General features: G+C 29.0%; 23 protein-coding genes and 2 long non-coding RNA genes across 37 annotated transcripts; 11 read left to right on the plus strand and 14 right to left on the minus strand.

Annotated features, from left to right (window-relative positions):
• Positions 1 to 1325: 1325 nt before the first annotated feature.
• Positions 1326 to 2259, minus strand: LOC115719148 (uncharacterized). 2 transcript variants are annotated; one of them, XR_004012129.2, is made up of 2 exons: positions 1769 to 2259; positions 1326 to 1552 (listed from the first exon to the last, which is right to left on the minus strand). It is a non-coding gene; the product is annotated as an uncharacterized LOC115719148 (long non-coding RNA). The 2 variants fall into 2 exon arrangements; XR_004012128.2 differs by having other exon boundaries at positions 1326 to 1662.
• Positions 2260 to 17056: 14797 nt separating this feature from the next.
• LOC115707164 (uncharacterized) lies at positions 17057 to 19066 on the minus strand. The gene is made up of 2 exons (XR_004009703.2): positions 18641 to 19066; positions 17057 to 17695 (listed from the first exon to the last, which is right to left on the minus strand). It is a non-coding gene; the product is annotated as an uncharacterized LOC115707164 (long non-coding RNA).
• Positions 19067 to 26707: 7641 nt separating this feature from the next.
• Positions 26708 to 27971, plus strand: LOC133034824 (uncharacterized). The gene is made up of 2 exons (XM_061110245.1): positions 26708 to 27544; positions 27615 to 27971. The coding sequence occupies exons 1-2, from the start codon at positions 26708 to 26710 to the stop codon at positions 27969 to 27971; spliced, it is 1194 nt and encodes a 397-aa protein (XP_060966228.1).
• Positions 27972 to 43226: 15255 nt separating this feature from the next.
• LOC133033564 (vacuolar-processing enzyme-like) lies at positions 43227 to 47124 on the plus strand. The gene is made up of 9 exons (XM_061108416.1): positions 43227 to 43715; positions 44039 to 44203; positions 44297 to 44453; positions 44768 to 44853; positions 44939 to 45138; positions 45276 to 45324; positions 45465 to 45674; positions 45775 to 45981; positions 46067 to 47124. The coding sequence occupies exons 1-9, from the start codon at positions 43497 to 43499 to the stop codon at positions 46109 to 46111; spliced, it is 1338 nt and encodes a 445-aa protein (XP_060964399.1). The 5' UTR covers positions 43227 to 43496; the 3' UTR covers positions 46112 to 47124.
• An 8347-nt stretch (positions 47125 to 55471) lies between these two features.
• LOC133033565 (zinc protease PQQL-like) lies at positions 55472 to 59942 on the minus strand. Of its 2 annotated transcripts, XM_061108417.1 has the most exons (10): positions 58972 to 59873; positions 58577 to 58823; positions 58379 to 58504; positions 57650 to 57787; positions 57414 to 57548; positions 57023 to 57280; positions 56789 to 56926; positions 56637 to 56706; positions 56336 to 56549; positions 55472 to 55609 (listed from the first exon to the last, which is right to left on the minus strand). In XM_061108417.1, the coding sequence occupies exons 1-10, from the start codon at positions 59064 to 59066 to the stop codon at positions 55546 to 55548; spliced, it is 1485 nt and encodes a 494-aa protein (XP_060964400.1). In that variant the 5' UTR covers positions 59067 to 59873; the 3' UTR covers positions 55472 to 55545. The 2 variants fall into 2 exon arrangements, with proteins under 2 accessions (XP_060964400.1, XP_060964401.1); XM_061108418.1 differs by lacking the exon at positions 55472 to 55609 and having other exon boundaries at positions 56140 to 56549; positions 58972 to 59942.
• A 44286-nt stretch (positions 59943 to 104228) lies between these two features.
• LOC133033566 (probable galactinol--sucrose galactosyltransferase 2) lies at positions 104229 to 109164 on the minus strand. Of its 2 annotated transcripts, XM_061108420.1 has the most exons (15): positions 108606 to 108746; positions 108186 to 108441; positions 107702 to 107934; positions 107485 to 107575; positions 107278 to 107326; positions 107090 to 107181; positions 106884 to 106991; positions 106676 to 106804; positions 106179 to 106589; positions 105931 to 106072; positions 105769 to 105836; positions 105548 to 105682; positions 105247 to 105461; positions 105045 to 105133; positions 104229 to 104953 (listed from the first exon to the last, which is right to left on the minus strand). In XM_061108420.1, exons 3-15 carry the CDS (start codon positions 107889 to 107891, stop codon positions 104666 to 104668), a joined length of 2007 nt encoding a protein of 668 aa, XP_060964403.1. In that variant the 5' UTR covers positions 107892 to 107934; positions 108186 to 108441; positions 108606 to 108746; the 3' UTR covers positions 104229 to 104665. The 2 variants fall into 2 exon arrangements, with proteins under 2 accessions (XP_060964403.1, XP_060964402.1); XM_061108419.1 differs by lacking the exon at positions 108186 to 108441 and having other exon boundaries at positions 108606 to 109164.
• Positions 109165 to 109460: 296 nt separating this feature from the next.
• On the plus strand, positions 109461 to 110675 carry LOC133034831 (uncharacterized). Its single transcript, XM_061110259.1, has 3 exons — positions 109461 to 109471; positions 109564 to 110248; positions 110319 to 110675. Exons 1-3 carry the CDS (start codon positions 109461 to 109463, stop codon positions 110673 to 110675), a joined length of 1053 nt encoding a protein of 350 aa, XP_060966242.1.
• Positions 110676 to 126018: 15343 nt separating this feature from the next.
• On the minus strand, positions 126019 to 128745 carry LOC133033567 (protein ADP-ribosyltransferase PARP3-like). Of its 6 annotated transcripts, none has more exons than XM_061108422.1 (6): positions 128403 to 128744; positions 128225 to 128296; positions 127198 to 127925; positions 126895 to 126997; positions 126556 to 126637; positions 126019 to 126325 (listed from the first exon to the last, which is right to left on the minus strand). In XM_061108422.1, exons 3-6 carry the CDS (start codon positions 127234 to 127236, stop codon positions 126289 to 126291), a joined length of 261 nt encoding a protein of 86 aa, XP_060964405.1. In that variant the 5' UTR covers positions 127237 to 127925; positions 128225 to 128296; positions 128403 to 128744; the 3' UTR covers positions 126019 to 126288. The 6 variants fall into 6 exon arrangements, 3 of the variants coding, with proteins under 3 accessions (XP_060964405.1, XP_060964404.1, XP_060964406.1); XM_061108421.1 differs by having other exon boundaries at positions 127198 to 127377; positions 128403 to 128738; XR_009685697.1 differs by having other exon boundaries at positions 126512 to 126997; positions 127216 to 127377; positions 128403 to 128738.
• Positions 128746 to 137154: 8409 nt separating this feature from the next.
• On the plus strand, positions 137155 to 139355 carry LOC115707888 (amino acid transporter AVT6E). Its single transcript, XM_030635981.2, has one exon. The coding sequence runs from the start codon at positions 137496 to 137498 to the stop codon at positions 138990 to 138992; it is 1497 nt and encodes a 498-aa protein (XP_030491841.1). The 5' UTR covers positions 137155 to 137495; the 3' UTR covers positions 138993 to 139355.
• Positions 139356 to 145258: 5903 nt separating this feature from the next.
• On the plus strand, positions 145259 to 146020 carry LOC115703576 (uncharacterized). The gene has a single exon (XM_030630802.2). It carries the CDS (start codon positions 145259 to 145261, stop codon positions 145895 to 145897), a length of 639 nt encoding a protein of 212 aa, XP_030486662.2. The 3' UTR covers positions 145898 to 146020.
• A 965-nt stretch (positions 146021 to 146985) lies between these two features.
• Positions 146986 to 149503, minus strand: LOC115707889 (protein NUCLEAR FUSION DEFECTIVE 4). The gene is made up of 3 exons (XM_030635982.2): positions 149033 to 149503; positions 147843 to 148720; positions 146986 to 147651 (listed from the first exon to the last, which is right to left on the minus strand). Exons 1-3 carry the CDS (start codon positions 149360 to 149362, stop codon positions 147183 to 147185), a joined length of 1677 nt encoding a protein of 558 aa, XP_030491842.2. The 5' UTR covers positions 149363 to 149503; the 3' UTR covers positions 146986 to 147182.
• A 1553-nt stretch (positions 149504 to 151056) lies between these two features.
• Positions 151057 to 151975, minus strand: LOC115705044 (uncharacterized). Its single transcript, XM_030632282.2, has one exon. It carries the CDS (start codon positions 151819 to 151821, stop codon positions 151243 to 151245), a length of 579 nt encoding a protein of 192 aa, XP_030488142.2. The 5' UTR covers positions 151822 to 151975; the 3' UTR covers positions 151057 to 151242.
• Positions 151976 to 158255: 6280 nt separating this feature from the next.
• Positions 158256 to 159156, plus strand: LOC115707143 (protein DMP8-like). The gene has a single exon (XM_030635009.2). It carries the CDS (start codon positions 158314 to 158316, stop codon positions 158971 to 158973), a length of 660 nt encoding a protein of 219 aa, XP_030490869.2. The 5' UTR covers positions 158256 to 158313; the 3' UTR covers positions 158974 to 159156.
• A 451-nt stretch (positions 159157 to 159607) lies between these two features.
• LOC115706934 (putative UPF0481 protein At3g02645) lies at positions 159608 to 162403 on the plus strand. Its single transcript, XM_030634713.2, has one exon. It carries the CDS (start codon positions 160047 to 160049, stop codon positions 161751 to 161753), a length of 1707 nt encoding a protein of 568 aa, XP_030490573.2. The 5' UTR covers positions 159608 to 160046; the 3' UTR covers positions 161754 to 162403.
• Positions 162404 to 164472: 2069 nt separating this feature from the next.
• LOC115707891 (BRAP2 RING ZnF UBP domain-containing protein 2) lies at positions 164473 to 167446 on the minus strand. 2 transcript variants are annotated; one of them, XM_030635984.2, is made up of 12 exons: positions 167145 to 167443; positions 166947 to 167062; positions 166756 to 166864; positions 166563 to 166680; positions 166325 to 166422; positions 166129 to 166235; positions 165578 to 165833; positions 165420 to 165473; positions 165149 to 165292; positions 164971 to 165035; positions 164830 to 164884; positions 164473 to 164731 (listed from the first exon to the last, which is right to left on the minus strand). In XM_030635984.2, the coding sequence occupies exons 1-12, from the start codon at positions 167343 to 167345 to the stop codon at positions 164693 to 164695; spliced, it is 1362 nt and encodes a 453-aa protein (XP_030491844.1). In that variant the 5' UTR covers positions 167346 to 167443; the 3' UTR covers positions 164473 to 164692. The 2 variants fall into 2 exon arrangements, 1 of the variants encoding a protein (XP_030491844.1); XR_004009789.2 differs by lacking the exons at positions 164473 to 164731; positions 164830 to 164884 and having other exon boundaries at positions 164970 to 165035; positions 165573 to 165833; positions 167145 to 167446.
• A 72-nt stretch (positions 167447 to 167518) lies between these two features.
• LOC115706649 (BRAP2 RING ZnF UBP domain-containing protein 2-like) lies at positions 167519 to 170675 on the minus strand. Its single transcript, XM_030634366.2, has 3 exons — positions 169714 to 170675; positions 169493 to 169611; positions 167519 to 169405 (listed from the first exon to the last, which is right to left on the minus strand). The coding sequence occupies exons 1-3, from the start codon at positions 169813 to 169815 to the stop codon at positions 169303 to 169305; spliced, it is 324 nt and encodes a 107-aa protein (XP_030490226.1). The 5' UTR covers positions 169816 to 170675; the 3' UTR covers positions 167519 to 169302.
• Positions 170676 to 171298: 623 nt separating this feature from the next.
• On the plus strand, positions 171299 to 173549 carry LOC115708112 (F-box/LRR-repeat protein 14). Its single transcript, XM_030636307.2, has 2 exons — positions 171299 to 171455; positions 171853 to 173549. Exon 2 carries the CDS (start codon positions 171914 to 171916, stop codon positions 173315 to 173317), a length of 1404 nt encoding a protein of 467 aa, XP_030492167.2. The 5' UTR covers positions 171299 to 171455; positions 171853 to 171913; the 3' UTR covers positions 173318 to 173549.
• Positions 173550 to 178038: 4489 nt separating this feature from the next.
• LOC115708311 (ethylene-responsive transcription factor ERF084) lies at positions 178039 to 179227 on the plus strand. Its single transcript, XM_030636544.2, has one exon. The coding sequence runs from the start codon at positions 178112 to 178114 to the stop codon at positions 178901 to 178903; it is 792 nt and encodes a 263-aa protein (XP_030492404.2). The 5' UTR covers positions 178039 to 178111; the 3' UTR covers positions 178904 to 179227.
• Positions 179228 to 185026: 5799 nt separating this feature from the next.
• Positions 185027 to 188723, minus strand: LOC115707896 (uncharacterized). Its single transcript, XM_030635992.2, has 5 exons — positions 188173 to 188723; positions 186260 to 186313; positions 185941 to 186003; positions 185773 to 185841; positions 185027 to 185673 (listed from the first exon to the last, which is right to left on the minus strand). The coding sequence occupies exons 1-5, from the start codon at positions 188500 to 188502 to the stop codon at positions 185404 to 185406; spliced, it is 786 nt and encodes a 261-aa protein (XP_030491852.2). The 5' UTR covers positions 188503 to 188723; the 3' UTR covers positions 185027 to 185403.
• A 7029-nt stretch (positions 188724 to 195752) lies between these two features.
• LOC115707897 (beta-galactosidase 15) lies at positions 195753 to 200078 on the minus strand. Its single transcript, XM_030635993.2, has 3 exons — positions 199440 to 200078; positions 198137 to 198680; positions 195753 to 197326 (listed from the first exon to the last, which is right to left on the minus strand). The coding sequence occupies exons 1-3, from the start codon at positions 199986 to 199988 to the stop codon at positions 195894 to 195896; spliced, it is 2526 nt and encodes an 841-aa protein (XP_030491853.2). The 5' UTR covers positions 199989 to 200078; the 3' UTR covers positions 195753 to 195893.
• A 1907-nt stretch (positions 200079 to 201985) lies between these two features.
• Positions 201986 to 203698, plus strand: LOC115707899 (leucine-rich repeat extensin-like protein 3). Its single transcript, XM_030635995.2, has one exon. The coding sequence runs from the start codon at positions 202068 to 202070 to the stop codon at positions 203610 to 203612; it is 1545 nt and encodes a 514-aa protein (XP_030491855.2). The 5' UTR covers positions 201986 to 202067; the 3' UTR covers positions 203613 to 203698.
• A 79-nt stretch (positions 203699 to 203777) lies between these two features.
• Positions 203778 to 206001, minus strand: LOC115707898 (F-box/LRR-repeat protein 3). Its single transcript, XM_030635994.2, has one exon. The coding sequence runs from the start codon at positions 205785 to 205787 to the stop codon at positions 204045 to 204047; it is 1743 nt and encodes a 580-aa protein (XP_030491854.2). The 5' UTR covers positions 205788 to 206001; the 3' UTR covers positions 203778 to 204044.
• A 10227-nt stretch (positions 206002 to 216228) lies between these two features.
• Positions 216229 to 219569, plus strand: LOC115708214 (probable receptor-like protein kinase At1g80640). Of its 4 annotated transcripts, none has more exons than XM_030636425.2 (10): positions 216229 to 216738; positions 217065 to 217241; positions 217373 to 217635; positions 217717 to 217849; positions 217961 to 218024; positions 218115 to 218211; positions 218312 to 218414; positions 218666 to 218784; positions 218997 to 219086; positions 219183 to 219569. In XM_030636425.2, the coding sequence occupies exons 1-10, from the start codon at positions 216561 to 216563 to the stop codon at positions 219342 to 219344; spliced, it is 1386 nt and encodes a 461-aa protein (XP_030492285.2). In that variant the 5' UTR covers positions 216229 to 216560; the 3' UTR covers positions 219345 to 219569. The 4 variants fall into 4 exon arrangements, with proteins under 4 accessions (XP_030492285.2, XP_030492288.2, XP_030492286.2 ...); XM_030636428.2 differs by having other exon boundaries at positions 217376 to 217635; XM_030636426.2 differs by having other exon boundaries at positions 217068 to 217241.
• A 2213-nt stretch (positions 219570 to 221782) lies between these two features.
• LOC115707901 (ATPase 9, plasma membrane-type) lies at positions 221783 to 226506 on the minus strand. Its single transcript, XM_030635996.2, has 15 exons — positions 226354 to 226506; positions 225993 to 226112; positions 225796 to 225894; positions 225570 to 225707; positions 225147 to 225461; positions 224732 to 225058; positions 224520 to 224639; positions 224308 to 224430; positions 224128 to 224232; positions 223734 to 224043; positions 223121 to 223635; positions 222849 to 223022; positions 222581 to 222763; positions 222290 to 222474; positions 221783 to 222195 (listed from the first exon to the last, which is right to left on the minus strand). Exons 1-15 carry the CDS (start codon positions 226399 to 226401, stop codon positions 222099 to 222101), a joined length of 2859 nt encoding a protein of 952 aa, XP_030491856.1. The 5' UTR covers positions 226402 to 226506; the 3' UTR covers positions 221783 to 222098.
• Positions 226507 to 236061: 9555 nt separating this feature from the next.
• LOC115704961 (ethylene-responsive transcription factor ERF003) lies at positions 236062 to 237155 on the minus strand. Its single transcript, XM_030632176.2, has 2 exons — positions 236919 to 237155; positions 236062 to 236821 (listed from the first exon to the last, which is right to left on the minus strand). The coding sequence occupies exons 1-2, from the start codon at positions 236999 to 237001 to the stop codon at positions 236329 to 236331; spliced, it is 576 nt and encodes a 191-aa protein (XP_030488036.2). The 5' UTR covers positions 237002 to 237155; the 3' UTR covers positions 236062 to 236328.
• Positions 237156 to 243456: the final 6301 nt, after the last annotated feature.

The following is a 243456-nucleotide window of genomic DNA, read 5'->3' on the forward strand; positions in this document are numbered from 1 at the left end:
TACATATAATATTATAATATATTATTAAAGGTGTATGTTTCATGTGGAGGAATATGATTTATCGTGTAGTAGCAAACTAGCAATCACATGCATAACATCACATAACCTCAATCTCATGTGGAATCCTTTTGTAATTAAATTTCATTAAACTAAATTAATTATTACAGACATTGTAAAAAAAAATCAATTATTACAAAAAAAATTTAAAAATGTATAAATAACATTATTAACGGATCGCTTAATTTTTATATTATAGAGAAAGTATTATAAAATTGAACTTTCAACAAGTGAAATAAACATTAACTATTTTATATATATTTTTTTTCTCAATAAATAATGCTTAATTAGATGTATAGAGATAACTATTTATTGAGCTAAATATATTTATTATTTTCTTAACTTTTATATTTATGTGTAATATTATATTAATTATTTATATAAAATGAATAAAATATATTAAAAATGTAATATTTAAATCATATATAGAAAAATTGATGTATGGTATAATGCAAAAGTTTGAGGTAAATTAGATAAAAAGTATCCTACTGACTCGAATCAATATCAGTGTGTAATATGTCATACACCCCAATTAATTAAGTTGTGAATATTTATTTTTTATAACACTTAATTTTAATTAAATAAAAATTTAATAAAGGCTTTTTATTTTTTATTTTAAGCCCATAAAAAAGTAAATCTAAGCACGAGCCACTACTAGAAAAATGGGTTTCAGTGACCCATATTGAGTGACTCTAAAACTATTTAGTGACACTTCACTGCGCGTCACTAATGAGGGTGACTGGAAAGCCTATTTTTAGTGACACTTCAGCGCGTGTCACTAAATCCTTTTACAATCACTCATTGTGCGTCACTATAAGCATTTAGAGTCAGGTTTTGTCAGGGTGAAAAAGTAAAAGCAACCTCCAAAACGCGTCACTGTAACTTTTTTTATATATATTTTTTTATTATTTTACAGATATAGTGACACACAAAAAATGTCACTATATTTAGTTTTTTTTAAAAAAAAAATATATATTCAATTTTTTTAGTTCAGATATTATAGTTTTGTGATGAATTACTTTCCTTTTTTAATTCACATTATTGTTCTTATTTAATTTAACATTAGGGTAAAAAAAAGTGTAGATCGGCTACTATTTCTTTTTCAAAAAATGATACTACGATTTTTTAATTTGTATGAATAATGATATATGTATAAGTAACAAATTTTTATACACTTACATCTAACATAAAATGCTGAAAAGATTTTATACCAAAAGAAAAAATATACTTAGAAAATTACAGTAAACAATCACATGAACAAACACAAATATAAAACCTAAAACAAATTACATTAAAATATTTCAAAAAGAATACATAATTGTTTTAAAGAAAATACAAGAACAATGTAAACCCAGAATTATGGGTATGAGAATTTGATAAAAAAATAAAAAATAAATAACTTAGTTCCATTGATAGTGTTGATCTTCGTCCCTATCTAGCTGCAACTCTGGAACCGACCATTTTTTAGCCTGAATCCATACAAATCCTCCATCGTCTGAGTAGAAAGAACGGACATAGCAGATTCAACAAGAGAGAGAGAGAGAGAGAGAGAGAGAGAGAGAGAGAGAGAGAGAGAGAGAGAAAGAAAGAAGGCACATAGCAGATCTATAAACAGAAAATTAAAAGGAAATTTGAGAATAGAAAAATAAAATCTAATTGAAAAAGAATCAAAAAAAGAAGATGAAGAAGAAGAAGTGGAGGAAGTGCGTACCTGAATAATTTCGAGGTGAAGATCTGAGCTTCCGTCTTCGTTGAAGACGTCGATCGCCGAAGACCCATCCATCGCATGGGTTGATCTCTCCGCCGTAGTCGACCTAGAGATCCTTGGAAAGCGTCAACGTTCCCTTGCCGTGAGCGAACTCTGAGATGATCTTGAACGTCAATCTCGCCGACGTTCCCTTGGTTGGCATGTCTCTTAGATGTGTGGCCTGAGAAGAACTAAAATGAGAGAGATGAAAGTGAAAAATATAAATCTAGGGTTTTTTTTAATGGAATAAAGTTAATGGCTGTCTCTTAGATGTACGAGACTAATTGTCTTTTTTAGTGCAATTGCTTTTTAATAATTGATTTGTAAGCCATTTATTACCCATTATATTTTTTATTTTTATTTACTTATTAAAAGTATATTAATTGTAATTGTATTTTTATTTTTTATTTTTTTAATTTAGTTATGATATAGTGACGCGCCATGTGTGTTGGGATACATTTATCCAGTCATGCCTGGTGTGTCACTATAGGTTTATATTTTTTCACATTAATAAAAATTAAAAAATTGTGGGATTTACTTTTTAATGACACTCTATATTTTTAGTGACCCGCATTACATGTGACTAACACTGAATATTTAGAGTCTATTTGTGCCTGTCACTAAAAATTATTCCTAACTATTTAGTGACCCACACTAAAATGTGTGTCACTAAATAGTGTCACTAAAAGGCCAAATTGTAGTAGTGAGCCTAATTTATTTATACTTAAAATTAGCTCTAGATATATTATACTATTATTATTAGTATAATTAAGTATCAAATTGTTTGCATAGTATCACTTTGTAATAACCATATAATTAAGATATAAATTTTATTAGGTTGACATTGATTTTGGCATCACTAACAACCATGGAGATACAAAAATATTTTTTTCTCTCTTCCACCTCATTATTCATTGTGGTCACTTGTAAAAAATACTTCGTTGTGGCATGCATTAGTAATGCTCTTTTAAATTAGACTAAATATTTTAAGAAAATATTAATAAAAAGAAGAAATATTAAAAAACATTAGTAGTATCTAATATTACTTAAGGTATAATTAAGTATCGACTACTATATAATTTAATTTAATAATTATTATAAAATACCACTAATTATTTATAAAGCAACACCTTTAATGTCTTAACAATGCTTAATAAAAAAAAATATTATTACAGTAGAACCTCTATCCAAGAATACACTTGGGACCAAGTAAATTATATTCTAATTGGGAGGTTATAACTAAATAGAGTTACACTAGAAAAAAAAATATTAAAAAACCAAAAAAATATCAATGTAACAATAATAACAATAAATAGTCATTAATACTATATCATAATAGAAATATTTTAGAGTAAATATAATTTCATACATGTATTATAATTTAAAATAAAATTATTAATTTTACATAAATAAATTTACAAAATACATGTATATATTTTATTAAGATGTAATTATTCTTATATAGAGGTATACTTTGTTAATAAGGGACTTAGAAAATGTATAACTAATTACAATTTAGAGGTTATTCTTATTTATAACTGGCACAAATCGGGACTTGATTTTTCTATAACAAATTAGAGGTTATTCTTGAATAGAGTATTCTTAAATAGAGATTCTATTGTATTAGATATTAGTGGTGTTTAGCACTACTTAGAAATAATGCACTTTGATTGATTATCTATATTACCTAAAAGATATTATATTAAAATATAGGAATAATTAAAAAAAAAAACAGCGGCGACAAAAGTATTTCATTTTACGATTTTAATAGTTGTACCTTTTTTTAGTTGTTAATTAAGTGCCAATTAAGTCCATTAAATGCTAGCTTAATAATACATAGCAACATATTTTTTTAGCTTATTTAATACGTAGTCTAATAATATGTCGCCACGTATTTTTGAGTTGACATTTGATTGCCAAAAAAGAATATAATTACAATAAAATTGTAAAATAAAGTACTTTTACCGTTATTTTTTGATTGAAATTATATCTGTAATAATTATAAATATTAAAAAAAAATTACTATAAATATTTCTAAATTAATTATCGAATATTTTTAAAGAATATCTATAATCAATTACAAATAAAACATTTAAATTAGTAGACACTACTCGTACAATATATGTATAATAAGTTGTGTACAAGTGTGTGAGGCACTACTACCCATATTTAAGATTTAGCAATAAAAAAAATAAAAATGGGGAAATTGACATTTTGTAAGTTTGAGGGTATTATTAATATTTAATTTTGTTTTGGTTGCTTGAAAAATTAAAACTTTTAGGGTGCGTTTGTTGGAGTGCAACTAGCATTCTGACAAAAGTTTCTGACAAGTCACTTTCACTTTCACTTCAATTTTTATTTTATTAATTATTTATTATAATTATTAATATGAATAAAAATAAAATAAACTATGACATATTATTAGTCAAGCAGGGCTTACCAGATCCCGAAACGACAACAACCCATTTTCTCTTCTCCTGATAATTTCACGATAACATTTATTGATTCTTTTTCTCTTTTCTTTTATGGCTTCACTTGTCAGTTGTCAGACAGTCGCTCTTTTTTTATTAGGAAAATGGAGCTATTCTTCCCATTTTATTAGAGTTTGAATACCGAGAACTAGTCGAGACTAGCTCAAGTGGTGATAGGTGGGTGTATGAGTGTTGGAGTTCCTAAATTCGAGTTCCAAGTAAAATATGGTTGTAATATATAAATGCTTAAATTAAAAAAAAAAATTAAATACTGAGTAACAACCTTTAGGCTTGTTGCCTTCTAATTAATTTATTATATTTTAAACACTAATAATATCCTTTAGTATTTTCTTAATAAAGCTTTTCTTAACATTTTAAAATATTTTTTTTTTGTATTTTTATGAAAATTCACATAAAAACTCACATAGCAATCAATAGAGCAACTTAAATTTAAATATCAACTCACATAAAAATTATTAGAGCAATTACCGGAGCAACTTAAACTGTAATTTTTTTTTAAAAAAAAATAAAAAACAGTATATAGATTATAGAGTAATTCCTCTTTTAATAATAAGAAATGTTGAATATATGTATGAGATATAATATCACTATTAATACAATTTAATATTAGAGTTTATTATTTTAATTTAATAAATAATATAAAAATTATTAACTAATTATAAGACAATACTTTAATAAAAAACAATTATAAAGTGAAATTTTATTATAGTGCCACACCATACTATTTATCAATAAATAAATATTTATTTATTATTTTTTTTTTTGGGGAAGATAGTGACCCATCTACTTGTCCATTTTGAAAAAAACAGATTATGTGATTATAATATGTGTCCTTTGTTTCAATAATAGTCTTATTCTTTTTTGTTCGAATAACTCCTTTTTTTTTCTTAAAGAGTAAAAGTTTTTTTTTTTTTTTGAAGACTCTAGGAATAAAAGTTAGAAAACTACATGTACTAAAATATCAAAAGAACACTACAAACACGAAATTGCCTAATATATTTGGCCTAATATCAAACTATGCAAAATCATTCAACTTGTCCTATTATTTTATAGCCTAATTTTTATATTAAAAATAAGAGGTGCGGTTTAGTTAGGGTTATGTTTTGTTATTGTTATTAGTTTTATCTTTTGTTTTTATGATATGATTTTGAGTATATATTTTAGTTTTGTCTGTGTATCATGATTTTAAATGTTTTAGTCTTGTTTATGTGAGATGATTTGGAGTGATTTAATCTTTTTTATGTGACGCATATAGTTTTGTTATGTTTTATTTCATTGTTGATTTTTCTTTATTCTTCAATGGCTGCTATTAAATTATTGTCAATGGTTGAAAATAATATTTTTTTTGTGACTAAATGTGAGCAGTGCAACTACGTACTTTACACAATAATATTTTTTTTGCGATTGAATGAGTTGTTAGTAGTGCAGTTACGTACCTTGTACAATAGTTGAGTGCTTAAGCTATGCGGTTGAACCTGCTGCAACAGTTTCTACTGTTGTATCTTTTGAACGGTGGATGAAACAAAATACAAGTGTTCTTAAAGTTAATTACGACGCTGCAATAATCTTTTTCATATAATTTTATTTTAAATTTTTTATCAAACGATTTAAGAATTAAGCGATTAATTACTTAATTTGTTATTTTTATTTTAATCTTTAAAGAAATAATAATTAATTGCTATTAATAAAATTTCATAATTTATTAGAAAAGAAAAATGTGTGTGAAAAAATATTTGTAGAATTTACATGTGTTACAGTTAATCTTAAAAAAAAAAAAAATCATTTAAAACTGATATTTTTTTTTTAAAAAAAAATCAAATATAGACAAAATAGATCTCACTATCTCCAATCAATTATTATTATTATTGAAGGGAAATAATAAAGGATAGAGAGAAATTTATTAAGTTGATCCTGAGCCATGCATGTGGACCAGACTCAAAGACTATAATATGGACAAAGGCTATTTATTTATTATTATTATAAACGGCTAAGAATTAACACACGCCTAATTAATCACAATTATTATCTTAAACCAACCTTTCTATACAAACTTTTATTTTATTTCATTTTATTTTTGTAAAGAGAATTATTCAAAATAGTTAAGCTCTATTCAATTGGGTTTCAAAAAAATAAAATAAATAATAAATTTATGGGATCAGATTTAGCTTTGTCTAAATGTGAATGATTGTGACATTTTTGGTGGTACAATTATGACTTCCATTTCAGTATTTACTATGCCAAGCTAGCAAAGTACCATTTTTTTTTTATATATATATATTTTCTATTTTTATAAATGCCTCACATTCTCACAGTCACACATTCAATTAATTTTATTGTACATAAGTTAACTAACACTTCTTTGACCAAAAAAAAAAAAAACAGAGAAATTTGCGGCCAAACCCCTTTAAGTTTCAATTAACATACACTTAACCTCCTATTTTTTTTTTTGGCGGCAAAACCCCCTTAACTTAGCTTCTGTTTGCAAATTCAATGTATCAGTTAAATTTCAATGTTAAATGCCAACTAAGACGCCAAGTTGGATTGCTATTGTGTATATTTATGTACACGTGGCATATTTTTATTAGTCCATATAATTTAATTATTTTAATCTTTACAAATTACTTACAATTATAAAAAATAAATAAAATTAAAAAAATTATATATTTTTTTGATCTATAAAATTAAAAAATATATTATACAATAATAAAAAGTTAAAAAATAAACTACAAAAACAAATTATCAATCTTTCTTCTTCTCTTCATCTTCTTGCGCAGGTGCACAGCCCAGGTCAAAGGTGCAAGACGGTGGAGGCGGAGGACGGCAGATCAAGGGAAGAGACAGGATCGAGATTTATTGGTCTTGGGGGAGTTGATGGTACTCCGGTCGTCTTGACAAAGAATCGTGTGAGAGAGAAATCGCGTGAGACGGGGGTTCTTGGCCATTTGTGGCCTCTGTTTTCTCGTCGACATTAATGGAGATTTTGGATGGAGGCCGTCGTACAGGTTGATGGAGGCGGAAGAGTGGAGAGCGGTTCAGATCTAGGTTTAGTATTTTTTTTCTTCTCTTATTATTATTTTTTTTTCTTGCTCTTGTTTGAGATTGGGATTGGGGCTTTTCTTCTCTTGTTTTGTATTGATAGTGTTTTTCAGTTTAATTTTTTAGTTTGTGTTTGAAGTTGAGTTTGAGATTGTTCGAAATAAATTGCGGTGGTTGTTATGGCGGTCGATGGTGGTGCCGTTAATGGTGATGGTGGCGCCGTTAATAGTTGGTGATGGGTTGTAATGGGATGGTGGCCGTTAATGGTGATGGTGGTGTGTCTGTCGTTAATAGTGAAGAAGGAAACAAAAAAATCTGATATTATATATTTTTTCAATTAATAATATTAGTTTTGTAATTTTAAAATAATTTGAAAATTACTAAAATAATAAAAGTTATTAAAATAATTAAAATTGTTTAGACCAATAAAAACATGCCATCTGTATCTATGTACACATTGACAATACAAGTTGGTGTCCTAGTTGGCATTTAACACTGAAATTTAACTGATACAATAGATTTGCAAACAGAAGTTAAGTTAAGGGGTTTTACCACCAAAAAAAAAGAACAGGGGGTTAAGTGTATACTAATTAAAACTTAAAGGAGTTTGGCCGCAAATTTCTCAAAAAAAAAAAAAAGGTAAACTTACACTTTTCTGGTTTATTGGTAACCTAATTAGCTTAGTAAACTTCCATTCAAAAAAAGAATATTAACTAATTAACTTAGTAAACTAATTAAAAAATATTAGTTTAATTTGAACTCAAGGCAAAAATGTATATTAGTGGTGGTCGTACAATATTATTTTTTCTTTTAGAAATAAAATTATTGAATTGTTCTAAATTAAATAAAGTTTAGCTTATAGTACTAAACATATAATTTAAAAATAATTTGTTATCTTCATATATTTTTTTTAATTTATTTTATAGGTATGTAAATTTAAATACTTTAATGTAAACTATTTTGAATTCTTAAAAAATTTATAGGAAAATTCTGTGATTACTGATTACTTTAAAAGCCATAATTAACTAATATATTTTTGGGAAGAAAAAAAAAAGATATTTACTAATTTTAATACAAATAACCTAAGAATGAGAAAGTATACATATATTTTATCGTCATTTAATGTTGAAAGTAAATTTTCATTCTTTGTCGCTGACAGTTGGATAGAGTATTATTAATGTTATTATTTTCCCATTAAAAATTCAAAGTGTCATCTCTATCACGTTTCAAACTTCAAAGGCACTCAGTCTACTGACTTCTTCCATTTTTTTTTTCTTTATAAAATATTTAAATTAAAAATAAATAAATAAAAATCAAAATTGTAATTAAGTAGGGGTCAATATTATAAGTGGGCCCTACAAAGGTGACCCATCTAGCGAAGCCCAACTAGGATAATACCAAATATTTTTATATATTCGGTGGGGAATCGTCAGGATGACGAGATAGCCAATAGCAACATACCACGTCATCTGAACCAAAGGTACGATATAACGAGACGATAAATAAATTTAATAACTCAATTTTCGGATCCGTTCATTCCGTATCGTGACTCGTAAAGCGTGATCTTGACATCCAGCGATGTAGTTCTCTCCACGCGTTTGATATTGCAGTGCATCCACGCGCTGGCCCTACATCTCACTATCACATGTTCATGTTTTTTATTGATTAAATTAATTTGAGGTGTTAGGTGACAAACACGTTGGACCAAAGATTTTAGTATAGATAGTTTTTTTTTTTTTTTAAAAAAAAAATAAATAAAAATAATAGATACAGTACTACTACTCTACGGCCATGTTATTCTTAAACTAAGTTTTCTTAAAAAAAAAAAAAATACAATTTAGGTTAGCTCGAGTGGTTATAGGAGGTACTGTTTGAATCCCAAATTATATATTGTAATATATAAATGCTTAATTTATAAAAAAAAATGCTAAAAATTATAGTGATATATAACTTAGGAAAATTTCTATAGTACACTTTATTTTTTAAATTTAAATTATTTAAAATTTTTTAAAAATTTATAAGTGATTTTAAATAAATACAATTTATGTGATTATAAAAAAAGTTAAATTAAAAAATTCTCTACAATGCTAAAATTGATAGGATTCTACTAAAATATTCCTAAATGTACTATAAATTTACCTTATAACTTATACTGTACATGTTATATATTTTGAATTAATCATTGTTATATAAAATTATTAACTATTCACAAAATACTAAATTTTATGATGATATGAAATGTTAAAAGGTACTAATAGTATTTTTTTTATACATTTTTATAATGGACACCAATTGTATTGAATACTATGTAGAGATGTTATATTGTTATTTGTATAATTAAATATTAAAGTCCACATAATATAATTTAATAACTATTATACAATACCACTAATTGAGTAGAATGATGTACCCTTAGAAATATGTAATATTGATATACTATTTTTTTATGGCTTAGGAAAATACGTAAACTTCTAAGATTAATGTTAAAAAAATAATAATAAAAATGGTACTAATGCAATATAAAAATGCATTACTTATTTGACTTTGTATCATTAGATTGGACCAAATACAGTGTGTGACTTCAGTCCAAGATTAGGTTGATGACAATGAGCCAAGACCTAATTAAGTCGATAATTTTTTTCTTTGCACAATTATTAAGTGAAATAATAAAATTTTAAAATGACCAAAAATATTAGATATTTTAGTACTCTTGATTGAATCCTTAATCATACATAATAGATCATGTTTGACCATATACAAGTAATTTTTACTCAAATGTGCTTTTCAAGGATCAAATAATCATCCAATTTAATTATCTTATATAGTTATTGTAAAATAACTAATTTAATTATCATCCAATTAATTATCTTATGTTTGACCATGTATAGTTATTGTAAAATTTAAGTTTTGCATTTTTTTCAAACTGTTATAAATTTTTTTCAAGTTATTAAGATTATTAGATTTAATATGTATTAAATTATACTCCTAAATTTTTATTTATATCAGACTTTTCTTAGTAAAATTAGACAAAAATTATTGAATCCAACAATCTTAATAATTCGGAAAATATTTTTAATAACCTAAAAAAATTTAAGGGCATGATGTTAAAGTTTGAGAGGAACAGAAATTCTAATTAACTTATAAATTATATTAAAGAAATATGTGGAATACATTATGAAAGTAGACAATCATTCCCTAATATAAGATTTGAGAAATTGTGTCAAATATAGTTCATACAAACACGACAATATAGTAACCTTTTACCATCATAATGAGCATATAAATACCCTAATAATATATAGAAAAGAGAATCGGTCAAAAAATTCTTAGTGATAAATACTATTATTAATACTGTGACTTGTAAACTAAACTTTAATATTCAAACTACGTAAAAATCATCTATTCTAATATTCATTAATTATTTCATCTACTCAAACTACCTAAAAAATCATCTGTTCAAAATTTTCATAGAAGTACGTACTCTATTATTGTTGTAAAAGTAAATTTGTGGATTAGAGCCACATAAAAATATATGTGTACACATTATTTGTCTAATTTTGATGTCTCTTATTTATTGATTGATTTCTTATTTATTTATTTATTTATTTTTGCTTGAATCATTTTTATTTTTTTTTATTGTTGTGATCATATTGATTTTTCGAAGTGAAGCGATGTTGTTATTTTTGTCTCATTCAACTTAACTGGGACCCAAAATTTATTTTGTGAGAACTTATTAATTACTATATGTGACAGTCAATAATCCTGTGATCCATAACGGGAAACATCAGGTAAGCTGTGCAATCTCACACCGCCTGGGGAAGGTCAAGTGGAATGATTCTGAGACTGTGTAGGTATGGGACTGCACAGTTGAAGAGGGCTTAAATGGATTGATTGGTACTACCTATGTCAACAAGGTGCATCTTGTTTTTCGGTAGCCCATCTCGAAAGAACTTCACAGTTAAGCGTGCTTGGCCTGGAGCAATTTCAAGGATGGGTGATCTCCTGGGAAGTTTTCCCAGGAAGCGTGTGAGTGAGGACAAAGCACGTTGGAAACACTCGTGTTGGTCTGTAGGGTCAGTCATCAGTCCATGAAGCAGCCAGAGTGACGAACTCGTGTATAAGAGCCATTAGTCCGTGAGTGTAAGGACCCAATGAAAGCTTAAAGCGGGGACGCTACACTATATAAACAAATTATGCCTAGTTAAATTATTATAAATATATGTGTTGGGGGTTTATATAGTACTATATATTTTGTGTTTAATTATCAAATAAAATAAAAATATTAAAAACATTTAATACAATTTTACAGTCTTCTATTATTCATTCCAATTGCAATTAGGTGGGATTGTAAATAAATTTATGAATCATTAATTATCATGTTTTGAGTATTGTCTCATCATTTGTACGTAATATAATGAAATATATAAAGATTAAAAAAAAGAGAGAGAGAGAAATTAAAAATTGAAAGTAAGTAGATGAGATGGGTTATCACAAATGGGGGGGGACCACATGTGAGGTACGTAAATGACATGCAAAGTGTGAGGTCCATTGAGGATGTATGATGCTCATGATGCATATACATGTTATATTATAATATTATCATTGTATATGCATTAAATATTATTGGCTAACTTAGAATATATATATTAAGTTGAATTTATTTTAATTTAATAAATATTATTTTTGTGTTTTGGAGTAACATTTATTTTATTCATGAATAATCTGTGCTATAAATATTTATGTTTAATTCGCAGTTATAAAGTTTAATTTTTAACGGTAATAATACTTAAGTTATAATTTTTGAATTTCTGTAAGTATCTAGTTGTTAAGTGTTAAGTAAATTACCACGTGATAATTTTTCATTAGTTCAATTTATTAAGTAATAGTTAAATAGTATAGAATTCTAAAAATATGAATTAATTATTAATGTCAAATATTAAATTTATTTATTTATTTACAAGTAAAATTTAATCTTTCTTTAAATAAATAAAAAAAGGAAATATACTTATTATTGGGTGTGACTGTGAACAACTCTCTCTTTCCTGTTTTTTCTCTTCTTTTCAATTATTAAAGTTTATCTCATCTCATGCCAAAAAAAAAGGTTTATCTCATCTAATAATACCATCTCTCCTCTCGAGAGATTCAAAATGGATCTTATATCGCGAGATACTGAGTTTACTTATCGTCTCATTCAAAATGAGATCCAGGATTGGGTTTTACAAAATGATTCCACGAGTTGAGTTGAATCGGGACAAATTAAATATCATTTTTAATTTTTAATAATAGAGAATGATTAAATAAAATTTGCATTTTTTAAATAAATAAATAAAATGGTCTGTTTTTGGTCTGCCGACTGATATTGTGGAAAGAAGGAAAGTTGAGCTGTTTTTAGTGGGCTACACAGTCTTTATTTTTTTTTTTCATAAATTATCCAATCCAATAATAATTAAATGATACAATTATAATCGATTTCTAAATATTGAATATCCTATTGTAATTAGATCAGATTAAATATAATTTTAAATATCTAATTGTATCAAATATTGAATGGAGTGTCCAAAAATCAAATAAATCCAATATCCAATGAAACTAATTAATATTATCATTTAGTTTAGACGAGTAATTAAATTTTATATTGTTATACGTAAAATATATATATAAAAATTAACATTAAAATTAAACTCTTCTTTTCTTAAATTGGATGGATCCAATCTAATTCAATACATACTGGGTCTGCTAAAATATTGGATGAATCGACCTGATCCAAAAAATACAAAGTCTAAAGTATTGAATAATCCTAAATTAAATCAATAAATATATGAAATACATCTAACAGATAGAACCGATCCAATCCAACATCCAATAGATATTGATCGATTGAATGACTAAAATTAATTGGATCAGATCAAATAGTAAAATCTAACATCCAATATATGATTGGATCAGATCTAGATAGGCCTATAAATATTGAATGTGGTCTAATAAACATACACAACTCATTTTTTTAATTAATCTTATTATTCTTTAAGTTTTAATTAATTAAACATTATAATTTAAATTGTGTAACCTATATTTCAACATTAATTTTATACAGGACATCTAAATTGTCTAATACAATAATAAAAAAAGAATGTGTTTGCATTGCCAGTGTTATAACTTTTGATTATTTTTCAAACCAAATCGTACATGTAATTTTTGTAGTTTTTTGAATCGTGAATTCACGACTGCATTGAAAGACCTTAAGGGCTCAATTTTAGATTGTATAAAGATCGTATTATATTAAATAACAAGAAACATTATAATTTATATTTAGATAAAATTTTGTATTGTATTTAATATCACGACTAAAAAATTTAATTTAATGTAAATTATATTATTTAATACATAATAATATATTCGCATCAACTTCTATTATAATATTTACAAAGGTTTCAGGATTGTAGACTTGAATCCGACTACAGACCCTGGCCTTAGACTCGAACCCAAACTTGGACCCAAACCTTGATTCAACCTTGAACGACGGATATCAAAACTTGGAACTCGACCTCAAATCCTAAATTCGATTTGGGGTTTGTGGCCTGTGACCAAAAATGAAATCTGAGTGCAGGGCCGAGGTTGAGGTTGGGGTCAAGTTTAAAAAATATACTATATTGTGTAATTTTTAGTATAGTTGGATTAAGAAAAAATATTAGTAGTAGAATAGTATTATTTGGTGTTGATTTAACCCCAAATTTGAATTTTATCATTAGAGTTGTCCTATGATAAAGATAATATATAATTTTACATAATACATTAATACAAGTAAATACTAAATAGGTAAAGTATTGTATTAAGTAATACTTATATATATAATACAACAAGGTATACCAAACCAGCCTTAAAAATACAAAACATCATAAGAAATGCGATGTGGTGTGATACAGTGTAGTTTAAAATACAATTTATAATATTGCCAAATAACTCAATAATTAAATAATTTGTTTCAACAACTTACCTTAAAAATACAACAAATTAAGTTCTTTCTTCTGAAATGTGTATTTACAAGTTACAACCCAAAGGTACTTTTTTCTATATATATACTTTATAAAAGTTGGGCCAATCTAGATAAAATAGAAGGATATATAGCTTCACTTGGAATAATAACTTGGAGTTTTGGACATACAAATTATACACTTTTTTTTTTTTTTAAGAAAAACGTACATTACAAAATATACACTTTATTTATATACGTTGGAATAAATAATAATAATAATAATAATAATAATAATAATAATAATATTTATATATATTTTTGAAAATGGAATTGGAATAATAATTTGGACGTACACAGTATACATTATTTTAGTTTTTAATGTGCATATATCTTTATATATATATCTATATCTATAGTAACATGAATGAAAAGATGTATGTGGACTTGTTTGGCTAAATTTATGTTTTCAATATTAGTTTTTTAGGAAACTCTTCTACTAAAAACTAAAAGGTAAAATTAACTTATTTGTTAGAGGGTAAACTTGAAGGCTGAGAATACACAAGCTACTGAAACTAGAGCAAAAGCTTTATGCCTTTGATAATATTTTTTTAGTTAGTTTTTTGCTATTTTAATTAAAAAAAAATAAAAAAATATTGTATAAAATTGCTTTTACTTTCTAATTTTTTAATTGAGAATCAATATTTTAAAAAACTTTTTTTTTAAAAAAAAAGTCACATTCAAAATATTTTTAAACAATTTTTTTAATTAATATTTTGGACTTCTACTCTAATTTGGACTTTGCGACCCAAACCCGAACATCGAACCCTAACCTTAGCCTAAACCTGGGTCCTGGACCCAGAGACCCAGACTCAAACCCCAAACCTAAACCCTGACTCAAACTTGGCTTAGACCCTGGACTAGGCCTCAGCCCTAGGGCGGGTCCTGAGGGTAGGCGAGCCAGGCGTGCGGCTTGAGCCCTCGAACGCCCAGGGCCCCAATATTGTGAAAAAAAATGTTAGTATGTAGTTAAAATATTAAATAATAAGAAAATAAAATAAAAATTATTTAGTGTAGCGGTAAAGAGTCTTATTTTAAGTTAAGATGCCAATAGATCAATAATCAACTTCTAATTAGTGTAGCGGTAAAGAGTCTTATTTTAAGTTAAGATGCCAATAGATCAATAATCAACTTCTAATTTTCTAGTTTTTTAGAAATATTTTATGTGTAGCGATGAAAGATTGAATATTGAAGCTCTTAAGAAATTTTAACAGCTTTACCATTACACTAAAGTGTTTAAACTATTATTTTGATTATAATTAATATATATATATATAGGGTCTCAAAATTTAATTTTGCCTTAGGCTCCATATACTTTAAAATCGGCCCCCCTCGGTCCTGAACCTTGACCTGGACCCGACCCAGACCTAGACTCCAACTTGGACCACAACCCCAAACTCATACCCAGACTTAGATTCCAACCTCGGGCCCAGAGCCCAACCCCAGACTTTGGGCCCCCGGCCCCGAACCCAAATCCAAATCTTGGACCCTGATCCCAAAACCAGACCATGAACTCCAGTCCCAGACTTAAACCCCGACCCCGACTCCAAACCTAACTTAAATATAATTAATAAAATGGTTATATATAAAACACATCTTTATTTTTTAAAATCAAAATTTTAAAAATAAAAAATTTACTATAATTTTTGTAAACCATACACCACAGTTTCTTTCAAAAATAACAATTAATAAATATATATGTCATAAAAAAACTTTTTGATGACAAGAAATATTTGCTCTTTTTTAATTAATCCCACTTCTTTTTTTGTTACTTCATGACATGCTTATAAATCCATGTATTTGATTCCCTATTGGATAAACAGAGACTTATTAGCAAACTCATCCACTAACAATATTTTATATATTTTTATTAAGGAAAAAAAAATAATACGAAAAATGTATTATGTCCATTTTGATTAAACTTAATAAGCACCAATGACTTTTTGAGTGCACTGATGTAAGTTAAAAGTTTTTATTTTTTTTGAAACAAGATATATTTAATAAGAATTGAAACACTTACATTTAACAAATAATTTCTCTATAGTGGTTAATGACACATGTTTTAAGATTTCATATGGTGTCCAAAAAAATAATAATTGTAATTTACAGTGCTAAAAAGTATATAATGCATTATTTAAAGAGAAATGCTAAATGGCACTAGTATTAGTGTACGTCTAGCACCTTCCTACATGTTAATATCGCTATTAGTCAAACTAAGTATCAGATCCCATATAATTTAATATAATAACTTTTAGAGAGTATTGCTAGCTAATCGCAACGTGACATTATGTCGATAAAATACTAAGTATCACTAGTGCTTAATAATAATACTTTAAATTTAAATGTAATATGTCGGAACAAGTGTATCATAATTAATAAATAAAGATATATATTTTTGAGATGTGTCATTGTAATTGTATAAATAATATTATTGATCATTACAAACAATATCATCAATTTCGTACCCTACCACGTAATTTTCTTATAATTTTTAGGGCTAAAATAAATTATATTTAAATAATTTTATTTAATTTGTAGAGAATGTTTGGGAATTAGAACCAATTTATTATTATGAGTAGTGGTGCTCCATTTTCTACTTGTCTGCTTCCAAAGAAAGAGACAGGACCTTTTGTATAGGAAAGAAATAGTTAACATCACCTCTAATTTTTTTATTCTTTTTTTTTGGGTAAATAATAAGTTCCCTAATTTTGTTTTCCTTTGTGTTTAAATTGGCAAAAATTCCCTTTAATTCTTTTTTAATTTTTATTTTTACAAAAATTCTCCCGAATTATATTATTACATTTGATCATAGATTGTTGTTTATGCGATTAGATATTAGGGCCAGTCCAAGTATTAAATAGCTTAGACCATTATAATTTTTTTTTTATTTTTAAAGCTCATTTTTTTTTAAAAAAATATATATTTTTTTAATTTTTTTATTATACACATAAATAAAAAATTTATAACTGAAAGTTTAGAACTTATCTTAAAAAACAAATTAATAAAAAAATTGTAGTCAATGCACACAATTTTTTTTTTCCTTTCTTGTATAAAGAGCTTAATTTTAAACTCTTGCTCAAGGCCCCAAAATGTTTGGGCTAACCCTAATAGATACTAATAGGGAAACTTCCAAATTTTACAATAATACTGCCACACGGCAATTATTTCTTTTTTACTGTCCAAGCCTTTTTTTTTTCTTTTATACTGTCCAGACCTAAAATATTTACTTTTATACTGTTAACAGTAACATAGCACAAACGGCACTTCCTTCGTGGTTGGGGACGGACAAATCAACACCAGAATCATGAAAACACCGGGGAAAAACCATAAAATCTGGAAAAGAGAAAAATTTACTAAATCAACAACAAATTACTGTTTTGTAGTGTTATTTTACTATTGTTTTAATATGAAAAAAAGGCCACATAAATGAAATATTGTAAAAAATGACAAGACATGAAATCTATATCAGTTCTCATAAAGAGCAATGGACAATGGGAAAAAGAACATAATTATTTCAAGAGAAGGTGACAATCCTATAAAAAAAACATAAGAAAACACTACTAAAACAACACAAAAAAAAAATACAGAACATAAAAAAATAAGCATAAAAAAACTTTGGAATGGTAGTATTTCGATCGGGTGTACTTGGAGACCCATCCTATAAAAAAACATAAGAAAACACTACCAAAACAACACAAAAAAAAAAAAAATTAAAGAACATAAACAACAAGCATAAAAAAACATTAAAAAGACTAACAAAAAAAAACATGCAAGAAAAAAAAAAAAAAGAAATAGGAAATATAATCAACTTGAAAAAACTCTTAAAACAACACAAGAACAATAGAAAAAAAACCTTATCAGATTTGGGAGACTTTTGAACTTTCTTTTGGCTGTTTGCATCTTTTACTTTGTTTCAAACATCTCATGATTTGATAAATAATAAAACACACAAAAACAAACTAAAGTTTTCAACTTTACACAAACCAAATTATAACTATTGCTCATTCATATGTGGGCAAATTTTACATTAACAAAATAAAAAGAAAAAAAAAACAAACAAACAGATGCCCACACAAGAAGAAAACTCCATCATAGTCCACACACACCATTATTATTATTATTATTATTATTATTATTATTATTATTATTATTATTATTATTATTATTATTATCAATAATAACAAAATTAACCCAAAAAAAAAATTGAAACTTGAGTTGTATATACAAAAGGGTAATGATTTGAAATTGAAAATTCTGTTGTGTATGTGTTTTTTCTACCTTGTTCTTCTTCTTGGTCCACAAAGAACCCAAGATAAGATCCATGACCATACACGGCGAGCTCTAGAGAAGAGTCTATCAGTGTAAGGTTTGGACTCTCTGAGAGCATCTTCCATGGTTTCAACAAAGAGGTTGAGGTTTCTTGGGGGAGGGATGTAGAGAGTCAAAGGGATTGCAGAGAAAGGTGAAAAAGAATTGTAACATGGTTATGGTTTTTGTTTAGAGTGAAAAATATAAATAAATAGATAAAGTTGATGAGAGGGTTAGCTTTATTGAGTAGTGTGTGTGAGAGTTGTCACATCTCACATCCAAATCAATCATTTTAATAAAATAAAAAAATTTAAATTTTGATGTGGGGAGACACAACTACCCATTATTTCTTATTTTATTATTATTATAATAAAATATTTTGGAAAAATGAAGCAATGAAGCAATTGGTAATGAATTATGTACTCTGGAATGATAAGTGGCAATGATAAATCCCTTACACAGCTAAAGTTTCAAGGCAGTAAACTGCCAAAAAAAAAAAAAAAACAGTACAAATGTTGTTTCCAGCGTGGCACAGTATAAATGTAATAAAATGGGAAAAATCAGTAGTGGGTGTAAATTTCCCTACTAATATAATTGTAATAGATAGTATAATTAAATAACTAAAGTTAGCTGAAATAATTTAATTTATTGATAATAAATATATAAAAATTAACTCGGCATCGTCATGCTTTTTTAGTGGATAAAGAAATTTGGCTAAATAGTAATTTTCCTCTCTGAACTTTGACTTATACCAAATTATGCCCTCTGAACTTTTTTTGCCGTTAAAAATTCCCCTTGAATTATTGAGATTGTTAAATTTAAGGACTTTTGTCTAATTTTATTCAATTTTATTGTTTCAGGTACTAAATCATGCTCTCCAAACTTTGATATCTACCAAATTATGCCCCTCAAACTTTTATATATATTAAATTATGTCCTCTGAACTTTCATCCATGTTACAATTTTTTTACTAAAATTAGAGAAAAGTCCTCAAATTTAACAATCTTAATAATTCAGGCAGAATTTTTAACGGCTAAAAAAGTTCAGGGGGAAAAATTGTTAATTAGCCAAGAAATTTGTATAGTTTGATAAAAAATTTTCTTTTATTAGAATTTCCTAATATTTGAAATTAAAAGGCATTATGATTTATTTGTTCAAGGAATTATTCATTCTTTAAGAAAAATCTAAAAAGAATAAAAATATATTCATTCCAATTTTGGATAAATTTTAAATCATAACAAGAAAATAATGTCATCTCAATTATTTTAATGAAATAAATAAAGAAATTTAACTTGTATGGTTAAAGGAAGTTGAATTATTTGGACCAGAAAAGTATGGTGAAAAAAAAAGTTGTTTTTGAATTGGGATAGAGACTAGAATATTATTAGAAAATAGAAAGATTATATATATAGGGACACGATTTTGTCCTGTTATGTACTTTCACGAAATGTATTCCGTGATACATTAGATGGGTCTCGGGGTAAGTGTCAGGGTACTTTATTATTTTTTAACCCTAATAACTCCTAGATCAATTTCAGCCATCAGATCAAATAACTCCCTCATCTAACAGTTGTCGTACATCACGAAATACATTTCGTAAAAGTATAATTACGAAATAAAATCATGTTCCTATATATATTTATACATTGAAATTCTGTATTTCTTTTAAGTTTTTTATTGGAGTGGTCCACCTATGAAAATGGCACAAAGAAATTGGACCATTTTTAAATAAAATTTATACCAAACAGCAAACAAAATAAAGGACGTGTCCTTTTGTTCTTCTACACATCCAATTTTGATCAACCTTTGATCATAGTTTTTTGAGAAATGTTAAAAGGTCGTTTTTATGATGTATAATATTATTATGAATGTAATTTAATATTAGACACAATATATATTATATAATATTATTACTGGTATTAAACGTTATTTATTTTACTTTAATAAATATTATAAAAAATTATTAACTAATTATAATGCGACATTTCATTGTAGTGCTAAGTACCATAGCAATGCTCTATAATTTCTTTGGTAAATTCATAAACCCTTTTGTCTTCCAAAATAAAATAAATTACTTTCATATAATCTTCATAATTATCTTATAATTTTTAAAAATTTATAAAATACCACATGTATACTATATTGTATATAATTTAAAATGTTACATAATCGATATAATTTATAAATAATATAAATTGGTAATAAAATACTATGTTTTTTATTTTAAATTTTAAAAGGTTAATTTGAATTTTTGTTTACTGAACTTTGACATGTACTAAATTTTGTTCTCTGAATTTTTCAGATCGTTAAAAATTATTCCAAAATATTGAGATTGTTGAATTAAAACTAATTTTACTAAACAAAATCTAACATAGATAAAAATTAGGGAATACAATTTTGTACTTTAGAAAATTTAAGAGGCATGCTTTTTTAGATATCAAAGTACATTCAGAGGACAAAATTTAGTACATGGATTATATTACTAAAATTGAATGAAATTGGACAGAAGTCCTTAAATCTAATGATTTCAATAGTTTAGGGTTTTAACGAGCTGAAATGTTTAAAAGGCATGATTTTGTACATATTAAAATTCAAGAGGTAAAATCATAATTAACCTTTTTAAAATTGCATACCTAAAATTAAAAAATAAAGAGGCTTATTTGGTGAAAATTGAATCCTTAATCTCTATTATATGTGTAAAATATAATATTAACCATTAGACTAAAGTATTATATTTATATTTATCTCATTTAATTATAAATATATATTGTAACTAATCAACTACATAAACATATTTTTTTTTTATGGGATAGTCTATGTAGGTTTGCCATGTATTTATAAATTTAGGAGAGGATCAACAACAAATGCCTAAATAGACTAGGCACCCTCATTCATCAAAGGCTTTAAAAATATCATATTTCTATTTCAACTAGATTTTATTTAAATACTAAGCCTATAGATCGTTAGCTTTATAAAAAAAAATTATTTATCAACTCATACTTTAATAAAACAATTAAAACTAATAAGGTTAACCACATTATTAGCAAAATAATTTTCAAAACCATGTAAGCAGTACATTTGCATATATAATTATCTATCTATATCTATATATAAAGGAAAGTTTAGAAGAGTTGATGTGGCATGCTTAACTTCTTATTATTCTCCAAAGCTTATTTTTCTCTTTTTCTAATTATTTTATTCTCCTTTTTTTTTGTTGAAATTATTAATGTATGTATTTTTACAAATGTTTCAGTTCAAAAATATGTAACCTATATACGTTAACTTAATCCTTATTAATATTCTAACTTAAAAAAAAAAACCTATAAAAATCATTAATGTATATCCTATGAAAAGTTATACCAAATGTTAACTTATACGTTAACTTATTAATTATTACATTAATACCAAAATTTATATTGAGTTATTTTATATTATGTCTTATTATATCACTTTAAGTTAAAATATTAGAATTATATATGCATTGATTTTGATATTTTGACCGACATTTTTTATTTATTCCAACTTTAATGTTGCATACATAAATAAAAAAGAGTTAAATTTGAAAGGTGTAAGATAGTCTTGGAGCTATATATATGCTTCATTAGTTGTCTTTGTTATTGATATACATTGCTTTAGATTTCTTTATATACACTACTATCAATAGTACTATGTGTGGTCTGGGTGAAGTCCATGACTGATTCCATGTAATTATTTTTTTTTTAATGATCGATATATATATCATGTGTGGTCTGAGGTATGTATAGATTGCATACGATATATTATTTGAGAATATAGTTTAATTTATATATTTTTTTTATCATATTTAGATTTTTTCGCTTTTTTTTTTTTTTTTTTTTTTGAAACAGAGATTTTATGCATTTAGTTAATTTTTTTTATGTATTTACATTGCAGGAAAGATTCTTAATACTTTGATAAGACATAACTGGTATTATGTTGGCTGTATAAGGCTTGCATTTTTTTTTCCAAGAAGCCGAACAAACTCTAAGAAAGTTCTTGCCCAAATATTATTATAATATGATTGAGCACAGTACATTCTATACAATTTTCTATTTTTACATCTTGCAACAATTTTATGTTGTTGCTCAAAAAATGATTTTGGTAATTTTTTTACCTCTATATTTATCTATATATATATATAGTTAGGGTTAAGATTTATATTACTTGTCCTTTCCCTTAAGGTAGAATTTTTATTTCTCCATATACAGTATATATAATGGTCTTTTTCTTTTTTTTTTTTTCTATGAATTTTGGCAATTTAGGATTCAATATTATTAATTCACTAAACTTATTGAAGATCATTCCAATCCTTACCAAGTAGTCTATTCAATATCGATGGCGTAAGTACGTATAATGCTAATTTATTTATCTAGATACTAATATTACTGGTATAATTAGATTTCTCCCAATAATGTTTATATATTTATGTATTCTCTGTAATTTTATGTCTCCCATTATAATTGTTTTCCACAAAATATAAATGAAAAATATAAAAGGAAGCAATGAAATTTTTTTGGAGTTGATATTATATATTTTGGAGATTCATTTCACTTATTGCAGTTTATTTATATATATAAATATATATATTAATCACTTTATTCTCCATATATATATATTTTTAATTTAACAAATAAAAATTCTTCATATAGATATATTTTTTTTTTGAAGATTTGTTTCAGTAACTACAGTATGTATATATATTAATAATTGAATGGAGCTAGGTTCTAATTAGCAAAAAAAAAGAAGGATAAATTAATGAAAGATTTAGGCTCTATGCTTGCCATTAAAATATATATATTGTTAACAGTGGCGGACCCAGAATTTAAAGTGAGGGGGCGCGTAAATAAATTTAAAAAGAAAATATAAAGTGTAGTTAGTGGGGTTTGAACCTTTACCCTCTAACCTATTTACCAACTACCTTAACCATTACACCAAGGTTACTATTATGTCTATAAATATCATCTTTTTTTTCTCCTACAATGTGGGTCCGCCTATGATTGTTAATAGATTTTATAGTGCTAAAAAAATACTATTTAATGATAATTTGTTCAAGAATAAAAATTTGACCAATAAGTCGTTGAACAAAACTTGATACTTTTTTTAAGCTACCATGATTAGTTTGTATAACTTTTTTTGAGGGATTGATGTAGGTTTGGGCAATACAATTAGTGTTATGTGTATAACATACTCTTTATGTGAATGCATTATGTAAATAATGTATTTTCATTCAATGCTTTCACATATTAAAATGATAAGAAAAATAAGAAGAGCTAGAACAAATTTAAGAATTAATTTTAGAGAAATAAAAAGAAGTTTCTAATACTATACAAATAAGTAAAAGACGGTTATATTTTCTAAATCACAAATAAGTTTAAGTGACATTTTATATTCATTTAGTTAAAATTTTAGAATTTTGAGAATAACACATATATTTGGTCTCAAAAAAAATTAAACTGAGCATGCATGCTTATATTAATCTTGTAATAACAATTCATTCTATACTACATAATATTTTTTTTCTTTTACATATTTTATATACAAAATTGTGTATTTTTTTTATACGGTCCTATTAGCTTGGTGTATTACAAGCTCTTTTTTTATTATATTATACTTTAAGATACAAATTTCATATTTATATAATTTGATAAAATTAATTCTATAATCTAAACTTTTAAATACTTATATAATAACAAGCTATCTTAATAATTTTATAGATATTTGTCTTTTTTTTTTCGTTTATTTAGTGAGTCAAACATATCATAATTAGATAGTTTCAACATCATTCTTTGTAGTTGAAGGAGAAAAAGTCTAAATAGGTTTTTAAATAATAATAAATAAATTGCATAATCAGTCATAAGACGAGTTTATTAAACTTAAAAATTATTTTTTATTTGTTTTATTATAAAAATATATGCAATTTTTCTATTAATTCTACAATTTTTAATATTTGTCATAAAATTACAATTTTCTACATATTTTGACAATAACAAATTTCGTTTATAATTTCAAGTGTTATTTCATGTATAATACACACATCAAAATGTTAAATATTATTCTATAAAAAAATGTTATATTGTATACTATATCACTTAATTAATTTAAAAAAATCAAAATATAAAAATATTACAAAAATTGGATAATACCGCGCAAAGCGCGGCTTAGTTTACTAGTTTTATATATAAACATACTTTTTTATATAGTGTAAAAAGTGATATTTTTATATATTTTTTAATTAGATAACTAAATTAAGCTATAAAATCAAAATTTTCTTTTATTATATATATTGTCATAATTGGATTAAAATATAATAGTTTAATATTTTTAAGTAAATTAATAGTATTAGTAGTAGCTAGGTAATTAATATTGAAAAGTAATTTATATATAATTATTTAGATATATATATTGTCTTGCACAAGTAATTAATATAATTTATAATAAGTTGCTAAAACAATTATATTCTACTCAGCCTTAATAACCAAATTATTTTGAATTTTTGTAGCAAACAGATAAACAATAGAGATGGAAATTGGTCGGTTAATGTACGGGGAATGCAATCTCCGCCCCCATCCCCGTTACCTATTTATACCCCCATCCCCGCCCCATTCCCGTCTAATAACCAACGAATTCGGGGTAGGGGAATACCCATCGGTTATGGGGAACCCATCGGGTATCCATTAAGGTAAAATGAAAAAACAAATTAATTTAAAATAATTGAAAAAAAATAAGTTAAACTAATATTCTCACAAATATTTATTATGCATTCATAATTCATAGAAGATAAAAAATAAACCTACTTAAAAAAAGCATAACCTAATAGAAAATAAAAACTAAATATGTGTCAAAGTTTGAAAAAAAAACAAAAAAAATTATATATATCTATATCGGGGTCGGATATGGTGCGGATAGTATTATCCCCGCCCCCGCCCCATCCCCGCTTCGGGTATTGAAATTGTCCTCCACCACCGCCCCATTAACCACTAAAATGGGAAATCCCCACCCCATTAGGGGCGGGTCCCTGCGGTTACCCAACCCCGCGGTATAAATTTCCATCTCTAATAAACAGTCGCTGAAATTATTGGTACGGCACTATTGGATATGGATTCATGGGCAAGTAAGTAAGTATATATAGTTGCTTTTAAGCTTTATTTATTAATATTATTCTTTTCTATTGTCCCCTTAGAGGGAGATATATCGCATATTAATTATATCCTATTATTTGCTTAAAATGATTTTTTTATTTTTATTTTTATATCTGAATAAAGATTTTTATTTTTAATTTTTTTAAAAAGGAAGTTGCGGAGAATCCACCATATACTACTGTACATTAAATAATTTTTCTTACTAAAAATAGTAAAAAGAATAATGCTTTAAACAATGATGGACTATGAAGTATTTGAAGAAAAAAATACAAACTTAAAAATATATTATTACATCTATTATAATTATTGATTACTTATATATAATTAATATTTCAGTTATATTTGCACGTATTTCTGTCTCAATAATTTCCATCACCACATTAGTATTTGATGATACATTATATATAATACTATATATAATAATATATAGGACAATTTTTAATATAAATGTGTATATATATATACATAAAATAACATAGATATAAGTTCTAATAATTGTCATCATAGTCTTAATTATATTATTATGTTATGCCAAGCATTGCCTTGTTATGCCATGAGCGTTTTCCTTTTAACTAAGGAGATTTGTTCTAATCTTGAAGGTATGATGGCAAAGTTCTGGTGGAAGTCTCAATCTCGTTCGGGTTCAAAGGGTGTGAATTGGATAAGTTGGAAGCGGTTGAGTAGACATAAGACTGATGGCGGGATGGGTTTCAGGGATCTTCGAGATTAAAATCTTTCGTTTCTTGGGAAACAAGGGTGGCGGCTATTAACAAATGAAGACTCCTTGGTAAGCAAGATTTATAAAGCTCGGTATTATCCTTTGGGTAACTTTCTTAATGCTACTTTGGGACAAAACCCAAGCTTTATTTGGAAGAGTATTATGGAAGCACAAGGGCTAGTCAAGGCGGGTTCTAGAAAGTCTATTGGCAATGGGGATAATGTAAGTATTTTGTTGGATCCATGGCTTCCCGACCCTTCTAATCCTTTTGTTCAATCTGATCATCCGGGTTTAGTGAATCAAAATGTTTCTAGCTTATTTTCGGTGCATTCTAAGAGCTGGGACTATGAGGTTATCAATGATCTCTTTGATGAAAGGGATAAGAATCTTGTGTTGTCTATTCAATTGAGTGGCTCTGCTACAGCTGATAAGTGGTGTTGGAATGATGAACCCAATGGCTTATACACGGTCAAAAGTGCATACCGAAGGCTACAGCAAGTTTCTGGTGTGCATGTTGCTGATCAAGACCAAAAAATGTTCAAGGCTATACGGAAGTTGGAAGTTCCTCCGAAAGTGCAGCACTTCTTGTGGCGTGTATTAGTCGGTTGCCTTCCTACAAAGGTTCAGCTCAGTACAAAAAAGGTTAATGTCGATTTGTATTGCCCTTTTTGTAATCTGGCCGTGGAAACTATCAGCCACATCTTGCTGGAATGCCGATTTGCACGGAGCTGCTGGTGTGTTTCCAATGCTCCAACTGGTGCGAATAATGGAGACTTCAACAGATGGTTCAATGCTCTTATTGAGCATCACTCGGCTGCCGTGGTTCAGGAAGCAGCATGTATTAGTTGGAAGATTTGGTCTGTTCGTAATGAGCTTCTATGGAATAAAAAAACTTGCTCTGCTATGGATGTGGTCCGTTCAGCTAGGACTGTGCTTAACCAATATTGTTCTGCTCAAACTCAAAAGACGGGGGCGTTATTGTTTGATGATATCAATAATGTAGATGAGCGGTGGAAGAAACCAAATTCTCATATGGTTAAGATTAATGTTGACGGGGCTATTTTTTCAGGAACAAAACAAGTTTGGCTTTGGGTGCGTCGCCCGTGATACGAATGGAATGCTTCTTGAAGCCATTTCTGCTTCTCGGTTTGGAGTGGTTAAACCAGAAATTGCCGAGACAATTGGCATTAAGGAGACCTTGAGTTGGATAGAAAGAAAGCAGTGGTCCAATGTCGTAATTGAAACTGATGCTCTGGTGGTGGTACAAGCTATTAATAGCTCAATTTTAATGCCTTCTCAGTTTGGATTACTTGTTGGGGATTGTCGGGCTTTAATTTCGTCTTTGAATAATGTTTCGTTAAAATTTGTTAAACGATCTGCAAATAGGGCTGCTCATTGTCTTGCTAGAGAGTCTTGTTTTTCGTGAGATTGTGTTTTTAATCAGCATAATGTCTCTGCTGGTTTCAAGTCTATCAGAATGGTGAAAGTGTTTAAATAAAATTTTCACTTTGACTCAAAAAAAAAAAAATATTATTATGTAATTCTGATAAAAGAATTATATCGTGGGCCAAAAATAAAAATAACTACTATTCACAATATCGTGGGTCTATTTTCTTCTGTATTTATTACACGCGTGATTAATTAACCAATAATTAATCAGCATATTCTTAATGATAACTTTTATCTGAAAATATCATCATATATTATTATAAATAATAATAAAACTAATTTACCAATCTTATTGACTTATTATACTTGTAATTTTGTAAGAGAAAACATGAATTTGTTTTTTAACTATATATCTTTTTATTTCTTTGAACATTTTTTAGTATCTTTTTCATTTTCAATATGCATGTAATTATTTTAAATTTTATCATCCAAATATATACTACCTAGTTCAAAAAAAGTTCTAAGTAGTAGTCTATAACTAAAGGTATATACTTCTTACAAAAATAAAATAAAATAAGCTCAACGTACATCATTAATAATTTAGTACGATATTTTTTAGCTCAATATATATCAAACAAAATATGTTGTACGTATATAATTAAATATAATTTTTGTCACACTGCTAAAATTCTTACTTTTTTTGTCACAATTAAATTAGTGATTAAAAATAAAAAAATTGTGACTAATTATAAATCATTATTCTTATATTGTGACGTTATAAGATCCGTAATTAAAGGCATTAGTCACAAAAATTATAATTTATCGTGACTAAATGTTTTAGTCACAATATTTGAACTAAAACTAAATTATGACAATGTATATCTAAATACTATGTTTTAGTCACAAATGTAAGTTTTTGCTGTGACTAAAAGTCACATTTAATTACCAAAAAAACTATTATGACTAAAATGTTATCACTAAAAATAACAGTCTTTTAGAGTGTCACAATATAATACGATAAATTTAGCAAAAAAAAAAAAAGAGGTTTAATTTCATATATTAATTGTATGATATAATTTTCTTTTAAAAGAAAAAAGTATTACTATGAGACACTTATGATGCCTAGTACCACGATAAAGTATCGTCTTATAATTAGATAATAATTTTTTATAATACTTATAGGGCCGACCCTAGGACATAAATAAAAAAAAATACCTTTCAAAAAATATACATAATTTTTTAAATAATCTTTAAAAATATTATTTATCATAATAAATGCCTAATTTTTTTTTTCCTATGAACTATTTCAACTTAGAGTCGGCGGCCCTGAATACTTATTAAAGTAAAATAAGTAAGGCTTAATATTAAATTATACTAATAATAATAATAATAGTACCATACTTCAGAAAAATACTATGCACCATGATTTGTCCTTTACTCCTTTAGCATTTCTAAAAAGAAAATTGTATGATATAATTTATATTGATTGGTGGAGACAAGCTGGCGCAGTCGGTCATGGGAACTGTATAATAAGAGTTAAAAACACTAAACGCCAATGTGATGCATTTCAACAAAAGAAAAATCATTTAAAAAAATAAAATAAAATGATGGTGATGTATTCGAATTAAGAAGGCACATTTTTTTTTTTTTATGGAAATGAGTCTATGGAGACTTGCTCCTAATAGTGTAGGAATTCTCTGTCTAAATAGACAATGTGAGGGAAACAAGTGATTACTCTTCTTGCTTTGATAAAGACCCCTTTAATATATTAATTATATATTTTTTTAATATTTTATATTTTATAATACATATTTTTTTTTAGTATATTAGTATTATTTTTATAATTTTTAAGCTAATGAGTCTTAAAAAAAAAAAAAAGACAACTTTCTAAAAGTACAATAAAATTTGATAAAAAGACAAGTTATAAATATATATTTACAATATATATTTATAACTTTCAAATTATAAAATTTGACAACACCGCGCGAAGCGCGGCTTAATTCTCCATATAAATAGTACAATAATATATATATATATATATATATTTACAATGTATATAATCTTAAAAGAGATAAAAAAAAAACTCTTAAAAATTGATAAAAAGGTAACAAAAAATTGATAAAAAGGTAACAAAAAGGACCAAAAATAATTAAGGAATTGAAACTTAAAAAGGAAAATATATATATATATTTATATATATCTTAGCAAAAATTAAGTCTAGTCTTCTTTTCAACTGAAAATTTACAAACTCTTCGTGTCACTATTAATTTCCTCATGCATAGAGATCTACATTGTGATTGCGTGCTCAAATATTGCTTTAAAATTTATATCATATATATAAAGCGATTCTCTTCATATATTTAATTCACACACATGTATAATGTTATTGCCTTAATATATTATTTTCATAATAAATATATAATAATCAGGATGTGCACAAAAATTTTATATAAAACATCCAGTTATAATAATTAAAAATAAAAATTTCATACCTTGATATTATTCATAAATATACTTACAATTTGACTTCTTCCCAATTCCAAGATGATAATTTTTCTATAGTAAAAATGCTTAAAGTTTTAAGATATATATTGTAGTATATATAGGACTAGGGAACTAAGCCGCGCTTCGCGCGGTGTTGTCCAGCTTTTGTAATATTTTATATATATATATATTGTACTTCTACTGAGTGATATAATTTAAAATATAACATTTTGATGTGTGTTATTATAAATAAAGTAATAGTACTGAAATCAGAAACATAATTTGCTATTTTTAAAATATATAGAAAAGTGGTGACTTTATGATAAATATTAAAAATGGTAAAATTAAGAAAAAAAAAGTACATGTATTTTTATACATAATAATATTGTATATGTTCTCCAAAAATTAATAATTTAAAATTAAAATATATATTTTCTTATTTATTAAGAAACTTTAAGAATTTTTTTTAATTAATATTTGACAAAGATTGAAAAATGCGAAAATACATGTTGCATTAATTTTTAAAAAAAATTACAACTAATTAGAGAAAATTAAATTTATCAATTACTCAAATTGTAAATAAATAAATATCAATCACATTATTAATAAATAATACTAATTTTGGAACAAACAATAGTGAAATATATATAACCTATAAGTTTAGCATTCACAATAGTGTCATGTCACGAAAAGTATATACATAAAAAGATATATTTAAGGAGTCTTATTATTCTAAAATAAAATATCATATATTAATAAATGAATATAATTTAAATTATTTTATGGATATAATCATTTTAAATAAAATGACAATAATATTTTTTTTATAATTAGAAAAATTGAAAAATAATTTACTTTATATGAAAAATAAAGATTGAAAAATATGATATATGAAAAATAATTAAAGATGTTTTTATAATTATTTTAAAATTTGATAAAGATTGAAAAATATAAAATTTTACTTTACATTCACTTAAAAAATCAAGTAATTGGGTAAGATTAACATTATTAATTACCTACATAGAAAATAAATAATACTAACTTTGTCACAGACCAAAATAAATAAAAAAAAATATTGATGTATATAATCTAGAAGTATATTACTCACAATAGTTTTTAAACTATGTGAGACTTTTTCAAAATAACTCTCGTGTTACTAAAAGTATAAAAATTAAAAAATGAGAAAAAAGATACACTACAATAAAAAATAGATAGCAAGTCACCACTTTTGTTTAGACTTTCCTTTATATATATTGATATTAATTATTTTATTTTATTAATTAAAAATGAGAAAAATAGATAAAACAAAGAATGTCAACTAAAATTCATGTAATGCCACATAAATCATTTTAAATTTCATATTTTATTTTTAATTTTTAATGTAAAACTACAAAAAAAAAATTACATTTTAGGTAAGAACATCAATTTTTATCTCTAATTTTAACCATCTAAATAATTTAAACTAAACTTAAAAAAATATAATAAGAAAAATGCTATACTATAAAAAAAAACAACTTGTAGAAATAGATATTTTCTATATTCTAAAATTTAAATAATAAAAAAAGTAACAAAATATTAAAAAATATATATATATATATATATATATAATCAAGAATTCTCAAATAATCTTATAAGTATGGACACCTCTTACAGATAAATTTTTAATTTTTGAAAAAATAAAAAGTTTAAGAGAAAATATTTTAGTTGTAAAAAAATATTTTTAATGAGCAAATAACAATATAAAAATCTAGAATAGTAAAATAAAATTCGTAAACTAAAATTAATTTCATAAATATATGTATAAGTTAATTATTTTATTGGAAAATAAATGACTACTTATACATATATAACAAATTTATTGGGTAAGATATTAATCAACCACCCATAAAAAATAATATTTCTTAGACAAATGTAAGTAAAATAATAAAACTATTATTTATAACTTATATGGATAGCACTTAAAAAGTTTTTAACCAATGTGGGACTTTTAGTTTGTATATGTAGTGTATTTTTGAAAGAAAATAAGAGTGTGTTAGAATAAAGGAAAAGTAGGAAGAAAAAAAAATAGGATGCCACTTAGACTTTCTTAGGCTTTCCTTTATGTATATTTTATTAATTAAAAATGAGAAAAATAGATAAAACAAAGAATGTCAACTAAAATTCATGTAATGCCACATAAATCATTTTAAATTTCATATTTTATTTTTAATTTTTAATGTAAAACTACAAAAAAAAAATTATTTTTTAGGTAAGAACATCAATTTTTATCTCTAATTTTAACCATCTAAATAATTTAAACTAAACTTAAAAAAAATATAATAAGAAAAATGCTATACTATAAAAAAAAAAACAACTTGTAGAAATAGATATTTTCTATATTCTAAAATTTAAATAATAAAAAAAGTAACAAAAAATTAAAAAAAATATATATATATATATAATCAAGAATTCTCAAATAATCTTATAAGTATGGACACCTCTTACAGATAAATTTTTAATTTTTGAAAAAATAAAAAGTTTAAGAGAAAATATTTTAGTTGTAAAAAAATATTTTTAATGAGCAAATAACAATATAAAAATCTAGAATAGTAAAATAAAATTTGTAAACTAAAATTAATTTCATAAATATATGTATAATAAAAAATAATTGTTACAAAGTTAATTATTTTAGGGTACCCATTATTTTATTGGAAAATAAATGACTACTTATACATATATAACAAATTTATTGGGTAAGATATTAATCAACCACCCATAAAAAATAATATTTCTTAGACAAATGTAAGTAAAATATAAAACTATTATTTATAACTTACATGGATAGCACTTAAAAATTATAAAAATTTGACAACACCGCGCGAAGCGCGGCTTAATTCTCCATATAAATAGTACAATAATATATATATATATATATATTTACAATGTATATAATCTTAAAAGAGATAAAAAAAAAACTCTTTCACAGAGGCGAATAAAAAATAAAATTCTAACAATACACACACATAATAATTTCTCTAAAATAATTAATAACAATAAGATAATGTGGAAGTCGATTACTTCATAATACTCTAAGCCGCGCTACATATGGTTTATTAATAATGGTCTAATAAGTTGATCACAATTTCCATTACAAAAATATTTGAACATAATAATCAACATTATTATTGTTATTAAAGGGGGTCAACCAATGTTAGTTCGTCAACCAATATTTGGACTAATGTAAGTTTTTTAAAGGAAATATTTTAAACTATATATATAAGTTCTCATCATCTAATTTCTTGCAAAAAAAAATTAGAAAAAATTCCTCTTTTGTTAATTAGCATATGTTGCCAGTGGATTATCTTCTAACTAATTAGGAAGACGAACTAACAACTATGGAGATGATAATGGTCAATGTTGAATCAAGATAATTTTATATTGGTATGTATGTTTTGGTGTATAATGGAAGAATTTTGTTCATTAGTTTTGAATTTGATGTAAAATTTTAAATATTGCAATTAAGTAATATATATAAATATGTAAATTTAGTCATGTTGTCACCCAGTAAAAGAGGTCATACATTTCTTGAAATAAAAAAAAAATATTTTTTCATATATTTCGTTGATATTCGATATTCGATACTTGATGTCTTGATATTTTTTTGACATATATTTATTTTATTTGAGAAAAAATATTATATTTTTCTAAATATATATATATATATATATTTGGTTCTAATTAAGTAAAAGTGTTTAGAATTTTTTTTTTTGATATAGTTGTTACTTATCTATATTTAAATATATATATATAATACTATGATATTATGATGCTATGATTTTTTTGTCCTAATCTTTCTTCTTTTTTTTTTCTCTTATTTTATTAGAATTTTATTTAATTTATCTCTAAAAAAGATTAATAATAATTACTTTCATTTAATTAGTTTTTAGTTTCTCTCATAAAATATCATTGACGGGAGAGTTTTTCAATTTTGTTACTATAACGTTTTTCTAATAGATTTGTGTATTTATGTATTTTATTTGTCAAGTTTTAATGTTTTGATTTTTATAAAAACAAATATGTTACATTTATATATAAAATTATTTAGAAAGACAAAAATAATTAACTTAAAAAATTAATATAATTTTTTAAAATTAATTATAAATTATTTTTTAACCATTATTATTATTATTGTTATTATTTGATCAATAAACTTCTTATTATTAATAATACATAACAATAAAATAAAATAAATATTTAATAATACTCAATATACAATGTAGTTTCTATATAAGAGAAGACTTCATCAAGACTAATCATAATTGTCAAAGACATTAATCACCATACCATATTAATAAATTATTTTATTTGAGACTTTTAAGTTTTTCTTTAATTATTGTATTTCTCCCTATACCATATTAATTCTTTTATATATATACATATATCCCATTTAACTAATTTAACGCTAAAAAAAATGCAGAGATAAGAATTCTTCTTTTGGTAATTAGTATGTCTTTGGTGGAAGTCACTTTCTAACTAATTGGAGCTAGCAAGTATAATAATGGTAAATGTTAAAATTAAGATGAGTTTATATTGTTATATATGTTTTGGTATAGATGGGGGGTTTTGTTCAATAATTTTGGATATTTGATGTATAAATTTTGGATGTTGCAATTATGTAATATATATATAGATTTATTGAATAGTTTTTCATGTTGCTCTCCAGTAGAGGAGTTCTCTATGTTTTTCATATTGAAATTATGTAATTTAGTTTAAATAAAATAATTACACTAATATGTGCTTGCTTAATTTGTATATACATAATAAGTAAAAATACCGCATAAACTATTATTTTGTATATATCTCCTTTTTTTAAGCATGTTAATAATATTATTAATAGGTTTTTATTTTAGTTTTTTTGTTTACTTCATACGTATTTGACTTGATCAGAGGTGATTTACTTTAAAAATGTAACTCTCATCATAAATTCAATTAGAATACTCTTATTATTTTCCTTACTTTATGCATATGGAATATATATATATATATTGATATATAGTTAACATCATTATTATTTTTATATTTTCTTATAAAATAAAAACTCTGCCTCAACAATTGACACATAATATCTCTAATGCTTTCATATATATATATATTGATTATATGATAATAATAATATTATAACTATTATTTTTTATTAATCACATATTTAATAATTATCACGTATTTATAGTGACTTTCTTTTTGTTTGAAAAGATTTAGAGTGACTTTTATTTTTAGTAATTTAAATCATATAATTTATATCTATTTATATTATATTCATATAACTGTAAAATATTAAAAAGTGGTGTGACATTCTCTATATCTAATTTTTTTTAAATAGCTACATCTATTTTTCTATTTTTTTTAGGTTATAGTTTTTTTTTTTTTTTTTCTACTTTTTCATATTATTTCAATTTAATATAATCAATCAACTAATTAAATTATAATTTATAATACAAAGGATACAAACATTTATGTTTTATAAAACTTATCAACAATAATTTTGTTCATAAATTATGAAACATTTTTAATGAAACTAAAGGTTCATCTTAAAATTAATTGTTTCTCTATTTGCAAATGTTGAGAATGTTCAAAGAAATTTAAAGTTAGCATGTAATAATATTAATATTGTACATATTGAATTAAATAGTTAATTGTGTTTTATAATTTATATTGATATATATAATTTTATATTAAACATTAAAATTTATTTAAGTTCATAAATGAGATTTATTGATGTTGTGATTTTTTTTTTTAGAAAATAGTTGATAGTATATTTTTAGTTGCGTATGTAATAATATTATATTATTATTAACATTTAGGATGTGTATATATGTGCTCTCTTTAGGGGATTAAATCCCTTTCTTTTCAATTTATTTCTAATTATGAAAATTTGTGTCAATTATTGTTTTTATAATAATAATAATAATAATAATAATAATAATAATAATAATAATAATATTAATAATTGATAGTTATAATAATCATAATGAACTTATATTGTTACTATAAATTGTATTAAAAATGAGGTCGAACCCGCGCAAGCGCGGCTTAGTCTCCTAGTATATAATAAGTGAAATGTTTTAGTGTAGTAAGTAAAGTCTTTTATTTTCTTTCTCTTGAAAATAATAACAAAATATGTAATCAATCATTTATGAACCACCTTATAAAAAAATATATTATAGCCGCATTTCCACCACTACATTCATCCTTATTCTTATAGCTTGGTATAGTATCACTCAAAAATTTGATATTTTTATTTTAAAACTTATTATTACTCATGTCTAACATAATCATATCTTGATTGATGCATTTAAAACTTTGAGTACACATTTGATTTTATATTAAAATATAAGAGATTTAATATTAAATTATACTTTTTTTTGAAAGGTAAAATTAACTTTTATTAACTTTCGAAATCAGTTACCAAAGTAGGCAACAACTCAGTTGGAATATTTTTCATACTGAAGGTACAATCAGGATAAAATAAAGACGCTCTAGCAAACTCATGAGCAACTCTATTAGCTGACCGCTTAACAAAACAAAAATAGACATTATTTAGACTAGCCAACATGGCTTTGCACTCTTGGATCACACATCCAAAATGAGAAGACAGAATAGTCGAGTTCCGCAAAGCTTGTACGACCACTAAGCAATCTGTCTCGACCCAAACTGAATTGTAAGTTTGGTCTTTAATCCAACTTAGAGCTTCCCGAAAGCTCAGAGCTTCGGCAATGGACGGAGCAATATTACCATTATGTAATTGTTATAGTGAGATTTCTCTCACCTAGAAACTCGAGACCAGACTCCTCTTTAAAGGACACGTGTATTCAGATTCCCAATGAAAGCTGAAATGTCCGTGAGAGACTTCTCGAAGTTTAGACCTCGCCCAGGATAAAACCAGCGAGATATTGCGGGTGCGACCTAATTCACACCGCATAACCATAATCCTCATCATGCAGGGTAGACCCAACTCGCATATGTCAGAACATGTGCGAGTGTCTCCCTCTATACCTCCGCGACGAGTATAGAGACCAATGCCCTATGAGGCGCTCTCGTCCTGCCGACCCAATGTACCCCCTAATGCACCAATATAAGTTCGCATGTCCAGATGTTACCAGCTTCAACATGCGACGTCTACAAACGGGCGATTACTTAAGGACGCAGACGTTCCAAACGTATGTGCGATCCTACGAGCTCAACAGACGGAACATGAACGGTCAACTCGCAGATGCGAAAGACGCATACGTTGATGAATTCAGTAACTGTCATACATTTATTAATGTTAACGTTGTTTGAGTTTAGTCATTGCAATTCAATGTGTAAATAATGGATTAACAATAAATGTGATCCTCATGTAACCGATTGGGCACCTGCTTTGTATATAAAGGGGTGATCCACCGTGAAAATGCACCTACGAATCCCTTGCTACAGTGGACTAAGCAGAACGAAATCTGACTGAACCACTATAATTCACCGTCTCATTTATTTTTCCAGCTTTGTTGTTTACTCTCGCATTCCTATTCGATTACTCGCCATTCTAGGTTGAATACTCGCATTTGTCATCTCTCAAATAATTCTCTCTTTTACCAGTTAAATTGTACTTTTTGGTGTTGCGAAATATCAGTAACAACATTTGGCGCCGTCTGTGGGAATCCGACTGTAAGATTCTATTCACTTCAAAGAACATCACTCAACATGGCTGGAAATCACGCTAACGGAGCTAACAATGATTCCATCAACATTGGAACGATGAGCGTACCATTGCCTGGAACCGGAGTGCCACCTGTAGACGTCATCAACGGCGGGGTAGGGAGGAGCAACATCAGACCACTCAACCTATTTCCAGAAACAACTGGTTATGAATATCCAAACATTGATTGAATTTTTATTGCACGCACCAATTTTAGAGAAATTAGAAGGCACCATCATTATGAGATGCTACATTGTTACTATTAATAAACTTGCCAAGGTGCCTTTTTTTAACAATAATAGTGCTTTTGCTTGTTATATTAATTATTTTCATATGTAGCGCGGCTTAGAGTATAGAAAATTATTTATATACAGTCTCCTATTCTTAGTTAATTAAAAATAATATTAACATATTAATATTAACAAAAAAAATTGTTATACATTAGTGTTAATAATTAATAGCCTTTTAAAACATAATTAATAAAATATTAATTCTTTCATTGAAGAGAATGAAAACTTTTTCTCTTTTCAACTAAAGAATATGAAAGGATTTTTTTTCCAAAAAATAAAATAAAAAGGAAGAATATAAAAGGATATATAACAATCTTTTAACTAGAAATATTTTTTGACGTATTAATTAAAATATATTTAAAAAACTGAAGAAAAGAGAAAAAATTCTCTTTCTCTTCAATATAGAAATATTTAAAAAAATTAGAATATATTTATGATATTTCTATTATATAATTTATCTATTTTTAACTATTATTTAATTATTTTTTTGCGTATCTTAGCTATTTTAGATTTTATTATTAAGTAAAAGCAACAACTGAATACTTAGATGACTTGGAATCCTAATATTAGCATTGTATGAGTATTTTTTTTTTTTATTATAGAAATGATAATATTTAAAGGCAACTTCTTAAAACTAATGCTATTTTAGCAAGCTTAAAGCTAAAGATATTGATAATATTACACAAGGCTTTGTAGTGTTATTGTGCTAATGTTTATTTATTTACTTTTAGCAAAAAAAAAAAAAAGATTATTCACAATTATACTATTCCTTTGCCAAAAAATTAACAATTAATGCAAGAAAAAATATTTCTTATTTTTTTTTATTTAACAAGTCAAAAAAAAAAACTATTTATCTTCTCATGTTAATTCATAAATACTTCAATTAATGACAGATGACCACCAATTAATGAAATAAAAAAATGAAGCCATAACCGATTTCTTATAGAACTTTTTAAAATTAATTAGTATATTAATGACTTATTTATATCATATTTAACCAATCACAAATATAAATAAAACAGTTAAAGTATTTATAAAAAAAAAAAAAAGTAAAATAGTTAAACAATAATGATATTGATAGTGATAATGACAATAATAAAAATATTAAAAAAAAATTCAAACAATAATAATATTGATATTGTGTTATGTATGTTTTATTTATTATTATGACAATTTCAGAGCAAAGACTTACAAATTAAAAATAATTAAGATAATATTTATTTTTATTCTATTTCACTTATGCTTATAAATCTTTTTGATATATTTTATTTAGTTTAAATTAAAAATAAAACATATATAATTATACAACTAATTCAATATTTTATAACAAACTACGAAAAGGGATTCCATTTAAAAAAAAAAAAAACCTACAAAGGGAATTAAAAAAAAAAGATAGCACATGTATTTTCAAATTGAATATTTAATTAAAATAATATCTTATAATTTCAAAAGAAAAGAGAATAATGTTGAATTTGTTGTTAAACTTATGCACAGTTAAAAATAAAAAAAATATATAATTTCAATAATTTTCACAATACTATATAATATTCTATATTATATCAGTAATTTGGTAAAAAAAAATAGCAATTTCAAAAAAAAAATAACAAATGTTGTCCAATACCGCGCGAAGCGCGAATTAGTTTATTTAATTATTTTTTTCTTAATAAACCTTTCATTTTTTCATCACATTTTTAATTATTAATAATTAACTTTTATTTATAATTACTACATAAGTTAATGTATATATCTATTGCATGACCTTTGATTTGTAATCATAATTAACTGTTACACAATAATCATAATTAATATTTAGTTTAAATGTGAAGTCCTATGAAAATAAAATTAAATAAGAAAGCTATAAATCAATATCAACATTAGACTATAAAAAGAAGCATACTCAATATTTTATTGCCATATTGTTCATTACCTATATATGAGCTTCTACAATAGATGATATATGTTTTTTCAAAAAAAAAAAAAGATAATATATTTATTTAATTTTTATATTTTCTAATAAAGCTATCATTAGCATTATTAGACATCTTTTTTCTTTTTTGTAAGGAGCATTATTAGAAATCTTATATTTTAATTTATAAATAGGAGATTTTATTTATTCAATAATTCTGTAGAGATTTTTTTCTAACTAAGAAATTATATATATATATGTTTGTCTATGCTAATCGATATCTATCTATATATTCCTAACGCTAAGCACGATAATGTGGCGTCTTATAAATCTAAGATTCCAATTTTTTTTTTTTTCTATTTTGTGGATTATTTATAATTCATTTGGGTGCATCATCAACTTCAATTTTGATTGCTTATATTGATAAATTTTGCAGGACAAAAGAAAGCACAATCTTTAAGATATGACACGGTACAATAAACTTCTTCAAACAGCTTGCTTCAAAGTTTTTCTTACCATCAATCTCATGCATAAATAAAAGTAAGTAAATCAAGTACTATTTTTTATGGTTCTTTTCAATATGTTTATTTAAAATTAATATTGATCAAATTTCTAAAAAAATATGTTATATTTTGAATGATATTTTTCTATTTTTTATGTTTAAACATAAATTTATTTGATTTAATTATTTTATTTATGCATTAGTTCAAAAAATTAATCATAATTCTTATTTCAACAATTATTCAAGAAATGGAAAATAACTTTTACTTAAAACTCTCATTAACTAATAATTTATGGTATCTTCTTTTTATAACTCCTATTCATATTTATATTATTAATGTATCAAAAAATTTATGGTGACTTCTCATTTTATAATATAACTATCATGCATAATATATATTATTACGTGAACAAAAATTTATTAATGTTTTCATTTTATAACTCTTATTTATATTTATAATACTTATATATTATTAATGTGAACAAATTTACAATGTCTTTCCATTTATAATATCTATATATATTATTATATGTGTATATTATTATTATATATATTGTAACATTCTCTTGATATTCCTATATTGATATACACTAGCTATATACTCTCATGAGCAATATTGTGAAACCATAAATTTTACTATATTAAAAAAAATTGGCTAGAAATTCACATTTTTTTCTCAGCTTTTGTAGGCTCTATTGTGTGTACTTATCCAACTCACTCTTCATGATAATCAAGCTAATTAAGAAGTTGAGATGTCTTCCTATAAAGATAGTATTATCCTCATTTTATTTTGTAGTGGTTTTAGATTTTTTTTAATTATTTTTATAATAATACTAAATTAAAACCAACTAATTAAAAAGAAATTAATAATCAATATGACTTATAGTATTCTAATACAAAAACAATTCATATGATAATTGCAACATTATAACATATGTATTAACTATTTGTATTCTACCATTAAAAAAACCATTTGTATTTATTTATGAGACTTTTTATCATCATCAAAACCCTTGATCATTCTTACCACGACCTTGCTCCATATCGCACTAATTATGCTAATACGATTGATGTTAGAGCTCACATAGACAAGCTCATGGGTTGCTACCAAAAGCTTAAGGCCATGTGATTAGATCTCAGTGAAGATTACATGGTGTGGTTTGTGATGAAAACCATTCCTTTTCAATTTGATTCAATCAGATCAAATTACAATACTCAAAAGGAGCAATATAGACTATTCAGGAGATGACTGGTATTCTTGCTAAAGAAACATAAAAAAAAGGAAGGATAAGAAGTATCTCCATGGTAACAAGCCAAACAATCCTCATAAGTGAAACATTATAAGTGTGTATATAAATTTGCAGTATATATTAGGTTTTCAATTCATATTATGTGTTTTGTCTTAGGTATTTAATTTATAAGTATATATTTTGTCCTGTGTATATTTATCATATATCTCCATCTATTCAACTCATCTATAAAATTTGTATGATTTGTATTTTATTTTATATTTAGGTTTGTGGTTATAAGTTTGGGTTTTTTTTTTATGTAAGTCATCAAGTTAATCATCTTGTAATAATTTATTGTTCTTACAATTTGTTTAGATAATTGTTGGACTCTAAAATATGCAAAAGCTCAAACAACTAAGATGGATATTCGAAAAATATAAATAAATGTAAATTCAATTTGAACACATATTATTGAGAATTAATTATTATTTAAATATATTAAATATATATATGTTTACTATAGTTCTTTATTGTTGTATTTTTTTTTTCTTAATTATGAATTCTAAAGAGTAAAAAGAATATATATTGAAATATTAAAAACAAGTCATAAATAAACTAATAAAAAAATTTTAAAATTTTTATATGTAATTTAAATTATTGTAAAATAAAATTATTATCCTTATATATTATTATTATGTATACATTTTCTAATATGCATCAGTGAAGGTTTTTTCTTTAGTCTTTTTAATAAGATATTAAGGTCAATGTTTAAAAACAACATATATCACTATATAAATGATCATCAATATCTTAATAATTATAGAATACTAAAAAATATACATATTATTACTGTTTATTATTTTATTATTTGTTTTGGTAATGGTGTAAAACACTATGATAATAATATCAATAAATTAGAAGGTAAAAATTATCTATTCTAAAATATTATTAATTTTTTATATATAAAATAAATTAATAGCCCGCACAAATAATTACATATTTGTCACAAATAACTACATTTTTATTTACATATTTTGTAAAATACCAAATTTTATTTTTAAAATCCTATCATTCTATCATGTTACTTTTTTTTTTTTTTTAATAATTCTAACATCACAATATCATATTTTATATTATATCATTGAATTAATACTAAAAAAAAATAAAAAATATTAGGGAATTAGTTCCCTAGTAGAACGATAAAAGAAAACAAAATATTAATCATGAAAATAAATAAGGAATGGGAAGCTTCGGGGGATTCAAATCAATCACGGTCATGATGACGTGGACGGCTGTGATTCATTCGCAAAAAACACCAATCAACGATGGGTGGGGCCCACTTACGTCCCTTTATTTATTTTGATCCAATTCCAAACTCCAAACTCCAAACCCAAAACTTTATCTGATCAATCAAAATATCTCTCTTCGCCGGGAAACGTCATGGCCACCGGCACCGTCACCCTCCTCCTATCTCTTCTTGCTCTCTCTGTAATCGCCTCCGGTAGCCGGGAACTAGTCGGAGATGTTCTCCGATTGCCCTCTCAAGCTTCCAGATTTTTCCGACCTGCTAATTCTGCTGCCGACGATGCTGATTCCGTCGGGACCAGATGGGCTGTTCTGATTGCTGGTTCAGATGGGTATTGGAATTACAGGCATCAGGTCTTAAAAGTTTCACCTTTTACTCTTCCTACCTCATGATTGGGTCTTTCTCTTATTAGCTTTAGAAAAAATAAAATAAGAATTATTAAATCTGTTTATGTGTTTTTCTAGGCTTTTTGGTTTGTTTATTTAAACATTCTAGAGCTTGATTTTGCTTTTAAACTAAGCTTGAATTGATTGTTGTGAAAAATTTATGGTTTTGGTTTCACTGTGTTAGTTATGTTGTCTTTAAATATTGTGTCATCATCCCATAAAATTTGTTCATAATTGAATTCTTAAATTAATAAAAGCATAAATTTTGTGATGTGGGTTTTTGGTTTCAGGCTGACATATGTCATGCTTACCAACTCTTGAAGAAAGGTGGTTTAAAGGATGAGAACATTGTTGTGTTTATGTATGATGATATAGCTTCCAATGAAGAGAACCCAAGGCCTGGAGTCATTATTAACCACCCACATGGGGGTGATGTCTATAAAGGTGTTCCAAAGGTAGTTTTTCTGCCTTCCTTTTAAAAATAAACGGTTTGTTTTGTTGTATTGTATTGTGCTGTATCCTTGACATGGCTGATTTTGTGTTGACAGGATTATACTGGTGAAGATGTCACTGTTGGGAACTTTTTCGCCGCCATTCTCGGAAATAAAACTGCCATTAAAGGGGGTAGTGGGAAGGTTGTAGATAGTGGTCCCAATGATCATATCTTTGTCTACTACTCTGATCATGGTGGTCCTGGTGTTCTTGGTTAGTAGTTCTCTATTCTATGAATTCAACTTCTTTTTGTTAGATCCTGTTTCCACATGATTTACATAGTTGGTTGTAGATCTAAGTGATGATATTGTTTGTCTCTTTTGTTCTTCATCCTTCCTGAAATTTGTTAATTAGCATGATATTTGAAAGATCGAGTTGCTGTCGAGTTCAACCTTGTTAAACTGTATCTAGTATCCTTGGAAGTTTGAAGTATGAATGTGGATATTTATTCTTGATTTAGTACAATCAGCTTTACTGCATCATGAAAAAAATTCTCTTATCTTATTTGTTTATATTCTCTTTAATAGGAATGCCTACCGTTCCTTACCTTTATGCTGATGAACTGAATGAAGTTTTAAAAAAGAAGCATGCTTTAGGGACCTACAAAAGCTTGGTAAGTTACTAATTCTTATTTGATGCATGCTCTGATGCTTTTTGATTCTATGGTAGCTGGGTTGGGACTAATTTAAAATTTGCAGGTGTTTTACCTTGAAGCTTGTGAATCTGGAAGTATCTTCGAAGGTCTTCTCCCTGAGGGTTTGAATATCTATGCAACCACTGCTTCGAATGCAGATGAAAGCAGTTGGGGTACTTACTGCCCTGGAGAGGATCCCAGTCCCCCACCAGAATACGAAACCTGTTTGGGCGATTTGTACAGTGTTGCTTGGATGGAAGACAGGTATTTTAAGCATTTGCATTTGTTGTTTTGTTTTTTCATTGGATTGTTATTATATTGGTTAGATAGATTTGGTAATACCAGAAGTGGAAGATGCCATTTTTCTAAAGCTGTATTAACAATCTTGATATTATGGACAGTGATGTACACAATATGCGGACGGAAACTTTGCATCAGCAATATGAATTGGTGAGAACTCCTTCCTAAGCTTGCTATCCGAATAAATGTAGTATTGCTTTTGATATCTATATGCTAAAATGTAGTATTTTCAGTATCATTCATGATGCAAAAATGAAGTAATTGTGTTTGGTTGGCATTACTATTTTCAGGTTAAGAAGAGGACATCCAGTGATAATTCTGCTTATGGGTCTCATGTGATGCAATATGGGGATGTTGGGCTTAGCGAAAACAGTCTCTTCAACTATATTGGTACAAATCCTGCAAATGACAATTTTACTTTTGTGGACGAGAACTCTTTGAGGCCACCTACAAAAGCCGTTAACCAGCGTGATGCTGATCTCGTCCATTTCTGGGATAAGGTTACATCCTAAACTCCTTGTCTACACATTTTGTGTCTGCTTATGCTATATTCTCTTAACCCTTTGACTCGGTTTCTTGTTGTTGTTCTACCTTTTGCAGTTTCGAAAGGCTCCTGAAGGCTCACCAAGGAAAATCAAAGCCCAGAAGGAGTTTCTTGAAGCAATGTCACACAGAATGCATTTAGATGAGAGTGTGAAACTTGTTGGAAAGCTCTTGTTTGGAATTGAGAATGGTCCAGAGGTTCTCAACGCCGTTCGCTCTTCTGGACTTCCACTTGTTGATGATTGGAAATGTCTCAAGACACTGGTACTACTTCCAACCAATATCATTATATTCATTCACTCTTCATAACCGATGTTATACTAGTCTGACCTTGTTATGTGCAATGCAGGTGAGGACATTTGAGACACACTGTGGATCTCTGTCCCATATGTAGGGCTGAGTCAAGGCGGGTTGCCACTGTAATCGACTGAAGATTACTTCATAATACTCTAAGCCGCGCTACATATGAAAATAAACCAATGTTCCCATAACCAGGTCTCAAAGTTTGGGACCTGGTTCCCATAACCAGGTCTCAAAGTTTGGGACCTAATGTTCGTCTACCTACTGAAGAGGAGTTGTTCGGAATGCCAATGCCTCCAACACAGACGTTTCAACCTCAAATGTCTGGAGGTGGGTTTGCTTCATCTTCACAGCCTGGGAATTTCCAATATCACCAAGCGCAACAGTGTCCTATTCCATTTATGTATCCTTTGTCATCACCTCATCAAATGTCCCCTTTTCCTTGGCTGTCATCGCCGATGTCACAGTTGCAGGTAAATTATATGCAACAGACACCAGAAATGCATCAAACTCAACAAATGCAACAACAACCACTGCAAATGTATCAACAACCTTTTATGCACCAGATACCATCGATGCAGCAAACACCACAGATGCAGCATACACCACAGATACAGCAGCAACCTTCCATGCAGCACACACCACAGATGCCACAACAACCTCCCATGCAACACACACCACAAATGCAGCAACAGACACCACAGATGCACCAAATGCATTTGATGCAGCAGATGCCACATTTGCAACAGATGCCTTCTATGCAGCAGACACCTCATATGCAGCAGATGCCTTCGATGCCATCGATGCATCACATGCCACCAGCGTCTTAGATGCAACAATCGTCATCGATGCCATCAATGCAACATATGCCCCACACACAGTAGTTGTACTACCCGCAAATGCCAAAAGTATTGCAGTAGCCTTACTATCCACAAATGCCGCAAATTCCACAACAGCAGTCTTGAGAGAATGGTGATGAAGATGAGGAGGAGTCCACACAATTGGGATTATAGTATTGTTATTTGTGACTATATAAATATTGTTTATTTGAACACTTATTTTAGTTGTTGTATGAATGTGACAATATAAGTATTGTTTATTTGAACACTTATTTTAGTTATTGTCTTTAATTATTTAAATGCTTATTGTAGTTTGGATTTCTAATTTATATAGTAGAAAACATCTTTATAAATTAATTTTTATTGGTTGTTGATAATTATATTTTAAATATAAATATAAATTAATCTTAAATTACAAAATTATTTTTTAAAAAAGAAATAAAAACCTTTGGGCATGATAATGTCGTGCCTTATAGCATGGCTGATAGTGTTTACGATTTTAAATGGGCACTACATGTGTCGTGCTATTAGATCAATCAATTGGTACGATATTATTTATGGCGTCCGTAACGTTTTTAGGCACGACCAAAAGAGCATGATAAGTCGTGCTAACATATCCATGAACACTAAAAATTGAGTTTGTTAGCACTAATTTAATCGTGACATGCGAATAACAATTTTTTTTTTGTTGTAGTGAATATTATATGTTTAATACAATAATTGTTATATATTAACATATTGCAATATTTTCATTTTTGGATAAATTTCATCAAGATTAGATGAATCATGCACATTGTTACTAAATATATTGAAGTGTCTTCTTGAGGTAATAAAGTAGGGCTTTTCCATCACTAAAGAGGTTCTTCAAAGCATAACAAAGAAAACAAAATCTCCAGGTATGAAATATACAATAGTCCTCTAAATTAAATTAAGTAAACTTCTCTAAAAATAAATAAATAAATAAATAAAATTAAGTAAACTTTACAAATTTGTAACTAAACTTTACATGTTCTGTAACCATATATATATTATATATATATATATTATATATATATATTCTGTTCGATTTTTGTTGGCTGCCAAAAACAACAAACTGTGATTTTTATTGGTATCATTATTATGATTGTTTTTATTAATATTATTTTGTGCTTATTAATTTGACAGATTTAGGTTAGGATTAATTTATAATAGCAACCCTATATTAATAGTTTTTACATCATATACTGAAATTTTTAACTTTTTAACTCTCTACTGTAGAGTAGAATATTTTTCAAAAAATATTGTATAAAGTTTTATATTGTGTACTGTATTAAGTTTTTACTGTTGTTCTACTGTCGTTTTTTAGTTTTGTTCTATTGTTGTTTTAATTATTCTTTTTGGTTGTTTTACGGTTATTTTATATAAAAAAAAAAATAATATTTTTATAAAAATTCTGTGTGACAATAAAATTATAAATTTTTACCTAAAATTTAATATTGTTGTAAATACCTCTATTATTATTATTATTTGGATGGGTTGAATTGCTGTATATGGTTTAAATTGATTGTGTTACTGTTTTATTTTTTATTTTTTTAAAGTGTTATTCAAATATTAAAGCCCATAATTTATTAGGCCTTTGTAGATAGTTGGGTTGGCCCATTCTAACCCTTATATACTGGGAAATTTACATACATTACTAACTTTTCCTATTTTATTACTTTTCTACTGTCACACGCTTATTATTACTTTTATACTGTTTTTTTTTTCTACTGTGTCAATTATTTTTACAATGTCTTTCATTCTTACTTTGACATGTTTATACTGTTCTTCTTCGTAGTCTTATATAAAATATGTATTATGCATTGCTGTCATATTTATGTTTTCATCATTTTATAATAATAATAATAAAATAGGAAATAATAGTAGTTGTGTCTCCCCACATCAAATTTTAAATTTTTTTGTTTTATTAGAGTGATTGATTGGACGTGAGATGTGACAACTCTTAGACACACTACTCACTAAAGCAACCCTCTCATCAACTTTATTTATTTATTTATTTTCTTAATTTTAATTTTCTTTTTCATACAACTACCTTCATATTTCCTTAAAAAAAATTTGTTTCTCTCTCTCCTTTATCCCTGTGTCTCTATTACTATAAAGCATAAGATCTTGTTTAATGCTTCACTAGCAAAACCCACCTCCTAAACTCTTTCACTTCCTCTCTTCTTTTCCTTCTCTCTCTCTATAAGTTTCTTTTTTTTTCTTCTTCACTGTCCTTTTGCTGTAGTAAACTTGTTCACAATTATTTCTCTATCTCAACCTTTTCTCCATCTGTTATTTTTTTTATTATTGAAATTGTACTTAGGAGCAGCGAAACTATCGCTGTATATGAGGGGTTTAAAAGAAAAACTTAATTTGACATTGGTTTTTCTTTTGATCGGTGAAGATAGACAAGCATATATAAAAGATGCAAACAACCTCCCAAATCTGATAAGGTTTTTTTCTATTGATCTTGTGTTGTTTTAAGAGTTTTTTCAAGTTGATTATATTTCCAATTTTTTTTTCTTGCATGTTTTTTTTTTTGTTAGTCTTATTTTATAGTTTTCTGTTTGTTGCAAACAGCCGAACGAAAGTTCAAAAGTCTCCCAAGTCTGATAAGGTTTTTTTTCTATTGATCTTGTGTTGTTTTAAGAGTTTTTTCAAGTTGATTATATTTCCTATTTTTTTTTTCTTGCATGTTTTTTTTTTGTTAGTCTTATTTTATAGTTTTCTGTTTGTTTGACTCTGTATCTTGTTGTTGTTTTGGTTTTATTTTGTTAACTCTTAGGGAAAGAGTAAATACCAAGTGAAGATTGTTCAATCAACTGATCTGTTCGAAGACATAATTAGGAAAAGGATTGTAGAGGTGTGTCATTTCATTATTTTAGTTTTAATATTTTTTTATGCTTGTTTTTTATGTTCTTTATTTTTTTTTTTGGTGTTGTTTTAGTAGTGTTTTCTTATGTTTTTTTATAGGATGGGAATTCAAGTACACCCGATCGAAATACTACCATTCCAAAGTTTTCTTATGCTTGTTTTTTTTTTTAATATTCTGTAGTTTTCTTATGTTGTTTTAGTAGTGTTTTCTTATGTTTTTTTATAGGATTTTTGTTGATTTAGTAATTTTTTTTCTTTGCCAGATTTTATGGTTTTTTCCTGGTGTTTCTATGCTTCTGGTGTTGATTTGTTCGTCCCCAACCACGAAGGAGGTGCCGTTTGTGCTTTATTACTGTTAACAGTATAAAAGTAAATATTTTAGGTTTGGACAGTATGAAAGAAAAAAAAAGGGGCTTGGACAGTAAAAAAGAAATTATTGCCGTGTGGCAGTATTATTGTAAAACTTAGAGAAAAAAACAATATTTTTGTAAGTTTCCCTATATACTTGGGGAAAGTATAAAAATTACAAAATTACCGTGAGTTTTGCTATTTATTTATAAATATTGTTTACAGAATTGTAACATATATAAACTTTTTTTTTTATTGAAAAAAGGTTACAAACTTATAAATATTAGTTACAAAAATTTATAATATAGTAAAAAAAAAAGGATTATTTCAAAAATACATAAAAATAATAAAAAATTATAAAAATACGGTTGTACAGAATTTTAAATATTTTTATGGATTATAAGATTTTATTTACATAAATATGGTCTTTTGATATATTTTTATGCTGTACTCTTGTTATTTGTTGTTATTTTTTTTGTTATTTGTGTATTATTACTTTTATGTTATTTTCTTGTTATTTTCATGTGGTTTCTTATTGTTTTTGTGTTATTTTTATGAACACCGTACAAATATAAAAAAATATATTTGAACGTAAAAGTATAACGAATTTACAAAAAATAAAAATTTATGTAGATTTCCTGTCCTCCCCCAAAAAAGATTCCATATTCTTTTCAAAATCTTAGGTACTTTTGAAATTTTTCTTAAGAAATACTATTGTTATAAGAATGTCCATTTATATATATTTTTAACTAGATCAACCCAACCCATTTCTACTTTTATTTCAGTACATTCTAAATTGCTCAAGCAAAATATGTGTATGAGTTTAGTTGATTTATGAATTAGTAATAAAACTAAATTTTAAACATCTTCACATATTTCAACAGGAAGTGGAAGTGGGTTTACATAGTTTCAAAATGAAAGGATCAAACATGATGGTGAGGATTGTTGTGGCAACATGGATATGTTGTTGGAGTATGCTCTCTTTAACAGCTAATCTTATAGCAGAATAACTTTCAACACTAATTTCAAAGATATCAGCCTCGGATCATACCAAATTTTCATGCAATCTCTTTGAAGAGAATTCTCTTGGAAAATTGAGAGCCATGCTATACCATTGTTGTGCACAAAATCTGCAGCGGTCAGGACTGACCCTGAGTTGAAATGGACTATAGGCAACTCTTATTATAAAGATAAATGATATTTTTAAAAATTATTTTAAAAATATGTATAGTTTTTAAAAGATATTTTTTTTATTTAGGCCCCTAAATGAGTGGACCATAGATGCGGGTCTAGCCCGCCTATATGCTTAGGACCGGCCCTGGCAGCGGTCAAAGACAAACAATTTGTAGAGGAAATTATACTCTATACCTTTTTTATATTGTCCTTTTTTATTTTTACCATCTTTTTTAAAGTCTATCATTTTTACTTCTTTTTTAAACATTGTACCAATTTTACCCCTGTCACTTCAAGATACTCTCCATGTGACTCTCTTATGTCAAAATATTTTGGGTACAATACATATAAAAAGAAGTATGTTTCAATTAAATATAAAATTAAAGGTAAACTTTATTAATTGATTAATAAAAGTAGTCTTTGTCAACTTACTCCCAATTTGTATGTGTGAGACTTAACAATCAAAGTGTTGCCATAACATTTACAATATCCGCTTTTAACTCGTATGTTGTTGCCTATCAAGTAGACGCAAAAAGGCGTTGCTACTTCTTTAAAGAAGCTCCTCCAAATTCAAAATCTTTACTTTTCAAACAATGTACTAAAAAAGTTGAAGTTAATCTCAAAACAAATTATGATGTTTTAGGAAACAGAGAAAACACTAATTTAGGATTCAAGTCATTAGACAGCTCTCTCCGAGCATTATTAAGAGGGTTGATAGCGCGAATCTTACAGACTAACTTCCCCGAAATCTTCTAGTTGTTACTAAATGCATGGTTGCAGAAACTATGCAAGATCGAAATATATTCAACAAAAATTTGAATGGAAAGGATTTGAAATCGATTTTTTTCTAAGAGCTGATATTATTACCTATGAGAATAGATAAGAAGATCGATGGAAAATTCAAAAATCTAGAGATGGAAAAATAATTCCTCCAAGTCAATTGCAGAAAGAAGATTATAAATTTCATGACTATGTGTCAACAGTTGAAGAAGTGAAAAAGGAGATGGCATTCTTGTTGAATTCTGCCACAAAAATGAGTGAAGAAAGATTTGAACAAGGAGATACTATTAATTAATACTATTAATACTAATGAAGAACTTATCCAAGAGTACTAGCTATGTAGCTCAAAATTGTATGCAATTTGAAGTATTGTTTTTGTTTCAGTCATATCCTCCCACCTAGTATATCATATTTATAATAATGTTTTAATGTGATTATGAGACACTTATATTGAGTGATATAATTATAACTGTATTATCGAAAACACTATGCATCCACAGTGTAAACCAATAACACAACCCAAACAAAAGTCTCGACCCAACCCAAAAACTAAAACCTAAACCTAGGTATAGTTTTCTTCTTCCTTACTAAGCTTGAATGTTCAAGAAAATCACAAACGCAGGCAGCTCTGCTAGGGTTTCACATGCACACACACACACACATTCAATCACAGAGAGATAGAGAAATAGCCAAAAGAAAAATGCAAGAAAAGAAAGACACAACCAGATTTTACAAGGTTCACCAAAAATCCATATTACATCGTTGGTGATCTTGCCTCAGAGATGCTCAGAGTATGCACTATCAAAAATGGTGGAGTTACAACTGGTCTAATCTTTCAATCCATATTTCGAATGCCAGGATCCACAAATCTTTCAACTTTTTCTCTTTTCTTACTTCCTTTTTCTCTTGTGTTTCCCTTTCTAATTTCTCTACACTACTATAGAAAGGACTTTTAGAGACGGTTTTGGCAAAATTCGTAATTCATATCCACTTAAGTAAAAGAAGAATTCTCATGACAATTACACCAAGTAAATTTTGGTCTAGAAAAACTCATATTCATGAAACTACACTCATCTAAAGCACTTTAGAAGTTATGTATAAGATAGGACAATCTCACACTCGCCCTTCTTTTTCATGAGCATATAAAATTTTATTTAAATCACCACCACACAACAAAGAATATTGAAAAGAGTTCCCAACACTACTACAAAATCGCTTATTCCCGTCAGTTTTCAAAACGGTTTTTTTAGAAAACCTTCGCTAATAAAGTTAAATGACTGTTTAAAACTGTAGGATTTTACTGCTTTAACCCTACACCAACAAAGATTAAATATCAGTCTCAAGGTCAGAAATGACCTTTCCTAGTCCAAGTAAAAAACTTAGACTAAACGGCACCGTTTAAACCCCCACGACACCAATCTTGATGTCGTATTGAACCTTTGGTTCAAAGACTCAGTAGAAGAGTCTAGAACCCTAAACACTCAGACACAACTCACACACAGCCTCACAAACTCGAAACCCTAGCAGAGCAAGTTCTCTTTGAGAACTTGCTCGATTCTAGCTCTGAAACCCAGATCCATACCCACACACAAACACAGATTAGATTAGATGAGTAAAAGATGAAAAATAAGGAGAGAAAACACCGGAATTTGTTTCAGAGTTCACCCAAATCTGGGCTACGTCTCTGTCAAGCTCTTCTCAGAGATAGAAGCTTGATATCCATTATCACAAGGTTGATTTACAAACTTTTAGAGCTTCCTGTCACAGAAATCGACCAGGTAAACTCGATTCCTCTCTTTACAGTTTATATTTTGTTGTTTTCTTTAGATTTGTTCTCGATCTAACTCTCTACTTTGTTTTTCTTGTGCATGTACTTCCTCCTTCGAGCTTCTCACCATGAGAACTGGTTTCTCATGTTTTGATCTTGGAGCAGAAGACTAAATCTAGGGTTTATCTCTTTTCTTTCTCTCTTTCTTTTTCTGATCTGATTTTCTGGCTTAGATCTTAGGGTTATTTGCTTTGATTTGTTCTTTTATAGTGTAGTAGAGTCGGTTGATCAAGGTCTTAGAAGTTAGTTACAATTTCAGTTGTAACTAACTACTAAGTCTTGATCCACTAGAGGCGAAGCCACCCTAGGATCGAGTCAACTTGTTTGTTTCTGTTTTTACTTTGCTAATGTGGATATTTGTATAAGGGATTGGTTATAAGTGGAATTTACTCAACAATTTCCACCTGAATTCCTCTTATAACCAGTCCTGATGCTTGATTTGTTTATCTCTGAGAGTCTTAGCTTGATAGGTCCTACTTTTAGTCTCCTGAGTCGATTCTTAACAAGTTCATACAATGTGTGAACTTGTTAAGAGTCACAATCTTAGTTCCCATGTCTGCTGGGTTATCCTCAGTAGGCACCTTCTCAATATCTATTTCACCTTATGTCACTTTATCCCTGATAAAGTGATACTTGATTTCTATGTGTTTTGTTCTGTCATGGAACATAGGGTTCTTACATAGGAATATGCAGCTTTGGCTGTCTGAATATACAGTAGGCACTCCTTTAAGTAGGTTTAGTTCTTTCATTAGACCTTTTAACCATATTGCTTCCTTTATAGCTTCAGTTGTGGCCACATACTCAGCTTCTGTAGTTGATAGTGCCACAACAGGTTGAACTGAACTTTCCAGCTTACACAATTACCTCCAATTAGAAAGAAATAGGCAGATGTAGATCTCCTATTATCCCTATCCCCTGCATAGTCTGAGTCACTGTAGCCTTCAATTATAGTATTAGCTTTCTGTCTGTTGTAGGTTAATCCAACCTTAGTTGTCCCAAGTAGATACCTGAACACCCATTTCATGGCTAGCCAGTGAACTTTTCCTGGATTAGCCATGTATTTGCTAAGTACACTCATAGCAAATCCCAAATCAGGTCTTGTACTAACCATTAAGTACATTACAGACCCTACAGCATTAGAATAGGATACATCCTTCATAGATTCAATTTCCTTCTCTGTCTTAGGGCATTGCTCCTTAGAAAGTGTGTACTGACTAGTAATAGGTTGCTTAACAACCTTAGCATCTCTCATTGAGAATTTATCTATGATTTTCTCAATGTAATCTTCCTGTCTAAGTACTAGTTTTCCTTTGTCCCTGTCCCTTAGTATAGAAATCCCAAGGATCTTGGTAGCATTTCCAAGGTCCTTCATTTCAAATTCTGTCTTGAGTAGAGCCTTAACCATATCAACCCTAGACCTTTCTTGACTTATAATAAGCATGTCATCTACATAAAGCAATAAGTAGATGACGAACTAACATTGGTTGACCCCCTTTAATAACAATAATAATGTTGATTATTATGTTCAAATATTTTTGTAATGGAAATTGTGATCAACTTTTTGTAAAGCTGAACTAACATTGGTTGACCCCCTTTAATAACAATAATAATGTTGATTATTATGTTCAAATATATGCCTTAAATTGTAATGATGAAAAGAGAAAATTAATTTGATAAAATTAATTCTGTGGCTCCAATGTTTGGATATTCACACTGCTGCACTATCTCTCTGAAAAATAAAAGTATATGAACAGGCGAAGAATTAAATTATGTATGGCACACTGTAGCCTGAATTCTCATAATTAATACAAACACATTGGTTGACAATGACTTTCACACTACAACATTACAACAAATTACTCAATACTGAGAAAAGTAATACTAGTCGAACAAAGGGAAGAGCGAAATGAAGAGTTTTCTAGATAGAGTGAAATGAGAGTAGGATGTGACCAACTATGGCTATAATAATTCATTTTGTTTATCAAAGATGCAAAAGCAAAAATCAATTTAGCTCACAGCATAAAAGTTGCCATAGATCTAATGATATGAGACACTATGCGGTTAGTGAGGGCTCATTAGTACACATGATTGGACTGGATAGTTAGTTATGATTGGATTGAAATCGAACTGGATTATCTTAGTACTATAAAGAATAGATGTAATTTATGTAGCTTCTTTTATTCGTTCTGTATTCCTTGTTCTCAGCCCATACAGAGGCTATTTTTCTTTATTAATAACATATTAGAAATTAAATTCCACAGTATTAGAACTTTGTAACTAAATATAAAAATATTCAAAATCAAATCCTAGTAGTCACATTGCAGAAGCAAACATCTAATCTTGTAAAAAAAGAATAGAGGTGGCTCACTCGAGTGAGGAGAACACAGAAAATGCAGCCAATAGTAAAAATTGAAAAAAAAAATAAAGAGAATATAAAAATAACAAGTGAGTTTACCCTGGATTTGGTTTTGTACAAACAATTTCTTCAGGAATTTTTTCTTCATCCCATGGTGCAATTTTTCCTTCTTTTTCCGCAGCATTAATCTTCGATACAACATCTTTAAGATCATCTACTACTGCAGAAGCTCGTGGCTCAATTGTCTTAATTACACAGCTACATGATGTTTGAAGCTTCTCTGCGTACTTGGATAGATCTGATGCCAAAATATCTACAGGTGGAGAAAGCATAAGTATGTGTTTATACCCAAGAACAAGCATTTGCTACAAGATTTTATTTAGAAATGCAGCAAACTCACGTGGCAAAATAGTCTTCTGAAGTTGAGCTTCATACTCAATCCCGATTACAGGTTCATTTCGGAGAAAATGCTGCCAAAAGAAATATTAATGCTTCTTGTAAATGATATGCATTTGGAAACTGTTCATGTACTTTGAAATTAATTGGATATACCTGTAAATATTCATCCCGCAAGCTTGATGATTGCATTTGATCACGTTCCAAATACGCAGATTCAATCTCTGACATAAGCTGAGATCGAACTATAGACACTTCTCGTTCTGAAAATCCGTGTATCCGTACCCTGGCGACCTGATACACCGATGTCATTAACAATAAAAGAGCACACATTATATATATAATATATTTGTTTTGAAAGGACGACATCTTGAAGTAAATCAAGAATACCTCAATCAGCATTGATTTCAGGGCTTCAATGGTCCCTCCTTTTTTGCAAGATGATGTCATTATATAAGCCTTTAATGGATCAACCAGAATTTCTGCAGCAGCTGAGCATGAGAAATGAGGTGGATCCTTTCTTCGAGAGATTTTAAAAAATCTCTGGTTCAGAGCATGGAGAAACATGGATTCTGCAAGTAAATCTTTATAGTCCCTCACTGTCTTCAGTTCACCCACTTGCAACTTATAGCTAATCATTACTGCAGACTGCAATATGCATAACAATTAAAACACACAAGATCCAAATGGCATAGTTCGAGATATAACAAGAATGCTTCTATACAAAAGTAATAAAGCAAGCAAATAAATATAGATATTCATGTTGTACTAAGTTACTAACCCCAGCAGCTTCAGATTCAACAAAGCATGAAAAGCGCGGTTCGTTATGAGATGGAACAGAAAATGTAGGTATTACTGGAGGTTCAGGTGCTGAAACTTTATGTCCAAAATGAGTCTTTATCAGCTCAACTACACTCTTGAGAAAGAGAAAGAAAGGGAAAGAGACATAAATCATTAAATTATTTCAAATCTAAACGAATTCTTAAAACATCATTTCCATGTGTCAAAACATCAAACCTCTGTATCAGAAAAATCTCCAACTGCTATCACTGCCATATTGCTCAAATGGTACCACTTCTTATAAAACTGTTTCACAGTCTCAGCTGACACATTCCGAATCACCTTCTCTAATCCAATTGGTAACCGTTCGGCGTACTGCATTAAACCAAGGATTTTAAGGAATGATGAAATTTAATAGAAGTCTTAAACTTTCAAGTTAGGAATTTCTGTCAAAAATCATAAAAATACAGGTCTGAGGCTCAAATGATTGAGAAATATGCATTTATATACATGCTAATTGCAGATGACATGACACAACCAGAATGAGGAACATCCTTTCCAACGAATTGTAGTCATACATTGACATTACAAGTCACAAATAAGATATATATGTTGCTAGTTTATAATATAAACATTTGGGCACCCTCCTTTCATAGGCTAGGCTTATGGGAATGAGCTCTCCCCAATTGGTTGTAACAAATGATATCCGAACCAGCACTTTCTAGTGGGGGGCCTCATTGCATAAGAGGCAGCTTGAAAGACCGTGGATGTTGGCTTGAAAAAGAATGTATTGCAGGACCCCACATTGACTAAATATGAAATTGGTCGGTAATAAACCACATGGGCAACCTCCACTCATAGACTAGTTTCATGAGGATGAGTTGCATTCAAGTGGTTGTACAAAGCAAGAGTAAACATAATTTGAAACATCTCCTTTAGTTAGCGGGGAAAGTATAGTAGCAATACCTTTGAACCTTCCATCATCAAAATCCAATTTGCATCCTGCATCCTTCCAGTGGCATTTCTGCTCCCTCTGTATTCTTCCATTACAGCACCCCTTTCTTTTTGCAAATCATCTTTTGAGACACGAACCTACAAACAAATAATTAGCAACTTGAATAAAAAATACAAAACAGAAGGACATTGAAAATAAATTTAATGTACCTCTGTGCTGAATTCTGCCAAAATTGAAATGGCCTGTGATAATAGTTCAGGCTTGTCAACAGGAACAAACAGCTCATAAACAGTGTCATCAGCAGATGTTACTGCATTCTGGCAGGCACCAAATTCTGCACCAATACTTTCAAGAAACTTCACAATATCATGATTTGTGTATTTCTCAGTGGCGCTAAAAGCAAGGTGCTCAACTATGTGCGCAACTCCACGCTCATCGTCCTCTTCCAAAACTGATCTGCCATTAACTCAACAAATTAGCTTGACTATCATAAGTGTGTGCATGTGTGTGTGTGTTTATTATCATTTAAGCTTGTTCAATAATGCACATAAAAATCAAGATGGGAAGTGTGATCTGTGGTGCAGCGGAGGACTCAGCCCTACACCTATTCTTCAAGTGTCCGCTTGCTAAGGCCGTGTGGTTTGCAAGTCGTTGGGCTATTAGAAGTGATACACTTAACTTTGGTGCTCCTAGAGACATGGTGGTGTGGCTCTTATCTCCGGAGTTCTTGAAAGGTGCTGATGCGGAAGTCTTGGGTGAATTTCTGAGATTTGGGGTTTGCTTGTTTGATGCTTTGTGGATTGCCCACAATAGAGCCTTTCACGATCAGATCAGTCCTACTTGGAGAGGTGTTCTTGCCAAGGTGACTAGTGCTGTTGCCTATCTCCTTTCGGCTTGGGAGTCTCCTACAACTGCTGGTGGTCTGCAGCACAGCCCTGCTGCATTATACACAGGTAATCCGGTGTTACTAGTGGATGCAGCGTTCAAGGATCTTCGTGCTGCAGCTGGGATAGTGGTGGCTACCTCGGAGGTCAATTTGTCGGAGGCTATGGCTGTGTGTTATGAGGCAACTCAGCCACTGGAGGCTGAATTGGTGGCGTTAGTTCATGCGGTGAAGTGGTGTACTATGAGGGGCTGGAACCGGATGGTTATTGCCTCAGATTGTCAACTGCTGGTGCTTGGTTTACATGCTCGGAGGGCTCCGGATTGGCGGCTGGCTGGTGTTTTCTGGCAGCTGGTGGAGATGCTTGATGCTCTCCCTGACGTGAAGATTGAATGGACACCCCGTGCTGGTGTTCTAGCTGCTCACAAGCTTGCAAAGTGGGCGATTTTACATTCGGTTTCTGGTTTATTTTCTGCAGAGGACTTGGTCCCTCTTGTGGCCGTGTGAACATTTGCTGTTTTTTTCTTTTTTCTGGTTTTTTTTCTTCTTTTTTCTGGTTTTTCTGTTTGTGAACTTTGTTTTGCCTCTGGTTTTCTGCAATAGAGATTGGTTCTCCAGCAAAAAAAGAAAAAATATCAATATATCAATATAAAGGAAAGTTTAAAACCTTCCATGTGGCATCCTAAATGATCTTTTCCTTTTAATCTTTCTTCTCTCATTTTTTCTAATTTAATCATTTTTTTTGTTTTATTTCAAACCATATATTTTTGTATCATTAAATTATAGTATCTCTTCATTTTTATAACTCACATCATTTATAACACCTTTTATTATTATTATTATTATTATTATTATTATTATTATTATTATTATTATTATTATTATTCAATAAAATATATATCTATCTTTTAATATAATAATATATATGGAAGAGGTTTCAATGGTTACATTTTTATTGTAACCATCATCACAAATAGAGGGTGGTAGGGCAAGATAGGCCCTGTGCCCCACAACTTTTGAGGCCCCGAAAAATTAAAATTAATATACATAAATTAAAATTAAAATTAAAATATATAATATATATAAATATTTGATTGAAAAAATATGCATAATAGTGGTACAGCACAAATGGTAAGGGGTTCGTGAATGTGAATGTTGTGTTGGTGAGTTCGATCCTTCACTCTCTCATTTTGTGGTTATTTTACAATTTAAATGGTTAATTAGTGAAATATTACTTAAAAATCTTTCATTTGTGGTTATTTTACAATTTAAATAGTTTTACACATATTTAATTTAATTTCTTAGTGGCCTTATAGTATTTCAAGGTACAAACTATTGAAATGAAAAAAAATATATATATGATAATAAAATATTAATTAAAAATTTATATTAAAGTTTATTTTTTAATACTAAATATTTTTTTCATCAAAAATAGTACATACACTTATTTAATTTAGAGTAAATTGCGGCATAAATACCTAATGTTTCAGAGTTTATACATTTAAATACTTAATATTTATTTTTGGAGGCAAAAATACCTAATGTTACAATTTTCTTACACCGTTACTACCACTTTCGTTAACTCATAAATACGGACACGTGAAGGGTTCAGATGCATTACATTTATTTTTATTTTATTTTAAAACTTAATATTCCTAATATCAGAAAAGAAATGCTACTTTTTCAAAAAAAAAAAAAAAACTTGTTCTCATTAACAATTTTCACATAATATTGGCACTTCAATTCGATAATCATGTTTCATATACTACACTGGTTCACTTAGCTATAGTAATTTAGTATTGCATTTCTCTTATTTTTTTTTTTTAAAAAAAAACAAGTAATATTTAATTTTTTATATTAAGAATATTAAATTTTAAAATAAAATAAATAAATGTAATGCATTTGGGCCCTCCACGTGTCCATATTTATGAGTTAATAACGGAAGTGGTAGTAACGGTGTAAGAGAATTGTAACATTAGGTATTTTTGCCACCAAAAATAAACATTAGGTATTTAAGTGTATAAAATCGAAAACATTAAGTATTTATGTCGCAATTTACTTTTTAATTTATATTAAAATTTGTATTTCAAAGTACAAACTATTAAAATATATATATATATATGATAATAAAAATTAACAAAATATTCGTTGAAAATATATATTAAAGTTTATTTTCCATGTTTAATACTAACCATTTTTTCGTCAAGAATAATACTGTTAATTATAAATCAAAATATATTTATTAATTATTATGTATCTTCTTAAATTTTTACAGTTATGCATGTATTTAAAAAAAAAATAGACATAATTTTTTATACACTTTAATAAATATGCATGCTCTTAGTAATTAAATATTACTTTATAGAGTTAGTTTACGTGGTGAGAAAAATTTTGTTATATGGTGATAAAAAAAAAAATTAAAATTGATATTGTGTTCAAATTTAAATAATATTTATTTAAAATTTTTATGAAAGAAAGGCCTCATTTTAAATTTCGCCCTAGGCCTCTCAATACCTTAAGACGGCCCTGACCATCATGGTTACATTTTTTTAAGCCATTGGATTACTATTAAATAGTTGTGATTAATTTAGAAATTAAATAAAAATAAATAATAAATAACTTGTAACCTGAAAGTAACCTAATCATTTATTTCCTTATAAAATTTTAATTAAGATTAATTATATTTTGAAATTAAATTAATTATAATTATTAATTAATTTTTTGCAATTTATTACTATATAAGGATCTTTTAGCAATTTATTTTTTTATACTTAAATTATTTAAAATTTTATAGCAAAACTTTTTATAATTTAAAATTATACAAATATAATTTCATAATTTAAATTTTATTATACTTGTAATCTTAATTTTAAATTATTTCACTTAATTATTTATTTTTTATTTAAATATTTAAAAAGTAAAAAATGAAATAAGTTGAAGGATTTTTTAGAAACAAAATGGTTGCACTTGTTATCGATTGATTAGCTTGAGGCCTCATACTTAGTTCATATAATTGTAACAAAATAATTAAATATCATTTAAAAATAATTAATTATTTGAAAATTTATTATAAGAAGAGCATTTTAATTTGTATCAAAAGAAGTTTAATTTTTGTAAAAAAAATAAATTTTATTGTAAATATTATAATTAAAGGGCTTAATTATTAAAATAATTCAAGTAAGGATTTAAATATAAATATTAATTGCTAAAAGAGGTCTTGTTTTAATTAATTATTTTAAGAAAATAGTTAATTATAATTAATTAATTCTAAAAAAAGAATGTCTACTATTTAATTAATTATTTTAAGAAATAGTTAATTATAATTAATTAATTCTAAAAAAAAAGTCTACCTATTAGTAACCTGCTATTACAGGTCAAAGAAAAATGTAACCATATAATTACAATAAAAATGTAACCATTTAATAGTCACCCTAATATATATATATATATATATATTCTATATATCAATCAATCAATCATCAATATATCAATATATAAAGGAAAGTTCAAACAATTTTAAGCTGCAGCCTATCTTTCCTTTCTTGTATTTTTTCTAATTTTTGGTGATTTATACTCCTAATCTATATATTATATACAATTATATCTTACAATAATCAATATAAGGAAAGTTCAAACAATTTTAAGCGGCAACCTATCTTTCCTTTCTTGCATTTTTTCTAATTTTTTGTGATTTATACTCTTAATCTAATCTATATATTATATACAACTAGGGAACTAAGCCGCGCTTCGCGCGGTGTTGCCCAACTTTTGTAAATTATATAAATATATATTATACTTATTGAGTGATATAATCTAAAATATAACATTTAGATGTGTGTATTATAAACAAAGTAATAATATTGAAATTAAAAACATGACCATGAATAGCACTTTTATTATTTTATTTTATTTATATATTTTTTATTTTATTTATATATTAATTTTGATCCGTATTTATATATATATATATATATTTCATTAGATTGTGCGGATTGTGAGAGTCACTAATCCGCGCTTCGCGCGTTTTTTCACAATAATTATAATTTTTGTACTGAATGAGCGATGTAATATAAAATATAGTATTGTATTGTAAGATTCATAAGAGATGAATTTTTTAAATGATGTATTGCAATAGCAAAGTTCAAATTTATTGTATAAGTGAACATATTATAGTCTGAAACATAATTTACAATTATTAGAACATATCTATATTTTGACTCTTTTCTCCTTTTATTTTCAACACTTATTTATTTATAAAATTACAGAACAAATTAACAATTGCAAATTCAAATAAAATTTGATAAACACGTTCGAACTAATTACTTGCATCATCACCAACTTCATCATCAACAATTGGATTTTTTTTTCTCTTTGTACTTTGAACCGACATAACGACATGATAGTGTTGTAGATAATCTTCCAAATCATGACAATCCTGTCATAAAATGATGTCTTTTAATTTTTTTTAAAAAAAAAAGGAAAGAGAAAAAATTAAAAGATTATATGCACAATCCCCTTATTTTAATCATGCAATATTGATAGTAAAATAATAAAATTACCCTATATTAAAAATGGCTTTATTAGTTCCTTTCATTATTATTATATATTTTTTAAATACCTCTCGCTGTATTTTTCCTTAAAATATAGTTATTAATTAATTAATTAGCTTATTTACATTACATATAATGTAAATTTATAGGTTTATTTTTATCAAAAATTAGACTTTGTATACATATATAAATTACCTTTCAATTCGTCTATTCATGGAGTTGTTACAATCAAAGGCAAAAAAACTTATTACAAAATCAAGCTCATTATTTATAATATAAAATATTTATGGAATAACTTATATAATAATATACACATGTAATTTTATTGAGTGCTTCAACTGTTTTATATATATAAATCCTACTTATATTCTTTTTGGACATATATAAATATTTTCTAATTATAATACAAAATTAATATCGCGTTTTGACTTTTGAGTAATTTTTAAATATCATTTTGTATTGCCTTTTCATATATTTTTTTATATGTATATGAAAGTGATAATAAATTTTACATTTATTTATTCAATATTATCATTATTTATATTATATATTTTAAAAATAAACTATTACTCCATACAAATATAATTACTAACTCTCTTTTAAAAAAAAAAGTACAAAAAACTTAATTCTTTATTTTATTTAAAAAATAAAGCATATATATTTTCATGCACCTCGACCTATATGTAATACAAAAATATTGTGTCAAATTAATGTAAAATATAAAAAGCTATATAAAACTATAGAGTTTTAGGACTGAATTTAACCTCACATTAAGTGAAAAATAATAATATAAAAAACTATTAAATTTATCAAGAAAGCTCAATTAAGAAAAGAATCATCATGTTACTAAAGTTCTTCCACTCATAATAATTTTTAAATGGTTACACCAAGAAAATTAGAGAAAAAAAAAATATGAAAAAGCAGTTTATGTTCAACAAAATCATAAAAAAAAAAAATTAAAAAAAAAGGATATACCTTAGCTCTTGACTCTTAAGGCTTTCAAATTGGATGTGTAATTTGAATTATGGATTAAAGGTCCATGCATCTTCTTATATAAGTAAGGTTTTTGATCTTTGATATACATCTCATTAATATCCTCTTCCTCATCTCTTTTAAATTATTTTTCAGTTTTATGTCTCATTACATTAATTAGGGAGGTGGAAGGTTGTGAATAATAGTGTTTATAAATTACTCTTTAATAATAAAATAGATAATTGGTAAATTTGTATTGAAAGACAATAAAATTAAAACTGAAAAAATAAATGTAGACACATTATCACGTTTAGACTTTCTCTTTAGTTATATAATTAAATGTACATTAAACTTTTAGATTAAAACTGAAAATATTAATATATGTACATAGATTATCAAATAGAAAAAGTAATTAAACAAATTAAATAAATAACAAAAACTAATAAAACAAGAATAGCCTAGAAAATATATATAGACCGCCACCTCAATTGTTTGATACTTTCCTTTATATATTGTTATGAGAACGAATTGGATATAAAAAATTTCTAAAGTATAAAATAATAATAATAATAGAATTAGGAGTTATGAGAATAAATATGCACATAATAATAATGGAATAGGAGTTATAAGATTGAATAGACACTCATAAATAAAATTAGATAAATCTTAGAAAAATCATAAAATAGAAAAATGACAATACTAAATATGATAGAATGTCATGTCACATACCCCAACAATACAATTATATAGATTATATATATAATATATGTAAATAGATTGAAGAGGTTTTGTTTATTTATTTTAAAGAACGAAAAAAATAGATATAAAATTTCATTGCTCTTAAGAGTAATTATAAATCTATAAAATTGCTATGAAATATTATTAATATTTTTTTGAGGATGCCACCTAAATATATGGTGATTTCCTTTTTTAAGGTATTATCACTATTTTGTTATGAATATATGATATTTTTTGTGTTTAATAAATAAAAATTAAATATATTTATTTTTTATAAAGAATGCCAATAGTTTTAAAATGCTATAAATTAATGTGCATATAAATAAATAATTTTTTACTATTACATATTTAATGCATTCATATGCTTTAATTTGATTTTTATTGGAAAAATGTGTTAAGCTCTTAAAAAATAGAAAAAATAGAATAAAAAATATAAAAGATGCCACTTAAATTATTTGGTGCTTTCCTTTATATATATACTAGGGAATTAAGCCGCGCTTCGCGCGGTGTTGTCAAATTTTATAACTTTTTTAATTGATTTACATTTTTATACTAATTGAAAAATCATATAAATAAATATAAATTTAAAATATTAAAAAATTATATAAATATTTGATTATTGTAAATTATGAATTATAACAATATTATTAAAATATTATATTGAATTAACTAATAAAATAAATAAAATACTTAATGGATGAAAGAAGTATTCGGACAACAATTTTATATTATGCTTATTTTTCTTTAAATTTTCATAGTAAGAACATCCTACATGTGAAAAAGAATTTCAATTCAATTTTGTTATCTCTATTGATGAGAATCATTATAACGAAAACAAAAATGAAATGTACAAATTTCTATTATTTTAATTAATTAAATTAATTAATAGAAATAAATAGTAATTATTTTCTACACATATTAGAATTAACTTTAATTAAATTAGTTATATTTGATTAAGTTAGTTGAGGTACTCATTAGGTTGTTAGAACTTTAGTTAGTTTTATCTAACTAATCGTGGTCTTTATTTGCTGTCTATATCAAGGCATGCGGTACCAAAATATCTTTAGTTAAGCATAATAATAAAAAAATTATTTCTATTTCTTGCTTATTTCTCTCGCTCTCTGTTTCTCATTATATACAAAGATACTTCACTTTATTATTGAGAGGCTAAACTAAGTTAAGATGTGTGCAAGAGAAGCTTCAAATTGATGCTAAAAGACCAAAAATATCTTTCAAACTCATTTTTAACCCTGCTAACAAATAGAAATAATAAACTCATTTTCATGTGTCATTTTTTTTCTTCATAATATTGTTCATTATTAATTGCATAAATGTAATCATGTGTATTTGGTGTTTTTTTTTTTTTTTTTTTTTTAAAAAAAGTCTATTCATCTTAATTTTTTTTGGATAAATACCATTTTGGACCCTCTATTTTACAAAAGTTACTAATTGGACCTTGTATTTTGTTAAATGACAAAATGGACCCTGTATTTTTTGAAATAGTACAAATAAGACCTTGAATTGATTTTTTGTCAAAATAAAGCTTAATTATAATCCGATCTAAAAGTGCTATGACAAAACTGTTTACATTTTTTGTATCTGTTCGTATTAAGCATTGTCTTCAAGTTGGTTGTATTAAAAAAAAAGTTGTCAAAAATTAAGCTCAGGGTCCTATTTTTACTATTTTAGAAAATACAGGGTCAATTCTGTCATTTAACAAAACACAGGGTCCAATCTGTAACTTTTGCAAAACACAGGATCCAAAATGGTATTTACTCTTTTTTTTATCCATCCTTGAAGTCCAAATCTCATTGACTTACTTACAGTTCAGCCTCATATCTTCCTAAGCAAGTTCCATTATTCCTTATCATTATATCAAAGAGCAATTGAAACCTCCTATTTCCAATATATTTGTCACCACCACTACCTATTAATATTTTATCATATTGAATTTTAGGCTTTATAATGACAATAAAACTAATACATGTAACTGCTATTTTAATACATATATGTCATATATAATAATAAAATAAAATAATGGTTACATCCATCTCTATTAATAAATAGATAGAAAAAACATGCACAAATTAAATGAGAAAAATAAAATAAATAGTTAATCAAATTAACACAAAATAGAGAAGAAAGATCAATAAAAAAACTCTTATGAACTACATGATACATCTTCTATATTATGTACAATTCACATATATATAGTGTTATTGAAATTTAATAAATTCTTTTATAATGAAAATATACAAACATAAGAATAGTGTTTGTAAATTATTTATTTCAAGCTATAAGATTACTCATATTCCTACACAATATTATCAATTTAATTAATATAAAAATTTACTTTTTTATTAATAATTAAATTCTTGAATATTTATTATAATGAAGATTTATTATAACATTCAAATATTGATCGATTGTCTTAATAATTCGATTAAGACATAATGATTAATAAATTTTCATATTCTTAAAAAAAAATTATCATTATTATGCATATTAATATATATAGAAGCATACATTTTATTAGTCAAAACTAAAGAATGAACAAAAAAATGATGATTAAACTATTTTTGAATTTGTATTGAAATATTAGGATTAGAACTAAGTATCACAAAATAGATGATTTTTATTTTAAATTATTACTAATAAAAAAATAAAATTAAAATAAATAAGTTTTTGGATATTCATATGCCTTCACGTTAAAGCAAGTACCAGAACCACTCAGCAATAAATTTATAATTAATATAACAAAAATGAAGTAATTGTGTGACTTTTTATATCACGGACTAATAATGTATTTTTATTAATATAATGAAAATAAATGAGAGGAACTAAGCCGCGCTTCGCGCGGTTTGTGACAGTACAATGACAATTTTAAAAAATGTATACTGTAAAATAGAACATATAACCCTAATTTCATAAAAACAAATAATTTTAGCCAAATAATTTTTTGATTCTATAAGTTCAAATTTAGCCAAATAATTTTAACCCTAGTTCTAAATTTTTCTTCTTCTAGCGCTGAAACTTTTATTTCCTAACACTAACAATTTCGACCCAATTTTTAATACAATCCTAATTCTAAAAACGCTAAATATTTAATACATTTAATTCTTGTTTAAAAAAATGCAATGCTGTCATAAAATACTATCATTATGAGATGCTACATTGTTACTATTAATAAACTTTTTGTTTGTAAAAAGATAAATATTTATAGATTATCTGCAAATGAAAAAAAAAAATCATGACTTTCTAGCGCTCAAAGTTTTTAAAGTGTACTTACTTATATTTATATCTAAATAAAAATTTAGAAATCTTAATTGTTAATGATAGAGTATAATTTTTTTATTATTTTATTTTTTTATTTGATACTTTTGTGAGAACCATGTGGTATTTGTTTATTTAGTTACAAAAAAAAAAAACTTGGTGCCCAAAATTATGAAAGGAATAGTATAATATATTTGTGCATGAGATTGCGAGTGATTTCAATAAAATATAAGGATGGTATGTATATTTATCATTCTCCATTTAAATAGTACAATAATATATATATTTACAATGTATATAATCTTAAAAGAGATAAAAAAAAAACTCTTAAAAATTGATAAAAAGGTAACAAAAAATTGATAAAAAGGTAACAAAAAGGACCAAAAATAATTAAGGAATTGAAACTTAAAAAGGAAAAAAAAAATATATATTTTAGCAAAAATTAAGTCTAGTCTTCTTTTCAACTGAAAATTTACAAACTCTTCGTGTCACTATTAATTTCCTCATGCATAGAGATCTACATTGTGATTGCGTGTCCAAATATTGCTTTAAAATTTATATCATATATATAAAGCGATTCTCTTCATATATATAATTCACACATGTATAATATTATTGCCTTAATATATTATTTTCATAATAAATATATAATAATCAGAATGTGCACAAAAATTTAATATAAAACATCCAGTTATAATAATTAAAAATAAAAATTTCATACCTTGATATTATTCATAAATATAGTTACAATTTGACTTCTTCCCAATTCCAAGATGATAATTTTTCTATAGTAAAAATGCTTAAAGTTTTAAGATATATATTGTAGTATATATAGGACTAGGGAACTAAGCCGCGCTTCGCGCGGTGTTGTCCAGCTTTTGTAATATTTTATATATATATATATTGTACTTCTACTGAGTGATATAATTTAAAATATAACATTTTGATGTGTGTTATTATAAATAAAGTAATAGTACTGAAATCAGAAACATAATTTGCTATTTTTAAAATATATAGAAAAGTGGTGACTTTATGATAAATATTAAAAATGGTAAAATTAAGAAAAAAAAAGTACATGTATTTTTATACATAATAATATTGTATATGTTCTCCAAAAATTAATAATTTAAAATTAAAATATATATTTTCTTATTTATTAAGAAACTTTAAGAATTTTTTTTAATTAATATTTGACAAAGATTGAAAAATGCGAAAATACATGTTGCATTAATTTTTAAAAAAAATTACAACTAATTAGAGAAAATTAAATTTATCAATTACTCAAATTGTAAATAAATAAATATCAATCACATTATTAATAAATAATACTAATTTTGGAACAAACAATAGTGAAATATATATAACCTATAAGTTTAGCATTCACAATAGTGTCATGTCACGAAAAGTATATACATAAAAAGATATATTTAAGGAGTCTTATTATTCTAAAATAAAATATCATATATTAATAAATGAATATAATTTAAATTATTTTATGGATATAATCATTTTAAATAAAATGACAATAATATTTTTTTTATAATTAGAAAAATTGAAAAATAATTTACTTTATATGAAAAATAAAGATTGAAAAATATGATATATGAAAAATAATTAAAGATGTTTTTATAATTATTTTAAAATTTGATAAAGATTGAAAAATATAAAATTTTACTTTACATTCACTTAAAAAATCAAGTAATTGGGTAAGATTAACATTATTAATTACCTACATAGAAAATAAATAATACTAACTTTGTCACAGACCAAAATAAATAAAAAAAAATATTGATGTATATAATCTAGAAGTATATTACTCACAATAGTTTTTAAACTATGTGAGACTTTTTCAAAATAACTCTCGTGTTACTAAAAGTATAAAAATTAAAAAATGAGAAAAAAGATACACTACAATAAAAAATAGATAGCAAGTCACCACTTTTGTTTAGACTTTCCTTTATATATATTGATATTAATTATTTTATTTTATTAATTAAAAATGAGAAAAATAGATAAAACAAAGAATGTCAACTAAAATTCATGTAATGCCACATAAATCATTTTAAATTTCATATTTTATTTTTAATTTTTAATGTAAAACTACAAAAAAAAAAAATTACATTTTAGGTAAGAACATCAATTTTTATCTCTAATTTTAACCATCTAAATAATTTAAACTAAACTTAAAAAAATATAATAAGAAAAATGCTATACTATAAAAAAAAACAACTTGTAGAAATAGATATTTTCTATATTCTAAAATTTAAATAATAAAAAAAGTAACAAAATATTAAAAAATATATATATATATATATATAATCAAGAATTCTCAAATAATCTTATAAGTATGGACACCTCTTACAGATAAATTTTTAATTTTTGAAAAAATAAAAAGTTTAAGAGAAAATATTTTAGTTGTAAAAAAATATTTTTAATGAGCAAATAACAATATAAAAATCTAGAATAGTAAAATAAAATTCGTAAACTAAAATTAATTTCATAAATATATGTATAAGTTAATTATTTTATTGGAAAATAAATGACTACTTATACATATATAACAAATTTATTGGGTAAGATATTAATCAACCACCCATAAAAAATAATATTTCTTAGACAAATGTAAGTAAAATAATAAAACTATTATTTATAACTTATATGGATAGCACTTAAAAAGTTTTTAACCAATGTGGGACTTTTAGTTTGTATATGTAGTGTATTTTTGAAAGAAAATAAGAGTGTGTTAGAATAAAGGAAAAGTAGGAAGAAAAAAAAATAGGATGCCACTTAGACTTTCTTAGGCTTTCCTTTATGTATATTTTATTAATTAAAAATGAGAAAAATAGATAAAACAAAGAATGTCAACTAAAATTCATGTAATGCCACATAAATCATTTTAAATTTCATATTTTATTTTTAATTTTTAATGTAAAACTACAAAAAAAAAATTATTTTTTAGGTAAGAACATCAATTTTTATCTCTAATTTTAACCATCTAAATAATTTAAACTAAACTTAAAAAAAATATAATAAGAAAAATGCTATACTATAAAAAAAAACAACTTGTAGAAATAGATATTTTCTATATTCTAAAATTTAAATAATAAAAAAAGTAACAAAAAATTAAAAAAAATATATATATATATATATAATCAAGAATTCTCAAATAATCTTATAAGTATGGACACCTCTTACAGATAAATTTTTAATTTTTGAAAAAATAAAAAGTTTAAGAGAAAATATTTTAGTTGTAAAAAAATATTTTTAATGAGCAAATAACAATATAAAAATCTAGAATAGTAAAATAAAATTTGTAAACTAAAATTAATTTCATAAATATATGTATAATAAAAAATAATTGTTACAAAGTTAATTATTTTAGGGTACCCATTATTTTATTGGAAAATAAATGACTACTTATACATATATAACAAATTTATTGGGTAAGATATTAATCAACCACCCATAAAAAATAATATTTCTTAGACAAATGTATGTAAAATATAAAACTATTATTTATAACTTACATGGATAGCACTTAAAAAGTTTTTAACCAATGTGGGACTTTTAGTTTGTATATGTAGTGTATTTTTGAAAGAAAATAAGAGTGTGTTAGAATGAAGGAAAAATATGAAGAAAAAAAAATAGGATGCCACTTAGACTCTTTTTCAAAATAGTTTTTAAACTATGTGAGACTTTTTCAAAATAACTCTCGTGTTACTAAAAGTATAAAAATTAAAAAATGAGAAAAAAGATACACTACAATAAAAAATAGATAGCAAGTCACCACTTTTGTTTAGACTTTCCTTTATATATATTGATATTAATTATTTTATTTTATTAATTAAAAATGAGAAAAATAGATAAAACAAAGAATGTCAACTAAAATTCATGTAATGCCACATAAATCATTTTAAATTTCATATTTTATTTTTAATTTTTAATGTAAAACTACAAAAAAAAAATTACATTTTAGGTAAGAACATCAATTTTTATCTCTAATTTTAACCATCTAAATAATTTAAACTAAACTTAAAAAAATATAATAAGAAAAATGCTATACTATAAAAAAAAACAACTTGTAGAAATAGATATTTTCTATATTCTAAAATTTAAATAATAAAAAAAGTAACAAAAAATTAAAAAAAAATATATATATATATATATATATAATCAAGAATTCTCAAATAATCTTATAAGTATGGACACCTCTTACAGATAAATTTCTAATTTTTGAAAAAATAAAAAGTTTAAGAGAAAATATTTTAGTTGTAAAAAAATATTTTTAATGAGCAAATAACAATATAAAAATCTAGAATAGTAAAATAAAATTCGTAAACTAAAATTAATTTCATAAATATATGTATAAGTTAATTATTTTATTGGAAAATAAATGACTACTTATACATATATAACAAATTTATTGGGTAAGATATTAATCAACCACCCATAAAAAATAATATTTCTTAGACAAATGTAAGTAAAATAATAAAACTATTATTTATAACTTATATGGATAGCACTTAAAAAGTTTTTAACCAATGTGGGACTTTTAGTTTGTATATGTAGTGTATTTTTGAAAGAAAATAAGAGTGTGTTAGAATAAAGGAAAAGTAGGAAGAAAAAAAAATAGGATGCCACTTAGACTTTCTTAGGCTTTCCTTTATGTATATTTTATTAATTAAAAATGAGAAAAATAGATAAAACAAAGAATGTCAACTAAAATTCATGTAATGCCACATAAATCATTTTAAATTTCATATTTTATTTTTAATTTTTAATGTAAAACTACAAAAAAAAAATTATTTTTTAGGTAAGAACATCAATTTTAATGTAATGGAAATTATTTTTAATTCGATCACTTAGTTTGCATACGACACTTTACAAAATAAAAACTTACAATCAGAATATTTTATTAATTATCTATCAATATAATGAATATTATATTGCACTCACATAAAATTTAGTATACGCGCCACAATAATATTATATAATCAACATGGAGGAAGTTACTATGGGGATAATATAAACCTTTCATAACTCAGGTTACCAATGTTTGGATATTCAACAACATTGGAGAATCCCTATCGCACAAACATGATGATGTGGAGGTCTATGTGAGTTTTCCTTCATCATCTTTATTTTCTTAGTTTTTCAATTTTTTTCAAACTTAATTTAGTTTTATAACTCCTATTATTAATAATGTAACATTCTCCATTAATTCAAGTCTTTTTATCTTCTTATATATAATTAATTAATAAGTAATAATTTTAATGTTTGGTTAAGGAAAAACGAATTTAATATTTCATTTTTATACTCATTTTTTTAAGTGACTTTTGGTATACTTGAAAATAAATAAATAAATTACAATAATAATATGTAGATAATAATTAAATTGGTGATAATAGAATAGGAACCATCTTTTGAGCTATTTAACTTCTCATTATCACTAATTTTTTCCTATATATATAAGTTCTCATCATCTAATTTCTTGCAAAAAAAAATTAGAAAAAATTCCTCTTTTGTTAATTAGCATATGTTGCCAGTGGATTATCTTCTAACTAATTAGGAAGACGAACTAACAACTATGGAGATGATAATGGTCAATGTTGAATCAAGATAATTTTATATTGGTATGTATGTTTTGGTGTATAATGGAAGAATTTTGTTCATTAGTTTTGAATTTGATGTAAAATTTTAAATATTGCAATTAAGTAATATATATAAATATGTAAATTTAGTCATGTTGTCACCCAGTAAAAGAGGTCATACATTTCTTGAAATAAAAAAAAAATATTTTTTCATATATTTCGTTGATATTCGATATTCGATACTTGATGTCTTGATATTTTTTTGACATATATTTATTTTATTTGAGAAAAAATATTATATTTTTCTAAATATATATATATATATTTAGTTCTAATTAAGTAAAAGTGTTTAGAATTTTTTTTTTATGATATAGTTGTTACTTATCTATATTTAAATATATATATATAATACTATGATATTATGATGCTATGATTTTTTTGTCCTAATCTTTCTTCTTTTTTTTTTCTCTTATTTTATTAGAATTTTATTTAATTTATCTCTAAAAAAGATTAATAATAATTACTTTCATTTAATTAGTTTTTAGTTTCTCTCATAAAATATCATTGACGGGAGAGTTTTTCAATTTTGTTACTATAACGTTTTTCTAATAGATTTGTGTATTTATGTATTTTATTTGTCAAGTTTTAATGTTTTGATTTTTATAAAAACAAATATGTTACATTTATATATAAAATTATTTAGAAAGACAAAAATAATTAACTTAAAAAATTAATATAATTTTTTAAAATTAATTATAAATTATTTTTTAACCATTATTATTATTATTGTTATTATTTGATCAATAAACTTCTTATTATTAATAATACATAACAATAAAATAAAATAAATATTTAATAATACTCAATATACAATGTAGTTTCTATATAAGAGAAGACTTCATCAAGACTAATCATAATTGTCAAAGACATTAATCACCATACCATATTAATAAATTATTTTATTTGAGACTTTTAAGTTTTTCTTTAATTATTGTATTTCTCCCTATACCATATTAATTCTTTTATATATATACATATATCCCATTTAACTAATTTAACGCTAAAAAAAATGCAGAGATAAGAATTCTTCTTTTGGTAATTAGTATGTCTTTGGTGGAAGTCACTTTCTAACTAATTGGAGCTAGCAAGTATAATAATGGTAAATGTTAAAATTAAGATGAGTTTATATTGTTATATATGTTTTGGTATAGATAGGGGATTTTGTTTAATAATTTTGGATATTTGATGTATAAATTTTGGATGTTGCAATTATGTAATATATATATAGATTTATTGAATAGTTTTTCATGTTGCTCTCCAGTAGAGGAGTTCTCTATGTTTTTCATATTGAAATTATGTAATTTAGTTTAAATAAAATAATTACACTAATATGTGCTTGCTTAATTTGTATATACATAATAAGTAAAAATACCGCATAAACTATTATTTTGTATATATCTCCTTTTTTTAAGCATGTTAATAATATTATTAATAGGTTTTTATTTTAGTTTTTTTGTTTACTTCATACGTATTTGACTTGATCAGAGGTGATTTACTTTAAAAATGTAACTCTCATCATAAATTCAATTAGAATACTCTTATTATTTTCCTTACTTTATGCATATGGAATATATATATATATATTGATATATAGTTAACATCATTATTATTTTTATATTTTCTTATAAAATAAAAACTCTGCCTCAACAATTGACACATAATATCTCTAATGCTTTCATATATATATATATTGATTATATGATAATAATAATATTATAACTATTATTTTTTATTAATCACATATTTAATAATTATCACGTATTTATAGTGACTTTCTTTTTGTTTGAAAAGATTTAGAGTGACTTTTATTTTTAGTAATTTAAATCATATAATTTATATCTATTTATATTATATTCATATAACTGTAAAATATTAAAAAGTGGTGTGACATTCTCTATATCTAATTTTTTTTAAATAGCTACATCTATTTTTCTATTTTTTTTAGGTTATAGTTTTTTTTTTTCTACTTTTTCATATTATTTCAATTTAATGTAATCAATCAACTAATTAAATTATAATTTATAATACAAAGGATACAAACATTTATGTTTTATAAAACTTATCAACAATAATTTTGTTCATAAATTATGAAACATTTTTAATGAAACTAAAGGTTCATCTTAAAATTAATTGTTTCTCTATTTGCAAATGTTGAGAATGTTCAAAGAAATTTAAAGTTAGCATGTAATAATATTAATATTGTACATATTGAATTAAATAGTTAATTGTGTTTTATAATTTATATTGATATATATAATTTTATATTAAACATTAAAATTTATTTAAGTTCATAAATGAGATTTATTGATGTTGTGATTTTTTTTTTTAGAAAATAGTTGATAGTATATTTTTAGTTGCGTATGTAATAATATTATATTATTATTAACATTTAGGATGTGTATATATGTGCTCTCTTTAGGGGATTAAATCCCTTTCTTTTCAATTTATTTCTAATTATGAAAATTTGTGTCAATTATTGTTTTTATAATAATAATAATAATAATAATAATAATAATAATAATAATAATAATATTAATAATTGATAGTTATAATAATCATAATGAACTTATATTGTTACTATAAATTGTATTAAAAATGAGGTCGAACCCGCGCGAAGCGCGGCTTAGTCTCCTAGTATATAATAAGTGAAATGTTTTAGTGTAGTAAGTAAAGTCTTTTATTTTCTTTCTCTTGAAAATAATAACAAAATATGTAATCAATCATTTATGAACCACCTTATAAAAAAATATATTATAGCCGCATTTCCACCACTACATTCATCCTTATTCTTATAGCTTGGTATAGTATCACTCAAAAATTTGATATTTTTATTTTAAAACTTATTATTACTCATGTCTAACATAATCATATCTTGATTGATGCATTTAAAACTTTGAGTACACATTTGATTTTATATTAAAATATAAGAGATTTAATATTAAATTATACTTTTTTTTGAAAGGTAAAATTAACTTTTATTAACTTTCGAAATCAGTTACCAAAGTAGGCAACAACTCAGTTGGAATATTTTTCATACTGAAGGTACAATCAGGATAAAATAAAGACGCTCTAGCAAACTCATGAGCAACTCTATTAGCTGACCGCTTAACAAAACAAAAATAGACATTATTTAGACTAGCCAACATGGCTTTGCACTCTTGGATCACACATCCAAAATGAGAAGACAGAATAGTCGAGTTCCGCAAAGCTTGTACGACCACTAAGCAATCTGTCTCGACCCAAACTGAATTGTAAGTTTGGTCTTTAATCCAACTTAGAGCTTCCCGAAAGCTCAGAGCTTCGGCAATGGACGGAGCAATATTACCATTATGTAATTGTTATAGTGAGATTTCTCTCACCTAGAAACTCGAGACCAGACTCCTCTTTAAAGGACACGTGTATTCAGATTCCCAATGAAAGCTGAAATGTTCGTGAGAGACTTCTCGAAGTTTAGACCTCGCCCAGGATAAAACCAGCGAGATATTGCGGGTGCGACCTAATTCACACCGCATAACCATAATCCTCATCATGCAGGGTAGACCCAACTCGCATATGTCAGAACATGTGCGAGTGTCTCCCTCTATACCTCCGCGACGAGTATAGAGACCAATGCCCTATGAGGCAGTCTTGGTCCCAGCGACCCAACAGCCCTAACAGACCAATATAAGTTCGCATGTCCAGATGTTACCAGCTTCAACATGCGACGTCTACAAACGGGCGATTACTTAAGGACGCAGACGTTCCAAACGTATGTGCGATCCTACGAGCTCAACAGACGGAACATGAACGGTCAACTCGCAGATGCGAAAGACGCATACGTTGATGAATTCAGTAACTGTCATACATTTATTAATGTTAACGTTGTTTGAGTTTAGTCATTGCAATTCAATGTGTAAATAATGGATTAACAATAAATGTGATCCTCATGTAACCGATTGGGCACCTGCTTTGTATATAAAGGGGTGATCCACCGTGAAAATGCACCTACGAATCCCTTGCTACAGTGGACTAAGCAGAACGAAATCTGACTGAACCACTATAATTCACCGTCTCATTTATTTTTCCAGCTTTGTTGTTTACTCTCGCATTCCTATTCGAGTACTCGCCATTCTAGGTTGAATACTCGCATTTGTCATCTCTCAAATAATTCTCTCTTTTACCAGTTAAATTGTACTTTTTGGTGTTGCGAAATATCAGTAACAACATTTGGCGCCGTCTGTGGGAATTCGACTGTAAGATTCTATTCACTTCAAAGAACATCACTCAACATGGCTGGAAATCACGCTAACGGAGCTAACAATGAATCCATCAACATTGGAACGATGAGCGTACCATTGCCTGGAACCGGAGTGCCACCTGTAGACGTCATCAACGGCGGGGTAGGGAGGAGCAACATCAGACCACTCAACCTATTTCCAGAAACAACTGGTCCTCAAGTCGGAGGCACGTCCACACCACCAGCAACCATGCACTTTCCCCCTGTCACCCCGGCGGTCGTGTCCGAAGGAGTGGTCCAGCTCACGACTGATCAATACGCTGCAATCCAGGATCAGCTGCGAGCACTACAAGCCGAGGTGGATGGACAGAGCCGAGCTCGACGCCCTCCTCGGGTCCCTGCCGTTCGTAACGAAAACCCTCAGGTAACGGTTTCTCGACGTCAAACTAACCATGCACGCAGGGAACGAAGAACTGATCCTGAAATCTTGGACTTGAATCACCCGACGTCGAGAGACCAATACGCAAGGTTGCCTAACCAGAGCGCACAAACCGACGAGGATCCTGAGCGCCGCAACCCTCGCAGTCGTCACCCTCGAGATAACGACGCAGAGTCAGCCTCTTCATCCTCTCATGACCGTACTCCAAGCAGGTATACGAGGTCTGGCTCTGTGCAAACACAGCAAGGAGGACGCTACCGTGTACACCGAGGTGATCTGCGTGATCATCTCAATGCAGTCTTTAGGGCGCGCTCCCGCGGCCCGCATAACACGGAGACGCTCCATGATCCCCATACGGGCGATCAGGGTGTCAACACAGTTAACAACCCGCCCATCGCGCCGATCGCGACCACTGGGATTAATATCCCTTCGAACCTTGCCGCAGTGGCTGCGAGCCCCACTGTTGTAGCAACTCCACCTCCTGCGACAGGAGGAATCGACCAAAGTATGCTTCTGCAAGCTTTGAAGATGCTCGAGCAGCAGCGTAAGCCCATATACAAGCTGCACGGCACCTCGCCTTTTACCGCAGAAGTGCGACAGGCCCAACTTCCAAAGGGGTTCCGTTTATCCGAATCCCTCAAATATAAAGGTACTTCTAACCCGTTAGACTACCTAGAAAAGTTTAACACCATAATGGAAGTGGACCAGGTGCCGCAACTCACGAAGTGTCGCATTCTCGCGGCCACACTCGAGGATAATGCCCATGATTGGTTCACCCAATTACCAGAGGCATCGATATCGACATGGGAGAACTTTGTCGATCTATTTCTCACACATTTCCAGGCCACGATGACGTATAGGCCACCCTATACGACTTTGGCGAACATCAAGCAAGAACCTGGTGAGTCTCTGCAGAATTATTTCAAGCGTTTTAACGCTGAAGTAACAAAAGTTGAGAAGGCCCCCGAGTCTTCGCTTGTTTGCATGTTAATAACAGGTGTCTTGCCAAGAACCGACTTCTGGAAAGAGCTACAGGCCCGAAGGCCAGAATCCTTGGTAGAATTCTTCGCCATGGCCGAACCTCATAAGAGAATTGAGAACTCCTTGGCGGAATTGGAGAAGGGCAAGAACAAGCGGCGATCACCCATACCGCGGTCGCGGTCCCGCAGTCCGCGATGAAAGAATTCCAGGGGCCGAAGCCCCAGAAGACGCAGTCCACGCAAACCGCGGAGCCCGAAGTTGGCTAAGTCGCCTCCAAAAAAGGAGTCCTCGCCCAAAAGAAAAGGAGGACCTCGCTTCGTCAATTATACCGAACTTGCCGTACCTCGAGACCACATCTATGCGGTTGAGGAAAGGAACGGCGTCTTCAAGAAGCCGCCCCCCATCAGGGGAAATCGCGACCGAAGAGACCCCAAAAAGTTCTGTAAGTACCACAAGGATATCGGCCACACTACCCTTGAGTGTTGGGTCTTGCAGGACGAAATTGAAGAATTGATCAGAAGGGGAAAATTCGATAAAAGGAGCGAGGAAAGTCACCCCCGAGCGGATGACAAAGGAGAAAACCAGAATGCGAGTGGCTCCAGAACACCTCGCAATATCCTGACTATAATCGGAGGACCACACATCGCAGGCGACTCTCGCAAATCACAAGAACGATATGCCAGAGAAGCCAAAGAGAAGCCGCTTACCAATGTGAACAATCTTGGTGAACGGCCAGAGAAGCTCTTCAAGAAAGAATGCGAGGACATTGTCTTTATGGAGAGCGATGCGAGATGGGTCCACCACCCGCATTCTGACGCACTTGTGATAATCGCCAATATAGGTGGAGACAACGTCCATCGCATATTGGTCGACAATGGAAGTTCGGTGAATTTACTGAACTTCCAAGCCTTCAAGCAAATGGGGCTACAAGAAAAAGATTTGCGGCCAATGACATCGAGCATCTATGGTTTCACGGGAGATGTCATAGCTATCAAAGGGATGATCAAACTCCCAATCACTTTGGGAACTGCCCCAATAACTGCCAAGTCGATGGCCGACTTCGCAGTAATTGATCAATACTCAGCATATAACGCCGTAATTGGACGGCCAATTCTAAAGGAGATGAAGATCGTAACTTCGATCTATCATCTAACAATGAAGTTCCCTACTCCCTCTGGAGTAGGATCAGTGAGGGGAGTCCAATCTGACTCTCGAGAATGTTACAATGCATCTGTCAAGCTCGCAGAAAAAAGGACAGTGAATGTTATCCACCTTTTGGACGCACCACCACCTCGCCAGGAGATCCTCAGGATCGAGGAGGTACCGCACATAGATAAACCGGACTTGGATCCAAGAATCCTTGATCACACCGCCGCAGCCCAAGCCGCGGAAGATACAATCGAGGTACCTATAGATCCTATAGATAATAACAAGGTTTTAAAAATTGGTTCTAGATTAAACATACAGTTGCGAGAACAATTAACAACTTTTCTAAAACAAAATCTTGATATCTTTGCCTGGAAACATTCAGATATGGTCGGGATATCTCCACAGGTCATGTGTCATCGCTTGAACATTGACCCCGAAGTGCGAGGTGTCCGACAAAAGCGCCGCAAAATGGACCCCGCGAGGTACCAAGCGCTGAAAGAAGAAGTTGACCGCCTCCTTCCCTGCGACTTTATACGGGAGTCATTTTACCCCGGCTGGTTAGCCAATCCGGTACTCGTGCCAAAGCCCAATGGCTCATGGCGTACATGCGTTGACTTTACAGATTTGAACAAAGCCTGTCCCAAAGACAGCTTTCCTCTTCCTAGCATCGACCAGCTTGTCGATGCCACTGCAGGCCACGCACTTTTAAGCTTCATTGATGCATACTCGGGATACAATCAAATCCCGATGTACGAACCAGCTATTGACCATATAATGAAAAATTCTAACAATACACACACATAATAATTTCTCTAAAATAATTAATAACAATAAGATAATGTGGAAGTCGATTACTTCATAATACTCTAAGCCACGCACCAATCAAAACCACTCAGCAATTTTATTAGCACCAATTTTTATTCAAAACCACACAAGCAAAAGCACTATTCAGTAGTTTGTTAAAAAAAAAGGCACCATCCAATAATTAGGAGTGTTGGCGGTGCGGGTGGTGCGGTTTTTAACTATTTTTTCAAACCAACCCGCACATGCAGTTTTGCAAGTTTTCCAAACCGCACCCGCACCGCAAAATTAAAAACCCGGCGATACGGTGCGGTTTTTGTGGTTTATGCAGTTTGGACTATCACTAAATAATTAAACTATCACAAATACAACAAACTTTGAGCAAAACTTGTCAAAATACCATAAGACTTGAAAATAAATATGAAAAAAAAATAAGTGTCAACAATACAATAATTAGTAGACTTTAAGTTTTTTTTTTTTTGAAAGAATAGTAGACTTTAAGTTTAATATTCACATATTGGACCTAAATAAATATAAAAAATTTGTATTTTTATAATATGAGGTGCGGTGCGGTTTGAACCGCATATTAACAATTCAAAACCGCAAACTGCACCGCACCGCGCGGTTTAAAAAAAATTCAAACCGCGACCGCACCGCAAAGAATTTCAAACCGCATATTTTTGCGGTGTGGTGCGGTGCGAGCGGTTTGATGAACACTCCTACCAATAATAATATATAACCTATATAAAAGTGTCAACATTTTTGGGCTTTCTCACATTGAATTATTCATATACCCTTTTAGAATATATATTATTTTATAATACAAACAAATTAGATGCAAATGATAATATTTTAAAAAGTGTGGGCTTTTAGATATTGAATTACACATGTACCTTTTTAGAATATATATTATACCATAATAACCTTAATAAAAGTGTTAATTTTTTGGGCTTTTTATATTGAATTATATTACTTCACAATACAAACAAATTACATGCAAATGATAGTATTTTGGGTTTTATTTTGTATTTTTTTTTCTATTACACATATACTCTTTTAAATTAGTATAGCTTGTAAATATATTCTTATCCTAACATTTTTTCTCTATCATTTTCAAAAATAATTATATAGTAAATTTACAAAGTATTATTTAGTATAATCAATGATTAAAATCAAATGGAGATTAAAAACAAAGTAAACTTTAAATAATTAAGAATGAATTTATAATTTTAATATTAAAAAAATATTATGATAACTAACTTTAATTTTTTTATTTTCAAGGAAGAATAATTTAGATTATTTTAAAGGAAAATAACATAGAAAATTTAAATACACAAAATTATAAATTTTTTTAACTTATGTAAGAGAAGAAAATTAACTAAGTTGAAAGAGAAATTATTTGCTCTTAAAAAATAAATACATATACATTATATTTTTGAAAAAAAAAATATTAATTTAATTAATTAGGTCTTAAGTTTTGTGAAAATTATTCTCATAAAATCAGTAAAATATTAAAAAATAAATTTAATTAATATAATATATAATTTATATACTAAACACGTGCGGAGCACGTGCAACTTACTAGTAATTATAAAAAATATATATATATAAAAAAAAAAAAAAAAAAAAAAACTAATTAAGATTTGGGATTTTTTTTATTTTTACACTTCAATGTAATTTTTTTTTTTGTATTTTACCTTTTAAATATTTGCATGTACCAAATCAATCAAATTTGCCCGAATTATTGAGATTATTAAATTCAATAAGAATTTTTGTTCAATTTCATTCAATTTACTAATTTGGTGATTGTCCATGTATTAAATTATGCTCCTCATACTTTGATATCTACCAAATCATGTCTTTCAAATTTTGACATGTACCAAATCATGTCTCTCAAACTTTGACATGTACCAAATTATGTCTCTTAAATTTTGATTCATGTTAGACTTTTTTTTTTACTAAAATTAGACAAAAATTCTTAAATCTAACAATCTTAATAATTCAGGAAGAATTTTTAACGGTCTTAAAAATTTAAAAAGAATAATTTGGTACATATCAAAATTCAAAGGCAAAAATTCTAATGACTAATCTTAGACAATCTTCGATGTAAATATAATTAAATTTTGAAAGAAAAGAATATTATATTTATTATAATATTTATTTTTAGAGAAAAAAAATATTCATCAATAAATAAATTAGACAAAATTACTTAACATATCTGGATCATATCGACTAATTAGGAATTTTGCCCCCTGAACTTTGACATATACCAAATCATTCCCCCTGAACTTTTGAGGTCGTTAAAAATGCCCCTTGAATTATTAAGATTGTTGGATTTAAGGACTTTTTCTAATTTTAGTAAAAAAGTCTAACATGGATGAAAGTTCAGGGGGCATAATTTAGTACATGTCAAAGTTCGAGGGGCATGATTTGGTAAATATCAAAGTTTTGAAAGCATAGTTTAGTACATAAACAATCACTGAAATAGTAAAATTAAATAAAATTACACAAAAGTCCTTAAATCTAATAATCTCAATAGTTCAGGGAGCATCTTTAACGACTTTAAAAGTTTAGGGGGCACAAATTACATAAACAATACCATTTTCAGCCAAAAAAAAAATAAAGAAAAAAAAATCAAAACTCACCAAAATGAAGCTCCAATCAATTCTCAAGGTTCCTTTATTGAAGCTTACCCAAACATATTTCAATCTACAACATTCAAATGCAAGCTAACATTTCAATATTTTACTAAATTTTTAAACTAAAATAAATTAACAACTATTAGGATAAGAATATAAAAAATAAAAATAAATTAATATATATTTAAGTTCACCTTTTTTTTTAAATGGTTGTGATGAAATAGAAGAAGAGAACATCAATGTTTGCTTGAAATTTTGGATTAGGGGAGAATGTCTGCCACTTTCTCAATGGGGGAAGAAAATAGGGTTTTTTTTGAAGATGTAATGGAAAGAAGATGAAAAGAAAGGTTGAAGGGCATATGGGCGGGCTGGGCTTTTTTTGACCAATCTCGGCGGGCCAATATAGGCCTGCCATTATTGATAACCACGGCTGGACCAATAACGGAGGGCTTATATTGGCCCGTCGAGATTGGTCAAATTTTAAGTTTTACAATTTTTTTTTAAAAAAATCGGGCCTATCTCGACACGCACACATGAGCCCACTGAGATTGCTCAAATTCAAAGTTTTAAAAAATAGCAATAACGGCGAGCCTAGAATTTTTTTTTTTAACAAAAAAAAAAAAAAAATTAGACCTATATCGACACGCACACGCTGACACGTGAGCCCGCCAAGATAAGGCTGCCGAGATAAGCCTTTTTCTGTAGTGCACCTTGTTCCAAATCATTATGTTTCAAAAATCAAGATCACCATCTTTTCGTGTCTTACATAACTAATGCCAAGCTACATACCCCTATCATTGGTAATCAATCTTCTCCTTCCATAGAAAAGCTTGACATATCGCCACAATTTCTTTCAACAGCCTATTTGGAATCATCATGATTTTCTCCCAATAAGAATGAATGGATATCAAAACTGAATTGATGAGTGTCACTTCCCCCGCAAAGGAGATATTTTTGAAACTCCATGTTCTGATACATGTAATCATCTTATCTATCAAGTTTGAACATTCAGACATTAAAAGCCCCTCCTCTGGAGCATATCGACACTCCAAGATAATGAAAAGGCAATTGGCTTCTAGTGAACCCCGAATCATCCAACAATCTCTGTACTTCACTTTGCCTCATCCTGGAATAATAAATTGTTGATTTTTCTTCACTCGACTATAGTTTTGATGTCTGTGAAAATAATTCTAGTCCTTGTAACAACCGGTAGGATGATATAAAGTCTCCGTAAAAAAGGACATCACCGATAAAACAAAGATGATTAAGCTTTAGACCTGACATATATCATGATACTTGAAATCTCCCTTAGTCTCAACTTTGTCCACAATCCGAGACATGTATTCCATACCAAGAATAAAGAGGAGAGACGACATGATTATTCATAATTATATAACACTAGTAAACAACTCGCGCTTCGTGACGAGTGTTTAAAAAATATAAAAAAATTATCTGATATACTATTTTTTAACTTTTTTTTTTTTTCAAATTTAGACTTTGAGTTGCTCCGGTAGTTTCTATGTGGGTTACTATGTAGATTTTAATTGCAATATTAGGTTATTTTGTTAGTTACTATAGGGATTTCTATGTAGATGTCCTTAAAAATGCAAAAAAAAAAAAAAAAAAAAAAAACTATTTTAAAATGAAAAAATGAAAAAAAAAACCCAAAAATATATAAATTATTTACATGAAATAAATTATGTCTTTTATTTAATGATAACTAAGTCTTAAAATTGTATGAAATTTAAATATTTTTAATTTTTCATAGAACTCATAGAAGACGCCACGTCACCACTATATGTTTCATCATTTATTTAACTATATATAGATAAATATAAAATACTAAAATTAACACCATTTGATATTGATGTTAATTTTTTTATTAGTTATATATTTTTTGATTTTTTTAGTTTTATGTAAAATCAATGTTAAGTTTTGACATAAAAATCTAATGATAAGCATAATGATTATGATAAAAGTGGTCATATAAATTGTGTTTTGCTTTATAGATGTATAAATATTTATAAATTATTGTGCATATTTATATATTTTTTTAAATATTTGAAACATTGTTATAAATTTTTTAGATATTTATTAAATATTAATAAAAGAGTGTTTTTATTTTTCAAATTCAAAATATTTTTTTTTGTATTTTTACGGAATTCTACACAAAAATTCCTATAGCAACTAATGGAGCAATCTAAATCGCAATTAAAATTCGTATAACAACCCACACAGAAATTACCAAAGAAACTACGGGAACAACTCAAATTGTAAATATAAAAAAAAAATAGTATATAAGGTAATTCTCCTAAAAAATAAAATTTAAAAAATAAAAAATAACCAAAATTTAATAAAATAGTTCTATTTGTTAAAATAATTAAAGAAATTTGAATTTTTGACCAAATTTAAAAAATCTAATAATATATGTTGCATTCATCTAAGAAAATATAACTAATTATAAGCAAGAATCATCAATTACACATAAAAAAATACAAAAAAATATAAAATTAATTTTGCACAAACCCAAATAAAAGAAATAGTGATCTATAGACTATAAATAAGCTCTAACTGCATCACCACATATATTCTAAACAATGTAGATTTTTTTTTCAAAATAACTCACTAAAGAGTAAAATCAATAAAATTTGAAAAATTAAATAAAAAAATATAAAAAAAGAGATAAAAGATAATTGGAATAGATTATTGTCCTATATTTTTCACTTTTATATAGATATATAAGCTATAATCATCAATTACACAGAAAAATAATGTAATATTAATTTTGCACAAACTAAAGTGAAAAACATATTGATCTATACATATAAATAAACTCTAAGTGTCTCATATTTATTTTTAAATAAAATAATGTGAGACTTTTTCTAAAATAGCTCACTAAAAAGTAAAATTAATTAAATTTGAAAAAGTAAATAAAAATATAGAAAAAGAGATAAAAGATAAATCTATATCTATATATCTATATATATATATATATATATAAATGAGAAGTATGAGACGGTAAGGTAGCGGTCTAAAAATACTTTAAAGTCATCTTTCTTTTTTCTTCTTAATTCTCTCTTCTCTTTAATTTTTTATTAATTTTATATATATTAATTAATATTAAATATATTTTTTTCTTAATTTATTTATTTTTTAAATATATTCAATAGTTATTAACTTCTCTTTGCCACGTTGTGGCTTCTCTTTTTTTTTTTTAATTAAAATTTTAAAAAATAATATACAATTAATAGTTTTGTAAATAATATACAACTAATATAGTTTTGCTTATTTTAGTTTTTAATGAGTGTGCACTGTGATATGAGCATATAGAAAGCAGCTCTTGCTCTTAATTTACGGTCAATGACTTTAGAGATGTAAATCTCTAATGAACTTTTTTTTGAACTCTAATAAATTATTTGGATAATAACTTCTATAATTTTAAAATACAAAAGGTGATTTGTCATCATAACAATGCCTCTGAACTATGACATGTACCAAATCATGTTCCTTAAACTCTTGACGACCTGAAATGGTAAATAATCACTGAAATAGTACATAAACAATCACTGAAACAGTAAAATTGAATGAGATTATATAAAAGTCCTTAAATCCAACAATCTCAATAGTTCGTGGGGCATTTTTAACGACTTGAAAAGTTCAAAGAGCCGACATGATTTGGTACATGTCAAAGTCCAACGGACAAAAATACTAATTAGCCTTTTTATTTTTATGGTAACATTTTCCTCTTATATAATATATCACTTTTTTCTGCTTTAATATTCCAAATTAATGTCTCACATTAGTGCTATGTTAGCAAATTAATTAAGAAAATGAACAAAAATAAATAAAGATAGCATTTGCAATATAGTTAGAGTTTAGGAAAAAAAATTCAAAAAAGAAAAAAGTTCAGGAAAAGATAATTTAGAAAAAACATATTCTATTTATTATTGTAATTGTTACATTTTTTTTTTTGTATTATTTTTGTCATTTTATATTATAATTATTATTATTTTACACATTAACTGTCTATGCTCATTGTACTAAAAAAAGAGTCTATATGATCAGATTAGGAGACACGGTTCATAAATAATCTAACAATAATAAAGTCATTATAGTGAGGCATATTTATAAAATCAATTGAGTATATTATTTTTATTTTTGTAAATTAAGATAGAAATGTTACTAACATATTTTTTATATAAATAATTAAAAATATTTATAAACCGCACGCGAAGCGCGGTTTGTTTCCTAGTTAGAAGATAACTTAGACAAGTTAGCGGTGTATTTTATAGACAAGTTCCTCAAATCTCTACCGTGTTTAATGAGTTTAATAAATGTGTTTGGAAAAATATTGCATTGTATTGTGGTATACTATTTTATTAAACTGTATTCTATGTTATTTTTATATAATATTATATTTATATTAAATTATATGTGCAAGCGAACTCAGTATTTTTCAAAACTTACTTCTTTTGTGTTATTTTTCAAAACTTACTTCTTTTGTGTTATTTTCAAGTCATTCTAATTCAAAATTTATCGGACACATCAACAATATAATTAGGGAAACTTATACAAAAATATTAAAATTTGGATTAATTTTTACAAAAATATTATTACACGAAAATCTTTTTAAAAATATTGTATTTACAGAACAACTAAAAAATAACAGTGAAAACTTAAGATAGTATATTTTTTTAAAAATTTTTGCCACACAGTATAAAAGTAAATAAATTAAAAATGTCGGTATGAGGTGTAATTATCCCTATAATTAAGAGGGATAAAGCTCCCTCAGAACCAACTAATAAGTTTTTGTCTACCATCAAGCACAACATCATCTATTGACCTTATTAGCTATAATCCAACGTAATAAGAGCTACTACGTTTGGGTACAGCTCTTCCTTAACAGATAAATATGGTAATGAAAATTCGGTGATGAGACTCGATTACCATACATTTAATTAAAAACCTAAAGGAATGGAAAAGATTAATACCAAATTTTTTCTGGCAATAATTACTCATGTTCTCTATATATGCACTATTATGCACATTTGAATTTTGAGCTAAAGCATCGAAACAAAACAATAATAATTCAGGCATATCCATTGATCATATAAAATTAATAAAATATAGTAAGATTTGTTTGGCATCTACTTAATTTCTAGAGACGTCTCCATAGTAAAACAAAAATAAGAATGGGCCCAATCGGTGGCTTGATTTTTTTTTTGATGCGGACAATTGGTGGCTTGATCGATCAGAGAAATCTGTACAAACAAAAAATTTATATTATAAAGAAGAAATTAAAAAAATAATAATAATGTTAATGTGTCGTACTCACTCCATTGGATCCCAATATAAGTTAATTAATTACAATTAGCATAAATTTTTGAACCTGTAATTGTCTCATTCTATTTGACTTTTCCCTCTTATGAATCCAAATTAATTACAGAACACACACCCACACACACACGTATATATACAACCTTATAATCAGAATAGTTTTACTTTGACTTCTCCATGTGCAGCTCTCAATGCTTCTCAAGTGTTTTTTGTTTATTTATTTTTTTATTTCAAGAAAATAAAGTAACTGGGAATTGGGTTATATATAACTGATGATTCCCATAAAGACTATGATGAACTAAAAGTAAAATGGGATCAGTTCACGGGTCAGATTCATGTTAAAGAAAGAGCTTAATATATATATATATAGCTTCAAATCTGACAATTAATTATACAAATGTATATATGTCAAACTTCTAGAAAGTCTTTCTTCCATCAATAAAATATTATATATATTGGTAGTGATGGAGAGATAAGTTCACGGTTTCATGTGATGAGTAGTGAGTCTTTTTAATTAATAAATTAATTAGTGTTTTAGAAAATAATAGTAATTAAATAAAGTAGCTAGGTGGGGTAGTAAGAGATCTGTAACAAAAGTTGAGAAAAACTATGAGAAACAGGTATAGGAATTCTTGGCATATCACCCGGCAATAATGGAGGCTGTTAGCAACATAAATCTACTAGATTCGGAATATCATTACTTTCCCTATATCATATCTTATTTTTTGGTTTAATCTTTTTCTAAGGATATATCTCCATATATTTGTCTGTTTATTTATATAATATATATATATATATATATATATTATAAAATGACACTTAACATACATTTATTTAATTAGCAAAACTTTATTATATGAGATTTTTTTTTAGAGGGAATTATCTCATATTTTTTTTTATTTTACGATTGATTTTTAAAGTTATTTTTCTGGCAGTTTCTATGTGGAATGCTATATGATTTTTTATTGTAATTTAAGCTATAGTGTTAATTGCAATAAGAGTTTTTACATAGAATTTCGTAAAAATACAAAAAAAAAATTATTTTAAAATGTAAAAATAAAAAAATCTCATTTTTTTGAAGACTTTATTATGACATTATAAAGTTGATACATAATTTTTTTTTTTTGAAATGAGGTTTACATAATTATTAAGTGTAATATATATAAATACAAAAATTACTCATACATGAGTAATAATGTTGGACAAACACACAAACTTTTTTTTTGTTATAAACTCTATCACATAAAAGATAATATTTATCTAATTGATAAAATCCTATCGTTAAACTTTAATAGCTACTAAATATAATATAAACAACAAATAAAAATAGTATTAGGAGAGAAAGTGAAAAAGGGTTGAGGATATGTAGGAAATTATTTTGTCTATATTGATTGATTTCACATGGTCTTGTTGGTTGAGTTCCCTGACTACTCATGATAATTAATTTCATCTAATTATTATTTATTCAAAAGGAATTAATATTTAATAGGGTGATGAATTTCACGAGAAATTCACGAAAAGAAACAAAAAATAGAAAGAGAGAAAAAAACTTATAAAATATATTTGTAATGGGGTAAGTTTATAGTATGCACCTCTTATAAAGTTTTTAAAAATTATGAGTAATTTACAATTTAAAAATAAAATTTAAATATTTTATTACATTTAAATTTTATTTTTTACAATGTAATAACTACACCTTATATATGTGATTATACTTAAATATTAAAATTGATAAAAAAAAGTTATCAAAACGACCAAAGCCTCCATTACAAAAATTCCCTTTGTTATATACAATACAACACCCTTATTAAATAGTATTGTATCATGTTGTTATAGACAATTACATATATCACGTCCATTCCTAAAAATTTAGTTTTTATTGGTGGGTTTTTTAATGTTTCTCCATTTATTCAAAATTATGTAATTGGTCAACATGAAGTTAGAACTAGGTGAATAGTTTTCACATCAACTTTTTTGAGCAATAATGGTCATCCGCTATTAATTGGTAATCATTTTTTTTTCCTTAATAGACACTGTATGAAAAATTATTAAGATGATTCCAAACAAAAACTTATCTTTGCTTTTCAACTCATCTGAAAGTTGTAAAACCACAACAATAGCATACCAAAACCATTTTTTTAGTTTAAAAACATGGATTTGAAAAACCAATGTGCTTGCTCTAGAAAGTTTATCTTCACTACTTTTGTCCTAACACTTTTGTTTTGTCCAACTTTGTTATGATCTGACTGATGATACCCCACCTGTATTGATGTAGGTTATCACTTTTATGGGAAAATTTATTACAATATTTTCCTTATTCTTTTTCTTTTTTCTTGTAATCAATTATATCCAAGAGTATGTGGAGTGTGGACAATTTTTGAAATTGATTGATGTAGAAACCATTTAAATAATACTCATATAATGTTTTGGTATTATATATCCTTGCCTTCAAGATGATCTTATCCAATTATTATGATTATTACACACTTTATTTTTTCTTTCTTTCTATTAATATGAAAATATTTATTCGACAACTTGTTGAATGATTTTCACTTTTCGTACTCCATGATCATGACCCAACAAGTCTTGTTAATAACAACAGATGTTATTAAAAAAAAAAAAAACAAAATTATGTTAATTTTCCACCTTATATTTGGCTACTTAATATGTTTTTTCCGCAAGGTGCAGTATTTAATTTTACACTAATATTTTGAAATGGTTGTACACTCTAAAATACAAATTAGTTGAACACCATCATTAAAAGGGACTCAAACCACTAAAAGTGAACATATTTATCTACATTGAGAGAGTGAAAAAAATACGGGCATTGCACTAATATTTTGAAAAGTTGTGGTAAATAAATTGACTAAATAATCTTTTTAAATAGACAGTGAACTTATTTGGTAAAATAGACTCGTCCACTTTTTGCCTAATAATTTTTCATTGATTTAATCTATATTGATCTAACTTAATATTGTTACTCTCCTTTTTTGTTATGTAACAATTTGGATCTGTGTTTTACGATCAAATTGATCACTTGAGCACAGTTTCGATGAAACAATTTTTCAACAAATTAATATCTTAAGCTCAGTTATTCAATGATACTTTCGAATTGAGATTTGAAGGAAAATTTTGAATTTAGTCATATTGAAAATTATTTTGATTGAAATTGAGCAATGATATCAATTTTATTTCATTTTACAATTGTACATAGTACCAATTGTCATATAACAAAAAGTATACACCAATTGTGTATTCACTTAAATTCAAAAGTCAAATTAGTATTTCTCAATTCAAAAATGGAATATATTTTTTTTTTATTTTAAAGAGAATGTATTATTTCAATTTTCTCATGTATGATTTAATTTTATTTTTATTTTTTAAAAATCAAAATTAATAAAAAAAAAAAGAAATTAATTTTATTTATTTATTAATTATCAATAAGAAAATACATTTTTAAATTTTAAATTATATATAACATGTATATGGCAATGATATATGATATATCACAAAACGTAATAGAAGTCTTAAAATTTAGTATATGATTTATGAATACTTTGGAAACAAATTTAATGGGGGTGGAGATCTGATTTTATCTAACATTTTTTTTATCCAATCTAATCAGTAATTGGATTTGGAAAATCATCATCCGATCCAATCCAATTAGACATTAAAATCTAATCCAATTACTAATTGAATTGGATCGGTTTTTTTTTTTTTTTTTTTTTTTTTTTTTTGAAACTAAGAAATTCCAGTAAAAGGCATCAAGCCAAAAAATCGAAATACAAAAGATAGGCAAATTAAACAGCTAAATTAGCGAGCCTGGCCACCACACCCGAGGCTCATTTAAATCTAATGCTCGTTTTGTTAAAGAATGAGCAACATAATTTTTTGACCGATTACAAACAACAGGGATATATGATACTGAAAGAATTCCTAATATGATTAATATCATTGAGAACAATACCAAACTCATTGAGACAAGGGACCTTGCTATTGACAGCAAGAACTACCCGTTGACAATCAGAGAAGGCAGTAATCACCGTATACCCCATCTGCATGCAGCAAGAAAGCCCATAGAGCCGAGCTTTGGCTTCGGCCACGTGAGGTTCCAACAATCCCACGTAAGGAGGCGCACTCGAGAATAGGACATGCCCCATACGATTGGAAACCAAAGCCCCCATCCCTATTTTTTGGTTCTCAACACACACCCCAACATCCACAAAAAGATTGAACTCACCAACAACTAGACCAGTCTCAATTGAGGCCAGTCGATTAATTGCATTGCCAGAGACCTGACTCACAGAAGCTAGCTCGGATCAATTTTTTAATTAGATATTCAATTACACACTTAAATTTTAATATTAACTTAAAAATATGAAGAAAACTACGTAAAAATTAAATATACCTTTTATTTAAGTTTAATACTTCATAAACATAATGTCGTTACAAGTGTAATGTAGCCAAAAGTTTTAAATAAAATAAAATAACAATATTTCTAAGTAATAAAATAGAACAAAACATCACGAAAATAAATACACAAAATAACCAAGTAATACAAATTCAACACACAAAAAAATTTAAGAAAAATATAATTAATATATATTATATTTTTTATTATATAAATAATTTTTTAACATATATAAATGTAATTAGATTAGATCGGTTTTTAATTAGATTTTGAGATTGACATCCAATAACTGATCCAATCCAATTAAAATCCAACTTTTAACATCTAATCGAATCCAATTGTAATTGAATATTCAACTTTTTATAATTAAATTGGATTGAATCGGTTCGATTCAATTGTATTTAATTTAATGATGCCTACCAAACCACTGGTAAATTAGATTAGCTGGCCTTAATAATATTAATAGTTTACAAAATTTTCTTAAATTAAATAGGCTCCACTTTTACTCTCAGACAAATCATTATTGAGCATACAAAATAATTTGACAATTAACATAGTTTAGTTATTTATTTAATATCATCATAATAGTTGGGTTTGAAATTTATTGCGTTTTAATGGAAAATGACATATAAAACTAACGTCAATCTTTTTCATAAATTAATTTATTTTTACCAAAAAAGTCACTTAAAAATATGTTCATTGACTGACTCTAAAGTCTGACACTTTTTTACTATAATTTGATAGCTACATTTTTAGGCCTTTCATCACCACTATTCTTTAGTCTCCTCCAATAACGTCATTACCAAGAAATTTGATCTTAATATAAATATTCTTTTTTATTTTAATTTTTAATATTTGTTAAACACGTGTTATTACGTAGCTAATTACAATAATTTTTTTTTTTTGAAAAAAGAAAAGAAAAATTATATACTTGATTCACACCATAGACTATAACGATCCACCATTGACTTTATTTTCTAATATAAAATATTATATACGGCAGAAAATCATATATTTGGCTTCTTATAACTAGTTCATAACTAATATTTAATTGTGATATTAGATTAATACTTATTTAGATGATTAACTTGCAAGTTTGTCATTCTAATTTATGTTATTGTTTTATTCAGGCTCTTCTTATTTAATTTCTTACATTGTCAGCAACAAAATTTATTTAGAAAAAATGAAATAATAAAGAATACTAAAATTATAAATGATTAATAATGTTATAAATTTGAAGTCACATGCCAATTAAATGTTGTAGGCCCACTATAGGGACACGTTTCAGCAAGTGGTGGCTTAATCCGCCGTTGGAAATTCAGAATTTTAATAATATGTTTTTTTTAATGATCTTTTGTTTTAATAAAATGATAATGATAATTAAAAGACATATGCCAAAAAATGCATAAGTTCAAAACAATTTGGAGCCACCAAACTAAAGCAGCATCAAAGGAGAGGGCTAATGTAGCCAAATTATGAGCTGTGGAATTAGAAAAAAAAACTGGACACATTACCAATTTTTTTTTTTCTAAAAAAAAAAATTCTACAATAATATTATTAAACTCCACAACAAGAGGAGTATTATATGAAAAAATCTCACAAACACGCAAACAATCAACTTAACCTTTGGATTCTGAAACCCCAAACGAGAGAAAAGGAGCAAACCTTGGAGCACAGCCATAGCTTCAGCAGCTGAGGGCACATAGATGAAAAATTAAGGGAACAGACGTGGAGGCAAGACAATGGCCAAGAGAGTCATGAGCCGTCGCCCCACACTTGATCTTCAAGTTCTCCACCGTAGTACCCACATCCACATTAAGTTTCAGGCAATCAGGCCGAGTAAGAAGGGTTCTAATCGTCACCCCACGCATGCCAACCAAAGACGAGGGAGAAGAAACATTCGCCTCAACAAACTCCCGGTGGAAATTCATTGACCACCCAATGACACCTTCCACATCCAAAATCTTATTTTCATGAACCACCTTTTTAAGATAAAACCAAATTCTTCAAACCACTATCAACAACACCTCCAATTTTCCTTATGCATACTATCAACACATTCACGAAGAAATGAGTAAAAATCAGTGAGAGGAGAAAATGTAACAATCGCAAAGCAAGGGGAAGAAAAAATAATGGTATGTAAACTTGGACAACCCCAAAAAGCATGAAAAGTGGTTTCAATAATAATATTACAAATAGGATAAATTCCTGATGTAGGAGCACATGGTGATTAGCCAAGTTCTCCATAGTAGAAATCCAATGAAGACTCGCTTGCCACACAAAATTCTTCACTTTTGAAGGAAGATGCAAAGACCACAATTTTTTTCCACTAAGAAGACTAATCTTCGAGTCCTGAACGTAGACCATGCCCAAAAAACATATAACATTCCAATAAACACTCTTAGCCGTGTAATCTTCCAACGCATTATAGTGTCAGATAAAAAAGACAATCCTAACACCCAAAAGATACGAAAGGAATAGACAAAATAGCATGTGCTTCATCCTCTAAGAAAAGGAAGAGAATCAAATCCTTATTCCAACCCCGAGATGGTTAAACAGATCACGAACCTGTTGAAAAATTGGGTGAACAAAGAATGAGAAAGTAATAGTATCCTTGTTTCTAGGAATCCAAACATCATTCCTAAGACTAATAGAATTACCATCACCCATGAAACATCTACCACCTTTAACAAAAAGCTCCCAATAAAAGAACCTCTATAATCAACATGGAGGAAGTTACTATGGGGATAATATAAACCTTTCATAACTCAAGTTCCCATCTTGATCTAAGAGAAAGTGGGTTGTGGACTATTTGCTGGCTTCACAGAGGCGAATAAAAAATAAAATTCTAACAATACACACACATAATAATTTCTCTAAAATAATTAATAACAATAAGATAATGTGGAAGTCGATTACTTCATAATACTCTAAGCCGCGCTACATATGGTTTATTAATAATGGTCTAATAAGTTGATCACAATTTCCATTACAAAAATATTTGAACATAATAATCAACATTATTATTGTTATTAAAGGGGGTCAACCAATGTTAGTTCGTCATCTACTTATTGCTTTATGTAGATACAAATAATGAAAAGTGTCGTATACCCACGACTATTGACCATGCATGCGTTAAGTAAAAAGGCTTTAAACTAAAGCAAAAGGCACACATGACATGAGTAAGTTAAAGTATAGTATAGATAATAGACGTGAAGTACGACCAGGCCAGAGAGGCACTGCACTACGTACGTACTTATTATTAATTAGCTGATCACATATATTATATTTAATTCATAGCTACTACTACTACTAGTGCTTGTGACAAATCACAAACATAGGGTTGCGTTTTCTAAGTTTTCCTTTCTCATGATCCAAACACAAATAAATAAGAAAAATAAATCAATTGGGAAAAACTTACATTGCCTTTATTACATTCAGAGTAACCTACCCAACACCTAAATGTTCAAGGCAAAAACCCCATGCGTGTACAATATATATATATTGGCACTTTATAATTTTATTAGCTCATTGGTTGGCACTTCATATATTTATATATAGTGACTTAATTTCTTCTTGGGTTCTTAAAAAATCTCAGCAGTACTACTGAGTAACTGAGTTAAAAATCAGAAGGGACTCAAGATGATCTTCAGTGATTCCCAGTACTATCTGAACTAAGATTCTTTCAATTGGTTTGGTTTATGTAAATGTGATAGGACAATACACTTTAATTGGATATATATATATCACTGTCAGTGGGGAAAATAAAAGCTAGAGCTTTATGTATATATTACCCGAAGAAAACTCTCTTCTCTATAATAACTTGGTAAAAGGGTCTAATCTTTTGTAATCAAATTAAGCTTTTTTATGGTAAAAAAGAAAAGTAATAGAACTTTAACTTTTCACGTAAGAAGAGATAAAATTTATTATAGCAACAATGGATTCTGTTTCTTTAAATAGCACATGATCTTGAGAATAAATATTCTTAACTAGTTCACTAATAATGGTATAAGGGAATCACATGGTAATCGGTCTGTTACTGTGCTTTTAATTTACTAGGTGAAGCCTTTATTAATGCAAGAACATATGATGAGTATTGTACAGTAGTACTATTGTACGTCTAGGCTATTGATATAATACGTTCTTATGAGATTTTTTTTTGGCAAAGTAGTCTACATGATATATATATATATACTAGCAAAAAGCTACGTGCGAGGCACGTATACTAAATTTATGCTAATTTTTTTCTATGTTATTTGAAAGTGATATAACTAAAAATTAAAGAAAAAATATTATTAATTATTAGGTGAGATTATTATTATGTGTATCTAAATATTATATTTTATAATGTTGTCAATTAAAAGTGAATACCGAATTCAATATATTAGTGTTTAAGAAAGCTTGATGATTTAAATATGTTCTTAAGTTAATCCAAAAATAAATTAAAAATTGATGTTCCAATACTTAAAGAAACATTACTTAAATGAGTGTAAGATAAAAAGAAAATTAAAAATCAATCTCTAAATTATTGATAATTGAAGATAGCATTTGTCTAAAAATTGTAGATAAGAAAACTAATCATAGTCATTGGTAGATTTCAATCTTCATTTGCTTCGATAGAGACAATAGTGTAATTTTTGTATTTTGCACTTTTCATTCTAGCTAGGTCCGCATATATCTAGATTGTCCATTTTTCGTTGATAAATTGAATATGGTAGCGTCGATAAAAAGTGAAAACCATGTCCATTTTTTTTGCTAGTCTTACTGCTTTTGATAATTGATGTTTTTTTTGTGTAATAATTTTTTTGTGCATAAAATTAATTTTCTTTTTTCTTAAGATAAAACGAAATTAGGGTAAGTAATTTTTTTTTGTTTTGATATTATTTTTATAATATTTTTTAAGATCATAAAAAAAAAAATTTTAAAAATATCAGTGTACATTTTTGTAAAGGATAATTTTATGATTTTTTTGACTCATGTGGACCCAACGCGCATGGATAATTCAGTTTTTTTTTTTTTGTTATTTCATATTAGAGAGAGTGAAAAAAAGCTATATATTATTTCAAAAAAAAAAAGCTATATATTATATTTATTAACTATCCTTTCGAATTTAGAAAAGAAAAAGAAGGACTGTATATGAATATACTGCATAGTAAAACACATTAAGCTAATTAAACGTATTCTTCATAAGATCAAATTTTTAACATAATCCAAATATAGAATATAACATGTTTTTTGATGTGAAGGTTAAACATAACAAATGGCATAGTTTAGTCTCCGTATAACACAACAACGATGTGAGCTCATTAATTTTGATAGAAACAATGCAGATTTGAAAAGATTCAATAAGGAGACAAAAATCTCAAAATGTTAGAAAATGAAAAATTAATCTTAAAAATTGGGGGATGATTTAGAATAAAAAGAAGATCCAATTGGATCAGAACCTGAAATTGGGGGACGATTTTTTTGAATTTCTCACAGCGAATTTGCGTCAGATCTCCATTTTTCGCAAATTCACTCATCCATCTAGACGACAATAAGAATTTGCTTGCTCTGTTTATTGAATAGTGGGAGTGGACTGCGATTGAAAAAAAATATATAAATTAATGAAGATAAATAGCTAGAGGAAACCTAAACGATTTGGTAAAAAAAATTCCATATATAATTCGTTCTTTTCGTAATCTCTCCCAACAAACTAATTGTATATGCGGTTTAAGGTTCAATTTATTTTATATATATATTTTTAATTTCTAGAGTTATAGTTGTGATTATATATAGAGTTAAAATATACTAAATATCAGTTCAAATATTAATAGGATTTGTTTTATCATTATTTTATTATATATAAATAATATTTTATTATTTTATTAAATAAAAATAAAAAGTCACCCATGATTTTCTCTAAAATATAAACATCTAATTAAGAAGTGGGTGCCACACTAAGATAATGTGGCGCTCTCAAATTAGTTTATAGCTATTTAACTATTTTTTTAAAAAATGGTATCATCTTCTTTTGATATTCTATTTTCTCTATTAAAATATAAAAGATGATAACAACTAATTAATAATTAATAATAACTTTTAATAAGTAAGTTACAACACATAATAAGTTACCTAATAATTTAATAACAATTATTATGAATATGAACAATCTCTTAGGAATAAATTTAGTTTTCTATCAATTAATAATAATATATTAATACAATTATAAATTGTAATTATCATCATTTTTTACTCTTTCTATCAATAATAATAATAATAATAATAATAATAATAATAATAATAATAATAATAATAATAATAATAATAAAGGAGAATGACATAGGAAGGTGATGTGGTACTGCATATGAGCTTTTTTTATTATATATATTTTTTTCTAATATCTTCATTTTTCTTATTATTTAGAGTTTTTATTATTACATAAAAATAAAAGTTTGTAACAAAAAAAAAACTATTTATATTCTTTGTTTAATTCTTTTCATTTATGTTTATATTAAGATTTCACTATTAAATATTAAAATTTTTTGTATTCCTTCATTAAAAAATATTATTTGTATTTATTATACATTTAATTATTAAAACTATTCATATTCTTCCATTAAATAATAATAAAAAAAAACTATTTGTTTTCTTTGCATTGTTCTTATTGGTTTATGTCTATATATAATGTCCTATACTCAAGTTGAAGTTTTGTATCCACTCATAATTTTGAAGTTTTTGTTATGTTTTTTTTTTCTCCTTTCTAATTTTGATGTTTTATGTTCATATTACATGACAATGACTATTCATATTTTAAGATTATTCTTTTTTATTGTTATTCCTAATCCTTGATGTTTTATTTTCAGATTATTTGGAAATAGTTATTCATTGACAAGTTTCTCCAATGGATATTTTGCAACAAAACTATATGGTAATTTTTTTATTTTGATTTGAACGATTATCACTAAAACTATCTTTACATGCATATGTATTTAGATTCAGTTTTAGTTCATTATGCTTCTTATGTATACATATATCTTCTCTTGATTTTTTATTTTTATCATCTGTCTCTCTTTGTATTAATCTTTTCTTTTTGTCCATGTCTCCTAAATATGTATGGGTGTTATTTTTAATATTTCATTCGTTTATTTTGTTGTTTGTAACTCTATTTGTACGTGTATGTGTATATATTCTATTATTATTGATGACCTTCAATTAGTTTCTTGCATATTCTTATCTTCTAAGAATATTTTATTTGGTTTTTATATGACGAAGTGTGTATACTTTTTTAATCGCTTGAAGTAGATATTTTGTTACTGTTGTTGTTGTTTTTATTTTCTTAGCTCAATATATGACATTTTTCATCATAGTTTTGAAATTATTAATAATAAAAAATACTTTATTATTGTGTGATTTGAGTCATGGAGAAAAATATTTAGAACATTTAGAAAATGAGATGAGGTATATATAAATATATATATTAAAATATATTTTTTTGGTAATTTATATTTTTAATTTACATCCTATCCTAACAATAATAAATAATAATATTTTGGTAAAAAAAAATATAAAAATAACATAATAATTAATGTTAAGATAGAAAAAACAATAGATAACTATAAAAAAAAAATTGGTAAAAATATTTTTTTTAAAACTTATAGCTCATCCCTTGAAAAAAAATATATATAATTACAACCATAATAACTACATTATAATAAAAAAAAATAATAGTTTATATATATGTAAAATATAAGAATATCAATCATTAACATAAAATAATGAGCCATATTTCATTATAATAGAAATTTATTATTAATATATGTGCATTTGTTAAAAGAAAAGTACTTTATAAAAATATTATTTAAATAAAATGTATTTTAGAGACTGAAACATAAATTTATTTTTAACTATATATTTTTTGAAAAAAAAATTATTAGTGACCAATAACAATTATCTTAATTTGATATTATAATTTTGTTTTACTATTTTATTTGTTTAATTAATATATGTAAGTACTACAATATATATAATGTGCATAAATACTATTTGCCTTAATAGCATTTCACTAAATAGCAATTATCATTAAGATAAAAGTATTAAGATGCAATTTTAATCAATTATTTAATTGTTGACAAAAAGAATGTTAAAATTTATTTACTAGAACAGTTACAAAAATGTACACATATATATATATATACATAAATTTTTGATACCTTAAGAATTAGTATCATGATATATTAGTTAATAGTAAATCTATATAAATAGCAATTGTATGTGTAATTAATTATTTTTTGATTTTTCATTAATTATAAAAAAATATTTAAGTTGTTTATATAGTGTATTACAAAATAATTTGTTACATAAAAAAATATTTGTATAAAAGAGGCGTTAGACAAAATAAATTTTTGAAGTTGAATTTCAGAGTGTTAAATTCGATTAATTATCATATTTATAAAATATAACTATTGTACTTTTAGTTTAATGTACAGTTTTATAGTAAATTACATATGTAATACTTGTATCAGAAATGAGTTACATAAAATAATTCTTGATCTGAATTCTAAAGTGTAGTATCTAAGTAATTGTTGTATTCGTAGTTCCTCATTTTTATGTATAAAAATTTGAAAAAAAGAAATAAGAAATATTTTATTTTATATAAAATATATATTTTTAGTTTATGCTAAATTTTTTAAAAAAATATTCTTCATTTTCCATATTCTTAAAAAATATACTAAGAAAATAAAAATAAATTATATTTTAAATATTATGAAAAATAAATAAAGAAATGTGCATAATTTAAAAAAAACAAATGATATAATATGAGTATAATAGACAAAGAAATTAACACAAAATAATGTAAAAAAGAAAATTCTAAGAAAATATTAACACTAATTTTCTAAAACTATTTTTAGTTTATATTTTTTTTAATATTGGGGTGCATTTATTATTTTGTGCGGTGAAAATAAAATTTTTCATAAATATAAAGCAAGTTATACAAACATAACTTTATAAATATAATCTTTTAAAAAAATGTATAAATTTCTCACTTTCATTATATATTTTTGTATATATAAATATATATTTTAAAAAATTATAATTAATTAAATAAATATGATATTAAATATATATATTTAAATTATGCTTTAAAACCGCGCGAAGCGCGGTTTTGTTTACTAGTTTTTTATATATCCAAATAAAAAATAAAGACACTAATCTTTGTATAGTTTACCAATTGAACCACAACATGTGATTTGCTGGTGAAGTAAAAAATATTATTAATATTTAATATAATTAAATATTGAATCTTATATAATTTAAAAAAATAATTTTTAGATAATATCATTAAATAATTATATAATGTCACTTATATAAAGTGCTGGTGAGGTAGAAATAGGATGGAGATGAAAAGATTTAAATGTCATTTGTTGTGATACTTGTGAAGTACAAATCTTTTATTAATACTGTTCCTTAATTATTTATTGCAAGAAAGAACCCTGATTTTAGTATTTGTAATAAATTTATAGCATATTTGAGTAAAACTAATGAAAAAAGAGAGCAGTAAACTAATAAATATAAATAAAGTTTAAAATTAAATATTGTGTTTCTCAGTTTCTGGTAGTACGCTTGTCTTCGACTTAGTTCTGTTTATTTATTAGCAATAAATTACAATAATTTCTATTTTATTCTTTGCTTAATAAATAGGCAATCAATGCTAAGATACGTTATGAATAAAGATCTACTAGAGTAAGGGCTCACAAGTCATTAAAATCGAATTATTTATTCTTTAAAAATCTTTTCTTATTCAATATCTATATTAGATATAAAAAGGTGTCAACTTTACATGATGCAACAATAGTTATAATACTCTTTAATATAGTTTACTTATCTAGATAAGAAGTATGAGAGAATATGATATATGACCCTTCAATAGTCAAGAGGCAATCATATAAGGGCCCTCCAACTTAGATAGTATACTTATCCAAAACTACTCTACAACCAAATTATATTCATATCAAACATTACAGTGATGATTGACGAGAATGAATGTTCCAATATGCATTTTTCAAATGAGTCAATTTCTCATCAATCATATCAATAACTTGAGAGAGAACACCAAAGTAATTAGATATCTTGTGAGTCTCTGAGTCTCTGACCCTCTTTTCCCACATAATCAAATCATTACATGGTCTTTCTTCTCGAGTCACACTTGGAAAAACCAAAACCATGTTGTTGAGTTTTTCTTATAGTTGAGGCTTTGCCTGGAAAAAATGAGAGGATCTCAATAGTGAAGAGTGATATCCCAATTACTGATTGTGCTTGGAATTGTTACTGTGAAAAGATTGTCTTCACTTCTGTACTTAATTTCCTCAGAACTTTTAGAGTTTACTGAGCAAGACTTGGGTTTTGTACTGGAGTATGCTCCAAACCTGCCAGGTCCTCTTCCCTTAATTCTTATTCCACAGTTAGAGGAATCACTTAATAATAAATCAACTTTCTCAACAGCTCCACCAGAGTTGTACATGTTTAGTAATCCAATAGCTGCAAATTCAATGTTCTTGTTGTAAACCTGCAAAAAAGGTAGTCACATTATGCGAACATATTCAAATTTATACGTGTTAGTGTTGGTTTTACAGTTTAGAGTTGTAACATAAACCAACCTTAATAGGAGATACGGTAAGAACTTCACATTTTAGAACTTTCAAGGTGATGCTTAGAGATTCATCTTTTGGTACACGAGATAGAGAACCTGAAGATTCAATCAATTAGCCTTTTCTTTCTTCTTTTTGGCTAAAAGGGTGTGAATTCTTATATTCTCTTTTCATATATATGAGACCTTGGAATGGAGAGTAAAACACTTACCTGAGTTGAAGGAAAAGACTGCACAATCTCCAGTCCACTGTGTACCAGAAACTTCATCAAAATACTCTATATCAGCAGGTGAGACTAGCCCTGAGAGCTCATCACTAACATTTTTCTGAATAGGATTGCTCATACAAGGCCAGCTTCCTGCTCCTTGACAATTGAAGATGCCTATAACTCCAGTGCATTTGTTCAAGTTCCATATCTTGAGAAGACTATACCAAAATCATGAGAAAGTAATCAGAAGAGTTATGTTTTTGTAAATTGTATGTAATGAAAAGACTCAAAGAATCATATATACCTTTCTCCATCCATAACTGGGTCATTGAATAAACAATCACGTGAAGGCCTCCCTGGATATCTTGCTCTGAGGACTGATCCATCAGGAAGTACAAGCCTCTTCAGTACCTCGAAATCATGATGACCCGGTTTATCACTGTTACCAACAAAGTAATAATGAGAAGCCAAAATATTTTTTGAGGAATTGCAAAGGGAAATATATGCATTGTAATGTTAAGCTACCTAACATAGACTCCACAACCTCCCACAGCTCTAGCAGCAGCATGAAACTCAGCTGCTTCATGGAGACTCTGAAAGTTTTAATGTAAATTAGTTCCTTCCGCATTTGGAAAAAACAGAAAAATCATAACAGTACAGCTCAACGGTAGGAAAGTAAGTTCATACATAGAACATATCCCAATCTGGTACAACAACTTCACCAAGAAATATGCTATTGTATGATACAGCAGCTATGTGTAATGTCTGTGTGGAAGGATTTTTCGGGTAGTAATCGTCTGATGCTCTCGTTATGGCACTTACTTTTGAGCTGCAACCGAAGAATAGTAGAAAAAGTCACCACACAGTTGGGAGAAGATTAATGTATTATAACATGCTCATATATTTTGGTTCAAACAAGCACAAGGAATATATACTGGTAAATGGAGTCAGTGCTTAGACCCATGCAGCAGATTATGCTGTTGTCTTGAAAATTGCTTGATATGGACTTCTCAAGTGCCTGTTGGAACTGCTTAGTAAGAGAGACTCGGCCACCAGAGCCAGTTGAAATGGTTTCCAATATGTTCTGAACATCAACCTTTACTCCATCCACACCTTGTGAAACAAGATATTTGTGTAGATCATCAAGAAACTGGTGTGCTTTATCAGCATCAATTGCACCAACTCCATATTTCTCCATGCAATCCATTGCTAAATCCCTCATGTTTGCTAAATTCCCAGGTGACTGCACTGGGTATCTTAGCTCTGGGTTATACTTTTTAGTTCCAGGAACATCTGGAACAAGTCCTCCCCAGTACCCCATTAAAGCATGCCACACAAAAACATACCTAAGAATTTTGAAAAGCTAAGATGAATTATTCTGAAGAAGAATATATTTTTATGTTCTTTCAATACAAACTTATGGAAACCTTACTTAAGTCCATAAGTATTCTTAATTTCTGAAACAAAACTCTTGAGATCACTTGGTGCATCACTTTGAGCATCATTGCTTGCTCTTCTAAACTTATTGTTTTCGTTGATGCTGAGCAATCTCCCACCAAATCTGCAGTTTTGAGAAAATTAGAAGGCTTTATCTCCATGTGCTTCTAAATATGACAATGAAACAAATGTAAAGAACTTACTGTGACCCTTCAACAAATGGTTCTCCTTCTTTTTGGAACTCATTTGATACATCTTGCCACCCATCGTCGATTATGATAAACTTTGCTGGAGTGCCTCCCTCAGACAAACTGTGTTTGTATGACTTGCAGGTGAGATAGCTCTCATTGAAAATAATTTCTAAAAGAAGTGTGGATATATGAATGAAATCAAATGAAACTTCATTTACCTTTTAAGTCCCTCTCTAATTCCTTGAGGATTAACATCTTGGTAGAAGGCATCCCATGTACACCAACCAAAACAATCTAACATTCCAGGCATCTATGCATAATTAACAAATAAAAACATTATGAACACAAATGTTGATGACCAAAATAATGAGGCCTCTAGATGTAATCAGATTTGCTTAGTTATTACCTGTTTGGATTCTCTGTGTGTAAAGGTCCCTTTATACTTCTCCAAAATCCTACATATTTCAAAGCACGCATAAGCATCAATGAATTAGTGAACTAGCTAACCAGATATTCATTACATTCAATTCCAGAGAAGCAACAGTTTTGGGCTGCTTGAACCTTTCTACTATAAACTTCAAAACTGGAAATTTGCTCAGAGAATTCTACCTACTTCATAGATTCTTTTATTAAATCAAATGGGTGGTTTCCAGAATTCACAAAAACTGCTCTTAGAGATTGTGATGTAACTATGGATGGATCACCTATCAAAACACACACAAAGAAGCTATGTTATTATATTGTAGAAATGAGATAAGTGCCTTAAGAGTAGTGGTAAGTATTGGTAACAGAAATAGAAGAAAGAATATAGTGGAAAAGAATATCATTACCACTTTCAACACAAAACTCAAGCTCATTTGATGAATTTCCCTGTAAGCTGCTCCTGAATTCACCATCTATTATTGGCAAGAATACAACATAAGAAGTCTCATCTGAATCTTGTCCTTTACCAACTTCCAGCAGCAACATCTGAGTTTCAACAGGAATATCCCTTCCTGAATTACCAACTCGCGGTATCATCCACCATAGCTTAAACCGAAAAAGAGATAGAAACCTGACATCCCTGCATGATGAAGAATGTATACTATATGTTGAAATTTCTGTAAAATCATAACTCATTATAAACCCCAGGGCAACTTACCTAACAATTAAAACACATATTGTTCATGAAAAAATTGGATGATACCAAGAGAACAAAGCTGTATGACTTTACAGAAGTGAGCCAAAGTATTAGACTTCGGTAATACCATCTTTATTAGAAATTAAGGAAAAAAGAAAACAAACAATAGTTAAATCAAGTGCTGGTAAACTTACCTGAGTAGTACTTATTCATGGAAGGTCTAATTGCACAAATTGCATATGCTGGCACTACCATCTACCATAGCCAATTATGAAGCAGATTTCTTTTGTTTTCTTTTACAATCTTAGACCAACTTATAGCAAGAAGAAGATATCAAAAGCAACACAATTACACTAATAAAGAGATGCTGGTCTACGACGACATGGGAGAGGAAGGGGGGTCTCTGTCGCTTTGATGGGAGTGAACATGGCTATTTTGATTCCCCAAGTCCTAATACGATAGCCAAGAAACAGGGCATTTGATTGATTTTCACTTAGCCAAGATAAGATTAAAAATAACCAACTTTATTTGTACGTAGTCAGAGAGTTCAATCAACATAGTGAATCAACTACATTAGCATTATACTCAGTTAACCACAAAACTACACCACATACCGAATGACTCCAAGCTTGAAAACATGCCGGGCACTTTCATCCGCCGAGGTAGCCCCAACAAATGCAGATGAATTAGTGAAAGGGGTCACAACTACGTTATCAGGGACGTTGGTTAACGCACCCTTGCCACCAATACTAAGAGCTCCATCTTTAAGTACAGGTTTAGCGTTAACAAACATGGAATGTCTCCATGACTTGGAGTTAAACTGCACGAACCCACGTGAGAAAAGCTTCTGGTTAGAGGCTAGAAAGGGAGAGCAATGAAAATTGAGTTGCAGAGTTTTTGGAGATGAAGAGAACATGGTGGTGGACTGAATCATGGCAGCCATAATGGCATTAGCCAATTGGTTTTTTCTTTCTTTCTTATGTTTTGTAAGTTTTTGACCGTTGAGAATACTTAAGCAGTGTATGGCGGGAGAGAGTGGGTAAGGATGTGTGATTTAAGTTGATCCAATATGATAGGACTTGGAAGATTGGAGATAGTGAAAGAGATATTACATGGTAAGATAACTCAATGTTCTTGGCTTTGTTTATTGGCCAATGATGGCCACAATGGAAGGTTCTTTCTTTCTTTCCATATTTATACTGTAATTCAATCTTTATTGGGTACTGAGCGTCCTCTCATTTTTTGCTAGACTTATTTGCCCCCACCAATAATGATGTTGATTATTCACTAAAACCAATGTTTGGATATTCACACTGTAGCCTGTGGAAAAATTGGTGGGTTTATTTTAGTTATAGAAAAAGTTATCAAAACGACCAAAGCCTCCATTACAAAAATTCCCTCTGTGAAGCGGACACTTGAAGAATAGGTGTAGGGCTGAGTCAAGGCGGGTTCTAGAAAGTCTATTGGCAATGGGGATAATGTAAGTATTTTGTTGGATCCATGGCTTCCCGACCCTTCTAATCCTTTTGTTCAATCTGATCATCCGGGTTTAGTGAATCAAAATGTTTCTAGCTTATTTTCGGTGCATTCTAAGAGCTGGGACTATGAGGTTATCAATGATCTCTTTGATGAAAGGGATAAGAATCTTGTGTTGTCTATTCAATTGAGTGGCTCTGCTACAGCTGATAAGTGGTGTTGGAATGATGAACCCAATGGCTTATACACGGTCAAAAGTGCATACCGAAGGCTACAGCAAGTTTCTGGTGTGCATGTTGCTGATCAAGACCAAAAAATGTTCAAGGCTATACGGAAGTTGGAAGTTCCTCCGAAAGTGCAGCACTTCTTGTGGCGTGTATTAGTCGGTTGCCTTCCTACAAAGGTTCAGCTCAGTACAAAAAAGGTTAATGTCGATTTGTATTGCCCTTTTTGTAATCTGGCCGTGGAAACTATCAGCCACATCTTGCTGGAATGCCGATTTGCACGGAGCTGCTGGTGTGTTTCCAATGCTCCAACTGGTGCGAATAATGGAGACTTCAACAGATGGTTCAATGCTCTTATTGAGCATCACTCGGCTGCCGTGGTTCAGGAAGCAGCATGTATTAGTTGGAAGATTTGGTCTGTTCGTAATGAGCTTCTATGGAATAAAAAAACTTGCTCTGCTATGGATGTGGTCCGTTCAGCTAGGACTGTGCTTAACCAATATTGTTCTGCTCAAACTCAAAAGACGGGGGCGTTATTGTTTGATGATATCAATAATGTAGATGAGCGGTGGAAGAAACCAAATTCTCATATGGTTAAGATTAATGTTGACGGGGCTATTTTTTCAGGAACAAAACAAGTTTGGCTTTGGGTGCGTCGCCCGTGATACGAATGGAATGCTTCTTGAAGCCATTTCTGCTTCTCGGTTTGGAGTGGTTAAACCAGAAATTGCCGAGACAATTGGCATTAAGGAGACCTTGAGTTGGATAGAAAGAAAGCAGTGGTCCAATGTCGTAATTGAAACTGATGCTCTGGTGGTGGTACAAGCTATTAATAGCTCAATTTTAATGCCTTCTCAGTTTGGATTACTTGTTGGGGATTGTCGGGCTTTAATTTCGTCTTTGAATAATGTTTCGTTAAAATTTGTTAAACGATCTGCAAATAGGGCTGCTCATTGTCTTGCTAGAGAGTCTTGTTTTTCGTGAGATTGTGTTTTTAATCAGCATAATGTCTCTGCTGGTTTCAAGTCTATTGTAATGGCTGAAAGTGTTTAAATAAAATTTTCACTTTGACTCAAAAAAATAAAATAATATTATTATGTAATTCTGATAAAAGAATTATATCGTGGGCCAAAAATAAAAATAACTACTATTCACAATATCGTGGGTCTATTTTCTTCTGTATTTATTACACGCGTGATTAATTAACCAATAATTAATCAGCATATTCTTAATGATAACTTTTATCTGAAAATATCATCATATATTATTATAAATAATAATAAAACTAATTTACCAATCTTATTGACTTATTATACTTGTAATTTTGTAAGAGAAAACATGAATTTGTTTTTTAACTATATATCTTTTTATTTCTTTGAACATTTTTTAGTATCTTTTTCATTTTCAATATGCATGTAATTATTTTAAATTTTATCATCCAAATATATACTACCTAGTTCAAAAAAAGTTCTAAGTAGTAGTCTATAACTAAAGGTATATACTTCTTACAAAAATAAAATAAAATAAGCTCAACGTACATCATTAATAATTTAGTACGATATTTTTTAGCTCAATATATATCAAACAAAATATGTTGTACGTATATAATTAAATATAATTTTTGTCACACTGCTAAAATTCTTACTTTTTTTGTCACAATTAAATTAGTGATTAAAAATAAAAAAATTGTGACTAATTATAAATCATTATTCTTATATTGTGACGTTATAAGATCCGTAATTAAAGGCATTAGTCACAAAAATTATAATTTATCGTGACTAAATGTTTTAGTCACAATATTTGAACTAAAACTAAATTATGACAATGTATATCTAAATACTATGTTTTAGTCACAAATGTAAGTTTTTGCTGTGACTAAAAGTCACATTTAATTACCAAAAAAACTATTATGACTAAAATGTTATCACTAAAAATAACAGTCTTTTAGAGTGTCACAATATAATACGATAAATTTAGCAAAAAAAAAAAGAGGTTTAATTTCATATATTAATTGTATGATATAATTTTTTTTAAAAAGAAAAAAAGTATTACTATGAGACACTTATGATGCCTAGTACCACGATAAAGTATCGTCTTATAATTAGATAATAATTTTTTATAATACTTATAGGGCCGACCCTAGGACATAAATAAAAAAAAATACCTTTCAAAAAATATACATAATTTTTTAAATAATCTTTAAAAATATTATTTATCATAATAAATGCCTAATTTTTTTTTTCCTATGAACTATTTCAACTTAGAGTCGGCGGCCCTGAATACTTATTAAAGTAAAATAAGTAAGGCTTAATATTAAATTATACTAATAATAATAATAATAGTACCATACTTCAGAAAAATACTATGCACCATGATTTGTCCTTTACTCCTTTAGCATTTCTAAAAAGAAAATTGTATGATATAATTTATATTGATTGGTGGAGACAAGCTGGCGCAGTCGGTCATGGGAACTGTATAATAAGAGTTAAAAACACTAAACGCCAATGTGATGCATTTCAACAAAAGAAAAATCATTTAAAAAAATAAAATAAAATGATGGTGATGTATTCGAATTAAGAAGGCACATTTTTTTTTTTTTATGGAAATGAGTCTATGGAGACTTGCTCCTAATAAGTGTAGGGATTCTCTGTCTAAATAGAGAACGTGACGGAAACAGGTGATTACTCTTCTTGCTTTGATAAAAATTCGTGTAATATATTAGTTATATTTTTTATTAATATTTTATATTTTGTAATACATATATTTTTTTTTTTAGTATATTAGTATTATTTTTATAATTTTTAAGTATAATAATTATTATATTGAATAATAAATGGTGTGTAATATTTTAGTTTACTATTTTTTATACATTTAAAATTTTAAAATAAATTTTGTTTTTATATTAGGAAATTCACAGATCTTTAACGAGAACAAAGACAAGAAAGCACTCCTCGCGTAATTCTCCACCCGTGTACATCCCTAATTCCAATTAATATTTTGAACTAAATAATTAAAATATGTTCCCATGAACTAATTAATACCTTTGTAAAAGTTTTGTACTTTATTATTACAAAAATGTCTCTAAATTATAAAAAATTTTATAAATATTTTTCTTATATTTTGATTACATTTATATTTTATATTACTAGATTAATATTCTATATTTATATATCAATCACAAGAAAAATAGGGGTATGGGTTTTAGTAGTTTAGGAACTTTAATCTTGGATAAACAAGGTTGGCAATTGGTGGTTCATACTAATTCTCTTGTTAGTCAAATTTTCAAAGAATGTTAACGTGTGTAGTGTTTTGTTTCATTTGGATTAGAACCTTAATTAATAATAATATTTATCATCGTAACTAAGTGCATGTTATGGATTAATCCATATATAGGACACTAACAAAATGTTGGGAAAGGACCTAGGGTTTTGGAGCCAATATATGGAACCAAACATAAGAAGACATAAGCTAGTCAAATTGTTACAAATCGTTATATATATAAAAATTTAAGTAAATTATAATTTCTCAAAATATTTAAATTATAAGTACTAATATTGACAAAAGTTATATATATTATACATAATTATTCTTTAATAAAATTATTAAAATAAATAAGATTTTTTTTTTCATTCGAACTATATACTATGACTTTCATAAAGTTGTTTGTATTTGTTAATTTTATTGAAGAATTATCACATATAGTATTTTTTTTTTTTTTTAATTTTACATGGTTTGGATTGCTTCGGTAGTTGTTATGTAGATTTGAGATTATGATTTAGATTACTTTGTGGATTTCTATGTTAACTTATTTCGTAAAAATGTAAAAAAAAATTGTTCTAGCTAAAATATAAAAATAAAAAATTCTTATTTTTTTTTTAAAAAGTTCTCCATGAATTATAAAATGGTTGCAAAATATTAATTTGTTTATTAACATTAATTAGCATGCAAATATTAACTCTAAACTATGAGCAATTTAAAATAGGACTCTTTTTATTAATATACTATAAAATGTAAATAATACAATAATAATAATACTACAAATTTATATTACAAAACCATACTTTATTTTGAAAATAATTGATAATTGAGACAAATTAAATATTATTTATTATTTTTACGCTAATACATATACATAATAAAACTTTTTATTTTATTTTATAATAATTCATTTTTTTTTTGTAATTTTCTAATTAATAATGTAGAAAGATGAAAGATATTTTTATATCTAAATATTAATTATTTATAATACTTTTTAAAAATAATTTTTATAATAATATAATTTTTTCATGACATTTTATCCAATTTTATTGTAAAATGAGTAAAGTACTACTAGTAATTGATAATTGAGACAAATTAAATATTATTCACTATTTTTATGCTAATACATATATAATAAAAGACTTTTTATTTTATATTATATAATAATTCATTTTTTTTTGGTAATTTTCTAATTAATAATGTAAGAAGATGAAAGATATTTAATTTATATCTAAATATCAACTATTATCAACTAGAGCTATCATACTATTTTTTTTTTATGAAATTAAATAAAATATAATAGAAGAATTAATAATAGTGTAAAATATTTAGAGTAAAAAAAAATACTAATTATTAAAAATGAAAGAAAATTTTATAAAAAAATTGTATTTTCATCAAATATTTATAATTAAAATATCGTAAAATAATCGTGAAAACTTAATACAGTGCATTATAATTTTTTTTAAAAAAAATTCGGCCCTATAATAAAAAAATAAAAAATTTTAAAATTTTAAAATGTGGTGTAAAATCCCTAAAGAATAAAACTATTGAAGTAAGAATAACACCAAAATCAGAAGTTTCCTAATACTTTATTAATAAAAAAAAATAAAACATGAAACTCAGAAGAAGAAAAAAGAAAAGGCAATGGAGCCCATTCTATGAAAAAGGAAAGGTGGACCCACACTCTATAATCTCTATCTATGGACGATACCTATCTAATCTATCTCTATTTATTCAACACAAATAAATAATAAACAACTCACATCATTCATCATTATTTATTTATATTTATTTCAAAAATATGAAAGATAATAACCCTATTAATCGTCTCACGATATTTTGAAAGATGAGGGAGAGAGACGATATTATAAATTTATAATTGAAAATGAGGATATATCGTCGAGAAACGAATTCTCTTTAGAAAGAAAGGGTCCCACCTAAGCAAGTAAGCGCGTCACTGATGCGACCTTGATGTCGACTAATATTTTACTTTATCTTTTTTATTTATTTATTTATTTTTGTTTTAGGGGATGATGTGGACTAATATTCACTAACCAAACCCTAAATTTAGAACTTTCAAAACAAAACCATTTTTGTTATTTCTTAACAACACACTCATTTAAAATAAATTAAGTGAAATTATTCATTTAAATTAGTTCGTTATTCATTTTGAGTGCTAACTAATAAAAATATCTAAAAAAAAATCCAAAGAACAAAAAATAATCTCTTAAAAAATATAATATTACAATTACAGTGTAATAAAATATTTTAAAAAATAATATTAATACGTGCTAAAATAAATAACTAATCTACCAAAACACTTCTTAATTACATGTGTATTACAGACTTACACATAAATGTAAATTTATAACATTTTCTTAGAAAAAATTATAAATCTATATAATTTGTTGACTCATATTTTAATCATTTTTTTGGTTTAATTCTTTTTTCCGGTCCTACTATTAATTATTCGAAATTAAAAAAATATATAAAAAGGTACATTAGATTTTAGTCAATGTCAAATTATTATTTAGTATATAATTAATTATTATGTTTTATATATTTTAATTTAATAAAATCATGAAATACTGCTAATTTTTTCATAAAACACCTCGTAATAGTATAGTATCACCTTCTACTGATGTGGAACTTTCTTAAACTTGTATAAAATTATAAAAAAAAAATCACAAATTTTATTAATTTATATTTGAACACTAAAATTATAATTCTACATATAAGCAAAATTATATTATTTGATGTCAAATTAGATATATAATGATAATGTATTAGATTGGAATACTCAAAATTATAAATGAAATTAGTCACTTTCAAAACTAAATCCAAAAAATGTATATTTTTTTAAATGAAAACATTGTGACTCGTGGGCAGATTTCAAATGTGCCAAACTAGTTAGCCATCACTAAGAGGGGACCATATAATTTTATTTATTTTTTTGAAAACATTTAGGTAATTAATTAGTTATTATTTTTATGACAAAAAATATTATTTAAAAATTAGGTCTATTTATATTCTTTCTCTGGTAGTTGGAACTGAAACATAGAATGTAGCACAATGTCGTCTTCTTCTTTTTTCTTTTTCCTATAAAAAATAAATAAATAAATGGGGAGCTTATATATATTGGTATATTACTCAAATTAACTAAATGATATATATTTTTTCTTAATAAAAAATTATTTAATGGTAATTTGTCATGTAGTGTACGTACATTTGATTAGTGTAAATAGTTATTTGTATTAGTTGGTAAACTATGTTTTCTTTTGATAAGGATAATGTTTTCTTTGAATAATCTCACCCCACTTAAAATAATAAAGTATTATTTGACATAATTTCAGTAAACACGTCAAAATCAATTAATTAAATTTCATATAAATTTTGTACAAAATTAAGATAATTAGGTGGATGCCTCTTCAAGTAAGACCTAAAATATTTATATGGAAAATGATTGAGACAAAACTTTATACACACAATGATCTATATAAGTGTGTGCAATTTAAATATATATCTAATATATATCTAATATTTTTTTTTAAAAAAATATATATTTAATATTATTCTATTTAAATTATATATAGTACTAGTGGCAAACCCAAGGTTTTCTTTATGGGAGGTTAAAATTAATTTAAAGAACAAATTTTATTTTGTTCTATAACTGTTAGTGATCAAATATTATAAAATAAAATAAAATGATAGATATAATGTTGCCTCAATAATAATTTTAACTTTGTATTTAAAATATATAGTTTTAAACCGATTTTATTAATTTCAAGTGGGGTGATTGTCTCACTTAGGTTCTTGTTGGTTGAGTTTTTAAAAATTATTTTTAAACTTTTCAAGTTCTAAAAATATTTTTCTTATTAATTGTGTAATTAGTAAGTTTTAATTTTTAACTCTAAAATTTTATTTTTATAAGTTCAACCAAACAACCTTTTAGTTTATATATAGCTTCGATTTTCGCGAAAACTATTATATTTTAGAAAAATTCTACAATACACCTCCTTAAAATGGATATATTGATGCACTCCTATCTATTTTAGCATTCGAAATAATTTTTTAGTTAATTTTTTTCTCAAGGTCATGTACGTTATAGTTATTTAAGAAATCCTGCAAAATTTTAAAAAATTTGGAAAAGTTTAACACGCCGAAAACTATGTTCAAATAGTGTGTTGCACGAGTGACTATTTTATTTTATACGCATGTAAAATAGACTGTTTGAACATTGTTTTTCATATTGTAAATTATTCCGAATTTCTCAAAATTTTGTTGGATATCTTAAATAGTTATAACGTACATGAATATGAAAAAAAATTAGATTAAATTTTTTTTCTAAATGCCGAAATACTTTTAAAGAGTGCATTGTAAAATCACCCATTACTAAACGACTTAAATAAACGACTTAAAACAAATATATTTTACCTTTATGAAAAAGAACAAAAATATCTATAGCAGACTACTAACTACTAAGGTAGAAAACATAATATAACGCACAAGAACCTTCCACGTGGCAGATAATGCTCCAATAAAACTGTTTTTTCAGACTTTTATTTGAGAAAAGAAAGACAAACTTATTTGACTTTTTTTTTTTCTTTTTAAAAAAATAAATTAAATTAATTTTTGAAAATGATTCTTATATAATGTTCTGGCTGTAGTTCGGTCATATCCGTGCTGCCATAAATTGTTTTGGGACACAAAATTATTTTTCAATTTAATTAAAAAAAAGCTTAATTGCCTGTTTTATATTTATTTTAATGATAATAATAAATAAAAATTCCATGCTTATATTAATGAAAACAACATACACTTACTTTATTTGAACATTTGGATCTTTATTTCAAACCAATACTTTTTTAGACTTATCTCCTCCAAAAAAAAGTCACATCCTTTATAAAAAAGATAAAAATAAATAAAAAATAAATTAAGGCCATGTTACGATTATGATGGGTGCGCCACTATATATGGAAAAAAAATTAAAGAATTTTTTTTCATGTCTACCTTGTTTGTGACAATTGTGCTAACATATAATTTATTTTATTAATCTTATTATTAATATTACAATTATTATTATTTTCCTTTCTTTTCTTTTTCGTTTAACTAATAATGTATTAGAATAAAAATTGTTAATGAGTGGTATAAAAAAGATTCATCCCAAACTTGACATAACAAAAGCTAACGAAAGGGACACTTTTCAGTAAGTGATGAAGGTGTTGTTTCGGGTTTCATTTTTTTGGCCCAAATGGGACTTTTAATGGACTGAATGAAAAGCCCATTTAAGAGTTTAATGGGCTTAGGAAGTTTGGTAAATCAGTTGGAATTGGAAAGAAGAAAAAAGAAAACTTTCTTCATTTTTATTTATTTCCTCAAATTGTTCACTTTTGAATACCGTTGTTGATATGGCTCTAGTGAAATATTGAAATCTAATGTATAAACACAAATTATTTTATTTTAAGTTTTTTTTTGGTAAATTTTGCATTAATGTGAATGTGGTTGTTTTTTTTAACATGTTTTTATGATTAGAAGTACTGAATCTAAAAAGGTAGAAAATTCAAAAAAAAAATAAAAAGCTATGAGTCTTGTCTTTTGTTGTTTGTTTTGTCATGCTTTGCTTTTCTGCATTTGGATCATGGCAGGCTCTAATATGGATGTTCAATATGCTAAAATCATGCATAGAATTAATCATACCAAAACATAAAGATTCATAGCCACTCAAGCCATAATAAATTCAACTCATAATTTAGTCACCATAATCCAAAAAAGAGTATATAAATCCATGGGTACAAATCAATTTTTACAAAATTTAGAGGAATAAAAAGAGTAGAAAAAAACAAATCCTATAAATGAGAGTAATTGGGCTCTTTTTGTAATTCTCCTTCTTAACTTCGAATTTTCCTCTTTTTTTTGTTCTCCTTCTCTTTTTGTACTTTCTTTTTTATAAATTTTTCTTTAAAAATAGCAGCAATGAGGTATGTTCATTGATGATGGTGGTTGTACTCAGTACTTCTCTTGTTGTTGGGTCATTAGGGTACCATTCTTACCCTTAAAGCAAAAAGCCCATCTCCTTCCTTTTGGCCCACTAGGAACGGTCTCATAAACAGTCAGCTGGTCTCATCATTGATCAGTTTAATTAAATAAGGGCTATTTTCAAAAATATGGGAAAAATTATTAAGGTTATGATAAATATGGTATAAAAAGTAAATGCTACTAAATATGGCATTATCTAACCAATCAAACTAAAAATATGGGTTTTTTTCTAAAAAAAACCATATAAGACATTAAAAAGAAATCTGAATTTAAAATTCATAAAAAATAAAAACTTAATTAAATTACCATAAAAAATATTAAAATTCTCTTCATATTTATTTTGTTAAAAAAATAAAACAAATAATACTATAGTGATTGCCGAAGTTGTCACTTGTGCTGGAAAAGTCATCGGAGTTTACTGCCGACACCGGAAAGTCGCCGGAGTAGCCGTCGGTGCCGGAAAAGTCGCCGGAGTTGCTGCCGGCGCCGAAAAAGTCATCAGAATTAGCATTGTCGCTGGAAAAATCACCAAGAAACCGGTTTCTAACATCAAGAAACTAGTTTCTTGGTGATTTTTCCGGTAATTTTACTGGTGACAATGCCAAGTCCGACGACTATTCTGGAGTTTGATGTCGGTGCCGAAAAAGTTGCCGGAGTAGTTCCTGGTGTTGGAAAAATTGCCAGAGTTATTGCCGGCGTAAAAAAAGTCGTCAGAATTGGCATTGTCGCCAGCAAACTCATTAGAAAAATCACCAAGAAAGTGGTTTTTTCATCAAGAAACTGGTTTCTTCACCAAGAAAGTGGTTTCTTCATCAAGGAACTAATTTTGTTACACAACAATAATAAAGATTATGAAAACAAAACAAAAATGATATACACTGAAAATAATTGAAACCAGTTTCATCAATCAACCAAATAGAGAAAAAAAAATACAAAAAAAATTACCAAGAAACTGGTTTCTTCATCAAGAAACCGAAAAAAAACCAGTTTCTTGGTGATTAGTCCGATAATTTTTCCGGTGACAATGCCAATTTTGACGAATTTCTCAGAGTTTACTGTCGGTACTGAAAAAGTCACCGGAGTAGATGTCGGTGTATTAGTCGTCAGAGTTGCTACCAATGCTAGAAAATTCGTCATAATTGCCATTGTCGTCAGAAAAATTACCGGAAAAATTACCAAAAAACTGGTTTCTTCATCAAGAAACCAGAAACCAGTTTCTTGGTAATTTTTCCGGCGACTATGCCAATTCTGATGACTTTTCTGAAGTTTACTGTCGCTGCCGGAAAAGTCGCCGGAGTAGCTGCTAGCGTCAGAAAAGTCGTCAGAATTGGCATTGTCAACAGAAAAATCACCAAGAAACCGGTTTCTTAGACTTCAAGAAACCGGTTTCTTGGTGATTTTTCAGTGATTTTTCCGGCAAAAATGCCAACTCCGACGAATTTTCTGGCGCCGGCAGCAACTCCGACGAATTTTCCGGCACCGACCGCTACTCCGGTGACTTTTCCGGCACCGGCAGCAAACTCCGGTGACTTTTCCGGCATCAATGACAAATAAAAATTCCTAAACAAATAAAAACATTAAATATGGGATTTAGAAACCTAATTACATATATATGGCATATCAAATACCATAAAAAAACCTAAAAATAAAGAAATACCATATAAATTGGCCAAACTTAAATGTGCCATATTTATCATAAGAACTTTTAAAATCCCATACTAAGTGTAATTTCCTCATTAAATAACTACAATGGAAACTAACAACTTGAAAGACTCCCAAAATTAACTCACTAAATATTAAAGAAAGAAAACTAATAAAATTGCCAAACAACATCACAAGCATTACTCTTTTTACAAAAAAATAAGTTTAAAGATCACAAAAATAACTCTATACTATAGAGTTATCACTGTTATTTGTGATTTTTAAGTTTTGTAATCAATTTTTACATATTTAATGTTTAGTCGAGTGTGATTTGTTTTTTTGTTGATATTTTTTAAAATTTTTTTAGGTTTAGTATATTTTTCATTATATGTTTTCGGTGTACACTCTTGATGATATTTATTGTTGGTTGCAATATAGTGTATCTACTTATTTTTTTTATATGGTTTAGTTGTATTGTGTGAATGATTTTTTTATATTAGTTTAATTATAATTTCAATGTAGTTTTAACACCATTTCTATTATAATATTCATGTTTCTTTTGTTCTGTTGTTATATATCAATGCAGGAATAGGAATACAAGTTTAAAATTTCTGATTATTACAAGTCCAAGTGTGTTTTTACTTGCACCTACAGTGTTATACCAACATTAAAAAAATAATTTTGTGGATGTTCCTGAGTACAATTTTTATCTCCAAGTTGTTTACAACCTTTGATTACGGGTTTGGATTGTATGGTATTATATTTTATTTTTATACTTATGTTTTTGTACATGTTTCTGAATTATGTTGATATATATAATGTATGATTCAACAATGAAACAATTTTTATGCAACCTGTCTAATTAGTAATAAAACTAGGAATATAGTTGAAGAAATTATTTGAATCTTTGAATTATAGTGTTATGTATAACACATTTTTTACAACTATCAATCAACGGTTGGGCAACTTTTGAAGATTCAACAAAATTGTCAATGTAATTAGAATAGTTTTGGAACTCCAAATTAATGTGTCAAATATGATGTTGATAATACTTTATATTTCTATTAATATTTTAGATATAACATACAATCTTAAAACAACTGCTACTCATTGCAAAGAAGGAGATGTTGTTGGTTACCCACAATGGATACCTTGTGAAGTTAAGTTCTTTTAATTTTAGTTGTATGTAGAAGAATAGACTTGGATCGTCATTTATCCTCAACGGTTAATATTCTCGTTTCACTTGGTATTTCAGTTGCAGTTAAGTGTTTTCTTAGTTGCGTTTCAGCACTTGCGTCAACTTGTGCACAAGTTCTTTATATTTGTATTACCTTGAGATGAATTCGCCACTAGCTTCATAATTAATATAATTCATTCGTTAATCAAACTGCCGATTGAACTGTATGAGAAATGGAATTGATTCCGTTTCTTGAAATTTTGAAAAATTCAAATATAGTCAGCCAATTATAACAAAACTATAAAGAAACTGAAGGCGTAATGCAACCACATAAAAACAAAAGATACAAATTAAATAATATTGTCAAGTCTACTGCGTGTGAGATGAATGCGAATTTAAATAATTTGTTGCTATCATAATTGAATAAATTCATTATTGAAATTTTGGAAAACAACATTTTCAACAAGTATAATATTAGCTACTAATATTATTTTGTCGATTATACATAATTTGGGTTGATCGGGATCTCAAGATCAATTTTTTACAAATCTATTTGTATATTAAATTTAAGAAATATTAGTTTATGCAATTTGAATTATTTTACAGAATTTAGTTTATATGTTTCAAACTATTTTTTTTTTTCTTTTATAGAGAGCTTTTGTTTTGGTTGGCTTTTTTTTTGTTTATGTCATGCACAGTATTTATGTAATATTGTCGATTTTTTTTTCTATAAATATAGTCAAATTAATTAGTAACATATGTTTATGATATTACGGAGGTGTTCAAAAATATCTATAGCTTGAATTTTGCGATATTTACGTGATATATTATTATTTTTGTAGAGAAAGGTGCATGGTAATTTGAAATTTTGTTATTGTTTATGTTTGATGATGATTATTAAAAAGAGATATGAATAACAGAATATTTGAAATTTTAAAGTTTAAATAATAATAATAATAATAATACAGTTATAGGCCTATAAATAAAAGGTAGGTAGCTATATAAATTCCATTTACACCATCACTTCTTCTCGTTCTTTTATAAAAAAATGACGGATTTTAGTAAGCTTAAGATGACTGGAAATAAGATGTGTATGTGGTTATGGAGAGGAGATATGATTGCTAGTGCTAATAATATTAATATTAATAGCAGGGGTAGTGGTGATGTAGTGGTGACGAAGAAGAATATGATGGATAATTACAGCAAGCGCAGCAGTAATAATAGCAGAACATTTTTTATTGGTGTCATATTTTGGTTTATATCTTTTGTCACTGGAACTGGTTTTGTAAAGATTTGTATTACAATACAACATGAATTACCAATATTCATGGGGATGATTCTACCCTTGGGTTTCAGCAGTGTTTTACTACTCATAAGAATTGTAGAGATTAAAAGGATCGTCAACTATTATAATTCGACACACAATAATATTAATAGAATGGGTGGCATTGCCCATGCAGAGCTGGTTTTTAAAAATACATATGCTCTTCTATTGGTTTGTAGTGTTTGGATTGCTGTTGAATTCACCACCAACATGTTTTTGAATGATCCACTATTTTCAACACAAATCTCTCCCTCTGCTCCAGTACATTTTTCCTTTGCTATTATTTATATTTATTTGACTTTTGTTTTCTTTTATGGAGGTTTGACGGCTTTGGAGCTTAGTTATTATTCTGTTACAGATGATGATGATGCCGCTATTGGAGAAACCCTAGTTTGATCATTAATTACCTCTACCGACTTAATTTCTTTATTTTTCTAATATTTAGTTTTTTTTTTTTGAGGGATAATATTTAGTTACCTATTTTACTTTATTAATTAATAGTGTTGCATGCACTTAATTATTTTTCTAGTCCTTATTTAATAATATCAACCAAGTTTTAATATTTGTTGATTGCTCGATCAACAACTCTCTTACTTTATTTTTTCAGTCTGTTTTTTTTTTCTTTTCTAAATATTCTTTTTTTCTTTTCTTTTCTAAATGGTTGTTGGAGATTTTTTTTTTTAAAAAAAGGAATCAAAAAATTTATTAAAAATATAATAGTGTTATAAATACTATATTATACAAAGAACCAATAAAAAAAAAAAATTATAGTAACAATATCAGCATTCATTGTAATACAAAGAGATAACATGAATCATTCCAAAAAAATCATTCCCGAGAAAAAATCATTCCTAAACTAATACTTGTACATTAAAGAAAACAAAACAAAAGAATGTACTTCGTAACTAATCCGAATGATGGTCATCATTATTACCCATACACGAGAACTTCAGAAATAGGAGGCCGAGATGAGTAGCTGACACGGAATTAAGTCGAGCAATGTCGTGTATTGGCTTTAGAAAACCTTCACATCCTAGATAGTAGACACAGAAGGTCACCCTGAAATGGTACCACGCCAGAAGTGACAATATTGAATCTAAGATTATCTCGCATATTTTGCTGCAGCAGATGTTGTCTTCACCGTCTTGGTTAGTACAAGCAATCTTGTAAAAAAGATAACCTACATGAATCAACGCACTAAAAAATGAAAAAAAGAGTAGGCCGAACCCTAGCTTTTCAGTCAGTTTACTTTTCTTAGTGTGATCGATATCTTCCAGTGCTAAAGTGAGAAGGAAGACCACAGAGCAGATGATAGTGAAAGTCTTCTCCAGATTATTCATCACGAACTTCACCAAAGCCCAACATTTGAATGTCGCTTCGCAGAGCCACGGTGACAGAGTTATCATCTTCTTGGGTTTCTGGGGTTTGGGGTTTCTTGGGTTTCTGGGGTTTTTGGGTTTCTGGGGTTTCTTGGGTTTCTGGGATTGGTTCGAAGAATTGATAGAGAGAGACAGAGACAGAGAGAGGCAAATATATATATACGCTATCCCATTTTTACTGTCGCACTAATAGAAGTGGACATGTGTCCTTTCCTTTTAATCTCTCCACATACGATTTTCTAGAGAGAGAAAGCAGAGAGAAAAGATTTTTGTTAGTTTTGTCTTTATTGCTTTCTCGTGTCAGAAATTTTACAATAGGAATAAAAATATTAGCAATTGACACATCATTTAATTTCAAAAAAGATAACGTTTTTCACTCTGAACCTCTTTCCTTCTTTCTTACATTGTTTTTCTTTTTCTTATTTTCTTAAAAGAAAAACTCTTGGTCTGACAAGATATATTGCAAATGAAAGTGTTTTTTTTTTTTTTTTTTTATATTTTATTTATTTATAAAATTATAAAAATTTTCCATTTATAAAAATAAACTATAAAGATTAGTTTAACAATAAAAAAAAAGAGAGAATTACTCTACATATTATTATTATTTTTTTTTTAAATTTACAGTTTTAGAGTAATTTAACATATTGTAAATTATTTCAAATTTTTCAAAATTATATAAAATATTTTAAATAACTATAACGTAGAAATATATATAAAAAAATAGACTAAAAAATTCATCTAAATGCTCAAATAGGTACATTCCTTCAAGAAGGTGCATTATAAAAGTACCCAAAAATACTATAGGAAAATTTTACAAAAAAAAAAAATTATAAACCGACCAATGGTTTGGACGGGTTAACCTGCCCAAACCGGCTAAACTTTTGTTTTTTTTTTGTTTCAAAGTCAATAAAAATTAAAAAGATAAAATTCCACCAAAGCACAACACAATATATATGACTTTGAAACTAACAATTATATAATTTTATATTATTATATATTTAATCATTTATGTTATATATAATAAAAACTAAAAAGTTAAAAAAAAAAAAAATAATTAAAAACTAAAGTCGGGTTGGTCGGGTTATTCAGTTTAATTAGGTAGCACTACAAAAAACATGACTTTTAGTCACAACGAAAATTGTGGCTAAAAGTGAAAAACGCCGTGACTAAAAATTTTAGTCACAATTTTTTTTTGTGACAGCGTTGTGGTTAAAAAGTCCGTGGCTAAAAGTTTTAGTCACAATAAAAATAATATTGTCACTAAATGTCACTTTTAGTCACAACCAATCTCTGTGACTAATAGTTGTTAAAATGTAAAACAATTAGTCACAACTATCTTTTAGCCACAACTTATTTATCTTTAGTCACAACAAAAAGTTGTTACTAATACCTTTTTAGCCACAACAAAACAATGTCACTAATATATTTTTAGTCACAACAAAATATTATCACTAGTATTTTTTTTAGTATAATAAAAAAAAACATATAATATCTACCACAAATTATAATTAATCAACATACAACATTAACATAATATATCCATATACAAATCATATCATACACATAAAATTCATTTACATACATCATCATTTTGTATTCTTACATGACTGGATGTAAAAAAAACAACTCTATTTATCTTTTTACATACACATTGAAGAAACAACACTAGCAAAACTCATCTAATCTCTTTACATACACATTAAAATGTACTAAGAAAATATCCAAAAATTAGAACACTAAGTAAAAATAACAACTCAGAGAGTTCTTTGTTTGGTAAGTCTTTTAGTATATTAGCTTTCTACAAACATCTTGAATCTTCCTGCAAATAAAGAATCAAACCCAAACTATCAGCAACAAAAACTAGTAAACATACATTTATATGAAATAATATGCACATAAAGTCCAATTCATATATTCAGAGTTCAATAAAAATATGTATATGAATGCGAAAACAGTAACTAAGTGGCACTTGTGCCACTTCAAGTAAGTTAAAAAAGACTAATACCATGTTGATGCTTCTTCAAGAACATGCTAGAGACAATTAATTACCATGTATCCTGGAACAGGAGGAGAGCATACTGCTGGTAGAAAACCTTGATGGAGGTGCCTTGACATGTTGGAACTTCGTGAGCTTCAAACATAGAGAAGAAATGACCAATAAAGTTTAGAGCTTCATGGTAAGCCCAAGACTTAAAAAATATAGAAAAATTAAATGAAATACTTAGGTCTTTATGTGCATAGGCTAAGTGGTCTTAATTAGTGTCTTAATCCTAAGGTGGCTTAAGTATATTTTAAGACCAATGCTTATAAATAGAGAGAAGGCAACCAATAAAGTTTAGAGCTTTAAGTGTGGAAGACAGAGGTTTTAGTGAGTGAGAGATATCTTACCACACCATAAGAGGACTTTGTTTGGAAGTTTCTTCATTTCTTCAAGAGAAGGACAAGCCTTTGATTCAACTACAAAAAAGTTTCCCACAGAGACACCATATGCCTGAAATGCATGAAAAGATTTTAAGCGTGTTTCCATATTTTATTGCTGAATTACAAGTTCTTCTTTGAAAATATTTATATATATGCTTACAATATCACCAACTTTGACAGGTTTGTATGATGTGAACATTACTGATAACCAGGTAATAAAACTATGTCATACTGCATTTAATTAATCCAATTAATTGTTATTTCTCAAACCTTGAGGCTATAAATTACCCTTTGATGGCTCTGTTGCATGTTCACGATTCTTTTTCAATGTGCCAAATAAATCTCTTCCATCTTCATCATCATGTGATAAAAAAGATTCCTCATTGTCTTGTAACGAGCCAACATCACCAAATCTTTTGCAAATAGTTTCCTTTATTAAATATCAAATGTCTACCAAGTGTGACAAAACACAAAAGTAAGGTCTAGCAGGCTATGGAAGTGGTTTTGAAGTTTTATCACATTAAAAGAGAATACAATTGACAATCACTTCAAACTACTGACAATAATGAGCACTGTGGAGAGTAACACATCCACTCAACAATTCAATTAATATAAATCTTTAACCTTTTTATGGGAAACGCATAATAACAAAACTACTTACAATAATAAACTTAAATAATTAATTTTGCAAATATTAGAGTGATATACCCTGTCTAAAAAAAGGTTCCTCTTATCATTACTCTAGAAAAGTAAGACATATTCAAGTCATTACTCTGAAACTTGAATCTGTATGAAATTTTGAAAATGAAGTGCTAGTATATTTACTAAGAAAAAGAACAATATAAGAGGGCACCAAAATCAGGGAAAGATTTTCCCACTCTGAACTTCTCAAGTGTGCATGCTATATATATATATAAATATATATATCTATACACTACCTTCTTGCTCCTCTCAGTATCCACCATAAATATAAACTGGTGACTCTTAAGTCTTGTCCACTAAATTTCAAAGGTATAGTAGAATAAAAGCAGAAAAATCATTAGCATGCCAAGCTGTAGAACATAAGAAAAAAATGACATTCAAGTATATGATCAATTTTATATAAATATATCCCAAAAGGTTTAGAGAATCAGCTCAACTTTCAATCTTCATACCATGTTAAAACATGCTCATATAGTCAAATACACATATAATAATCCATAGCTCATAAGTATGCTCTTAAAATCAAGAACAAAAGCTTTGATAAGCAGAATTGTAATGTACAAAATTTAGAAAACAGGGGAAAGATTGAGTTTACCTACAACTACTCATTGACTTGGTCGTGTAAAGAAAAATTTCAGTATACTGATAAGAAAGTCGTGATTAGAATCTGCAATCGAGTTTACAACTTTGAGTTTTAGGATTGTGACAATATCTATATATGTATATATATAGAAATAGAGAGAGAGAGAGAGAGAGAGAGAGAGAGAGAATACCGCTACGTTGATAGCCATTTTCCTGCGAATTCGAAGCCGAGAACCGTTAACCTTGATCTTCGAACCAGAAACTTTGTCACCAACATCGGAGGGCGCAGTCTCCGCCTTTCGGGTTGACACAGAGTCTGCAGAATCCGATGTCGAATGAAGATCGGTCCAACGAGTGAAGCCAGATCTCCAACAAAAACGTGCATTGTGGAATGTTGGTGGAGAAAAAGCAACATCGATGGTGGAATCGGAGAACGACGGAGAGAAAGATGAGACTGACTGAGATGAGAAATAGGGGCTAGGGATTATAAATTTTACTTTTAAAACATTTAGTCATAAAGTAACATAACAGTTGTGACTAAAAAATATAGCAAAAAAATTAGTAGTTGTGACTAAAAGATGGTTATTAGTGACAACACATTAATTTAGTAACTAAATGACAATTGTTCACAGATTTTAGTCATAAAAATTAATAAATTAATTGTTGTAACTAAATGTATTTTTAGTCCCAACATTAAATTGTAATTTTTATAAATTATAAAATTTTAAAATTGTCACAAATAATTAGTTGTGACTGAAATATTATTTGTCATAAGTTGTGACTAAAAGATAGATTTAGTCACAAATTATTTTTGTTGTGACTAAAAATCATATTTTTTGTAGTGCGGGTTGGACTTATTTTTAAGTCGCCAAATTAACAGATTAAGCGGGTTGTAATTTTTTCGAGTTATTTCAGTTTGTAATTTTTATCGATTTTTTCAGTTCAGTTTGGGCGGATTATTCGATTTAGAAGGTTTACATTTTTTTTTGTAAAGCCCTACAACATAGTACTAAAAACAATAGCATTAAAAATAAATTTTTCAATCACCTAAATATGCGATGCCACTTGTATAAATGAATAAACTTTTTTTTTTTTTAAATTTGAAGGGGTGTGAATTTTCCATTTTATCTAATATTTGTTTCAGCTCGATCACGATGTTTGAATGGAAGTATCATCCTAACTTCAAAAAAAAAAAAATGAAAATTCCGGCCATCCTGAACTATAATGTGGTTTTTTTTCATTTAATAAATTATGGTTTCCTTTAAAAAAAAAAAGAAAAATAGAATTTCCTTCAATAAAATAAATTAAACAAAAATTATAATATAATATTTTAAATCTGGGAAGGATGATACCACTTTTTTTATGCAAAATAGAAATTATTTTTTTATTAAAAAATAAAAATAGAAAAGATACGAAAAGACAAATAATGATATTAATAGAAAATTTTAGAGTGTATTCACTCAAACTTTCGTTAACTAATGTGTCAAAATTAAATGACATGTCAATGTTTTATTGGTTGAGACAGGATTAGCACATATAAAATGGGACAGCAGATTTTTGTTCTAGGATTGAACTTTTCTGTCCCAATTGCATGTCCCAACAATCAAAAATTGACACTTGTCTTCTTAGTTAATTTTCAACTAAGACTTGTTTGGTATAATCAAAGAATTTGTATTTTATAGGGTAGAAAGTGTATTCATGTTTTTAGTTGGTTTTTAAAGGAAACTTTGACCATTGCTATTTTTCTTATTAAATTCGATTGTATTGTATCTTGATACAATCAGATTATACACACTGTTTATGGCATGTATCAAGACCCAATACAAGACCGGACTCGTTTATGGCAAGTTTCCTTTCCAGGTCTGATTTGCTGCGTCAGAATTTGTTTCTGATGCTGCAAATTAAGTTTGTCTTAGCAAAGTTTTGTACAGCTGTAGATTCGACCTTGTGGCTGTCTCTAGGGTTTCTATGTTCTATAAATAGAACCTAGAGAGCAACCATTCGGATCAACTATTCTAGTATTCATTTTTTGCATTTTTCTTATTTGTGAGAAGAGAGTTTTTTTGTGAGAACCTAATTGTTCATATAGGTTCTAGTGTTTTTCACATCTGTTCTTACTTTGTCTTAAGAGTTTGTTAGAACGACTTGACTGAACAAGAGAGTGGTCTTTGCGAGAAGACTTGTTCAAGCCTTACTTCGGGAGAAAGTAAGCACGCACACTTCAAAGACGAAAGGAGTTCGCTGTTTGGAGGTGTTTCAGAAGTTAGATTCATAAAGTCCATTACAAAGGATTGCGACAATAATTTAGAGGGAGTCTAAACTTGTATAAGTCAATTGTCTTTGTAATTGTTGATACTTTATTAATTGATTTCATTCTCTGGGCGTGGTCCCGTAAACTAGGAGTGTTTGAAAGAACACTGATACCACGTACAAATCTCTTGTGTCAAGTGATTTAATTTTTTGTAATTATTTTTATATTCTGTCTGTTCTCTTTTGTCGCTGCAAAACTGATTTCTGCAGTAACAAAATTACATTCTGCTTCTGCAGACGTATACCGTTTTATATTTTTGTATTTATTATTGACATTTGTAAAAACTCAGTTTTTCAATATATATATGTCGAATTTAGTTAACGTGGCATGTAACATCCCATACCAGGTCACCCATCCTGAAATTACCCCAAGTCACGCTTAATCGTGGAGTTCTTTCGTGATGGGCTACCGAAAAACAAGATGCACCTTGTTGATATAGGTAGTACCAATCAATCTATTTAAGCTCTCTTCAACTGTGTAGTCTCATACCTATACAGTCTCAGAATCATCACACTTGACCTTCCCTAGGCGATGTGAGATTACACAGCTTACCTGGTATTTTCCCGTACGTATTACGGCATTAGTGACTATCACAATCACCCCTTACAGGTCCGACGTCCTCTTCGACCACACTTCCGACTGGGTCAAGGCTCTGATACCATTTGTAACGTCCCCGCTTCAAGCCTTCATTAGTCCTTACACTCATGGAATGATGACTCTTATACACGAGTACGTCAATTTGGCTGCTTCATGGATTGATGAATGACCCTACAAACCAACACGAGTATTTCTAGCGTGCATTTTCCTCACTCGCGCGCTTCTTGGAAAACTTTCCAGGAGGTCACCCATCCTGAAATTACCCCAAGTCAAGCACGCTTAACCGTGAAAATCTTTCGTGATGGGCTACCAAAAAATAAGATGCACCTTGTTGATATAGGTAGTACCAAACAATCTACTTAAGCACTCTTCAACTATGTAGTCTCATATCTACACAGTTTCAGAATTATCATCACGCTTGACCTTCCCAAGCGATGTGGGATTGCACAACTTACCCGGTATTTCCCCTTACGTATCACGGGACTACTGACTATCATAATTCAAATAATTCATTCGTTAATCAAACTGCCCATTGAACTGTATGAGAAATGAAATTGATTCCGTTTTTTGAAATTTTGAAAAATTCAAATATGGTCAGCCAATATAAGAAAACTGTAAAGAAACTTAAACGCAACAAATCATTGAAGATACATGCACAACATCAGCTTTTTATATAATACATATGATGACATGCATCTATTTGACAGCCTAAAAATAACTAATAACAACCTTCACTTCGTAATAAAAATAAAGTTACCACAATAAGAGTGCCATCTATATGAGTCTTGTATTGTAAATTTCGAGCCCTAAGTTTTAGTAGTAGAACTGTTAGGCACTGATAAACAATGTAGGCCCAACTATGTATGAACAATATGTGTTTGGACATGGTTAAGAAAAATTTTAACAAAGTTTTATTGCATTGATGAACAGTGACTTATACATTAAGAATATTTTGTTAAAAAAGAACAGTGAGAACTCTATAAACCAACGTGAACTCAACCAATATTTAAATATAAAAAAAAAACTGACCATATTAGAATTTGTTTTTTTTATGAGATCCCTTGTGTTGGATTGTCACTATGAAATACTTGCAAATAAGACTAAAATTATATATATATTCTTGCATTATCAGTTCGTAATTATTGATACGTTAATTATATCGGAGCATTAATAAAACTGAAGGCCAACTGTAATGCAATCACATAAAAACAAAAGTTACAAAATAATGTTGCCAAGTCTATTGGGTGAGATGAATGCAAATTTGAATTATTCGTTGGAACTGAATAAATTCAGCATTGAAATTTTGGAAAACAACATTAATTGCAACAAGTATAATATTAGCTACTAATATTTTGTCGATTACACATAATTTGGGTTGATCGGGATCTCAAGATCAATTTTTCGCAAATCTATTTGTATATTAAATTTAAGAAATATTAGTTTATGCAATTTGAATTATTTTACAGAATTAATTGAGTTAATGTTTCAAACCATTTTTTTTTCTTTTATGCAGAGCTTTTGTTTTGGTTGGCTTCCTTTTGTTTACTAGTAAAAAGTTACGTGCGAGGCACGTATACTAATTTTATGTTAGATATTTTTTACTTTATTTAAAAGATATAATTAACAATTAAAGAAAAAAATATTATTACTTAGTAGGTGAGATTATTATTATGTATATCTAAATAATGTAATTCATAATTTTGACAATTAAAAGTAAATACTGGATGTAATATATTATATTAATGTTTAAGAAAACTTGATAATTTAAGTGTAATATGTTCTTAAGATAATCCAAAAATAAATAAAAAATTCATGTTCAAATACTAAAGAAAACACAACTTAAATGTGTGTGAAATAAAAAAAAAATTAAAAATCAATCTCTAAATTATTGATAATTGAGGATAACATCTATCTAAAAGTTGTAGATAAAAAATCTCTAGCTTTTTCACAAATTATAATGTGAAATGTTTTAGTTAAAATACTTTATATATATATGGAACACTTCTAAATGGATAATACCCATTGATGGGCACTAAAAAATTAATAAGGTAACAATCTAATAACCTTTTATGGCAAGTTTCTAATAATTATTTTTTTAAAAAAAATTATATTTATTTTTTATAAAATTGGAAATAATAATTATAACCAATACTTTGAAAAAATTATAAATTATTTTTAATAATTAATTGAAATTACTACTTTATAATTTTATGAAATTGTGAGTTTATTAATAATTTATTATTGTAAAACTAAGAATCATTTACATGTATATTAATGTGTTTTTTTTAATAGGAGAATAAGAGTTTGATTGTGGAATCTAATCGTCTTAATATTATTCATGCTCTTAAAAATAAAACGCTACAATACTTCTTAGTTCTTACTTAGGGTATCATTGTTAGAGAAATATTATTATCATCTAATGATTTTTTTTTTTGACATTACCATGCATCATTCTCCTAGAATAACTAATAATGAGGTGTTGTTCATTATTTATATAATTAGGATTGGAAGATGATAATCTTGTCTAGGGGTCAAGTATAATTTTTTGTGCTGAAATTCTTGTGTTGGCAATTGCCATTATTCAATAATGTTTATGACACTTTTTTTCTTCGTTCATTTTTTTTGTTGAAATTTTCTTCATTGGTTTTGTTCTTATAGATTTTCGTAAGCTCAAGTATTTTAAAAAAAATAAAAACAGATAAATGATTAGCATCAAATATCAGTTCAAATATTAATGAGATTTGTTTATGATTAGCATCAAATATTAATGAGATTAGTTTATGATTAGCATCAAATATCAGTTCAAATATTAATGGTATTTGTTTTATTTTTATTTTATTATTTTATTAAATATAAATAAAAAGTCATCCATAAATTTCTCATAAAGCAAGAATTCAGTTATATAACACACTATATAATAGATTCGTGCACAGTATATATGTAATATTGTTGATTTTTTTTTTCTTTCTATAAATATAGTCAAATTGATTACTTCACGTTGACTCTTGAGTAAATTTTAGTAACATATGTTTATGATATTACGGAGGTGCTTAAAAATATCTATAGCTTAAATTTTGTGATATTTACGTGATATATATTTTCATTTCAATTATTATTATTATTATTTTTGTAGAGAAAGGTGCATGGTAATTTGAAATTTTGTTATTGTTTATGTTTGATGATTATTAAAATGAGATATGAATAACAGAATATTTGAAAGTATAAAATTTAAATAATAATAATAATATCAATAGAGTTATAGGCCTATAAATAAAAGGTAGGTAGGTATATTAATTCCATTTACACCATCACTACTTTATATGATATAAGATATATAAAATTCTTCTTCTCGTTCTTTTATAAAAAAAATGACGGATTTTAGTAAGCTTAAAATGACTGGAAATAAGATGTGTATGTGGTTATGGAGAGGAGATATGATTGCTAGTGCTAATAATATTAATATTAATAGCAGGGGTAGTGGTGATGTAGTGGTGACGAAGAAGAATATGATGAATAATTACAGTAAGCGCAGCAGTAATAATAGCAGAACATTTTTTATTGGTGTCATATTTTGGTTTATATCTTTTGTCACTGGAACTGGTTTTGTAAAGATTTGTATTACAATACAACATGAATTACCAATATTCATGGGGATGATTCTACCCTTGGGTTTCAGCAGTGTTTTACTACTCATAAGAATTGTAGAGATTAAAAGGATCGTCAACTATTATAATTCGACACACAATAATATTAATAGAATGGGTGGCATTGCCCATGCAGAGCTGGTTTTTAAAAATACATATGCTCTTCTATTGGTTTGTAGTGTTTGGATTGCTGTTGAATTCACCACCAACATGTTTTTGAATGATCCACTATTTTCAACACAAATCTCTCCCTCTGCTCCAGTACATTTTTCCTTTGCTATTATTTATATTTATTTGACTTTTGTTTTCTTTTATGGAGGTTTGACGGCTTTGGAGCTTAGTTATTATTCTGATGATGATGATGCTGCTATTGGAGAAACCCTAGTTTGATCATTAATTACCTTTACCTACTTAATTTCTTTATTTTTCTAATATTTAGTTTTTTTTTTTTAGGGATAATATTTAGTTACCTATTTTACTTTATTAATTAATAGTGTTGCATGCACTTAATTATTTTTCTAGTCCTTATTTAATAATATCAACCAAGTTTTAATATTTGTTGATTGCTCGATCAACAACTCTCTTACTTTATTTTTTCAGTCTGTTTTTTTTTTCTTTTCTAAATATTCTTTTTTTCTTTTCTTTTCTAAATGGTTGTTGGAGATTTTCTTTTTTCTTTTTTAAAAAAAGAATGAAAATATTTATTGAAAATATAATAATGTTATAAATACTATATTATACATGCCATATACAACTAGCCAAACAAGTTATTTATTCATTGATAGATTATAAAAATTAACTCAGATCTTTTAGGACCTGAATCATATGGTATCTAATCATCTCTTTGGATTAGATGTATAATTAGCATTAAAACAATTTAATTGATATATAATTAGCATTAAAACAATAATCACAAAGCCTATGCAAATACAAAGGCTATGCAAATACGTTTTACATCAAAATCTAGTTTATCTCTAATTTTAGCATTCACAAAACTCACTTTTTTCAGATTTTGAATTGTGATCATAAAACATGCAAAAGGTGATCAATCTTAAACATGTAATTAAACATCATTTCCCCAAATAGGAGTTTAGTTCATATTCACAAAACTCATTTTTTTTAGATTTTGAATTGTGATCATAAAATATGTAAAAGGTGATCAATCTCAAGCATGTAATTAAATATCATTTCCCCAAATAGGAGTTTAGTTCATAATTTCCATAGTCAAATCCATAGTTAAAATTGAAATCGAAAATAACATAGAAAAATTAAGAGAGAAGAAAGAACTAGTTGAAGAAATCGATCCGGATCGCCACAAGCAGCTCTTGAAGTTCTCTCCTCTGTTTCTAGAGCTCCAATCCTGAATGAATCTCAAAAATCCCTTGTAAATGAGCCAAGTTTTCCTTTCAAATTCGTGAAATCACAAAACTACCTATGAAGTCGTTAGGAAAGCTTCGCTGCGATCACCAAATCCTTAGTTGCAGCGGCTGGAACATCATCAAATTGGCTTTTCATTCTGCCCATCCCCACGCGACTAGGGGTATTGCTTGTCGCAACTATAGGCAGACTGGCCGTCGCGACTAGGTAGATTGGCCTCCGCGACAAGCTTTGCCTTTATTGGACGTGAAATAAGAGAATATCAAGCGTAAAACAACCTTAAAACTAGAAAGCAAAGATCGAAAACTACCCTAAAAAATGACTCGAAACTTATACTAAAATTCGATTAACAAATATTAAGAAGATTAGAATAAATAAATTACATAAAATTTTATTAGAATCTCATTCATCTAAATATTAGTAATTTGAGACTATCGTGCCATGTGTTTAAAAGTGTTCCATTAGTCGGAGGAAATCTTCTTACCTTCTCCAACTACCACATTCTATATACTATTTTTTAATATTTTTTTAAAATTTACGGTTTGGGTTGCTTTATTTGTAATTTAAAGTATAAAAATAAAAAAATCTCTAATTTATTTATTGCAAAACTTAAATAAATATTTGTCATCGAGTTTGCTACTTAATCAATGAAAGAGTAAATAATTAAAATAAATATTTTGTTTCTTTGCAGTTTCAGAAAAAAAAAATATATTTTTTGTTTCTTTAATAATTTTTCTGTATTTATAAATTGTAATTGATGATAATGGTGTTAATATTTCATTACAATTATCCCAACTATACATTATCACCAAATTCTTCAAAGAGGAAAAAAACTTCACGTTAAAAAAAAAAAAAAAACTTAACACCAAAAATCTAATGCTATTTAAGCCGAAAACATTCAGTATTACTATCAACAAACCCAAGATTATTTTTTGACAAATTCAAAACAAAAAACATGATATTGTTAAATAAATAAATAATAATATCATTATACTAAAAAAACAATGAATTCAAAGTTCTTATCTTCCAATTAAATCCACGTCAGCATTGATAACGTGTTTTTTTTGTTTTGAAAAATACACCAATTAGAAAACCTTATTACAAGATTAACTCATTCTTTCTCCTCCGAACGAATTGGTTCGGAAAGGAATCGTAAAGTTAAACCATTCCGTTGCTTAAACCTTGCTTCATTAATATTTCATTGACCTGAGATCTAGGGGATTAGGATATCAGAGTTATCCCCAATTCAAAAGTTTTGATTTTCAAGTTACAACATTTCTGATGCGCATTGGCTTTTACCAGATCTGCGTTTCACCTTCACCACTCTATTTCGTTTTGGATTTGATTCACCTTCAATGGATTACTCAGTAATTCCCAAAAATTCATACGTCGAATTACAGACGAAGAACGACGACGACCCGAGAAACCCTAGATCTCATGGAAAGTTGCTACCTTTAGATGAGGAAAGTTATCTAGGATCTAAGAACAGTAATGGGCATGAATTATTCGAAGATGTGGATGGTTTTGATGAAGATCATAGTTTTGAGTTTCATGTCGATAATTATCCCCTTATTGTTGATGGCTCTAATTCTAATAATCATGGGTCTGGTGTGTCAGGGGCGGTGTTTAATCTCACAACGTCGATTATTGGGGCTGGGATCATGGCACTGCCTGCAACCATGAAGGTACTCGGTTTAGTTTTGGGTTTTGTGTTAATAATTTTGATGGGTATTGTTTCTGAAATTAGCGTCGAATTATTGGTGAGGTTTTCAGTTTTGTGTAAGGCCTCTTCGTATGGTGAGGTTGTTCAATGTGCATTAGGAAGACCCGCCAGAATCTTGTCTGAGATTTGTATAATAGTGAATAATGGTGGTGTATTGGTTGTTTATTTGATCATTATGGGGGATGTCATGTCCGGTTCTCTTCATCATATTGGTGTGTTTGATCAGTGGTTGGGACATGGGTTTTGGGACCATAGAAAGCTTTTGATATTGGCTGTTTTGGTGATTTTTCTGGCACCCCTTTGTGCATTAGAAAAGATTGATTCTTTGAGCTTGACTTCAGCTGCTTCTGTGGCTCTTGCTGTTGTTTTTGTTGTGGTTGCTTGTGTTGTTGCTCTTATTAAGCTCGTAGAGGGGCGAATTGAAACACCGAGGTTGGCCCCGGATTTCAGTTCAAAGGAGGCAATTCTGGATTTGCTTGTAGTGATTCCTATTATGACTAATGCTTATGTTTGTCACTTTAATGTTCAGCCAATCTATAATGAACTTGAAGATCGTTCTCCTCAGAAGATGAACCGAGTTGGTAGACTCACAACTGCTCTTTGTGTTGTGGTCTATGCTTCCACAGCTATATCAGGATATCTTCTCTTTGGGAAAGATACAGAATCTGATATACTGACCAATTTTGATAAAGATTTAGGAATTAGATTCAGTTCTGCTTTGAATTATATTGTTCGGGTCGGTTACGTTCTTCATTTGATTCTTGTTTTCCCAGTTATCCATTTCTCACTTAGGCAAACTGTGAATGCTTTGCTGTTTGAGAAATCAGCTCCATTATCAGAGAGTAGGAAGAGGTCATTGGCCTTGACAGTGGTTCTGTTAGCACTCATTTATATTGGATCCACTATGGTTCCAAACATTTGGACAGCTTTTAAGTTTACAGGAGCAACAACAGCTGTGTCATTGGGATTCATATTCCCATCTCTCGTTGCTTTAAGATTAAGTCGAAAAGGGGAGAGTTTGAACCTTGGGGAGAAGCTTCTTTCATGGATGATGCTAATTATGGCTGGAACTGTCAGCATTGTTGGAGTGGTTGGAAACATATATAGCCTCAAAAGCCAATCAAAATGATTTCCCTTGTAGAGTTTTGATGGGTTGAGTAAAATTTCTCTGTTTGTATGTTGCTATGCAGTCAGTGTGTCTGCTTTTCAGATCTGAAAATGAAGTTTTCCAAGGTTAGATCTTTACCAGTGAAGTCTAATTACCCTAGGAATTGAATGAAGAGGGTAGGTTAGATCTTGACAACACTTGTCATATTCAACATAAAATTCTTTTCTTTCTTTTTTTATTGTCATTCTTACAATCAATACTTTGAGGTTAGCCCCACTTTTGAGAGCATTCCTCATGTCAGGAAAACAGTTTATACTATTTGTTACAAATGTGTAAGTTATATTCAAACTAAATCCAAATAATTCATGCCACTTATCTTTATCCATAGTGATTTGTCTTTCCTTTTTCATTCATTTTTTGTTTACAAGATATTGTTGGTCGATTGTAATTTCCAAACACCATGTCACATAAAATGCATTCCATGCTTTAATGCACAGTATTAGGAACTTGTTTGGCCTATCTTTTATTACTGCCAAAAGAGAATATGGTTCTTTCTTTTTTTTCACTCTACTTCTGTTATATACAAGAAAATTGTCTGGAAATCTCATTCTCATACCAATAATTGACAAGTCTGTTGACTTTAATTATAAGGTTTATGTTGTTCCAGAATGATGATCAACAATAATACCATCTTGAAAATGGTAAGTTTTGGAGAACAATTTCATAAGAGAGTGAGGTTCTTCAGTATCTGAATTGATCAAACAACTCTCTATCTAGCTTGTTTATTTTAAGTGAACATTTTTCCACTCATCAAAATTGTCCAAGTAGGAAAATTCTTGCCTTAGAATGAATTAAAGAACACCTGAGCTTCAAGCAACAAACAGATCCTACTTAGCAAACCCAGAAATCATGGAGCTTCGAGAAATGAGTCTAAGACAACACACTTAAGCTTGGATGATTAATGCAATCAAACTAACCGAGATCGAACTGATCAATTTCGACATCTATCTCTATTAGATTTTGGGTTGATAATCATGTGTAAGATACCGGTATCAAATTCTGAGTTCCAATATCTCTCGCCAATGACCGAGATCAAGTACTACCACTAGCTTGAGCTTCATACTCTTTCTCAACTCAACCAGATGATACATTCTCAACCACTCTGTTTTTGGACCTTAGATCAAAACCTGGTGTGCCTCGGCAACTAGGCCCACTTTTGTTATTTGTTGAAAAGTTTCGGGCCGAGCCTGGAAATCAAATTATTGGGCCTAAAAACTGGACTAAGTTGGCACAGTTGTTTCCAATACCAATTTGGAATTTTATCATGATTTAACAAATACACATAGTTTTTATGTGGTACTATGTGTAATCATTGATGAGTTAGTTAACAAAAAATAATTTGTATTATTGGGTTAATATTTTGTTAAGCAAAAGTAAACGCTTAAACATACATAATTAACACTATATAATATAATCATTATGGCTAACAAACACATGTCAGCATCAGTAATTGATTATGTCGTTTTGCCTAAGCTATATAAAAAAAGGTTTCTCCTCTTTTTACTCAATTAACTCCTTCATGTTAACATAAATTAACATTATAATCAGGTAATTTTTAATTCAAAGTTTCACAAGTACAATCATAATTAATTGGCTGCCTTAGTATATAATGCACGCATATTTATTTATTTATTATTTAAAAATTAAACATAGGATCTTGAACTATAGCTGACCAGTACTATGTCATGCCCCCATGCACTGATTTTTTTTTTTTAATGAGATCCAAAAGATACTGATGTACTGTCGAGTCAATAAATAGGATATGTGGGAAGTGCAAACATAAATGATTTTATTAGTACTTATATGGTCCATTCTTTTTCCTGCATTTATGCCTCTAATAATCTTAAAAAACATATATATATATATATATTTATATTGCTCTTTATTAATTGAAAATAAATAATTTGCATATTAGTGTGAAATTTGCTGACTCTTGTTTACTCTTTTCCAAGCACGTTTTAATAATTATGCTTTTTTTTTTAAAAAAAATATATATAAAAATAATAATCTCTTTTATTTACTTACAAATTAAATGCACATTCAATAATGATATTATGATATTACTATGAGCATTGCATTAAAGACCAATGCTGAAGACGATGTCGCGTTGATTACGATACTCTCTAAAAAGCTTTATTATATTAAATTATATGGGAATCTTGGTTACTTACAAATAGCGATATTATCGACACATAAGAGAAAGACCACCTGTGCGCTTTAGCATTTCTCTATTACTATCTACTAAAAAGATGGTTTGACGATAGAGATGTTTCTTCTAACTATATCTATGTTTTGAATGATTCAAAAGTCTATGTAATAATCACACTTAGTATATCCTGCTGCACTTTATATTTATATTTATATACAAATATTATTTAAATCTTATATTTGAGAAAAATTAGGATTATGTTAAATGATATTTAGTTAAATTCTGTAATTTGTATAAAAGAGAACATAATCATACCATGTGGCTGATTTTTGGTCGAACTATACTTTTTATCCTAACTATGAACCTTAAAACTTTCTTATTCTAATGCTAATAACAAATTGTGGTTTAATTTCTATTTTATTTTTAACCGAAGAAAATTTAATTAAAATTAAACTCATCAATGTATTATTATTTAAAATGATATTTACTCATTAATTAACTAATTAATTGAATCCTGGTACATGTATTTGCTATATACATAATTAATTTTGGAATTTTCACCTAACTCGATCCCATTTCTTCTAGAAAAAAGAAAAAACTTATATAAATTGATGGTAGAATGTGTATATATATATATTGATTACACGTGTAGTCTGAATCTCATGCATGTATATAATACTAGTACATAATATTTATGATTATTATGGGTTATACGTAAAGTGATTATGTTCACGAGAATGATGATATAGTGTTTGGTTCAATGAAAATATATTAATTATTGGGTGACGAGTCTTATCTTAGCTTCCAACGTGGGCTGTCGACTCATTCAAATATTTTCTTGTGTTAATAATTTATATATATGTATACATACATATATAATTAAACTAATTAACTTGTTTTTACTTTGTCATGAATCTATATATTATGGTATTTATTTATAGTACAATAATATCATCATATGATGATTTGTTTGTTTCAAAGGCTCCAATTTAGCAAATAATAATGTATAGATGTATAGTACTCAATCATTCTATACCATAAATATATTTAATTAATTTAGAGAATAATATTTTGGATTCACATGGAAATAGTATCCAAATATTTTTGAAAGAAAAAAGACCCGTGATAAACCTTTTATTTATTAGTCCACAATCCATATAAAGGGTTTGTGAACACAAACAAAAAATAGTAATTGATTACAATATCTAACTTTAATTTTTTTTTTATAATAATAATAATTATGTATAGTTTTTTTGGCATTTTTAGTGACAAATTTTCATGATAAGATTTGGATATATATAAAAAGTAAGGGCTTTAATCCAAAATTTAGGAGCCACAACAAGGTTGATAGAGTATGCTATTTTATTATACTTTACTTTATGATCTTGGCAATTAGCTACTCTACTCACTGTGGAAATTAATGCTTAAAATTAAAGAGAGAATAATAAAAATATAATTAAAAATTCATGCGAAAAGCAGCCGACCAAAATAAATATACAAGATATATAAATCTCTAAAAATAAATATAAATATATCTAAAGTTTCTTAGTTCTCGGTTAAAGAAGTCAATTAATTGATTCATATAAAGAAAATTAAGGAGGACTACTTAATTAAAAACTTGCATGAATGCAGCCCTTTATGAAAAACATATAAAAGTAAAGTGTCTTATATTTATATTCACACCAATTATATTTAATTAATTTTGTTTTCTATATATAAATTAATGAAAGCATTAATTAAATAACACAATGTTTATTTGTAACATATACTTTTTTTTTTATCAACATTTGTGGAAATATAAACTTGTTAGATTGAGAATGTTATAAGTATTGGTGTATAGTACTTGTTATATTCTTGTTGGTGTAATTAAGTATTAGATTTTTTATAATTTAAAAAATATTTTTGAAAGAATATTGTAACCAATTATAAAATACCACCCATTGCACAATAATATTAAATTATATATACAAAATTAGTTGGTAGGAACCATTAATTAATTATGATGACATGACCAAACCTAATACACAACAAAATTCACTAATAATATTAGCCATATCTATATATCTAGGGTCACAATTAAATTCAACTTTCCTCTTTGATTTTGGGACCAAACAAATTAATATATATTGAGTCTTAAAAAATAAATATATAATAGAAGTACAGCAATAGTCTTTAGACTATATATGATCAACAACAGAAAATAATTAACGGTTACCAACGACTAATATACCATAGCAAATTAAATTCTTTATATTTTCGCTCACCAAAATCAAATTAGGAGCTGACTTCTAGGGTTTACAGTTGAAATACAGTAAGTACATTATAATTAGTTTTATATATATGTAGTAAATGCTTCTATTTGCGGTGGTTGAGTACCATTTGGTTTTCACATGATGCACATACACATATATTATATATCATGATTATAATTTATAACTCATATCTAAGATGTGGACCACAAAAAAATGTAAAAGAGAAATGAAATAAGAACCTACATATATTGGTTGGTAATTCTGGCCACCAAATTAACACACATATATATCAAATCAAATCATGTATACTATTGATGATTCATATATATTATTGGTAGTCGTAATAAAAATAATGAGTAGAAACTATAATATGATCAGTTAAACCAAACATTGAATTGATCAACTTTCATAATCTAAATTTGAAAAATGATATATAGATATAGTACATGCATATGATGTATATATGGTCCATTTTCTCTTTCCCACTTTCATATATCAAATTGATTATTATTCCATATGTATAACTATTATATATATACCCCACACACCATAGCACAAACGATGTATATTGTTTTTCCAAATTGGCGTGATTGAAGGGGCCATACATTATATACATCACCAATTCAAGTTCATTCACACATGGAATTTGAATCACTTTCCCAATCGGTAAGCATGATCCTATCACATGATAAACCAAAGTCAAGTCTATATATCATCTTAATTAATTTATTATGCAAATAATCCTTAATTAAAGACTCACTACTCGACTACATTATAAGTTAAAAGCATAATAATTTTGACGTGTGGAAAATATTCCTATCCCATCCCCACTTCCTTACATAATTTGTATAGATCGATATATATGGTCCCTACAAATGAAATATAATAAGATTTTTTTTTTTTTAAAAAAAAAAATAGAGAAAAATGAAAAATGAAATAAGATTTTAAATGAAGAATATGTTACTGAAAATATTTTAATTTTTAATTAATTTGAATTCTAATTTCCACATTTTTAAATAATTATAAATTTATTGATTAATATTCTAAATAAATATAATTAAAAAATGCTTCATAAAAAAACAAAAGAAAACTAATTAAAATAAATATGTTGCATTAAAAATTAATTTTATGAGGCAAAATGGAAGAAGCTATTATCACTAAATATAATTATATTCTATATTTTGGTTATATAAATATTTTCTTGAAAATTAGACAGCTGAGTCGTGTCTCAACATAAAATTGCTCTAATTAAATTGTAGGTTATTATTTTAATTGATTGTCATTGATAAAATTCTATTATTTATTAGAAAAACTAAAAATGATTTTAAAAAATGTATATTTGAAAAAGAAAAATGTTACATTATAAGATGAATTGTAATGTAGACACGTTAAGAATTAGTTTGTTGATAGAACATGGCATTGGGCATTGGCAATGGCATGCATGCCCTAGTCCCTACACCATTTCCTCTATCAAAAATATCTTTTTCTTTAGTCACTCTCAAGTTTCAACACAATAACTAAACCATGACCAAAACTAAAACTCATCACCACCCCCTAAATTAATCTATGTCTCTCTCTCTTTCTTCACCACTTTTTTTCTTATTATTATTATTTTTATTATTTCATTTTACTATTCTATAAAATAATATTCCAAAGTAACATATCACACATACACACACACCCTTCTTCTTCTTCTTCCCATACTTTATATATATATATCTTTATTTCTCTCTCTCAAATCATCACAATCCAAAAATCACATTAATTACACTTTCCCATTTCAAAGTTTCAATCTTTATAGCAAAAGAGAGCATAGCAGAGCAGCCATGGACTGGTTTTCATGGCTGTCCAAAACAGGGCTTGAACCAACACTAGTCTACCAGTACGGACTAGCCTTTGCTCAAAACGAGCTTGAAGAAGAAGACATAGTCTACTTCAACCATGAATTTCTTCAAAGCATGGGAATCTCCATAGCCAAACACAGGCTTGAGATCTTAAAGCTCTCAAGGAAAGAAATCAACAAGCTTAATAATGGAACAAGACCCATGACTACCAGACTTCTTGTGGCCATTAATAGAACTAAGAGATGTTTGGCTAAGTGTATAAAGATGTTAACAACAACTCATAAAGAAGATTCATCCTCATCTTCAGCTCTTATGGTTCTTCCAAGGCCTACTTATGGAACAAGATTCAGAGGAGCTATGCTTAAGAGGAATAAGAAATTCATTTCTGCCAAACAGGGGAGATTGCTTCAACTCACAAATGGGTCTCCATCTCCAATGGTTAGGTATGGGAGTATGACTAGAATTGAAAGCTTTTCAAGCCCAGTTGTGTATGATCTCAAAAAAGAGCAGAAAATTTATGAACAAGAAGAAGAAGAAGAAGAAGATCAAGATGGTTATTGGTCTACTGGTGTTGAAGAGATCAGGTGGGATACTATGTTTCAGGATTTGAAACCCACATGAATTTTTTTCTTTCATTGTTTTGATTTTGATGATAAACAGAAAAGAATTATTGTTAATTTAATGGTGTGAGATGGGTTTTTGTGTTCTTCCACCATAGGTAAATGGATTTTGTGTTCTTCTTTCTTTGAGTATTTTAAACTTTATTTGGTTAAATTTGTCTCTGATTTTTTTTGAGTATTTTAATTTAATATTTTTAACATTTTGTTCTTGGGCCTATTATTCTCTTTTGTATGATTCTGTTATTTATGTTTGAGTAAACTGAAATCACCATTAATTGTGGAAGAAATGATTATGTCGGTTCAAAAAAAATAAATAAAAGGAGAAGAAACATGGCTATGAATTGCACTCCACTTGAAATTGAATTCAATGCTTTTGGCTTTATCTTCCTATTTTTTTTTTTTCTTTGGGTGGTGAAGAAAAGAAGCTACTTACTTTACTTAACATGAGGTTTCTTTGTATTATACCAGTCAAAAATATATAAATAAAAGAAGAAAAAGTTTAGTCCATGTGTCTGTCGATTTTCTTGACTTTGACAAATTCACAGCCTTTTGAAGCTTTGATTTTGAGTTGGAAAGCTAGCCATAAACCACATATCATAATAGAGATTGATAAGGATTATATAATGAGCTCTGTTTTAACATGGTGTAATAATATAAACTATAGATACCTAAAAGCAAGTCTCTAACCAAGTTCTAGGGTGTTGCCCAAAATTTGTTATTTTTAAGAAAATCTTATATAATATTGTATTTTTGAAAAAAAAAATTAAAAGCTTCTTTGTAAATAGAAAAAAATAGCATTTTTTAAAATTAGGAGTCTTATTAAGTGGAGATCCTAAACATAGGCCTAACTCGTTTGTGCCTTGGAATAATTAAGGTGAACAAAATGCATTGGAAATTACACAGGAAAAGTGAATATCCATTTCATGTACATATATATATATATACCAAGTACACAAGCAGAGGAGATATTCCTAAGGAACTGTTTGTTTATGAGTCAATAAGAGCCATGAAAGTCAAGAAAAAATATACAAAATAAATTCAAAACCTTTGAAGCTTTGATTTAGAGATTGATAAGGATTATATAATGAGTTCTGTTTTAACCAAGCTATTAATAATTATGGTAAAATCAGTATAGTAGATCAAAAGTGAATATTACACATTAATTTGAATAATTACTTCTAAGCTCTAAATCACATAGCCCCAATAGGACACAAGTGCACAAGCAAATATTCCTAAGGAACTGTTTGTTGAACTTCTAAGATGATGGTATTTTACATGCCCAAAAATCAGTGGCTAGAACTTTGAGGTAGGCGAAAAGAGCCCCCAGAGTAGAGCATTTGGTAAACTGGTCGAACTCGAATTGTTAAAATTATGCCCAAGATTGTACCTAATCCACACACACCTGCAAGAATTTGGAATGTGAACCTAAAGCAATTTGGACCTAAGCAAGTGGATCCACCTCCTTGCTTGGCAGCTTCAGCATCATATACAGAACCAGCTAACATAGCTGAGAAAAGAACTGCACCAATTGGGTTGCCTAGCAACATGAAGCTGTAGATAACACCGAAATGACTTAACCCGAAAAGCTCAGAAACAGTTGGAACCATCATAGAATAATGAATTCCATAGCAGACACCGAGAAGAGCTGTTGCAGCATAGAGAGTACCATTGAGAGCTGATGCATACAAGAGGAACACTACTATCATAAGTACATGTGAAAGTGTCATCCATAGTGTACGAGGTATTGTTCTTGATCTGCATTTAACAAAGTCAAATTTCAAATTAGTTTCACATAAACAATCCCAAGTCAGGGTAGTCTTAAGAGTGGGATGGCTATGACCGTAAGTAACCCAAGGCCCTTTAGTTTGAATTTCATTTCTCAAATAAAAGGTCTCTTTTTTGAGTATGATTTGATTTGTTTTGGATATGGGATTTGGGGTTCAAACCTGACAAAGTATTCAGAAACAGTACCAGAGCCAAGGCGCCCGACGAAATTGCAGAAGCTGAAAAGAGATAACAGTATTGTTGTGTTGTTATATCCTAATGCAACTCCAATTTGGGTCAAGTTATTAAGAACAGTTACTCCAGTACCAACCCCAAGAAAAAACACAAGCCAAAGAAGCCAGAAATCTGCTTTTATAACCGCTTCGCGAAACTTAAAATCCTCTCCCCTTCTTGGTCTCCTCTTTTGCTTTATTGCCCCTTCTCCAATGGCAAGAAGTGTATCTATATCTGATGCATAATCATCAGTCTCATGAAAACTCCCAAGGTTTGCAGCAGAAGATGATGGTGTCAACAAAGGGTCATCAACTCGGGTCACATTGTCATCTTCTAATGCAGGCTTCTTTGGTTTTGCAGGAAAAAATGTCATCTTGATAGGAATAGCAAGTGGGGACAAAAGAAGAAGAACCATTATGGCAACCATTACATAACAAATAGAATCACTAATGGATAATGTATCATATAAGATTGTGGTTGTGAGAAGATAAATTGCAACAATGACACTAAAAGCTTGAGTGAAATTAAAATGAAGATTGATTGAAGAATCTTCTTCAGAAGCTGGATTACATGCCTGCACAAAATACATCATGACCAAAGACAGAACAGGAATACCAAGAGCTAGGAACAGAAGTAGATTCAAAGAAGATTTTTTAAGAACCATACTGAATATAACTGTGTAAACTGCAGCACTAAGACCAACATAACCTTTGAGAATTCCAGCAACTGTGCCCCTGTTGAGAGGGAAATTTCTCATGTTTGTTACAAGCACTGCTGTACCGAACCAAGCGTTGCTGTTTGTAGCGATGCAAAGAGTAACAAACAACTGCCATAGCAATGAAAACATGAGGTGTTAAGTCTGTGTCCTCACATAAATATATTAGGCCAAAATCAGAACTGAATATAAGAATGACAAACACAATCATTGACCTCCTAATTCAACAGCCTTGCTATGATCAAAATCAAAATAGTTCAAGAAAAAGCATCAAGAAATAATAAGATTAAGATCAAGATCATAGTCATCATATCAAACAGCCTCAAAATCAGTGGAACCCATCAATTAATACAACAAAAACAATAAACTAAACAAGAATTTGCAACTACAAATGATAAATTTCGAATGGGTATTGCAACTCACCAACCAGTAAGGCAAGTTGGGAAGAGTTTGACTAACAGCTAGCCAAATAACACCATAGCCCAAGAAACAACACACTGTACCCACCAAAAGAACAGCCCAAGGAGGAAACTTATTACAGGCAATACCAGGAAGCAACCCAACACTCTCTCCTATATCATTAGCCACTCCAAGTATGGTTACTTGTTGCTGATTAAAACCCAGAACCGATTTCAGTGCAGATGAATAGAGTGGAAAGTTATAAGCGTTTCCAGCAGCTATTTCAACCCAAACTGCTGCTGCTAAACCCACCCACGGTGGTCTACTTCCTGCTTTCAAAACTGGACCAGTCATCTTCAACAAACACCAGTACTCCTCTGCTGTGAATATTATACTGAGTTTCTGAGAGAAATGTATTTATATGAGTTTTTGCTGAGAGTTGCATAGTCTGAGCTGAGGCAACCATTTACATGTGGTCCCCCAAAATGTTAAAAAACATTAAATAGAAAAGGTTGGATCTTTTGACTTATTATATATCTAATAAAATAACCATAATCATCAACCATGTGGTCTTAAAAAACACAAGAAAATTAAAGACCAGAATCAATTTATTTTATTTTTCAAAGTTGTTAATTTCAGTTTATGTTAGTACAAGCCAAGAATAAGAGTACGAAACAGAATCTGGGGTCAGTAAAATGAGCAACCCCATTATAAATTCTTTCTAGGATGAGCTTAATTGTTATTATAAATTATAATCTTTAATTTAACAAAAATTAATACTCTCTCTCTCTCTCTTCCCATTTGAAAAAGAGGCATGGACTTAATATTTAGCTACCCTAATATTAAGAGAACTCTAGTTTTGTCACCATTTTAGATTTGATTGTAATGAAAACATTTGTTTTTGTTTTGGTCTAGAGGACAGAACACATATAATATAATTGAATTTGTACGATAACATTATTGAATGCCTTTACCTGCCTAACTAACCACCACATAGTTTCACTCCAGCAGGCACTGCGGAGTGACTTAGGGTTCAATTTTTTTTTGGTTTTTAATTGATTTTAAATATATCTTTTTTTTTTTTTCTAAATAAAAGTTCAAAAATAATTTTTTTCCTGTAATATAATAAATTTCAAGATCGGCCCTATCTCCCAGCTATCAATTAAGCTAGCGACTAGGGCTGTTCAAAAAAATTAACAAACTGAATAAACAGTCCAAACTACAACGAATTACCAGACAAAAAATACAACCTGAATAACTTTACGAAAAATTCAAACTGCCCAATGAATATATTGGGCGGGTTGAATATTATTCTAACTCGCACAAATAAGCTGAATAAACCAAATGAAAATATTTTTTAATAAAATTATTCAAATTACGTTAAACTATTTTACATTTAAAGTTTGTATTTTACCGTGTTTAATTTAAAATTTAGAATTTATAGTTGATAATTTTGATTGTATTTGAATATTAAAGTTGAAATTTAAAATTTAGACGAGTATATTTTTTTTAACTATACATTTATCTTTTTAAATCAATTATTTGAATACCAAAAACTAACAACAATTATAAAAAATAAAAAATAAATATGGGTTTAAAGAATTATGACCTACCCAATAATTAGAACACACAGACATATGCTACGTGTGTTATAATGGGAATCTCGGACCATAGAGGGCAACCAAATAAGTGACCTTATACAGGCACTCACTCACTCAATGGTGCAAATGCACTATGTTGCTCGCTTACTCATCTTATATGAAACCACAATTGTTATTGTGCCACAGTTTACAAGACATGTGTCACAAGTACATGTGCTTATTTTAGTACCAAAATATTCACAAATAATATTATTCCAATTACATTGTCTCCAATCATGTAAAACACAAATACATATAAAACTTCCACTGTTACACTCCATACCAAACTCAAATTCACACTTGTCAACTAACCCCAACCCCATATCTGTTCTTGACCATAATAAATATTTGAATTTTCAAACATAATTATTCCAAAAGAAAATGTAAACTTCAAAAGAGCTATTCAGAAGTTTCTAGTTAAAGGAGAAGAGTTGATTTCAATCTAAATAAATTCACAGTTATGTACACAACAAAGTACAAACAATCGTTAACAAAAACAGTCTATTAATTGTTTTCAAGAATTAAAAAAATCATCAGAAAACAATACTAATATATCACACAATTACTACTAAACAAACACCATGACCAGAACAATCAAGAATCTTCGGCTTTGGACATGACACGGAGCCGGCTAGGCCGCGGCTCGAATGCTATAAGCCGCCGTTGACTGTGCGAAGACGGTCTTATCGGAGACGATAAAGCTCTCCGAGCCAATTCCTCGCCTTCTACTCCACCAATCCTCACTAGTGAGTTCAGCATCGCCGATCTTCTGTAGCTTAACCTACTCGAATTACACGACGCCCGAAATTGATCGTTATTAGCCGCCTTTGTCGCCGTCAAAATCTTGTGGCGGGAACACCTGAACGAGCCTGGGTGCGTCGTTGGGGAACAAACGCACGTCCTCTTTCGGCTAGAGACTAATCCCCCGACGCAGTCGCCGCCATTGCTCTGCTTCGTCTTCAGTAACGAGAATGGAGATCTTGTTCCGTACGGAGACTTCGGAGAGTGAGAGCGTCCGTGAATGGCCACACGTGTGGGAGATGATGATGAGCGTGAGACTTCGAACACGGAGGAATTCGAATTAGGCGATGATAGTAAGGGTTTGCGATTCTGATAAAACGCTGGATTTTCCGATTTTGTTTGAGACGAAGGAACCGACATAGTCGAAGTCATAGAGAGAGGAGTATGAGTAATATGAATCTGATGATGATCGAGAAAAAGAAGGAAAGTCTTTTGGGAAAAGAATTTGAATTTTTCTCTTTTTAAGCGGAAGCACCGTTTGATTTCTCAGTTTGCCAAACCTTAGGGTTTAGTCAAGGATGGTCTATATATAGAGGTAGAAGACGATGGGTAAAAGCGTAATTTGATCAAGGACTAAACGGTAATTTAAAATGGAAGTCCGTTAAAGTGGGCCCATCTTTTGGGGACGAAACCCGCCGAATGCGCGATACGATTGTTATCTTTACGCGCAAATTCTATTTAGAACTTTTTTTTTTTTGAGAAATAATTCTATTTAGAACTTTAGAAGATTATTTTTTTTAAATACAGATTTTTTTTCATTTATTGAATAAAATTTTAAACGGTACATGTTACTAGGGGTGGGCATCCAATCTAATATTTTTTTTTCTCAATCCAATTCAATTAGTAATTAGATTTGGAAAATCATCATCCAATCTAATCCAATTAGATCTCGAAATCCAATCCAATCTAATTACTAATTGGATTGGATCGGTTTTTTAATTAGATATCTAATTACACAGCTAAAGTTCAATATTAACTTACGAATATGAAGAAAAATACGTAAAAACTAAATATTACTTTTTATTTAAGTTTAATACTTCATAAATATACTATTTTTGTAAGTGTAATGTAGCTAAAAGTTTTAAATAATTAAAACAACAACATTTTTAAATAATAAAATAAATCAAAACATTATAAAAATAAATACACAAAACAATCAAGTATTACAAATTCAATACACAAAAAAAATCTAATAAAATATAATAAATATATATTATATTTGGGAAATTTGAATTTCCATACTTACAAAACCCCATTATTTTTTTCCTAAATACATACTCACTAAAATTTGTAATATATGCCAATTTTACTAATTTTCCAAAACTAACCCTCCCATTTGAATTCCTACTCTCTCTCAACTCACCAACACCCAACGCCACCCATCAACCCCAAACGGTGACCCATGAAACGCCACCACGCTCACCCCCCATCACGACGCTCACCCACGGAACCCGAAGAAAACCCCAACCTCACCTCTCTCTTCGTCTCTCTCAACCGAGAAAAAAACTCCAGTGGTCCGATGGTCAGACCATGGGTCCGATGGGGTCCGACCAATCGGACCCATCGTCCGACTATCGGAGCACTTGAGTTTTTTTTTTTTTTTTCCGCTTGAGAGAGACGAAGAGAGAGGGTCGGGTCCGATGGTCGGACCATGGATCCGATTGGTCCGATTGGTCGGACCCCATCGGACCCATGGTCCGACCATCGGACCACCGGAGTTTTCTTTCTTTTTTTTTTTTCGCTTGAGAGAGACGAAGAGAGAGGGTTGGGGGGGCCGGGGTTGGGGTTTTCTTCGGTTCCGTGGCCGAGCGTCATGACGGTTGGGGTTGGGGTTGAGCGTGGGTGAGCGTTTCGTGGGTCACCGTTTGGGGTTGATGGGTGGCGTTGGGTGTTGGTGAGTTGAGAGAGAAAGAGTCGGCTGAGAGTAGGAATTCAAATGGGAGGGTTAGTTTTGGAAAATTAATAAAATTGGCATATATTACCAATTTTAGTAAGTATGTATTTAGGAAAAAAATAATAGGGTTTTGTAAGTATGGAAATTCAAATTTCCCTTATATTTTTCAATATTTTTTATTAAATAAATAATTTTTTAATATATATAAATTTAATTGGATTGGATCGGTTTTTAATTAGATTTTGAAATTGACATCCAATAACCAATCCAATTTAATTAGAATCTAACTTTTAACATCCAATCTAATTGTAATTGGATATCTAACTTTTTATAATTTGATTGGATTTAATCGGTTCGGTTCAATTAGATTGTATTAAATGATGTCCACCCCTACATGTTAATGTTTTTAATTGAAGAAATAAATGTTCACTTTTTTTTTCATAAGAGCACAAAAACATAATATAAGAAATCCACGCGCTAAGAAAGTGAGTGGGAATGTAATTTGGTGAATTCTAGAACTGGCGGGAACAGTTGACAGGTTTTTCAACGGTATTAGCTGCCACGTGAGAATAAAGTATTTATACATTTTTTGTTTTTTAAGAAAAAAAACTGTTATTAATATTAGGGTAAATACTATTTTGGACTCTGTGTTTTGCAAAAGTTACAGATTGGACCCTGTATTTTGTTAAATGACAAAATGGACCCTGTATTTTCTAAAATAGTAAAAATAGGACCCTGAACTTAATTTTTAATAACTTTTTTTTTAATACAACCAACTTGAAGACAATACTTAATACGAACAGATACAAAAAAATGTAAACAGTTTTGTCATAACACTTTTAGATCAGATTATAATTAAACTTTATTTTGACAAAAAATCAATTCAGGGTCCTATTTGTACTATTTTAGAAAATACAGGGTCCATTTTATCATTTAATAAAATACAAAGTCCAATTAGTAACTTTTGTAAAACAGAGGGTCCAAAATAGTACTTACCCTTAATATTATTAATGAAAACAAACCATTACTTACCACAGTTGATAATTGGAAGTGGAACTACCTCTAACGAATACAAACTTCACTTATAGAAAAAAGAATAAAACTTCATAAACATCAACAATAAAATCTTGACAATAAGACAATTAAGATGTGTAGTCATTAATAATTAAAAAAATTAGCTCTTATTTTTTCTCAGAAATTTCAATTTAATGAAAGTTTATTTTTATTCATTTTTTTTTAAAGAACTAATAATAAACATTGTTTCAACATTTGTAATTTGCAAACAATGCTGATGAGCCATTGCAGCAGAAGACTTTGTTTCTAGCCATGAATCTCTCAATTATTATATAACATGGTGCAAATAAAATGTTGAAACTTGAAACTTAGTATTTGAAAATATAGTAGACAAAGTGATAAGAAAATTCCCACCAAGTATTAATTTAAAAAGAAACAGAGGATTTCCAAACTGTTTTAATTGCCTTACCAAGTAACAATTTTTTTTTTTTTTCAATTGATTCCCAAGCATTGTTTGTAGCATAAAGAATAAGAATGCAAATCATACAACCATACCATTGTGTAGATAAGAAATGAGGCAAGATTTTCGCAAACTTAAAGCTACAACTTTAGTAGGCAAATGCTTTTTAACTATTCTTAATCTGTACTTTTTTTTTATGTATATATAGAAGAAACATGGAAGCTGTTTGACTTCATAACTTAAAAATTGTTTTTTGTTTTTCAAAACTGAAGACAGTTTTTAAAAACTAATAAGGTTCGTTTGGTAAAATTTTTTATTTTAAAATTTGAGTTTTAAACTAGAAAACAGAAAACATCAAATGTTGTTTTCAATTTTTAAAAATAATTTTTTTTGTCTAACATATTATATTTTACATTTTTGTTCACATACTCATTCCTAAACTTAGAATCAAACCTGAACTTGAACCCGGATGGGTTCATGTCATGGTATGGTGTTAAAATATTAATTTTTTTTAGTAAGAAAAAATGTAAAAGTAATTTTAAAAATTTTGTGTCAAACACCATTAAATTTTTAAAATGACAAAAAACTGTTTTTTTATTCTCACTTTTGAAAATACAATTCTAAAAAATAAAAAACTGAAAATACAGCCAAACAGGCTTATGGTTTTTTTTTTTTCACTTTTTAACAAAATAAAAATCAACTTTTTTTTATTAACGAACAAATAAATTTATGATAAATAACTTTAGATTTTTTTTTTTTGCAATCATAAATAACTAGATATTGGGGTAATAAAATGGAAGAAATTTTTATATTTTTCTTAATTGATGAAATTGGAAATATATTTATAAAAGAAAATTGAAAAATTCAAAATCCTTAAAAAAACATTTCTTACATTTTTAAGGATTTTTTCATTACATATCTACGAAATAATCCCAAAAATATTACTATATATATGTTTAAGAAAAAATTAACAATAATTTTCTACGTAAACAATCAACAATAGATATAATATTGTTTCTTGTAAAAATTATAAATACATTTTTTATTAATTTCTTTTAATGATATTTGGTTAATTAAATGGTACAAGCCAATGCAGTAATTTTAAAAACGAAGTAGATATAAAATGACAAGAAGAAGAAGAAGAGAGATTTCAAGCCCAATTGCATGAAATCAAAACCCAACTGAAAATCTTTGTTGAAACACTTAAAATCAAATAGGAATGAGATAAGTTGAGAAATAGCTTTTTTTTTTTTAATCATTAATCAAAAATACTCTCATATTATATTTTATTAAAATATACCTATTTTTATGAATGAGTTGTCCAATAAACTCAGTGAGTCTACTTAAATCTAACATATAATTTATATTAACTTAAGGGATCTAATGTAGACATCATCTTTAAAAGTAGGTATATTTTTAATAATATAAAAATGAAGATAAAAATTAAAACAAATAAAATAAAATGGGTATATAATATAATTTTCTCGATACCAATAATCTTTGGAGTTGAGTAAACTTCTCATCCCAATTTGTCATCATATGCAAATGAGACGCAAAGCCCAATAATTTTGAGAGTTCATCACATAGCTAGACAAGTTAGATTGAGGAAATTATACTATATACTTACTTTTCATTACTTATTTTAATTTTTACTTTTCTTTTATTACTCTTTAATATATACTTAATTTTATAGGTCATATTCTTATTGTTAGGAACTCTAATTTTGATAAGTTATGTGAAGATATATTTGGTACATTGATTATAAAAAAAAGTACTTTTTATTAAAATTATTTTACAGTTATATTTAATTAATATAAAATAATAAAAAAAAAATAGTTCTTACTTATTCCGATTAGATTAGTGTCATTTCTGTAAAGCTTTTATTTTAATTCTGTTGCTCATAACGTAGGTGGGGCTTCGTTCTCTATGATAGGGCCTCTCTTCAGCTCCAATAGGCCTCGTCTTTATACACGGATTTAATAAGGGAAATTTACAAAAATACTAGAATTTGGGTTAACTTTTACAAAAATACTGTTACACGATTTTTTTTTCAAAAATACTGTGTTTTTATAAAACACCAGTAAAACACAAAGCAGAACAACTCAAAACAACAGTAGGACACTAGTAAAACACCAGTGAAAACTTGACACAGTATACTGCAGTATGAAATTTATAAAAAAATACAGTAAAAAAGTAAAAAATACCGCCTGACAATATTTTTGTAAAAAAATAACAAAAGTTAGTATATAATATAAATTTCCCTTCAATAATCTATTTAGGCAAATCTTGTTTTTACAAATACCAACAACTAAATTTGAGCCAATAAAATTAAAGCACAACATTTTGAAGTTGTTTGCCACAAATTTTTCCCATAGTTTATTCTTAATTTTACCTTGTGGTTGATTTAAGTTGTCTTAAACAAAAAGTCATAATACTCTTTATTAATTAGGTGAAAAATCCCACATTGTTAAAAAAATATTGTGAGTATCTATATGTAAACTATAAATAAAATTTTTCTTTGACACTTTTAGCTATACAATTATTTGTAATTTACTAATGTTTAATAATTTAGAAATATTATAAGTGTAAATAAATATTTTTGTTTTCTTTTACCAGTTTCTGTTACTAGTTAATAAAATTGTTACAGATTTTAGAGTACTGTGGTTATTTAAATATATTCATTCTATAATAGTAAATGATTCAAAAAATAGAGAGACATTTTAGTGTTTTGTTGCTTTAATCATGTTCATCCAAATTAACTTTATAAATTAATGACAAAGTAATAATATTTTTGATTAAAATACTATTAAAAAGAAATATATTTTTTTATGGATGAAATTCATTTTTTTCAAGTGTCATTATGACGTGTTAAGAGAATATGATTGGAAATACGGTTAGACCCACACAAAAAAAATGGAAAAAAAGAGCTAATTAATTTCAAATAAATTCTCTAAAAGGCTTGTTTTTTTTGGTAAGGTTTTTAATTTTTATTATATTTTAAAAATGCATATTATTTTTGTTTAAAAGAATCAACCTAATTATTTTGAGTCTAGTTGATTATTTTTAATTATTGTATTTTCTAGGAAATTCTTCTTTGTTTTAAAGTAGGATCTTTTTTAGATTTTTTTGTTAGTTTGCTATTCAGATTTCGCGATCTCTCGATTTACGTTTATTTGCATACGAATTATAATTCGCAAGACTCGCTGGATGATAAACTAGTTTGGATAGATGATTTTTCATCTTTTTTTTATGTATAAACTTTTGAATATTTTCAATGAAAGTTGATTGTTAAAAAAAAAAAAATCAACCTGAATATATAATTGGGTAACTATTAATGAAAACGGTTATTCCATATTTCCACAACCGTCAATAACCGCCAAATTCAAATTTCACACACACACCTATATATATATAAATATCTATATATATAAATATATATACTGTGTCTCTTTCAAAATCATTTCCACAATTTTTTGAAACCCAATTCCCAAGAAAAATGGACACACCAGAAGAAGGAATCGGAATCAAAATCTACGACACAACCCCACAAGACGACATAGAATCATCCTCACTACCTTACCACCCTCCATCCACGGCAGTTCCAGGACAAGGTCGAAAGCGACGCGCCGTCGCAAAGGGCGTGCAAAAGACGCTCTCAAAAACATCAATGCTGGCAAATTTTCTCCCAACGGGAACCCTTCTGACTTTCGAGATGGTTCTTCCGTCAATCTACGGTAACGGCGAGTGTTCCCCTGTTTCAACCACCATGATGCACGTCTTATTGGGTCTCTGTTCTCTCTCCTGCTTCTTCTTCCATTTCACCGACAGTTTCCGGGGACCGGACGGGAAGGTGTATTACGGGTTTGTTACCACTAAGGGTTTGGCTGTGTTTAAGCCTGGATTGGATGTTGAAGTTCCCAAAGATGAGAGGTATAAATTGGGTGTTACTGATTTTGTTCATGCTCTTATGTCTGTTTTGGTTTTCACGGCGATCGCTTTTTCCGATCACCGGATAACTGACTGTGTTTTTCCTGGACATGAGAAAGCTATGGATGAAGTTATGGAGAGTTTTCCTTTGATGGTTGGGATTGTTTGTAGTGGCTTGTTTCTTGTGTTTCCAAATACTCGTTATGGTATTGGATGCATGGCTACTTAATTAGAGTTAATTATTACTTAATTATAATTATATTAGTAATTAGATAAAAATAATAATATCTTATTATATATATATGTATGTTAGTGCCACTTGTAGTAGGGTTGGTTTATTGATTGTTGTATGATGAATTATGAAATGTTTCATGTTTTATTATTTTAAGTATATGTGTTAATTTGTTGTTTATTGATAATTTGATGAGCATGATGTTGTTTAAATGTGGAAGCATTCTCTTCTCACAAGTCACAACATATTAAAAAATTGACTCAGTCATCTCCAAATATACAGACTAGTTACATTCTTTAGTATTAATTTACTTTTGGAAAAGACATCTCTGCTTACATTTTGTTTGCATATTTTCCTTATTAAAAAAAAGGATAATTAATATTTCCCTAAACAAGAACAATGTTAAAAGGCCGTTTTCAAGTATTACTTTTAAGTCCATAGATATAACAATGGAACTTAAAAACTTGATAAGGAGGGGTCAACAAAAATACATATACGTTTTAGCTACAACTATGATATTTATAGATATAATAATAATTCTATTATAATGATTAATTTAGATTAGTATATGATAGAGATTAATATTTAAATCCCACAAAAAGTTTTTTTTCTTTTTTTAAAAAATTTACTTTTGTCCTTGTCTTACAAAAAAATAAAGCATGATGCCTTAAATTAAATATTAAAGCCACAAGAAAGGCATGGACCATAGTTTAATGATCATTCCTATTAGATATTAGTGGTGCAATATTTTTTTTATAAATGGTGTCTCACGATTAGTTAGTAATATGTTTTAAAAATTATTTTTTTATGAGATCCGATATTTAATTATACTAATTATACTGTGACACCGAGAAGAATATTAAACACCAATAGTATCTTTTATCAATTCTCTAATTTAATATATCTAGCTAGATAAGGCCATAACACAACACACAACAATCCAATTAAAACTTCATATTATTAAATAATGTAATTACTGTTCTTTTGCCAATAAAACGCCCCAAAATTCAGCTAACTTGATCAACATACACAATATAAATTGCTTTCTTTAACATATAATACTAGTAAAAATGCCTACAATCCAACATTCCACATCTTCTAAATCAAACTCATCATCTTCAAAATTTGATGAGCAAAGATGGGTAACCCAAATTAGTAGAACACTCCAAGAAGAGCTTGAAGATGATGCTGATATTGCTGTGTCTGTTTTCAATGTCCCCAAAATTTTAATGGCAAGTGACCCAGAATCCTACACACCACAAGAAGTAGCTATTGGCCCATACCATTATTGGAGAACAGAGCTTTATGAAATGGAAAGGTACAAACTTTCCTCAGCAAAAAGAGCCCAAAAAAATCTCCAATGTGGTCGAAAATTTCAAGATCTTGTTCAACACTTGATCAATCAAGAACACAAGATTAGAGCTTGTTACCACAAGTACTTGGATTTTAGTGGTGAAACTCTGGCTTGGATGATGGCCATTGATGCCTCTTTTTTACTTGAGTTTCTTCAAGTTTATGCTATCAAAGAAGGATTTAATAAGGGATTCTCTTCTTCATCGAGAATGTCACATTTGGTTGACTTTACAGGGAGAAAGTCAGCGCACAATGCTATACTAAGAGACATAATTATGTTAGAAAATCAAATCCCATTATTCCTTTTGAGAAAGATTTTGGAGTTTCAATTCGAATCTTGTGATGAAATGTTGTTAGCCATGTTGGTGGGATTTTCAAAAGAGGTTTCACCTTTCAAAATGATGGAACAAGAAGCGATCATTAAAGTCTCCGAATGTGCTCACTTGTTGGATTTCTTATACGACATAATCACACCACAACAAATTGAAAACCAAGATGAAGTTATTGAAATTAGTGACCATGATGATGAGAATCAAGACCAACAAAAACAGAGCTTTTTTGGTAATTCAAACTCTGTTAAAAAACTAATCTTTCTATTTTGGAAGATGGTTTCAAAGCTAAACAGAAGTTCAATACGTTTTCTCAAAAGGGTATTTTTTTCAAGACCAGTTAAAGTAATTTTGAAGCTCCCATGGACAATCCTATCCAATCTTCCTGGATTCAGACTCTTAAAAGCTCCAATTGAGTACTTGTTTTTCAATGAAGAAGACAAAGAAGAAGAAGAAGCCAAACCAGAAGCAGAGAATTCTTCAAGTATTTCCAAGCCACCATTAATGGAAGAAATCTCTATTCCATCAGTGACTGAATTATTCAAATCCGGTTTTCGTTTCATCCCAACAAACGGTAACATCTCAACCGTTAGTTTTGACGTCAATACAGTTACACTTTACCTCCCTGCCGTTAGTTTAGACGTTAATGCAGAGACCATAATGAGAAATTTAGTGGCTTACGAAGCATCAAACGCATCAGGGCCGTTGATTTTTACACGTTACACTGAATTAATGAATGGGATTATTGATACTGAAGAAGATGTTAAGTTACTTAGAGAAAGAGGTATAATTATGAATCGTTTGAAGAGTGATGAAGAAGTGGCTAAGTTATGGAATGGGATGAGTAAATCTATTAGATTGACGAGAGTGCCCTTTTTGGATAAGGTTATTGAAGATGTGAATAAGTATCATAATGGAAGATGGAAGGTTAAATTTGGAAAATTTATGAAGTTTTATGTGTTTGGTTCTTGGCAGTTTCTTACTTTGTTGGCTGCCGTTTTGATGTTGATGTTCATGGCTTTGCAAGCGTTTTGTTCTGTTTACACTTGTGCTCGTGTTCTTAATATCGACACTACTACTACCACTCGTAATTAATTAAGCTCAAATTACTGTTAAATTTGTGTTTTGTGTTAAATTATATGAACAAAATTATAAGTTCATTTTATTGTCCATTTTATTATTTTGGTTGGTTGTGTAATCTTGATGAATATCAACCTCTGTGTGTGTGTGTTATTATTGATTCGTTTTGAGATGTATGGGTGTGATGATATATTTGATACTTGATTGTTGCTATTAGAGTTTGCATTAAAAGTAAATTATTTGAGATCAGACTAAATGAATTCGGTATCAATAATTTAATTAATTTAGATCATTTATAATATTCTATTCGATCACGATTTTAAAATTCTAGCACGTAGTTCAAATAAAATCAAACCAAATTAAACGGCTTAATTTTTTTTTTTCTTTATATAAACTTAATCAATTTTTTTTTATTAAAAATTGATATCTAACAATAATTTTAGGCATAATATTAATAGTAATTTAATATTGTTTTAAAAATATCTATTTTTATTATTATTTATGTATTATAAGCTTTAACAAGTACAAAAGCTAGTTAAAAAAATTAGAACATTTACGAATTATTAACCATGATTTCAACATTAATTGAATTGGTTTGGTTTGAGTATGGTATCCGAACCAAAATAATTAGAGAATACAACCTTTCTATTTTTAATTTATTTAAATATATGACCCTAATGTTGAGAATTATCTCAATCAATTAAAGTGTTGAATATTATATTTAAAAACGAATTCGAATTAAAATGATTTAAATGTCCAAAACATAAAGTAAAATAAAATAAATAGATGGATACACGTATTTGAAGCAATTTATAAACATTGTAAGAGAGAAATTTCTGTCTTCATCCGTATGGTTGTACATGCTTAAGTCTATATTCCAAAGTTGTATAATATTACAATTTGTATTTCTTTCAATAATTAATTGTTTTGCAAGTTGAATCTTTTCATATACATTAGTGGCAAAGCACATCAAGGATGTGCTGTCATTTTTTTTTTTTTTTAATTTTAGTTTTTTCTTGCTAATATGTTTTGGATTAAAATTAAGCAATATAATTCAAGACATTTTATTATTTAAAATTAATTATTGGTTAAATTTTAGATAATTATTTTTTAAGAAATCTTCACACATAAAATTATTGGTTAATATTTGATAATTTATGTATTTTTCTATTATATTGTAATTTATATTGCGATTATTTGAATTTTTATAAAAATATTAAGAAAATCTAAAATGTACGACTAACTTTTCTTTTCTTATTTTTTTTTTTTAAAAAAAGTTTTATTTAAATTGAAATACAAAGTATGTATTGCCAATTCTTTTTCTAAATCATTTGTACGAATTAGAAATAAATAATATAATTTTTAAATTAATTTAAATAAATAGTATTCAATTATACACTAATTTAAGCACAGATAATTATTATTATTACAAAAGTTCAATTTATTATAAGATTTGTATTATATTTTAAGATAATACTTAGATAGAGTCGAAAAAAAATATCTGTACATATAGACATTTTTTTTTATTATGTGTCACTTTCATATTTAATAACAATATTTAATTAAATTCCTTTTATTCTTTTTAACAATATATTTAAATATTTTTATTGAAACTTATATTAATAATAAAATAATAAATAAAACTAGATAGCATAATCGCACATAGTTGTTATAAAAACTGAAAAAAATAATTTAATTTATGATTATTTTATAAATTTATATAAGTGTATATACATTTAGAGTGAAAAATTCATATCTTAATTAGTTGTCAATGATAAAATATAAATACTCAAATAATAAAATAAAAACAAAAAATACTGATTTATAGTTTTCTCAACTTTTTTTTACAAAAATAGGGGTGATAGTTTTTACAAATTATTTTCACAACTATACTATGTTATTTCATGCACTTTTATTTATATTATGCTGATTACATGTTGCTTTTTGGTGAGGTTCTATAAAAATATAATTAGAAAGATCCATAAAAAAAATACTAGATATGTTTTTAGTAAAAATTCCTAACATAAACCATGATACAAAATATAATTAATTTTCAAATCAATGCAAGTATAACTAAGAAATATTTATAATTTGATTTGATTATATTAAAAAATAGAAAGAAATATTTAATAAGTAAGCAAGGTAGTAATCATTAAATAGAGTGTTTGTGGAAAAAAATTAAGAGGAAATTAAAATTTATACCCTTTTTATATTGTCCTCTTTTATTTTTACCTTCTTTTTTAAAATCTATAATTTTTAACTCTTTTTTTAAACATTATACCAGTTTTGCCCCTGTCACTTCAAGATACCCTCCATGTGATTCTCTTATGTAAGGGTATTTTAGGTACAATACATATAAAAAGAGGTATGTTTCAAATAAATATAAAATTAGAGGTAAATTTAATTAATTGATGAATAAAAGAAGTATTTTTCAACTTACCCAAAAATAAAAGAGCTATTATTATTTAGTTAAACACATTTTAAAGCATACCAAGCTCTGAAAAATGACCTCATAAAAGGAAACCTTTAGACGAAACGTCGACTAACTGAGAAAACGACATCATTCTCAAAAAGGAAACCTTTAGACGAAAACGACATGTTTTAGAAAATGAAATAGTTTGGAAAATAAATGAATATAGTCATAAAACTAAAACATTTCAAAAAAAAAAAAAAAAAAAAGAAGAAGAAAATATACTATTAATGAATCAAAGGAGAAAGCATTATAAAATAATAATTTCGTCAGTAGAAAATTAAATTAAAATTTATTATAATATGCTGCAGCACCAAGGTGAATAGCTATATCATATTTAATATTTCATCATCCTGTAACAAAAATTTACAGCAGTAGAAGTTAACATAAATCAATTGTTCCTTCCTGTACATGTATGTATCTTCAGACTTGATTTTTCTTTTCTGTTTCTGTTTTAGTTAGCTTTTTCTAGCTTCCTTGCAAGTTAAGCCACTGACTCAAGGTCCGACATCAGATCCCGAAGCTGTGAAAAGTGAAATAATAGCCCATGGGAGATGGGAATTCCATTAGTTAATTAAAAAAACAAAAACATATAAACACATTATGAAAATGTTGTATTACCTGTTCCTCCAATTGCTTGATTCTATCATCCTTTAGTTCTATTGCTTTTTTCCTCCTGATAAAAAAACATAGAGGATTAGTCTTACCACAGAAAATAGCATTGATTTTATCTTCTTAAAGAAAAAAGGGACAGATCAAAACCTCTCTTCCGCTTGATTTATCTTTTCTTTCCAAATCTCCTGATTTTTCAAAAGATTCTCGTTAAGCTGCACTCAACATGAAAATTTAATTATTAGAAAGAAACTAAAATCTTCCAGTCATAGGTGAAAATAAGCCACAAAGTCGCACCGAGCAGCATTACGAGCTAGCTATGACTTACATCCTTAAGAATATTCTTTTCTTTAAGACATCGATCAAGTTTAGCCTGCAGCTTCTGTAGTTTTAAGGTAACAGCCTTCTCCACAGCGCTAGAAATTTGCCTTTCAGTTTCTTCTTCGACTTCTCGCAGCAAGGATTCATAATACTGCAATTCAAACATTATTGTATATAATTTGTTTGAAAAATCAGTGATGGTGGTAATCTATGAAGAGCAATAGCAATATTGTATACCATATTTTATTGTAATCTATGAAATTATAGAAATAACTTACTAGTTTTTGGTTCTCAAGTTGGTTGGTAAGCAGATCATTGTATTCATTAACAATCTGCAGACAAAAGTTAGAAGGTAGATGAGCATATTAAAAAAAATATATCTTAGCAAATGAAGCAAAGTAAAGTGTTCAATAAAAATAAAAGATAACTACATTACAGCTTCAACTCTACTGTTCAAAAGGGCCTCACTAAATCCACAATCTACTGGTTGGCCCAGTTCACAGCTTCCACACCCATTATTAGCATCAACACAATGAGCATTCAGTTCAACTAATTTTCCATCAGTTTTAGATTGGATAAGACGGTGAACATAATTGTCTCCCGCATAATCCCACACACGCTTAGATTCTAATTCAATAGAATAACAGTGTTGCGTTTCTTTCCAATGTGTTATTGCATGTCCCTCTTTATACCTACATGACACAATGGAAACAAACACAAACAAATTTACATATATATATATATATGACACAATGGTATATATATATGAGAACAGTGGTATATATATGAGAGGGAATTGAAATTGAGCTTTCGTTCATAGGAGAGTCCTGGGTCTCCCCAGTGCAGGGTATCATTTTCTGTATAATTTTTTTTTCCTTGTGTTTCGATTCGAGTTCAATAATAGAACCCTATGGTTGGTACACTATTTATCTATTTCGCAGTTTCTCTGGTTTTGGTTCCTACCGCAATATTAGTATAAACTATTACCTTCCACAGCCAACAGATCCACATATCACACACATCCAGAGATTCTCAGACGTTTGGCAAACGTTGCAAATTGATTTTTCAGGCTGTTGCTGACAATATCTGCATACCTAAATATATATATGCTCAACAATTATACAATTTAGAGAAAATAATCATCAATTACTTTTTTACTCTCAAATGTGAAACAAACATTTACCGGACAAGAAGAATCGGTCCAGTTTGAAATGCAAGAACAATGAAAAGAATGATTGCAGATAGTTGTCAGAATTCCACCCATGTCTTGTTCTAGTCTCTCTGTAATGAAAGCCAAAAATAGCATGAGGATATGAATTGAAACATTATCTGTTTCTTTATTTCTTCCGAAGTTAATTTCTGTTATAATTTCCAATCTAAACAAGCACTTGAAAAACACTACCCGATATAGAAAAACATACCAAGACAAACTGGACAAGCGGGCTGCTGATCAGCCGGGCCTGCCGAAGACGATTGCTTATGTTCAATGGAACCAGTGTAATGCACATCCACCGTGAAAAGCACACGACAAGCCTCCTCCTATATTCAAATATTTGGGGTTAACTTTCCCAAGTTCAAGTGGATTTGGGGTTAACTGAACAGAATAATTCATACCTCTAGAGATGAAAATCGTCTTCCATTGAAGTGCTTGTAAAATTTATCAGCAGAATCTTGACTATCAAACCTAATCAAAATGCTATAACGATCCTCCATACCATCATTTCTATAAACCACAAGCTAAGGAAAGTTAAAAACAAGAAAATTTTCAAGAATGCAATCTGAAAAGCGAAAGTCCAAACACAAACCTTACAATCCGCATTTCCAAAATATGATGCACAAAAGAACCGCAGAACTGGCAAAAATCCGCATATGTCATGTGATTCGGTACTCCAAGAACACAAAGCAGGGGCTTTCTTTCAACCTACATGAATATTAACTAAATTATCATCAACCCAAATTCCAGGCTTCAATTTTAGGGTAAACAATGAAAACCAAAAGCTTACGGGAAGGCCAATATCGTTCCGATAGAGAAGCATGACTCCCCTGGTCTCTTCGATCCTAGGGTTTCCAGATGAGAAATGAAAAGTTTGAGTGACGTCAGAGATTGACGAAGAAGAAGGATATGGAGAATTGCAAGGCTCGCCGGAGACCACATCTGGAATTTTGCGGGAAATATCATCTGGCGATCGGGAACTGGTTGACATGGCTTAGAGAGAGACAAGTTCAAAAGCCCTGAATCTGATCACTTTCATTCAATTTTTGCTGTTAAACAAAAAATACTTTATCACACAATTTATAATATCACTGTGTTTGTAGTCGCAATTTATTATTTATGTAAAAGAACGCTTTTTTTTAATAAATATTATAAAAAATTATTAACAAATTATAAAATATCTTAATACTAAACACAATAGCTACTTCATAGCTGAAAAACTAAAAGAGTTTTATGAGAGAGACTTATATCTTTTCTAAATTATTAATTGGAAATTTTATTTTGTTTTTTTTTTTAATTGAAAGTTATTTTATTAAACGAAAATCTATGTTACCAAACTAGACAACAACTCAACTGGAACAGTGTACAAGTTGAACAGACGATCAGGGTAAGATATAGAGGCCCTCGCAAAAGAATGAGCCGCTACACTTGTTGATCGTTTTACAAAATGAAAAGAAACATTACGCAAAGAACTTAACAAATTCTTACAATCACTAACAACTTTGCCAAATAAAGAAAACATAACCATAGAGCTACAAACAGCTTCAACAACTAAAATGTAATCCGTTTCTAAAGTCAGATAAAGCCATGAATGATCTTTGATCCAACTCAATGCCTCCCGGACTCCAATTGCTTCGGCCACCACTGGAGAAATCGCGCCATGAAACAACTTTGTACCGCCTTCAACCAAGAAACCACTGGAATCTCTCGCCACAAAACCAACTCCATAGGTAGAAGAATCATTAAACATAGCCGCATCAACATACACCTTAATACTATTAACACTTGGAGCACTCTAATGCTCAGCCCCATCCCCCAGAATGAACCCGGTGAACAATAGCTCATTGTTTGAATTTTGAGCAACACCCCATTGATTAAGGTAGTTTGTTGCAGATGCAACGATGCCTTCGATCTCCATAACCCTATCTTGCCAAACTTTATCATTCTTAGCATTCCAGATTGCCCAGCACAAAGCCACCAGTAAGTTTGCATTATCCAAACAAGAATTTCAAACTGATACATGCACCAACCCAAAAAAGAGAACTCATGCTGCAATACCGTGCCAATACCCACCCGATTCCACACAGCTACTTCAACTGGACACAATAAAAGAGCATGTTCAATGGTCTGGAGCCATATTGCAGACCGGACAAGTGAAATTCACATGTACTCTTTTCAATTGCAGCTGTGTCATTGTTAGGAGACAAATTTTCGTTGCACGCCATAACAAATTTTTCATTTTGGGTGGGTTTTTAGCTTCCACAGCTTCCTCCAAAACCTGTCTTCAGCTAAAACATCCAACCCAAACTCCCCATTAAGTTGCTGCAGAAGTTTATATGCACTCTTCACTGAATATAACCCAGAAAGATCAAGCGACCAATTTAAGGTATCCATCATTGATCGAGATAGAACAGGGATAGACTGCACCAACACTCTATCACGAGGCAGTAGAAAATCACTAAGAATGTCTTCCTCCCAGCCCGAACCGTCGATCGTCATCAAGTTGCAGACTTTTGCATTGGTTAGGCTCGGGTGAGAAAAGATAATCAAAGGGTTCTCAGCAATATACTTCGAACCACATCATCACAATCTTGTTTTGATTTGATAAGACTGAAAATAAAGGTGCTGTGTATCTTTCCAATGTCTTATGTCATGTCCCTCTTTAGACTGAGCAATTGCATCAAACACAAAAATAAAAATGAAAGAAGAGAGAGCAAAAATTATTACTTCGCAAGACAAATCAGACAAATGGGCGGCTTTTTAGCTGAAATTTCCCGAGACTCAATAGCTTTCTGGTAAATGTACCGTTCTTGAGCCGTGAAATACACACGACAAACCACTTTCTAAATTCAAAACAAGAGACAGATAAAAAAAAAGAGAATTATGATTAAAAAAATTGTTCAAGTTAACGTTTCCAAGTTCAATTGGATGTGGGGTGAATCATACGATCAGAATTGGGTATTGAAGTGCCTGAAAAATCTATCAGCAGAGTCTTGACAATAAAACTTAATCAGAATGCTATAACAACGATTCTCATTATGATCAGAAATTCTACAAAACAAACCAAAGCAGAGTTAAAATCAAGAATAAAAGAAAGGTTCAAGAATGTAATCAGTCGATTAAATTTTAAAGTTAAACCTGATAATTTGCATTTGCGAAATTTGATTTATAAAATCAGGACCACAGAACTGGCAAAAATCTGCATATGTTATCTGATTTGGTACTTGACAAACACAAACCAGGGGACTTCTTTTAGCCTACATGAATATAAATTGGTAACATTATCAGCCCAAATCCAAGGTTTTGTTTTGGAAAGGTAAGTAAGTGAAGAATGAAAAGAAAGAAAGGGAAATACTTACAGGAAGAACGTCATTATTCATATAGAGTACAATGAAGCCTCTACAAGAAGATAACTTAAAACGTTGAGTGAAGTCATTTTGACATGGCTCTTTGGTTGACATGGCTCTAAGACTAAGAGTGTCTAAGCTTGATAGATCTGAGATTAGAAGATAACTAACAAAGCACTTTAATTTTATCAATATACATAAATGGTTCTGTTTTCTTAACAAGGAATTTCTCTTGAAAAGGAAAAAAAGCCCTCTTCATACATCAAAAAGAAAGCCATAACTGTTAAAAAAAACTCAAGAAATGAAATGCTTTTATTCATACACGAACAGTATATAGATATATAATAATAATAATGTGTATACATACTCTAAAACTCCAATGTTCATGAGTGGATTACTGAAAAAACTTCAAGTTTGGATTATTTAGGATCGTTAAATTCATTCAGGCATTTCATCAAATCATTTTCATACACAATCTACAAACTCAATTTATCATTAAAACTAATACGAGACTCCTCTAATAAGCAATTTAAAAGATTCAAGTACAGTCATTGCAATTTGATTAATCAAAATCCACCCACAGACAATCTTTATCCGCCAAGATCAGAGAAACCACAAGAAAACTTACGGTGATAACAAACAAGACTTACGTGAGCACTCGCTTTCTTCGACAGTCGTGTGGCCCAAGAAAGCGGTAGCTCCGGCGAGTTGACAGACCGGTGAGCCAAGAGCGACAAGAAGAAGTAGAAAGAGAAACTTTGGTGTTTTTGGTTTTGTAAGTAAGAAATAACTGAAGTTTTAGCGGTAATCATTAATCACAGGAGGAATTGAGTTTGGATTAGAGCGCTAATCAGGAGTTTAAGATATATATACGAAGTGCCACGTCATCATTTAATTATTATTAACAGTGACAGTGAGTTTTTAGTTACTAGCTAATGATGTCGTTTATAAAATAAAACAAATGTTAATGGTGTCGTTTCCTCAAATGATGTCGTTTATGGGAAACGTTGTCGTTCAAGGCCGTCCAATTATTGTGCCGTTAACCAATACATACAAAGTACCACGTCATCATCGAATTAATATTATTCGGTCAGTGTTTTCAGTTACAAGTTAACAATGTCGTTTCTCGGATAAAAAAAATAATGATGTCGTTTCCTAAAATGATGTCGTTTTTTGAAATTGTGTCGTTTCTAGGCAATTTAATTATTGTGCCGTTAAGGAATACATACAAAGTGCCACGTCATCATTTAATTATTATTATTTAGACACTGTTTTTAATTACTAGTTAATGATTTTGAAACCTGAAATGATGTCGTTTTTTTGAAATTATGTCGTCTTTGGAAATTGGGTCGTTTCTGGGCAATTTAATTACTGTGCCATTAAGAAATACATAAAAAGCGCCACGTCATCATTTAATTATTATTATTCAGTCAAGTCTTTTTTAGTTACTGGTTAATGATTTCGTATTCTGAAATGATGTCGTTTTTAAAAAAACTTTGTCGTTTTTCCAGAAAAGATGTCGTTTTTTGGAAACGTTGTCGTTTTCAGAAAATGTGTCGTTTCTAGGCAATTTTGTATTAAATAATGAAAAATGAATAAAATTTTCCATTGACAAACGAAGAAAGGGAAATCGAAAGAGCGAAGGCAGTTTCTTCCAAGAAAAAAAGAAAGAAATTTACGAAGTGACCATAGAAAATATTAACCGGAGCACAGATTGATTGATTATCCTAAGATTCATCATTTCCAATCCACAGGTACGGCACTTGGATTATAGATTCTCTTACCAATTTTTTTCTTCTTCCTGTAATTGTTTATTTCGTTTAATTTTCAATTATAATACATGTGTTATTTTTAATTATCTGAAACAAATATAATTCATGTTTAAATTTTAAAAATTGATTGGGTTTTTTTATTTATTTATTGTGGCTGGATCAAGTTTTGATTTTGTACGATTCTTTGTTTGTGCAATTCAATTCAGTAATTTCCATTTCATGGTTCAAGCCAAGTTTTTCAATTCTTTTTCTATGTTCATTGATAACTGATGTTTGTACTTTGTAGTGTTGGGTTTATGTATCAATCAATAATTAGCGTAACCAAACTTATTGGATTAAATTACCTTTTCTCATCATGAAATTGTCATTTTAAATTCAGGTTGTTGCTATATTAGCTAATTTGTTTTCAATAAGAGCAAAAGTAGAGGCTTCTACTATTGATGGAGGGTCTGCCAGACCCATTAGTTTGGGAGATTTTGAATAGAATTAAAAGAACAGCTGATAGAAACTCTGTGTCTTTGTCTTGTAAGCATTTCCACAATCTGGATAATGAACAGAGGCAATTCCTTAGGGTTGGTTGTGGATTAGATCCACCCAATGAAGCTTTAACTTCACTCTGTAATAGATTTCCTAACCTAACAAGAGTGGAGATAACCTATTCTGGTTGGATGTCCAAACTTGGAAAACAGTTGGATAACCAAGGGCTGTTCATTCTATCTAATTACTGCCCTTCTCTTAGTGACCTCGCCTTGAGCTACTGTACTGTTATCACTGATGAGGGTCTCTCTTACTTGTCTTCTTGCTCCAAACTTTCAGCCTTGAAATTGAATTTCACACCTAGAATTACCGGTTGTGGTATATTATCTCTTGTTGTTGGCTGCAAAAACTTGACCATTCTCCATCTTATCCGATGCTTGAATGTCAGTAGTGTTGAATGGCTTGAGTATCTTGGCAAGCTTGAAACACTCGAAGATCTCACAATCAAGAATTGTAGGGCTATTGGAGAAGGAGATTTGATTAAACTTGGCCAGAGTTGGCGAAAAATTAAACGTTTGCAATTCGAGGTGGATGCTAATTACAGATATATGAAAGTTTATGACCGTTTAGCTGTTGATAGATGGCAAAAGCAATGTGTGCCTTGTGACAATATGTTAGAGCTCAGCTTGGTTAATTGCATTATAAGCGCAGGCAGAGGGCTTGCTTGTGTTTTAGGAAAATGCAAAAACTTAGAGAAGATTCACTTGGACATGTGTGTTGGGGTAAGAGACTGTGACATAGTAAGCTTGGCCCGAAAATCAAAAAACCTCCGCAGCATATCTCTTCGAATTCCTTCTGATTTCTCCTTCCCTGTATATCTGAACAACCCTTTAAGACTAAGTGATGAAAGTCTAAAAGCTCTGGCTCAGAACTGTCCAATGCTTGAATCCATCAAGATATCTTTTTCTGATGGAGAGTTCCCTTCATTTTCCTCGTTTACCTTATGTGGGATTGTTTCTCTGATACAAAAGTGTCCAGTGAAGGAACTTTCCTTTGATCAAGTCTATTCCTTCAACGATATTGGTATGCAAGCTCTTTGCTTGGCTCAATATCTTGAAAAATTAGAGCTTGTCAGATGCCAAGAGATTACTGATGAAGGGCTGCATCTTGTGAGCCAGTTTTCTCGATTACGAATCTTGCGCCTATTCAAATGTTTAGGTGTAACCAATGATGGGTTGAAGCCACTACTTGGCTCTTACAAACTGGAACTTTTAGCTGTCGAAGATTGTCCTCAAATTTCTGAGAGGGGTATGGTGGGAGCTGCAAGATCCATTTCTTTCAGGCAAGACCTGTCTTGGATGTTTTGAATATCTTCCTAGCTTATTATATATACTGTAAGTTATGTTTATACACAGTTATCTATCTTTGTATTTGTTCTTTTATCAGTATAACGTGTACTATTGCTTTCTCTCTTTGTATATAGCTTGCTTGTTGTATTGTTTTCACAGTTATTTCTTAATATCACATTGTTGTGAATTGTACACACGTTTCAATCTTATTCACTATATAATAAAAGTAATTACAGATGTTGGTGGTAAATAATTGCTTGGGTACTTTGATTATTGCAACTCTTGATTTTCATTTTAGTTTTCCTTTGAAAACAATCCTGAAATATCTGAGGGAGTGTCTTTTAGCTTTATGAACACTCAAAACTCAAGAATGACAAGAAGAGATTTAAAAAAAGACCATTGATAGCTAGAGTCTCTATGGTATCCAATGGGAATTTCTTTCGTATTTTATTTTTTTACAATATAATTGATATATATTTATTTCTCTCTGTTTTTTTCACCACATTAATTCTATCTGATGAATTAATCTCAAAACATAAGGTTCCTTCTATTTACTAGCGTATTAATTGGATTGATGGAAAGATAGTATGGTGAATGGTTTGTTGATATATCAGGATCACACATCACACTATATTAGTATTAGCCTACATTATAATTTGAGGAATTCATCTCCCTACCATTTATTTATTTATTTTTCTTAAAAGGAGTAAAATAGTCATTGAAATAGCTTTATGGCTCCATTTCTCTCCATCAACTATGACCCATTTTAGAAAAAAACTACCTTCTAAACTAAGCATTGGTTCCTGTTGGAGACTTTTGTTGAAGAAACAATAAAAGGGGTTTGGCTTCTTTACAAAATAATTCCCAAATCAAGTTTCTTTTAATGCATTGGAAAAAGTGAAAATTACACCAAGTGTGCTATACTCTTAGCTGAATTTGGCACTGGTAACCAATAATGACTAAATTAACTATGACAGTACTCATTTAGTACACACCAAACTAAATAATAAAACCAAAAATAAAAGAAAAGAAGTAACGAAAAGAATTTCCAAAGCTTGCTTCACAAAATGAGCCAAAAGAGAACACACAAAGATTGCAGAATTTAAGCATTTTGAAAGTTCCAACATAATAATAATGCATGAAAAGTTGCAGAGATGAGAAAATCAATGCAACATTTTGGTTTTTTAAACAAATCCAGAGGAAGTTCACTACACAAAAACAGCCCTTATATCCAAAAAAAAAAAAGATAAATCATAATACAATACCACACTTTCTTTGTCATCTTCCTTGTTCAAATTTTCTATAGTAGCCAACTTTTACTTTTCTTTCATTCTATCCAAACCCCTATTAATATATATAGTTCCCAATGCCCATGACACAAGAAAATTTCTCAGTCCAAAGAGTGTCTTAGTAAAAAAATACACAAACAAAAAACCTTGGCGTGCTTTTAACTTGACAAATATATACTATCTTCCCCCTTGGGAAAGCCATACACATAAAAATATATATTTTCACTTTCTTCAATCTAAAACATAGATACAGTTTTTGTTAAAATAAGGTCTTTATAGACCAACATTCTTTTTTGTCTTACTAAATGTTTCTTACCAAAGTAATAAATAAATTTATATCTCTATCTTGGGACTTGCCCCCTTTGAAAAAAATAATAATTTGTTTATAATCGAAAGCAACAAAAAAAAAACTCCAAAATCTTGAACAAAGTCTTTGCTTTGCGTGTGTATCTATGTTAATTTAATAAAATTGGATTTTGGAAGAGAAAGTTATATATTTTTGCATGGATTGTAAAAGGGGTCAGGAATATTGACTTAATAAATAGATTTTCAACCTGTCCTAATGATGGAATAATCTATCAAATGACCACTGACAATCTTCTTCTCTGTTCAATTTTTTTTTTTCCTTTTTAATCAAAGTGTCTCAAGGAGCACTAACCTATTTTCTTGTCCATATTTATCTTAAAACAATAAATAATATTAATGGTTTATATAGGCACATTATTTGAAGTTATTACACTCTTATCTTTTTTTATTGTGTAATATTAATTATTAATTACAAGATTACCTAGGTTTGCATGAAGTGAGTTTTCCAAAGGTACTGAAAGCTTTGGACAATTCCCTATTGATTTCTTCCTCACGTGATTTTCACGTGAAATATATTCAAATCCGTATTTTACAAAAGAAGAAGAAAAATACCTACATGAAATAAATAAATAAATAAATTATGTGCAATTATTTAAAAAATATTAGACGACCAAACTCTTCAATCACATAATCACAAACACATGGTTATTGTAATTTAAACCATTGCATAACTTATCAACAATAAATGTTAATATTAATAGTAATTAAGGGTTATTATCACTAATTTAGGTCCTCCTTCAAGGTCTCTCAACATTTATTTATTTATTTTCGTTAAAAATTAAAAAAATAAATAGTCAATTTCAAATGCAGAGCTATATTTCAATATCACAAAGGTTTTAATCAAATAAGTTTCGTTTTTTTTATCTTCTTTTACTTCAGTGGGACCCACCAAACTAATCTAATCAGTATTTGTGTTGTGACTGAAAAGATCACAACCTTTCATTCACAAAAAATAATCAGAAGGCTTCCGTCATTAAAACTGGTTCATCTGGTGTCCACACGGTTACTTCTGTGTACCTACGTCACACCATATAATAATACATAGAGAAAAAAAAAACATTATTATTAATTTTAATTATTATTATTATGAGTCAAACAATCTTTTCCTTGACGACACCGTGACGCCTATCTACGCCTACGTTACGCAATCCAACGGCTATCACAATCCCTATCAAAACATCCTCGAGATCACTACCCGTCCGATCTCATATTTCTGTATTTACCAATAATACCCTCCCGTTCATTTTCTTACTCCTTCGCTAAAGAAGGATACTATTGTCATTTAATTATACATAAAAACCCGTAATGACTTCATCATCTTAAATTTCTTAATGATGAAACTCTTTAATTTTTTTTCCAACGAATGATTACTAAAAGAGTTTAACTCAAAACTGACACATTCATTACCATGCTAATGATGAGAAATAGAATCCCATTAAGAGCTTTTATGGAATTAAAATTAAACATAATAATATAATAAGTATTTATTTATGAGATCTTTTAAAAAAAAAATATATATATTTATGTGATAAACTAAAAAAGAATTGTAGAACAAAGGGTTGTTTCAGTATATTTTTAATTTGTTTCAAATTAACATTCCAAGAAAGTTTTTTTTTTTTTTTAAGTTTAAACAAATAAGAAGTACAATTTTATATAATAATTTTTTATTAATTTTTACATTCAAAATTACATGCTAAAATATTTATTTTAATTATTTTTCATAAGATTATACAATATTATCCTGATAAATTTGTAAAAAATTCTAAATAGTTTACAGTACTAAAAAAATAAAATTTCTAATTCTAATTTACCGAGCATATTTAAAAAACTTTAAACCTAATTTTTGGTACTATAAAGTATAAATTATTCAAAAATTTATAAGAATGATGTTTTAACTATAACAAATACCGTTATGAATTTTTTTTTTTAAAAAAAACTAACTTAATTTTTCAATCACGAAAATTAATTAAAAAATTATATTAGAAAGTTAACGGTAGCACTTTTCTAAATAAATTTTGTAAAATTTACATTACTAAAAATTAAATTTAAACAAGTGGTTACTATGGATTATGAAAATATAAAAATGGGTACAATAAAAATATTTTAACATAATTTCTCCACCAATTGGAAATTTTTTAAAAAAAATTATAGATAATTTTATATTAAAACAAATATAGTAAAATATTTTTCTAACTACCAAATTACAAATTAGATAGGGTCTACCATCCCTGTTACTAGGGGTGTTCATTGGATCACATCCAATGGATTTGGACCCATCCAATCCAATCCAATTATTTATTAGATATTAGATTTTTCCATCCGATCCAATCCAATTGAATTGAGTCATCCGATCCGATCCGATCCAATAGATGTATTGGATTGGATCGGTTCCATCCATTGGATACTTTAACTGGTTTTTTATTAGATTGGATTGGATCCATCCAATGGATCCCATGGATGAATCCAATACATTTTAACCACTATTTAGGGTAATTTCATTAAAAAAAATATATATATGAAAAAACATAATTTAAAACCTAATAATCTAACCTAGATAATAAAATAATATATAAAATATTAAATAAAATAATTAAATATATAAAATTATAAATATTAAATATGATTGGATGGACATTAGATGATATTAGATTGGATTGGATCGGTTATCCATTGGATCGGATGTCTCATCCAACATCCGATCCGATCCAATTGGATTTTTAAAATTTGTATCCGATCCGATCTAATTATGATTGGATATCCGATTCTATTGGATCGATTAGGATTAAATCGGTCATTGGAATTGGATTGGATGACTTTCTGCACACCTTTAAAGAAGGGAGTAGGGTTTAAATGTATGAGGGTATTACGGTCTTGTCGAAATGACAAGAAAATCTTTTTTTTTTTTTTTGATAAATAAATGACAAGAAAATCTTTAATTATTATTAATAAAATCTTTTATATTTATTAATTTAATCGTAAACAGTTCTTATATTTAAATTATATAATTATTGTGTTTCAAAAATAAATTATAAAATTATTAATTGAACTCCTCTCTCTCTCTCTATATATATATATAAACCCGTTCTTCCACTATCTTCTACGCTTCTCCATTTTTGGTTTTCATTTAATTCCCAAGTAAAAACCAAACCAAACAAACATGAACACCAAAACCCCAGAAACCCTCTCCTTTTTCCGAAACGTTTCTCCGTTACAACCCCAAACGTTTCAAACTATTATATCCGAAACACCGTTTTTCCAGTTCCACGGTTCTTACTGGGAAACAACTCACTTAACCATTTCGGGTCAACCCGAACCATTAACCCAAACTGTTCAAAACAAGCAGCTTCCTTCTCCTTCTCCTCCGCCGTCTCCGTTGCATCGTTCTCTCGACGGAATCGCCGCGGTGGTCGGAGAATACGTACTTTACGGCAAGAAAACCATCGAAGAAAAAGAATCAGCAGAGCCCAAAACTGTCGAATCAACGAGTTTCGTTTCCGATTCGGTGAAGAAGAGTAACGTTAAGAGCTACAGAGGAGTGAGGAAGAGGCCGTGGGGAAGGTGGTCGGCGGAGATCAGGGACAGAATCGGGCGGTGCCGGCACTGGCTGGGTACGTTCGACACGGCTGAAGATGCGGCGCGTGCTTACGACGCGGCTGCTAGGCGTCTGAGAGGTTCAAAGGCAAGGACTAACTTTGAAATACCATCAGTTTTTCCACTAATGATGATGACGTCATCACCCAAAACGACGTCGTCTGGGTCAACTTCGTCTTCTTCAACTTCGGCTTATAATAATAAAAGGCGAAACAAAGCGAAGGGAATTAGTAAGAATAATAATAATAAAAATAATCGACGTAATAAGTGTTCGGTGGTGACGTCACCAGCTCAGTTGTTTAGTAACATAAGTAATATAGCTCCAATGGTTTACAATAATAATAGTATTAGAACTTGATTAAAATTAGTTATAACTAATTAACACGACTAATTAATTATATTAGGGTTTTGTTTTGTTTTGTTTATCTTATATTTTCCCAGTTTCAACTCCTTTGGTTGATTTAGCTAGGTAGCTATAGATATGATATATTATATATTAATATTATGTTTACGTATATGCATGAAATGAATAGTAATCATCAATTATGGACTGTTCAACAATGAATGTAATTTATTTATTAGGGGGGAGTACCATGCTTTTGTAATGTTGAGATTACTATTCATCTCTGTAATATATGATCATATATATATATAATATTATATAAGTAAATTGGGCAAAAAAAAGCGTTTATTATGCATGTGTTATATTTACATTAATTTGAGACATTATTAATTATTGATTGTTATTGTCCAGATTTTATGACATTTTTTTTGGTCAAATTCTCCTACAGTATAAACGATGATTCAGTACTATACTAGTACTAGTCTTTTTTACTGGGGAATAATATATAAAATTCTTCTTTAACATATCACAGTAAAATTTCAATTCATGAAGATGTAATTACTTACGTTATGTCTGAAATGGGGTCTCAATCATAATATCTAGCTAGTCCTATATCGATCTAGTACTATACTATATACTCTTGATCTTGAAAGAAAAAAGAAAATCATCATAAAACTCTAGTACTTTTAAATTAATAAAACATTCTGATATATATGATGAGAGAAAATGTACGTACGTACCACTATATATAATATATAGTAGTATTAGTGCATAAACTACACAAAAATAATCTATCAAAAAAAATTACACAAAAATAATAATGATGTAATTTTTGTACGAATACCTGGAACTATTGATCATATATAATATAACTCTACTACGTATATATATATACAATTAATTACGTCACATTGTGAGATATTGCATCAATATATAATATTAATTAATAGACTAAATAATTAATTCAAACACATCATTTTTTCCCATCCAATTATAATTAATATTAATTATATATATATGTGGGTGATTGACTTATTGAGTTGAAACTTGATAGAAAACTTGATACATTACAACTCTCTACGATCTATCTATTTACCTTACCTTCATTCGAGGCAGTAAATTAAAAAGTAAAAACTCCAACCCTTTTCTAAAAGCTTTCTGTCATTTTGATCAGTTGTTAATCTCAAATCAATGACTTAATAATTTTTTTTATAGACATCATTAATGGTTACCTTTAAAATATAGAACAAGTTATATAATTATATGTATAGAATATCTTTAATTTTATTCACTTTTGGGTATAGTATATAAAAATTACACTAAAATAGTGAAAAAGCCATTTCAATACTTTCTAAATGCCCAAACATAAAATAGTCACAAGCAATATTATATATAATTGGATGGAGCATATATAAATTGAAAAAATTATAGTAGCTAGTGATGAGAGTTGAGTTAGCTAAGGTACGTATTTGGATTTCTTAATAGAGAGAAATAATGTAGCTAGTGGTGTGAGTTGAGTTGAGGGAAATTTTTAGCCAAACAAAAATAAAATGGAGAGAAATTCTTGTTAAAAAAATAATAAAATTTGAGGAGCAAAACTCTATAAACAATCAATAATGGAGGAGGAAATTATAGCTATATTAATATAAAGTTCATTTTTCATTTTCCTAAAAAAAAAAGATCATTTTTCATAATACAATAATGTCCATATAGAGGTTTTAAGGCAAGGACTAAGTTTGATATATATACCATCTTTGCCACTAATGATGATGACGTTGTCTACTGAATCCTCTTGTTCTTCAACTTCGATCGGCTTATAATGAAAAGTGAAACAAAAGGGAAGGGAAGTAGGGGGTACTACTCATTATATTTTGCTCATATATAGTGCATTTTTTTTGTTGAATTAATTATTTTTTAAATGAACAACAAAATAAATTAAATTATTATTATTTTATATCTCTAACAACATGTTAGTAATTAGTCTTCTTCGAAACAAGGCAAATCTCCCAATAACAATTTGCTAATTCATTAAAAAAAAAGCCCCCACAATTCTTTACATTGTTCACTTTTATATGAGCAGCAACAAGAAAGGAAAAAGCAAAACAATAAACGGTTACAACTTTTATGCCTAACAAACCATCTTCAAGACATAGTCCTTCATGCGTGGCTTTCCTCTCTCTCGCTTGGCTCGAGCTACTCTATCTTCGGCTATGGCTTTCTCCCCTGCTTCTTCTTCAGTTGAAGTGCAGCTCACATCCTTTTCTTTTCCATGACTTGTATCAGCCAGCTGATTTTCCATGACTTGTATCAGCCAGCTGAGTGATTTTCCTCTCTCAATTGGATAGCCCTTTCTGTATCATTTTGGGGTCCAATTTAATTGGGCCGTGCTAACACAACACATTAAAAAATTTAATTTTAATTAAATTAAATATTCTTTACAAATACATTTGATCTATATTAATTTTTGAAATATATATAAATATGTCTGGATTAAATTTAATCAATTATTTTTACATGTAAATTAACACATCTGACCCGCACAAATACGAATTTTAAATATTCTAATACATTCAATCCATACCTTATAAAACTCCCCTAAGTGTTCGGTGGTGGGGATCACCAGCTCAGCTGTTTAGTATTAATATTATAATATATATATATAAGTAATATAGGTTTGCAATAATTATTATAATATTAGTAATAAAATGGAGGAGCTTGATTCGAAAACTTGGTAATGGTATTTTGATTTATAAGATTAGTTTTATATAATTAACACTTTTATTATATATTAGGGTTATTTTGTTAGACGGATTAATTAGGGGCTAGCTTATTATATTATATATAGATATATAGATCTAGTTGTCTTAGGTAACTATATGGAGATAAAATGTTTACGCACGTATGTGCATGAAATGAATAGTAAATAATTAACAGTTTAGAATCTTATGGGGACCTTATTTTTGTAATGCTGAGATTAACTACTATTCATCTCTGTAATAATATAATAATTGTAATTATTTGGAAAATTAAGCCTTTATTATATGCATGTATTATATTAATTAATTTACATATTTGAGAAATATATATTATTATTGGTGGTGTTTGTCCAGATTTTATGCTACTTTTTCTCTCTCAGCTGGTCAATCCTATAAATACGCATACGTAAAGTTGTAAAAATAATATTATTTTTATTTTTTGTTAACATAACAGTAAAGTTTCAATTCAAAGATTTAAAAACTTAACGTCAAGTCTAAAATTGTAGCCTTTTGTATAAAATGGGTTACAATCATAATATCTATCTAGAACAACTATACTCTCCTAAAGGAATAAACAAAGAAAAAAAAAACTACTCATATTGTTGAATTCCAGCAAAAGAAAAAAGAAGAAAAAAAAAACTATAATGCAATTACAAACTACACAAAAATAATAATATTAATGATGCAATTAATTTTGGTACAACTACGTCACATAGTGCATATATTGCATCATTATATATAATTTTAAGGTAATTAATTAATTAAAGCACATCATTTTTCCATGTAATTAATTGATTAATTTGACATATATATTTATATCTTGGGGTCTGATTGAGTTGATACTTGATAGAAAACTAAATGCTATCTACTTATTACCTTATTTTATCATTATCATTAAAACGTAAACCTTTTTCTTTCCCATTATCACTTATTTTTGTTCTTCTTTTTATTATACTGACTTGCACAATCATTATTTCAAATCTTATATCCATGTTCTCCTTTTATTTTTAGCCAAAATCTTACAATTTAGAGTAATTAATCTTACAAATGTTTATGTAAAGCTTCCACCTATTCTCTATCTTATTTCCTACTCATTTTCTTTAAATTCATATTACAAACAATCTGAGTAATCTTCCTAAACAGTACTACCTGATCATCAAGAGTAGGGAGGGAATGATCCCATAAAACTTTGTTCTTACTATGCAAAATTACTATAATTAAATCACGTAAATCTTCCTTTTTGATCCTCTTGAGGTTTTACCATTCAGAATCCACTTTAACACTTGATGCTGCAGCTCAATTAACTGTAAGAACAATCAAAACACAACTCAAGTGGCTAATATATATAAACAATACAATCCATCATGAGTCTCTAGTACCAAGTCTTTGTTTCAGTGCTAGCCAAAAATCTATGCTTAATTTGAAGTAGAAAAAGATAGTAGCATACTTCCATTTCTCCAACCCTCCTAGCTTGCTGAAATTTATCACAAAGAGCTGCAATTAATAAAGTAATTAATTGGTTTGAGATTTGAAGACAATTTTATGTTTTTGATAATTTAAAGGGCCTTTGATTCCACATGAAAATACTTGATTGACACGGGTGTTTTCAAAAAGGATATAATTTTAAGTTTTAAGTTTAAAAATGAAAACAACAATTTTATGTTTTCTTTGTTTTCAAATTATTAAATCTAAAAACTCTTCAAATGCTCTCTTATTTTTTAATTTTGAGATTCCCAACTAAATCACAAATCCAACTTTTTAAAACTCAAAAACACAAAATTACACTACAACTAATTACATATTTAGAAACAATTTTTCACATACAAAATTCAAATTTTTATTTCCAAAACAATAATTCAAAACAAAGTAAATGCAAGACCAAAACCAACTCTACCAATTTGAAACTCCAACTTCCTAGTCCACATTACAACGCATATCTACATTACATACTTGCGAACCCAGGCCCATTTAGCCCCGAGCAGAGTCGTACATAACAAAGTTAGAGAAGTCGGCCCAGCCCATAATAGCCCAACCATACCAGAAGATAGCGCATAGTGCCATTGAAAAAGAGAAATTTCTACGAAACAGATTTTCTTTTTTCTTTTACGGACTTTTTTTTTTATTTGGCAAAAGTGTAAACAAATTATCACTTTCAGGTATGAAGTAATCCCTTAGAAAAAAAGATGGGTTTTACTCAGGCTGAGTAGCGAAATTTCAATAAGAAAAAATACACAAAAGCATCAAATATATTAGCTCAATAAATTAATTATTCAAAGGTAAAAAAAATAATAATAATTAATAGAAGCGAATGTTATGCGGGAAAATCAGTTCCAAATACAAATATTTAAAGTTAATTTTTGATTGATTGTTTGCGTTTTAATATTATGATTATTTCCTGATTTGTTTTTAAGTTTTGTTTCAATATTTTTTATTATTATGTATTATTATTTTATTTAAAGAATGAATTACATGTCAAAAAAAAAAATAGGTATTTCATCACACATTAATTTTAATTAAAATTTCAGTTTTATTTCTATATTAATATCAACAACGTTTATAATAAATTTCATTTATATTACTTTGCAGCTAGTTTTATTTTGTATGATTAATGTGGCTAATTTTTTTTTTATAAGACTAATGTAGTTAGTTTTAGTTTTATAAGACGAGTATAGCTAATTTTGATTTTATAAGAACAATTTCATTGGGATGACTTATTTTTAATTTTGTAAAGCCAATATATGACTAGTTTTGATTTTGTCAGGTTAGTTTAATCTAATAATAATACATCAAATTTAATATAGTTACTTTCAGTAATGAATATAATACAGATGAGAATAAATAAGTTTAGTATGAATTTTATTTAATATTTATTATATATTAATTTTTTTATTTTTTATTTTGTAGGTTTTCTAGTGGGTCAGAAATTAAAACTCAGTTTTGAATTATTTTTTTTCTTCTGATATTAAGATTTTACTTTCTAGTTCTTTTATCTCTACATGCACTTAGCATAGCATAGACATGGGATAAACCCTAAGTCAAATCTACAAAGCGATACTGGTTGAACTTTTAAGACAGTTGTTCTAGTAGTTTAAATGTTAAGGCCCATTGGGCCGCTTAAGGTACAAACATGTACATCCCCTACAGGATTGAATTGGCATTTAATGGTCTTTAGAGTACGAAAATTAATGTAATGGCCATAATTATTAAGAAGAGATACCTTTTAAACAAATGCAACTGAAAAAAGACAAAAGAAAAAGAAAAAGTAACAAATCTATTTCAAAATTGAACTCAAAAGTGACCAAAATTAATTAAAGTAACTAAAAAAAAAAAGAAACAAAAGGAAAGTTATGCTTAAAGAATATTGGACAAGAGTAGAAACATATATAATGAATAATGAGAACTATATTGAACTAATGGTTAGGATACCTAAGCTATCCTTCTCAGTATGTAGGACCAAAAAAAAAAAAAAAGAAACCAAAGTAAAACAAATGTTGTAGTAATTTGTTTTTTCTACTTTACAATTACAATTGCTCAACCTAAGAGAAAAAAAAAACAAAGAAATGAGAAAAATTAAAACAAAGTTAGGATGAAAGGATTTTCTACCTTAATAAGTGTAAATGTCCCTTGAAGATCTTCAATCTTCAATCTTCATCCCCATAATTAGATTAAAGAAAGAAAAATAAAATAAAATAAAAAATATAACCAAATAAACTAATATCAGTATGCATCTGATTCTATATTAAAAATCTTTGCTTCTTTTCAGCTTATTCCATATAACACTACCCCACCAGAAGAGCTGAAATCAGTGTCAGCTGGGAGATTTAGATCAGGCAAGCAAAACCCAGTTTCTTTCTCATTTTCTAATTCTTCTACGTCTTGTGGCGGATGTGGTTGAGCAACAAGCTGATTGCGTTGATCCGCCTCTGTTTGCTGCGAGATTGAACCGTGTTTACTAACTGCTATAGCGTCTACTTGTTCTGCTCGGTAACTAATTTCTGTCTTAACTTTTTGTGGAGAATCCAATTGAAGCTGAAATGGGAAAAACAAAGAAAGAAAGAAAGAATTGTCAGAATCTTATATCCTTCTTACACTGCAACTATACAAATCTACAAATGACATTTGTCACACCTTAAATCTGTTGAAGTTTTCTTTTGTGGCTTTTTGTTTCTCAATATTGAGAAGCATGGTTGCAATTTCCTGTTCAATGAAAGAATGTGAGAAACAACAGCCATACATACTTTTATAGAAAGGGATATAAATGAAAGAATATAATAATATAGTGTGTGAAACACATACAGTTTTCAACTTTTTCCTTTCCCTCAATAGCAAAGTCTCCTCCTCTTTAAGTTCAGCTAATGTCTGCCATTAAAACAAAAAACAAGGCATTTTATGTTACTTCAATTTTACTCAAAAGCAAGATAAAAAAAAAAGATTTAGATCTCCTAATAAGTAAAAACAATAAAGAATAAAAGTAGAACAGAGTGATTATAATGTTTTATGACAGCAAAAGCAAGACACAATTAAAGTTATATCATAATAAAAGGTTATGCTATTCTGTTTTCTTCTTTTTACTGTTGGTTAAAATATAGTAATAGTAATAGATTAATTTTATTACCTTCTTCTTTCTTGGTCTCTTGGAAGTAGTGGGTTCACCTTTGACAGAAGAAACCTGTTCACATAAACCCAACATTTATCAATCACTAATTTAAATGTAACTAGTTAAAAAACCACACAAAAAAACAAAAATTCAGTGACCAAATAGTGAAAACACATTTTTGCATATTCACATTATGACCAGTGACCACAAACCACTTCAAATAGAAGGCAAATTCAAACATAAAGTCAACCCTCCATCTCAAAATGTTGACTTTTCAATGTTTTATACACTAACGTCGGTTTCCAATAAAGCAAGAACCCTAATACTGTTAGTTAATAATATTTTGAAGGTTGTAATACCAATAACAAACAAGTCATCTTGCCTTGCATAATACCCCAATATTCCATTTACAATTCTATCTGGTCCCACACTATAATAACTCCATCACAAAAGAAAAATATACAAATATAAAAACAAACAAAAACACTTTGTCCTACTTTGATATTTTCTTATCAAATTTTCAACTTTCAACTCCATACATGAAACAATAATTTGACCCAAAAAAAAACACTACCTTTTAGGAACCCAATTACATAAAAGCTACAGTGACAGGCTGTCACAGAATGAGGAATGACAAACTAATCACCAAAAAAATTAAATAAACTCCATTTATTCACAATGCCCAAGGATAAAAATTCCAAGCTCTAGTAGATCAAAGCTGTCACTCGAATAATCTTACTGACTAATATACATATATATATATATATGTATTTTTGTCTTTTATTTTATTTTTATGGGATCTCCTCCCCTAAAGCGGTGTCTCACGTGAAACGACGACGCTGGGACCCTTAAAAAACTAGTGTGTGTTCTTTTTTTCACTGTTGCGTCCGCATAATACGTAACGCTGTGTCGACTACACCGAATCATTTCCCACTTCCAGCAACATAAAGTGCACAACCACTACCCACACTACACCAAACCACACGCAGACCTATTTTGCCACGAAAACACGCCACCGATAAAGCAGGTGACCAATTTTCCCAATGACCAAAATACCCCTCTTGTAAAAAAAAAAACGCTTACACGACGTTTGACTTTCTTGTTTTTTTTTTTTAACATATGAATTATCGTTACGAACTAACTCACTCCGTGGATATGTGTATGTATCTCCGCTTTCTCCGCCACCGGAGCTAGTGGTGGCCCCGACGTGAGAGAGCGGTTGTATTAATTATTAAAGAAAGGGTATTAAAGTCTTTTTATGAGAAAAACGTGATAAAAGAAGAATCATTCTAAACTTCTGACTCTTTTCGTTGAATAGAAGTCATCAATTTTCTTAAGATTTTTCTTTTTTTTTTTTCAAAAGTACACGGATAAACGAAAAGTCATTTAGTTCAAAAAGAAAAGGGTATTTTAGTAATTTAAAGAATAAGAATGAAGCGCCACCGATTATCCTCGAGATGACGATAATCGGCGAAAACGCGATCTGGGGTCGAATCAGCTACGGGAGATCCCCATGCAACGGAGGTCAAAATGGTCATTTAGGTTAAGATACTGAATGTTGGGAAGAATGAGAAGGCTCCTAAAAAGATTGAAAACGAAACCGAAAAAAAAAAAAAGAAAAGAAAATCTGACAGGTTTGGAAAACCAGAGAGAGAGAATCCATCGTATCTGACTTTCTTTCTCTCTTCGCAGATAACAAATAATGGAAGTAATGAAAATACCTAACTTGAGCAGGGGCATTTTAGTCCTTACAAAAAAAAGGGCAAAAAGAGCGAAAAAACGACACCGTATCCAAACACAACTGTCGACTGACTGACTCTCTCCACACGACAAACCTCGTCGCCGTACAATCAGGGAAAAGAGAAAAGACAACACAGACGAAAGAGAAGAGAAACTCAACAGTCAACAATACAAAAAACCTTTTCACAAACCTTAGATCTCGCGCCGCCGGTAAGCTTAGACGGCTTACTGGACTCCTCAAAGCCGTCGATGGCACAGCCGCCGCCGCTGACAGAGGTGGCACCGCTCCACGAAAGCGGTGTGGTAGGGCTAGCTCTGGTTGAATCACTTTTCTTCTTCACAATAGGCTTCGAAGACCGTCTCTGTCTCACGCTCCAATAAAGCTTCAAAGGAGGAGAGGGTTGTCTCGGTGGTGGAGGTCGGCGACGGCGTTCGTATCCAGCTTTTCTTAAACGGAAAAGAAGGTCGGCGACGGTGACGTCGTCGTTCATGGCAAGCTTTACCCAATCGTCGTCACTCATGTCGACTTTCAAATTTGAAGAGAGAGAAAGAAAAAGATGAGGTTTTGTGAAGATTGGAAAAGAAAATGTAAAAAATTGAGAGAGAGTTTGTATTTATGTATATATGTATTGTATTGTAATTGAAATATATATATGGAAGAATATAAATGGTGGGTTTTTATATGTGGGTCTCTGTATCACTGTTTTTTGTGTCTGGTGGGGGAGTAGATGCTCATTCACAACCCTTTCTTCCTTTTTTCAACACAAAAAAAATAAATAATTAAAATTAAAAATTAGAATTAAAAATGTGTCCCTCTCTTAAGCTTCCTTCCTTTTGCGTATTTCACTAAGTGTGGGGCCCTCAGTTAAGCTCCACGTGGCAATGCTGACTGACCTATTATATACCTTGGCTAAGCTTAATGCTTGTATATTTAGAAGATAGGGTTTTTTTTTTTTTTGTTGTTTAGGTCTGGATTGGTTTAAGGAAGGTTATTTACACGCGCTTTGTTTGAACCTGGGGAAAGAATGGGAAAGAAGGTAACTGAGAGAGACTAAAATGTTGATATTGTCAGTTAATGATGTGGCATGTTTATGTTTGTGTTAAAAGTATGGAATGGAGATGCTTTCAGTTATATAATAATAAAATTATTTTATTTTATTTAAAATTAGAAATTTTCAAGTGCTAATTTTTATAATTTTTTTTTTCTTCAGAAAAACAAATAAACTTTTTGGTTTTATATATTGAGTAACATACAAGATATCAGTGTAAATAAATAAATAAATTTAATCAGTGATAGTTTAAACCTTTGGTTAGGTACTAAATAGTAATGGATTGGATCTTCATATTTATTTTAAACGGTCACCCAAATATGGTATGCTTTGTACTTTGTGACTTTGTGAGTTGTAAGTCTCGTTTCTTAATATATATATATTTTTTACCACTTGTCAATATGATGCTTTTTATGTATATATAGAAATGTAGTTAAAACTTGTTAGGTAAAATTAATCAATTAAATTTATGAGCGTTTATTATTTTTATTTTTATATATATATCAGTTATATATATATGGTACAATTAATGAAACACTATCAAATGGGGAATCAACTGTACTAAATGCAAGCCCATGCTCTTCTTCTATGTACATCTCTAATTTTTCTATTGTAAACATTCTTGTCGTTTTTCTTTTCGGGAAAAACAAAGTTGAGGACTTTTTAAAAAGCTAAATAAGTATCTAACACTTTTTTTTTCTTCCTTTTCTACGTAGTAGCATTTGAATGTTTAAAAATGAAAGTGTTGTGTTAACAAAAAAAAAACATTACAATAATGATGTTTTAAGGTCAACGTGGCTCTAGAAAGCATGATTTTGAACAAGTAAGGTATAAAAATAAGATAATGGAATTCGGATCGGATCCATTCATGGATCCATTTTTGACCCATATGGCCACTTACTTATATCTCGACTATAAAATTGTACAGCTGTCACAATTCACGAAATGAGCGTGGAAGCACGCGCGAATTGATCGCGTGGAGATAAGATTTGAAGTTGTAACACATTTAGTTCGTTATTGTATGAAGAGCGTGACTCGCTGCCTAACCTGACTTCACACACTCTCTGTTATTATTCCACCCCACTCCGCTCCGCTTTTTGGGCTAACTTGACACACGTGCCGGGTCACACGTGTGAGGGTATTTTGGTAAATAAGCAATAAGATTAGGGGTTTGATTGCTTGAGAAAGAAGACACAGAGAGATATATGGTGTTTTGGGATAGGGGTATGTTTGGTACGGTAGGTAGGTATTCTTTGTGGAAATTTCAGCAACATTGTCAAATAATGCTTTTCTTCTTCTTTTTCTTACTTCTCTCAAATCATAAATATTTGGTGTGTCTATATATTTATGTTATGAACTTATGTAGGAAATGCTACAGCAATTGATAATGACTTTTATCCAAAAATTTCTGAACCATAATTCTCCTTTTATTTACTATATTATTATTAATGTATTTAAATATTAGTTTTTATATATAGTTTAATTTAATAATTATTAAAAAATTACTAATTATTTTTTTTAAAAAAAATTACTAAATGATAACCGTACCTAGATAATATTTTTAAGAGGGGTCATATAAAGTAATTCAATATCAAATATCACGTATTTTAATTATTAACTACTGTTTATAGGATACAATTATAAGCACAGTGCATAGTAGCATGTAACATTTTATTAAAATTAAATAAATTAATTATAATATTTGTTGGATACTACTAATCTATTAAAATGTAACATTTTATTTTCTTTGTATATTTTATTAATTATGGTCAATTATTTAGTTATATTTGGGCAGTTGGATCTTTCATAAATGCCAAGAATTGTTATACATTACATTGTGTTTGGAGAGAAGAATAAGAGAGAGGGATTACTAACTCTCTAACAATGCTATATTTATTGTACGTAGTGTCATCAATTTCTTTTTTCTTTTTTGTCATCAATTTCTAACAATGCTATATATTTTTTTTTTTTTGTTATTTTGATTATACAATGCACACTTTTTGTGCATGTCATATGATTAGTTTGATTGATGTTAGCAATACTTTTTATTAGATATCTCATTCACATTTATACAATTAATCCTACATTAATTTATTAGAGTTTGTAATTGAGCATTAGTAATCCTTAACCCTTTCTATAGGTAGCGCCTTATGATTAGTTAAAAATATTCCCTAAAAGTTATTTTCTTAAATTATATCTAATCTGATACTTAATTATATCAATAAAAGTATGACACGAAATAGTGTGCTAGATACTAATAGTACCTTTTAGCAATTCTCTTATTTTAAAAAAAAATATACATACACATAATTACTAAAAGGCCACTAGTACTTAGTACCCTCGTTGGTGTCATACTGCTATTCGTATAATTAAGTATCGGATTTCATATAATTTAAGAAAATAATTTTAAAAAATATCGCTAACTAATCGTAGACTAGAGTGCCACTTATAAAATGTGTAATAGTGTCAATAGCAATGCTCCACAAGAGTGCACTTGATATATGTTTGGTTAGAATAGTCACTTATAAAAATATATGCCTCACTTATAACTACATTTGTCATAATACTTATTATTAAGTTTTATTTTGATAAAAATAATTAGTTTAGAATACTATTTAGTATTATTTTAAAAATTACAAATTTTTAATTTATTATTTAACAAAATATAGAGTCTAATCAATAATTTTTACAAAATATAAGATTGAAAATAATATTTACTTGAGACTAATAAATATTAAATAGTCTCAAGGAAATATAAACTTACTACTAAAAAATGTTTATATAAATTCATATGTCTTCGTATAATTTAACTACCAAAAAGGGAAAAAAAAAAAACATTGGCTAGTTAGTTTATATTTACCTCATCTAAGGTTTGAATGTTACGTTGTAAATTAAGTGAATACTATAATTCTCCCAATATTTACTTTTGAATAGCAATGGAGAGCTAGCCTCTAAAAATGTTAATTATTAATAAATATTTAGTTTATATAAAATAGTGAAGTCTTCTTATTGGATATATAGACAGTTGTGTTTTTTGTTCTTAGATCTTGATTCATTTGTTTGTGACCTCATTAATAATAGAATGATGAAAAGTAAAGGTTCTTTTTTCATTTGGTCTAATAATGGTGACTGGATTTTTTCTAGAATGTTTTCAAGAATGAGACTTATTGGGTAGACTTATTATCTCAAAATTAAGCTTTTTTCCAATGGAATGTGGTTTTTGATCATTGTCATTAATTGCATTGTCAAATCTTTAGAGGTTGAGAATAAAGATCTCTATGGTATATTGATTGGAATAAGGATTTGAAGGGTATGTCTTTGAATTGAACATTGGGGAAACTGCTTAGGCTCAAACATGCTCTTAAGAGATTAAACAAGACTAGTATTGTAGGTGATGTAGATTATTATTTGGCCAAATCAAATTACCCAGGAGGCTCAATTACTCTTACAGGAAGATCCAAAAAATAGGTTGCTACCACAGGCTGAAAAAGCTTCTTGCAATCACTTCAATTAAAACTCAAGCTAGAATGTTTGCTACTTATTTAAAGTAAAAAAAGTAAGATTACTTGGCTCCGATTTTGGGATGATAATACTTCTTATTTTCATGTTAACCTTAAAATGAGGAGGGAGCAAAACATGAAATATATTTATTCTATTAGAGTATTCGTAATATTTCTCACTATCAATTTTTTTTTTAAGTGGACAGATTACAAAAATAACACTAACTCTCTTCTCATATCATTAAAGTCTTAAACCATATATTATCTATTAAAATAAGTTAACATATGATTTGTATTAAGTAATAATCAAAATCTCACACATGCTACGTGAATACTCTCGTTTTACATCAAAATATATTTATTCTATTAGAGTATTCGTAATATTTACTTCATAGATTTTATATTAGGATCATGAATCATATTTCAAGTGGCCATTCTAAAATATGTATAAACACAAATAAAAACAAATTACAATAATCCAAAAAGAACACTAAAATAATTATATTAACTAAATTGGAATAATCAATTAACATTCATTAAATCCCTAAGTTTATAATTTCTAAACTTATATTTTTTTGCATGGCATGACTCATATTTTTTAAAAATATATATAAATATGAGCCAGACCAATATGATACAGACAAATTTGAAGCCTTAAATAATATATTTAGGGAGAAAATCATTAATTTTCTATAATTTGTTAGTCATATTTTAAGTGTGTGCAATCTTCTAAGAAAAAAGTTTCATTGGTTGAATTCATGTTTCTTGAGAGAGATGTTACTAGGCAGGTATTGGTTTATGACAAAAGCCTAAAATAGAGCTTGGAATTCTACGGTAAAGCTGTATACTTTTCCTAAGATGTCATGTTTATAATTTCTTACTTTTGTGGTATTTTTGAGAATGTTAATTCTTATACAGACAAAAATAAGCTCTTGCAAATGATTTTAAATGGATAAAATATCCAAGTTATTCAAAAATAGCTGTCATATGTTCCATAAAATACCTCAATAGATTATGCTAATAAATTTCATGTTCTTTTTTATTTTGTTAGGAGTTTTTGCTTTTAGTTATGGCGAAGATTAAGCTAATACTAATTCCTAATAAATTAAAATTATGGAGAATTGTAAAAAGTACTTAAAATTTTGAAGAATAAATATACAAAATTTTAAAAAAATTACATAATTATGGATGATTAAAATAATAATTACGTCTATTAAAAAAATAGTAATTACGTAGATTTTCATTTTTTTTTATATATATTTATAACAAAAATTTACTACTCACTATTCAGCTAAAAATTTATAGAAGAGTACTCTTTACTCTTATAGCTTCTTGTATGTTGAAAATCTAAACATTCTATATACTATATAGTCAATAATGTCCCTATCTATAATCAAGCTCGGCCCAAACGCATTAAGTCTGTGTTTAGGATCCACTTAGTTGAGGAGCACAATTTTTTTTTTCTTTATAAATTTATATATTTTTTTTACTAATTTTAAAGAATATCACATTTTCTTCTAAATAAGGTCCCAAAAATTTATTTTTTCCAATGACTCATTATATTTCAGAGCCAACCTTTTGTATAATCAATGAAATTGATTTTGTGCCATGCTCTATCCTGTATAGTTAAAATTTTGTGCTACACTTTTCTGTTTTTATTTGTTCAATTCTCATTTGTTAATATAGATATGTTACTAGATATTAGTTTTAGGAGTGTTTATGGATAATTTCATATTTTGAATCTAATTAAATTCGCACAATAATTCAAATCTAATTTAATTCAATCTGTAAAAAGTTGGATTCACTAACGCATTAAGGTTGTGTAACAAAACTTTGGGATCACAATATGGTATCTTTCACTTATTTAACCTATAGAGAAAAGTTTAAAACTTTAAGGTTGCTTCTGTATTTTTAAAACTTGTATGCAGTGGAAAAAAAAATAGATTTACAAGCACTAGACAACAACATTCTGCTTTTTCAGTTCTTTGTTCCAATTTTATTTTATCTTTGATAAATCTCTTCTTCTTTTTTCTTTTTTTTTTTTGCAGTTGGAATAGGCTGGCCGGTTAGGTTGCTGTCAAAATATTGTGTCTAAATTTTCAACCTGAAAATAAGATTCTTGTTTTAGTGTTGATGCACATTAATTCTTTCTTTCTCTCTTTTTCTTTTCTTTAATTAATAAATTGTTAAAATACCATTTTGAAAATTATATTTTACAAAAATTATATATTGGATTTCTGTAAATAAATACCCAATTAAGTGACTTGCCACATGTCAATTTATAATTGGTGGAAGTCATCAAATTTTTTTTTTTTTTAAAAAAAGTAATTTAAATATACCAATAAAAAAATGACGATAATGACTTAAAATTAAAGAATCACGTATTTTAAAAATATAACTTAAGAATTATTACTAAAAATTAAACTTCGTATTTATTTGCAATTGAAAATTATTTATGTCGCAAATTACTCTAATTTAAAATAGTAAAAATATGACACGAGTTTAATTTTCAATAATTTTATTTTTTAAATTTCTAACACAAGAAAATATAAAAAATGTTATTAATTTTGTCATTAGATCCGATTATTATTAAGTTTTAATTTGACAATAGTTTAAGATCCTATTTATATAATTTTAAAATATATAGAATTTATTATATTATTTAACAAAACAAAGTTCAATTAATAATTTTTACAAAATCATCCAAAATAATATTTATCACGATGATCATTGTACAGGGTCACTTTGACTTTGTTGTTAAAGGTTCCACAAAATATTATATTGAAATCCATTAATGATGTTATAAAACTATACAAGATCTCGCAACTCAATATCAGAAGAATTTTATTTCTCAAATCTTAGTTCCAATGTCTCACATATGATAAGACTAATGTCCTGTTTGGGAAATCTAAAATATTAACATTGTATAAAATGACTTTACCATCATCATCATCATTATTATTATTATTAATGACTTCATTAAGAAGCTAAAAATATAAACAAAAATTATAAGTCATTCAAAAATTTAGAAACAAGTTTTTGGTGGCTTAAAAGTCAAACTCAACCAAAGAATTAGAATTCAAATTATTTGAGTCAAAAATGATTATTCACTCTAATTATACACAACTAATGCAACTCAACAAAACAAAAGACTTATTATCAAGACCGAAAAAGGTTAGGAACTAATAATGAAAAGAAAAAACACAACTCACACCAAAGCAATAATGAAAAACAAACCACATTATTCACATACTTAAAAAGTATCAATTACAATTACTAATAAAATCAAGCAAAGAAAGAAAAAACAAACCCCATTATTACTAACATTATTAAGCTACCACTCACTCACACTCTTCACAATTTCTAAGCACAAGAAGCTTGTACAGCTAATCTTTTAATAACACCATTTCCACAATCAACAGAGCCAAATGTGTTTGTAGAAACATTAACAGAGCAAGACTCTTTTCCAACACAAGCCTTCTCAACTTCAGAAACACTAACATTCGATTCACAAACACCTTTAGTAAAAGAACCACACTCTCCCTTTGGATCTCCAAAGCTAGCAAAATCAATACCAGAAATAATTTTGCCATTGTTGCACGAAAGTTCAATTGTGTTCCCTTCATAAGCTGTACCACAACCAATCGCAACACCAACAGTGCTAAAGCTCACATCTTTAGGATTCCCACCAATTTCTTCAAACAAAATCAAAGTGTTGGATTTCCCATCAGTCTTCATGAACGACCTTGGAACATGGTACCACCGCTGCGACGGTTCGCCGCAGTTGGTGACACATTTATCGGGGTTGTACTCACCGCGGTAATCACAGTTGCCACAGCCAGTTGAGTTAGCCAAAACCGAAGGCCAAAACCGACCCAAGCTATTCCCATTCACCCAAGCATGTCCTTTTCCCATACCCAATAAGTCAACCACAACAGGGTCATCGCCTGAAGGGGTTTGGAAACTCGTCTTGTACCAAGTCATTCTCCGGTTAACCGGTGGCTCAGTGGTCCTCCATGGATGGTGTTGATGAGCATTGGGATCAAACACCCTCTTCCACTCTCCATTCAGTCCAACCTTATAAGACCAATTGTTAAACGACAAGTCGTTTAAAACAGAGGAGTTGTCGTTTCCCACTAACTGAACAGGTCCTCCAGCGATTCCAGTGGGTTTATTTTCGAAAAATGAACCGTAATTAGCCAATCCAACGGTGGCGCTGAGCAGAGTGATGTTGTTTTTGCCACGTGTCAGTACAACAGGGGTTTCAAAGATAAACCCAAGTTGATTCGGTGTACCCGATTGAGAACCCACAAATCTCTTGTTCACATAAGCATGGAGAACATGACCAGTAGTGTTGACCCTCAAAAACACTCTCTTAGTTTGGTTGACTTCGATTGTGGTCATATACCATAAATAATCACTAACATCGGAAGTGGTGAGTTTCTGTTCGAGAAGTTGTGAAGCTCTGAATCTTCCTTTACCTTGAAGTGTGTCTCTAATGGTTTCTGGTGCCCAAACCCATTTGAATCCGGGGCCTTTCTGATTTTCATGGTTGTGAGGCAAGCTTTGTTTTTTGACGAACAGAGATGTCTGAGCATTGATCTTGGCAGTGTTATAAATCTCGCTGTTGCAGTTACGGAGGAGAGTGACGGACCATGAGGGAACCCAGTAAACGCCGTCGTTGTTAAGATTGACGTTGATTGGGTCACCTTCTGTGTTTGTGTTGCTTATGAAGCAAAACCTCTGAGCGCCGTTAGTGTGGGTTGTTAGATTAACACCCGGCACAATTTCCTTCTCTGCACCATTAAAAATCTCAATAAGCTTAATCTCACTGAGATTCAGGTAAAATTCGAAAAATAAAATAAAATAAAGTATTTATAATATTTTTTTAAGAAAAAATAATGTTTTTTTATATATAATTAATTTTAATAATTTTATTTTTATTTATATGGGTTATCTCCTTAAAAGAATTTAAAAATAATTTTAGTGTTTTATATATTCTGATTTATTTGTTTTGTCATCAGATATTATTCAAAAAAATTAAGAAATTTAAAATAATTTAGAAATAATTATCAAGTAATCTATAATATAGAAATTTAACATGATTATAAAAAAAAAATCGACTAAAAATTAGTTCACATATTAAAACGGATACACAGAGATATATAGATTATAATTTTTTTTAAAAATTTTATATTAAAAAAATGACAAAAGAGGAATATTGAAAAGTTAATAATCTATAATTGAATAAATAATTAATGATTTTGACAAATAAAACATAATTAATGATACAGGCTATGACTAAAAAAAAGATTTAGAAGTGAGAACAGAATTCCACATTTTATTTTCAGAAAAAGAGGAATTGGTTTTAACAAAAAGCAATGAATAAATCAAGATAAAAATAAATCATTTCTTCCTAAAGAATTATTGAGGCTTACGAATACAAATTTATTTTTATATTCTTAAAAAATACTTAAAAATTTAGTTTGAAGAGAGAAAGTTGTTATTTATGTTTAATTATCGCAAAAGAAAACATATTTTTGAATTATATGTCTTATTTACAAAAATTGGATATATTTATAATAATAATAATAAATTTAACTAACCAGTCCAGTTTCCGGCGGTAATAACGTCCTGACCGATCTTGAGAGATTGATGAAGTTGTTTAAGGTGGCCCCACTTAGGTTGGTTCAAATTCCCATACTCATCAAGCGGCGCATCGTAGTCGTACGTGGTCGCAATGTAGGGCCCACCAGCCGACCTACCAAAGTTGGTCCCACCGTGATACATATAATAATTGTTAAAGGCTCCGCCACGTTGGAAAAAACGAGCCACCGAAAACGCCACGTCCTCAGCGGTCCTATGTGGGTCCCTCTCGCCCCATTTCTTGAACCACCCGACCCAGTTCTCTGTGAACATTTTGGGACTGTTGGGACTGTTTGGTTCGAACGATTCGCAGTAGTAACCATTGCAAGTGTTAATCATGGGCTTAGGCGCATTGGGCTGTTGACACATTATCCATGGAACGCCGACGTTTTGAGCCACAGCCATTTCAGCGCACCAATTTAGGTATGACTCTCCTGCTTCTCCGTATGGCTCCATTACGTTTCCGTACTCATTTTCGATCTGGGCTATGATAATTGGACCTCCCTGTAAATTTTATTTACAACATTTAGCTAAAAGTTATTTTAAAAAAAAAAAAAAACTTCTATTGTATGTTAACAATTCTATTGTTGTAACTTGTATGTGTACGTAAAAAAAAAATTATAATAATTTCCTGTAAAAAAATTTATTAAATCATTAATCTATTCAAAAAAAAGAAAATCAATAATTTTAACCTGCAATATATTTGATTCTACAGATTAGGAAATGAGTTATTATTAGGAGTATCATATAATTAATATTATGAATGCACATAGAAAAATAATTTTAATTTTTCTAATTTATACACACTTTTTCCTACTTAATAGAAAACAATATTAAAAAATTAATTATAATTTATATATAAAAAAATTTAATCCGTACTCATTTTCGATCTGGGCTAAAATAATTGCACCTCCCCTGTAAATTTTATTTATAACATTACCTAAAAATTATTTTGAAAAAAAAAACTTCTATTTTATGTTTAACAATTCTATTGTTGTAAGTGTACATAAATTTTCAAAAAAAAAAAAACTTATAATAATATCTTGTAAAAAAATTTATTAAATCAATAATCTATTAAAAAAAAAAATCAATAATTTTAACCTGTAATATATATTTGATTCTACCGGTTAAAATTATACAAACTTTTTCCTACTTTTTCACATTAATAAAAATGTACATATAAATAAAAAAAATAGAAAACAATATTAAAAAATTAATTATAAATGTATATATATATATATATGCATATATATATAAATATACCTGTGAGGCAAAGAGTTTTGCTTGTTTACACATATCGATAATTTTGGTAACAAATGTCTGCATTTCATTTTTGTAAATATCATTATCAGTTCTGAGTACAATTCCGGGAGTGTTCTTGAGCCACAATGGGAAACCACCGTAGCTCCACTCGGCACAAACATAAGGCCCAATTCTCAAAACTCCGTACAGCCCTGCTTGTTGTACGAGTTTAAAGAATTTCACGAAATCGAGGTTACCGGAAAAATCGTACTTACGGCGGAGTGGCTCGTGGTGATCCCAAAAGATGTAGCTCTCAATTGCATCGAGGCCACCTTCTTTGGCCTTTTGAATCAAATCAGGCCACATATGTTGGGTGCTTCTCGGATAGTGAATCGACCCAGATAAAATGATTTGTCGTTTTCCATTGATCATGAACGATTTAGCGTCGTATGTTACATTTTTGATTGTCGTTGTTGTCGTTTCTTCTGCTGCTAATGATAATGGGATTAGTAATGAAATTAAACTTAATAATAATAATGATATTGGGAAATGTGAAGAAATAGAAGCCATGGTTGTTTTGCTTCGATTATGAGATTATGGATTTTGTGTTTAGGGTTTTGGAGAGTATTTTATAGATGGAATTTGAAACAATATTGGAATATTTCAATCTCTATCCAAATTTTAATACGGATATATTGTTGGTTATTGTAACTAAAATCCAATAATAATTAAAAAAAAATAATAATATGATAAGTAGGAGTAACAGAGTCAAGGTATAACTGTTTATTGAGATATATATTACGGAAGAATTTTAACAGAATTTTATCACTTTAATTCAATAAATAAAATTCTTTTTTGGGATAAATAATATTCTTAAATTATTCTCTAATGGATACATTTAATCTAAAAATAAGGGATATATAATGTTAATTTAAAAAAATTAAGTACGTGGTAGTAATGTGGGAGTGTAAAATTGCTATAAAGATGAGATTGAAATGGATATAATGAATTAATTCTAATTAATTAGTTTCCATCTATATATATAAAGATATGTATAGTGACATGGCAATATAAAATTGCTATAAATATGAGATTGAAATGGATATAATAATAATTTTGTTGATAGCATTTTATCTATATATAAAAATGAATTATATACATGTGTATGTGCTAATTAAGAGCTTTATTAACCTTCAAATTCTTTTATCAAATAAGGAAACAATTCATTTAGTATTCCCATACTAAAAATACATTCAAATTATAAACTAAAAACTCTTATAAATACATAGTCTAATAAATTTGTTGAACGTTTAACAAAATAAATAACAATATATTTTAATTCAACCAGTAAAACTTTATACTTATTACTAAACCAAAAACAAAAATCATTATAATGGGATTTCAAATTGCTTGTACCACTACCAAGCAGTCAATTTCTAAGACTACCTGTTGGAAGCCTTTTTCTTTGATCCAATTTAGTGCATCTCTTACACTAATTGCCTCTGCTAATTCAGGCCAAACAATCCCTTGGTAAAAATGAGTAATACCCTCTAGCAAAACCATACTCTTTTCTAGCCACTATACCAAAACCATACCCTTGCACACCTCCAAAAATAGATGCATCAACATTAATCTTGATGTTGTTTGCATGAAGCGCACACCACCACTCGACCCCATCACTAGCGATTAAACCTGTCTATGATGTCTCTAAATTTAAAACTTGAGCGACTTTTTATTGATCAAAATAAGTAATAACAAATGCATGAAGAGAATAGCATTGGAAAACATTCTTTTCTACACCTTTTTCATTCCTTGCCCTCTAAATAGCTCAGCAAAGTGTTAGTCTAAAACCAAACCTTAACTATCACTGGTAGCTGATTTGAGAAGTGGTTACACACCAGTACAAGAAAAACATAACAACTAAGATTACAGCATGTATGCATGCCTTTTCCCAACATTCATTAGATAATATAATTCTACAATTATTATATTATAATTAAATTAGTCGTCTTTATTGTCTAATTCTAATATGAGTTAGTTACTATAGATTTTTTGTATGAAATTACTTGTACATTAAGGATAAAATGCACATGTCACATTTGTTTTAAATCATTCATAATATTTTTTGCTCGATTATATGTCGTAGATATTAAGGTTAGTGTCGTATGTCATTAACGACATGAAGCACTAACTACATTTATTGCTTCCATTCTTTGTCAAAGTGAATGGCACTTCAAACTAGGCATTCTCTCATTAAATACCCTTTTCACTATGGATGGAGTATGGAGAGGACTAGGCTTATTAGTTATTACTACTCATACACTCGTATGATAATAATGATAATATGGCTTTGAAAATAGCAAACTTATCTCTTCTTCCTCTTACTCTTATAAGCATATTGTATTTGACTATTTGTATATATACACACATTTTTGTAACTCATTTTGACAAGTGGATTGTTATACAAAATCTTCATGTGTCTCCCATAAGTGAAATTAAAGAAACACAGTTATGGCCAACTGCAAGTGATGTTTTCAAGACTACTACAGTAAATTGGCTTTCTAGTATATTATATTATACTATTGTTGCTCTATTTTTTATTGTATGGAGAAAAAAATAGATGATTGAGGAGAACAACATGAGAAAGAAATGAAGGGAGTTGTGATCTTTTTTGGTCTGCTTCTACTCACTCAAACTATCACTGAAGCAAGGAATCATCATCATCATTCCAAGCACCACCAAGGTTCACCAGAATCACAAAAGAGAGGAACAAGTCAAAGAAGAAGTAGAAGAAGTAGTAATAGAGGAAGAAGTAGATGCAGAGGAGAAGGAAGAAGATCATGCTGTGACCCTTTATTCCAATACCTATTTGATGCTTGTGGCCAATGGCCTTTTTCAACTTCTCCTTCTCCAGACAACCCTTTTTTACCAACACCTAGGCCAAGGCCTAGGCCACCATCTCCACCCCGAAATCCTCCACCTCTGCCTCTGCCACCACCGATCCTTACTCCTCCCCCAGTTCCAATACTGCCACCACCATCAATTCCAACTCCAATCCTTTCACCACCACCACCAGCTCCTATCTTTCCACCACCAATTCTCCCATTTCCACCTGTACAACCTTCCCCATCACCACCGCCATTGTCTCCACCACCATTGCCACCATTGCCTCCATTGCCGCCACCAGCAGTAATTCCTCCTCCTCCTCCACTGCCTACTCCCTCACCGCCACCACTGCCTGTATCCCCACCACCGTTGCCTCCACTGCCTCCATTGCCTACACCCTCACCACCACTGCTTCCGCCATCTCCACCTCCACCGCCTTTGGTTCCATCACCCCCACCCCCATTGCCTTCCCCTCCACCACCACCCATATTCCTACCACCACCTATTCCATTCATAGATTCTCCAACACTACCATGGACATCACCTCCTCCTGATGGAGTTCCAATAGTACTTTCACCTCCTCCTGATGCAGTTCCATTAGTACCTTCACCTCCTATTGTTCCCACACCACAGGTACCGGATTTCTTTCTTCCCCCGCCTACACCAGATTTGCCACCACCTGAAGACTTTACTCCAGCTCCACCTCTTGTCCCATTATTTTCTCCACCAACTGAGCCTCTGTTACCACCCGAACCCCCATTTTCTTTTACACCAAATGAACCCCTCTTACCCCCGGAACCCCCATTTTCTTTAACACCAACTGAACCGCTGTTACCACCTGAACCCCCATTTTCTTCAACACCAACTGAACCGCTGTTACCACCTGAACCGCCATTTTCTTTCACACCAACTGAACCGCTGTTACCACCTGAACCACCATTTTCTTTCACACCAACTCAACCCCTTCTACCACCTGAACCCCCATTTTCTTTCACACCAACTCAACCCCTTTTACCACCTGAACCGCCATTTTCTTTCACACCAACTCAACCCCTTTTGCCACCTGAACCCCAGTTACCACCATTTTCTTTCACACCAAATGTACCAGATGCTGGGGTGATTGCACCACCTGAATTACCCGTCACACAGGAACCACCAAATATCTTTCTGCCACCTCCGATTCCAGAAAATCCACAGGAACCACTTCAGTTTAATGAGCCAGTGCAACAGCTCCCACCATCACAGCCCTTTCTGTCTCCAATTCAGCTTCCACCACCTTCTTTTGATTCACCTCCATTTGGAAGCTAAATAGTTAACTCTGTTTTTTTTTTTTTTTTCTGGTTTTCTATGATATCTTCCTGTAGTCTATTTCAATAATATCTACCAGTTCTTAATTTGTTTAGTAAAGTTTGAGTAGTTAGTGAGCTTTTTTATAACAGTATTCATTACTAAAACAATAATTCACAACAGAACTAGCTTTATATAACTACGAAAATCATCACATTCATATGTCTCCCAAATTAATACAGTTGCAAATATGATTCACATTCAAGTACCTTCAAATGATCTTTACAATTGCCAATGACCATCAAAGTATGAAAATAATAATACAGTAACCCAATTTAGTTTACAGCAATAAGATAAGTACATAGGAAATGATACTAATATACCTTGTTCTCCGAGAATGAGTAATTCACAAAAGAGAAAATTTTGACATAAACAGTTGAATTCCTTCAATAGCTAGCCTTCACAAACAAAACATCCATGGCGTAAGAAAAAATTCCTCTGGCTTTCGCTAGGAACGAAGCCACAAGGTGGGACTATTCTTCTGAGTGTTGGCCTAGAGAACACCATCCAGGCAATGATATCTATGCTAACTTTATTACACTGCTTTAGAATTATCTCCCTCAATGCTCGGCAGTTCTTCACCACTTGCTTCACTCCATCATCAGTCACTTTGAAGCAGCCAGTCAAGTCCAATTGCAAGAGTTGAGGGCATTTTCTTCCAACCAAAGCCAACCCATCATCATTGATTCTCAATCCTCTTGCACATAACACTTCCAATTTAGAGAATTCAAAGTCCATAAGAAAAGTCTTGACCCCTCTACAATAACTCATGTCCAAGTACCTAAGCTCAGTGCATCTCTTTGAAACTTCTAAAAGGCCTTCCTCTGTAATGCTTAAGCAACTGTTTAAATCGAGCAGTTTCAAATTGCTGATGGCAAATGCGAATTCTTTTAAGCTTTCATTGACTAAAGAGAAATTTTGACCCAAATACAAAGACTTGAGAGTGTTGGAAACATGGTTGGTATTTGGTTTTTTAGCTCCTACCTTTGTACCAACCTTTGTACCAACCATGTTGATCCCATTCAAAACTGGACAATTTTCAATGAGTCCGAAGAATGTTGAATCTGTCAACTTAGTGCACATAGAAAGGTTTATGTATTTTAAACTTGGGAGAAACTTTGTTAACTGAAACACGGACTCGTCTGTTAGGAAATCCGCATCCTGAAGATCCAAGTGCTGAAGAGATTGGTGCTTAGATAGCAATTGTTTGATACCATGTAATGTAAAACCAGAGCAACAAGAGAGAATAAGCTTATTTAATGGCATATGTGCTTCTGCAATTAAGTAAAGCATTTCATCCAAGATATTAAAACCAGACAAATCAATAGAACATAAAGCCTTTGCTGAAACCAATGAATCTGTCAATGTTGAATCCACAACACTAAGCCTAGTTCCAAATACAGATAATGAACTCAAATAAACACAGCCACGGATCATCAAGGCAATTCCATATGGTGTAATGAAATCACAAAAGTGAATCACTATCTCACGCAATTGGACACAATTCGTAGAAAGATGGACAAGAGACCTATCAGTAATGAAGTGATTACCAGAAAGATTGAGCTTTTTCAAACCTTTGAGCTTCAACGACAACGTCAAGATCCCAGAATCGCTTATGGGTTTCGTAAAACTGCTCATATCCAACAACCCATTAGAGTTTGAGCGATAATCATCCATAAGATAGCTAATATCCAACTCTTCAAGAGTTGGGATCGAATTTGCAATCAAACCCAGATCGCTGTCCTGTAAAGAATAGATTTTTGAGCAATTCAAACACCTCAAATTCTTCATTTTGGATCCCAAAACTCTTAACCCATGAATTGGGAGAGTTGACCGATTGGAGATATTGAGTGATTCGAGGTCCAACCCAGATTCCGAAATTTGAGAAAGAAGGCCATCGACATCACCGTGGAACTCACTGAAGTCAACCGTTCTGAGTCTGGTAAATCTTCGAAGCAATTGTGGGAGAACGACGACCGTCGGATGAGGAATTGCAAGGGAAGTGATGAGTTGATTGGTGATGGAGAAGAAAAGCTTGCAAACCAAAGATAAAGATGCATAATGTCGGCGGTCTTCGACGAAATTGAGGACTAATTCCCAGCATTCTTCTGGCAAATCAACTGAATTTTCCGCCATTAATAGTAATTTTGTTTCCCCTGTTCTTCCTCAAAGCCAAAATCTTTCATCAAATTGTGAAATTCGAAAATCAGAGGCACAAAAAGGAAAGAGATAATTAAGTTGGGAAATTTGAGTTTTGAGAAGGAAAGAGAGAATCTCACTTTTTTGAATTTCAAAGAATAACTTTTTTAAAAAAAATAATAAAAAAATAAAAAATAAATAAAAATTCAAATCCACATCGCTTTGGTTCATTTTCAACTTTTATCTTTCATTATTAAATTTTAAAAGATTTTTTATCTAATAAAATACGTGTCTATTAAACTTTACAATATATTTGGCTGAAAAAAAAAAGAAATAAAAGATAATGTGATTACAATGGTGATAAAAATAGAAACACACCATTAAAGACAAGGAGATAAATAATTTTTTATTATTTATTTATGGTGAAGAAAGCATAGTTCATCTCATATATAAAATTCACTTGCGAAATAATCTTTTGAATTTTGTTGGGTACAATAAATTATTTGAAATTTTAACATATTTACAAGATAGTCTAAATAATTTGGGGCCTCTCAAAAGAAAAAAATAAATAATTTGGGGAATTTAGATAAAATAATAATAGTAATATTCACATGCAAATAATATAAATTTCCACATGCAATTTTTTTTTTTTTTTGAAGGGCCACATGTTAGACTTTTTATTTGGGGCATTACATTAAGTTTTATTGGTTTTATTAAACTTGGGTTGATTGGATAGTTCTTTCTTTGTGGTAGCCTCATATTGTTGGTGATCAATAATAATGGGCTTAGCATCCGTGTGTAAAGTTCAGGTGAAGCGAAGTGTGGGGCTTTTCTAGTTGACTCAAGCCTTTGATGAGCGGCCAATAGGGTTTTTTAGTAAGTCACCCTCCCTAACTCTATAAATACATATTGCGTCTCATCACAATATACCTTTTGATAATCAGATAAATAAAGCTAACCGCTTCGATTTAGAGATCTAGGGAGGAAGACTTAGTTGATAGTATTGCACTATCAAATTGGAATAAGCTGTGTGGATCAAACGGAGATAATTCATGGATTAATCGGAGTACACATACCTAATTATTATATATTACTATTGTGTTCTATGTTATATACAAATGGATCTTGGTATATTATTAATTTTAACGTGTGGTATCGCATTTATTGTATATGATTTAGAACCTATAATTTTTATAACAATTAATATGTATATGTTACCTTTTTTTTTTTTCCAATTACATATTAATTTCGTTATTATTTTATGTTGAATTTTTTATTTTTCGATCTTAAAAGTTTAGGGGTTTTATTCCTCATTAAATTCTCTTTCTTTTGATATATTACTTGCATAAAATCATTGAGTAAATTAGGAGAATTTTAAGATTAAACTTTTAGGGTTTATATATTTTCTTTATGAAATTAATTTTGTGTTTTTCAATTTATTGATTATAATCCGAAATTAATTGTACATATCTCATCAATCATTGATTTAAAATGTTTCTAAAAGTTTAATTTCCGAATTTGATCAAATTTTCAAGTTACTTTGCTTCTTTAGTTTTTAGATTAGTTTTAATTTAGATATACACGGTTTATGTGTTGTTGCATTTAAATTAATGTAGATCTATTAGAAATCGTAAACCAATCAAAATCCCTCTTTTTCCCGTCCATTTCGTCACTTTTTTGGCCGGAATTTCGTCCCGACCCGCTCGGGTCCGAACCGGTCCGCACAAAACCCATTTTTTCAGCCATGGAGGTTCTTTGGAGGTTGAAGACAACCTGCTGGGACGAAGCCCACTCGCGGCTGCCGGAGAGTGAGAGAGAGTGAGGTAGTTTCGTGACTCCGTTTTCGACGATTCTTTTTTTCAACATTATTAGAATTTGATTTCTGAATTTTTGGTGATTTTTAATTAATTTTTTGACGCCGTTTAATAATTATTATTATTTTAATGATAATTATGCAGTTAAAAAAATTATTAAAAATATTTTTTGATGATTTTTCGAAATCTGTCGATCATAGAAATTTTTTTGGGTTTCTTCTCGTTCCGTATGACATAGTCACTCTCTTATTTGATTTATCTTGACTATGTAATCTCCACCAATATTCTTTATTTCACATTTTTCCATTATTTGTTGTTCTAAAATTTTAAAACTTGATTGTTTGATGTAAAAATAATGTGTTATGGTGGACACTTTATTTTTTATTATCAATATATTACAAGCAATTTATATATAACTTTTTAGAAATTTGGTTGAAAATTATTAAATTTTTAATGATTATTTTATCACCAAATTTCATATGTTATAGAAAATATTTATTTTGGTTGGCTATATGTGTAATTACTTGCCCAAAGGTAGTAGTTATATATATTAGTTCACATTCCATGAAGTGAGTTAATATTAAATGTGTATATTTTAATTATTTGCCCAAAGGTAATAATTTAAATATATAAATTTATTATTATTTTTTGCTTGAATTAATACATATTTTTAAGAAATTTATTTGCCCAAAGGTAATAAAATTCTTAAATGATATGTATTTTTTTTCTTTGTTGTTAACTTCATGAAGGTAGATCATGTGTGTGTTATATTACCCGGGGAGTTTATAATGACGATTGACTGCAATATTTTCTAATGCATTGCTCATATTGCTTATTCAAGTTTTAATTTTTGGATTTTTTGGTCTCCTTTCTGAGAACATTAATAACGTTTTCATCTGAATTCTGAATGCTTCAACTTTAAGACATGGAAACGAGATGTGAAAATTGCTTTAGGCATAATAGATTTGGACTTATGCCTTCGAGAAGAAAAATCTGCTGATCTTATACTAATATCAGAATTATTGCCCAAAAAATTCTTCATGCACATTAGAAAAATTCAAATCATCTTAGTCTCATTGCTGTGAAACGTTTAATTCCTGAACATCTTTTGGTGGTTTGCCAAACACCACAAATGCTAATGAATATTTCAAAGCAAAGAAAAACTATTTCACACTAGTGAAATCGCTGCAGTTGGACATCTTATGAATGCAATGACAACCATTCAGTATGATAAATCAAAGGAGTGCGAGGTTTTATTTTAAAAATTATTAATGTTCAGTACAAGTTGAAAGATTATAATATTCCTCTTCCCGACTTTTACACTATTCTTCAAGTTCTTCATGCACTTCGCCTCTTTCAAATTATCAAGAACCTTTAAACAATTATAGTAAAATATAAAGTGTTAGTAACCTTATTTCTCAGTATAAAGTTAAGCAAAGTAAGCTAACAAAATGAGAAGAATGAGTCTTCTCACTTTGTTTCTCAACTCAAGCCCAACAAAGGATAAAGAAAATATGAAAAGAAGCAACCACAACCAGGGCTAAGGGATCTCAGAAGATAAGTGAGAGGGAGTCAAAGCTTAAAGGCACTTATGTTAGAGTTGATGTTATCTATATTGGCACACTTATTCTTGAATTACAGTTTAGTGTTCAGATTGTTTTGAACAGTAATTTCTTGATTCCTATTTTTAAAGTAATTCAGTTTCGCTTCCGCACAATGATTTTCTTTTCGTTTTGCCAATTATAGTGTTGACATTATGTTTGACTCCGAATAATTGGAAACTGTTTTTACTCTGATATTCTTTTCAAATTATCATTGACTTCCTTAGCTTCCTTTTTTAATATTGTGAATATTGTGGATAAGAAATCTTATATTAAGATAACATCCTTATTATTCTGGCACGATAAATCGGGTCATATTTCTAAAGAAAGAATTGATCGATTACTTCTAGCTAAAATTCTTTCTCCTGTTGATGTTTCGGTTGTGATACTTGTCTTGATTGTATCGGTGAAAAATTGACTAAAATAAGAAAGCGGTATCGCTCACTAGTCACTCTTTATAAGAGATTATCCACACTAACATCAGTAAACCTTATTGCAACACGTTGTGCAGCAACAAGTATTTTATAACTTTTATCGATGTTTTTTCTTCTTATGGCCTCACCTACCTGATCAGAGACAATCCAACGCTTTTGATAAAGTCAAAATCTTTCGAAATGTTCTTGAGAAATCATTGGGAAGAGTCATAAAATTTGTTCATTTTGATCGCGGAGGAGAATATTCTGGTTGTTATATAGAATCTAAACAACACATGAGGCCTTTTGCTGAATATTTTCTAGAATATTGTGTAGTTTCTCAATACAATATGTCAGGTTCACTGAGAAAAATGGCGTTGCTGAAAGCACTCTCATGGATATGCTTAGAAGTATGATGCGTAGATCAAATCTTCCAGAGTTTTTTATGGGGTGAAGCACTTATGACTGCAACTTATATTTTAAATCGTGTTCCGAGTAAATCTGTTCCCAAAACCCCTTATTAAGTTGTGGACTGGGCGGAAGCCTAGTCTGAATCATCTTCGTGTATGGGGTTGTCAAATTTGAAGTAAAGATTTATGATCCTAATTTGAAAAAGTTAGATCCGAGAACAAATCTTTGTTATTTCATTGGTTATCCAATGCGATTAAAAGGCTATCGCTTTTACTGTCCTACTCGTGGTACGTGAATTGTTGAATCTCAGACTGCTAAATTTTGATGTTGCTGAAAATATTCATTCACCATCTCTTGAAATGGGGGAGTCATCTAAAGGAATTTTTATTCCTATGTCTTTTTCAAGAGATGATAATAATAGCAGTCTTATTCTTACTGCAGTTGATAACGACTCACATTCTTGATGAATATATTGCTCCTACTATTTAAGATGACGAGGGTCCTACTATTGATGAGGAACCTATTATTGAAGAAGGTTTTGTTGTTGATGAGGGTCTTGTTATCAGAGAAATCTAATTGTGGAATATGTCATTCAAAATGATGGTCAATAAATAGAGGTTATTCCAGAAGTACCTCCTATATGGAGATCTCAAAGACAAAAGATGTCAATAAGGTGTGATGATAATTTTATTTACCTTGGAGAAGGTGAATGTAATCTTGGTCATTTTGTGGAACCTCTCACTTATAGTGAAGCACCTAATTGTCCACATTCTTCAAAATGGATAGAAGCTATGAATGATGAGATTAAGTTCATGGACAAAAATAATGTATATGAGGAAGTTAGTTCTATTACCTGATGGTTTCAAACCAATAGGTTGCAAATGAATTTTTTTAAGAACTAAAAGGATAAAATGGGGCAGATTGAAAGGTTTAAAGCGCGTTTAGTGGCTAAAGGCTTTACTCAAAGAGAAGGTATTGATTACACTGAAACTTTCTCACCTGTTTCTACTAAAGATTCATTCAGAATCATTATGACCTTAGTTGCGCATTTTGATTTAGAGTTGCATCAAATTGATGTTAAAACTATTGTTCTGAATGGAGAATTGAGTGAGCAAATTTTTTATGTCTCAATCTGAAGGCTTCGAGGAAAATGGAAATGACAATTTGGTTTGCAAATTGAAATGATCCATTTATAGTCTCAAACAGGCATCTCACTAAAGGGTACTTGAAGTTTAATAAGGTTGTGACAACATCGTTGGGTTTCATCGAGAACAAGTTTGACTAGTGTATTTATATGAAGATCAGTGGGAGTCATCATATTTTTCTTGTTCTTTATGTAGACGATATTTTACTTGCCAGCAGTGATTTGTCATTACTAAATGAGACAAAAAAAAAAAAAAAATCCGTCTTCCAATTTTGATATGAAAGATCTTGGAGAGGCATTCTATGTTTTGGGGATTGAGATCCATCGTGACAGGAATCGAAAAGTTCTTGGCTTACCTCAAGAAGCTTACGTTACTCGTGTGCTCAAAAGGTTCAACATGAATTTGTGTAAAGCTGGTTTCGTTCCTATTCTGAAAGGGACAAATTTACTAAGCAACATTGTCCCAAGAACAACTTAGAAAGAGAAGCAATGAAGAATATCCCATATGCAAGTGCAGTAGGGAGTTTGATGTATGCTTAGGTTTGCACTAGACCTGATATTGCTTTCATGGTCGATGTTCTTAGGAGATATATATCTGATCCTGGCCATGATCATTGGGTTGCAGCTAATAAAGTTTTGAGATATTTGCATAGAACGAAGAGTTTTATGCTTGTGTATAAGCATGTCAGCAATCTTTAAGTTGTTGGTTATTCAGATTCAGATTTTGGTGGTTATGTAGATGATTTAAAGTCAACTTCTGGCTATATTTTCACTTTTGTTGGTCTTCTTTATTTCTTGAAAAAGTGTTAAATAGACTTTGATCGTATCATCTACTATGTATGTTAAATTTGTTGCATGTTATGGGGCATCTTTGCAAGTTTTATGGTTAAAGAATTTGATTTTAGAGATACGACTAGTTGATCCTATTTCCTCTCCTATACTAATCTATTGTGATAATAGTATTGTTGTTTTCTTTTCAAAGAATAATGAGATTAGTAGTGCTTCTAAATATAAGGAAATAAAGTATCTCACTATTAAAGACTTGGTTAAGAAAGAAGACATTGTGATAGAATATTGAAAGACCGAGTTGATGTTTGCAGATCCTCTAACCAAAGGATTAAGTGCCATATTGTTTGATAAACATGTTTTTGATATAGGCATTTTATAATCTTTTGTTCCTTTGGGTTAGTGGGAGTTTCTTGCTTTATCTTTTGAGATTACATTTATATGTAATTTACTTGTTGATGTTATGAACTACTTTGTGGGCCAATACTTTTTTTATTATTGGATGTTTATGCTTTCAGTTAGGCTTTGTTATATTCTCGAGAATAATTGAATTGAAAGCATGTAGTTCATATCTTGTTGTGATCATTGTATTTTAAGTATATTTGCTTAATAACAATGATATGTTGTTGGCTTAATTTTTTAAGCAAGTTTAGTGACACTTACTTATGTTAAGTGGTGTATGATGAATTTCACTGGCTTATTTATTAAGCATCACGGTATCAGTGAAATTGAGGACTGATAAGGATATTATGTTATTTTAAATTGATCACATGTTGAACATAAATCCTTACCACACTCTAAAGACTTTATTGACCATGTCGATTTAATACTTTGGTATTTGTGATTATGAATGTCTTTTGTTGAGTTAAAAACAATATGAATCGTCATAGTTCATTATCAAAGGTTAAATTGACCGGTATGTTGAGATCTTATCGAGAGAACTATCATTTTTAAAGTGGCCACAAATGTTTTCTTGTTGTTCAACCCATGAGTCGTTTTCAAATAAAATTATTTTGATATATAATATATATGTATTAAAATTAATGTAGCCCAAGTGGGAGAATGTTAGACTTTTTATTTGGGCTTACATTAAGTTTTATTGGTTTTATTAAAACTTGGGTTGATTGGATAGTTCTTTGCTGTGGTAGCCCATATTGTTGGTGATCAATTGCTAATGGGCTTAGCATCTGTGTAAAGTCTAGGAAGAAGCGAAGTGTGGGCTTTTCAGTTGAAGCCTTTGATGAGCGTGCCCAGCCTTAACTAGGGTTTTGTAGCTAAGTCCCCTCCCTAACTCTATAAATACATATTGTCTCATCACAATTGTATACCTTTTGATAATCAGATAAATAAAACTGCTTCTGATTTAGAGATCTAGGGAGGAAGACTTAGTTGATAGTATTGCACTATCAAATTGGAATAGCAATGGGATCAAACAGAGATAATTGCTATGGATTAATCAGGTACACATACCTAATTATTATATATTACTATTGTGTTCTATGTTATATACAAATGGATCTTGGTATATTATTAATTTTCTAACACCACATGCAATTATTTATCATAAAAAAATACCAATTTTAATATGAGAAATTGGAATGAAAGAATTTTGGAATATTAGAAGTTGGGAAATTTGAGTTATGGTCATCAATTCAAGAGAACCATAGCAAGTATAAGCCACTCCCACCTCATTTTTACATCTTTAGGTACTTAGAAAAAGTTCGAAAGTGATGAGCCTTGTGATTTGGTCACTTTCATTATCATATTTATAATATGGTTGAGTTAAAGATGTTATGTTTGGAGTTGGGACAATGCATGGGACATAAACATAATGTTATGTTTGAAGTAAAGAAAAGATGGGATGGGGACTACTAAGACTAACAATAATAACAACAATAATATAGTTATAAGTTTCCATACTTTTAACATTCCCTACACTGTAGGGTAAGGTAGTGTGTGTTTAATTAATCTCTTTGTCACATATCCATAACCATGCACCTACTATCATATCCTATCCACAATTCAAATTTCAAACCATATTATTATTATTATTTATATAATATACATCATGTATCCATTTTTTTATTTAATTATATATATATAGGTTTTGGCCTTTGCTAGTAAGTGACCCTTTTCAATTTTGATTATGGTCATTAAAAGAAGTTATGTCCATTTATATGATATTCAATATTGCAGAGACATTAATTATGCTTATACTTAATATAATGGTAAATAAATAGTATTTTTCCTTCCAATTTATGTTTTATTAACTTATATTTGTTTAAGTTATGCATGCAATAGATTAGATATAGATTATGTAAGGTATATATGTTTGTCTTGTTTACATCAATATAATACAAACGAATGTTCCTTTTAATGATATAACTAACATAGTTAAGGTTAAAAGCACATGCCTTTCGTTTGCTTTTCTCTTACTATGGACCACTCCAATAAAGTACAGTTAAAAATCCAATCCAAGGAAGGGAAAAACAAAAGAAATATATATATGAACTTTAAACAAGGTAAATATAAGTTGCAATTTTAAAAATACTTGTCTATTTTAGGTATATGAAAGACATTTCTCAAAATAAACAAGCATGTTTTTAGTAGGTCATTCACATATATGTTATGTCTCATGTCCACCAATGGAGACATGACAACTCTTACATATTTTTCCATTAGTTATGTCTATCATGATACTTTAATTTATCTCTATTAAAAAATTGAAATAATTTTAAACTCTACTTATAAATATACTCAAATTCCACAAACTCATATATGGTGTACAAAAAATTGTGTGCCAATTAAGTTTAGCATAGTATAAAAATTTACATCATAATAAATAATGATTTACTTTTATATCTATTTTTATGTTATTTTTGTTATTTTATAATAATATGTAACTATAGTATTAAATAATAAACGTTTTATTATTTTATATTTTGAATAAAATATTAAAAAGAGAATTAATTTAATATTAAATTTTGTAATTATATTTTTCTGTAGCACAATTAATTCTTAAAATAATATGTTTAATGAAATGTTTAATTATATTTTGAAACTATAATAATGTGTTTTTTTTTTAAGGTTTTTAAAAAATGTTTAACAGGCTCTCTAAAAAAAACTTTTTAAAATAATATGTTTAATGAAATCTTTTATTTCAATAATAATAATAATAATAATGTGATAGTTTCACACTTCTCCTCACAAAGAGGAGGTTTCAATCAAAGTAGTAATTGTTAATTATTTTTTTTTTTATTATTATTGCTATTTTAATTTTGAGGAGAGGGTTTTAATTTCAGATCACTTTCCTCAAAATTAAAATAGAGCAATTTGCGGCGAAACCCCCTTATGTTTTGATTTTTATACACTTAACCCCCTTATCTTTATTTTTGGTGGCAAAACCCCCTTATGTTTTGATTTTTATACACTTAACCCCCTTATCTTTTTTTTTTGTGGCAAAACCCCCTTATGTTTTAATTTTTATACACTTAACCCCCTTATCTTTTTTTTGGTGGCAAAACCCCCTTATGTTTATTTTTCTTTGCAAATTTGACACGCCAGTTAAATATTACCGTTAAATATCAACTGCATGACCACTGTATACACCTTTGTATATGTAACGGTAAAACCTCGAAGTCGATACAGTAGTAATCCGGTTAGTATTTAACGGTAATATTTAACTAAAACTTTAAATGTGCAAAGAAAAGTAAACTGAAGGGTTTTGCTACCAAAACAAAAGATAGAGGGGTTAAATGTATAAAAATTAAAACATAAGGGGTTTTTGCCACAAAAAAAAAAAGATAAGGGGGTTAAGTGTATAAAAATTAAAACATAAGGGGGTTTTGCCACCAAAAAAAAGATAAGGGGGTTAAGTGTATAAAAATTAAAACATAAGGGGGTTTTGCCACCAAAAAAAAAGATAAGGGGGTTAAGTGTATAAAAATTAAAACATAAGGGGTTTTGCCGCAAATTGCTCATTAAAATAATAATAATAAAAATAATTAATTAATAAGCACCAGTAAAGTACTATCGTCAATTATAACTGTTTCAATTTTGATTATGTTTTATTAACTATAGTTAGCAAGGTTTGATGGTTAGGCTATCCTTGTATTCAATTACTTATTTTGTATAAGACAATTAATGAATAAATGTGGATTCTATGTCATCTCGAAGTAGATGGGATTTCAAAAAAAAAATGAAAGTGGTAGTAAAAATGTTTGTAGAAATGAATATTTAAATTAAACAAAATAGGGAGAATGTCAAATTTATTGTGTGTATCCAGAAGAGTGAGTGTGATTGAGTGAAGTTTTTTTACCTTTTGATAACTACCACATGATTTCATGTCCCATTTGGATGGATACAGATCACCCTACAATTAAAATAAAAGTGCTTTCTTGGTTTTCCTCCTCCTCTCTTTTGTCTTCTTCTCACTTCTCTCTCCCTCCCAACAAAAAAAAAAAAGGAAAAACCAGAGAGAGGGAGAGATTCAAATTTTACACAACAGCACAACTTCTCATTCATCCATTAATAATCTAAAGATATAATCTTTCTGTCTCTTCTCACTATATATATTATTATAGTAGAAGAAAAAGTAACTAATGAATCTATTTTCTCTCTTAATACCCATGTGGGTACTAATCATTACCATTTTGTTCTCACTCATTGTTGTTGATGCAAGAAGACCAGAGTCTTCTCCTTATTACATTTCTCGTCATGTTTTTCTTAAGGAGGAAGAACCCATTTCTCAGTTTTCTTCAATGGAGGATGAATCTTCAGGTATTTGGCGTTAAAGTTTGTGTTTTTATTTTCATGGTGTGTTCGTTTTGAGTTCTGGTTCTCAACTTGCTTAGGTTTATTTGTTGTTTTCTTTGTTTTAAATCCAAATGGGTTGTTTTTTTCTTCTTCATTTTCATACAAATTACTGAAGAAATAACCAAAGCAATTCAACTTGAAAAGCACAAAGCTTTTGATACATGATATTTTCCCCCCTCTTTAGTCTTCTTCTCAGAACCATAAGATAGGTTACCTAAATTGCCCCCTTTTTGAATTTTGAAAATGGTATTTTTTTAAAAGCTTAACGAATATTCTTGTTGTGTTATTAGCAGCAGCAAAACCTGAGGTTAGAGTAGTGCACCACCATGATTTGAACAAGAGAATTCTTATTGCTCTAATTGTTTCTTCCACTTTCCTTGGTGGACTCTTGCTGTTTCTCTCTTGCTTTTGGATTTATAGACATAGAAAGTTGAGAGACTCCAATGGGAAGAGCCAAAAGGAAAAGGGTATGTTCCCTTTTCACCATTACTTCATTAATTTTGTTTAGTTAAAAAGTTAATTGAAATCACCTAGATTATGAACCATGTTTTGCCTTCATGTCCTCTTGTTTTTTCATAAATGCATTTCAATCAATTAGAAGAGGCTTCAAAAGGGTTATCATTGAGTTCAGCAATGGTGGGGTTTAGCTCCTCAAGGATGGGAAGTAGTAGGAAGGGTTCAGTGGCTATTTTCGATTATCAAACGTTGGAAGCTGCAACTAACAAATTTGGGAGAAGTAATGTTTTGAGTGAGGGTGGTTCTGGAATTGTTTACAAAGCTCTTTTAGATGAAAAAGTTCTTGTTGCTGTGAAGAAAGTAGATGTTACTACTACTGGATCAGATGCTGAAAGAAAATTTAATGTAATGCTTTCCCCATTTGAGACTGAAATTGGTTTTTTGTGTGTGCTCTTTTGCCTTACTAGTCTTTTCTTTACACATCAGAATGAGGTGAAATGGCTGAGCAAAATTTGGCACCAGAACATTATCAAACTTTTGGGATATTGCATTCATAACAAAACAAGGTTCCTTGTCTATGAAATGATGCAAAATGGATCATTAGAAACTCAATTACATGGTAAGAATTTTCTATTGGCAACAACTGAAAACGACAAGGTTGAAATAAAGACTTTTGAATAAAACTTTATAACTATATATTGGCATTATGTTTGTTTGTTTAATTCTTTAGGGCCTACTCAAGGATCAGCTCTAACTTGGCATCTCAGGTTGAAAATTGCTGTTGATGTTGCCAGGTAGGTACTTCCACAAGACTAATTTTAACCGAAATTTTCGACCGTTTAGTGTATTAATATGCGTTGAACCACCGTTGTTGATGATGTTAGGGGACTGGAATATCTTCATGAGAACTGTAATCCTCCTGTGGTACATAGAGATCTACAATTGTGTAACATTCTTCTGGATTATAATTTTAGTGCGAAGGTGAGAATATATCATATCAGTAACCTTTTGATGCTTGATTCTTTACCCCCTCTTTTCCCTTAATGAGATATTTATTTGTTTTTCCCTTTTCTTGATCTAGCTTTCCCATTTTGGAATTGCTGTAACTTCTGGGTTTGACAACAAGGACAACATTGAAGTGTCAGAAACTTCAGCTTATGTAGCTCCAGAGTACATTTTGGATGGTATGTTTCTTTCATTATTAACCTGTAAGAATATAGGAAGCATTTTCCTTTACTTATTTTCTTACTCATTGTGTTTTTATGTATGCATTTATTGATTTTGGATTTTTTCTGGGATTGTTAAGAAGAAAACAAAGATTGTTTTTGTCTGTTTAGTATATCTGCTCAGGCCTAGCATGTTGTGGTCCCATGAAGTGTATATACTCTTAATTCATAATAATATAAATAGAAATAATGTCATAATATCATTTCAGGAAAATTAACTGATAAAAGTGATGTCTATGCTTTTGGGGTTGTTCTTTTTGAGCTCCTCATTGGAAGAAAGCTTGTTGAATATAAGATACCAGATCAGAACCAGTCTCTAGTGAAAAGGGTAAGAAGCATCCTTCAACCTCCAAAACTCATGGCCCTCTTCCAAATTTTCTTTCGGCTATGCTTGGAAATTGAATTTTAGTATCGAAAGAAACGTGTAAGGAAAATGTTTCCATATCAAACATGTGAAACATTTTTTTCTTACCCCACCGAAATTCATTTTCCAAACATAGCCTTAAAATCTCTAAACATAATTTTCGAACCAACTTGCAGGCAATGCCTCAGCTCACAGACAGAACAAGGCTTCCAAATGTTGTGGATCCTGCGATAAAAGACACCATGGATTTAAAACACCTCTACCAGGTAAAAATTCCTATCGAAATCACCATTTTTGTTTCTCTTTCTTTCTGATATTAGATGTTAAATTAGAAAATAAAATGTGGGGATGAAATTGAACAGGTTGCTGCAGTGGCAGTTCTATGTGTGCAACCAGAGCCAAGTTACCGGCCATTGATAACCGATGTGCTGCATTCGCTTATTCCTCTTGTGCCTTTGGAGCTTGGAGGATCTCTAAGAGTAACAGAGCCAATCTCTGTCTGTTCCAACCCTTATGATCACTGATTTGAAAAGAAAAAAACTTAAATATGTATGTGTTTTCATGTTCTATTCCCACCACAGAATATATTTATATATATAACATAGTCTTAGTCATTAGACATTTTATAGTTGGATTCAGATGCAGGCAGAAAAGAACATTTAAAAATTTATACAAGAAGATTTCTTTTTACTATTATTAGAGTTGTAAATTGAACTAAATTAAGTGAAGTTGAGCTCAGCATCTTCATATTCCTTTTGTGTTGATGTAAATATATATTTGACTTATTGAAACAAACAACACTATCAATGGTGTATTACCTTAATTTTCTACGTAGAAAAGCTTTATAAGTTCCCAAACTAATCAAATTTTTGTTTTGTACTGTAACTGCAACCACATTGGCTAAGTTTGTAACATATAATCCAATCTCAAGAATCAAGATTTATTTACAACGATATAATCCATGTTATTTTGTTAATAAACTATATATTTATATATATATTAGAGTCTTCTTTGTATTTATCGAAATTTCTTTTTCTTTTATTTCTTATAAAATAATCGTTGTATCGAAAAATCCAATAGGTTGTTTGGAATCAAGGACGGAGGCATAAGCATCAAAGGATCAAACGATTAGAGAAAAAAAATTAAAGGGGGCAAATAAAATTATTTTTTTTGCTAAAGTATTCTCTTTAATATTATACCGCTTGTAATTAAGTAGTGGGTCACATATAATTTAAGAAAATAAATTGTAAGAATATCGGTAACCAATCATAAAGTGACGTCTATGAAAAGTGTTGGGCACGTTTTTATATTTTAATTATAATAATAGAGTATAAAATTGTAACCCCTGAACTTAGGAGTGTAAATAGATCGGATCTGATTCGGCTATGATCCGAATCGATTTAGATCACGTAATGATATGTTCCACCCGCTAGATCAAATATTCAGATCGAATCAGATTCAACTTGACTTATTTGAATTGGATCTGATCTGGCCTGGCCTTTTTTTTTTTTGAATTTTAACTTTATATTTAAATTTATAATTTTATATCTATTTTAATTTTATATTTGTATTATTTAATACAATACTATGTTTGGTATTAACTTGTATTAATAGATTGTGTAAAGTTATAATATATTTTCAATAAACTTGATCCCAACACTAACTATGAGTCGGGTCCCGAGTCCGAGTCTCGGGTCTCGGTCCAGGTCCGAGTCCGAGTCTTGAATTTTTTAAAAAAAATTTGAAACCAGATCGAATCAGATCAGATCCAAAAAGAAATTAGGTGGAGTAGAGTAGATTTGATTCGAGATCCAATAAGTAACCGAATGTTTCGGATCAAAGCTCTAACCCGATCCAACTAAATGGATTTTTTCGATATACCTACCTAAACATTTGTTTGAACCCAAAATTCTTAAGTTTATTGAAATTGTTAGATTTATTGATTTTGTTAAATTTTAACAATACTTTGTTGTGGATGTATTGATATCTAGTGAACATTTATAGCTCTGAATATTCATTAGTAAAATGAGACAAAAATCTTTAAAATTGAGGAAGACAATTTCGTACAAGTTGGAATAACATAAATCCTAAATAACATGATTAAAAATATATATTATTATTGTATGATTATTATGGAATGTGGTGAATATTCTCAGCTCCTCCAAGAGAATTTGTTTGTACTAATACTTATTTAGCATAATAAAACTCTGTCCCTCTCTCAATTTCCATGGCTGGATCAACAACAAGCAAATCCTTAACAAACTGGTTGTTGTGCACTAACAACTCAAAGAACCTCTTTGTGAAAATAGTACACCCCGGCGGTCACGTAGAGTTACATGACAGACCAATACAAGCTTCAGAAATCATGTTTCGGAGTCCACGATGTTACGTGGCTCACCCACACGTGTTTCGCCAACCATGGGCAACACTCTCCCCCGAGACCATGTTAAGCCTCGGCCACAAATACTACGTCGTACCCATTGCCACCGTTCGAAAGCTCCAACGTTTATCTCTGAGACAATCTCCTGTTCCCCTGCTTCTTCATCAAACCACTTCTTCGAGATCAGACCAGGAATTCAATGTCGTTGACCCAATTTCTAGTTCTGACTATGCAAGAAAAAAGAGAGAGAAAAATGGGTGGCGTTTTTTTAACTGTTTTTGCTTGTTTCGAGTGTTTAAGACGAAACGAAACGGTGGCGTTTCGAGAAGTAGTAGAAACAGGAATATTGATCGTACTAATTGGCTACCCAGGTTGGGCAGCATTAATGAGGAATGATAATGAAGTAAGGCCACGTTTGGTATCCCTTATATATAAATAAATTAATGTTGTTATTTTGATAAGTATTTTTTTTACATGATTGCTTTTAAGTGAAGAAAAATCCCATAGAATAGAAATAGAATAATAATATGTTAATAATATTTACTGAAAATGAACAAATAATATTTATATAGAGGATTGAGCTGAAGTCAAAAATAGAGAATTATCATTGAAAAAGAATGATGAAATAAAAAAAGTAAAATCTATGCAAAGTAGCAGAATTATTCCTAAAATTCTCCAACTTTGAATGAATTAAATGCCTAGAGCAATCAATCAATCAAACTTAGTTGGATTATTCTCAACTCTTTGCAATTTTCCTATATATAAAAGCCATATAAGAAAATAAAAAAAGAGTGAAAGCACACTACACTTCCATAGTTTCATTCAAGTTTATGTTTCTTTTCTCTCTTTCTCTCTTAATAATTTGTTTACCAAAAAAAAAAACATAAACACAAAGCTCTCAAACGGTATAATGTTGTTGAATTGTCTCTATGTCAAGTCCTTTGAGCTTGACAACTGATTCAACATGCCCTTTAAGTGTATGAAGCTCCCTAAGCCTGAAAAGTGATAACCCCACCATCAAAAACAGTATATATAAGCTAAGTATACACAAATACATACACATAATGTATAAGGATTCTCAATATGTACCTTGCAACTTCAGCTCTCTTTTTAGCTTGTTCAGCTATTTCAGACAGTTCCCTGTAATTGTTTTTACTGTCATTTAATATATCAGCCGTTTGTGGACTCTGTAGACCATGAAGTGTACGTTGAGCCAATGCCCATTGAGCTTCCCTTTCTCCTCTTCCATAATCTCTCTTATTGGTAAAAGCAGTCTGCATATCACAACAGAGTTCAAACAAAGTAAAAATGAGACCTTTTGTTTGATTTTTCCTTAATAGTCGCATAAAAATGAAACCTTTATTTAATTGTATACATTACCTTGTTCTGAAGTAAATTATCCCAAGCCTTGCCACTGAGTGCATAACGAATGATGAACTTAAGAATGTCTAATGGGATGTAGAAGATGATGCTGTAAAGCCATATAACACCAGCCCATCCCCAACCAATCCCCTTCATTCGAGCAAAAGTCCAGTTTGCATACACTGATATTAAAGTAGCCACCTTTGGGGAAAAAAAGAACATAAGGTAAATAACACTTAACTTATATGAACTGAACTGAAGTTAAGTTTAGTGTTTGTTTTCATACCAGTTGAGCTATGAGAAAGGCAATCATGAGGAAGAAACCAGGTCTTTCAACAAAAGACCAGCTTCTAGACCTTGTCACAAAGATAAGTGCTTGACTCACAATACTAACTTGAAGGTAAACAGCTGCAGTGAGCTCATCTTCATTGTTTCTTAGAGGTACTAACCCAAAAGTGTTCTGCAATTGTTAATGGTGAACAAGTAGATAAAATTTTTGTATGTAATTATGTAACTAAGTTTCATGATTCAAAATAATGATTGGGTTTTGGTTTTTACCGTGAAAAAGTCAGAACTTTGAGCAAGCCAGAAGAAAACAACTGTCATGACAGCCAAGTATGTCCCAAGAACTGTGCCAGTGGCGAAAATCTCCTTAAGCTTCCATGAGTCAGGAACAGGAGATGGTTTAACTCTGTCTTTAGATATAGTCATGATGGTACCATCGTTTAGTATGGCTATGATCAACACCATGAAAGGTGAGAAATCAAACTTCCATATAAGAGCTAAGAGCATGAATCCAAGCACGATACGAATAGTTATAGCGACTGCATAAATGGTGTAGTTTTTCATCCTTTGGAAGATGGCTCTGCTTGTCAAAACCGCGCTTATAATCACACTCAACCCCGGCTCAGTCAAGACTATGTCCGAAGCACCACGAGCAGCATCTGTTGCATCAGCCACAGCAATTCCAATATCTGCTTTCTTTAATGCTGGGGCATCATTCACACCATCTCCAGTCATTCCACATATGTGTTTCTTGTCTTGAAGCTTTTTCACAATTTCATATTTGTGTTCTGAAATTGCAAAGTGAGTGAGTTAAACTCATTAATACTTATATCACAATCAATCAATCAATACAAGCTGAGAGAGAGTGTTTTTAGTAATAGTTTACCAGGGAAGACTCCAGCAAAGCCATCAGCTTTCTCAATGAGCTCATCAATAGGGATTCCAGCAATGGATTCATCTTTACTTTCACCAAGGAGAGAAGAAGAAGGATACATGTTGGTTCCCATGCCAAGTCTCCTACCAGTCTCCTTCCCAATAGCTAGCTGATCACCAGTGATCATCTTCACATTGACACCGAGATTAAGAGCTCGGCGAATAGTCTCTGCACTGTCATGCCTTGGTGGATCAAATAGAGGCAGCAAACCAACAAACTCCCATGGTTCACCTGCACTTTCCTTGGTCTTTTCTGGCACAGCCTGATCAAAAAATCAAAAGGGTATGCCTAATTTTTAAAGAACACAACTAACATAAAGAGAGAAGGCTAAGGAAAGAGCTCTCACTTGTCTACCAACAGCAAGAGAACGAAGACCTCGTTCTGCGAATTTATCTATAATGGCATGAGCTTTCCTCTTCACATCTTCTCTAAGGTTGCAGAGCTCAATGATCTGTATCATGGAATCAAATGAGGACAGCATATTGAAAAGTGAATATAACAAGCATAAGTAGTATTAATGACCAACCTGCTCTGGTGCACCTTTGCTAACCCGGTGCCAATTGCCTTCAGTGTCAATATAAGTTATGGCTGTACGCTTATCCACTGGATTAAAGGGCAAGAAGTGAACCTCAGTGATACCTTCTCTGGCCTGCAACACAAATTTTCATGATAAGTTTAAACCTTATTAAATTAATGATAATCAATCACAAATGACAGTTCTAGTTTGTGTTATTATACCTCCTTGGGATCACCCAACATTCCAACTATACAAGCATCAATAGCATCTTGGTTCTCAACTCTAGAAGCTCTTGCCCCAAGCAAGATCAAGTTGTCCTTGTCCACATCTTTCACAAACACCTATAAAAAGGTAAACTTCGTGATGAAAATTAGCCATTTGCTACTTTTATAGCACTTTATTGGAGATGCTCTTATGGTTTATGATCACTAACCTCGACCATGGTCTTGTCTACAGTAAGCTTGTTTAGAGTAAGAGTTCCGGTTTTGTCACTGCAGAGAACATCCATTCCAGCCATCTCCTCAATTGCTGTCATTCTCTTAGTGATGGCGCCCTGCTGTGACAGCCGGTGTGAACCAATAGCCATTGTAACAGACAAAACTGTAGGCATGGCAATTGGAATGCCTCCAATGAGAAGCACCAAAAGATTATCAATTCCATCTCTATACCTCCTGTGCTGAATTGGGTACATTACTACTATCTCTATCACCATTCCAAGAGCAATTGAGCAAATGCAGAAGTTTCCAATAGCAGTCAAAACCTTTACAAAACACCCATCATATCAGACTCTCAAAACATCATTTGAAAACAAATGTATAAAGTTTCTTATTCTTATTCTTTTTTGGTACCTTTTGGAAGTGTCCTACTTGATTGGTGCTGTCAACCAAATGTGCAGCCTTACCGAAAAAGGTATGAACACCAGTGGCTATAACAATTGCCTCAATCTCACCTTGCTTAACTGTAGAGCCAGAGAAAACTTCATCACCTGCATACCTTGTAACTGGTAAAGACTCACCAGTGAGTGCAGACTGATCAATCTTTAAAGGGTCTCCTTCCAATAGCCTAGCATCTGCTGGGACAATATCTCCCAACTTAATACTAATCACATCTCCTGGAACCAAGATTGCAGCCTCTTGCTCACCCCATCTACCATCTCTTAGAACCTAAAAAAACCCAAACACAAAAAAAATTGTTCAGTTCAGTTGGAACAAACATCAATCAATCAAACAAAACTAAAAGTCAATTGATGATGATTTGACAAAAGGGTCAACCTTGGTTTTTGGTGCTAGACCAGCCATAAGTGCTGCAGCAGCATTCCCAGCATTGTTTTCTTCAATGAAACTTATTGTAGAGTTTATTATGAGTAATGAAACAATACCCACAAAATCTTGCCAATCTGGTGGTTTACCCTGAATTCCATTATTGAAAATATTATTAACAAAACAATAACATACACACACATATACATATATATACACATTATATATAAGTAATTACCCCTCCATTAGCCAATGCTATGGCCATGATAGCAGCAGCCTCCATGACCCATGAAAGAGGATTCCACATAAACCCCAAGAATTTCAGGAACTTACTTTCCTGTTACATCATCAAATATATACATATGAGTATATATATATTTAATCTCCCCAAATATATATACATATATATGAGTGTGTATATATATATATATAGACCTCCTTCTCTTCTAACTTGTTTGGACCAAAGACATCCAATCTCTTCTGTCCTTCCTCAGTGGACAACCCAGCTTTGGTACATTGCAATTGAACAAAAACCTCCTCAATTGGTATTCGTTCCTGTGTCACATCCCAATTTTTGTTACAAATAAAAATAAAATTAAGAAAAAAGGGTCAAAATTTATTAATTGTAATTCACTACAAAAACTACATAAAATAAACAATGATTTCCCAAATTTTGATTATAACACAACGAACAGAATATACATAATTATAAAAACAAGAACTTTGATTAAAAAGAAAAAAGAAAAGAAGTATTTTTGCATGGTAAATGAAGAAAGACAAAAATAATAGTACTTACAAGATCGACAGTCTCATTCTTAATTTCTTCGAAGTTATTGGCTGCCATGTTTAATGTAATTTTTGTTTTTCTTTGTACACAAACTCTAGTCTATCAAAAATTGTGTATTGCTAGGGCTATGTTGTGTTGTGTTGCATGGTGATGAATGTAATAGGAGACTCATAATGTTTATAGGTATTTATATTTAAATTAATTTTATTTATTTATTTATTTATTAATAAATCTTTTAGAATCTGTTTCATTTGAATTGGAATAAGTCGACCATGTATTTAGGATCTTAGTTCAGGTTCAATTTCCCTTTTTATTTTTTTTCTAATATATATACGTATGTTTTTTTTATTGGAGTGTATTAGGTTTGATTGTTTATTGTGGAGTATGTTTACCTATTTAAAAGGCAAATATTTTCTTTCTTATTCCATTGCCATAATTTCAAAATAGTCATCGAAAAGTAATACCCTCTTACCTCGCTCTACCAAGTTATTTGTAAAAAAAAAAAGAGAGAGAAAAGGCAAGTAATTAATTGATTGATTTAATTGACAAAAATATAAAATATAGTAGCTTGATTGACCATGAGAATTACCATTATAATCGTTCAATGTAAAAATATATGATTTTAATGGCATGTACTGAAAACTAGTATATTCTCTTCGAAGGAAACTTTATATTATTCTTCCCCAAGAAATTTATATAAATGATTCTTAATAGTTTGTTTGCTTAAATTTTATAAAGGGAAATTTGAATTTCTATGCTTACATTAAGGAATAATTTTTTCCCTAAACTTAAAATAGGGAATATTGGTAAAATGGGATAATATTTTCTTAATTCCCACAATACCCCCTATTTGAAACCATCAGCCCTCTCTCTCTTTCGCCTCTCTTTCTTTCTTTCTCTCTTTCTCTCGGTGCCGCACCCACGGCAGACCACCCACGGCAGACCACTCACGCCGTCGACGCTCAAACCATTTCACCGCCCCCACCCCCAAATGCACCACCACGGCTCACCTCCACCACCCACCCACTGTACCGCCCCCTCTCACTCTCTTCGTCTCTCTCTCGAACCGAACAGAAAAAAAAAAAAGCATATAGTCCGATGGTCGGACCACATGGTCCGATGGGGTCCGACCAATCTGACCCATCGGACCATGTGGTCCGACCATCGGACCATATTTTTTTTTTTTTAAGGAAAACGAAGAGAGAGATGGACATGGTCCGATGGTCGGACCACGTGGTCCGATGGTCGGACCACATGGTCCGATGGGTCCGATTGGTCGGACCCCATCGGACCATGTGGTCCGACCATCGAACCATGTGGTCCGACCATCGAACCATATGTTTTTTTTTTTCGGTCCGAGAGAGAGAGAGAGACAAAGTAGATAGAGGGGGGTATTTTTGGAGTTTTGAAAAAAGAGTCATATTTTTCATAGTGTAAAATGTATTGGTTCAAAAAGGAAATTTTGAAAATTTTTAAGTATAGAAAATCAAATTTCCCTTTATAAATAATAAAAAAAAATATATTCAAAAAAATATAATAATATATATTCTTAAAAATTATCGTTATAAAATTTAACAAAATATCATTAATTTACACTGTTTTTTTCAAAAAAAAAAGAAGGAAAAATCTATTATTTTTTTTGAATGCAAATTGGAATTTTATTAATTTGCTAAATCAGCCAAAAAAGACAAGACTCTAATTCAGTAGGAATATCGCTCCCACTAAAACTCGATCTGGAAAAGAATATGACACTCTAGCAAAACTGTGGGCAGTCATATTAGCAGATCGTTTAATAAAAAACAAAGAAACATTGTTTAAAATAGATGGAAACTTTTGACAATCCATCACCGCTCCCCCAAGAGGCGAAACCATAGTGATGTTACTTCGAATACCTTTGACAATTGAGAAACAATCGGACTCGAGCTCAACATTATCCCATTCATGATCCTTGATCCAACTTAACGCTCTTTAATGGCTAAAGCTTCAGCCATGTCTGGTGCCATTGTACCCCTGCGATAGACTGTTTTGGCCTCCACCAAATACATGTTGTGATCCCTTGCCACCAACCCGAAACCATATGATGAACTGTGGTCAAAAGTTGCTGCACCAACTGAGATTTTGAGTACATTCTCAATAGGCTTAACCCAAGAAATTGCCCCATCACCTGCAATATGTGAAGGATAGTGAGCCATGTTCGACTTATCTTGAGCATTCTTCCATTGCACAAAATACTGAGAAGTTGCAGACACAACACTTGCCACCGTGCGTCTTTGCATGTCAAAACCAAAGGACCAAAAGAAGAAAAAAACAGAGCACTTAAACTTGAAAACAGGAGCTAGCATATCACTCAAAACCAATACGAACTTTGCATGTCAAAAGATAAGACACCATCACTTACAATTTATACATAAAAATAACAAAAAAATTACAAAAATATGGTTGTTCGGAATTTTAAATTTTTTATAATTTTTATAATTTTATTTACAGAAAATAAGATATTTTTGTGTATTTTTATGCTATATTTTTGTTAATTTATTGTTGTTGTTGTTTTTTTTTTTTTGTTATTGTTTTGATGTTGTTTATATGTTTTTTTTTTGTTATTTTTATAAAACACAATAAAATAAATCTTTAAACGTGAATGTAATTTTTTTTTTTTAAAAAAATAATATTTTATGATAAATGGATAATTAGTCATTATGATTTGATCATTTCAATGAAGGATGGCCCCAAAAAAAGTCTCTAAACTAATGAAAAGAATAGAGGAGCTTTGGCTAGAAATTCTAGAGGTGCCCAAGAAGAGAGTTTACACTCTAAACTTATGGTGGATGCAGCAGTATTGAGCACACCACGAGTCTAGTTGGATTAGGTGTTGTTATATTGTCAAAAGATAATATAGTCCACGCTGCGTTAAGTAAACCCCTCAAAGGTTAGTCATAGTGGATACATTAAAAACATTATTCGTTGCTTATTTCTTTGTTGTGATAATTTCCAAAGGAAACGTTTGATATCCTAGGTAGGGGAGCATTGCAAGGCTTTTTTGTTAATACTAGATTACATATCAAAATCTTTTTTAGGTCTTAGGGTCTTAGTAAGGGATAGTAATCTTAAGATGATTATGAAGTAAAATATACAAGGGTTAAGTTGCTACTAGCCAAAGGAAAGTATTTTATGTGGGGATCTAGTTATTTAGTTTTTTGGGTTTTGATTGATTTTGATCGGATTGATAATTTTCTAATTAAAATTTTCTGGTTTTCTGATGTTGTTTTCAGGTGGAATTTTAGTGTTACAAACTGAAACTTTAGCCTTGTTGGTTGGTCTTAATTGGGCTCATATGTGTGGTCTTCCAATTCATGCAATTTATTCAGATTCGTTAGCCTTGATGACGGCTATCAACAACGGAAAGATGTATTTCAACGAGCTAGAAGCGTTGTTTGAAGATGTTATAGTTTTATTGTCTAAATTCTTAGGGGCAGTTTTGTCTCATGTGGCTCGCTCTAAGAATTTAGTGCCCCATGGCTTGGCAAAGCATGCTCTGCTGTTAGACGATGAGCTATCCTGGTTCGAAAAGATTCCAGTACCGGTGGCGGACGTCTGCGTCATAAATTCATGAGTGATATTTTGTCAAATAAAAAAAAATTATGAGGCAAAAGGATTGAAGCCGTAATACAGGCGCCACAGAGCCCAGCCCAAATTTGGTCATTTCAATTCATATCAGAATAAGGAAATTTACATTTATATTTTCCTTTACACTTATATATTTCATAATTATAATTATATGCGGTCAACACTTATCATCATTTGTTAATTTCCTTAATTATATTATTAGGTTTTAATGTATATATCTATTAAATTCCTTTTTAATTTACCATATTATAGCCAATTTAATTCCTTTTTGACTCCATGATTCATGTACACTTCTGTTCATAATATCACTGTCGTTATTCATGGATAAACCAAAAGATTTACCCTTTTTTTTTTCAATAAGCAAATACAAATGTTTTTTTGGGATTTTTTTTATGGTTACAATTCAAAATAGTTTTTTTTTGTTGCATTTTACGAAATTTTACACAAAAACCCTATAATAAATAACGAAACAACTTAAATTGCAACTAAAATCCATATAGCAAGCCACATAAATTTCACCGGAGAAACTACCGGAGTAACCAAACTGTAAATTTAAAAAAAAAATAAAAATTAATATATAAAGTAATTCCTCTATTTTTTTGTGTTACCTATAATAATACACTAAATAATTTTGGTGTGTTATTTGAGGATGTAATTGTTTTATTGTCTAAATTTTTGAGGTAATTTTGTGTCATGTGGTTCGCAATAAGAATTATATACAGCTCATAGTTTAGCAAATCATGCCCTTCGATTAGACGATAAACTATTAATTCGAGAAGTTCCACCACCAATTGTGTATTGATACATCCTTTATTCATGAATAATTTTGTTCATTGCCTAAGAAAATAGATTTGTTTTTTAATTTATTCATTTTAAGAAACAAACTAATTTAAGTTGGGAAACTTACAAAGATACTGAAATTTGTAATTTTTACAAAAATACTGTCACACGAATTTTTTTTCAAAAATATTGTATTTTTTAAAAATACCAGTAAAACACAAAGCAGAACAACTCAAAACAACAGTAGAACACTAGTAAAACACCAGTAGAATACCAGTGAAAACTTAACACAGTATACTGCAGTATGAAACTTATAAAAAAACATAGTAAAAAAGTAAAAAATACCGCTTGACAGTATTTTTGTAAAAAAATAACAAAAATTAGTATACCATGTAAATTTCCCTTTAAATTTGTATTGTAAGTACCTTATAGCGGCACAAAGTACTTTTTTTGTGCATCAATATAATAAAAATCTAATAAAATAAACAACTTTGCTTTTTTTTTTATTTTTTGACAATTAACAAATAAACTTTTTATTTAGGCAAAATATTTCATTGACTCTAGTCTCTATCTGCATGGCAGCATGGTTTACAAAGTACTATTGAAAATCAACAAAGTAATATGTGTTAGTTGTATATATAATATATTATTCTTAAAATATTCATAATGATTTATAGTGCTGAAATTTTAGTTCAAAATAGACAGTTCAACGTGTTTTAAAAAATGTATAGGTACAATTAGTTGTTTAATTAACCTTATTTTCCATACTACAATAATAAATTACTTAATAATATTTCTGAAAATATAATATGATTGGGATGTAAACTCTTGTGCACAATTATATAAAATAAAAAAAAGTAGCAGGTATGATTGTGATATATAAGAAGTGGAGTAGCCACACACACCACACTCAAGAATCTAAACTCAATAATAAATGAATCCAAACTGGGATATGATATGAGCTATGAGCATGAGATTCCATGCACTATCATTATATTTGACTGCTTTTTTTTTTTAACTCTTCAATAATAAATCATAATCTATAGCTACTATAATTTTTTTTTATATATATATATATATATATATATATATATAGCCAATTGGGGGTGGACTACTGATAAGCTCTTCAAATACCACTAAAAAAGTCTATAAAACTGTATAAACCCCAAATGATTATATATAATCATATAATATACACGTATTGTATTGTTTCAATCAAACTTTATTTATATATTTTGAATAATTTCAATCAAACTTTTTAGAATTCAAAGCATTATTAGAAAGATGAAATTGTGTGTCAATATATATTTTGGTTATGGGGAACAAAATGAATTCAATATTGTACATGAGTAGTGAATTTGAATCATTACATACATTAGAGCATGAGAATGTAATAGTAGTGCACCATAATTATTGCACCACATCCTTGTTTTTCTCTCATTCAAATAATTGCTTTGCTAGCTCTATATTTATAATCCCTAAAAATTATTACACCTATGTAATATCACTTGGTTAAAATATAAAAATTATTACTATACTAATTTATCATATATACCTAGGCTAACGAATCTCATTAATTATTTCTATTTTATTATGTACATGATCTGTCCCTACTCCAAACCTAGGATCTCACTTAAACTATAAAATTATTTATATACGTATTTTTAAGGGTATTCATACAAATTATTTCAAAATTAACATTTTTAAATATATCAAAAAAATATAAGAAAAAATTATGTACTTAGTTAATTACATGTAACACCTCGCTTCAGAGTTCCATACTAATACATTGTACAGTTTTGAATACTTTTTGGAATCACAACTAGTTTTGTAAACCAATTATACGAATCTTTATCTTGTGCTATGTAGTTTTCACTCACATATTTTTTGAAAAAAAAAAAAAATTCAGGAGTCATTGTAAGATTTTTTTAGGTGGTTAATTTTGGAGTTCTTAAGGTAATGAACTACCAAAAAAATATATGCATTTTGTTAGTATAAGTAGTACCCGTCAATTCAATATATATGCTCTCATTAACTAAGTAGTCTCATAACTACATAATATTAGAATTATCATGCTTGATATTATTCAAACGATGTGTGATTGCATAACTTATTAGTCTTTTCCTATAGGCTAGTTAGGATTTTTACTCCCGAACTTTGACGTGTACTAAATTATGCCCCTAAACTTCTAAGGTCGTTAAAAATACTCTCTGAACTATTGAGATTGTTAGATTTAAGGACTTTTGTCTAATTTTAGTAAAAAAAGTCTATCACTAAAATAGTAAAATTGAATAAAATTAAACAAAAATCTTTAAATCTAACAACCTCAATAGTACAGGGAAAATTTTTAACGAATTATTTGGTACATGTTAAAATTTAAGGGTAAAAATCCTAATTAGTCTTTCCTATATAAATCACGAGACTCTTATAAGATGTGTAAATATATATATTTTTTTCTTGGAAGGTTAACTAAATTGAATTTAAATTTCTTATCCCTAATAATTATATATGATTGGGTAGTACTTACTTGTTTTTGTGTATAATATATTTTTTAAAATAATTCCTATGATTGATTTTTTTTAAAGAAAGTATAATTCATATATTTTTGGAAAAATTACACATAAAAGCAATATAATTAAAAAATTCCATATATTTACTAATTTATACACATTAGAAATTTATAACTTGGATTGTGGTCCTAATTTATGGGGAAGGATCCTGATTAGAAGTAATGGAGGACTAATAATTTGATTATTAAAATTTGTTTAATTTTGTAATGAAAAAGCATATATATAACATAATCTTGGTTGATGTAAGCAAATAAATTTTAGGTGAATATGTTATGATATAAATGCAGAACAAAATAGACATGTAGGCCCATAATGTTGGACACTGCACGACCTTCTTGTTTACATACAAGCATGAGCCATGAAGAAGAAGAAGAAAATAAACAAATATATCTAATTTATAAATGAATAGAAGAAAAAGTGTGAGACAAAGTGCATTTTCCATCACACATGATTTGACTACTAATTTGTCCAAAAGCATATTATATATAATCAAAAGACATATTACAGTTACACTGCCCAGTTCAGTTCCTGATCATATTTTTATATATAGTGTTGTTGACAATTGCAATTATGGCTGGTTCAACATTGATGGGATCATTATACTCATTGGGTTTTATTTTCTTTTCTTTTCTTTTCTTTCTTAAAATGAATATATTAAAGTTCATTAATTGAGATATGACTACCAAAGCATGCCCAATTTTCGTGGCGAATTTGTTTTGTGAATTCATTTTTGTTTAACATATAACAAAAATAGCTGCAACCAGTCATAAAGTTAATTTAGTATTTTTGAAAAGAAAAAGAATATATATTTTTTAGTGGAAGGTAGTATTTACAGCACTAGTTGGGACTATTTTAAAATCATAATTTTGACATGTGGCTAGCTATATGAGCAAACTGTTAAGAAAAATCAGCTTTGTTAAAATATTTTTTTTTTAAAAGTTAAAAACTGAAATTTATCGTATTTATATAGATTGGAGTCCGCAACAAATTTTAGTGCTTTTTAGAGTTACTCTTAGGGTGAAATATGTTTGGAGTTTTAGAACTCTCAATTAATTTTGAAATAAAATTTCATGTATCTTATAATTTTAATTCGGTATTAGAGTCAAATTAAAAACTTTTGATGCCTCTCCAAAATTTACAAATTTCTCTACGTGTGAAATTCTTTTAAATATGGCGTTTGGACAATCTCTCTTAATTCTAACACCGAAAACAACTTTTAAAAGCTCAATCAACCAATGTGAAATAAACAAATTTTCAGTGTTGTTATAGTTTAAAAGTAAATTTTATTAAAGAGAAAGATTAAAGGGACAAACTCTACTACTAGCTAGGCAATAATTAAACAGGGTAAAAAAAATATTAGTCATTTTTGGAAATAGACAAAAATATGAAGATTTTGATCAATTGTTGAATGAAGTATATTAAGGTAAGTCTATATTAGGCTCAACATTTCTGTTAAAGTCCCAGATTTGCACATGGCTTTATTAGCTATATAGTCATATATCTCTATAGATATGTAATATAAGTCATTTTCATTAGTAAAAAGTAATGCTTCTAAAGAATCCATCCATATAGATCCAAGCTGGAAAGTTGTTAAGTACCTCATAATAAAAAAGAAAAAAGAAAAAAGCTAGTGTGAAAACTACGAGAATGTTTATGGTGAAAGGAAATTGCATCAGCATATATAATATCAAGCCATGTGTGTATGTACTTGTTCATATTCATATCTAGTATTGAGTATTGACCAATGAACATGAATTTTGTTATTATTAATTCTCATCTTATTCATTATTATCATTACTATTATTATTAGATGCATTATACAAGTCTCTAAATTAATTATATGCACCTTCTCAAAAAAAAATAAAAAAATTATTAACAAACATTAAAGCTGACCGTCCAAATCATGATAATTGGTTATGAATGAAGCATTTTAAGTTTGGTATCAAAAATTGCAGAATATATTAGTCTATAGATAAATATAGGAAATGAACAAAAGACAAAGACAACTTCTTCTTCTATGGTATCATCATATTCAGATAAAAGCTTCTTATCCATAACTGGTATAGATTAAGCCTGACAACTCTGAACATGCATATGTCTTATCCAATAGAAGAGAAATTGTTTTTATTTTTTGTTTTTTCCTGTCCTCTAATTCATATCTTCTATAATCCACATTTCTTGACGATCTTACCCAACTCCATATATATGCTTTTCTCACTTCTCACTTCTATAATAAATTCTTACAAATAATAATTCTAAATATTAATTAATTAACCCCATTTTGTTGACCATGCCAAGTATATTTTTTCAAATTGCTTTGCGGCTGTTATTGTCACCACCACACACAGATATTATATTATAACGTTCCCGCTTCAAACTTCCATTGGGTCCTTACACCCACGGAATGAATAGCTCTTATACACGAGTACGCCACCCTGGCTGCTTCCTGGACTAATGACTGACCCTACAGACCAACACGAGTGTTTGGGAAAACTTCCCAGGAGGTCACCCATCTTAAAATTACTCCAAGTTAAGCACGCTTAACTGTAGAGTTTTTTCATGATGGGCTACCGAAAAATAAGATGCACCTTATTGATATGGGTAGTACCAATCAATCCATTTAAGCTCTCTTCAACTATGCAGTCTCATACCTACACAGTCTCAGAATCATCCCACTTGACCTTCTCCAGACGATGTGGGATTGGACAGCTTACCCAGTGTTTCTCCTTACGGATCACAAGACTACTGACTCTCACATTTATTTGAATCAAAGTTATGAGCTTTGAATAAAAACAAGTAATTCTACTACTAAATTATATACTAATTAATAAAAAGCTATATATATTGAGAAAATATATCATCAGCCATTTATGAATATTGGACCAAAAACAAACAGGTCACGCAAGTTCAAGCTTGATGATATATATATAAACCAAACAAAATAGCTAAATAATATTGTTCATAATAATAATAATAATAATAATTAAGGACAGTAATTTTACTTTTACTCTTAATTAATATCAGGACAGAGTTCCATGTAGCCATAATCAAGCAATTCTTCTATCATTTGCTCAATGTGGTCATCTTCAAGTGGTTGAATAAATTGTACTTGACTATTACTAGTAGAGCCCATTTGACCAGCTGTTCCTACCCAGCTGTTCTCCTCGGGCCACGCGCCGCCGCTGGTTCCGGCAATGCCGAGGGAGGCTCCGGTGGTGACTGAAGCAGAGTTGGTGGTGATGGATGTGGATTGTGCCACGTGGGTGTCTTTGAAAATTAGGGGTTGTTTGGTCATTTGAAGAGATGCCACGTTGCACTTTTGAAGCTTGGCTCTTAAAGTATCTGAAAGAAGCTTATTGGCTGAGTTTGAAGAAAGTGGCTCATTGGGATTGTAAGGAAAATTTGTACGTGCTTTTGCGCCACACATGATCCTAGCCGCTTGGTCATATGCTCTTGCTGCGTCCTCTGCCGTTTCGAACGTCCCTAGCCAAATTCTCGTTTTCCTACACCAAAAACCAAAAAAAACGGTAAGAAAAACGTGAACGAAAAAGAAACGTTTCGAAAAAAAATTGTAATGGGAATTAGATAGAGAATTATTACAGTAAAGGGTGACGAATTTCGGAGACCCAAGAGCCCCAATGTCTTTGACGAACGCCTCTATACCGCTGTTGAGGTCTAGCCATGGAGGTTTAATAATGTCGAAACGTTTTTTGGTCAGTTCGGAGCGATTGAAATGAAGGTGTTTGATTTATTGCCTGAGAGAGATTTTGAACACTTTGGTTTTGTATAGCCAAAGAAGTGACTGTAGTATGTAGTGGAGAGGGGAAGAGAAAATGGGCAATGGGGATTTATATAACCGCTTCTTTATGAGGGGACCCATTGGGTTTTTTTTTTTTTAAAAAAAAAAATGATTTATTATTAAATATTAAATTGTCGACAGATGAGGAAAAAATAATGTAAAATAAAAAATGTTTCTTTTCTAAGAGAAAATAAAAGAAAATGGTATGTAGTAGTAAGAAATGGTATGTATTAATGATTATACAGGCAGTCCTAAACAGGGGTCCAAAACAAAAAGCACACGGTTTCTATATGCAAAATCTATTCATATACTAATACAAGTCTTTTTAGCCAACTAATTAAACCCAAATTAAAAGAAAAATCTTTACTTACCTTTAATAGTTTCTTCTGTTACTTAAATTAAACTTTTTTGTACCTGTTTAGTCTTTATATATTATGACTTTAAATGTTATGTCACTGAGTCTTATACAATCCAGCAACCATTAACACTTAACCTTAAAAAAGTTTTTTATTTGAAGAGATAAAGTATCAAACTTTTTTTTCTTTCTTTCATAGATCTCAAAAGCTTTGATTTTGAAATTCTTTGTACTAGTACATATCTAGTTGATTTTTCAAAGATTTTTTTTTCAATACAACAAAACAAAAGCATTATTATTATTTAGGAGAAAAGAATATGACAAAACAAAACAAAAAAATGAAGAGGTTTTTCTAGAGATTTCAAGGCGGTATAGTATAGGGTTTTTTTGTATTTATTGTAGTAGTTAAGTGAAGAAGATGGGTACGTGCCACGTGGCTCACATCATCATCAATCATCATGATCATAATTTTCTAAACATAGAAAACCCTACCCTACCCATATGCTCTTCTCTAAGATCTAATGCATTGTGAAGAGACATAACCATGTTTGATGTAATTTATTTTCAAAGCCCATTCCACTCACTTCCCTTTCTCTCTGTTGTATTCTACCTATATATATTTGACCACATATTCCATTGTTGATGAGTCAGTCAAAAAATACAAAAAAATTATATATAAAAAAAAAACACTAAATTTGTTTTCTTTTGATTCACTCAACTCAAAGAAGAGGGAGCTTGTTATAGGAAGCTAGCTAGTATTGTATTGCATTAAATTCCCACATGCCATGCTATTTTGGTCAGCATTTTGGCTGAGATGAGCCCCCCCTATAATCTATATATACATACATATATATATATATAGATATATATTCACAAAAACACATGCATATGAATTTCCCATGTGAGTTTCTTTTATCTGATCAAACAACCCATATTACGTAGCATCATATTTATATATGTATAAATATATATGTTATGGGAACTCATGGACTACTTGATCTTAATTTGGAGGCAAAACTTGGAGCCTTGTACAAGTTATTCCTATATTCCTTTCCTGCCCCTTATTAATTTATACACTGCTTTAGAACATTACTTGTGTAGGTTAGTAAAATCTATATGTTTCTATCTTTGGTTATTGTTTTTTTTTCTATTATATTATTTAGAGTGTTTTATAGTTAAATTCTCTTAATTATCGTTCAACTTGTACTTAACCCTTTAAGTTTAAATTTTAGCTTAAAATCTTTTATGATATTACTGAATTGTTAACAAATTTAAAGTAGCATCTAATTAACTACCACCATAAACTGTTTATATGTACACTCTTACTTACGTGGCACATTTATATTCGAAAAAAATACAAAAAAAAACTCTATTATTTTACCAGCAAATTGATTCCTCAATTATGACATGTGTAATATGGAGAGCTTGATTCTTGGATACAATATTTTGATATGCATGTGTTTTGAAAACCCTTTTTAACATGTAATATAAGAGTAGTTAATTATCTAAAGGTACTCTATATCTAAATACATATATTATATTATATAGATATATATATATCTATATAATGTGGGGCTATAGCCCTACTAACAAAAATACTGCCTTTTAAAAAATTAAATGTAAATTTTTCAATTTAATAATTATAAACCAAAATAGTAGAATAGCCCCATAAAATTAGATAAATGTAATAAGAGTGATTATAATATAATTATAAATATTTTTTTATGATAAATAAGCCCTACAAAGTAAAAATAATTTATGATGATATACTCATCAAAAAGATTACGCGTGCTTTGACATCACACAGTACAACTCTCTCTATATAAATTTTCTTTCCATGAAATAAAAAAGGTCCATAAAAACAAAAAGACTATTTTTTTAACTCTAATCTTTCAATGACAACATTCTTTTCATTTAGAAACTGTTTGTTCTTTTCTTGACATTCATTCAAACAGCTGAGACTTCTGTGACACTGATATAATAATATACCCTTTAATTTATTATATATAGGCCTCTCTGTTGTCCACTACTCTATTTATGCCTTATCAATTCTTTTTTTTTTTTCACAAAATTAAATTGAATTTCAGAATCATTGACTATATCCACTTTTTACATCCCAACTGTTAAATTTTCACTTATATATTTTGGTAGTAGTAACTAAGTAATAATGGTGTGAGTTGTCTAAGTGTATATATATATGTGCGTGTGTTTTCCACCCTGTAATTATTATTGGTACATGTTATGATGATCCCTTGTTATCAATAATAATTCATATAGAATTTAAGCAAAACAAAAAGATTATGTGATTAATTATGATTGTCTATCAAAGTTGCTATATTCCCGGACTACATTATGATTGTCTTTGTAATTGTTCCCTCTTTTGGGTTTTGTGTGTAAGTCTCTATGTACTCTCTGCTAGGAATAAAATTCATTATCGATTTTTATCACTTTTTATTCCCATTTTAGAGAACTGGCAAAAATTACATATAATGCAATAATGTAAGTGGGAAAAAAAGTTCAAAAGAAAGAAAAATGAAGTACCTTACGAATTACTCGCCACCAGTATGGAAGAACTCAGAGTCTTGAAAAAAAGTCTCATATCGAAAAAGTTAGAAAAAAATAAAAATTAATTCGAACTGTACAAACTACAATATAAACGACACTACATAATAATAATAATGAAACGACATAGATTCTAATAGCAAATCTAATTATTACACAGTTCTTTGTCTGAAATGTTGACGCGATGATAAAACGACAATAATTTTACCAAATCGACACTCGGTGATAAAACGACAATAACATCACAAAAACTACACACACAAAATTGAAGTGACACAGAAATTTGACAGCATCATTTTTTTTATTATTTATTTTAAAAAGAGTTATTAGGGACGAAGCCTTTTATATTTACACACTCAACAAATTGCAAAACTCATTAAGTCAAAAAATTGTTGCAGTCGTTATTTGCCACAAATTCCTTAATCTTAAGAGTTTTTTTTTTGGCCTTAATCTAAGAGTTAGTACTTAGTAGCACTTATGTCACCAATTATATTTTATGCTTAAAAGAAAAAAAAAATTAGAAAACTCGATAATGCACCATTCTTGAGTTCACCCAATATTTTTATTAGTTTTGGCATTTGTAGAATTTTTGAGGTTGTTTTACTCTGTTTTTAATTATCAGTTGTAAGAATTGTGTTTTTAAAAATGAGAATAGAATATAGTTTTTTGTCAATTTAAAAATTTAATAGTGTTTTCTCAATATTCTACATCATACCATGACATGAACCTATCTTACCTTGGACTGGATCCCGGACCTAGACCTAGACCCTAGACAATTGACCTAGGTTCGAGTCCTGGTCCGGGTCCAGGTCCGATTTTCGCAGTGTGCATCCGGGTCTAGTTTTTGGCGTCTGGGTACAGGCTCGGGTCGAGGTCCGGGTTCGGGTTCAAGTCTTTCGTTCGACGTAGTCAAGTGGGGTCCGGGTCCTGGTCGGGGTCCGGGCCACCATCGAACTTTTGTCTTCAACCTTTACTCATTTTAACAATAAGAAGGCATCGATCCACTGATAGAAAAAAACCATGCCCAAAACTCAGATCTGGTCGTTTTCAACCCTAAATCTAACAAGAACTCACAGATAACAGACATTAATCATACAATTTATTCCTTTGACAACATTGACGATGGAGAAGCTATGGTAGATGGTAAAGTCGTTGGATCTGCGTTGGTCATTGGGTCCATGGGTTGTTGGGTTTATGGTCACAGTGGTCGTGGAGAGAGAGTACCAAGGTTGTGGGTCAAGTCCTTGAGGTGAGTTTAGAGAGCAAGAGAGAGAAAGGAGGAAGAGAGAGGATCGTGTGTTTGAAATGGGAGAAGCAAAATTGGTTTTTATGAAATGTTAACCTATTCTACCAATATAGGTTAACTTAGGTTTAGGAAAATAATTTTAATCTAATAAATGCATCGAAAGTCAAATTTTCCTTATAAATTCACTAAGATTTTTTTCAGACATCAAGGTACTAAATTGCAAGGATAATTACTACATCTCTAAAATAATTAAACAATTAATGCATATAACCAAAAAACTACACAAGTCAAACAAATACTCTCGTTTTGTGTCGAAACTTATGTTTATTAAATTAGAGCATTCTTAATACCCACTTTTTTAAATTTTGTATTGAGATCATAAATTATGCATAAGATGGTCAGCCAAACACATGTAATAACCACAAATATGAATAAATCATACATCAATAGAATAAAAAAATCAAAATAACATTAATTAATAGAAAATTTAAAACAATCTCCATTAAAATCTCAAAATTAGAGTTTAGATAACAATATCCATTCAAACATTCATAATCAAATTCTTAGAAAATATAATAAAATCAGATAAGAAAAGAGAAGAACTAGATTTGGGGTTGTCAAGATTACTCCAAAGCTTGATCTCCAATCTCTTTTTATATGTTATTCTGAGTTCTAAAAAGTCTCCCACTTTCTGAATTCACAATTTTTTCTTTATAAAACAAAGTCCTGATTCTATTTTTGCTAAAATTCTCAAAATATAAGAGCTGAAAATTTTGCAATTCACTATGCAGACGCGTCGCAGCGCTGGTATAGTACCATTAAAAAATATCAATCTCCTCTGTAGTGGGGCGCTGCAGCACAATATTTGGACACTACAATGCTATTTCTAATAGTGTACAGTATTTTTTTTATCATGAAATTCTGTTGCAATGATTGATGATATTTTGGCCATAACTCTCTCAATATTGATTGGAATCGAACGATTCAAGATGTTTTAAAAATTTGAAAAAAAGATCTAGAACTTTCATTTACAATATTTTTCTTAAAAGTGAACGTATCATAGTCAAAAATTAGCTTGAGGCTTTAGACTTGATTTTCGATCATAGACGAAGCGTGTTGAGCATACAAAACTTAGAATTCTTCACCCATTATATCTTAGAACGTAAAATTCTATGATAACTTCATCATATTCACCTCATTTAACATATTTCTTCCCATTTCAATTCATATTATGAACTTTATCATTTAAGCCTAAAACAAGGAAAACAAGCATGATTTTCGTCCCAAAAATATGTATTCACGAAAAGAACACAGAGATTAAAACACTCAAAAGTATGCCAAAACTAGCCTAACAACCATCTCTCAGTCACTCAAAAAACTTGGAAGACTTCTTAGCTTGAGCCATGCCCCAAACCCCCACGACATCAAATCCATGATTCTCAACAAAGGATCTTTGCCAATCAAAACTATGGTTGTGTGATGGCTCCACCAGCAACGACAATCCCAATCTTGCGACCCTCTACCCATCCTCTCAGAAGGGAAACCCTTCGAACATATCGACAAAAAGGAAGCATTGTTGAGAAAACACACCTCCAACGCAGACTCACACCATCCAAACTAAAATTGTCTGGGACTCAATTTGTCAGCAAGGCAAAGAGACACTGACCAAAAACCATTCAAAGCAACGAATAGAAGAGACAAGCCAAACACCCTACTTTGTGAAATTAGAAAACTCAAAGAGAGCCAAATCTAAACCCAGAGGAGGGTCGACAGGTTTTGATCAGAGATAAAGAAAAACTCCACGCGACGGTTGGCTAGAGTTAAGGAAGTTAACGAGAGTGAAAACCCCACTTATATCTACTATTTTATATGCAGTTTCTCTTTTGACATGCTTTATAAGTTTCTTTCTTTTTTACTCATCAAAGAATCAATTTATTTTTTCATATCCTTCCAATATTTATTTATTATTATTTTGTAAGTTGGTTTTGTAGAGTGTTTATGATTTAACAACTTTACCGATAAGTTTAATTTTAATTATAATATGTTGGAGAGTAATTATCTTCTAATTATTAGAATTATCTTTTATAAGCTTTTAATATTATTGCTAGGGTCTAATTCATGTTGCTAGGGGGATATAGGTTTATATAATTTTATCTCTTTTATGCAAAAAGAGGCA

The sequence above is a fragment of the Cannabis sativa genome, chromosome 1 (genome assembly GCF_029168945.1).
Source record: "Cannabis sativa cultivar Pink pepper isolate KNU-18-1 chromosome 1, ASM2916894v1, whole genome shotgun sequence".
Taxonomy (NCBI): domain Eukaryota; kingdom Viridiplantae; phylum Streptophyta; class Magnoliopsida; order Rosales; family Cannabaceae; genus Cannabis; species Cannabis sativa.

What these genes read in the sequence shown, in the direction of transcription:
- LOC133034824 (XM_061110245.1), top strand. Translation starts at nt 26,708, where the DNA reads ATGGAAGCACAAGGGCTAGTCAAGGCGGGTTCTAGAAAGTCTATTGGC. An exon ending in TGTTTGATGATATCAATAAT is followed by an intron (nt 27,545 to 27,614) that starts GTAGATGAGCGG and finishes CTATTTTTTCAG; the next exon opens with GAACAAAACAAGTTTGGCTT.
- LOC133033564 (XM_061108416.1), top strand. Translation starts at nt 43,497, where the DNA reads ATGGCCACCGGCACCGTCACCCTCCTCCTATCTCTTCTTGCTCTCTCT. An exon ending in TCTATAAAGGTGTTCCAAAG is followed by an intron (nt 44,204 to 44,296) that starts GTAGTTTTTCTG and finishes TTGTGTTGACAG; the next exon opens with GATTATACTGGTGAAGATGT. An exon ending in TGGTGGTCCTGGTGTTCTTG is followed by an intron (nt 44,454 to 44,767) that starts GTTAGTAGTTCT and finishes TCTCTTTAATAG; the next exon opens with GAATGCCTACCGTTCCTTAC.
- LOC133033565 (XM_061108417.1), bottom strand. Translation starts at nt 59,066, where the DNA reads ATGTCTCTAGGAGCACCAAAGTTAAGTGTATCACTTCTAATAGCCCAA. An exon ending in AGCGGACACTTGAAGAATAG is followed by an intron (nt 58,824 to 58,971) that starts GTGTAGGGCTGA and finishes AGTTAATGGCAG; the next exon opens with ATCAGTTTTGGAAGAGGACG. An exon ending in TGATGATGGAAGGTTCAAAG is followed by an intron (nt 57,788 to 58,378) that starts GTATTGCTACTA and finishes GGTTTAATGCAG; the next exon opens with TACGCCGAACGGTTACCAAT.
- LOC133033566 (XM_061108419.1), bottom strand. Translation starts at nt 108,934, where the DNA reads ATGGCTGCCATGATTCAGTCCACCACCATGTTCTCTTCATCTCCAAAA. An exon ending in TTCAAGCTTGGAGTCATTCG is followed by an intron (nt 107,935 to 108,605) that starts GTATGTGGTGTA and finishes TTCATCATGCAG; the next exon opens with GGATGTCAGGTTTCTATCTC. An exon ending in GGTTGTGGAGTCTATGTTAG is followed by an intron (nt 105,683 to 105,768) that starts GTAGCTTAACAT and finishes TGTTGGTAACAG; the next exon opens with TGATAAACCGGGTCATCATG.
- LOC133034831 (XM_061110259.1), top strand. An exon ending in TGTTTGATGATATCAATAAT is followed by an intron (nt 110,249 to 110,318) that starts GTAGATGAGCGG and finishes CTATTTTTTCAG; the next exon opens with GAACAAAACAAGTTTGGCTT.
- LOC133033567 (XM_061108422.1), bottom strand. Translation starts at nt 127,236, where the DNA reads ATGCAACAGAGCCATCAAAGGGTAATTTATAGCCTCAAG. An exon ending in GGGTAATTTATAGCCTCAAG is followed by an intron (nt 126,998 to 127,197) that starts GTTTGAGAAATA and finishes CATGCATTTCAG; the next exon opens with GCATATGGTGTCTCTGTGGG. An exon ending in CAAAGTCCTCTTATGGTGTG is followed by an intron (nt 126,638 to 126,894) that starts GTAAGATATCTC and finishes CTATGTTTGAAG; the next exon opens with CTCACGAAGTTCCAACATGT.
- LOC115707888 (XM_030635981.2), top strand. Translation starts at nt 137,496, where the DNA reads ATGGATTACTCAGTAATTCCCAAAAATTCATACGTCGAATTACAGACG.
- LOC115703576 (XM_030630802.2), top strand. Translation starts at nt 145,259, where the DNA reads ATGGACTGGTTTTCATGGCTGTCCAAAACAGGGCTTGAACCAACACTA.
- LOC115707889 (XM_030635982.2), bottom strand. Translation starts at nt 149,362, where the DNA reads ATGACTGGTCCAGTTTTGAAAGCAGGAAGTAGACCACCGTGGGTGGGT. An exon ending in CCAACTTGCCTTACTGGTTG is followed by an intron (nt 148,721 to 149,032) that starts GTGAGTTGCAAT and finishes TTGCTATGGCAG; the next exon opens with TTGTTTGTTACTCTTTGCAT. An exon ending in GTTTCTGAATACTTTGTCAG is followed by an intron (nt 147,652 to 147,842) that starts GTTTGAACCCCA and finishes TGTTAAATGCAG; the next exon opens with ATCAAGAACAATACCTCGTA.
- LOC115705044 (XM_030632282.2), bottom strand. Translation starts at nt 151,821, where the DNA reads ATGACTTCGACTATGTCGGTTCCTTCGTCTCAAACAAAATCGGAAAAT.
- LOC115707143 (XM_030635009.2), top strand. Translation starts at nt 158,314, where the DNA reads ATGGACACACCAGAAGAAGGAATCGGAATCAAAATCTACGACACAACC.
- LOC115706934 (XM_030634713.2), top strand. Translation starts at nt 160,047, where the DNA reads ATGCCTACAATCCAACATTCCACATCTTCTAAATCAAACTCATCATCT.
- LOC115707891 (XM_030635984.2), bottom strand. Translation starts at nt 167,345, where the DNA reads ATGTCAACCAGTTCCCGATCGCCAGATGATATTTCCCGCAAAATTCCA. An exon ending in GGAACGATATTGGCCTTCCC is followed by an intron (nt 167,063 to 167,144) that starts GTAAGCTTTTGG and finishes ATATTCATGTAG; the next exon opens with GTTGAAAGAAAGCCCCTGCT. An exon ending in CGCTTGTCCAGTTTGTCTTG is followed by an intron (nt 166,423 to 166,562) that starts GTATGTTTTTCT and finishes CTTTCATTACAG; the next exon opens with AGAGACTAGAACAAGACATG.
- LOC115706649 (XM_030634366.2), bottom strand. Translation starts at nt 169,815, where the DNA reads ATGTCAACCAAAGAGCCATGTCAAAATGACTTCACTCAACGTTTTAAG. An exon ending in TGAATAATGACGTTCTTCCT is followed by an intron (nt 169,612 to 169,713) that starts GTAAGTATTTCC and finishes ATATTCATGTAG; the next exon opens with GCTAAAAGAAGTCCCCTGGT. An exon ending in TCGCAAATGCAAATTATCAG is followed by an intron (nt 169,406 to 169,492) that starts GTTTAACTTTAA and finishes TTTGTTTTGTAG; the next exon opens with AATTTCTGATCATAATGAGA.
- LOC115708112 (XM_030636307.2), top strand. Translation starts at nt 171,914, where the DNA reads ATGGAGGGTCTGCCAGACCCATTAGTTTGGGAGATTTTGAATAGAATT.
- LOC115708311 (XM_030636544.2), top strand. Translation starts at nt 178,112, where the DNA reads ATGAACACCAAAACCCCAGAAACCCTCTCCTTTTTCCGAAACGTTTCT.
- LOC115707896 (XM_030635992.2), bottom strand. Translation starts at nt 188,502, where the DNA reads ATGAGTGACGACGATTGGGTAAAGCTTGCCATGAACGACGACGTCACC. An exon ending in CCGGCGGCGCGAGATCTAAG is followed by an intron (nt 186,314 to 188,172) that starts GTTTGTGAAAAG and finishes TTATGTGAACAG; the next exon opens with GTTTCTTCTGTCAAAGGTGA. An exon ending in AAAACTTCAACAGATTTAAG is followed by an intron (nt 185,674 to 185,772) that starts GTGTGACAAATG and finishes TTCCCATTTCAG; the next exon opens with CTTCAATTGGATTCTCCACA.
- LOC115707897 (XM_030635993.2), bottom strand. Translation starts at nt 199,988, where the DNA reads ATGGCTTCTATTTCTTCACATTTCCCAATATCATTATTATTATTAAGT. An exon ending in CAAAACTCTTTGCCTCACAG is followed by an intron (nt 198,681 to 199,439) that starts GTATATTTATAT and finishes TAAAATTTACAG; the next exon opens with GGAGGTCCAATTATCATAGC. An exon ending in TACCGCCGGAAACTGGACTG is followed by an intron (nt 197,327 to 198,136) that starts GTTAGTTAAATT and finishes TTAATGGTGCAG; the next exon opens with AGAAGGAAATTGTGCCGGGT.
- LOC115707899 (XM_030635995.2), top strand. Translation starts at nt 202,068, where the DNA reads ATGAAGGGAGTTGTGATCTTTTTTGGTCTGCTTCTACTCACTCAAACT.
- LOC115707898 (XM_030635994.2), bottom strand. Translation starts at nt 205,787, where the DNA reads ATGGCGGAAAATTCAGTTGATTTGCCAGAAGAATGCTGGGAATTAGTC.
- LOC115708214 (XM_030636425.2), top strand. Translation starts at nt 216,561, where the DNA reads ATGAATCTATTTTCTCTCTTAATACCCATGTGGGTACTAATCATTACC. An exon ending in AATGGAGGATGAATCTTCAG is followed by an intron (nt 216,739 to 217,064) that starts GTATTTGGCGTT and finishes TTGTGTTATTAG; the next exon opens with CAGCAGCAAAACCTGAGGTT. An exon ending in GAAGAGCCAAAAGGAAAAGG is followed by an intron (nt 217,242 to 217,372) that starts GTATGTTCCCTT and finishes TCAATCAATTAG; the next exon opens with AAGAGGCTTCAAAAGGGTTA.
- LOC115707901 (XM_030635996.2), bottom strand. Translation starts at nt 226,401, where the DNA reads ATGGCAGCCAATAACTTCGAAGAAATTAAGAATGAGACTGTCGATCTT. An exon ending in CTCTTGCTGTTGGTAGACAA is followed by an intron (nt 224,044 to 224,127) that starts GTGAGAGCTCTT and finishes TTTTTTGATCAG; the next exon opens with GCTGTGCCAGAAAAGACCAA. An exon ending in CTTTGCTGGAGTCTTCCCTG is followed by an intron (nt 223,636 to 223,733) that starts GTAAACTATTAC and finishes TTGCAATTTCAG; the next exon opens with AACACAAATATGAAATTGTG.
- LOC115704961 (XM_030632176.2), bottom strand. Translation starts at nt 237,001, where the DNA reads ATGGCTAGACCTCAACAGCGGTATAGAGGCGTTCGTCAAAGACATTGG. An exon ending in GAAATTCGTCACCCTTTACT is followed by an intron (nt 236,822 to 236,918) that starts GTAATAATTCTC and finishes TTTTTGGTGTAG; the next exon opens with GAAAACGAGAATTTGGCTAG.